At 35.1% G+C, this 215993-nt stretch overlaps 1 long non-coding RNA gene and 3 pseudogenes across 1 annotated transcript; 3 read left to right on the forward strand and 1 right to left on the reverse strand.

The window, feature by feature from the left end:
• Positions 1–33202: 33202 nt before the first annotated feature.
• LOC147826375 (uncharacterized) lies at positions 33203–181027 on the forward strand. Its single transcript, XR_015439254.1, has 4 exons — positions 33203–33586; positions 33773–33917; positions 98540–98631; positions 180807–181027. It is a non-coding gene; the product is annotated as an uncharacterized LOC147826375 (long non-coding RNA).
• Positions 75833–76813, forward strand: LOC101700572 (jmjC domain-containing protein 8-like; annotated as a pseudogene).
• LOC101700939 (M-phase phosphoprotein 8 pseudogene) lies at positions 77659–95137 on the forward strand (annotated as a pseudogene).
• On the reverse strand, positions 138918–140364 carry LOC101701295 (serine/threonine-protein kinase TAO3 pseudogene; annotated as a pseudogene).
• Positions 181028–215993: the final 34966 nt, after the last annotated feature.

Below are 215993 nucleotides of genomic sequence, written 5' to 3' on the forward strand. Positions count from 1 at the left end.
CTGCCAGGAAGCAAGTGATCATATGATCACTATCTGTCCTACCAGAGTCACCAAGTTGATATGTCCCTTCAGGTTTCTGAGGTTTAGTCCTGGGTATTCCTCTGGCTGCCTCCACATGCTTGTCAGGGTGTGGGTAGTTGAGCTCACTGGCATGGATTTCAGCCACTCACTAAATCTACTCCTTTTAGTCATCAGTTTCGATGGACAAAAGGATAAGGTAAATATCTTTTCAAGTGAGGTACATTTGAATGAGTACGAGTAATTCTTTTCTAAATTTATTGGGATTTTCTGAGTACTCCATTCTTTGTTGGAATGGTTCTAGATCAGTAATTGAGAGACAAAAAAAACCACCCCAAAACAAAAACAAAACAACCCATGAATGCGAATGGCCCTCTCTACACTTGCTTCCTCAAAGAAGGGTAGGATGGGTTGAGAAGAAGTTTGGGAGGTATCAGGTGCAAAGAAAGAGTGTGAGAACCTATTTGAAGGCGAGAAAAGGGTGAGTTTGAGGAGGGGATTGGGCCAGAGGAGGTGGGAAGGCTGCTGGATGTTGAAGAGGAGGAGAGCTCAGAGGAAGGAAAGGCTGCTGATCTGGCAGGTTGTAAGTCTGGTTGAGGTTGTTGAGGAAGTGGAAAGCAATAGGATAGGACAGGGGATCATCAGGGGGATCAGATCCCTCAACAGAAGGAGGGAGGTGATAGTGTTGGGTTGGGAAATAGGAATTTTTTGGGGTAGGAGGTTTTTGTTCAGCAAGAAGAATTTGAAGAGAAGAAAGAATAGGACAGAGGAAATGTTGCTTGTGGAGAGTAAAAAAAGATTGGATATAAGGAATCTCTGACCATTTGCCATTCCTCTGGAGGAAGTTATCAAAGTCTTGGAGAATGTGAATATTGAAAGTACCCTCAGCTGGCCAGCATGATCTATTATTGAGTCTGTACTGGGGCCACATAGAAATGGAGTAAAAGATCAATTTTTTTTGGCTTAATGTCTCCTTTTAGTCCCAATTTGGAAAGATTACAGAGGAGACAGGTGAGGGGATGTCTCCCAAAGTTTTTGAGAGTGAATTGCCCATTGTGGGGGTGGGCTGATGTGTCTTCCATATCCTCTATAACCTGGTGAACATGTCCTCTGCGACCTATATAAAATGAACCTTACATTTCTCTGAGATAGTGGATGAGCTTATTCAAACTGGTGGTGTCCTTGTCCATGCTCTGTCAGTATCTGTATCTACATATCTCCAAGAAATATGGTCAAAATACACAAGTATATATAATAAATTTATATGTATGTGATATCTAAAATTATATATTTCATATATTGCTTACATATAGTGTATATTTAATTATGTATTTTAGGACTATGATCAAAATATATAGTAAATTTACATGTAAATAAATATATCTGTTTGCCTAGGATAATGGTATATAGCTATCATACTTCATTTTATAAATTGATCTTGATACTAAGAAAACTAAGCACATTTAAATCACATGAATTATTTCAAGTGAGCCTAATTCCATGTTTTAAAATAAACTTTATTTGGTTACTTTAGGTCAGAAATTATAAAGGATTCAAAGGCAGTTTGCCTGCTATCTGTATACTATGAAAAAATGAGAATTATCATTTTGTAGCTCAGTGAAATATAATTCCACAAAGGCTCTCTGATGTTGTAGCTATTGGTTTCTAAGTAGATGTCAGTACTTCTACCTCTGAACTCTCTCTTGGCACTTTGATTGAAGATTTCATGTGGCACACACCACATTCTACTTCAAATTTCAAATACTTGCATATTTGCCCTACTGTCCAAGCTGAAGATTCAAGATTTGAAGACCAGCGGAGAATTTTTTTCATATGGTCTATACATCATCATTTAGTGTTTATTTCTTATGTTTTTGTTTTTCTTTCGTGTGTGTGTGTGTGTGTGTGTTGTTTTGATTTTAGTTTTTTGATACAAGTTCTCATTGTGTAGTTTAGGCTGGTCTTTAACTCCCTAGGTAGTCCAGGCTGACCTTGAACTCCAGTAATAGAATTATAGGCATGTACCACTGCACTGGGCTTCATTTAGTATTTGGTACTTGACTTTATATAACATCATGCATCAAAATATTATGTTAAGTATCATTCACTTATTCTTTTTTAGTAGTTAAAAGATGAAATGACATTACAACAAATTTAGTTATAGATTTAATGAGCTTTAACTTGCAAATCATGAATGGAGCAGCCTCCATTTTACAAGACATAATAACACCCCCCCCCATCCTTGCAATAGCCAAACAGTGGGTATTTTAAGATGGAAACACGGAAACAACATTGGTTAACAGCAGATTACTTTTTTGTAAGGATTCAAGCAGTGAGGACTTCCTTACTCAGTTGACTGAAGTAGAATAGAATCTCGTTTTCACCAAAAATTGGATATGTTTGCGAATTTGTTTCTGCAACTTTTCAGTTTGGTCATATAGCATTTAGCATAACTGACTCCATTTTGATTTGTCTGGCCTGCTGGGAACTAGTGCAAGAGCTCAGTCCAAAATAATGCCCTCTCATACTATTAGTTTAACACAGTGAATCACTGCATAAAGCCAGTATATGCATTTATTGTGAAAAGACATAGATATATTAACAAATATTTACTGAGTATTTCTTTGATGCCAGCCATAGCTAGACATGTATTTTTTTAACACTGGCTTTTTTTTGCTACGCCAGATCGAACTTGGGACCTTAAGCTTGCAAGGCAGGTGGCAGATCCACTGAGCTAAATCCCTGGACCTTAACATTGGCTTTGATTCACTGGGCTAAAGGTTCCCCATGGTGGAGGCCTGTGTGTATATATACATGTTCTGCTTTCCCAGAAGCTAACACATAGTAGACTTTCAATATGAGTAAACATTTAAACAGGGCTTGACAACTACTCTTTAGAACAGCCATTCTCACTGGAGGCAGTTGTTTTCCCTCAAGGGAATCTGTCAATGTCTGGACACATTTTTCATCATCACACTTGTGGGAGAATGAGACTTACCTCTGGGAAGTAGAGGTCAGAGATGTTGGTTGTCACCCTACCATGGACAGGACAGCTCCCCCCAACCAAGAAATTTTCTGCCTCCAAATGTCAGTAGTGCCAAGGATGAAAAATTATATTTTAGAACAATCATATTATTGTCTTATTCAGATAAGAAAACTAACACTAGTTACAATACAATAGAATACAAGAGATACAATAAACTCTCCTAAATTCACACTGGTAAAATTTACAAAGGCATAAGTTTTAACCATTTTTTTCTGATTTCTTGCTTTAATATTAGATATCACTTTCCAGAATTATATGTAAATCTGCCAGGAATTTTCAGACATAATTTAGAAAACTACATAAAAGGTCATGCTGTTAATAACTCAGTGGTATACCATCTTAATAAGGCTATGTGCTATTTCAATTTCCTCTATGACAAACCAATTAGTACATTTAAAAATTAAAATATTGGATACGATTTAAGAGAAGATTTTACACACTAAAAGCCTGTTTGAGTTTTATCTTTGATCTAAAAGCCAAATAGAATGGGAAATGATAGAATCTTTTTATTGAGTTTTCTCATGTGCCCTCTTTTGAGGACTAAATTTATTGCAGACAAGTTATACTATTATATCAAAGTTCCAATTCGATTTCCTGAAAGGTTTATAAAGACAGAGATAGAGTCTTAAAATTCATTTTTACTAATCATAGTTAAGAATCCATTCTTCACTTTACAAAAGATGTTATATTATGGGGCACATGGGACATATTCATATTTCTAGGGCATGAAATACCACCAAGACAAGTTACTCATGAAAGAAATTGAGTCTACAATACCCTGTCTCAGTCAAAACCACAAGGGAAGGAAAGAGATCTACATCTCCTTTGGATAAGTGGCTTTCCACTTTTACATCAGTTCCAAATATCTAAAAGTTAATTTAAAAACTTTTATTAAGTAGTATTCTATAAAGTAGAAATGAGGACAAACTAGATGAAATAACTAAAAAATATTCAGAGATTGTCAACATTACTATGGGAATAATATTGTTAAGTGGAAAGCACACCAAATATACCAAAGTCCCAAAGTAATATTACTATTATTTTGTTCTTTGTAATATTCAAAACATATCAGAGATTTCTTGTTAAAAACTTTGTCCAGAGCCAATTTAGAAAAGTAATGTCATTATTTATTTATTTATTTATTTATTTATTCCTTGGTACTGGAGATTGAACTCGGGACCTCGCGCTTATGAGGCAGGCAACAAAACCACCGAGCTAAATCCCTGGCCCAGTAGTATCATTATTTTATAAACATAAATCATTTTTATTCAGTAATTTACCCTCCATATTTTAAATAATTAAAACCAGATATTTTCTTTTTCCAAAAACCAAATCTATCATCATAAAGGAAGTATTGTATCCGGTTTTTTTGTAATCTAAAGACATGTCAGTCTAAGTCACTAGTTTCCAAAGCAGAATTTCAATCTTTGAAATTAAGAAAACATAACTTATGCAAATGCTAACCACAAAAGACAGTATGCACATGTATTCATTTAGAAGTTCTTATTTTACTATGTTTAAGAAGTCACAAACTAGAATATAGATTGATTCTCATGAACAATATTTCAACTTGAGTTTTTATGAGTAGCCATGTGAGAAAAACACAAACAGCCAACCCTCTACAGTGTGCAGTGTCACTAAATTTCATTATTTAGTAGATTAGGTGTATTCAATGTGTTTTAAGATATTTTCAGGATACACTGACTCTATTGGGACATAACCCCATCATAATTCAAGAAGCATCAGTATATTTCCTTGGCATAAAATACTAATAACTACTACTTGACTCCCCTTGACATCAGTGCATTTTTAAAAATAACTAGATACCCTCTGATGTGGAGAATAGGTACTATCATACCATTTCCTCCTATTTTAGTCTACCTCTGTGTCCTGAATTATATCTTAAAAATACTTATTATTTCATACACATAGATCCAAGGTTGTTTTATTTAAAACCATTCTAGGTGAAGAAGGAAAGGAAACTTACCAATAGTTATATTTAAAAATATTGAAGTTGATGTTTTTAAAGAGCATAAGATGTGATAGTTATCCTCTGAAACCAAGACAAACTACATTAGTATATTTGTAACAAATTGACTATTCTACCTCTATGTATCTTTTGTACAGTTTAGTCTTTGGACAAAAAATACCAAATATGTGTTACATTTATGGGGTGGTAGAAATATATATATATGTATATACATATTAAACTATAAGGAAAAAAAACAATGCAAAAGAAATGAAAACTGTGTACTAAGTCTTTGTGGTAATCAATTTTGAAACTTCAAAGTATAATCTCAATTTTTACAGTCTATTAAAATTTAAGGATTAGAGGTGGTCATAACCCTTAGAAATCATATTTTATTTTCAAGTGGATTCCTACCATAATTGTTCTGAACTATACCATTAATTAATTTGTTATCTATTGTCTATTAATAAAGGCCTGTGTTGTCATTTGAAAATGCATTTCTTTAGATCCCTGTGATGTCAAAGCTAAGAGAAGAGTGCATCTTTGTTTTTCATTCATCTGAATGATTATCATTCATAACAAAGATTTATTGGGTGGCAAATCTATACATACATACACATTCATGCACACACACACACAGAATGTTATCTTAAGATATTAGCTTATTTGATTATTGGAGCTGACAAGGCTGAATCTGCCAGTCAGGCTGAAAACTGAGTAAAATTAATATTACAGTCCTACTCTAATGGAAATCTGGAAGGGAAAATTTCTTCTACATCAGAGGGTTTCAGTCTTCTCTCTTAAAAAGACTTTCAACTGATTATATCAGACCAACCCACATGATAAAGAATAGCTTGTTTTATTCAGTCTATTGATTCAAATGTTAATCACATCTTTAAAAAAATAACTCCACAGTAACATTTTACTGGCCTTTGACTGAGTAAGTGAGCATGCTAGCCTAACTAAATTGAGACATAAAAGTGGCAATCACAGTGACTTAGCAGTGAACAAGACGGACATGAAAATCCAGCCAGGATATAACTTTATCCTATCAGAGAAGACAAATAATAGGCAATTGCTATAAAAATTTGCAAGTAGTAGAGTTGAGTGGAGAGTCACTGAGAAAACATATAGTAAACCCAACCAAAAAACAAAAGTGCATATGCACCAATAACCTTACCATATTGATATAAGAGAAATTAACTCCAAATCTCTTAGATGCCAAATGTACTGAGTTTGTGGTCTCACAACATTGAGGAATAAATTTGTGAACCAAAGGAAGAAGTTAGGAAAGTTTTATTGGGAATAAGAAGAAAAATAGCTCCTGGATTTCCAGGAGGGGACCTGAATGGGGTGACCACTAAAGCCCTTGGTTGAGGTAATTTATACAGCACAGTGACAATGTGGATACAACATAGGTCAAACTACAATCAAGCTATAGAATTACAAGTGTAGCCACTTAGCCAATGTTGATCCAACAGGGAAACGAGTCACATAGCAAGGGTACATGGAAACAACACATGGATTTTTGCAAACAAATAGATCTAGATGCTCTGGTCACTGACCTGGGCATCTGACATCTGTCTGGACTTTTTGGACCAGCTGGTATTAATTACAGTATAATTTTAAATTAGTGTTATCCCTTAGGGAAACATGTAGGCCTGGCCATGGCATCTTCATCTTGAGGCCTCACCTTCAGATGCTCCTCCAACCACAGTTCTGATGTATTTATTTGTGTGTGTGTGTGTGTGTGTGTGTGTGTGTGTGTGTGTGTGTAGTGACTTCCTTGAGGGCCCAGTACATCTCTGACTGTATATTAATTTCTATCTAACTCAGCCACCTATAATGCTATCTCATAAGATTCTATCTCTAATATAAATGAATCAGAAGAGGTTTGGTGGAAAAGATTTGTGGTGTATAATCTTGGTATCCTAGAAAAACAGATTTCAGAGTGAATCTCTTTTGTCAGAGGCCTCTTTATTTGCTCATGTCCTTTTGGTTCTATAAGCATTAGAGATTGTTTGAACTGATTTATTCAATAAAGAATCACTGTATTAGTCTTCCTTGAGTGGAAAACAGCCCAAGCAAAGTACTCAACATCACTTTACCAGTAGGCCTCAGTTCCACTAAGGGCCAGATAACTCTAGTGCATTCCTTACATTAATATTTTTACTCTTCTCACATGTTCAAGGTGAAATTTATATATTTGGCCACTTCTAGAATCAGCTAGTATTAGTAATTTCTAATCAGCAATAAATGATTAGTGTGTATGTGAACGAGTAAGAAAAAAGTACAGAACTGGTTTAACTCTTTAGCCTAATCTAGTATAAAAACTGCAGTGCGGATTAATGGAACAAATTGGAATTAGTGAATACAACAGTGGTGAAATTGACCAAAACTAATGTGAATGGCAACTGTACCTTCTAATGGCACCTTTATTTTAATGTGATACTGAGGATTGAACCCAGGACCTCTGTATTGCTCTGTATTCCCAGCCCAAGCTAGGCTCAGACTTGTGATATTTCTGCCTTAGTCTTCCAAAGTGCTTCACACTTTAAAATTAGTAATCAAATTTACTATCATGCTGCAGGAAAATGATAGGGCCAGACTTTCAATTAGTACCCACCATGATGACCTCAATTTAATTCGAACATCTACAGAGAGCTTATTTCCAAATAAGATGACAAGAATTGAAGACAGGTGTCAGATCATGTAACCATGATATAAAGATTATAAACAACTAATGAAATTAGAACACATTGAAATATTTAAAATACTCATGTATATTAATTTCAAAACTGAAATTTAATGTTTCTTAAATACTTTTGACCACGAAACCCATTTTAGAGTTGCACCCCTCCCTCTGTCCTAGATTTGACCCAAATTTGGCTTTAATGTGGCAAAGTGGCCTTGTTACCTTTTTTGAGTTCTACCTCCATGTCGAAGGGGAGAAATACAGGCATTGTTCCAATTTTAATCATTCTTGAGTTTAAAACTTTAGTGTCTTTTAGAAAGATATGATTCAATCCAAAACATATGAATAAATATGAACCAAGTCATTTTGCAAAATGACACTTATGGATTTAACTCAAAACCTCCAGTGAGCCATTCTCATTGTATGTAAACTTAGCCTGCAAGTTTAGTGAAGCTTGTGAGTCTCTCATAGTTGTGTGTTCAAACATATTACACATATTAGAACTTATTGTTTAGTAATGATGATCGCTACAATGTGGGTGATAGAGAAACCATAGAACTTGGTTTAGAAAAACTCAAGTCTAATTCAAGTTCAGCTATGATCCATGCAATCATGGCTACCTCCATAATTTCCATATCCTCCACTGTATATAATGGACAATGAATATTTTATACCTGTTTCTAAAAGTTGTTGTGGTGAATAAATGGCATGTTTTCATAAACACATTTCAAGTCCTGAACACACTTAAATTGGCACTAAATAAATAACAAAGAAGTTATTTATTTAGCCTATAAAGTCTATCATAACCTTATTAGTCCTGTAATTATGTTATGTTCTGCTTTCGTCTAACTACTCAGAGTTTAATTTCACATGCATAAAAGGCAAGTTTCTTCGCTGGCTCTGGAAAATATACTCTGACATTAACCAAACAGAAAGCACCAAATCAATCACCATTTTCTGAATGAATATGAATTTTTCCTTCTTCGGTGACTTAAATTGGATTTTACTTGTGATTACCATGACCTTTTATTTAATTATACTCTAAAATAATTTGTTAGTATGGAGCTAGAAATTTTATCTTTATCATGTAAATTAAATTTGGGGCCAATGATGAGTAATTAAAGAGTAAATCCTGAACAAAGAAGTTAATATTGTTAGATATGCAGTGTTGCTTGGAGGTTGAGGGAAATTCTAGAGATATTAATTTTCAAATTCCATGTCAATTTGAAACAATTACTTCAGCATTTGACAACTGCAAGTAGCATGAGAGGTTTTTCAGTATAACTTTCTTATTATCTAAAAGACAAATAAAATTTGCAGAAAAGTTATTGCCTCAAATTGGAGAAGTTTATTACTATCAGACCTGAGAACTAGTATCAGAACCTGTAATTCTCAACTCCACTACTCCACTGGATGATGTTCTACATTCACTAAAAATGCCAAAGTAAATGATTCCATATCTATTTTTGGAAGTGATGTCTATTCATTGTCAACATTTCATGTTTTTACCAATACCAGTTCAAATGTTTAAGATCATTAAAATTTATAGAACTTGAGTGCCAAGGAGTAGGCTACCCCACCGCCATTCCACTGCTCCAAGGGCACAGGAGGTGAGCCAATCCCAGCACCCAGGAGGAGGCTCCCGTGCCACCATTCCATCTCTCCAAGGGTAGAGAAGGTGAGCCACGTGGGTGCCAGCAGCACACCTCCCCCTCCCCCCATGGAAATGAGAAGACACGTAAACAAGCCTCAGAAACAGACTTCCAGATCACCTACAGCAAACCCAAAGGGAAACAAGTTGGAAAAATCTGATACTCAACCACTTGTACTCCCGGAACTCACAACAAAAGAGGATCTGGAAAAAATGAAATCAGAAATAATTTCTCACATAACACCAGAGATTGTGCCCATAGTGCAAGACATGATTAATAAATCTAGAGAGGACACAGATTAAAAAAAAAATACAGGATCTGAGGAACATGATGGAATCTTAACATAGGAAACAAATGGAATCCGTAAAACAGATGGAAACAGATTTCTAGGAGATTAAAAAATTCCATTGAAAGTCTACGCAGCAGAATGAACCAATGTGAGGACAGAAATTCAGGTATAGAAGTTAAGATTGCAATTGATGACCAGGAAAAGAAAAGTTGCTTTAAAATTCTAAGGGACCATGAGAAACCAATCCAGTAGCTGCTAGATGATGCAAAGGAGAATAACATAAGACAGATTGGAGTCAATGAAGAAACAGGAGGGAGTGTAGATGACATTAAAAAAAAACTGTTCACAGAGTGATGGCAGAAAACTTCCCAAGCAGGGGAAAAGAACTTCACATACAGATAAGTGAGGACTCCAAATAGCCATGATAAAAAAAAATCTACACATAGGCATATAATTGTTAAGATTCCAGAAACTCAACAGAAGAACAAAGTTGTACAAGCAGTCAGAGAAAAGAAACAAATCACATACAAAGGAAAGCCCATCAGAATCACAGCAGACTTCTCAATGCAAACCCTCAAGGCAAGAAGAGCTTAGAGTGATGTATTTCAAGCCCTATAGGAAAACAGCCTCCAACCCAGACTGATGTACCCTGCAAAACTATCTTTCAAAATTGATGGAGAAATAAGATACTTTCATGACAAAGAGCACCTTAGGAACTTCATGAGTACCAAACCAGCACTCCAGATAATTTTAGACAATATCCTAGGAAAAGACAATGAGGATCACAACCCCAGGAAGCCCAGCAGAATGAATCCGTTGGGTGTGACAAATTAAACACAAAGGGGGAGAATCCAACAAAAAGAAAAAGTCATGACAAGGTTTTTAAAACTTTTAAATTCATCTCCTTAATAAGTGTATAATATGATCTTGTTATTGTACTGATTAGTGTTTTTGATTCTAGTGTTGCACACCTTTCCTTCTGCTGTACTGGCTATCATCTTCCTGTGTCTACTTTTTAATTGGGTTGTCTATTAATGAGCTGTAAGAGTTCTTTATGTATTCTGGTCACAGGTTATATGGATTGTAAATATGGTCTGTTTAAGGACTGCTTTTCATTTTAACTATGTCATTTAAAGTTCTAAATTTTGATGGGATCTCATTTATCAATTTCTTCTTTTATACATCATGTTTTTTGTATCCTAGGAAATTCTTGCCTACCCTAAATTCATAAACATTTTCCCTTATTATTCTTCTTAAAGTTTTATAGTTTTAGTATTTCATATTTAGGTTCATAGATCCTTTCAAGTTATTTTTATGTATGGAAATAAAGGGTTGAGGTTAATTTTTTATATACAGATACCAGGTGTTCTAGTGCTATTTGCTGAAAACACTACCTTTTCCTCTGCTCTTGAATTGAGTTTATATTCTATAAAATGTTAATGTTAAATAATCTTTCAAAAGTCAGTGGACCATATATGTGTGGTTCTATTTCTAGATTCTCTGTTTTATTCCAATGATCTATATGTCTTTCCTTATACCAACACTGCTTTAATTACTGTAGCTTTAGAGGAAGTTTTAAAATTAGGTACTAAATGTCTTCCAACACTGTTTTTTTTTTTTTTCTTTTTACTTTTCTAGGTCCTTTGTATTCCTACATAACTTTTAAATTTCAATATCCAATTCTTCATTTATAGCAAGTATACATGGACCTGAATTTTTATATATATACCTTGTGTTTTCTAATCCTGCTAAATACAATTACAAGTTCTAGGGGCTCCTACAGATTTCTTAGTATTTTCTCTGTAGATGATCATTTCATCTACATATAAAGATTTTGCTTCTACCTTACCAATCCTATCCTAATTGTGTCATTTTATTGCCAAAGTATTTTAGTTTCGGCCTATGTTTCAAAGTTTAATAGACAGATGAAGAGTATGCATATCTGTCCTTGTTCCCCACCTTAGGGAGAAAGCATTATATCTTCTCCATTCATATAAGGTGTTTTTGCTAGAAGTATGGAGTACATGTCTTTAATCTGTTGAGAAAGTTCTGTTCTACTTCTAGTCTCCTGATAGCTTTTACTATGAACAGCTGTGGAATTTAGTCCAATACTTTTTCTCCAACTAGTGACAGGATCATATGGCTTTTTCCTTTCCTCTGTTAAAATGATGACTTTTGGGAGTGGATCTTCCAATGCTGAACCAACACTGCCATCTCTATAATAAAACCACTTTCTATGTACTGTGAGATCTGACTTCTAATAGTTTGTTTTGTTAAATAAATTTCTATGTTCATACATTTTTCTTGTATTATCTTTATCCAGTTTTAGCATTAGCACAATGTTGAGTTCCTAAAATGAGGGGAGAATTGTTCCTTTTTTTTTCTGCTTTAAATGTTTGATATAATTTATTAGTTAAAATGGATACAAGCCTGCTGTTGTCATATAGGTAGGTTTCCAAGTTAGGAATATTCTTTCTTTAATAGGTGCTATTCAAATTTTATATTTGCTCCAGAGTTATTTTCATTAATTTGTCTTCCAAGGTACTTCTTAGAAGTTGTCAAATTTATTTCAAAAAATATTTTTGTAATATGCTTTCTATATCCTTTTAAATTCTGTAAAATCTGTGGTAATGACTCCTAGATCTTGATATTTTAATTTTAAAAATGTATAATTGATATTGTGTAATAGGAAGTAAAGGTCTAAAGGATCAGGGGAAATGAGAGGTGTAGGGGAAAGGAAAGAATAGAAAAGAAAAAATATGAGAAAAGGAAAAAAATGGAAACAAGGTCTTTGCAAATAGGGAAGTGTGGAGGGGGTAAAGGGAGGGGAGGGGAAGGGGCAAAAAAATAAGAACCAAGATACTCATGTAATGGTACAAGATCCCAATGATGAATGTAACTGTATTTTGTACCTAAAATGTACCAATAAACTTAATGGGGAAAATAAAAATAAATTAAAATAAATTTTAAAAAATTTACAGAACTCATGCCAAATTTTTCAGGGCTAATATTTATGTGAATGATCCACAAACATTTTGGTCTCAGGACTCTTTTTGCATCCTTAAACATTATTGAGGAACTCAAAGAAAATTTCTTCATACAGTTTATGTCTCCAACTATTCATTGATCAGAAAATTTTAAGCATTTATTGAGATATAACTCACATACCATATAATATTTCAATTTAAAAATCAATATTTTTAAGAATGTTTATAGATATGGAACACCATCACCATAATTGGTTGTAGAACATTCCATTGTCTCAAAAATAAATTCTATATGCTTTAGCTATCACCACATGGCTCATTTGCCACCACCACCAGCCTTTCTGCAGTCCTGAGTACACACTAATTCCCTTTATGTCACTATAGATAGATTTTGCTGTTATAGGTTCTGAAATTGTTATATAAATTGTTATATATTCTATTATAGGTTTGAAAGTATATATCATGTGGTATTTTTTGACTGGCTTCTTTCACTTAGTATAATGTTTTCAAGGTTCATTCAGGTTATAGTATGTGTTAGTATTTCTACTCATTTATTGGACATATAATATTCCACTATATTAGTGTACCACATTTTGTTTATGTTTGTGTACTGATAAAATATTTGTCCTTTCTGTCTTTTAGCTATTAATTATAGTGTAATGATAATCATTTATGTATTAATTTTTGCCTGGGTATATTTTCATTTCCATTTGGTACATGGCCAGGAGTGTAGTTGTTGGGTAATATGGAAACTCTATATTTAATCACTTGAGAAATGGCCAGGATGGTTTTCTAAGCTGCTGCACCATTGCACATTCTAATTAGCAATGTATAAAGGCTCCTGCTTCTCTACATCCTCAGCAAAACTTGTTATTATCCATTTTTTTTTATTCTGCCCATTTTAGTTGTGTGAAGTTATATCTCTTTGTAGTTTGACTTGCATTTCCTTAATAACTAATGATCTGGACAATGGTTTCATATGGTTATCAGACATTTACAAAAATAATTTTTCAACTTCTTTATGTGTTTTTATTTGGTTTATTTATGTTATTAAACTGTAAGTTTTAGATTTTGTTTACTTTGTATACTTTAGGTTCAAGATATTCATAGCAATGTTATGTGTTGCTTACCATTCTTTTGTAGTAAGTTTTAAAATTTATAAAATGTGAGTCTACTTTTTAAAGGATTGTTTTGACTATTCTGGGACTTTTGCAAATCCATATGAATTTAAGAATTTATTTGCTATGTATAAAGAAATAAACTGGTGTTCTGAGTGAGCTTTTGTTGAATCTGTACATCAATTTGCAACTTGACATATTGAAGATGGTCTTAACAATCAGGAAACCTGAGAGTGAAAGTGTTCACATTTATTAAGATCATCTTTAATTTCTAAACAAAATCAGGTGAATGTATGTTTATAATGGGTATAATTTAGTGACGGATTCTTTTTTCATTGTAAAACATCCTACTTTATCTCTAGTGACAATTTTTATTTTAAAGTCATTTTGACTGATTGGTATAGCCATTTCAGATTTTCTGTAGTTTTTTGTTACGTCCCCTCAAAGTCTCATGTTTCAATAGGTGGGGCATTTCGGAGGTGGCTGGATCTTGAGTTGAGAATCTAGGATTAAGTGTGTGAAGCTGGGATGATTCATGTGCAATGGTAGGATTCAGGATGTCCTACCTGGATGTAAGTGCTATCCACCCTATGGGAGGCTAGCCTGGATATAGTAAAAGAGATAGAAAGAGGACTGCTATTGCCATTTGCTACCTTTTTACTTTGCTAATTGCTGTCTTCTGCTTTGCTGCCCTCTGTCCATCACGGACTGATTCTCTTCTGCGATGCCCCTCCACCATGCCACCCTGCCTTGGAGTCAGCCAACTATGAACTGAAACCTGTACAAACTATGAGCTACAATAATCCTTTCCTCTTTTAACTCTGGGTGTGGGTATTTTGTCTCAGCAACAAGAAAAGTAGCTAAGACATATCTGTTTACATAGCATATGTTTTCCCGTCTTTTCCCTATCAATCTGTGACTTTCAGTCTAATTTTTGTTTCTCTAAATACAAGAAAGTGGGATCATTTTTTTTGGTTACCCTGACAATCCTCATATTTTAATTGGATTGGTAACCCATTCATATTTAATGTTATTACTGATATTATTTGGAGTTATGCCCATGACTTTACTTGTGTTTTCTATATGTCTCATATCTTTGTTGTTTCCATTCTTCTTTACTGCTTTTAAGTTCATTAATCCTGTATTCTAGTTTGTATCTACTAGTTAGCTACACAGGGAACTTTTAATTTAAGTTATTGTACTTTTCAATTCTAGAATTTTCATTTGGTTCTTTTAAAAAGTAATGATTTTTGTCTAATTTATGTGCATTCTCTGGTATAATACTGACATCACACCTTCATTTCTTTCATTGATCATGCTTTCCTTTAACTCTGTGGAAATATTTATAATGGCTGCTTTGAAATAATTTTCTGTCCAATCCAACATCTGTTACTTGTATAAACCATCTCTGTTGCTTGCCTCTTTTCCTGTTCATATGTTATTCTTTCATATTTCTAAAAAAGAAAGTATTCTTTCATATTTCACAAGTTTGCAATTTTTTGTTAGAAATAGGCAATTTTAGATAACGTAGTAATGCTGTGTTTTATTCCACCCAAATAGAGCTTGTTATTGCCATTTGCTTGTTTCTTTGGTGACTGGCTGTATTACATTAGTGAATTCTTTCACATACTCCAATCAAGTGGAGTTCAATCTGTGATATCGCTCCTCAGGGGAAAACAGCTTATGCCAGGAGTCTCCCTGGGACTAGTAGGTGGTTTTCTTCTCACCTTCTTTGAATATACATAGTTGTTAAACTCTACTAATTGCCTGTACTTCCTTTATCATTTTCACCAAGGCCCTGGTCATAAATTATTCAAAGTAATCCAATCTAATTATGGCTCCTCCAAAGAAATAGTTTCTAATTTAAGTGTCTGATATATTTTTTTTGATAGCAGTAGGGCTACTCTAAGGTGTCTTCTTTCCCAGCTGTCTTGCTAATTTGCTGGCCTACAGTGTCTGCTGTGCATCCATTAGATCCACACATGTCTTCCCATTTGACTTGCAATGCAACTCCCACTATTATGGAGAGTGCCCTTACCTTTAAACTGCTCTAAAATATGTTTCAAATGAAGTCAGTTCCTTTTGAAAAAAGCTTAGTTGTCACCACAGGGAAAATCTCAGAGTTAGGAGATTGCCGCTCCAGGTGGGGACAACATCAAGCTTTTATCAAAGTGTCACCCTCAGAGAAGCTTAGTAGAGTGAATGAGGGTGTTGAGGGTAGGCTGGGAGGTGCAGAAGCCTGAGACTTTCTTAGCTTGCCTCTTCGATTTAGAACCACTGCCTGAAGAGTCAAAGGGGAGGCTGCCAGGGGCTGGGAATTCTCAGGAGTGCTATGTATAATGCAGAACATCGTTTCCAGGAGTGGTAGGGGGAGAAGAGGGGATTCTTCAGCTCTTGTCCAAAATCACCTGGGACTTAGCTTCGGCAACAGGCACCTGGGAGCAGGATGAGAAACTGAAGTCTTGTTAAGGAAGAAAGTCCCATGGCTGAGAGTGGAGAGAAGAGGCAGCTGTATGCTTTGGTTGTAGCAGTGAGGAGTGGAGTTTCCTTCTCCCTGAGATGGAGGGGAGGAGTGGGAGAAGAGAGGAAGCAATTTAGTTCGTAGGATACTATAGACAACCTCTTTACTAAATTTTCATATATTTTCTTGAATATAAATTTCTTCATCTGGTCTTGCCCTTCAAGATTATTCCCAAAGTCTTGCAATGGTGCTTTTGGTCTTGTTATTGTATTATAATTTTTTACCAGTATTACAGGGGAACAGGTAAGAAAAGATCCTCTTACTGTCATGCCAAAAGTATATCTCCTAGTTTTCCATTAGCAGTTAAACATAAGAATACATAAACTCATTATCCTTTGCTATCATAATGTCAATATCATCATTTTTCATGTACCCTCTGCATTTATTCTTCCTGTACTTACAGATCACTGTCCAGGAATAAGATGGTGAGAATGGGAAGAAAAATAACATCTTAGTGCTGTTTCAAAACTAACTTTCATCTTCCACCTCCCTGCAATGACTTGAATATTCTTACAGGGAGCAGGGACAGACCTTGAGAATAACTAGTCTAGAGTTTTCTGCTTTGAAATATATACCTTTTAAAGGGAAAAAAAACAAAGATCTTACTGATGAAGGTCAGAACCAGGTCTCCTGCTTCCATTTCTAGGATCATTGCACCAACTTTCTCTGTAGCATAATTTAGATATTGATTCATTTCACTAACACAACTTTGAGCTGAGCATAAAAAGTATATCTGAGGCCAAAAATCAATATATACAAAAATGAGGATAATGCAATAAAATTCTTACCAGAATGACCATCTTTCTCTCACACACCTGTTTTGGAAATAAAGTCACACATTACATAATAACTTTTCAGTTCCATATGGCCATATATAAGTTGGGACATGAAAAAGTGGTTTCATAACATTATAATGCAACTGAAAACTCATTGTTGCCTAGTGAGGCTGGAGCTACTTCAACAATGTAACAACAATGTATATTCATATGCTTGTGGTGATACTGGTGTAAACAAACCTACTGTACTGCTAGTTGTGTAAAAGTAGAGCATATACAGTTACTTTGAGTACTTATTAACAAATAAATATATTCTTATTTATGAATTTACTGTTATACCTTCATGATTATATTAGAGTTTACTCTTTTACTCTTTAAACAACTTTACTGTAGAACTCTGCTGAGTTATACTAGCAGCAGCCTCATGGATTTCCTGTTTAGTGTGTCTCTTGATTGCTTCATTTTCTCTTGTGCTTGACTTAATCTCATGCTGTTTTTGTACACCTCAGTTCTGGCTGCAGTAGGCTACACTAAATGTTTATATTATATACCCTAAGTGTAATATGCTATATCATGTAGGTTTGTGGAGGTACACTCTGTATTGTTAGCAAAATGAAACACTGACTAATAATGCACTTCTCAAAATGTATCCTCATTGATAAACAGCATATCACTATATATAAAATTATATATATAAAATTATATACATATATATATATGATTTTCATTTCATAATCTGGCTTAAAATTCCCAAAATATTATATTCCTTGAACATCAACAGTAGATTAAGTGAATCACTAAATTAGTTGTTCATTGGCACACTAATGAGGAAAAAAATGGATTTGAACTTAATAGCATGTTTAATAACTTTGACATTTAAAAATGAGACTCAATCATGGAAACTTTAATTTTCAATGAAGACATAAGCAGAATTATTTATGTTGAGAAACTAGGGCGAAAGGACATTTTGGTACTGAATTTATGCTTGATGAGATGGATCAAGCAGCTGCCTTTAGCATTAATTTGTATGCATAGCATGAGTTAGCCAAGAAGAAAAGCTCTGGAAGCTGGTATATATTGCTTAATGGCAAAACACTTTGGATCCACAAATGCCTAAGAGATGAGAAATTAGCAGCTCAAGGGATAATGGAGCTAAGAGAATGCTAATGTATGGCTCCAGAAAAAGAACTAGCAAGAGAGAGAGAGCACAGCAGGAACTGAGAAACCATTATGTTAGATTCCAAACTATCAAAAAAAGAAAAAAACTCTAGCAAAAAGAAAGTTACCAATTACTACCTTTACTTCCTAGATTGCAGTCAAAATGAACTTTGTTACTAGAATTAGGAAGCATTAGACTACATTTAATAAGCTGAAGAAAAAGATAATATTTTCTGCTGAAAAACACATGCAGCTAAATTGTGAGCTGAAATAGCTGCCTAGTCAAACACAGGATCCACCATTTCTCTAAAACCAAACCTGGAATGATATAGTTTGAGAGCAAGAGAGGGTTCGGCTGTAAGGAACCATACATATAAACTTAAATGTTAAATAACCAAAGAGTTTGAGAGCCTCAGTTATAGAAAAAACACAAATTCCTAGTGTTTCTTCATTTTTATGTTTTGGGTAGTAAAATGAAAAGAATTTAGATTAATTATCCACAGACTTCAGTGACCTAGCTAAAACAATTGAGATGTGAAGAATTAAATTCGTATTACCTTTGCATGGTTTTATGTTGCATATCAAATAATTTCTTTTATTGCTTTGATGTTAAGTGTGAAGACAATGATGCTATAGTTCATTTAGCTTTCCCCATGTGAATTTCATGGGAAACAATAGCTATGTAAAACAGTAATGTGGATTGATAAATATTCTATGCTTTATTAAAAAGGCCATGGAGTTATGACACATAGAAATATGGCAACATAGAATTTATACTGTCTAGATTGAATTACTCTATAGTTTTTTTTTCAATTAAGGAGCATAAGTGGGTACTGTATTTGTAAAATAATTATTATATATTTGGTATTTACCAAAAAGTACCAAAACCTTTACAAAGGTTTTATTTGGGACCAAACTTTATTTTACTGGAGATGATCTAATATTAGATTATATAAATCTGATATAGTAGAATCTTTGAAGGAATATGTAAGAAAGTTATTAAAGACACCTTGAAATATCATTAGACATCTTGCCATTGTTCTTACTCTCATTTATAGGAAATGGGAAGTGTAAGAATAAATATCTTGGGACCCATAGTACAAGAGGGAATCTAGAACTTGATTGTGGATATAGTTGGTATTCTTTGTCCTCCAACTATCCATTTGGTTCTCCATTTATTTACCTTACTATTTTTTCATTTAGCACACAGTCAAGTGGAAGCTAACTACAAATGGTGATAAATGGCTGTTGTCCTTTTGTCATTTATGGAGACAATTGACAAGAAATGACATAGGATTCTTTGTGGACACAGATGAAAGCATAACCAACTAGATTCATATTAAGTCAGTTGACTTAATATGACTGACTAATTCATATTAATATCATATTCATATTAAGAATATGATATTCAAATGTAATATACAATTGGGTGCATCTTAGCTGTCAGTTGAGAAGTGTAGAAGAATTTACACTTCTGGAAAGAGAACATCCCACAAAGTGAAGAAAGTTGAATGAGCAAGGAAGCAATGGATATAGAAATAAACCATATGCCTTTCCAAGGGAATTCAGACTTTGTGTACCAACGCCTGAAATGATGCACACAGATTGTAGGCATTAGGCAGTCATCAGTCAAAACCTCATTCAGCTCCCTGGAATCCTCTTATTCTCCTATTTCACATTTACCCTAATTCTACACAACTCAGGCCACATCCCTGTCTATTACTATTGAATGTGTGACTTGAGCTCTCTTGACTGTTGCTTCTAAGTAATATCTTCCTCAAAACTCTTCTGATTCAGAGAATGCTGAGTTAAAATTAAAAAATCAAAGAATATGAAGAGACATTTTACTATAAGTACTAGAAATTTCTTAAATGTCAACAAAATACTGACTTATTTTTTCTTTATTACCTGTAAGGTTCCTTTTTGTTCTTGTCACAGTTTATTCAAACAGAAAACAGAACTTCACGGGTAGGCTTTCTCAAAAGCATTCTGTTCCCCTTTGTACATTATTAGACTATAGTGCGATGAAATTGGAGATCAATAGCAAAAGAAACTGCAAGAACTTCATGAACATATGGAAACTGAACAACACACTTCTTATTAACCAATGAGTGACAGAGGAAATTAAAGAAGATATCAGACAGTTCCTGAAATTAAATGACAATGACAATACAACATACTAGAATCTATAGGACACAATGAAAGCAGTCTTATGAGGGAAATTTATAGCAGTGAATACTCACATTAGGAAAACAGAGCAAGCTCAATTACACAGCCTGATGCTGAATCTCAAGCTTCTAGAAAAAAGAAGAGCACGACAAGCCCAAAGCTCATACAAGGGAGGAAATTAGAAAGATCAGAGCAGAAATCAATTCAATGGAGACTAAGAGAACATAAAAAAATTAATGAAGCCAAAAGTTGGTTCTTCGAAAGAATAAACAAAATTGGCAAATCCTTAGCCAATCTCATCAAAACAAGGAAAGAAAAGGCCCAAATCCATGTAATTAGGAATGAAAGGGTGAAATTACAATGGACCCAGCAGAAATCCCATGGATCGTCAATACCTACTTCAAGAACATATATGCCAATAAGATAGGAAACACAGAAGAAATGGGCAGATATCTAGATATATGGGAATTATCCAATTTGAATGAAGAAGACCTACAAATTCTAAACAACCCAATATCAACCAATGAAACTGAAAATGTAATTAAAAGCTTACCAACCAAGAAATGCCCCAGTCTCAATGGCTTCACCACTGAATTCTACAAGACATTTAGAGAGGAACTACTGCCACTACTGTTTAAACTCTTCAATGAAATTGAAAGAGAAGCAATGCTCCCACCTTCATTCCTGGAAGCAAGCATCAACTTGACCCCCAAAGCAGAGTAAGACCCAACCGAAAAAGAGAACTATAGGCCAATCTCACTAATGAACATAAATGCAAAAATCCTTACTGAGATACTGGCAAATAGAATGCAGAAGATCATCAAGAAGATCATATACACTGACCAAGTGGGATTCATCCCACAGATGCAGGGATGGTACAACATATGCAAATCAATAAATGAAATACACTATATCAATAAGGCCAGGGACAAAAACCATATGATTGTCTCCAAAGATGCAGAAAAAGCATTTGACAAAATCCAACATGCATTCATGATGAAAATCCTCCAAAGAGTCAGAATAGATGATCTCTACCTCAATCTGATAAAAGCCATCTATGAAAAACCAACAGCCAATATCATACTAAATGGTCAAAAACTGAAATCCTTCACACTAAAATCAGGAAAAAGACAAGTATGTCCATTATTACCACTCCTGTTCAATATAGTTTTGGAAACATTAGCCATGGCAATTAGAGTAGAGAAAGCAATAAAAAGAATAAAGATAGGAAATGCAGAAGTCAAATTGTCATGAATTCCAGATGACATGATACTCTATATCAAAGACCCCATGAAATGCACCAAAAGTCTTCTAGACTTAATAACAAAATTCAGTAAAGTAGCTGAATACAAGACCAACACACAAAAATCAATAGCTTTCCTCCACACGAACAACAGACTCACTGAGAGAGAAATAGGGCAAACAATTCCTTTCACAATAGCATCCAAAAAACGGAAATACCTAGGAATCAACCTAAGAAAAGAAATCAAAGACCTCTTTTCTGAAAACTATAGCACTCTGAAAAAAAGAGATTGAAGAGGATATCAGAAAACTGAAAGACATCCCTTGCTCCTGGGTAGGAAGGTTCAACATAGTGCAAATGGCCATACTTCTGAAATTGTTGTATAGATTCAACACAATACCAATTGAAATACCAGCAGCATACTTCATGGACCTTGAGAAAACAATCCAAAACTTCGTTTGGAACAAGAAGAGAACCAGAATAGCAAAAGCAATTCTAGGCAATAAAGACAAGGTAGGGAGTATCACAATCCCCAACTTGAAACTATACTACAAAGCTACTGTGATATAAACAGCATGGTACTGCCAAGGGAACAGACCTGAGGACCAGTCGACCAGATTAGAAGATGAAGAAAAAACACCAGATACACTCAGCCACCTCGTCTTTGACAAAGGAGACAAACACCCTCATTAGAGGAAAGATAGTCTCTCTAATAAATGGAGCTGGAAAAATTTGATTTCAACTTGCCAAAATAAAACTAGACCTATATCTCTCACCATGCACTAAAAACTAAATGGATTAAACATCTAAATATTAAAAATGGAAATGCTGAACTGGCTGGAGCAGAGGTTAGGTAGAACTCTTGAAGACATTGATGTAGGAAAAGATTTTATGAACAAAACCTCAGCTGCCTATGAACTAGCACAAACAATCAACAAGTGGGATCTCTTCTTACTAAAAAGCTCTTCACAGTAAGAGAAACCATTAGCAGTGTGAAGAAAACACCCACAATGTGGGAAAAAATATTTACTTGGTGTTCCTCAGACAAAGGTCTACTACCTCGCATCTATAAAGAACTTAACAAAATGAGACCTCCCAAATTTAAAGACCCAATCAAAAAACGGGCATCTGAAATGAGCAGACATGTCTCACACAAAGAATTAAAAATGGCAAACAAATATATGAAAACATGTTCAACATCACTGGTTGTTCGAGAGATGTAAATGAAAACAATGCTTAGGTTTTGCCTCCCTCCTGAAAGAATGGCTGCTATCATGAAATCAACCAATAACAAATGCTGGAGGGCTGTGGGCAAAGAGGCACACTGCTCCACTGCTGGTGGGAGTGCAGACTGGTGCAACCACTGTGTAAATCAGAATGGAGATACCTCAAAGAACCAGGACTGGAAGTCCCATTTGGCCCAGGTATTCCCTTGCTGGGTATCTTCCCTAAAGAATTAAAAGAATCATACCACAGTGATATATGTGCACCCATGTTCATAGCAGCACAATTTGTAATAGCTAAAACTTGGAAGCAGCCCAAATGCCTATCAACGGGAGACTGTATAAAGAAAATGTGGGGTTTTAAAAAATAAAATGGCATACTACTCAGCCATCAAAAATGAGAAATTAGAGACATTTTTTGCTAAACAGATGCACATTGAGGCAATACTCTTAAGTGAAGTAAATGGGACACACATGTGTAAATACCAAATAGTTTCTCTAGTGTGAGAAACTGAAAGTGTAAATAAGGACAAAAAGTTATAATAGAAAATGTGAAATAGGAAGAAGAGGGGCAAAGGGAAGGGGAATTGAGAGGGGAAGGGGAAAGGAAAGAAGGGAATGGAATTAATAAGAGAAAATGAAATAAAAGGAAACAAAGTCTTTGTAAATAAGGAGGTTTGGGGGGATTGAAGGGAGGGCAGGGGAAGGGGGAAAACATAAGAACCAAGAGACTATGTAAAGGTGCATATTTCCAATGATGAATGTCACTATATTGTACACCTAAAATATACCAATGAAAGGATATACAAAAAAAAAATTTCCCATGATGAATGTCATTATGTTGTATACCTTAAATGTACCAATAAAATTACTATAAAAAGCATTCTTTTCCTTTCATATCAATGTGTTTACCACAAGGATGTGTTATTTCAACCATTATGATCCTGTCTAGAGTGGTTACAAAAGCATCTATTGTCCTGTGGAATGTCTGAGTAAGGTTCTCAATTCAGAGAGCAATAGAAGCACTAGAATGTTCTAGGGGCTCTTATGTGGCAGGAAAGAAGAAACCACAAGACATGAAAATAGAGTAACAAGTTTATTTTAAAAATTTAATAAAAGTACAATCTAATTCATGGAAGGAGCAGAAGATAACAGCTATGGGCATGAGTTCTGATATCACATATCCTGGGCTCAAATCCTGATTTGTAAACTTTGTAAGCTGTTTGGCAAGTTACCTGAACCTGTATACTTTATTTTCTTAATCTATAAAATGATGATAACAATATCTCTCTCACAGGGATTTTAGTCAGAATTAAGTAACTTAATGCATGTAGAGTAGCTATAGTACTGTCTGGCTTTAACCAAGTGTTAGACAAATGTTAGCTCTTACTATCCAATATAAGTTTATGAAGAGAAAATGGCCTTTTCTCTTGTAAGCAAAAAAAATACCATACTTGAAATTTTCATTTGCATTTGCCTTTAATAAATGCTATTAAGTTTAAAGGAAGAATAGAGTAGAAACATCCAAGTTTGGACTCATCAATTATCATGATTTTACCTGGTTCTCTGTGGCTAATGGAAAACTTTCAGCACCAAACTGGTTTACTGTAGGTCTGTTTATATTATATTTTTTAAATGTTTTATTTTAATTCTCCATTTAAAATACCTAGCTATAGAATATTTTTTTAAAAATTATTGTTTTCCAATATAAGGTCTAGGATGCTTGAGTATGAAAGCTCAAATTATTGTTTTCCAATATAAGGTCTAGGATACTTGAGTATGAAAGCTCTGTCCCTACTTGAAGGACATAACTGCTTGCAATTCAACTGAAGCTTGCTAATGGACTGATAAATCAGTCATTCACAGCTCACTGATCATACTGCATGAGAATGCAAAACCCTAAAGAAAATTATTTGGCACTTTGATTTTTTAAAAATCCACTCAATACATTTTAAAAAATTTTCTAAACTACAGTGGCTTCATTGAGGTTAATTATTTATAACCCTTTCCTTGGGGACTTGTTTTAATTTACTTCCCTTGGTGTCCCGGCCCGCGGGTAAGTCAACGGAGACCCTAGAGGGGGAGTGAGAATGACAAGGGACAAGAGACACGAGAGATGGAGACAAGACAGGTTTCTGATCAAGTCTCATTTATTGCGGAAGCTGCTACAGCATATATACCGTAGGGCTAGAGGGGAGGAGCAAGGGGAGGGTACTGGGGCTACTTCCTTGTTGCCGGGTAGACTTGCAGCAGGCCCAGACATGCCCGTAAAAGGCACTCAAGAGTTCTAGAGGGGGGGGGTGGCAAGGCCCCCCACACCTTGGTATTTAACAACTTTCATATATGGATCTAAAGAATAGTACTGACTTGGAAATGGAAAGTGAAAGGTATCAATCTTACATGGAATGGTAATGATCATTTATATAAAAAGTGGAAAACACGAGTGATTCATTGGAATAAAGAAGTCATCTGCATATTATGTGTCAAGTTGTCAAAATAGAACAGAATTAAATAACTTTGTCTCATATTATTAAGAGATATCTTATGGAAAGGGACTACTGATGAAACAGCTTCAATCCATATAACTCTGTAGGTTTATGGATGTGAGTACACATCTGCTGGTGGCTGAGCCTAGTTACACATGTGCAAGATGATTGCCAAGAAGAACAGCATGTATGGTGCATAAATGACTCTAGTATTATAGATAGGTAAATTAATTAGATATCTTTTTGGCATGTGGACAGGGCCTCCCTTAAGGCACCAGCCCTCCAGGAGCCAACACAGAAAGGAACCAACATGGAGAACAATTGAGGGACATTCACTGGTTAGCATTATGAAAAGGAAAAGAAGTACTACTTCTAGAGATAGATAGCAGTGATTGATATTCTAAGTGGTAAATTCCTTGTGTGTGACTTGTCTTCCCACTTGATCCCCATTTAATCAACATTACCTGGGTGACTGTACTTGTAATCCTATTGGTTGGTCATGGTTTTGTCCCACCTCATGCCCACCTTATAAATTTCCATTAGGTCTTATAGTTTTTTCCCACTTTATACCCGCCTCACCACATGGCTTTGCTGAATAAAATATCTTTGAAAAGTGAGGTGGGTGGGCAACCCACTTTCTAATCCCCCTTCTGTCTTAGGCGAAGGTTTCTTTATCCCAATAAATTTTTCCTACTCTTAACCTCTGTTGTTCCTAGAATTCATTCTTCGATTTTAGAGAACACCAATTCTCGTTTTGGATATCTAGTAGGTTTTGGAGTTAACATCTCTTCCCCCTATATCACTAGGGCCAGTGAATCACAGAGTAGAACCCTACAGTTAGATACACACCTGGCATGTGGTTCTCATTACTCAAGGTTATCAACCTTACTTTTTTTTCCCTCTACATTCTTCTAGACACCTGGAGCATAAGGCCAGCTTGGTCAGAGTGAGATCTGAGAAAACCAACAACATCCTGAGTAGGGGATTCTAGGCTTTGAATGTGTTCCTTGCAAATTTCAAGTGTTTTCAAAGTGATAATATTGTACTATTGTGAGCTCGGGCCATGAAGAGGTGATTAGGCCTTGAGAGCTCCTTCCAGGAGGCTGAGATTAAGGCCCTTGTAAATGAGACTATATGCAGCATTCTGCTAGCTTGCTCCTTTACATTTCTATCTTTTGCCATTTAAGATGCATCAAGGAGTCTGTCACCATGCACCGAATGCCAACACCTCAATCTTGGACTTCTTGACCTCCAAAATTCTGAGAAATTTATTTCTGGTCTTTATAAATTACCCTATTTCAGATATCCCATTAAAGCAGCACAAAAAGGCTTAAAACAGGAAAGGATAGATAAATAGAACAGTTGCATCTCTGGCCCTGAAGCTTTCCACCATGCACTCGGATTGTTTCTCCTCCTTTTCTTCAGTTTCCTTCTCAAGATCAGACACAGGACTGGGATCAAATTGCAACCTTTGTACTCTGATGTTTGAGCTAACTACTGGTCAGTCATAGTGTTTTCTAATCAGAAATTACTCAGCCAAAGTAGAAAACTCACAAATGAATTGGAAAGTGAGTTAAACTAGAATCCAGCAAAACAATTATCACCATAAACAAAATATAGAGAACCATCACCAGATAATCTGTAAAAATCCAGTGCTCTTCTTCCTAAATATCCTCAGTCTTATTCTTACCTATATTACTAAATTGGTTTTTACAAAGAGCACCCATTTGAAAGTTAATTGTCAGACTGCTTCATTGTTTATCACAGAGAAGATTGGATTTGTGCAGAAACACATGAACAAAGTGTAACCACTTCCATTTTATTTATTGGCAGATTACAATAAAACAACTAATAATAACTAAGATTTACTGAGTACCTATTATACCAGATATGAGTCTCTGTGTTTCATATCATTTATTTCATCTAATTATGATTTGTGCTACTTGTACTCCAAAGATAACAGAAGAGAAAATTAGGGAATGAGTGTTTAAGTAACTAGTTTTCTCACTTTTATATGGTGGTAAGCAAGGGATGGATGAGTGAGACAGAATGTTCCTAGAATTCCTGCACTTAACTTCTATAGTATATTTCTGTGTCTTTGATTTGTTATAAACCTTATGGTTTATAAACATCTTACCTGTATATTATTTTACTTAAACTATCCCTTATAAAATGGATGAGAGAAGCAAATCATGAATAGCTTTATAATTCCTAAGTGCTGAATGTACCATCTAAACCCAAGTTTGCCTGCCCCAGGCCTAGGGCTTTCTCTACAACATTATACCATTCCTTTTCAACTGATTTTTTTTTTTTTTTTGTACCTGGGATCGAACTCAGGACCTTGCAGTTGTGAGGCAGGCGGTGGAACAACTGAGCTAACTCCTCGGCCTACATCATTCCTTTTTAAGCTGCTTGGTTGGTCCACAATTGAAGGAGTCTTATGAATTCTTTCCTAAAGTCTTTTTAATTCTTGTGGCCAATATTCTTACCATTTCTCCTCATTTTTTATGTCTTTTTTTCACATTTTCTGTACCACTCCAATATATCTTTGTTAAACTTATGATAAATATTCTGATGAATTACTTACTTGCTCTAATAAACATCTGCATTTATACATGCATCTGTAAACTAACATTTATCCATTCTAAATAAACTATCACTATTACGTATATGCACATTAACATTTCCATCTGTATTTTATGCATTTATAGTCAGTGTCATATGTTTCAATTGAAAAAGAAAAATTGAGCTGATATTTCTTGATTTTACTATAGGCTGCTGATAAACATGAAGGTGATTATATGTGTTATATTGCTGCACAAATCTAGCCATCTCTGTGACAAACAGTAAGGAAGTTTGATAATTAAATTTCAAATGAGTGCTCTTTAGAAAAGCTAATATGAAAATATAGCTAAAATTACAGCTGAGGATATTGGATTTTTAATATAGATCATCTGATTCCTTGTGCTTATTTGTATTTGGTTTGATTTTGCTTTAGTTGTCCTTCCACTTCACTTGTAATTTTCTATGGTCATCTAATTGTTCCATTTTCTACTATTTGTACTGTTTATCAAAAATTTTCTTGTGCACATTATGTTTCTGACCATGTGCATATATCTCTGTGCATTTTGACTGTTAGAATAGCATTTTAGGGGGAAAAAAAGCACTGACATATCAAGCAGCAATTTATCACAACCCACATTGAAGGCAATGAGGCTGCTTCAGAAATCGGCACTTGGGCTGCCTTAATGCTGCAGGTCATTTCACAGCCCAACAAGTAAATCCTACAATAATCCATCTTGCTGTGACAGGGAGATGCAGCATTTTATATTTCAATAATATCCCAAGAAAATATAGCTTTACAGCTCAGAGGAAGAGAAAGAGTAAAATCCCCCACCCCATTGACCTGGTACATTAAAGTGCATTGTACATTGTTGCTCCCAATGAATAACAGGTTATTTCATAATTAATTTTTGATTGTTATGCTAATCATTTATCAAAAATATCTAGGATCTTTTTGTCTTAGTTAAGAACTCTAGTTAAAAAGTTCCCTTTTACTGCAGGAAAAAACAAATACAACAAAAGTATCTGCCTCCTAGGAATTTGTTACTCAAGGTTCTTTTAATTTTTATGTAATTAATATCCTTAAACGTTTTCAGTGTATGTCAGAGCTGCTTAAAGTGCTGGAACATCAAAAGCAAATATCACATTTTCTTTTCCATTCTGATGTTCACTGTCTTGCACAGAACATATGTAAACCCATGATGTAAGATGCTTTTTAGGAATGTGAGTTAAAATGTGGTGAGAATAGTGGGTACAACAAATAACTCAATTCAAGGAACTGTAACATACATTTCATTAAAAAAAGCAAACTTATGCATTAGATTATCTGTTATTATGGAAGTTTCTCAAAGTATTTTTAAAATTTTTATTTTATGAGGGCTTTTTAATTCTGTAATTGCTATCAGACAAAGCCATTCAAAGAAAACTACAAACTAATAATCTAGATGTGCTTAAATGAACATATTCTTATAAATATTTTGGAAAACAAAATCTTGCAAAATAAACAATAGGATAATTCATACCTACCAAATCATTTTAGGAATGCAAAACTGATTCAACATTGCAAATCAGTAATGCAATCAATTTCACAGTATTTACTATTTTATTAAAAAGCACAACCCTTTGATAATATCAACATGTGTAGAAAACTTTTTTGGAGAAAAGAAAACTTTGACAAAAATTACCGCTAATTAATGATAATTATCTTCAGGTCTGGGGGTCTAGCTCAGTGTTAGTATGTTTCCCTACTGTGCACATTGTCCTGGCTTTCATCCCCAGCACTGGAAAAAAATGAGAATTCTCAGCAAATGAAGAGGGATATGTAACCTCATCAAATTGATCACAGGAATATATTTTTTAAACCTGTCAATATTACAATTATCTTTTTAAAATTAGTTTCTCAGTTACTTTAATTTTATAAATGTATAATAAAGAGGGATAATTTGATGCACCATAAGTGGTTAAAAGCACTTGTTTGGAATAAATTTCTATTTATTTCCTCAAGGATACAATAAAAATATCTTATGCCTTGGTCACCCTTAACATTGTCACCAATGCTATTGGACCAATGCTATTGGACCAATGCTAGTGGACGTGCTTCTGCTGATCGATTTCTCCTTTTCTTTCTTTCTTTCTTTCTTTCTTTCTTTCTTTCTTTCTTTCTTTCTTTCTTTCTTTCTTTCTTTCTTTCTTTCTCTTTCTTTCTCTTCCTTCCTTCCTCTTTCTCTCTCTTTCTTTCTCTTTCTTCCCCCCCCCCCCGTCTCTCTGTCTTTCTTCTTCTCTTGTCTAGTTCTATTTTGCAGCTGAGAGTTTTGGGTCCTAATATAAAAAATTTTGAGGGTGATTTAGTTCATCTAACTAGTTTCAGCTATTCTTTGTTGTCGTTATGGGAAAATTTGAGCAATTTTATAGTACCTACTTGCGATGGACTTCCAATTTAATCTAGTAAAAAAAGATATATTTTTATGCTAAGTTTAGATGAACAGAGAGTTATAGAAGCCCTTCCAAAACTGCCATAGTTACATGCAAATATGGGGCACGCCATGAGGACTCACACATAAACCCATCTTCCCTGCACATATTTATGCTCCATTTTCCTTTGAACCTCAGTTATAAAAACAACACATACTGACAAAAACAATCCCTGTATTTCCTTGTGTTTTAGTCAGCTACTCAGTTTTGTTCTCTATTTTAATGTCAGCATCAACAAAACTTTTAAAAGTTTATATCAACTTTAAAAAGATCAACTGTTTCTTTCTCCAGAGTGCAGTTGGCTTACACAAAATAGAGACTCTATAAACCTGCAAACTTCTACCTACTTAAGGAATGGCCAATTTGTTTCATCTTACTTTTGTCCATGAATGGTGGTAAGGTATATTGCAAAGGATCATGCCACTAAATTAGCTCTATAAGAAAGTCTTGATTGATTAGGAATGTCTGCCACAAGTGAGGGAGACAGAATCAGTATGCATGCCAAATATTTGGTATTCTTCTTTTAATTTCCCTGACAGTATTTCATTATGAAAAATATCTGATTTACTAAGTACAGTTTAGAGGTCTGTGTTCTCTTGGCGTAAAACTAACAGATTATTCTCCATCTTCCCTGAAGTATATGTTTGCTATGCTAAAGTATTTTGTACTATTTAATATTATAAATCATCTGATGTCCCTAAAACTACACAATAGGTTATGAAATAATTTTATGATACATTTATTTAACATAATTTAAAGTCACAAAGAAATGAATCTTTAGGTCATTTCAGCAAAAATTAAACTACTTCTCAAAAAATAATGTAGTCTAACAGCTAACTGCAAGATTAGTGGAAGATCAAATGTGGTTATGGAAATGAGAGCACTTTGAAAAATAAATCCATGAAAAATACTTTTATTTTCATGAGCATTGTTGAGATGGGATGAAAAAATGCTTAAAGAACAGTTTCTAAAAGTGCTATTATTGTTTGTATGGGTGGTAAACCAATAGATGTCAGACTTACTTTGCTAGTCTTTTCTATTTTGTCTATTTGTTTCCTTGTAGTGCTGGAAATCAAACCTAGGACCTCACACATGGGAGGCAAAGACTCTCTCATTGACCCATACCCCCAGCCCACTTGACTAGTTTTTAATCTGGGGTTAAACTCTGATTTTCATGTAAATCTACACAATGCAATAATGTAAGATCAGAGTTCATACAACTTTCTTTTAATCTGTCTCTAAGATAAATGGGATGGAAATGTTCTGATAAGGAAGGTGCAGAGGCTATCTTGACATATTCCAAACACACAGAGAAAGGTGATTATCTGACTACTACCCACATAGGAATTTTCATGTCATCTTCTCTGCATGAGTCAGGCTTACAGCATTCCAAATAAAAAATTCTAGCAATCTGCCGATAGTGACACTTTGTCTGAATGTTATGAACACATTTATGTTTTCCCGACTCTTCTAAAACCAACCAAACTAAAATCAATATAAAACAAAAGCACAAGCCAAGTAGTTTTAATCTTCCATAATTTCTAAGGTAGGGAACAAAGTCCAGCGTCACTTTTGAATCTTACTGGCATTTCTCTAACATTTTCTGTAAATTATCTGATGGTTGTTTTTAGGCTATATGTGAGATCATAAGGATATTTTAAAGTCTACTGAGATAAATGAGGCGGGAAAGGCAAAATGTGAATTGGGAGAACACGATGGGATTATAACACAAATGCTGGACATTTACTATACTCTTTGTTATTGGGATCTACAGGGGATTCACTGCAAGTAATGTATGGTTAATATCTTTCTTCCTTAGATGAAGTCTGCTTGAGGTTTCTGTCCATTAACCAGATATTAAAATGTCCTTTGTGTAATTCGAGAGAAATGGAGTATTATAATACAAAATAATAACCCACACTACATGTTTTCATCTAAAAGTTGCTGAAGGGAAATACAGAAGACAAACACTAGACTTCAAGTAGTTGTAGGTCATGGGTTTTTAATCTGAAGTTCACAAGTAAACCAAAGGAATGCTATGAACTCTGAAATTGTAAGCAAAATTGCATACATGTGTGTCTAAGCTTTCTCTGTGGAAAGAGTCTAGAGATCTTTCATCATTTTCTTGAAGGGGTTAATCCCCAAACAAAACACGAATTTATATTCATATTGTAAAACTGCACTTCTCCAATCTTTTTTGATGCAAAACAAACAGAAATTTCTATTTTGTTTCTTTTTTAAAAAAATTCTGCCTTGGTATTTCACATAGTGGTTCTATTAGAGACTGAAATAAGGTAGAAAAAAAATAGGAAAGAGGGATGCCATCTTTGATTGGTGTCATGGGGGTGGCACATGCTGTGGAAGTTTTCTTGTCCGTTAACTGAAAAGTTCACTAAAAAACCCTGAAGGAGATTTTCCTAGATCCACTAAATCTATTTAAAAGAAAGCTTGTAGGCACCCTCAGTCTCAGGTTCAAGTTCAGTCACAAATTGTAAGTGACCCTGGTCTCAGGTCCCTATTCAGGGTGCCAAATATAGGCGAGACTGGATCCTGAGCCCTACACTGCGGTGACACCCGTAGCAGACCCATCTGGCCGGACTTGCTCAGGGACTTAGACCGCTACTTTGTTCTCCCTGACCGGGGGGCAAATGAGGATGAATGACAGAGAGACAGCCAGCTTAACAGGTGGGCAGCAAGACAGGGGGTGGGGGTGGGGGTGGGGGTGGGGGTGGGGGTGGGGGTGGGGGTGGGGGGTGGGGTGGGGCCCGTACCCCTAGTAGGTAGAGGAATCCTGAGCCTTTGGCTTGCCTCACTTTTATTCACCCAAACATGGGCACAAGGAATCAAAGTAATACAAGATTCATCTGGCTTTCAATATCCATTAGTACATTTTCTGGTAAACAACTTAACCTCAGCTGTCTCAACTTTTTCCTAGAATGTGCAAGGTGAGCTCACCCCTGAGTGCAGCCTTTCTCCTTTGTGCTCACAGAGGAGGCCAATTAAGTCTTAATTTTCCTCTGGTCTTCCACAAAAGCCATTTTAGGAACAGAGAAATTCCTTCCTCTTTTCATCCGGTCTACTGATGGAAAGGGATACAAGAAAAGAAAAAAGTAGAGGAAACAAATATTTAGCTTTATTCATTTGGGATATACTCACTGAGGATTTTACATGGCTCATCAGTGATGTCTGATGTTCTCAGATGGTAAGCTAACATCCTCTAATTTAGAAACAGTAATGAAAGATACCCATTGGACATATTATTACTTAGGACATCAACAAATACTGGCACCATGCCACAAAGGGAAAGAAAAATAGTGATTAGTTAGGTGTGTAATTTTGAACACATACTTCATAGATTAACTGTTTACCTTATAATTTCACACAATAGGTTTTATCAACATTAAGAGTAATGATTGTCTGACACAGAAACTGGGACTTGGCAAGATCAACAGATCTGACATTTGAAGAAGGTCAGCCTAACTTGAAAGTTACAAATCTTAACGGAAAAGCTGAATGAAGCCTTGATGTTTCAGGTAAACATTTTTAGTTTCATTACCTCAGCTAAAGGTAAAAATATAAGGAGAGATGACCAGCGTCAAATATAAATGTGACTTTTGTGCAAGGACAGAATCAAGGAGGTGGGATAAATAGAAAAATTGAAAGATATAAATAACATGAACTTTGAGCAGAATATATAAAAGTATAAGAAGCAACAGGTATCCAAAATAAGGAGGGACACACTTACATGTTAATAATCTTCCTGAAAATGACCTACCTGAATAACATCCATTCTGTTTTGGAGGTCATTTTTTATAACACTGGAAAACTGATAAAAGTTGGAATGATACCTAGACAACTAGTAATATTTAAATATTTTTCAGTAATAAAAAAATAATAGGACTTAAGAGGTTGGCTTCTGGAGCCAGTTAGGACCATTTTTCATCCTGGCTTTTCCACTTTTCAATTGAATAAATCATTCAAAATTTTGGTGCATCATTTTCTCAGAATAAAATGTGCATAATAGAATGCAGGTTTAGAACATTATGAATATAACAATGTAAAAGAGAGGGTGAAAAGAATGTTTGGCATGAGGAATAGATGTTTTAAAATTACTTTTAGATAGCTAGTGGGCCTCAGTATTTATATAGCCACTTGGAGAAAAGTAGAAAGGATAAACATAATTGTGACCTATTTCAGGAGAGTCTTAGTTACCTATCACTCAAACAGAGGTACTCAGGCACTTAGCATATTTGAAAGAGGATATAAGCATTAAGTGGGAAATACTAAATTGATAAATATAGATTATAATTATTTTGTTTCTATTAATTTTAGCTAGAATATAACATGAGATGTAAACAACATCAAAAGTCACAAAACTAAAGTAATATATTCCTTTCAAATGTATTCCATTTCTATTGCTCAGAAAGAATCTGTTTTATTTCCACTGGTGGTCACCATGACTGTGAGAAATCTATAGAATCTTGGGGCTGAGGATTTAGCTCAGTGGCACCTTGCCTGCCTCGCAAGCACAAGGTCCTGAGTTTAATCCCCAGTACTGCCAAAAAAAAAAAGAAAAGAGAAATATACAGAACTATCTAGTCACTTGATTTGCTGTTGTTGTTCTTAAGTACTGGGTTAAACACAGGATCTTGTGTTTGCCAGGCAAGTATTCTAATACTAAGATACATTCTAAGTTTCATTTTATTTTTTATTTTGAGACAGGGTCTTGTTAAGTTAGCCAAACTGGTGTAGAACTTGCAATCCTCTTGCTTCAATTCAGCTTTCTCAATAGCTGGTATTAGGGGCATGCGTCACCACACCCGGCTTATTCATGGATTTCAATATATACCATTTTCTCACTGGAGAAGATAAAGCATGTAATAAACTTAGCTTATTTCCAACCTACTTTCCCTTACCATATCATTATTATTTTTAGTTTTATTATTATTGCTGGCAGTAGTTGTAGTTTATTTCTATTTTTAACTTTAAGAACTATAATAGAGTTAGTGTTATTTCTTGAAGATTCAAATTTAAACAATTCTGTCACCTTCCCAACATGGGAAAAAAGGAAATGAGAAGTTTTTCCTTATTTCTCTTCTGTAATTATAATTAAGACCCTTCCAGGACACACTCCTAATCACCTAAATACCTCTCACCAGGCCCCACCTCCTAAAGGTAACACCACCTTCCTCTACTACCACCCTGGGAACCAAGAGTCAAACACAGGGACTTGTGAGGATCATTCAAAATTGTAACTATAGGGCCAGGGATTTAGCTCAGTGGTTTCGCCACCTGCTGTGCAAGCGCAAGGACCAGAGTTTGATCGCAGGTACAAAAAAAAAAAAAAAAAAAATCTTAACTATAGCAGAGGGCAGTTTGGTATTTTTTTCTGGGCACTTCTATTTCATATAGTTTTTCAACTGTAAAAGTGAATGCAAATTTATAATAATAAACCAGGACATCTGAAAAAGATAACTATGCATATGTTATCTTTCAATTGTCATTATTTTTACTCATTTTAGTTATCACTTTCATTATTTTATTATAGTTTTAAGTTATAACTTAACAAAACATAACATATATATACACACAAAAAAGTAGAAAAATAGTGTCTAGCTCAGTGAATTTTTGTGAAACAATAACAGAAACCTATGCAATCACCAAGCAGATAGAAAAGAGTATATTATTAAAACCCCAAGCCATCTTTGTGGCATTGTTTTTCCAGTACCAGAGCTCGAACTCAGGACCTTACACTTGTGAGGCAGGTGCAGTGTCACTGAGCTAAATCCCCAGCCCTGTGGCATCTTTTATTTGCTACACTGTCATTCCTCTCATAGGATTCCATACTCTAATTTATATCAACATTACAACTCTGTAGTTGTGGGCATGTGTTTTTTCTTTTTGCTCATCATTTCTGCTGATAGATTATGAATTTTACTATTTTCTTTATTGTATTATTGCCTCTATTATATGTTCAACGCTTACTATTATTATTTCCCCCTTATAATTTATTTAGGTTTGCTGGCTTTTTAAATACTTTCTTGAGATAGAAAGTAACAGGCTTGATTTATCAGCCTTTTCTTTCTAACATATACATTTAGAGTGGTAAATATCCCTTCAAGAAGGATCATCTCTATCTTACAAGCTTTCATGTGTTATTTTTTATTAAAATTCAATTTAAGAATGTTCTCTAACTTCTGTATTCTTCTGTGATTCAATTGTTATTAGCAGTGTGTTATTTCTATGCATTTGGAGACCTTCTCTTTCTCCTCTGTACCTCTTTGTTCCAATGGCTCTATTCTCCTTCCCTCTTGCATATTATAACAATCTCATATATATTGCATCACATAAATTATTGCATAATTTACCTTTATAAAGGGATAATTTGTATTTTCAATGCTTTCATATTCATTGGGAATTATTTTATGATCCAGCAAAAGTCCAATTTTTATTTTTATTTATTTATTTATTTTTCCGTACAGTTTTCAGTGTTTTTATTCTCCTGTTGCTGTCTTGTTAAGCAGCCTACACAGGACAGAAATGGGTAGCACTGAGGAATGATCAGATTATTTTTCTTTCCCCAACATTCCTGCCCCCTCCCTAAGCCCTGACCCAACCCTATCTACTCCCATGAATGGTGAGTCTATCATTAGAGGACCTGGCCTCTTCGGTAGGGCTTAGAAGAAAAAGTCCAATTTTTAAAAGACATATGCATTTGAAAAACCTTGATTTGTTATTATGAAGCAATGTATGGTCTCTGAAAGTACGTTTATTAATTTTATTCTTTATAGTCTATTTTATTGATTTTCTATCTCTCGTTTTAGTGTCTGATTCTGGAAAGATATGGCTTAAAGCCTTCTTATATGATTATGGATTTGTCTATTTTCCCTTTTAGTTCTTTTATTTTTAATTGTGAAGATATATTTATAGGTACATAATTTATTTTAATGCTCTTATGATAGGCAGAACTCTCAGATGGTGTGACCTCTGTCCCTAAGTATTATGTTTCATATAGTTCTCACTTATTCACACAGGACCCATAGTTGTAAATAATAGTAAAAATAATGTCATGTTACTACCATGACTACATTTTGTTATCCAAGATCCCGTTCCAGTAGATGAGAGAAAGATTCTCCTGCTGGCCTGAGAGAAGCCAAGTGTCGTTCTGTGGACTACCCTCGTCAGGGCTACATGATCAGTTCTGGGCAGCCTCTAGTACCTGAGAGCAGCCTCCAGCCAGCAGCCAGTAAGAAGCCAGATCCCTTGGTCACACAGCCATAGGAAATGAATTCTGTCAACAAAGAGCATGAGTAGGTTCTTTAATAGCTGGAAGATAATGAAATGGCACCATTAATTAAAATAAAATATCTCTCAACCCAGAAACCCATATTCAGTGAAATAGCATTTCCAGATAAACAAAAGCTGTGATAGCTCTTCCTCATCAAAGTCATAGATGGCGTGAGAGTACAAGTCCACCTAAGACTTTGATAGCAATGTGGTTGAACCTCAGAGCAGAAAACCCAGCTGAGCCATTCTAAGACTCCTGCTTCATGGAAACTGAGAAAAAATACCTATGCTTTTAAGCTGCTGTACTTGTGGTAATTTGTTATACAATAACAGAAAGCTAATACACACTAACACACAATGCATAAAATGTGCTACTTTATTTCTAGTAATGTTTCTGAACTTAATATCAAAGGATTTATGTTAATTCAACTTAATCAGCTTCTGTTGTTCTTAGTATTTATATGCATGGTATATATCATCTTGTATTTTTTATTTTATTTTTCCTCACATTTAAGTGTACTTTTTCCAAGAAACATACTTTGTTTCTGTGGTTGTTTTGTTGTCAAAATTTTATTCAGTAAAATAATTTTGCCACTTATTGGTAGTATTTAGGCCATTATGCACACTTATGATTCAGCTAGAATCTTGCCAACCTCTTTTATGTTCTTCTGTTGCCTTATTTTTTATAAAGTATTGTTATTTTAAATTTTTCTTCTCTTTTCTCATGATATATGCATTTGATTACTTTTTATTGGCTTTCTATATATTAAAACATTCATTCTTGAGTTAATATTTTCTAAATATGAACTAGTACTCATGTCCAAAACAATTCCAATTATGTTCTTTCTACTGTTTTATGCATTTAAATTCTACATGTATTTTAAACCCTCTTCACAGTATTAGCATTTGTACACTTAATCTGCACTTAGATTTTCCTACTTATCTTTTAATCACTATAGCTTCTCCCTCCATTTCTGGTTTTCTGTATTAAATAATTCTCTTTTGCCTGAAACATTTTTTTTCATGTAGAATAAGATTGATGAAGAGAAATTGTCTTAGTTTTTGTGTGCCTGAAAATACTATTTCACTACATAGTTCTTTTTGAGTTGACAAGTATTTTTTTTTTTTTTTTGGTACCGGGGATCAAACTCGGGTCCTTCCGCTTGTGAGGCAGGCGGTGGAACCACTGAGCTAAATCCCCGGCCCGACAAGTATTTTCTTTTAATTAAAAGTATTATTACATTGTCTTCTGGTTTCCAATTTTTGTATTGAGAAGTTAGCTCTCAGTCTTAATGTTGTTTCTTAAAAGTAAGAGTAGTTTTTCTTTGTCTCTATTAAAAATGCCTTTTTTTCTTAAAATATTAGCATGACATGATGTTTTGTCATCTAATATTCTGTTCAGGGTCCTAGTGTCAGTTGCATCTGCAGGTTGATGTCTTTGATGAATTGTGGAAAATCATAGCCATCATTACTTTGAGCATTACTTTCTCTTCTGCTTTTTCTGAGATGCTAATTACATGTATGTTAAATATATTTGCCATGTCTCTTAAAACTTTTACATTCATTTGTTCCACCCTTCTGTGAAAAGATTTGTTATCCTCTTATCTCTGAATTCCTTTGTTTTAGAATTTTTGACAATATTTTCAATGGTTTCTTGCCTCTTAGAACCTATGTTTTGTTGTGTTTCTCAAACATGTACTCAAAATAGGTCAATGTTTCCAAGAAAAACGCAGTGTGTAGGAATTTTGGCTCAACAAAATGAGATTCCCTTCTGTCTAGGTTTTTTTTCTCATGGCAGGGCTGCTGTGTAGTGACCCTTCTATACTTTCTGAAAGATTCATTTCTGTATTCTATACTACTTTCCTGCTAGTTTCCACTGGGAGAGTACCAATGCTACAGAATTATACAAGCGCAAGTGTCATAGCAGGAAGCAGAAATAGCTTACAAAAATATTTTTAATTTTCAAAAACTATATTTTTATGAATTCTTCAATTTCATGATAATCTACTTTTTTCGGTAGACAACATGATCTTCATTTTATTAAAGATACTATAGAATTTTAAGTTCCTTGTGTTGAACCTATTCCCTCTTACATAATTTGTCTTCTGTATTCATCATGATCTTTTAATTTCAGGCTTCAAATATCTAATAGTTTTCGGGTCATTGTGTATGTTTCTTTTCCATGGGTAGCTAGTAGAAGTTTGGTTTGTATGTTTATTTATATAAAAAAACTACTGAATAGAATAGATGTCTTTATATGGAAAAGTCTGAGCCTTTGCCAAGACTCTCTTTATAAATGTTTCATCAAGAATAGGTAAACGTGTTCAGAATGCTTCCAATTTCCTAAGAAGTCTTACCTATATGAGTGAAATATCTTAATATTTTGCTCCTCGTTGAAGCTCCCTTTATTTCTTCTCTGAGTCTCTTTTACTCAAAAAGTGGATCTTGCTGGATGTAAATATACTCTCCTTTGCAAATTCTGTGTTTAGCTCAACAACTAGGATCAAGTTCTATAGGCAGTGGGAAGCATGGTCTTCCAAGTTATATAACATAGGGTACAGGACAACCCACGAGTAATTCTCCAGAACACTAGCCTGAGAAGTTTCCATCACTTCCCTGATCATAGATTCTACTTTTTATTTGGATGCTTTTGAGGGAATCCATCCAGTAAGTTATCTTTCAGGTGTATAGTCTCCCTTCTGCATGCCTGTCAAGTATACTATCTAGGTTTAAATTGAGGGAAAAAATGTACTAGGCATTTTCAAGTTGTAGCTTTTAAATAAAGCATATTTAACAGTAAGTAGTGGAATTCAGGATGCTATATAGAAAGTTATACAGAGAAGTAAATAAAGCTGAGATCACATCCAGAGCATTTATGCTTAACTACTAAAAATAACACAAGATGATCTTGAATTCACAAAATTAAACTAGAATTACTTTTGCACATTACATTCTGTGATTATACATCATTATATATGTATTTGTGCTTGTAAAATCAGTTTGCTATATTGAAGGATTTCCTAATTTTACTTAAGACACTAGTGAAATTTGCAGAAATCTTCCTTGTTATACATTATCTGTACAGTGTTTGTTATATATGCTTTATGCAAAATATAAACTTGAATTATTTTATAGCATATTTATTTTTTCTGTTGATTGTTTATTCACTTCAATTCCATTGCCAATTTAATTAAATGAGTTACACATAATTGAATTTTGTATTCACAGAGAATTAGGAACCAAGAAGAAAGTTTGCAAAATAACAGTGCTTTTTAAAAAGATGAGCAGACTATCATATAGAAATCATAACATATAAAGCAAAAAAAAATCTATGAATCGATTTTAACATCCCAGATGTTATTTTGATTTCTGGCTATATCTCATTTATTACAAGACTGTTGAGTAATTACTAGATGCATACTATTTGGCAACATAAGGAAGAACCATAAAATAAACAAAACACAAGTTTCTTCCTCCTTCTCTTTAGAAATACTGGATCAATTGGTGAAAAAGTGATGTATAAACTGTCTGGGGAAGACAAATAAATATACAGTTTGAGCTTTGTATGGAAGAACTTCAGTAGATATTAGCACAGGTGACCATGTGGCGCACAGCAGAAACATCTGAGTCAGCCCTGAAAGCCAGGCCTGCTCAGAGGGGCAGTCTTTTACCAAGGGTGCTCACACCACATGCACAGAGGTCCGTAACTCACTTGTGCTTCATCTGTGGTTGTGTTTCTCATCTTCTCCTTAAGACTCCTCTGTGGATTTATGTATTATTTGTGTTTTATTAAGTATTAGATAATAGCATTAAGAACTACTTGGTTGCATTTCCTAGTCATATTGTCTTACATGACCAAGGCCTCTTTTGTCCTCAGGGTTCAGATTGAGAAACAACCACTGAGTGACATAAAGTAAATGGATTGCGAATGGGGCCTTGATGTGTGTGTGATGGAGCTGGCTGATGAGTGCAAGCTTGGTTTTTGGTTCTATGTTCCTGCTGGAGTCAGTGTCAGGTAAAAGGCCGAAAACCAAGACCAGACCAGGCCACAACAAGCCTTTATTAGGGGAACAGATCTGCCGGGCTGTCTCTGAACAAAGGAGAGACGAAAGCAATGTGGCCGGGACAGGGAGTGTCTTTTATAGAGACTGGGGTGGGGTTTGTAGGGGCTGAGGTGGTGTTGACTGAGGTAGTGACTAGGGAATGGAGGAGCTGGTGACGTCACTAGGTGGTAGAAGGTGAGCAAGTATTAGGTTACTCTCTAGGTGGGAACAGGGGCATGCTGGGAAGAAGGGTTTGTTCTTTGGTGGGAACAACCATCTTGGCATGATGTCACACAGGGGAGGGGGCAAGGCACAACAGGAAGAGGGCAGCTACTATACACAATAGCTGCTGAGGTAGTGGGAGACCTATCAGTCAGCAGGGCAGGTGGTTAGGAAATAATAGTGGAAGAAGGGTGGAGTGCACAAGGGAAAACTTGACCAAGCAGTTAGAGAGGCTGGAATCTGCTCACCTCACACTACCATGAACCCTCCAAGTATGATGCTGCAGGTGATCTCCAAAAGATCCTGGTGTTCTATGCCATGGAGCTAAATATGCAGAGGCCTGGGAGTTGGAGATGCTGGCTGGAGTTGCTGCAAGGTGGGCTGATGCCCCAGGGGTGTGCTCAGGAGCTCAGGATTTGGAGACCTTAAAGGAGAAGATCTACCTCATTTCTGAGTGGAGTGTGAAAGGTCAGCTGCCACCCCAGGCCAACAGCAGGAGCTACACCAGAGGCAACTTCCCTGGGCTGCAGTGGGCCACTATCTTCTCACTTGCCAGGGCTGTGATGTTTTGACTTTCCTAGGTTGCAATGCTTTGACTTTCAGAGTGGCAAAGAATAAGGGTAATGCTTTTCTCCTGTTTTTCACATCTCATACAAATTGTCTATTAGTGGCTAGAATTATGTACAAAATGGAAATCTAGGAAACATAATGCAGTTTACTAACAACATAGTATTAAACCATCAGTGCTACTCAAAATCCCTCTTATTATCTCTACACACTCCTGTGCAGCTATGCCAAAGGTTTTCTGCTGTCTAACATTTTGAAGTCCAATCTGGTTCTCCTCACACCTGGCAATAAATCAATATGGATAACAGTGTGGGATTTAGGATAAGCCCAAATTTCAGTCCTGACTTGTCTTTTTCACATTATATGGCTGAAACAACATCTTTGCTGCAGCTTTGAGTTTCAGTTGCCTGATCTGTAATATATAGTAGCAATGGCCTACTCCCTGGAACTGCTGTGAAGATTAAGAGTGATATCGTTATAAGCACTGCATAGAATTTCCAGTAAATAAGTGCTTCCTGTATGTTGGCATAGTAGTGGTATGAGAGATATTATTTTAGCAGACAACTTCAACTTCTACATTGATAGACTGAGTTACTTCAAAATTGTTCCTCTTAATTACAAAATTTTTCTTAATTCTTATAACTACGAACCATCCCACAGTTACAACATGCTGTTCTTTATTTCTAAAGGGAACTCCTCCTCCGTTTGTCTCCCATCTCTCTACCTGTATTTATTCTACAAATATTGATTTATTGGTTATTAGAATATCAAGAAGGAAATTTACAATGCTGAATGAAACTTGTGCCTCTCCCCTTACCAACCTCCCTATGAAGCTAGAGATAATAAACAAGAAAGTATTTAAGGCTAGCTGCTAATGTTTTCAAAATAACTTGGTGTGTGTGTATGTGTGTGCCTATGTGCGTATGTGTGTGCAGTGTGCATGTGTGTTTGTGTGTGTGTGTTATTGGGGATTAAGCAGGGTCTTCAAACTAACCTACACCTTGAGTCAAGGGCCTGGGATTTAGCTCAGTGGTTCTGGCGCCTGCCTTGCAAGTGCAAGGTCCCGAGTTTGATCCCCTGTACCAAAAAATAAAAAAATAAAAAATAAAAAATAAAAAATTTTCAGTCAAGGCCTTACTAAGTCACTGAGTTGCCCAGAATCCTCCTTCCTCAGCTTCCAGAGAAATGAGCTTTCCTTATGTGTTATAAGAAAATCAAAACCATTTCACATTGCCTTCCATTTTTCCACATTCCCAGTTTTATCTTTCTTTCTTTCTTTCTTTCTTTCTTTCTTTCTTTCTTTCTTTCTTTCTTTCTTTCTTTCTTCCTTCCTTCCTTCCTTCCTTCCTTCCTTCCCATCTTAAACATGTCCCTATTCTGGTCATCAATTCTCCTGAATTTTCCCTGTTTACTGGATTATTCCCATCACAATACAAAAAGTTTTTATCTCCTCTCTCTAAAAAAAAAAATAATAAAAGAAACATCACCAAAACAAAATATATTCATATTCTTCTGTTGATCTTACATTCCTCTTCTGTGTCTTGTCTATATGTGAGACTTCATTTAAAGCTCAATGTCAAAAAAATAGTTTTCTTCATAAAAATGTCTCAAATTATTCATTTCTGTTCATTTTTAAACTTTTTAAAGTATGGCTTTTGACCTATATTCCATTGAAAGTGCTATTGTACAAACCCAGTGACCTTCATGTTTTGGTTACAAGTCTCACTATTCTTCTTTTGTTGATTCTTGCAAGGATCCTCAACATGTTTGTCTATATTTTCCTGTTTGTTCCATTCCCTTCCCATTGTTTCTAAGGCACTTTTTGAAGTTCTTGATTTTCCTGCCCTTATTTTAGCTAGTGCTATTTTGGGTTCAACAATTATTATCATTATTATGTTTTTATGTTGATAATCAGTCAAGATAGATTTCTAAAGAGCTCTGTTTTAGCATTCAGATAGTATTCATAAACCCTGTGATATAAGGGAAGCATTTTTCAAAGAATATGCAATACATTAAAACAGGGTTGATAGCTTGAAAATGTAAGCCAACTTATGATTAAGAAGATATTCTTAAAGTTCTTTAGTCATTATGCTGAAATTTAACAGTCGGCAGTATTGTTGTACCTATTTTCCCCTTGCGGTGGCTTCTCATCCTCTTTTATTAACTCATGTATTGAAGATATTTCTGAGCTCCTTACTTAATAAAACCTTGAAAGAAAAAGAGTCAATCTCTGTGATACATAAAGTTGGTAGAAGTTCTTTCTCCATTTCCCTCTAAGCATTTCCATTGAAGAAGCTGTGTGAATATAGAGCTAGGTCTCCTTTCTACTTGCTATAATTACTGTATCTCCCCATTAATTTCTGTTATCATAATGTTTAGCTTTAATGACATAAACTTGGTTTGCTCTATTGCTTTGTTTTTCAGCCAGACAGCATGTAATGAATGCAGCCAACTAGGAAGAAAATTTACAGAATTATTGCTTAAGTTTTGACAAATAACTCTTTTATCCCGAGTCTTTCATTTTTTCCCTTTTATCCCCTTTTTCCCATTAAAAATTGTTTGATTTACTACTTCTGGACAAAAGATAAATCATTTTTCCTAATATGCCTTTAAATCAGCACCAAATAAGAAAAACTGGTTTAATAATATTTTATTCCAGACTTACTTATCTCCATAACCTTTGGCTTAGCCCAGTCAAGAGTGATATGTCAATGCTATTCTTTCATGCAGTGTTTATTTCCCATTATTTCTCATCCTATTTTTTAAATTTGTAGGGTCCAACAAAGAAATGCTACAGAAAATATACAGTTATTTCTGCTGTGACTTAATCTTCCAATTGCTACTTGGTTTTTCTTTAATTTGTATTTCATTATGGTGCTTCTCTTCTCTGTGATTACTGTTATGTGTGGGACAAAATCATAGCTTCTTGTCTTGACATTCAAGGCTTTCTAAAATTTAATACTAGTAGTGAATATTTATTTACTTTTCCATCTGTTCTCCTCCTTTTTTGTAGTTTTCTGTTTATTTGTTTCCTAGTAAAAGGGTAAAGAATTCCCTATGTGGGACTAATTTTCTTTTTTTTCAGCCAGTATCATGTTCAGACTCATGGCTTCATCATCAGCTTCTATGTGCACATGTGACTCAGAACTGGCCCATTATAACATCACATCCCCCAGTGTCAATGATTACTTCAGATATGTGTAAAAGATCCACTCAGAACTTGTCAGAAGCAATCGTGTGACTTTTGAAAGACATAGGTCTTTATTGCTGAACTTGAAGTGGTGGAAGCTGAAACTTGGATCTTGCCATTGTGATGGGAAAAAGTATGTCTAAAAATAAGATTAGTAGAGAGAAAGATGCTCCAGAAATAGATGGAAAAAGGGCTGGGTTTTGATTTAGTTCCTTGACTAAGGCAAACCTAAAGATGGAAACTTCTTCATTTATTGTTTACTCAGGCTAATAAAATTGCTCTGTTTCTCATTCCCTTTTGCTACTGACACTATTTTTTGGAATGTCTAAATACTTGATTGGGAATGCCTCCATGAATGTCTATTTTGCAAAAAAAATTTTAAATATTACTTTAAACATATCATTGATTCTTCTAACACTAATATTTCACCAGTATCATAAAGATTTTACTTCCAGTTATTTATTTTCCTTTAAGATTATTTATTTCCTTTTAGATTCTTGCTACGTGAGCTGAAGATCCCAAATAGTTTTGATAATAAGAGAGATTTGGGGCTAGGGATTTAGCTCAGTGGTGCTGTGCCTGTCTCACAAGTTCAAAGTCCTGAGTTTGATCCCTGGTACTGCAGAGAGAGAGAGAGAGAGAGAGAGAGAGAGAGAGAGAGAGAGAGAGAGAGAGATTTGTACTATATACTCTTGTCACCCACTTCCAACATTTTTCTTAACTATCATTTATATATGGTGGTTTTGGCTAGAATTTCTAATGTGTTATGGTTCCTACACTGTAAGACACACTACTAAACTTTAGTGTCCTGTTTTGCTTTATCCCCCTACGTTGTGCATGGGAACTTGCCTAAACAAATAAGCATCATTTAGCTGGTTAAAAAATAAAACTGAAATGTTTTCATTTGTGGGAGATTCTAAAACAGAAATTCCCAGTGTGAATGCTCACGGGGACCAGGTAGGTAACATAAAAGAATGAAATTAACATAATTCCATAGGTGCTAAATTGTGGTATTATGTTCAATTTAAAAATGGCTTCATTATTGCTTTGTGAAATACAACACTTAAGCTGTGTGAAAGTCATCCATAATGGCCAAAATGGTGGATGCATCAATCCATCTAGTCTGTTTCATGGACTGGCAAACTTTCACGCCTCTAGATTTCAACTGCTATTGTAACATGTTTATTCATGGTGGTAGATGTGTTAATTCATTTGAATGTGGTAATTGTTTTACAATGTACATGTATATCAGGCATCACATTGTTCTACTGGAATATAGATACTCATTTCCTCATATCCTGTGATTCTGCATTAGCAGATTCGAACAACCACACATTTAAAATATTTCAAAAGAAAAATTACATTCATACCACACAGGTACAGGTGTTTTGTTTTAAACAACTAATAATACAGTATTAAACAATACAGTATAATAATTATTTACCTAGAAAATATATTGTATAAGACATTATAAGTACGCTAGGTAAGATTTAAAGTATCCATGAGGATGTGTAGTTTACATGAAAGTACTATGTCATTTTACTTAAAGACTTGAGCATCAGTGAATTTTAATACCTCCAGGGTGAGGAGTTCTAGAATTGCTCTCTCATGGATACTGACGCATGAATCTATACAATGCTTATGAATCAATTATACCCTAATAAAGTTCATAAAACATTTTATAGATATCTGCCTGCTATCCCCATTACTGTATATCAGTTCTGAAGGTCCATGCCACTGTAGAAATACATAACATCATCTGTAAGTCTTAAAGGTTGGTGTTAAGTATGTAAAAGATTTTGTGAGAGGTAATTAAATTATTGAACTTGTAAGTAATTTAAACTGAAATTCTTACATTAAAACAAGCATGGGTATGTTATGAAGTACAATGTCAATTTTATGTGAATTTACATTAATAAATTTACATACTCATTTTTCATTTTAAAAAATTGTACCTATTCCCTCTCAATAATACCATGTAATCAAATGCTTGATTTATTTTAGTAAAATAATAAAGAAACACCATCCTTAAATGACACATCTCATATTTTCCAGGGACCTTTCAGGGATATCCAAACATTTGTGGAATGACAAACTCTGTCTAATTTAGTGTTTTAAAGCATTGTTATTTGTAGTCAATTCAAACAATCAGTATTGTTTGTCACTGCTCTGCCAGAATCTGTGTTAAATGCTAATGAGATTTTGATCAAAAAACAAAAACCCAGCCTTCAAAGAAGTAGCAAGAGCTCTTATTTGCTCTAGGGGAGGGAAGAAATGAGTGGCAGTTATCTTGTCTTCCCTGTCCTGGGTTTTACATTAACATTTTGTCTACACACAAGGTGTTGGAAAGTGCAAGTCAGAGAAGGCTTTTACAGTAGGACTGAGGTTTAGGCTTAAAATCAGCTGTAGCTAGCCATTGAGTCCAGCTGATTTCCCACTCTTTCCATCTTGCTCCTGCCATAATGTATTCAATTTCATAAGTAAAATGAGGTGCTTTGGAGCATTATTGAATGTGAGGATTGCAAAGGCCTCAGGATATGTCCATCACAGATGTCAGGGGTTTTCTCTACAGAGCTTTGATGAGTAGTATGAATACTTGAAGAAGATATTTGACTTGTAGAGATATATAATGTTTCTCTCTCTATGAAAAATGAGAAAAACCTAAGTTCCATTCATCATCATTTACATTCCATTTATTTTTGTCTAAATATCAAGTTTTCCACCCAAGTTTTTAAGGATTTTCTTTAACAGCTGGGAGGAAGGGGGACTAAAATTTTGTTGCAGATAGCTTAAGAAGCTACCTAGCCTGGTTTTCTCTTTTCATTTGCAGAAGGCGCTGGGTCCAGTCTACGTTTCCACAGGGTTGTGCATAGTGTAGGTGCTTTATTGAATGTACAAATACAATGTGCCTCCTTTATGTAGGGAAAGAGAGGCAAACCCTTAGGAATTAGTAGAGTTTACTGAGAAGTTTAGTTTAAATTAAGCTCTATGCCTGCCAATTGAATGCTACCCATATGTAATGGACTTGGAGGAAGGCAGTAGTATTTATACATATGATGCAATCACAGTTCCCAAAGAATAAATAGACACACCTATACACAATGGTATGTGCACAATGTTATTTCTTTTATTGGACAAATATTCTTGTTATCCATTTTCCTCCACTGTTTGAGAAAATTTCTCAATATGTACTGTTTAAAGGACAGAACATTGGAATAAAACCTAATTTTAAACCTTAACTTTGTCATTTTTTTTAGTCATTTCTTAACTTCTGTGATCCAATTTCCTTATCAGTATGGCATTGGTAGTGATTACAATATTTTATGAGAAGGATAAAATTGGTAATAATCCAATGAAATGATTAAAGAAAAAGCTCTCATAAGTGCCCAGTGCTTTATAGGGAAAATGCCCCAATTTCCCTCTTTTTCTTTCTTTGATATTGTTATTTTACAACACTAAATGAACTTTTAAAATAATGCAATGGATCATGGGAACTATTTTGGTAACATTGAACATATTCTTTCATTGTTAGCCAGTTAACAAATGAAAGTATAAAGGGGGAGCATTTTAACTCTAAATATCATATATTTAAATTATTTGCTATATTTACCTATTTGTTATTTTTATCTATTACTACATACACCACAGTTAGTTTGCTGGCCCATTCTTTGTTGTATCTGGGTGTACTAATTGATTTGGATTTTATATTTCTTCTGTTTTGATTGGAAATAGTCATGTATGGTACTATTTATAGACAGGTACCTAATTATCTCAAAAACTCTACACGTGTTTTAGTCATCTCTGTAGGCTCCCAGAGTACATCCTTGATGGCCCTAGTATATTCTCTATATGGTATTAAAAAATAACGTTAGTTGACCTTTCTAGGTAACTAAATAATTGGTATTAAAAAATAACATTAGTTGACCTTTCTAGGTAACTAAATAATATAGCATCACTATAAAATGAGAAATTGAGAATATAAGACAAATATAAATGTAAAAAGATGTTTATTGCAGTGTTGTGTGTACAGGAAAAACAGAAGGGGAAAATTAGAAACAAGCTAAATATCCATGAATAGGGGATATTGAATCAATTGTGGTTCATTGATGCAATGAAATGTGGAAGGGATTATAATAGCAGGGAATTAGTTCTTTGATGGATGCTCCTTCCACAGTACCCTAAGAATCCTCAATTTGTAGGAATTACTAAATAGTTTTGTGACAATTAGATTTAATTAATTAAACCTGTATCTGTTGAACTGAAATAATGTCCTCAAAAAGTGAAAGTGAGCTTCATTAAAACATAAGAATAAGGCAAGGAATCCTAAGTACTTCACAATTGTTTGTAAATGTTTTTATTAGGGTAATAGAAGATGTGGCAGGGTATATAACAGAATGTTCAATTGGTTGATGGTTATACTGTAGAAATTAAGGGGTAGGAAGATAGAGGATTTTTAAAATAATGAAAAAAGCAAAACTCATTTCCATGTTAAATAAAAATGAACAGTGTGAAGTTTGATTTTGCATTTCTTTTACATACACACACGTATACTTTCAATATTCTTATAAAGACAACAACCCATGAAAAACAAACTACTAGTTTTATTTGGTAGAGGCATTGTAGACAATTGTCTAAAATTTATTATTTGATATCTTTATAATATTTCACATTATTTATAAAGGTAAAGTGTAAAGGATGAATTAAAATAGCTCTAATAAGTCAGTTATAAACACTGCTAACATTTTTTAAATTTTCTTTCAGTTGTTTGTTTTATTTTTTCCATTACTTTTCTCCCTACCTCTCCCTTTCTTCTCTCTTATACTTTTCTTATTTCTTTTCCTTTTCTTTTCTTTTTTTCATCTGAATATCTAGCTATCTAAAGAACTAGAATCACACTTTGTAAGGAGTTTTGCGACACTAGTATAGCGGAAACATTTTCATGACACTTGCTATATTTTGAAACAAGATTTTGTCTTAGCTGCTCTGTTGACTCTCTACAATAATATTGTAAGTTACTAACTTATCTTCCATAATTTGAGCATTTGACTTCTGCTACATTGTGTTGAACTTTTATGATTTTACATATAACCGTGATCATCTGCAATACAGAGTGAGAATCTGATTCATCTTTAAATTCTGTACTTTTAGAATAGTAGCCATAAATACTAAGTGTTCAGTACTTGTTTTTCTGAGAACTAAAATAAGTTACATGTTTTCCTGACTTGAATGTTAACTATATCTAACGTGAATATCAATCATGGAACTCACAAGTGAAGATTGTGTTTATCTGTCTAACAACAGTGGTTTTTGAGAAAGAAAGCAATAGTTATCTGCTGTGAATTTAGCAACACATGATTTTAGTAAAGAACATTTTCATTTTTTCATATATGTTTTAATTTATACTGATAGATCTTAAATTTCACCAGGTTTAAAGCAATATTTAAATATTTTTTGGTCTATAATCAACATGGTTTGTCAAAATTGCAAAGTACAATTTGCTTCTCTATGGAAATATGTTTCTAACTTATGAATCTATATGTTTATACTATCACTTTGAGCTCATATTTAGTCTCTGACCTGTGCATATGTGTGCATATTTATTTCATTTTCTTCATTGAATGACAAATGGAACTATTATTTGCCAAAGAATAGATGATAAAGCATAAAAAATATTTTCTCATTAAAACTAAATGAAGATCTTACAATGGGATAAAAATCATTAACTGAGGAAAGCAATGTTAGCTTTTCACCTGGCTTTTTAATATGAAAGTGAAAAGTTAAAAATTATTACTTGAAAACATTTAGGAGGAATAAAACATTCATGAATACAACCACAGTTTTGCGATCTGTGCAGTATTTATCTGTACATTTCTTATTTGGTGGATATAGACCCAAATTTTTATTTTGCCTCATAAAAATTTGTTCTCAGCTTTATTTCATTGAACTGTGTCCTATGTATTCAAAAGTTTATTATTTTATACTCTTTATTTTTTCTAAAAACTAATGTAGTAATGGAAAATGTATTCAGATATATAAGGGGTGCATAACAGAAAATATGGAATAAATCATTAAGAATTCAGTGTCTTGAGGAAAATTAGAGCAAGGCACTGACCCTCAGAACAATAAACTTGTGAATATAGAAAAAGTTCTGTGACATGTAGCTTTACATGGACAGCAAAAAATTAAATGTCTTCCCAGTTTTGAAGTTGCTAGTAAAATAAGTTGCTAATTCTAGTTTCTCAGTTATTACAGGCTTTTGAGCTACATAATCATTTTTATTCTTTATGACTTTATGTTTTTCTGTAGATTTGTGATAACTAAATTTGCAGTATTAGTCTGGCTGAAATAGAATCATGCATATGTCTACACTTTATTAAATGCAGTGTTGCAAATACTTAGATGTTGTCACTTCTTTTGAATGTAAACAAGTTACAAGCAACTGTATTATGTAGATATTATGGACAATACTTAGCTAATATTGATAGTCATTTTAAATGCTGTGTAAAAGCAATAAACACTTCCAAATATAATAAACACCCTGCCTATGAGACACAGATAAATTGAAAAGAATTAATAATTAGTTAATGTCCACAGCTAGAAAGAAAATAAGAATATCTCTCCCATATGCATCTTTTCTACCATTCTGTTCTCATGGCTATTAGAGAGATCATCATATGAATAATTTTTTGTACTTGCATGTTGCATTTCACACTATAAACCAGACCCAGTTTAAACACTGACTGTTTAATCTATCCTAAGTATACTTGATTCAGTAAATATATGGATAAGCAAAAGTTTCTCCAAGAATTTGAAAAATCTCAATTTCTGTAAACATAAGCCAAACACAGATTTAATTACCAAGTGTACCTCAATGCCTCAATGCCCCCTATGACTCTGTTTCCTATTAAGTTTCTTGAAAGAAGGTGAGTCTCATGCACTTGTTAACTAACATGGGTCAGCTATATATTTCTGTAAGATTCTATAATCTGAATTTGTTATAAAAGTCAGAAATAAAGCCTTTTGCATTTATAATCCACTTTTTTCATTTGGAGAAATTAAAAAAAAATTCAGAGACTAGTGGTCAATTAATCATATGAAGACTAACCTTTGCGAGAGAAAAACTACTTATAGAAAAAGTTAAGTTTTTGAGAAACTAGATTGAGTGAATATATGAAATTTATTTCTACTTACTTAACTAGACAATGATTTCTCTACATATCTGTCTCTTTCCATTCATTTTCCTTGGAAAACTGACTTTAAGTATACAAAATTAAGATGAATTGTTGGTGCTGTCTTCAGTTAAAACTACAGTATTTTGTCTCAGAGTCATGAACTGACAAGGAAAGGAGATAATCCTATACTGATTTAGAGACCAACAGCTATCTTTGCAACCAGAGGGCTAGAAGACATATGTATATATATTTTATATATAATAATATATAATATATATATTTTATATATATATATATAATATATAATAAAAACTATATATGTTTGCAGAATAAATATTTTGGGAAGATTTAAATGCATAGCTACATGCACACACATACACACATATACATATGCATGTATATACATATATATATACATGTAAGTATATATATATATATATATATGCCCAAAATTTCTACTGTTGATATTATCTATAGTATTTTCTATATTTGCCTGAAACACCATCAATTTCTTTCATTGGTTTGAATTTGGCTTCAGAAAATAATACGTGCCAATGGAGGTAACATGACTGTAAATGAGGGGCCAGATTGTAAATAAAGACAGTAACAAACATGTATTTTCTTTTTCTTTATTCCTTTCTTTCTTGCATTCCTGCTTTCATTCATTCTTTCTTTTTTTCTTTTCCAGTGCTGAGTATAATCTAAGGACCTCATGCATGCAAGATGAGTGTTCTACTATCAGCTCTAAACATATATTTTTAATAGTCATTACTGCATATAATTAGCAATGCTGTTAGCCATGATTTTAATTTTGACATACTACCAGAGTGCTTGCTGTATGTTGCATTCCTTTTCAGGACTGGAAAGTAAACAATAGGTGTTGGGGACATTCCATTCCTTTTTGGTCACTTCCAAGCTTAAATCCAATTTGCCTGGTTTTCTGTCATTCCTCTGCCTAGGAAAAGGATGAACTGAAGAAATCAAATAATGCGGTATTCAAGATGAATGTCCTGAAGTGAATTTCACTGGCTTAACATTTCCAGGGATTTGGAGGGATTTCCATTTGCTTACCTTAGGGTGGGTGGCAAAGCCAACCAGTGAATGAATTGAAAATGCTCACAGCCTGGAAGTCAAGCTGATGTGCAGTGTTGGATGGATTTGAATACACACAGCACAGTGCCACATACTGTAAATATAATACAGAATTTATTGTGAGGGAAAAAAAATCGAGGTAGAAAAGCACCATTCACATTCCTCTGAGGCCTCATTGTTCACACAAAGTCATGCTTAGCCTGGGTGTGGTTGAACTGGACAAAACATAGACAGTGTTCTAGCAGAGGGACCCCACCTCCTTAGGCTCCTCAGATTTAAACAGAAATGGGGCAGAAAGAGACATCTATTTGACTTGGTAACAATGGAAATTTCCTTGCAAAAGAAACGGTCTTATTTTTTTTATATATTTTCCCCCATTAAGTTTATTGGTACATTTTAGTTATAAAATACATTTACATACATCATTAAGATCTTGTACCATTACAAGAGTATTTTGGTTCTTATTTTTTTTCCCCTTCCCCTGCTCTCCCTTCACCCCCTCCACCCTTCCCTATTTGCAAAGACTTTGTTTCCATTTTTTTCCTGTTCTCATATTTTTTCTTTTCCCTTCTTTCCTTTCCCCTACCCCTCCCACTTCCCCTGCTCCTTTAGACCTTTACTTCCTATTACACAATATCAATTATACATTTTTAAAATTAAAATATCAAGACCTAGGAGACATTACTACAGATTTTACAGAATCTAAGAGGATATAGAAAGCATATTTCAAAAATCTGTTTTGAAATGAATTTGACAACTTCTAAGAAGTACCTTGGAAGTCAAATTAATGAAACTAACTCTGGAGGAAATATAAAATTTGAATAGCACCTATTAAAGAAATTATATTCCTATCTTGAAAACCTACTTATATGACAACAACAGGCTCATATACATTTTAACTGATAAATTATATCAAACATTTAAAGGAGAAAAAAGAAGGAACACTTTTCCCCTCATTTTAGGAAATCAACATTGTGCTAATCCTAAAACTGGATAAAGATAATAGAAGAAAAAAGTATGAACATAGATAGAAATTAGTTTAACAAAACAAACTATTAAAAATCAGATCTGGCAGGATGTAGAAAGTGGTTTATTAATAAAAAGAAATCTCTGAAACTGAGTCTTGTACCAGCATGATCTGTTGGTCTAGCTCAGATGTGCTACTGTCTGCTTACCTACTGGAATGGAGGATTAACACTTCCAGTACCATCTGCATGTGTCTCTCCAACTCTTGGATGCATTCTATTGCAGTGAAGGAAATTTGTTTTTTTTTTTTTTGATACCGAGAATCGTACTCAGGTCCTTCCCCTTGCGCAGTAGGTGGCGAAACCACTGAGCTAAATCCCTGGCCCATGCAGTGAAGGAAATTTTAATTTAACAGTACCACTTCTCAGTTCACAAGACACTGAAAACAGGCCCATGCCCAAAAGCCATTCACAAGCAGTCATGGGTTCTAGCCAGCAGTGGAAAACTACCCAGTACAGGGTGGAAGTAAGCTCCTTGAAAGCCTGTTCTGTATGTCACGGTGATACATCACCTTATCTGAGGAATGGAGCTCTGCCAGGAAAACCAGTAGCTGAGAGGCAAAGCTCATCATTTTGAAGGGCTAGGTGAAGGCAAATTTAATTTGTTTCAGGAGAAAATGTCACCACCACCAGTGGTAAGCACAAAGGATTCAGACTGAAATTTGGCTACATTTTCACACAAAGTTGTTCCTGGAAGAGAAAGACATGATTTATGAATGAAGAGCCAATATTTTCCACTAGGGAATTTATGTCATTGATTAAGAAAAAGGGGAAAGATATTTAAACAGGAGATTTGCTAGTTGTTGATGATCAGAAAACCTCCCCTGCCATTTTTAGCTGTAATAAAAAAAGCAAATAAAGATAAAAACACAAACTGTGATTTTTATGCCAGAGACAGAGGTACAGGAATTAACATCTCCCCAAACAAGATCTGCTAATAATTCTTCCCTCTCCCAAAATGACAATAACTGGTTTCTAGATAGAATATTTTACTTCATATTTCTTAGTGAGTATTGATTTTCAGGTAAATACATACACACACAATTTTACCTAAGTTTAGAATCTTTAGATAAGTCTTCTAAACTCAAGGAGCATTTTGAAAATAAATTTTACCTTGGAACATCAACAGATTTTATTGTTTATTTGTTATATTATTTTAGTGTGCCAGATGTTTTTGAATGAAACAAGTTCACGAGAGGAAATGCAAAGTAAATAGAACTCTTATTTTTAAACAATGACTTAATTAGGCAGTTACAACATCTATAAAAATGCTTTGCCTAAGTGTGTTCTTAATTTGATGTGTGATAAGCTCTGTTTCCTTCAAGGTAATATTTTTCTCAATCTCAGTTTCCAAAGATGTGCAATAGTGTAGTGCACACGAAATGGAGAAATATGAGCTCAGTTTCTACCTCCCTGTGTTGTTACAAGAAGAAAGCACTTATGTTACTTTTGTATAGCTTAGGTGATAGCAGCTAATGTTTTTACCTGTATTCTTTTCTGGGAGTAGCTGAAGTTATCCCGCCCTTAATTAAATGTCATCTTTTTGTATGTGTTTTACATCCTAGTTTACAAAATCTGTTTTCAGTTCTTGTACCTAACCTGTTTCTTTCTTGTCCACCTTGGTGCTATTTTTCTCTTTCATGAGCACTGCTCAAGGGCAATATTTATGGGAAGTTTTTTTGTTTTGTTTTGTTTTTTATACCAGGGATCAAACTCAGATCATTGCACTTGCGAGGCAGGAGGTAGAACCACTGAGCTAAATCTCCGGCCCTAAGGGCAATATTTAAGAAGACAGGCCTGTTATTTGTGCACAAGAAGGCTATTGTTTTTTGAGTGTTGACCATACAGCTACTCTGCTGAATCTGTCAATTAGGTCTAGAAGACTTTTGACTGAGTTTTTTTGGGTCTTCTATGTAAAGTATCATATCATCAGCAAATAGTGACAATTTAAACTCTTCCCTTCCTATTCCTATTCTTTTCATTTCTTTCTCTTTTCTAATTGCTGTGGCTAATGTTTCCAGAACTATACTGAACGGGAGTGGTGATAATGGGCATCCTTGTCTTGTTCCTGATTTTAGCGAGAAAGTTTTCAGGTTTTGACCATTTAGTATGATGTTGGCTATTGGTTTTTCATAGATAGCCTTAATCAGGTTGAGATAAAGACCTTCTATTCCAATTTTCTGTAGGGTTTTTATCATGAATGGGTGTTGGATTTTGTTGAATGCCTTTTCTGCATCTATTGAGATGATCATATGGTTTTTGTCTTTGACACTGTTAATATAGCGTATTACATTTATTGATTTTTGAATGTTGAACCATCCTTGCATCCCTGGGATAAATCCAACTTGGTCAGGGTGTATGATCTTCTTGATGACCCTCTGTATTCTGTTTGCCAGTATCTTATTGAGGATTTTTGCATCTATGTTCATTAGGGAGATTGGCCTGTAGTTCTCTTTTTGGGTTGGGTCTCTCCCTGGTTTTGGAATCAAAGTAACACTTGCTTAGGGAAACAGTTCCTTTTATAATAGCATCCAAAAAAATGAAATATCTAGGAATCAATCTAACAAAGGAAGCAAAAGACCGCTACACTGAAAACTACAGCACTCTGAAAAAAGAGATCGAAGAGGATACAAGAAAATGGAAGGACTCCCTTGCTCCTGGGTGGGAAGAACCAGTATAGTGAAAATGGTCATACTTCCAAAATTACTATATAGATTCAATGCAATGCCAATTGAAATTCCAGCAATATACTTCACAGAACTAGAGAAAACAATCCAAAAATTCATTTGGAACCATAGGAGACCTAGAATAGCTAAAGCAATTCTAGGCAACAGAGACATAGCTGGAGGTATCACAATCCCCAACATAAAACTATACTACAAAGCTACTGTGATAAAAACAGCATTGTACTGGCAAAAGAACAGACCTGAGGATCAGTGGGACAGATTAGAAGATGCAGAAACAACTCTAGACATACTCAGCCACCTCGTCTTTGACAAAGGAGCCAACCACCATCATTGGAGGAAAGATAGCCTATTTAATAAATGGTGTTGGAAAAACTGGATTTCAACCTGCCAAAGATTAAAACTAGACCCATACCTATCACCATGCACTAAACTAAGTTCAAAGTGGATTAAAGATATAAATATTAAAACAGAAACCCTAAACTTGCTGGAAGATAAGTTAGGTAGAACTCTTGAAGACAGTGGCATAGGAAAAATCTTCATGAACAAAACCTCAGTAGCATGGGAACTAGCACAAAGAATCAACAACTGGGATCTCATCTTATTAAAAAAGCTTCTACACTGCAAAAGAAACCACCAACAGAGCTAACAGACAACCTACAATATGGGAAAAATTTTTTAGCAGCTGTACCTCAGACAAAGGACTACTATCTATAATATATAAAGAACTTAAAAAAATCAGATCCCCCAAATTCAAAGACCCAATTCAAAAATGGGCATCTGAAATGAACAGACATATCTCAGACAAAGAAGTAAAAACAGCAAACAAATATATGAAAAAATGTTCAACATCACTGGTCATTCAAGAGATGCAGATGAAAACAACCCTGAGATTCCACCTTACCCCAGAAAGAATGGCTGCCATCATGAAATCAACCAATAACAAATGCTGGCGGGGGTGTGGAGAGAAAGGAACCCTTCTCCATTGTTGGCGGGAGTGTAGACTGGTGCAACCACTGTGGAAATCAGTATGGAGATACCTCAAAGAACTAGGACTAGAGGTCCCATTTGACCCAGCTATTTCCCTGCTGGGTATCTTCCCCAAAGAATTAAAAGAATCATACCACAGCGATATATGTGCACCTATGTTTATAGTGGGACAGTTCATAATAGCTAAAGCTTGGAAACAGCCCAATAGCCCATCAACTGGAAACTGGATAAAGAAGATGTGGTTCTTTTATAAAATGGAGTACTACTCAGCTATAAAAAATGAAAAACTAGAGTCATTTAAAGCTAAATGGATGCATATCGAGGCCATACTCTTAAGTGAAATAAATAGGACACACATGTGTAAATACCGAAGTTTTTCTAGTGTGAGAAACTGATAGTGTTAACAAGGGTTAAAATGATTAAAGTGAATAATCAATAATTTGAAATAGGATGAAAGGTCTAAAGATGAAAGAGTGATGGGAGAGGAAGGAGAAAGGAAAGGAGGGAAAGGAAAGGAAGGAAAGGAAAAGCTATGAGAAAAGAAAAAAAGAATGGAAATAATGTCTGTGTGAATAGGGAAGGGCGGACAGATAATGGGGAAAAAATAAGAACCAAGATATATCATATGCGGGTGCAAACACCCAATAATAAAGGTAAATGAATTGTATACCTAAAATGTACCAATAAAAGAACTTGAGAAAAAAAAATAAAAACACAGGTCTGACGATAGACCCCTGCAGGTTGTGCTTATTAAGTGCCTTCAGCCTTAGTTGAGAAATCAACACTCCTTTTGAAGGGTTACGTAATATGCACACCCAAATAAACCACCTAATGTAAAGCTTATTTTTAGTATAAGGCACTTGAAAAATGCCTATGCAAGAAAGGTACTTTAATCTCCCTTTTCTTCCCCCCAAAAGAAGCTAAAAACTTCCATATAAAAGGTGCCCTGCCAGTACCAGGAGAAAAGGAATATTTTTCATCAATGAGTCAAAACTGAGATAATTCTCTAAAACAGATGCTATCAAAATAGTTTTCTCTTCTTTTAGCCTCCTCACATAATTTAGTTACTTTTCCACAATTGTTGTTCTTTGTTCAATTAATCTAAAATCATTTACGTTTTGGGCTTAACTTTTTTATGAGGGTGACTGTGTCACATAAAACTTTTATTAAATGTTTAATAGTTTTCTCTTGTTTGTCTCTTTTATGTTGTTAATTCTTGGCCTCACTCAAAACCTTAAAAGGGCAGAAGTAAAACTTTGCCTCCATTATACTTTGTTTATTTTTTTCAATTTTTATTTTTATTAGTACCTTTGTAGTACACTTTAATGTCATTATTTTACCTTCCTTTTGGCATGTAATAGAATGTCACAATATCAGTAAGAATACCATGAAAACACCATTAAGTTCATAGGCACCAAGACTATAGCACTTTTCTAGTCTATCACTTTAATAATTCTTACACATACTAAACTAAAAGCATGTAAACAATTAGAGGGGAATTTGCTCAAAGCAAAATGTCCAAAAACCAGGTAAGCATAAATTGGTGCAAGAATTTTAATTCAGCTCAACAATGTCTATTGCATTCTAGAAAGTGAGGACTCTTAATAAATGAAGGGAAGCCCATCCAGGCCTTAGTGCTTTTGGGTCCCCCTTTATGGACCTAGACCCATCTGTTGTATTTTCTGTGTAGCAGCTGGCAACAAGTTGGTTTTGACTATGTTACTGTCTATTAGTATTCTCTCTACATAAGTTTCCTTTTGATATCCAAGAGGACCTGATGGGGCAATACGTATCTTGGCAATCCTCACTGTATTTTCTAAGCTTTTCCCTTTTCCACCTTATACTCTTGGCCTTAGCAGACATGAGAGATAACCCCTTTCAGGAAGGATTGTACCAACTGGGGGATGGGTAGGCTATCTCTGAGTTCCTGCTTTGAAATCTTGCAGAATCAGTTTTCAATAGGAAGATAATATTTGTATTGTTCAGATAGTGCAATCAAGCCATGGCATTAATGGTAACACTTAGAAAATGGGCTAGTGGTAAATTTAGCCATAGGCTCAATTATATTTTGTAAGGTAATAATTAGCCATTTTGAAACAATGCAAAGCTGATCACTTCATTATTTGATTGGATTATTCTCAGTGTGCCCAGTTAATCAGTTATTTCTCTGCTAAGTCTCAAAAGCACATTTAGAAAATCAAACAAAGACCAAAGAATAGAAACCAAACAACACTTTACTATCTTATACAGACAGTGCTAATTGACCTTTCTCCTGCTACTTTCAAGGTAAGTAGGAAAGATAATTGTAGCTTTAAAAACTTAGGGTATGCTAGAGGGAAGGGAAACAGAACAGATGGGGAAAGGCATCTATTTTATCTTGAGAAAATCTAAGTGATACCATTGGTGAATAGATCTATATGATGCTGGATGTCGGAGGTAATATTTGTAGATGCAGTGCCATATAGGGATATTATATAGATCTAAGGAAGTTCAGGTTTATAACTTTCTGATAAATCCTTTCACATAAAATTAAGTAAACATCCATGACCACATCCACAGACATCCCTGCCATACAATATTACTAAGGGTCAAATCACACAGCCTTTTTTACTAAGGCTAGAACTGAACATTTTTCATTTGTAAGGAAAAGATGTTGCTTTTTGGAGCTATATATGTTCTGTACACACTTGGGTAGACTTGGCTCTTGATCTTCACCAATCTGTAGAGTATTTCATTTCTGAGTTCAGTAGGGGTAAATCACACTGGCAGGAAACTGTTCTACATGTTCGTTTGTGTCGATTCTTGAGATAGGCAAACTGGTTATGGTACTGTTGGGTGTAGGACTTTTTTTTCCTCCCCTCAAGCCTGGAACAATTCCCTAAGATTTTGTCCCTGGTGGTAGAGAAGAGTGATACTTTGTCCTTGATAAAGAATATTCATTTGGGAAGCTTAGCAAATTTGAAGGATACAGTTGGTTAGTGAATGGAAATGATGAGTTCCAGAGTTTCATGAGCCTGAGGATGGGGGTTTTGGCAGGCATATTAAAATGTAGAGAGGAAAAGAAGAAAGTGATTTTGGAGAATGCAAGTTGTGCTGAGAGACATGCAAGAGTATGTAATCAAAAAACTTCAGTGACAAAACTCCAGCAATGACACTTGCTTGGATCCCCTCCCTCTTTATACACAAGTGCAGGAATCCCTGGATTAAGAACCACAGTCCTGTGATGCTAGGGTTAAGAGAGAAATAACCTTCTGAAAAAAAATTTAAATTATTTAGAAATCAAAATTTCAGAATAAAAGCAGTTTTCAATAGACAGTCCATATTTTGCTAGTTATAGATGTGCAACTTAGCTAAATTACCAAATTTCTCTTTCCCAATTCCTACTTTAAAAAAAGCAGCTAATCATAGTTTTCTTCCTAAGTGATTGGTGTCACAGAGCACTGGACCCATGATCAACATGCATTTAATATATTTTTATTATACTAAGTTTTTCTCAAAGAACAATATTAAAGGGTATAAATAAATATTAAGCAAAATTTAAACAGTATTTTAAAAGATATTTCAACCAATATTGACTAAACATGTATTATTTGCTAAGTATAGTTTCTTGTTGGGAATGCAAAGGAAAGAATTCATACCCTCTGTCCTTAAGAAAGAGACTTGATAATAGCAAATACTACAAGAATGCTTTTCCTGGTATAACAGATAATGTGAAATAGGAAGAAAAGGGGTAAAGGGGAAGGGGAAGTGGGAGGAGTAGGGGAAAGGAAAGAAGGGAATGGAATTAATATGAAAAAATGGAAACAAAGTCTTTGTAAATAGGGAGGGATAGAGGGGTTGAAGGGAGGGCAGGGGAAGGGGGAAAAATAAGAACCAAGAGAGATTATGAAAAGGTACAAATTTCCAATGGTAAATGTCATTATATTGTATACCTAAATTGTACCAATAAAATAAAATTTTTTAAAAATATTTGTCTTCTTTTTTCCCTATGCTCAGATTTCTCTTTATGATAGAGAACTTTTTAAAAAACTGCTAGGTATTGATATTCAAATTGTTAGTGTTGTGAGAATTAGCAACAGTAACTAAAAATTTCTACAGCCATTTAAAATATCGGTAAGAGTGAAAATATTAATAAGGATGACATTAAATGATTTTTAGAGTTAAAAGAATTCTGTTTCCCCAAGAATAATGATTTCAAGAATAGTTGCAAACCAGGACAGATGATAAAAATTTTTTTCCTTACTTTGTCTTTTCACATACAAAGCAATTAACTAATGAACCCAAACATGAGAATTGTTAATTTAAAATAGATTGGAATAATTCCACATTCATAAGAGAGCCAATACGGGAATTTTGAAATAAAAACTAAATGTTTGTCTTGACATACTGGTTTCAAAGGACTGAACAGTTTTACCAATGGCTTAAAACATGAAGTCATTTAACAAATTATTACTTGAAAAACTTTCAGAAATAGATTACTTCATGTAGTGAATTTGTGAATGAGTCTTAGTGTAACCTTGTGAATAAATCATTTTTATTGTTAGTTTCCACTAAAAATTATTTCCCATTATAACTGGCAAATGACCACCTCTTAATCCCCATCAATTTTTTTCTTCATAAGTCAAACACAGAATCAGTCTTCATTAAAGTATTCCAATTATAAGTATTAGTTCTGCTACAATAATATTTATTTTTTCATCTTTCTTGACAATTGCATTTGGAAAATTTTGTAGTGGCTGTGCCATTATTTATAGAATTGTAATAAGAAATGTTCAGAAGGGAAAATGTCTATAGCTCCTTTTCCAGTCCCCAGCTACCATCAACAGTTGGGCTAGAGAAACAGTGGCAATCTTTTGCTCTTAATTCTACAGTATCATTTTTTTCCTAACACTTATATGAACTCATCCTTAACAAACAATTTAATCTTTTTAACACTTTTCCTTCAGTTTTGGGTAGGTTACCTGTCTTACTCTGTAACAAAATACAACTAACTCAATGGCGTATAAATGATAGAAATTCATCTTACAGTTCTGGAGTCTGAGAAGTCCAAAATCAAGATGCCGACAGATTTGGTGCCTGGTGAAGGCTTGTTGTTTGATTCAAACGTGGTTATTGTTTTCCTCTGTCTTTACAAGTCAGAAGGGGCAAAACATCCTATTCATGAAGGCCCTGCCTGTATGATCTGATCCCTCTCCAAAGGCCCTACTTCCTAACACTGTCAGATTAAGGGCTAGGATTTCAATATATGAATTTGGGGAGGCAAATCCTTTAGATCAGTTTTCAGCCTCTGACCCTCTAAAATCCATGTCCTTCCTACATGCAAAATTCATTCATTCCATCTGAGTAGCCTCAAAAGTCTTAACTCTTTCCAACAGCAGCTCAAAGTCTAAAGCCTAGAATCTCAGGCCCAGAATCTGATTGAAATATCATTTAAATCAGATATGTGAGAGACTTAAGTTATACCTCCTTTTAACTTGCAGCTATGAAACTGTGAAACCAAGGAAATTAAGGTGTTTTCAAGATAAAATGATAGAGCCGACATTGGCTAGACATTTCCACTTTAAAAGAGAAATAGGAAAGAAGAAAGGAGTGGCTGAATTCAAACAAGTCCAAACCCAATAGGACAAACAATATTAAATTTTTAGGTACAATAATAGTTTTATCTGGCTCAATGTTCAGACCCCCAGGTACACTTCAGTTACAGTGCTTCAATCAGGACATACTAGGGTGGTGATTGTGGCTTCTGGGAACACTGGAACTGTCATCCCCATACTTTGTCAGGCAAAGGTTGGGATCCAAGACTTTGGGTACCTGTCTTCCCCAAACTGAGACCAGACCCACTCTATGGCTGCTCTTTGCCTAGTTCTCATCCCCAAAGTGGTCCTCTGTGGTGACTTCACCTCCCATGGCTCTGTGCCTTGGTCACAGACCCAAGGCTTTCCTATGCTGGAATCATATGCCAGGGGCTCTATCAGAATGGGATTTTGGGGGTGGATCTGACTCCATTGCTCCACTAGGCATTGTTTTATGCAGAGCTCTCTGTGGTGGCCCTACGCTTGCTAAAACTTACATTAGTTTCACCTCTGATGGGTGAGACAAGGAGCAGCCCTGATGTTTTCCAAATTGGCTTCAAAATCATTCTTTCCTTGCCATGAGCAGTATATCTTGGTTTTTGTTCAGCTGGCTGACTAATCCTATCAAATGGCCATTTGGCTATACCCTTCATGTTTTTTCCTGAACAGGGCTGTTTCTTTTCTTTCTTTCTTTGTTTCTTTTTAAGTACAATTAGTCTGAGAATGTTTAAATATTTAAATTCTGCTTCCAATTCAAATAATTTTTTTTTCTTAAATGATTTCTCTTTTCAACATTTTACTGTAAACAGTTAAGAGAAACCAAACTATACCTTCTACACTTAGCTATTTTCACTTTTAGCAAATTCTGCTTCACAAAACACGAGAATTCAGACAAGTTCATTGTCACTTTATAATAAGGATGTCTGTTGTTTAATATCATCTGCCACCTCACCATCTGAGAACTCATCAGAATTGTCCATATTTCTACCAATGTTCTGTTTAAAATTATTTAAATAATCACTGAAAATCTCTCATCACCTTCTGAACCCTCATCAGAATAATCCTCAATTGCCAGGGATTTAGCTCATTGGTTCTACCTTCTGCTTTGCAAGCACGAAGTCCTGAGTTTGATCCCTAGCACCAAAAAGAAAAAAAGAATAATCCTCAATTGTCGGTTCATTATGATATCTTGATATCTTGTTTTTCCACACACCTCAAAACTCTTCTATTCTTTACCCTTCACCCTGTTCCAAAACGAGTTGCAGATTTTCAGGGATTTGTTGCGGCAACCTCTCCACTCTTCAGTACCAAAGTGCTGACTTAGTCTGTTCAGGCTACAATAACCAAGAACTTCAATTTGAGCAACTTATAAACAGTATAAATTTATTTCTTACAGCTCTCAGGGCTAGTAAGTTCAAGTTCAAGGCAACAGATGACTCAGTGTCTGGTTAGTGGAAAGTCTGTCACTGTCCTCATATGGTAGAAGGAGGAAGGAACTCTCTTGGGTGGGGTTCCTTTATAAAGCACTCTAATGTTGTTTATGTGGGTTGTATCCTCATGCCCTGACCTCCTCCCAAATACTCCACATCTTAGTGTTGTCACCTTAGAGGATACGATTTCAACATATAAACTTTATAGGGATACAAACACTCAGATCATAGCAACACCCATATCTCTGTCATCCATGGTCCTGCTCCTCATTGTGTCTCAAGGAAACAGGGACCCCTACTTTGTGTTGACCGTATCACTGTGATTGAGAAAACAAGCTGAGTGCCAGCAAACTCCAGCCTGCCATTGCCTACCTCATTGCACTACAGATGAAACTCAACATATTTAATCTAATTTTCTCATCTCTAATAATCACATTTTACTCAAGTTTTTAAGAAAGATTATAGGACCTAACAATTCTTCTAAAAGATTATAGGATATAAAAATTATCCTTGGCTCAAATTAGTCTTTCTGCAAAACCTTGTAAAAAGGGTGAGGAAATGTACAGAAAAAAACATGGAATTCAGTAAATCCATTTGAAGGAGGGGAAAATTGTAAATTAATTTTATACTTTGTGTAAAAGTAGTTTTGCTTAATAGTGTTCTGGAATCATGGAAAGAAATGTACAGAGACACAGAATTTGGGTAAAAAAAAACAAAGCTTTTACTTGCTAGCAAGGCAGGACTGCCAGAAACTTGTCAGATCAATGTCCGTGTCAGTCTTTGTTTTAACATTTCCTTTTATATCTTCTTTTAGCCATTATCTCATTCCTGTTGGTCTTAGTAAATTTTTTTTTCTCTTTTACAACTAGTTCCTGTTAATGGTTATAGTCACAGACATATAACAAACAAATGGCACTTAAAACGCATGCATTGTAAACTACCCAAACATGTCTACTTTGCTTTTTTCCAGGTTAAACGTTATCTACAGCTAGGTTATAGGTCAAAGGTTCAGTTAGCCATCACCTTAAACAATAAGAGTTATGGGAAAGGTAAATCTTAAAGGAATGTATTACTTATTCTACTTCAGCTACCTTAATAACTAACATATAGTTCAAATTTTCTCTAGCAAATAGAAAGAGAGAAATCCATGTCAAGTCAACTGGCTCCTCTAATGTAAAGTGTAGGATGAGTCAAGTAACATCTTTGAGTTGCAGTTCCTTGATAAACTGATAACAGCTACCTCATAAAGTTTCTACAATGAGTAAATGACATGATGTGTGCAGTGGGCAGCATGACATCTATCTTATGACACATGATAAAATAGTTTTGAAGGCTTGCAGCATTGTCTTGTGAGTTCAGCACACTCTTGAAAATGAAAGCTGGAGTTTAGGTGAGGAGCTATAGTTGAAGGACATGAATGTGGAAATCTCGACATTGTTGCCATTTGGAACAAAACCATAACACATAAGGTTATAAGAAAAAAAAGCAGTGATTTCCACTCTTAGCTGTGTATCTCTGTTGCACATAAAATCTATATAAATTATTATTCTTTAGTCCTTCCTCAAATCTGCTGATTTTCAGTCTGCAGAGTAAGTTCAGTCTGCAGATGTTATTGATGTGGTCAAATTGGCATTTCAGTACTAAGGAGAAAAATGTAAAGGATGACCTAATTTAAGAAGCAGACAGATTCCTAAAGGGAAGGCCTAAAAAGCATGAAGGGTCCAAATGTTTGTAGGGTAGAGGAAAAGACAGAGGGAAGTTTGAATAAAGAAATGGACAGCAAATAAAAACATTTTAGAAAAAAGAGTCAAAGAATGTTTTAAATGAAAAAAAAAAAACCCTTAGTATATGATATACCATTTTAACACATTCCATATATATAAATCAAATGTGTGAATGGATTTTCCTTGCCAAAAAAAGTAAATAAAGGAAAATGTATTTTCCAAAATAAGATGTTTAGGCCATGAAAACCATTTGATAAAAAAAGATGAAGTATGCCATAACCCTTAAATGTACCTAAATCAAAAATTCATATATCAAAAAAAGAAACTATCAGAAACTCCACATAACTGCACCACAACTCTATTAAGTGGTTGCTGTTAATAAAGTATGGATGAAATAGAAGTATACATTTTATACTTCTTGTAGTGCCATGCAAGATATTTATTCTCCTTGGCACTTGAGGCTTACAAGCTTAGAGTATCAATAATGCCGTATTTTGTTATTTGTGCATGTATAGAGAAATATTCAGTACCATAGCCTATTCAAAATGCAGGAGTCAGAAGCCTACTCCAAGGTTTCATTTTTGGAAAGTAATTTAAAGTGATGAGACTTTAAACACAAAACTTCCTGTAAAAGGGAGATTAAAAACAATTAGTTTTCTTCACTGTACTTTGCTTTTCTCAGTGGATGGGTACACACTCCCATTCTATCATTGATTTACCTTTCTGATAGAAACACTGCTGACTGTTGTATAAGCCTCTCTATGGCCAGAATGCTCAACAAGCACTTTGACAGTTCCCATGTTTCAGGATGTATCATTCATACACCTCTAGGGAGAATTTTAACATTTCCTTAAATTTGGCATGAGTTTCCACTTGGGCTTCTATCATACCAGTGAAGAGATAAATATAACAAATAGCACCAGCTTACATATGATATTAACCTCTGCTAACCTGTCATTATTGTGATATGTTTCATCACTCTAGAGGCTGCTATAAAGCAATGCATTATCAGTTTTAGACAATATTACCAGTACTTCCTAGAATTTGATTTCTAAATTATTGTTCGAATATAATATGTAAAGCCAAATGTATAGTGTGCATAACCATCATATGATTGATGGGGTTTTGGATGAGCTGATTTTTAGAATATACTTTATGGGTTATGAATTTTTCCAAAGTACCACCATGGGACATGCCCAAGGCTGTGGGTTTTCTAATGGTTTTTTGGACTAGTTACACTTTTCTTTCCTTTCAAGGATAGGATAACTTACTAAGTTTAGCTTGGATGGAACCTCTTATTTTCTTTTTTTGTTTTGTTTTTTTCACTACTGTATTCTTTTTTTTTTCCTTAAATTCTTTTATTGGTACATTTTAGGTATACAATACATTTACATTTATCTTTGGATGCTTGTACCTGTACATGATGTATCTTGGTTCTTATTTTTTGCTCATTACCTGTGCACCCTTCACCCCTCCACCCTTCCCTATTTACATACTTCATTTCCATTTTCTTTTCTTTTTTCATAGTTTTCCCTTTCCATTCTTTCCTTTCCCCATCTCCTCTCACCACCCCTACCCCTTTGGACCTTTTCCTATTTCAAAGTATGAATTATTAGTTGTTAATCCTTTTAATCCTTATTTACACTCTCAGTTCCTCACACTAGAGAAACTATTCAGTATTTACACATGTGTGTCTTATTTATTTCACTTAAGAGTATGGCCTCAATATGCATCCATTTAGCTATAAATGACTCTAGTTTCTCATTCTTTATGGCTGAGTAGTACTCCATTTTATATATAAAAAAAAAAAAAAACAACTTTATCCAGTTTCCAGTTGATGGGCACTTGGGCTGTTTCCAAGCTTTAACTATTACAAACTGTGCCGCAATAAACATGGGTAGACATTTATCTCTGTGGTATGATTCTTTTAATTCTTTTGGGAAAATACCCAGCCGGGGAATAGCTGGGTCAAATGGGACCTCCAGCCCTAATTCTTTGAGATATCTCCATACTGATTTCCATAGTGGTCTCACCAGTCTGCACTCCCACCAACAATGGAGAAGGGTTCCTTTCTCTCCACACCCCTGCCAGCATTTGTTATTGGTTGATTTCTTGATAGCAGCCACTCTTTTTGGGGTGAGGTGGAATCTCAGTGTTGTTTTCATCTGCATCTCTAGAATGACCAGTGATGTTGAACATTTTTCCATATGTTTATTTGCTGCTTTTACTTCTTTGTCTGAGAAATGTCTGTTCATTTCAGATCCCCATTTTTGAATTGGGTCTTTGAATTTGGGGGGTCTGTGGAACCTCTTATTTTCTGAATGACTCTTCAATAAATTTCAACAGAAGCAGTGCAAACCAAAGACAAAGCTTGATAGTCCTTAAGAGGCTAAGGTCTTATGCTGCCATATTCACTGACCAAAGGTCAGATGGTGTGTCAAATCAACCTCCAGGAGAAAAGCAGTAAGAATTCAACATGATAGATTTTTTGGAATTATGTCTTCTGTGAAATCCTTAAGTGTCTCTCTATTGGAATATACCAAATTGCAATATACATTTTGGCATGTATCCTCTGAAGTGCCACATAGCTTTCATAGCCCAAAAATGCTTTGTTTGAAGTAGGTTTTTAAATATGCTTGTTTAATTTATTAACTTGCTATTCAATGTATTCTCTCATTTAAACTACTTGGTACATACTTGCTATGTTCTTATTGATATTTGAATATATAAATATGTATGGTATATGATATCATTCTAATATATATTAGATAATATAATGAGTATAGATGGAAAATAAAATATACATATATATATATATTATATAATCTACCAAAAAATGTATACACTCTTCAGGGAAAGCAAAATAGTATGATGTTTTTCTACCCTTGTATGGAAGACCCTAGAGGATGTCATCTGTCACAGAAAACCCACTACACTGCTTTCCCTTAGAGAAGAAATTGAAGTGCATATGTAGCAATCTCAGTGGACCAAGGTTACCCAAGTAGCAGTTCACCATACTAATAAATGTCTGGAAGCTAATGACCAATTTGAGCACCTCTTGCAATTTTAGAGGCCAAAGGTAACTTGTATTAATCTCACGATGGCTCAATAAATTTATTATTAAAATATTTACACAAGTTTTTCCTTTTCTGAAGTATGTACACATTTTTAGCAGACTCATATATATACTATGTGTATATAGATATGTGTATATATATACTATCTATGTAAGAGAAAGAGAGCCATAAATTAAACTGATTATTTCCTTTTATTTTTGGACCATTTATTCAATAGAAGGGATGAAAGTAGAGAACACAGAATGACAAATGAAATGAGATAGTTTCAGAAAGTAATAAGTATTAGAAAATACAGAGTTATCAAGAGTAAATGAATGAATATATGCATGAATGATTGGTCTAAAACTGACTGATATACACTTCTAATATAAGTTACCTCCTTGGATGAGGGTCAAAACTAAAACAAACAAACAAAAAACAAAACAACTCTGTGCTTAAACTAGAATTGTTTTAAATTTTATTTTATCATCTTGATTCTTATTATTTTAGATTAAGCTAAGATTAGATATAGGGATAGCTTGGTAAACACTACACTGGGTTGTCAAAGTGAAATTACATAATGCTGCTTCTTGGAGCTGTTTGTAAATAGCTAGCACGCTTATGAATTACATGGCCTAAGTGCTAGTCTGCCTGGAGGCAGGGAGATAGGCAGGGTGACCTCAGAAGAACTCTGCCACCCAAAGCTTCTTGTTTCCTGACTCAGCATGTAGCACAATTGCAAATTTAGATGGGCTGTAAGAATCAGCCAGTCAAGGGGCTAAAGCCTCCATAACCCTGCAGCTGGAAAATACTCTGATACTGATGTGTGAAAAGGAGGCACACTTTTTCTTTACACAGCTTGTAGCATCATTTCAGATGGAGATCATTTCCTCTTATCTCCAACATATATACTTCATTTAGAAGATTCTATAGCCTGGAGAAGTAGTCTTGTGTAGTACATTGGAGAAGACCATTAAGAGCCACACTCCAAACTGGCTCATGGTTCATCAAGAATGTTATGATCTTACACTAAAGACCAAAACAGTGACAACATGAAGGAGTTTTCTTTGGGCAAAGGCTTTTGACTGCTATAATGTAGATCAAAAATGTCCCCCAAAGGCTTCATGCTCTTACAGGCAGGCTGTGGAAATTCATGAGGGTGCTGTACTATAGTCAGTGGAATCATTCACTGGTGAGTGTACTGTTGGAAGGTGGGGGCTGGCTAGAAATGGTGGGTCTCTGGGGAAAGTATATCTTCCTCCTTGTCTCCCTGTCTTCTTCTTCTTCTCCTCTTTCTTCCTCTTCCTCTGACTAAGACATTGACCTTATCTGCAACAAAGGTCACGCTGTTCAGATTCTTTCTAAGACCTTTCATTATTAAACCTGGTCATCTATAAGTGAATGATGTCGCTCAGTTCAGATCATAGTCTACAAACTCAGATGTTCAAGAAAGGCCACATAATTGTTTAAAAATTAAAATCATTCTGACTCCAAGTTCCCATATTACCAACTAGTGTAAAGAAGGAATATTAAGGATTATTAGAGTTACTTTTTCCAGATTTGTGTAACATTCTAGAGACTCTTCAGTAGGATAGTTCTAGGCATATCCACAGGACCTGTGGTCTTTGATTACTTACATTACCCATGAGATACTTGTTTAATCAGCTCCATGATACCTTTGGATATAATTTTGTTGCATGATTCTCTGCTTAGAGAAAAGCCAGTTATGGGGAAAATAAAATTTCTGTGCTTAGGATCCCACTTCCTTAGAAATAACCCCCCCAAATTTCCTTTCATCTCTGCTTGCTCCCTAAGACACTGATAATAAGGCTTAAAGAGACCCATTCTCTCTGCTATTCCTTACTTTCCCCTAATCTTTTCTCTTTTCTTGCTCTTGAAAGTACTTACCATCATGATTGTTTTAAAGTTTTTCTAAAAGATTGGAAAAAGATTTTAAGTTTAAGTTTTTTCTGTTTTCTACCCTGTAAACATCTGTGACTAAGGCCCTGCCTTCTAGATTTTAATGAGGGAATGGAAAAAGAGAGGGGGCACCAATACAAATTCATCTCCCAGTACATTATTCTTACACAAAAACATCATAAGTGTCAGGAAATAAGAAGAAAGAGAAAGAAAGAACATTTGCTTCAGTGAAGTTTAGAAGCACTAGGAAAATATATTAAGAGATCCTTAATATTTCATATTTCTCTTCTTGACTATTTTTTAAACAATGTAATCTATCCATACCTTGTCTACATCTTCCCCTTTCTTTTCCATTTACAACTTAAAAAGTACTAAGGTAGACAAAAACCTAATGCAATTTTTATTGAAGTAAATCACCCCCAAAATTTATTTGCAATGAAGTGAAAGTCTCTTTTATGCTAAAAATAGGCATATTTCTAGCAAGTCTTTTTCAGCTGCAATGTAGTAGGCCAATTCTTCAATATTCTACATCAAAATGTTGGGGCAGGCCAGGATTGTTTGGCTGCTGAGACAGAATAACCAACGGCTGAGAGCCCATCTGTTAGGGACAGATGCAACTCAGGAAAATTAGGTGGGGGCCAGGATTGTGAGTGTGATGAGCCCCACTTGCACCTGGAAAAAGAATCTGCCACTGTGCAGGTGCCTGCGAAAAGGAACACACTTGCCATCACTGAAGTGTTTGCTATAGACATCTAGGCAGGCTTAGAATCCAGATTGTGAGATTATGGCCACAGAAAACTCTGCAGATTGTGTTTGACAAGGCTTTTAGGGTGATGTGGACGCACAGCCTGTGGGAAGAACAGATGTAGAACACATGAGTGATGAGGAAATGTACTAAATTTTGCTTGCCATGAGTAGAATTCTCTTAGGATGAGAAAAGAAGGGAAGGATGATGTCAGAGGTTTTAAGCAGTCTACAGACTTCTAGTAGGACTCAAACAGAAACACCTAAGGTTGAGTCAAGTTTATAAAGGGTTGCAAGTCTGAATGGAGCCTTGTTCTGTGATGATAATGTAATGCTAATATAACTCACATTCAGAAAGATAAAAACAATCACTGCAGCAGAGTTCTGAAGTCCTACTATTCCTTGTGATGAGTGAGTCCAGCTTTAACATTTTGAGGATCTTATAACTTTAATATGTGTGAAAATAATTGAGCCTTCTAGACCACAGACTGGCTAACTTAAAAAAAACCCTCAATTGTGAATATCTTAGGATTTGCTGGCCACATATATTGGCTGTGGTCTTTCACTGTTACATATATTTCTTTATTGCTAACTTTATAAAAGGAGTGTAAAATCTTACAGCCTTTCTTCAAAGGCTGTAAATAAACAGGAACTAGAAATTGAAAGCATTTCAAATCCAACCTGTATGTAGTCTCCCAAAACCAAATAGAATGACAGTGGAAGAAAAACCTGGAAGACCACACATCAGGGACATGTGACAAAAACTGGTGTTGTGCAAGGTCCCTGTAGGTGCACAGAGCATCTTGGTTTTCAGAGCACCTAAAAACAGCACAGAAGCAACTGTTCTCAATGGCAGGTAGGTGTAAGGCTGATGGATCATAGGAGCATGGACTGTTAAAATAGGTCTTTCATCTAGTTGGCTGTTTGTCTTTTTTTTCATGGTTTTACCTACTTAGTTAGAATTCATATGTTTTCTCTTCCAAATTCCCATGAGAGATTTTTGTCAGCAGTTAATGAGACACAGATATACCTGACTGTAGTTTCCATTACAAAATCGACACTCTGCCAGAGACAAAGCATAGTTTCCTCTATCTGCAATCGGTCTGTTTCCCTCTCCTTTATTACCCAAATCACACTTACATATTTCAGTGTGTCTCTCAAGAGCTAACTACATATACTTCTTTTTTGTCTTCTGTAGACAATTCAATTAATTATCTCTATGAGTTTGAAGATGACTTTTCTCTTCCTGGTATCTTTCCTTGTCTGTCACATACAATCAGAGTCAGCTATCTAATTTGCAGAATCCAGTGAAAAATGAAAATTTGGGCCCCTTTATTTGAACATTACTGAGAATTTCAAGAGAGAAACATTGGAACATGAAGCCAAGCCTGGGGTCCATTTGAGCCTGGGGCTCTGAACCACCCAGGTAGTGTGCCCATAAATCTGGCCCCAAATGGAAGTAATGACATGTGCCTGCTCCCATAAGAGTTATGCGAAAGGAGGTATATACTAAACTCAGTGAAGTGCATTGTGAAAAAATAATTTACAAGGCTTTGTTCAGTATTTTCATAAAGAAAGTTGCAAACTCTGCAAATGTTTTTATAAATGTGTTTTACATTTTGTATTATTTTTTCATCTCCTTTTGTGGATACACTGAAGATTGGGAAACTGGCTTTTCATTTCTTTTACCATCCTCCCCAATCTGGAAGCATGCCAATTACAGTTTATCACCCAATGGTTGCTTAATAGAAAGACTCACTAATATCTAAATGGCCAGTGGGGGAAAAAATTCCTTCTATGATGTCTTATTTCAGCCAACATAGAACTTTACTCAATTTTTTGTATTTGCTTTGTCCGTAAGAATTTTGTAAAGTTACCTAGAATTAAATCGATATGCATCCCTGTATTTATTTATACTGGATTTACTTAACATTTTTTACATCTTTTCCTAACATCAAACAAAGTTCTTTTGGCACTTAGAAGAACCAGTATTGCAAGCAGTGTTTATAGACTTGAAATAAAACTCAGGGACTAACTGAATTGCTGGCCACCTCAAAGCAAATATGAAAGTAATTCATACTGAAACATCACAGGAATGTGGACTAAGGGACTAAACAGACTATAAAGATCTTCAATCAATTTACATCATGTATGTAGACAAGTAAAAATGTCCTTAGTGTCAAAGGTGTGTGTTTGTTAGGAGATAATTGGTTTTTTCCAATTATCAGCAGAATTGTTGAAAAATACAATAACCCTTCAAAGTCTAACGAGCTGTTAAATTCGAGTAAGCTAGCAATACAGATATGGGATTTCTTCCTGTTCAATACTCCTATTGGTTTTTCCAATTCTATTGCTAGTTTTAAAATTTTACTTTGTTACTGCTTTTTTGTATCATGTCTTGGGATAACTTGAAATACACATCTTCCAAACATAGAATTATTAGACCAGTGCATAACACTTGAAGGTGATGTTCAAAGTAACATTAATAATAAAATACATAATGTTAATGTTAGGGAAATAAGGCATGGATAAACTTTCCTGCTGCAGAGAACCTGTGTGATTTATATCCATTTAGAACACTCATATTGATAAATTCATAAAACTTTTTAATGAGATGGATTTTTTGTACACAAGAGTATGTTATCTATATGTAAAGATTGCTATCATGCCTCAAAATATCGGAAAAGTCCTCTATTAACATAGATTAGGACAGAGCTACTGCCATTGGCATGCAGGCAGGGAGTTCTCAGCGTGCTGAGTGTAGGTTGCTGCGTGTAGGCGTGAGCAGTGGCTCTGCAGGTGCGGCCGCCTGTGCAGCTTGCACTCTGGCTGCTGCTGTTGGCTCAGCTCTACTGCAAGGCAGCGGACGGCTGGGGGTGGTGAGCAGCGGCGTGGGGCAGAGGGCAAGCCGCGCTGACCAGCTGTGTCTCCAGGTGGCAGGCTGGGCCGGGTCGGACTTGGCCGGGAGGAACGCTGCACCATGGAGGGCCCATCCGACCTCGCCTACCCTGACTTCGGGCAACACTACTCCTTCCTTAGGCCAGTCATCCTACAGGGACTCACAGATAACTCGAGGTTCCAGGCCCTGTCCTCATGAGAAAGTCTGTTGGCTACCTTTGGGGACCACATGGTTTGGCTCAGCACCGCCAACACCTACTCTTACCAGAAAGTGGACCTGCCCTTCCAGCAATATGTAGAGCAGCTGCTACATCCCCAAGACCCTGCTTCTCTGGAAAATGACACTCTGTATTTTTGGGGAACAACAACTTCACAGAATGGGTATCACTATTCCAGCACTATTCCCTGTCTCCATTTCATTTGCTCGGAACTGCTCCTGCTTATAGTTCTGGAATTGCAGGAGCTGGCTCTGGGGTGCCCTTCCACTGGCATGGGCCCGGATTCTCAAAGGTGATCTATGCCCCTAAGCACTGGTTCCCCTACCCACCTGAGAAGACCGCCGAGTTGCCCACCAACAAGACCACACTGACTTGGCTTCCAGATGCGTACCCAGCCTTGGCACCATCTGAAAGGCATCTGGAGTGTACCATTCTGGCTGGTGAGGTGCTGTATTTCCCTGACTGCTGGTGGCATGCCACACTCAAGCTTGACATCAGTTTCTTCATCTCCACCTTCCTTGGCTAGCCAGAAGAGGCAGGCCCATGTATGCCAGGATGTGCCCATGTACTGGTCACAAATTGTATTACAGGAACAGTGGCAGCAATGGCAGCTTCAACCCAACCCACTCCCATCTGCTTTTCCAGCCCAGAAAGAAGACGAGAGGTTCATGGCCTGGCAAAGGCTATGCTGAAAGGAGAAGCAGTCCAGAGCCAACCAGCAGAACTGATGGGGGCAGGAGCAGCAACACAAATTCTGTACAGGAACTGGAGCTTTTGCCTTAAGACTTTCCTGAGCCAGGATTATCAAGCAGGGTGGAGCAATGGGCCTCAGTAGCCCTCCACCCAGCCGTTCTCAGAGATGAATGCATTGATGACCTCCTTCATAGCCAGGTTTGGGATGAGCTGTTCCTAGGTCAGGGGGCTCTGGGTCACAGGATCAAAGTGGTCCACATGCTGGAGTGGCAACAGGGTCAGGGTGCTCCATGTGTCAGTCTGGGCCTCCAGCCCCGGTGCTGAGGCTCATAGCCCCTTACCCTCAGATGTTCCTCAATGTCCTTTCGGTCATAGGTGATGCCACTTGGTGTGATACAGGGTTCCCTCATCAGCTTGAAGCTGATCTTGCCACACACACAGTTGGGGATATGTCGCTTCTATAGCACATAGGGACAGTGTCAGGGACCAGGAAAGGAACACTGCCTCAGCACTTGCTGTTCACGGCCTTCAGAGAAAATGCTTACCTTTCTCTTTTCATGTACCTGAGCGAAGAGCTCATCCATGTCTGCCATGTATTTATCCTGGAAAGAATTGAGTACTGTGTGTGGGCCACTTTAAAATTCTTCACACTTAGAACACACATACCGAGATGAACCAGGGGCATTGTTGCCATAGTGCCATAGGGACAGATTCACCTGTGGGCCAGGGCATCCTCAATTACATGCATGCGCACACATAGAGACCCTCACGTGGGCCTAGGGCACCCTTATGTGCTTGGCCTCAATGCAGGCCTGCTGAGCTTGGATATGGCCATCATCCTCGTCACCCTAGTGATTTTGCTGACACTCTTCCAGCTCCCCGAGGATCACAGAAGCTGGTCAGAGATGAACCTGGGCAGGAGATCAGAGCCCACTCCCACCTCAAGCTCTTCCCTGGCAGCTTCCTGTGCACCTATGTCAGCCTTTCAATAAACACTTTTGTTGGTAGAAAAAAAATAGATTAAAATGAATGCAAAAGCTCAAAGACCTTAATCTAAAATTGTTATCAGATTGTTCCCTAGCACTTAAGTAATTTAAAGATGATGAAACTAGTTTTCTCTCAAAACACTTCTTGAGCATTTTAAATTTGTAAAACTGAGTTATTTCCAGGGTATCAATGAATCAAAAGAGATGATGCTTGTCTTAAAAGAGTTTAACGTGTTGAATAAAGAAAGGTCATATAAAAATTTAAAAGAATGATGATATATGAATTCTAACTAAATTCAAGAATTTTGAAGAAGGAGACATTTTCTAATTAACAGGGAAGGAAGAGGCTGTTTTGTTGAATACACATTCATCTCTTGTTAACTAAGATTTTTTTTGTACTTCATTTTGTATTGTTTATCCTGGATATATGGTCAATTTACTTTGCTTTATTACTTTCTCATTTGTTTAGAATTTCTGTTCCTATTATCCCTTAATGTCATTATCATTCATGATAGATGTTAAGGTTGTAGGAAGTAAGAACAATGTTTGTTAAATTTATTTTCTGTACAGTTTAGTTTAGAGACTGGAGTTTCTGATTTGTGTGTCCTTTTCCTTTTAAAAATAACTTGTAAGACATTAAACTCTCTCAAAATGATCTATACTTCATAACTCAGGTATAAAAAATCATATTTCATGATTATTCTGGCATATACACAGTATAGAGTCAGAGAATATCTGAAAAGAGCTTTGCAGCTTACTGTCCTAAAATTTTTACTAAGGTCTTTGAAGCGCATTTGTGGCCAGTGTCCCAGTCAGGTTGCAGTAGATGAGACAGAGCTGCTCAGGGCAGCTGGACAGTAGCTTCCCCTCAGGGAGATAGGCACTTAAAACAATTCAGGACAACCCTGAAGCAAGTCCACAGGGCTATGAAGAATGCATTTTGGAATTATGGGAGGAGGATTGATTAATTCTTCATGGAGAAGTCAGGAAAATCATTGCAGAGGAGGTAATTTTTGAAATGGATTTTGAAAGAGTGGAATTTCACCTAGCAAAGATTAATGGCATACCATGAGAGGGAGCCTTATGAGCAAAAGCAAGGAAAACTAAAAACTACTGTGGGATGGTTTCTTTGATTTTAATTTTGCAATTTTCTTTCACTGGTTCTTAGATCTCTTTTTGTGAGGGTTCACGGGGGCATTGAAAAATGATTTTTTTTCTTAAATTCTTTTATTGGTACATTTTAGGTATACAATAATTTACATCTATCATTGGGAACTTGTACCTTTACATGATGTATCTTGGTTCTTATTTTTTCCCCATTCCTAGCCCTCCCTTCCCTATTTATAAAGACTTTGTTTCCTTTTTTTCCATTTCTCATAATTTTTCCTTTCCCTTCTTTCCTTTACCCTACCCCTCCCACTTCCCCTACCCCTTTTGACCTTGAAAAATTATTTTAAGAATATGGTGAGGAGTTTGGTTCTGAGAGACAGTAAATACCTCCCTCGTCCCTACCCTCCATTTCAACTGGGAAGCTCCCCTCATTCAATAAACCTATGAGATACAGGTTTTTGGTTTGGTTTTGTTTACTAGGTTTCTTGTTTTTTGTTTTGTTACTGTTCTTTAAGCTGCCTTTGCCTCGCAGAGTGTTCTGGGACACATGGCATACCAGGAAACACAAGCAGTCTATCCCCGAAAGCTGGTCCTTGAGCACAAGAGATACAAGGAGGAAAAGAGATGGACTTACTCATTAGGCCAATGTCATCCTTAGAAGCACTGTGTGTTTGCTTCAGCCTCCTAGAAGCCAGAGCCCTGGGAACCTAGCTCTACTTTTTTCTGAAGGTGGCTTGCTTTGTTTGCTGAATCGAGCTACAACTGATGTTTGTTGTCTGCAACTTTGATATAAGGAAGGAGGTGGGTCCCTTGAGAATAAGTAGAAACAAATAAGGTTGTGGCAAGGTAAAAGTTAAAGTGAGGGCTTGAAGTAAAATCATAGCCGACAAAGGTGGTGGGAACTGGAGGAGAAAGCTACTTTCTGGAGCTTCTTTTTAAAATTTTTCCATTGATCCTTTATAAATCTTCTTTAGTGATTCATGAGTAAAGTTACAAAACTGTATCTGAGGGCCAGGAAGGCATCAGAAATCTCTCCAGAGTTGCTTAAATTGGAAGCTTGATGAATGTTGACTAAGTCTTTATATTAGAATAATTGTCTATAAGTTTTGATGCATTTTAACATAACTCGCTGAAGTAATTTCAGAATAAAGCTACATATTATAAATTAAATGTGCAATTTCTCTCCAAATTTCAGCACTTATTGGCTTTCATTCTCCTTCATTGCTTCTAGGCATACTAAATGAGTCTAAATTTGACTTTCATCTTTGTTAATTTGTCTTAAATCAATTTTTGATTGAATCATTAGTTATTAATGTCACTGCAATTTTCACCTTCTATTGGGATTCCAATTTGGAAAAAAATATTCTATGTTTGTCTTAAATTGTTTGAGGATTTGCTTTTTGAATAGATGCATGTGTACTTGAAAGATGAACTTTTAAACAAGTGCAAACAAGAATCCAAGCAAAGCTGGCTGTTTGAAAATAATTTACTAATTTGTTTGTATTGCATGCTTTAGAAAATAATTTACCCCAGTCCACACAAAAGGTGCTTTAAAAAAATATTACTAATAAGGTAGCTGCAGAGAGTACATTTCCACTGCAAAGAAGGTTTTAACAACGACAGTGTCTTTGTTGATATAGTTTGATTTTTATAATGGGATTATTTATTTATTTATTTATTTTTGGTGCTGGGGATCAAACTTGTGACCTTGCACCTGCAAGGCAGGCGCCAGAACCACTGAGCTAAATCCCTGGCCCCTCTATAAGGGGATTTTTAAATTGAATAAACAGTTTTATTATATATGTTGTAGTTTGGTGGGTGTTATCTCTAGAATGATGGTGAATATTGAATTAATATTTTGTTCAATGCCTACTCCATATGAAATGTTTTTTACATATGTAAAGGATTAACCTTGTCCTCAGGAAGCATACACTGCAGTAGAGGAGTAAACAGAATACAATCTGTAACAACACATCTTGTAAGACAGGGAAAATACAGCAGCGATTCAGAGTTCTAATTTGCATCAAATTGAGGTAATCAGAAATGACTTCTTGAAAGAAATTGCCTTTGAAATGGTTCTTAAAGAATTTTTCCAGAAAAATTTCCTTTTTCTGAGAAAGGAGAATAAGCAATCTAGGAAGAGAGGACCAAATCTGCTGTCATCTAATAGTTACAGGATGAGATAAAAATGAAGAATTTAAAGGTATTTCAGGTCAGCCTTAGTTGTTCCTTGGACCAGCATGTATAAGGTTGGAGATTGAAGTATTACACCATCACCATAATCACCTTCCTGTCCTCATCCTCTTCCCCAGGCTTGTGTAGATTGGAGTTAACAAATAAGAATGAACAGATTTGTTTTTTCTCTATTCTTTACACAAACCCATTTCTAGCAACCTTAAGTGAGGAAACTGAGAAACTGTTTAAGGAAAAAAAAATAAGTCATTGAATTTGAATATATAGAATGTTTTTAAAACAATAAGGAAAGTTGTATTTCTTTTGTTTTCTTGGGCAGAAGGACAATTGAATTTGGAGGGCTAAATGAATCTCACATGTTCCCAGAATTTTTTGGGCAGATTCATAAGGAGATTTGTGAGTCAGGAAGACTCATTTATTACCAAAATGTTAGGCTGTATCTAAAAGGAACAATAATGGAGGTGGTTAATATTTGATGTGGCTCTATTTAGAGAATATCAAAACATTAAGCATCCAGGCTCAATAATACAGACTTAATTTGTATTAAATATTACAGTTCTCATCTACTTCCTTATTTTGTTTTCACAGTATTATAAGATGGTAGACATGTGTGTCCTATTTATTTCACTTAAGAGTATCACCTCAATGTGCATCCACTTAGCTATAAATAGGACACACATATATAAATACTGAATAGTTTCTCTGGTGTGAGAAACTGAAAGTGTAAATAAGGACTAAAATGTATAATAGGTAATGTGAAATAGGAAGAAAAGGGGCAAAGGGGAAGGAAGTGGGAGGGATAGGAAAAGGATAGAAAGGAATGGGATTAATATGAGAAAATGGAAAAATAGGAACAAAATCTTTGTAAATAGGAAGGAATGGAAGGGTTGAAAAGAGGGCTGGGCAAGGGTGAAAAATAAGAACAAAGAGAGATTATGTAAAGGTGCAAATTTCCAATGATGAATGTCATTATATTGTATACCTAAAATGTGCCAATGATTAGAATAAATAATTGATAATGCAAAATAAGAAGAAAAGGTCCAAAGGGGTAGGGGTAGTGGGAGGGGCAGGGGAAAGGAAAGAAGGGAAAGGAAAAATGATGAGAAATGGAAAAAATGGAAATAAAGTCTTTGTAAATAGGGAAGGGTGGAGGGGGTGAAGGGAGGGCTAGGAATGGGGAAAAAATAAGAACCAAGATGCATTATGTAAAGGTACAGTTCCCAATGAGAAATGTAATTGGGTTGTATACCTAAAATGTACCAATAAAAGAATTTAACAACAACAACAACAAAAGATGGTAGATTGGTGAGAAAGTTTTCTCTCCTCTAAAATGAGGAGAGAAATTTGAAAATAAAAAGGAGTGAGCTATAGTCACTGAGTTAGTTAATAGCCAAGGCAAATATTTAAGTAGCACATTTAGCTCTGGTTTTACTGTTTTCTGCTTTAAAAATTAATTTTTTCCTTTAGATCTGCAACAGTTATTGCCTCTCTAAACTTCCTTAGTCCTGAAGAAAAATGAATTCTGGAACTGTTTATTTAAAGTTGTAGAATAAATAATATACACACATTTTTACATTGTTCAAAATATGTACATGTACATCCATGCAATTAGAAATGAAAAGGATGAAATTAGAACAGACCCAGCAGAAATCCAGAGGATCATCAATACCTACTTCAAGAACCTGTATGCCAATAAGATGGACAACACAGAAGAAATGGACAGATTCCTAGATATGTATGAATCACCAACGTTGAACGAAGATGACCTAAAAATTCTAAACAATCCAATAACAATCAATGAAATTGAAAACATATTAAAAACTTACCAACTAAGAAAAGCCCGGGTCCTGATTGCTTCACTGCAGAATTCTAGAAGATATTTAGAGAGGAACTACTGCCACTACTGTTTAAGCTCTTCAATGAAATTGAAAGGGAAGCAATACTCCCAAACTCATTCCTGGAAGCAAACATCACCTTGATCCCCAAATCAGAGAAAGACCCAACTGAAAAAGAGAACTATAGGCCAATCTCACTAATGAACATAGATGCAAAAATCCTTAATAAGATACTGGCAAATAGAACGCAGATTATCAAGAAGATCACACACCCTGATCAAGTGGGATTCATCCCAGGGATGCAGGGATGGTTCACCATATGCAAATCAATAAATGTAATACACTATATCAATAGAGCCAAGGACGAAAACCATATGATCATCTCAATAGATGCAGAAAAAGCATTTGACAAAATTCAACATGCATTTATGATAAAACCCTACAAAAAATTGCAATAGATGGTCTCTACCTCAACCTGATAAAAACCATCTATGAAAAACAAACATCCAATATTGTACTAAATGGTCAAAACTGAATTCCTTCACACTAAAATCAGGACCAAAACAAGGATGTCCACTATCACCACTCCTGTTCAATATAGTTTAGGAAACATTAGCCATGGCAATTAGACAAGACAAAGAAATAAAAGGAAGAAAGATAGGAAAAGAGGAAGTCAAATTGTCATTATTTGCAGATGACATGATACTCTACATAGAAGACAACAAGAGCTCCACCAAAAATCTTCTAGACTTAATAACCAAACTCAGTAAAATAGCTGCTTTCAAGGTTAACACACAAAAATCAATAGCATTCCTCTACACCAATGACAGACTCACTGAGAGAGAAATAGGACCAATAATTCCTTTCACAATAGCATCCAAAAAACTGAAATACCTAGGAATCATCCTAATGAAAGAAATCAAAGACCTCTTCTCTGAAAACTATAGCACTCTAAAAAGAGAGAATGAAGATGACAACAGAAAATAGAAAGACATTCTTTGCTCCTGGGTATGAAGGATGAACATAGTGAAAATGGCCATACTTCCAAAACTGCTATGTAGATTCAATGCAATCCCAAGTGAAATCCCAGCAGCATACTTCATGGACCTTGAGAAAACAATCCAAAACTTCATTTGGAACAAGAGAAGACCCAGAAAAGGAAAAGCAATTCTAGGTAACAGAGACATGGCAGGGGTTAACACAATCCCCAACTTGCAACTCTACTACAAAGCTACTGTGATAAAAACAGTATGGTACTGGCAAAGAAACAGATCTGAGGACCAGTGGAACAGACTAGAAGATGCAGAAATAATTCCAGATACACTCAGCCACCTCATCTTTGACAAAGGAGCCAAACACTATCACTGGAGGAAAGATAGCCTCGTTAATAAATGGTGCTGGAAAAATGGGGTTTCAACTTGCCAGATACTAAAACTAGACCAATATCTCTCACCATGCACTAAATTAAAATGGAAGTGGATTAAAGATCTAAATATTAAAAGAGAAACACTAAACCAGCTGGAAGAGAGTTTAGGAAGAACTCTTGAAGACTTTGGTATAGGAAAAGATTTTATGAACAAAACCTCAGTTGTCCATGAACTAGCACAAATGATCAACAACTGTGTTCTCCTTTTACTAAAAAGCTTCTGCACAGCAAGAGAAAAAAAACCCAACAGCGTGAAAAGACAACCCACAATTTGGGAAAATGTTTTCACCTGCTGTCCCTCAGACAAAGGTCTACTATCTCGAATCTATGAAGAACTTAAAAAAATCAGACCTCCCAAATATAAAAACCCAATTTGAAAATGGGCATCTGAAATGAACAGACATTTCTCAGACAAAGAAGTAGAAATCGCCGATAAACGTATGAAAAAAAATGTTCAACATCACTGGTCATTCGAAAGATACAGAATGAAAACAGTGCTGAGATTCCACCTCACCCCAGAAAGAATGGCTGCTATCATGAAATCAACCAGTAACAAATGCTGGCGGGGGTGTGGGGAAAGAGCAACACTGTTCCACTGCTGGTGGGAGTGTAGTCTGGTGCAACCACTGTGGAAGTCTGTATGAATATACCTCAAAGAACTAGGACTGGAAGTCCCATTTGACCCAGCTATTCCCCTGCTGGGTATCTTGCCCAAAGAATTAAAAGAATCATACCACAGTGATATATGTGCACCCATGTTCATAGAAGCATTTTGTAATAGCTAAAACTTGGAAGCAGCCCAATTGCCCATCAACTGGAGAGTGGATAAAGAAAATGTGGTTTTTTCAATAAAATGGAGTACTACTCAGCCATAAAAAATGAGAAATCGGAGACATTTATAGCTAAATGGATGCAGATTGAGGCAATACTCTTAAGTGAAATAAATAGGACACACATGTTTAAATACTGAATAGTGTCTCTAGTGTGAGAAACTGAAAGTGTAAATAAGGACTAAAAGGTATAATAAATAATGTGAAATAGGAAAAGGAGCAGAGGGGAAGGGGAAGTGGGAGGGGTAGAGGAAAAGGAAAGAAGTGAATGGATTTAATATGAGAAAATGACAAAAAAGGAAACAAAGTCTTTGTAAATAGGGAGCGATGGAGGGGTTGAAGGGAGGGCAGGTGAAGGGGGAAAAAATAAGAACCAAGAGTGATTATATAAAGATGCAAATTTCTAATGATGAATGTCATTATATTGTATACCTAAAATGTACCAATAAAATAAAAAAAACAACTGGAGGTTTTTCATTTAAAGTGTGGTGTGGGGCTAAAGAGTCTATTCTGACAAATTGCTCAATCTGCCAACACCCTTGGCCCACAGTGCACTCAGCAGAAATGATGTGAGGACGTACTGGGGAAAAGGATGTTGTGGAGGGTGGGTAATGGGAAGTCAGTGAACCAGAAACAAAAAGAACTTGGGGTTAGATTGAACTTTGCCACTTGTTATTTGAACTATGACTTCTTCAATTAGCCACCAAAATCTGTTTTATCTCTCTGGTAATTTGATATAAAAATTCCAGTATGTTTTAGTTAAATCAGATATTAAAGTTCAGAGTTCACTGATAAAATGTGTGCACTCAGTTTGTCACATCTGAAAGAGTTAAATAAATATGTGGAGCAGGCAATACCCTTGATTTTGTACAGTGCCTTGTTTCGGGCAATAAATTACGTGAACAGTTAGAAACTCGAGTTTAACCTGAATTAATTAATGTAGAAAATATCATAGCATCCAAGAGTGTGTACACAGAGAGAGTTCAGCTATTTAAATATGATTACATAGAAAAAAATAAAAAGAAAAATCCTATTAATTAGCATTTGTCTCTGAGAGGAAAATTACAGATATAGGTTTTTTTTTCTTTTACCTTTTCACAGTTCTTCAAGTTTTATATATATTCTATGAAAGAGTGAATATAACTTTTACAAAATGAAAAGCAATTAAACTTTAATTAGACTGAAAACATGGTTACTTTCCTCTGTGCAGATTTGGGATATATTGTAATCTTGCAACATCATAACAGAAAGAGAATATAGTGAGCTAGTAATCAATTTCTACTATTTACCAAGCACTAAGTCCCTTCCTTTACATGTATGAGCTCTTCAGGTTAGCCCTGTAAGTTAGCATTATAATAGGACATCTCCACAGCAGGAACAAGTATTTTTACTATACACATAAGATCTCATTTTGCCTCTGCATAAAATCCTCTGATTTATGTCCCATCACCTGATAGTCTACACTTGGAAGCATCTCCAAGTTGTGGGCACATAGGCTGCTTGCCTGTCTTTTTATTATTTATAACAACAAATATTTTAAAAGGAAGTTTTGTTGTACTATATATACATTCACTATGTTTGCTGTCCAACAGAATTCCTGTTCACTCAGTGTGACCCAGAAAACCCAAAAGGTTGAATACAGGGTGTGGGTAAAACCAGGCCCTGCTAGCCTTCTCCTACCTCCTTTCTTGCTATGTCTATTCCAGCTATAGTGACCTTGTTTCTATTTCTAAAATCCTATCAGTTCCATTCTCACATGAGTGGCTTTGTACTACCTACTGCATGTACTGAAATATTCTCCCTCCCCAGCATACATAGTTCAGATATGTGTTCAGTTGTGGAGTTCTCAAAAATAGTCTTCAAAGCTCTTACTTTTAAATATAGTATTCATCCTTCACTGGTATCATTAAATTTCTTTATAGGAGTTAAAACTACTTAAAATTTAATCACATGTGTTTTATTGGTGTAAGGTCTTATTTTCTACTTGAAGTTGAACTTCCAGACAGGGACTTTATCTTTCTTAGTTCTAGCTAAAGACCTGACAGAGAGAATGTGATAAATTTATGGACTCGGAGTTCTGCTGCTCCTTCCTTCATTTCATGAATTCCAGTTAGCTTAGGACCCAGCCTTATATGTGTGTACATGTGTGCAGTAGGGGTAGTCCTGGAAAGGACTCAAATCTGTCCAGTTTTCAATCTCAGCATACTCCTCAGGACCAAGGGGATAAATTATAGAAAAATGAATTTTATTTTATCATCCTCAATGTTGTATCCAATGTCATTGGACTGTGGAAAAAAATGCCAAAAAAGAATACATACCATATATCTTTGTATTCACTTTGCTCTGTCAGCGTCAGGTATGGGTGTGTTCTGCACTTTTGTGGGAAAAATAAAATTTCAGTTGCTTATTATTAATATTTTAAATTTGAATTAGTCAATAAATTCATTTATCTTTAAATTTGGAATATTTTCTTCTTATCTTTTTAGGTGAATGAACACTATCCTACTTAAAACACAAAGCTGAACATAAAAATTCTACTTTGTGGAGTAGTCAGGACCCTTTGTTCTGAAAAGCAATCATAATTGAGATTCCTGTGTTAAAGAATAAACATCAGATATTGGCTTTCTGTGGCTTCTGGGATGTTCTGGGATGGAAAACATTTCCTTCTGAACCATATGGTATATAGAGTCCAGATGCTGCTGAAATTTTAATATGAAAAGAGCTTTGCAAATGATTTTTGGTGGTAATTCTATTATTTAGAAGTCTTGAAATGAGTTGACCAGGGTAAGAATCTCTGAGACTATATTTAAATCTGTGATTTGTTATAGAACACTGAGAAGTATTTAAGGAAAACAAATGGAGGAAACTATGTAGCATGGGAAGGTAAAAACAAAACTCTGGGATTACATTCTTGAAACTCATAGAGTTTCCAACAAAAGGCTTAGAGCAAAAGTGATTTTCTCTGCATTTTTTTTTTTGGCATCTTCTGCAGTAGCAGTAATTTTCTAAGATCAAACTGGGATTCAACTGGCATTTTATTATGTTTATTTTGCAGCATAAAAAAGATGAGTGCTAACATATTTATTTAGCAAGAAGAGATAGACCAGTCATCCAAAACATACCAGAAACTGAGATCCACATTTCAAGATTGAATGATAAATGTTTTTTTTTTAGTATCTGTCATGCTATCACAATTTACTTCAGTTCATTAAATTGCCTGAATAATTATCGATTACTATTATGATATGATGAGCCGTCAGACATTTCTTAAAGTCTTCACAATTCATAAGCCACAATAAATCTCTTATTTATCTTCCTGCAAATCCTCCCTTTAATTCAATAGACCTTTCTTATAGTAGTAGGACTTTGATGGTTATAATAGCCTTAAAGATATGCTATTTGTATTTGTCCACCCCAATTTGCTGCTGATAAAGTACAGTTTTTGTTGAGAATACAAATTGTAATGCAAGAGAGTTTTCTCCTAAACTAATCAGGAAAATAAAGTTTGAAATTTTAATAAAACTTATAGATAGCCTCAATTTTTATAGCACCTTTCAGAACAAGATTTTGAGGATGTATTTGCTATCAGTGTCAAAATGGTAATAATCTTGCCTTCCTGTTAGGGTTTTTATGTCATTAAGTGAAATAAAATAAGTAGATCAGTCAGGATTATTTTAAGCAGCATCTAGTACAAAACCAGCTGAACTGTGTTTAAATACGTAAGGGGTTTCTTTATCTCATATTAGAAGAAATGGGCAGGATGCTATAAGTGTTCATTGTTGTCACTAAGGCCTCAATCCTTCTGTCTATCTTCTCTGAAATCCAAAAGACCTTGGCTTTTGACTTCACATAAGAAAGATGGCTGTTGTATTTTCCAAATTGTGTCTGTGTTCTGGAAAAAAATAATAATGGCAAAGTGTAAAGACTGAAAGCAGTGGCCCTAGATGAATGTTTCCTATTCAGAAATTTTGCTAGATATTCCACTAAGTGATTTCCTCTAACCCCTTACATCTTAAGAAACAGATCACTTAGCCACACTGTGCTAAAGTGAGCTTTCCAGTTTCTATTATAGAAGAGTGAAGGAAAGAAGTGAGTTGTAAATGGTTTTTAGATGTCAAATTGACTTGGGACCTTAAATACTGTTTTCCGTAAAGTGCCAGATGCCTATTATGACAAGCACAAGGACAACAGAAATGTTTTTAACTACTATGTAATGCCCTCCGGCATGGTCTTAATATAGGCCCTTGATAAGGAAAATACAATGATAATTTTAAAGAAGAAAATTAGATAATAAAAATATATAATGTATATGAAATACTTACTGTTCAATAGTCATTTTTCTAAGCATTTTATATGCTAACTGAATAAAGACTTCTCACAACTCTACAAAGTTTCTCATGAAATTGTGACACCTTCATTTTATGGGTGGATGGCATGAGGCATAGAGAAGTTACAGTGGTGACTAAGTGGGGATTTTGCATCCAGGCAATCAGATCTCAAGTCCCTGCATTAAACTGTTTATAAGACTATTATTGGGACTCTATAATTTATAGCACTATAGGGCACAAGGCAAGAAAGATAGTGCTCAAAACTTCTTTTACCAAAGGAAAAACTGGGGCCCTGTGAGAGAGTTGTCATGGCCAAGGTCAACCAGGTTTTTAGGTTAAAAAAGTTTTGATAGTGGAAGTGAGGCTCCTCACATGTAGTTACCATCCTCTTTTCTATAGAATAGAGCATTCTAGTTAATCATTAGGTCAGCTGCTACCAGAATGGTGAATATTACAATAATGATAAATTATTGTTTCAGGTGTACTTGAAATCTACAAAACTATTTTTAGGAAATGGTTTATATTTCACCAGTTCTTACATAAAATTATTTGTTAGATTTAGAGACTTGCACATATTCAGGTAAAAAAATAGCAAGAGTGTTTCATAGGTGTTCATTGTGTTTTATCTTGTTTCATATCAGGAGGCCATAAAATCAGGTTTCTCCACTATTAGTAACACTCAGTCAATCATATAAGTTATAATGATATGTGCACATTTTTTTCTATTCTTAGCTGCGTTTTTCCCTTTGGGATGGTTAAGCACCTGAGAGGACATGGGGATTTCCTTGGTCCTGGACTGATAGTTGGTTGAGAAATCTTTCATAATTTTAGCATCCATTGGTTGCCTTTTTATTAATTGATGATTTCTTGGGAGGATAGAAGTGTGCTTTGGTTTTGTTTTTGTTTTTTTTTTGTTTTATGGTTCTAGGGATTGACCCCAGAACATTTACACCAAACTACATTTTCAGCTACTTTTTAAAAAATGCCTTATTTTGAGACAGGATTTCACTAAGTCACTAAGCTTCTTAGGTTGAGTTTGAACTTGGGGTCCTCTTACCTCAGCTTCCTAGAGTGCTGGGATTAAAGATGTGCGATTTTTAAATCCTATCTTTTCTTTAATTTAATTGACTGATTTTTTTAACTAAAGCAGCACTTTTTCTCATTAACTAAGATGAAAAAATCAGATCAAATCCTCATTTCATTTTGTTAAAATTTTCAAGATAAGAAATTTATTTGATAATTACCTCCAGTGAGATTAATTTGTGTGTATGTGTATATGTGTATTTAGTTTGGATTTTTTTGTTTATTTGTGTGTTTGTTTTTACTGTTTCTCACACAATTTTCTTAAGGGTACTGTTATGGACTCATGAGCTTTTATTTATTCAATATGTTGCAAACTCCTAGGAAATTTAAGAACAAAAAAGCTGAAAGACACATGCAATGAGGCGATTCCAGATTTAAGACGTTCTGGGAAAATAATTTCCTTGTTCTTTTTCAGAAAGTCAATATAATATAAAAAATGAATAGTATATGTCAAAAAAAATAAAGAGACACAAATTCAGTGCATGATCCAAGTAAAATGTTAAATTTTAAATATGGACTAAATATTAACTCTTAGAAAAATGACATGCTATTTTTTAATGTCATAATATTATTGAGGTTATATAGGAAAACTGCTTTATTATAAGAGATATACCCTAAAGAATTTAGGGCTAAAGAATCATGATGCCTTCAGTTTATATATAATTAATTCTACAAAACAGTTGTAAACACACAGTTAATTATATATAAACTGCAAGTATCTAGACAAAACAAATATGACAAAATGTTAAATATTGAATTTATTTTAAGAGTATAGAGAAGATCATTTTTCATCATTTCAACTTCTCTGCATCAGAAATTTTATATTGAAAGCCTTTGGAAAATAATTGACTATGGCTGCTTTGAAAATGTCACATTTTCTTAACCCATTAGTCTACAGTGTCTTATAAAATATTTGTTTTGCCTTAGAGGATTAATTCAGTATTCAAACTGACAGGCCTGGAGCCCTTTACTCTGCTTTAATTAGAATAATAAGATTTCAATCTGATTTATATTTTGAGAATCTGCTTATGGGTTATTTTTGAACAAAATCTTATGGTAACTGAAAAATTTGTAATACTCTAGGAAAAAAGTCATAAATTTAGTCACAGATTCCTTCATAAAATTTGTCCCAAAGTAATTCAAGATTTTGTAAAATATAACATTTTCCTAAAATCAGTGATTTGCATACCTGATTAAGAACCTTATAACAGAGATTGGCAGGAAATAAGTGGTAAATATTTTAGGCTTGGTAGGCTATTCAGTCTCTATCAGACTTTTATAACACTGCCTTTTTAGAGGGTGAAACAGCCACAGAAAATATACAAATGAAAGAGTATGGCTATGTTCCAGTAAAATTTTATTTACATTAACAGTTGCAGGCCTTATTTAGTCCAAAGATAGAATGTTTGCAGACCTTTGTAATTATATTAAAATATAGTGGTAGTTTTTGTGATGCTATACCATAAACCCTGTCTTTTCAAAAATCTATCCTCATGTTGTTTTCTTTCTGTAGAAATTTCTTCCCTCTCCAATCAACTAGTTAACTACATATTATTTTTAATTTCTCCCTTATGTGTCACATTCCCAGGAAAAGTTCCTTGATTGAATCACTGCCTGAGCTACATGCTTTTATCTCTTATGTAACCATCACGCATTTATATGATTATCAGATTAATTCTTAAAATGATTGATTAATGATCACCTATGGTGTAAGTCATTGAGGAAAGGAACAGGTTCTGCTTTGCCCTGTTGTTGACATTCACTAATTAGTTTTGCAACCTTGGCACTATTTCACCACCAAACTAGTATGGCACTGGCACTTAGTAGGCACTAACAATTTTGTTGATTAGATTAGTTATTGAGCTTCCAGACTTAGCTCTTATTGTACTTTAAATGCAAATAATAGGACAGAAGTTCAAAAGACATAAACAGTAAATACATTAACTGTATCCTAGAATAAGTTTTTCTCCTCCCTCCTTAAGCCCTTGTCTTTTAAGTTCCAATAAAATCAGAGCATAAGAATTTCAGCTAAAACCTACTAGTTAGGATCCTACAATTTTGGATAGATATTTTTGGGGAATCTTTTAATTTTTTACCATATTTGCAAAGTTTTAAAGTTTGAGTAATGGTGTAGCCAGAAGTGCCTCAGTGACTGAAACATGACTTTTATCATTTTGGTTCACTTTTCAAAGAATTTTATCGCATTTATTATGTTAAAGTAAAAATCCAAATTTTAGTACATGGTCCATCAAACTCTCCACCACTTGTTCAAAATATCTGATCCTGATTATTAGCCACTTAATTTTGTCATTCTACTACATAAATCCTTGCTCTTGGTAAATCAGTTTGTTTTTGTGCATCTTATTTTTGAATATTTTCCAATTTCGTAACTTTCTATACTCTGAGCTTTTAAGTGAATTTATTGCTTTAATTACCTCATACTTTATAAATTAATTCAACTGCTAATTTTTCATGTAACTAGTATGTTATTGTATAATTTACCACAAGCTGTTATATAGTATATGATACAGTGAAAATTTAATGACAATATTTTTATATTGAAATATTTTAAGAGGGAGTTCAGATGACTAAGATAATTTTTAATAGTTTCCATATTTCCTGCAAATGATCAATATGTCTTATCAACTTATGTTATTTTACAACTAACCCATAATTTAGCTGAAATGGGTCTTTATTATCCTACTTAACTTACATAAATAGCTATTTGTTGATTTTTATTTTTTTAACTTAACTAAGATTTAATACTAGTATCTTAGAGAGTAATATGTCTGTGAAGATGGCACTTCTACAGTTTATGTCCTTAAGGTTTGGTGTTTATGAGACAAGATATGATTAAGATATTTATTCAAGATAAAGTTTGTGTTTGTCTATTTAGAACCAAGAAAATATCAAAAGGAATGAAAAAGGTCAGCTTCATTAAAGTAAGCTCATTCCAAATGAGCTAAATCTCATTTTCTACCACACTCATTCTTCTTTAATGGCCAGAAAAAAGAAAATATATTTCTTCTTGCATCCTAATGGAAGATGAAGAAAGAAAGAAGAAAAACCTCAGGGCACGACATTTTTATATTTATTCACTGAGACGAGGTCGTCCATCTCTTGTTTAAGCTACTTTCTTTACTAATTGGTGAAAAGAGGGGAGATGATAGATGCCCTTTTGGTGTTATTAAAAAATGATTTAAACTTTACCCAGTTCTGCCCTCAGAAGCCTGTTTCATTTTTGTTGATTTGGATTCTATATCTAAGGAGAAATTAGAGCAGTGATTTCAGACAAGACCAGAAAACCAAGGGAAACAAGTACTCATGTAAAGAAAGGAGAACTACAAGAGGCAAAACTGACACTTGGGTGCACGTTGCTGCAGGAGACCAGCAGGAGGGGTGGGACAGTGTTTCCAACGGATGAGAATTCCGACAGCAGGCAACAGATTTTGAGTTTGAGCACGGACCTCCAGCTGGAATGGATGAAATCAGATTTTCAGTGGCACCTTGAGGGGGAAGATGAGGCTTTTGGCAGCACAGATACAATTTCAAGTCATTCATTGAGGGATGCTGTGAAAAATGGGGATTACATTTCTGTAAAGGTTGTGCTTAACTCAAATGAAGAGTATAACTTGAAACAAAAGTATTCCAGCAGGATGACGCTAGTGATGTTTGGCGCAGCGGGAAGGCAAGATGACCTTGGAGTCTCCTCAACACCAAAGACGCAAAAGTGAACAGGTGGAGAAGAATAGGTCTATGGCCCTCGTCCACCCCACTGAGAAGAACTTTTTAACCACAGTGGCTATTCTTTCGGAAGCGGGAGATTTTGTAAATGTCCAGCAGAGTAATGGTGAAAGAAGGCCTGTAAAAGAGGAAATGTGGACATTATTTGGCTTGTAATCAAATGTGGAACTGACTGTAACATTTTGTCCAAGCGCCAAAACTTGCACTGCATTTTGCAAAGCAGTGTAAGGATGTGCTAGTGTACAACTTGCTGAAGGGCCACTTGGAGAAGCTTTCAAGAGAGGCCAAAGAGATAATCTGGGATTACTTTAAAGCTCACCTTGCTCTATTGGAAGCTATTTTTCCAATAGCATGTCATTGACTCTGTAAGGGGCCAGAATTCTCAACAGATTTCAATTACAAACCTCCACATAACATGCCAGAAGGTTCTGGCATCCTGCTCTTTATTTTCCATGCAAACTTTTTGGGTAAAGAAGTTATTGATTGGCTCTGTGGAACATATAGTGTACAAGCGGTAGTTTTAAGTGATTAGTTTCAATGTCCTGTTTTTTTCAGGATAATCATTTTGTTTACTCTTTCAGTCCTGTTTCAGGACCCAATAAACTCTTCATAAGGTTGACAGAAGCACCTGCTGCCAAGGTTAAGCTGCTGATAGGTACATACAGAGGGCAGCTCTGTGACCAAACATGATTGGGATGACATTTTCAGACAAATATTTATTGATCTCTTTGAATCAGTTTAGAATTCTGGCACACCTGAAACTTTCAAGTGTAATTTCATCTGTAAACCTCTTGAGCTTGTCATCTGTTTTGGTCTGTAAGATCAATGTTGTGGCTCTAATATATATAAAATATAGATGTAAATAATTGTGCCAGTGTTCTGAAATCTCAGCATTGTATCAAGGCTGCATATTTCATATTTTACACAACATGGAATAGTACCATAGGAAGATTAATTAAGAAAATTAAAAGTTTTAAAAAATAACTTTGAATTTTCTACTGGTCTTGGTGAATTTCCATGTTAAAAAGACAAAAAATATGTAGGTGCCAAGCACTAGCTTACAGTAAGGGAGGTATGATATACTCACTCAGGTTGCCCGAGCTCTGAATAAAGGACGACTCTGTGGCCCTTGCTGGATGACTACTATAATATGCTTGTGGTAGTGGAGGTGGAGGGGATCACTACATAGCTGCTCCCCACCCCAGCCACCAGAAAGGGTCCAGAGGGTAATGCCTTTGTGTAAAAGTGTAGCTCCAGCTTATCCTTTTGAAAAAGAAGGTGATTAAAACCTAAGATGCAGTAAGAAAAAAATAAAAACTTTTTCCTGAATAATTCAAGCCAAAGGACTAGCTTGAGAAAAAGATAATGTTCTGATAAATTTCTGATCTTTGTGTTTAAAGATAAATTTTTATAGGGGGTGTGTGTGTGCACATTCACAACCATAAATTTCTGTGCTATTCTGTTTCTCTTTTGGGATACTATTTAAATTGCTTTAGAGAATGTAAACAAAGGCTTGAAGTCAAGTTTTAAATGTATAATTTTGAGGCACAGTGATAGAAATCACCTATTAAGCATATGAGTTCAGCATATGAGGTATGCAGCAGAGGGAGGTATCACTGGAGAGTTTGGATTGGACTATAGCAAAAGAAGAGTAGATGCAAGGAGGAAAAATTATAGTTCATAGGAAGTTAGGAATTATTAGAGATGGGAAGACAGTGACATTATGGAATCTATCTTTGAACACGATTAAGGTGAGAATGGTTCAGAGAAAGCCTGATGGGAAACGTCTAGGTGTCTAGAATAGGGGAGAAATGTGTAAATTAAGCATCACTTGGAAGAATTATATGAAGTCTGGGCTCTGAGGTGAAATTTAAGAAATCTCCAAATAATTATAGCAGAACTAGTTTTTGTTGAACTGTATGACAAGTAAACTGCCAAGCAAATAAATGAAATATGCAGTCAAAGCCATCTGATACAAACACAAAGCACATTTCTTTCTTTCTTTTTTTTTTTTTTTTGGTACCTGGGATTGAACTTGGGACCTTGTGCTTGGGAGGCAGGCAGCAGAACCACTGAGCTAAATCCCCTGCCCCACAAAACACATTTTGAAACTTAACACCCTTCTGCCTCCACACTTCCACAGCTGTATACAACTTAACCCCAAAATGAACTCTTCCCACAAAGGCCATATAAAAACATCAGTCTGTTCTGCCAAGTGAGCCAATTCATGCTGACTATAGTTCACCCTTCCTTAAATAAGCAGCCTGTTCAGATTTTGGTTTACCATTTAAGTGGTAGTCTCTGGTAATTGTTTTTCCATTTTATCAACACTATCTCTCACTGCTCCTATGTTCCTTACCATTTGGCTTACCCTTCACATTTAATTACTAAACTTCTCAATATAATATTTTGAAATTAATTCTTCTATTTTCTTGATTACTATTTCTTACTCATGTAGTAGAGATAAGTATATCTAAAAGTTTAATTTGTGATGCATGGCATTCAAAATCTTTTGAATTAGCTTGGGTCCTTTGTCCTTGTTTGTTTTGTTTTGTTTTTTGGTACTAGGGGCTGAACTCAGGACCTTGTGCTTGTGAGGCAGGCACCAGAACCACTGAGCTAGAGCCCCAGCCCTCTTGTGCCCTTTTTTTAAAACAAGTTTGAATCTCATTACATGCTTTACTTAAACTAAACTAGGCCGTTTATCCCTATTTTAAGATACTGTACACCCAGCCCCTCATGTTTTCTACTAGCATTCTTTCTTTTGAGAATTCCCTCCCTTTAGTAACTACATGGATAAATCTAGTCTTTTTATTTACTTTCTATCTATTCCTGGACCTCTAACCTCAGATTTAGACCACCCCTTCTTCCTAAGTGTAACACTTGGATTAATTTTCTCCATCTACCACAATAAAATACCACAAACCTGTGGCTTTAATATCAAAAGTTTATTTTTCCACAGTCCTGGTAGGGAGAAGTCTAAGATCAAGGTGCCAGGAAGGTTACTGTCTCCTGTTGACTTGCACATGGGAGAGCTTCCCAGTATCCTCTATGCTTATCCTGTGTGCATGCATTCCTGGTATCTCTGTGTAGTGATTTCTTCTTCTACCAGGGACACCAGTGAATTGGATTAGGGTCCAACCTAAAAGCTTCATTTTTTGGCTGATCACTTCTTTAAACTGCCTATCTTAAAAAATATTAACATTCTGAGATTCTGGAGCTTAGAACCTCCATTATATGAATATTTTGGGACACAGAATTCAACCTGTTTCATGCTGGTAGTAAATCACTGGTTCCCTGATCTGTGATTTACTGGATAAAACCAGATGCTTCTTGCATTACATGAAAATTTTTGGAGGCCACGTGTTCTTGCGAGGCGGGTGCCAGAACCACTGAGCTAAATTCCTGGCCCCCTAGGCCACATGTTCTTGACCCTATTCTTTTAGGGATTCTTTCTCATGAATCCTCATCACTTTATGACAATATTATAGCAACAAAATTATCACAAAACCAAATTAAATTTAATTATATAAAAATTTAACTTCATTGTTATTTTGCAATTTTGTTATAAATTAATGAGATCTTTTTCATTAACTGGTTATCTGAAAACCACTGATGTATAATACACACATATTTAATATATAATATATGCATGTATATTTTTATATCTTCTAGTGTCATGCTGGTGCCTGCTTCTGCAGTGCATAATCTGTCACATAATTTTAGAACTCAAGCCAAACTCAAGCCATTTGTTCAGGATCACCTTTTCTGACATTTTTGCCAACATATCTAGTGTTTTCAGTACACTCCATTGGTAATTTTTTGGAATAAAGAGACAAAGCTGGAATGCTTGTTTATGAACTCCTCCCAACCTTCCCTCAAAGGCTTTGCTCCCATTCTTCCTAGATGGTATTCTTTTCCCTATCTGTTGGATAAACATGATATCAGAACATGAAAGAATTAAATTACATTCCTGAAGATGGCAAGTAGATTAGCAGGTATTGTTAAAACTTTATCCTCATCACTTGTTGGTGTATTGTCAATTATTTTATCTTCATAGTACAACTGGCTTTTTTTTTCTTCATTGCATAGGTCTGGAAGCCTTGAAAAATGTGTTTCTCCATATTCTCTGGCATCTTTGTTGTCCCTTGAAGGAAGCAGAAGCTCAGCTAATGTGGGAGGAGGTAAGGGTGCCCATAATGACCAAAATAGGATGATAACTTGTTTCTTGGGGAATGATTTAGTGTTTTACAATTCATCAATCACTTATCCACATTTGACAATCTTTAAGATGCTCAAAATGGTACATAGCCTAGGAAGAAAACATAAGCCCAGTGACTAAAAGGAAATAGGTCTTGAAACAAGAATAAAATACCAGTGTTTCCATTTATATTTGTCAATTGAAGCTATTTTTTAAAATTTTATAAGCCATTTTTCAGATGTCACTAAAATGTAAACTGCTACTGGATAGAGAACTTAGAATAAATGGCTTTTGGAAAACTCTAAGTAGTGTAGGGTTAGCTTAGTTGGACTCAAAAGTGGATTGGCTGAAAAACTTGACTTCTCATCCCTGTACTATTTTATGTGTTTTTATATGCTATTTAAAAATTTACTCCAAAATCATATTTATTAATCTTTTACATTGTAAAAATTACTATTATTATTTTTAGTTTGGAATATGCCTATACTCCAGTTTATTCAGATAAGTAGGTAGATTAATGTTTTTCTAGAAAAACAGAACTAATAAATATATGTTTGAGTGTATGTATGTATACTTGAGTGTGTGTACACTTAAAAATGATTCATTGTAAGGAATTGACTTATATGCTTTTGAAGGTTGCCAAGTCTCAAATCTACAGGTAGATCTGAAGGATGGAGGCCCAGGAGAGGCAATGATACAGTTTGAGTGTGATAGCAGTCTACTGAAGAATCATGTCTTGCACACCCAGAAAAAGCTGGTTCTTTTGTTCTGTTCAGGACTTCTACTGATTGGATGCAGTCAATTCACATTACATATGAATCTCATCTAAAAATACTCTCATAGAAACACTGGAATAATGTTTCACCAAATAGCTGGGCACCCTGTGTCCCAACCAAGTTGACACATAAAATTAACCATTGTAGGTAATGTATGATTTTCTAGATTCATATTATATGAGTGCCAAGTATGCTATGAAATAGTTTTATACTACCACAATCTGTCAAGTCAGTTCTAAATGCTGTTCTAAAAATATTATTGTTAAAAATAGTACATTCCTTTTGAAAAGAAAGTGGTGGCAGTTTTGTCTGCATAGTACATTACAGTTTACAAGGCACTTTTTTTTAACATATGAAGATTTTTGAAGAATCAGCACCCTTCTCTTCAGAGCTTTGGCTGCAGAACTGCCAGCAAGTTATTGACTGAATCTAACAGAAGAGACACAAAGCCAACAGTCAAATAATTATGCAGTAAACTTGATCAGTGTTTTAAATCAGCGTGAACAACTTAGCCAGACACAAACCTGTTTTTAATTAAAACTTTTTCCATCTAAATTATATGGGAAAATATTTCAGCCTTACTGTGCCATTTTACAAAAGATTGTGCCATCTTTATTGGAATAACTTATTATTTTTGAATGTCTAACATCCAGAAATGTTGCTAGGCTGTAGTAGTAAAATTAAAGTATGTTGGAAATATCCATTCAATACCAAATTTGCTAAAAAAAATTTCTTCTTTCAAGATAAGCTCTGAACCCAAATTAATATTAGTTCTATTCACTTATTCACTTCTCACCAGATTGCAAAACTTCTGATTACTTCTGTTTCACATTTCATTCCATTCTCAACTTGGGTTTTCTCCAACTACTCTTTTTATTTAGAATGACTTATTATTTCTTAATGCCCAATTAAGTGATTTCATTTTATTTACCCTTACTAATCTGAATCATCATATCTATTCCTTTGAAGAAAATTCTACATATATATGTCCAAATCTGTAACACTTGAGATAACAGAATTACCAAATATTAACCATGACATAATGGTGAGTTTTTTATTGCATTCTTCTCTTTCACAATCAAAGATGCTATTGTGCCTTAATCAACAAGTCATAAATGTCTCCTCTATTCCCTTCTGAACAATAGTCCCCTTTGCACCCAACCCTATTTCAAATTCAATGTGTCTCTGACCTACTCCTCTCTCTATGGTGCTCCTGGTTTATGCCCTAAGGTTTTGCATAAGGTTTATCCAATGGTCTCTCTGCTTCTAAACCTTTTCACTTTCTTTGCATTCTGCATTATTGCCTCTGTGAACATCTTTCTAAAGTACTAAATATTATGCTCCTACTAAAAATATTTCACAATTTAAAAGAATAATACTACAGTAAGAGATAGTCAGTTCACAGAAATTGAGCATAACTTCTCTTACCAATAGGGGTCACAAGTGGAACAAATTTAACTTGATTGTGATTCAACAGTACCAGAACTGTTGATCTTGGAATCCTTAAATTATATATGGCTAAGGACAGGGTGCATCCCAGTATGACAGAGAAGTAAAAGATCATCTCATCCCCCACAGTTAGGATATAAGAATTATGGTGCAGGAATAATATATTGGCATGAATATAAAATATAGGGCAAGAATATGTATATTACACAAACTAATACACTAGTGATGTGTCTTAGTGATGATGTACCATATTAAAGTATATTATAGACTTATACTTAAATATAGAAATGTTTAATAGTGACCTTCACCCTCTTTGCCAAAGTTAAATGAACTTCAGTGACTTTTATATTACATTATACAACCATGGAATGGAATGGAGTGGAATGGAATGGAATACCAACTTTACTTGTGATGTCAGCCAACTTTTATCCTAATCTATGAATTTGTTCTTATGAATAGTTTATATTTACAATTTTTAGCCTTTGTTCTCATTTTTGAGGAATGACATTTTTGGCATAACAATCTCCATTCCTCTCAGACCACCTATGGCCAGCTTCAATAGAAATCCTTACTGTCATTTAGCTGAAAAGCCAAATTAAATATTTTTTGGCTCCAAACAACTGTAGCTTAAATTTTAAAAAACGTAGAATATCTTCTTGGCTTCAGTGGAATGATTCTTACATTAAAACTAGCGGTTTAGAATTCAAGCAATCTGACAGCCTAATTTTCTAGCATTTAGGAAGTTAAATATCTTATTTGTTACTCAATATAATATGGAATATCAGCAAAACAAATAGAACATCAGTGCAGAAATTAGAACATGGCATGGCAACCAAAAGAAGAAAACAATTTTTTTTAGAAGTTAGTACAGTTGTCTCCTAAGTTTATTATTGCTGTTGATCGCGTTTATGTAAATAACAGTTAAAATGTAAGATGGTTACAGTATAATGTAAAGAATTCTCTCCATATACCATTTGACAATTTTATTTTCACTACAAACTGGTGTTATGGTACACATAAGTTATCCTGTGGCAGGATACCACTGGTGGATTATGTTACCATATGTTATTTGTTAGAAAAATCACAATAATGTTGCAGGCTATTTATTGAAATATCTAAACACAACTTCAAGAAATGACTTTCTTTGCTAGGTCAGCATATTTCTCATCCTCATGTTGACTCTTACTCCTCATTATGAGGGTTGTGTGAAGATTATTCTCTAGCTGACAGGCTTTCAGAACTGTAATTTGGAGGAATAAAACCATGTAACAAATGACTACATTTAAACGGTGGAGCACAGAGCCCATTCTCTTCATTTCACATGGCAAATTTTCACTTCCAATAAAAAGGATTCTTTTGGCTTTGGATTTTTCTCCTTGTTTCTGATCTAGTGGAAATTTTTGGAGTAGGTTTTTAAACTTCATAAGCCAAACATCATAAACACTACTCCGTGATAATGTTAAGAGCACTATTGGGCTTTTAAGTGTTTAACGCATCCATTTTTTTGTCTGTATTCTTAATTTTCATAACTACCAGATGAGCAGCCAGTGAGTGTGGCTGAACCCAGTACAGATATCTAAATTCAAAAGTCTCCCATTGAATTACTTCACTTCTTACTTATTATTCCTAATCATTGGAACTACCCTCAGTATAGGATTATCTGTCAGAAGTTGTGAAGACAGACATCTCATTATGCTGCTATCTTTGCCCCTTGGGAGGGAGGATTTGAGGGTAAGCTGTTCACAGGTGACATCAGCAAATATATATTACCAGTGTCATATATGGAGCATCCCCATGTGATGAAGAAATGCCATGTTGTATAGGTGTTTCTTAAATAAAGATACGGTAGCCAGTAAGGAACCAACCAAACCTACATCCCAGATACAGGTAAAATAAAGTATTCACTGACATTTTATACAGACACATCAGGCCAATTTTAGATATAGTTCTGATGTTCAGCTTTTTCACCTTTACAGAAAAGTTTAATGTGGATATCCATTAACCCTTCACAATCTGGTCTGAACTTCAAATTCCCTGTTTTCTAATTCAGTTTACTTATTTTTTTACAACAGTCTATAAAAGTTATGTAAACATGTTGGTACATATCACCAAAGACCACCAATAATGTGAAAAAACATTATATTGTGTTGGACATCAATGTACGTGTGGCCAAAATATAGAAAAAGTCCTAAAAGAGCTTTGGAAAAATGTACCATTTGCATTTTTAAACTGTAGGTGTCATGCAGACTCTTACTGATATTTTGGGTGGTTTGGAAAAGGCATGCAGAAATGAGGACACACAAAAATAAAACTGAAGCCAAAAAAGAGAAGAAATGCATAGTAGATAAAAGAAATTCTATTTCATTTTGATGAAATGTTTTCAAAGTCCTAGGGAGACTTTTTCTTCTAACTTTCTATGTTATATTTATCTCCAGTGCTTCTGAGGTAACCAAGAAGATAAGAGGAGAAAACAAAGATACATTTCCTTTTTTTCTTAAGGTCTGTTTCTTGGTGCAAGTAAATGCAGCACAGTGGCTAAAAGAAACATCACATTTTAAGGGCAAATGAATTTTAAAAAGAAAAGATAAATAGTTTTTTCCCAAGCAGTATTTTCATCTCATCAATAGTAAAGTAGGTTTCTCAAAGGAGATATTAAACAAAAATATTAAAAGTTTGCACACAGGCTTTTAAGAATGTATACTATTGTTATGCTCTGATACCTGACTGCCTTTTAAAATGTTCCCTTTCATTGTTTCTTTGCTTTGAGAGCTTCTAGTTTGAAATAATTATGTGACTTATATACTTAAAAGAATTTCATTTTTATGTTTAAAATGACATTTATTGGAAGCTCCGTGGCCGTCCCAGGCCCCGTGCATGCCACGGTGAGGTCCCAGGGGCGACTTGCAGCCCCACCCCCATCCGACAATCTCCAAGCGTGAAGGGCCAGGTGAGACAAGCAGCTTGAAGCTCCGCAGCTGTCCGGGGCCCCTCCCGGGCCACAGTGAGGTCCCCTTAGCCCCACCGGCCCCTGCAAGGCCCAATTCCCCCCCCCCTCCCCCGCGCCTCTGGCCTTCTGGCTTTTCTGCTACCTGGTTCCACACTACACAGGCACAGGGGATTATAAAGACCCTTGTCCTCAGCGCCACAAGATAGAGCAGAAGTTATTAACAGAAAGAGGGCTTCTCAGGCTCCTCGGTGAAAACTGAAACTCAGCGTAAAAGTAAAGAGAATCTCTCCAAAAAGGCACATCAAACCACTGTACTTGGTCTGCTGCTGCCATGCTGAGACTCATTGACTCATCTATGCACACAGATTCCTACGTGGCCTACTGGGACAGCAGAGACATACCCTGAAGGAGGCCCATAATTTTTATTGCTATTTGCAAAAAAGAAAAAAAAATTTTTTTTCTCTTATTTTTAATTCTTAATTTTTACTTTTTTTACTCTTCAAAATTTTACTTTTCTTTCTTTTATCTATTCTTTTTGTCTCTCTCTCACTCATTCTCTTGCTGTCCCACATTGCTCCTCATCACCCCATTTGTTCCTTTCTGCACTGAATTCGGATTCCTCCCTTACTGTTCTTTTTTTCCCTTTTTCCTTCTATTATCATTAGGTTTAAAGGAAAGTAAATTCGGTATCTAGCCTCCCTGTTGCTGTTAGGTGATTCTATTCATATCTTTGTTCTTTCATTCTGCCTTTCTCTCTTGCCTTTAACAACTTCTTAGAGTTTGTGTGATCTTCCTGTGTCTTTTGGCCTCACCGCTAATCTTTCCTGATATTTCTACCTGTCCCTCCCTCCCCGACTCCTTTTAACTCCCCACCTCGAAGGGGAAAGATGCTATATTGAAGAGTTTACTCATTATAAACTTAGGTTGGGTCAGTCCTCGGTTTTAATTTAACTCACATAGTTAAATGTGATAGATTAATAACTACCACAAATTGTCATTTTTCTAAGCTGTGCTTGATGCTGTGGTATTGCTGACTATGTCATTTAGGCTAACATGTTGTGATTGATCTAATTAGTTTTCCTTCTTGGTATAAGGAAAATAAAATAGCCTCAGAGTCATTAGAGTCTCAAAACCCAAACACAAGCTATATCTGGAAGACACCTCTGAAAGGCAATCATTCCACAAGGGTTTTAAACACAAGGAACAAAGATACTTACATTAAGCAATTTTGAAATATCAACAGAGGAATTAAACCAAGGACAATATCAGAAACAAAAATGAGAAGACACTCAGGCAAGGCACAAATGCAGGCTTCCACAGCACAAAAAGGAAATTCTGGGGCAAATGAGGTGGAAAAGTCTGACAAACAATCACTTGGAGACCCTGAAATGATAGCACAGGAAAAAACGAAGCAGATGCATGAGGCTCTAGGAAAATTCAAAGCAGAAATCATCTCCCAGGTAAATATAGACATAGCGAGCAGAGTGAGAGACATGATTAGAAGCTCTAGAGCAGAAACAGATAAGAAAATAGATGAGATCAGAAACATGCCATGCTGGAAGCCATGAATGCCCAGCATAAGAAAGAAATGGAAACCATGATTGCCCAACATAAGAAAGAAATGGAATCCATGAAACAGATTCAAATAGATATTCAGGAGATTAAAAAATCCATTGAAAGCATGCAGAGCAGACTAAGAGAATCTGAAGACAGAATATCAGATATAGAAGACGGGATTGCAGTTAAGGACCATGAAAACAGAGATTTCTTAAAGATAGTAAGGGACCATGAGAAATCAATCCAACAGCTGCTAAATGATGCAAAGAAGAATAACATAAGACTCACAGGACCCTATGAAAAAACAGGAGAAAGTACAATTGACATAAAAAAACTGTTCACAGAAGTAATAGTAGAAAACTTCCCAGACAGAGGCAGAGAGTTGGACATAAAGATAAGTGAGGCATATAGAACTCGAACCAGCCATAACCAAAAAAAAATCTACACCTAGACATATAATAGTCAAGATCCCAGAAACCCAACAGAAGAACAAAATTCTGCAGGCAGTATGAGAAAAGAAACAAATCACCTACAAAGGAAAGCCCATCAGAATCACTGCAGATTTCTCAACACAAACCTTCAAATCAAGGAGAGCCTGGAGTGAAGTATTTCAAGCACTAAAAGAAAATAACTTCCAACCTAGACTGATGTATCTGGCAAAATTATCTTTCAAAATTGATGGGGAAATTAGATATTTTCATGAGAAAGAACACCTGAGAAATTTCATGAACACCAAACAAGCACTACAAACAATTTTAAGCAATATCCTAGAAAAAAACAATGAAGGTCACAAGTCCATGAGGCCCAGCACAGAGAAGGCACCATGCAAGGTAAGACACTAAAGTGAAAGGGGGGAAAATAAGAAATAAAAAAGCCAACAACAGTAAAACATCATGGCAAGGATGAGTCAATATGTCTGTTATAACTATCAATGTTAATGGCCTCAATTCACCAGTCAAAAGAAATAGACTGACAGAATGGATTAAGAAACAAAACCCAGCAATATGCTGTATACAAGATACACACCTACCTCAAAAGGAAATCCATAGACTGAAAATAAAAGGATAGAAAACAGTTCTCCCTGCCACAGGAACCCAGAAAAAAGCAGGTGTAGCAATCTTATTTGCACACAAAGTAGATTTCAAACCAAAACTAATTAAGCGAGACAAAGATGGTCACTCCATCCTTGTGAAGGGAAAAATCCAAGAGGAAGAGATGACAGTCCTAAATATATATGCACCAAATATGAATGCCCCCAACTATACAAAACAAATATTAATGGACATGAAAAACCAAATAAGCACTAATATAATTGTAGTGGGGAACCTCAACACCCCTCTATCACAAATAGACAGATCAACTAGAAAAAAAATTAATAATGAATTTCTAGAACTGAACCAAGCTATTAAACAAATGGACTTAATAGATGTTTACAGAGTGTTCCACAAAATCAGAATACACATTATTTTCAGCTGCACATGGATCATTCTCCAAAACAGATCACATTCTAGCTCATAGGGCAAATGTAAGTAAATGTAAAAGAATTGAAGTTATCCCCTGTATATTATCAGATCATAGTGCAATACAATTGGAGCTTAATAGCATAAGAAACCGCAAAACTCCCACAAACACATGGAAATTGGACTACAGCCTCCTGAACAACCAGTGGGTGACAGAGGAAATTAAAGAAGAAATTAGACAGTTTCTACAAGTAAATGATAATGCCAGTACAACATACAGGAATCTGTGGGACATGATGAAAGCAGTTCTACATGGGAAATTCATAGCAGTGAATGCCCATATTAGGACAACAGAGAGAACTCAGTTAAAGAACCTAATGCAGAACCTCAAGCTCCTAGAAAAAGAAGAGCATAACAAACTCAAAGCTTGTACAAGAAAGGAAATTATAAAGATCCGAGCAGAAATCAATGCAATAGAGACTAAGAGAATGATACAAAAAAATCAATGAATCAAAGAGTTGGTTTTTGGAAAGAATAAATAAAATTGATAAACCTTTAGCCAACCTCATCAAAAAAAAGGAAAGAAAAGGCTCAAATCCATGCAATTAAGAATGAAAAAGGTGAAGCCAAAACAAATCCAGCAGAAATCCAGAGAATCATCAATACCTACTTTGAGAACCTGTACTCTATTAAAATGGAAAATACAGAGGAAATGAACAGATTCCTGGGTACATATGAATTACCAAAATTAAATGAAGAAGATATAGAAATTCTAAACACCCGAATAACAATGAGCGAAATTGAAAATGTAATAAAAAACTTGCCAACAAAGAAAAGCCCAGGTCCTGTTGGCTTCCATGCTGAATTCTGCAAGACATTTATAGAAGACCTATCACCATTACTCTTTAAACTCATCAAGGAAATTGAAAGAGAAGCAAGGCTTCCAAATTCATTCCTGGAAGCAAGTGTTACTTTGATTCCAAAACAAGGGAAAGACCCAACCCAAAAAGAGAACTACAGACCAATCTCCCTAATAAACATACATGCAAAATTCCTCAACAAGATATTGGCAAACAGAATACAGAGTGTCATCAAGAAGATGATACACCCTGACCAAGTCAGATTTATCCCAGGGATGCAAGGATGGTTCAACATCTGTAAATCAATAAATGTAATACACTATATTAACAGAGTCAAGGACAAAAACCACATGATCATCTTAATAGATGCAGAAAAAGCATTTGACAAAATCCAACACCCATTCATGATAAAAACCCTACAGAAAATTGGAATAGAAGGTCTTTATCTCAACCTGATTAAGGCTATCTATGAAAAACCAACAGCCAACATCATACTAAATGGTCAAAAACTGAAAACTTTCATGCTAAAATCAGGAACAAGATAAGGATGCCCACGATCACCACTCCTGTTCAGTATTGCTCTAGAAATATTAGCCATAGCAATTAGAAAAGAGAAAGAAATAAAAGGAATAAAGATAGAAAAGGAAGAAGTGAAACTGTCATTATTTGCTGATGATATGATACTTTACATAGAAGATCCAAAAAACTCAGTCAAAAGTCTTCTAGACCTAATTGACAGATTCAGTAGAGTAGCTGGATACAAGGTCAACACTCAAAAAAACAATAACCTTCTTATATGCAAATAGCAGACCCAATGAGAGAGCAATTAGGGAAATAATTCCTTTTACAATAGCTTCTAAAAAAATGAAATATCTAGGAATCAACCTAACAAAGGAAGCAAAAGACCTCTACACTGAAAACTACAGCTGTCTGAAAAAGGAGATCAAAGAGGATATAAGAAAATGGAAAGATATCCCTTGTTCCTGGGTAGGAAGAACCAATATAGTGAAAATGACCATAATTCCAAAACTACTATATAGATTTAATGCAATGCTGATTGAAATTCCAACAACATACTTCACAGAACTAGAGAAAACAATCCAAAAATTCATTTGGAAGCAGAAGAAACCTAGAATAGCAAAAGCAATTCTAGGCAACGGAGACATGGCAGCGGGTATCACAATCCCCAACCTGGAACTACTACAAAGCTACTGTGATAAAAACAGCATGGTACTGGCAAAGAAACAGACCTGAAGATCAGTAGAATAGATTAGAAGATGCAGAAACAACTCCAGATATACTCTGCCACCTCATCTTTGACAAAAGAGCCAACCACCCTCATTGGAGGAATGATAGCCTATTTAATACATGGTGTTGGAAAACCTGGATTTCAACCCGCCAATGATTAAAACTAGACTCACACCTATCACAGTGCACTAAACTAAGATTGAAGTGGATTAAAGATCTAAATACTAAGACAGAAACCCTAAACTTGCTGGAAGATAAGTTAGGTACAACTCTTGATGACATTGGCATACGAAAAGACTTAATGAACAAATCTTCAGTAGCACAGGAGCTAGCACAAAGAATCAACAACTAGGATCTTATCATATTAAAAAGCTTCTGCACTGCAAGACAAACTACCAAAAGACCTAAAAGACAACCTACAATGTGGGAAGAAATTTTTAGCAGCTGTACCTCAGACAAATGTCTACTATCAAGAATATATAAAGAACTGAAAAAAATCAGACCCCCCCAAATTCAAAGACCCAATTCAAAAATGGACATCTGAAATGAACAGACATTTCTCAGACAAAGAAGTAAAAACAGCAAATAAATACATGAAAAAATGTTCAACATCACTGGTCATTTGAGAGATGCAGATGAAAACAACACTGAGATTCCACCTCATCCCAGAAAGAATGGCTGCTATCAAGAAATCAACCAATAACAAATGCTGGCAGGGGTGTGGAGAGAAAGGAACCCTTCTCCATTGTTGGTGGGAATGTAGATTGCTGCAACCACTGTGGAAGTCAGTATGGAGATACCTCGAAGAACTAGAGTATTGGTCCCATTTGACGCAGCTATTCCCCTACTGGGAATCTTCCCCAAAGGATTAAAAGAATCATACCACAGCGATATATGTGCACCTATGTTTATAGGGGCACAGTTTATAATAGCTAAATCTTGGAAACAACCCAAGTGCCAATCGACTGGAAACCGGAAAAAGAAGATGTGGGGTTTTTTTTAATAAAATGGAGTACTACTCAGCCATAAAGAATGAGAAACTAGAGACATTTATAGCCAAATGGAGGCATATTGAGGCCATACTCTTAAGTGAAATAAATAAGACACACATGTGTAAATACCGAATAGTTTCTCTACTGTGAGAATTTGAAAGTGTAAATAAGGATGAAAATGATTAAAATGAATAACTGATAATTTGAAATAGGAAAAGGTCCAAGGGTTTGGGGATGGTGGGAGGGGAAGGGGAAAGGGAAGAAGGTAAAAGAAAAATTATGTGAAAGAAAAAAAAATGGAAACAAAGTCTGTGTAAATAGAGAAGGGGGCACAGATAATGGGAGAAAAAATAAGAACGAAGATACGTCGTGTTCAGGTACAAACACCCAATGATAAATGTAAATGTATTGTATACCTAAAATGTACCAATAAATACATATATAAAAAAATAAAATAAAATAACATTTATGGGATCTTACAGAAAGTCAGATAACTGAATATAAATCAAATCACTGAAGGTACTGCTGTTATATTTACCCATCCACCCACACCTTTTCTTCATTTCTCTATGGAGCAGGACTTTGGTAGTGCTCTTCCAGAAACCTCATATTTTGTTCAGTGCTTGGAATATAATGATGAATTAATATTTCCCATCTTTATAAAGCTCATGTTTAGGAAGAGGTGATTGTTGAGGTAACCAAGGCATGTCTCTAACCCTAACAGTTTGAGGTAGGAAGATAGAAAGTTTGAGACAAATATAGGCAACTTTCCAATATTTCATCTCAAAGAAAAGTGAGGAATTTATTTCTCATATACCTCAGGAATTATACATCTGTGGAGAGAGACCTTTTCCTTTGACAATTAAATCTAGACCCACACTAGTTTCTTTGAAGTTCTTTCACATTAGATTATTTGAGACTAATATGATTACCCTGACTTTTATTGACCACAGTAATAAACATTAGTGTCATTTATTCTCTTTTATTTTCACCAAACGTTTTACCTCAATGTTGATCTCAAAGTGCAACTTGTTCTCAAATTGATGAAATGATGTTAGCAAAGAAAAAACAGTAATGTGACTAGTGAGACTTCTATTTTTAATTTCTAAAAATAGATATTCCCGTAATTTTAATGGTGTTTTTACTTTTCCTTTTTCTTTCTGGTTTTCATTTTTTTCTACAAATTTAAAAATACGTTTATATTAAACATTGGACCCTTGTAATCTCAGAACTCTTGAGAGGCTGAGGTAGGAAGATCAAGTGTGAGGGCTGGGGATTCAGCTCAGTAGTGCCCCCACCTGCCTTGCAAGGGGAAGGTCCGGAGTTCAATCCCTGGTACAAAAAAAAAAAAAAAAAAAAAAAAAATTGAGCTCTGCCTGGGGGAACTTAGTGATTTAGCAGACCCTATCTCAAAATAAAAAATAAAAGGGCTGGTGTTGTAGCTCAGTGCAAAGACCTTGGTTCAGTCCCCACTACTAAAAATCAAAATAAGACAACCCCGGGAACTTGGCAAGTGTTAAACAAAAAAGCTTTTACCAAGTTTGGAAATTGTCTTCCAGAAAGAAAAAGTTACAAGCAGGCAAAAAGTAGTTTAAGTGATGAAAATTGAGCTACAAAATATCGTTAGGAATATTTATGTATCTGTTATTTAAATGATACTCTTAAACTTTTTGAGAGAGTAATAAACATAAACTTAACAAGTTATGACAGTGTTCTAGTTTATGAGAGTAATATATTTGATTTGGCTGTGCTGTCTTAACTTCATCTTCTACATTATGGTGGTTTGAAAAATTTAAAGTTTTAATGTTGTTTAAACATCTGCTTTTGCGGAAATGTATCATCTTCTTTTCCAGATATAATACATATAAAATATTTCATCTGGGCTGGATGCCAGGGAGGAACCATGCTTAAGTAATAAGCCCAATTATCTTGCTAATAAATAGCAACTAGAAATTGAACTCCTGTTGGCAGATATATAGGATACTTAAACACTAAGTGGGATTAATTAAACTCTAAAAGGAGTTATATTACAAACAAATATAATGATAAATCATTATATAAATATTAAGTATAGCAATTATCTCTTTTTTAGCTAATGAAGTGTTTACTTTTGAACTATCATAAGAAAAGGGCTTTAAAAATAGTGGAGGGCCTACCTCTAGGGATCTTCTGAGATATAAATGTCAGATTCCAAAATGGTAGAAGACGAATATGATGATAAATATTTCACTTCTAACACCAAGGGGTGTGAATGTGATATTCTCAAGTATGGTGTAGATATTACACAAATATTTATACTATATTGCATCTAACAGGGATGAGAGTGCTGTAGTTGAGGACAGATGAGTTGATTCAGGCCAAACACATTGGAGAAGTAGTTTATAATCGATGAAAATGTATTTACTTAAAAAATATTTTCTCTTATGTATAATCTGTTTTCTAATTATTTCAAAGCATATACACAAGTATAAACTTATCTGTATGAAAAATAAGATATTTAACAAACTACAGTTTATTTTGTAAGAGTTATTTCAGAATTTTCCCAAAGATTATTGTATACAAATGGGAATCTGAATTTCTAAAACAAATGGTGTACAGAATTTAGGTTGCCAGTTTTCTTTCCTAAAGAATCTGTAATAAAATTGGAGGGAAGAAAACTTGACTCCCACCATTACAAAGAAAACTACATACAACCAAACAAACAAATACAAAAAACAACAAGAATAACAAGTTGAGTGAGAAGTAGAACATGTCCTTCTATCATAAGTTTCCAAAAAGGTGACTAAGGAGATTTTAGGGAAACGATGTGTTGTATGTGGTCATGACATTATATTTTGTATCTGTGTTGATGAGCTGAGAAAATCCTGAAGATTCTGAGAACCATAAATTTTAACTTAGAAAAACATTATTTTTCTCTTTTTATTGTATCAAGTGTGGGGTCTGAGCATGAATTACTGATGGGAAGAGTAGTCTAAAAAGAGAAATCAGTAAGAAGACATGAATGCCTTGGACAAAGACTTAAGTCTTCAGTTAGTCACAGCTCTGAAGAAATGGGGTCCACACACCCTACCGAGGTCCCCAGTCACGTGGAACACGCTGAATCAGCCTGCTGCAGACAGGCAGGTCTGTGCACGCCCTACCGAGGTCCTGAGTCATGCGGAAGATGCCTAATCATCCCGCTGTAGAAAGGCAGGTCGGCCCACACCTTACCGAGGTCTCCAGTCTCGCGGAACACACGCCTAATCACCCCACTGTAGACAGGCAGGTCTGTGCACGCCCTACCGAGGTCCTGAGTCGGGTGGAAGACACCGAATCACCCCTCTGCAGACAGGCAGCCACCTGATTCCACACTACAAAGATGCAGAGGACACCAGACCACCAGAACAAGGTACTGAGTCCCACTGTTCCCGGCCCAGAGGTAGGGGCTTCTGAGCCATCATCCCACTGCTCCTGGTCCAGAGGAAGGGGCTACTGGTCACCATCCCTCTGGCTGTTCCCAGCCCAGAGGAAAGGGCTTTTGGGCCACCTTCTGTCCCACTGCTCCTGGTCCAGAGGAAGGGGTTTCTCAGCCACCATCACTCCGGCTGCTCCTAGCCCACAGGAAAGGGCTTTTGGGTCACCATCCCTACCACTGCTCCCGGCCCCTGTCCCACCTCACCCAGCTCAGAGGAGGTAATCCGTGCAGGTGCTAACAGCCCCCCGCCCCAGTCAAAATGAGAAAACACATAAATAAGTCTCAAAACCCGACTTCCAGATCACCTACAGCAACCCCAAAGGGAAATGAGATGGAACACTCTGATACTCAACCACCTGGACCCACTGAACTGGCAACAAAAGGGGATCTGGAAAAAAGGAAATCAGAAATAATTTCTCAGATAACAGGAGAAATTGTGCCCCTAGTGCAAGACATGATTACTAAATCTAGAGAGGAGCTCAGGAACATGATGGAATCCCAACATAAGAAACAAATGGAATCCATAAAACAGATGCAAATAGATTTCCAGGACATGAAAAACTCCGCTGAAAGTCTACACAGCAAAATGAGCCAATGTGAGGACAGAATTTCAGATATAGAAGATAAGATTGCAATTAGTGACCAGGAAAAGAAAAATTGCTTCAAAATAATAAGGAAACATAAGAAATCAATCCAGCAGCTGCTAGATGATGCAAGGAAGAATAACATAAGACTGATTGGGCTCAATGAAGAAACAGGAGAGAGTGCAGATGACATAAAAAACCTCTTCACAGAAATAATGGAAGAAAACTTCCCAAGCAGGGGAAAAGAGCTTGACATACAGATAAGTGAGGCATATAGGACTCCAAATAGCCTTGATCAAAAAAATTCTACACATAGGCATATAATTGTTAAGATTCCAGAAACACAACAGAAGAACAAAGTTCTCCAAGCAGTCAGAGAAAAGAAACAAATCACATGCAAAGGAAAGCTCATCAAAATGATAGCAGACTTCTCAACACAAACCATCAAGACAAGAAGAGCTTGGAGTAGCATATTCCAAGCCCTAAAAGAAAACAGCCTCCAACCCAGATTGATGCACCCTGCAAAACTATCTTTCAAAATGGATGGAGAAATAAGATACTTTCATGACAAACAGCACCTTAGGAACTTTGTGAATACCAAACCAGCACTCCAAAGAATTTTACACAATATCCTAGGAACAGACATTGAGGATCACAACCCCAGGAAGCAAAGCAGAATGAACCCATCTGGCATGACAAGAAATTAAATGTAAAGGGGGAGAACCCAACAAAAAGAAAGAGTCATGGCAATGATAAGTCAATATATTTCAGTTATAACCATCAACATTAATGGTCTCAATTCACCAATCAAAAGAAATAGACTGGCAGAATGGGTCAAGAAGCAAAATCCAACAATATGCTGCATACAAGAAACACAATTCAAAAGGAAACTCATAGACTGAAAGTTAAAGGGTGGAAAACAATACTGCATGCAACAGGAAGCAGAGAAAAAGCAGGAGTAGCTATCCTCTTTGCAGATCAAGTAGATTTCAAACCAACACTGATTAAGAGAGATGAAGAAGGACACTACATCCTTGTAAAGGGAAGAATCCAAGAGGAAGCGATGACAATCATAAATATCTATGCACCAAACACTAGTGCACCCAACTATATAAAACAAATACTAACGGACATGAAAAGTCATATATGCACTAATACAATTGTAGTGGGGGACCTCAACACCCCACTGTCACAAGTAGATAGATCAAGTAGACTAAAAATAAGTAATGAAATACTAGGATTCAATCCAACTCTTGAACAAATGAACTGAACAGATGTTCACAGAGTCTTCCACCCCACAAAATCAGAATACACATTCTTCTCAGCTGCACATGGGTCATTCTCCAAAATAGACCACATACTCACACATAGAACATGTTTAAGTAAGTGCAAAAGAATTGAAGTTGTCCCCTGTACATTATCAGACCATAGTGCAATGAGAGATCTGTAGCAAAAGAAACTCAAAAAATTTCATAAACATGTGGAAATTGAACAACACACTTCTGAATAACCAATGGGTCACAGAGGAAATTAAAGAAGAAATAAGACAGTTCCTTCAATTAAATGAAAATGACAATACAACATATCAGAATCTATGGGCCACAATGAAAGCTGTCTTACAAGGAAAATTCATAGCAGTGAATATGCATATTAGGAAAACAGAATGATCCCAATTAAACAACCTGATGCTGAACCTCAAGCTTCTAGAAAAAGAAGAGCAGGACAAACCCAAAGCTCATACAAGGGAGGAAATTATAAAGATCAGAGGAGAAATCAATGCAATGGAAACTAAGAGAACGATACAAAAAAAAAATCAATGAAGCCAAGAGTTGGTTCTTCAAAAGAATCAACAAAATTGACAAACCTTTAGCCAACCTTTTCAGAAAAAGGAAAGAAAAGGCCCAAATCCATGCAATTAGGAATGAAAAGGGTGAAATTACAACAGACCCAGCAGAAATCCAGAGGATCATCAATACCTACTTCCAGAACCTATACACCAATAAGATGGACAACACAGAAGAAATGGACAGATTCCTAGATATATATGAATTACCAAAGTTGAACGAAGAAGACCTAAAAATTCTGAACAACCCAATATCAACCAATGAAATTGAAAATGTAATTAAAAACTTATCAACTAAGAAAAGCCCAGGCCCGGGCCCTGATGGCTTCACTGCTGAATTCTACAAGACATTTAGAGAGGAACTGCTGCCACTACTGTTTAAACTCTTCAATGAAATGGAAGGGGAAGCAATACTCCCAAATTCATTCCTGGAAGCAAGCATCACCTTCATCCCCAAAGCAGAGAAAGACCCAAGTGAAAAAGAGAACTATAAGCCAATCTCACTAATGAGCATAGATGCAAAAATCCTTAATAAGATACTGACAAACAGAATGCAGAAGATCATCAAGAAGATCATACACCCTGATCAAGTGGGATTCATCCCAGGGATGCAGGGATGGTTCAATATATGAAAATCAATTAATGTAATACACTATATCAATAGAGCCAAGGAAAAAAACCATATGATTATCTCAATAGGTGCAGAAAAAGCATTTGACAAAACCCAACATGCATTTATGATAAAAACCCTACAAAACATTGGAATAGATGGTCTCTACCTCAAACTGATAGAAGCCATCTATGAAAAACCAACAGCCAATATCATACTAAATGGTCCAAAACTGAAATCCTTCACACTCAAATCAGGAACAAGACAAGGATGTCCACCATCACCACTCTTGTTCAATATAGCTTTGGACACAGCCACGTCAATTAGACAAGAGAAAGAAATAAAAGGAATAAAGATAGGCAATGAAGAAGTCAAATTGTCATTATTTGCAGATGACATGATACTCTATATAGAAGACCCCAAGAACTCCACCAAAAGTCTTCTAGACTTAACCAAATTCAGTCAACTAGCCGGTTACAAGGTCAACACACAAAAATCAATAGCTTTCCTCTACACCAATGACAGACTCACTGAGAGAGAAATAGGGCAAATAATTCCTTTCACAATATCATCCAAAAAACTGAAATACCTAGGAATCATCCTAACAAAAGAAATCAAAGACGTCTTCTCTGAGAACTATGGCACTCTGAAAAGAGTGATTGAAGATGATGTCAGAAAATGGACAGACATCCCCTGTTCCTGGGTAGGAAGGATTAATATAGTGAAAATGGCCAAACTTCCAAAACTGTTATATAGATTTAATGCAATTCCAATTGAAATCCCAGCAGCATACTTCATAGACCTTGAGAAAACAATCCAAAAATTCATTTGGAACAAGAAGAGACCCAGAATAGCAAAAGCAATGCTACGTAACAGAGACATGGCAGGTGGTATCACAATCCCCAACCTGCAACTCTACTACAAAGCTACTGTGATAAAAACAGCATGGTACTGGCAAAGAAACAGACCTGAGGACCAGTGGAACAGATTAGAAGATGCAGAAACAACACCAGACACACTCAGTCATCTCCTCTTCGACAAAGGAGCCAAACACCCTCACTGGAGGAAAGATAGCCTCTTTAATAAATGGTGCTGGAAAAATTGGGCTTCAACTTGCCAAAGATTAAAACTAGACCTGTATCTCTCACCATGCACTAAACTAAAATCAAAATGGATTAAAGATCTAAATATTAAAATAGAAACTCTGAACCAGTTGGAACAGAGGTTAGGTAGAACCCTTGAAGACATCGGTGTAGGAAAAGATTTTATGAACAAAACCTCAATTGCCCATGAACTATCACAAACCATCAACAAATGGGATCTCTTCTTATTAAAAAGCTTCTGCACAGCAAGAGAAACCACCAGCAGTGTGAAGAGACAATCCACAATGTGGGAAAAAATCTTCACCTGCTCTTCCTCAGACAAAGGTCTATTACTTCGAATCTATAAAGAACTTAAAAAAGATCAGACCTCCCAAATTTAAAGATCCAATCCAAAAATGGGCATCTGAAATGAACAAACATTTCTCAGACAAAGAAGTACAAATAGCAAATAAATACATGAAAAAAATGCTCAACATCACTGGTCATTCAAGAGATGCAAATTAAAACAACACTGAGATTCCACTTCACTCCAGAAAGAATGGCTGCTATCATGAAATCAACCAATAACAAATGCTGGCGGGGCTGTGGGGAAAGAGGAACCCTGCTCCACTGCTGGTGGGAGTGTAGACTGGTGCAACCACTGTGGAAATCAGTATGGAGATACCTCAAAGAACTAGGACTGGAAGTCCCATTTGACCCCGCTATTCCACTGCTGGGGATCTTCCTCAAAGAATTAAAAGAATCGTACCACAGTGATATATGTGCACCCATGTTCATAGCAGCACAGTTTGTAATAGCTAAAACTTGGAAACAGCCCAAATGCCCATCAACTGGAGACTGGATCAAGAAAATGTGGGTTTTTTTATAAAATGGAGTACTACTCAGCCATAAAAAATGAGAAACTAGAGTCATTTATAGCTAAATGGATGCATTGAGGCCATACTCTTAAGTGAAATAAATAGGACACACATGTGTAAATACCGAATAATTTCTCTGGTGTGAGAAACTGAAAGTGTAAATAAGGACTAAATGTATAATAGGTAATGTGAAATAGGAAGAAAAGGGGCAAAGGGGAAGGAAGTGGGAAGGCTAGGGGAAAGGATAGAAGGGAATGGGATTAATATGAGAAAATGGAAAAATAGGAACAAAATCTTTGTAAATAGGTAGGACTGGAGGGGTTGAAGGGCTGGGCAAGGGTGAAAAATAAGAACCAAGAGAGACTATGTAAAGTTGCAAATTTCCAACGATGAATGTCATTATGTTGTATACCTAAAATGTACCAATGATTAGAATGAATAATCGATAATATAAAATAGGAAGAAAAGGTCCAAATGGGTAGGGGTAGTGGGAGGGGCAGGGGAAAGGAAAGAAGGAAAAGGAAAAATGATGAGAAATGGAAAAAATGGAAATAAAGTTTTTGTAAATAGGGAAGGGTAGAGGGCCTGAAGGGAGGGCTAGGAATGGGGAAAAAATAATAACCAATTTGCATTATGTAAAGGTACAATTCCCAATGAGAAATGTAATTGTGTTGTATACCTACAATGTACCAATAAAATAATTTAATACAAAAAAAAAAAGAAATGGGGTGCAGGGCTGCCTCTTCTCAGGAGAGAGGTACAGATAGTTAAAGCACTTGTGTTGAAGGTTATCTAAACAGTTAGATAAAAGGAGGGAGACAGGATCTTCCTCTAGGTGCCAGGTGAGTTGTTATATTTCTTTTATCCCTTCTCTGTCCCCCATACTACATAAGAGTGAACTGACTACAATACCCATTCATTAAACCATAACTCAGAGAAGACAAGAGCCAGATAAATTATAAACAAAATTAATTTCAAACATTTTAAAAGAGTTAGAAAATCTGAACAGAGATACTTATGTTGCGCAAGATGAAATATCACAGAAACTAAGTAATGAAGGTATGGTGAAGAGGTGAGGCAGTGAAAACACTTTATATATGCCAAAGGTATGTAAAGATTTCATTCTACAATAAAACAGAACACAAATAGTTAAGAAACATTCCTTTGTTTTATGCTAGCATGGATCTTAAATGAAATTTGTACTAAAAGTGCCCTTCCAAGATAAGAACACAAAAGATCTAACTCAAGTGTTACTGTGTTGCTCTTAAAGACAACTCAAATGAAAAAAAAAAGACAAGTCAGATGTATTAATTTGCTTTTGTCATCATACCAAACCTTTAAAGTAGATTTTGTGCCCATTTTACAGAAGAGATGACTGAGTCACAAAGAGTTTTAGCATGAGGCATAAAATCTTAAATGAGTAAATGGTAAAGGTGGAATTTTAATTTAACCATTCAGCCCCAGAGTCTCTTCTTTTAAATACTGTGATTTAATGGACATTAACACAAATTACGTGACAAGGAACACATCAAATGTAAAAAAAAAAATGGTTGAGTAAAAATAACTGGAACTCAAAGTTGAGATAACAAGAAGTAAAAACTAATCACCATGAAGCTGAAAAATTAAAAGCAAAGTAAAAAATGTAACTGAATACTTTGTCATCTCTTCCCGTAGAACAAATTACCCTGCAAGTTTAGCAACTTAAAACAATAATATTTTATGATATGTGATGTTTTGTTACATGTATACATTGCAAAATGTTTAAATTTACTTAAACCCATCTATCTCCTCCAATATTTATTATTTTTATGGCTTTCTTTGGATTTTTGAAATGCACAGTACAATGTTGTTATCTATAGTCATAGTCCTGAACAACAGTGCACAGGGACTTCTTGCTCCATCTAATTGTGGCCTCTTATCCATTAGATCCATATTTTTCCTTCTTGCCCTCCTACTGTCTCCAACTTGTTAGCCACCATTCCACTCTTAACTTCTCTAACATTTTTAGATTCCACATACAAGACAGATCATGCAGTACTTTTGTCTTTTTGTGCATGGTTTATTTCCCTTAACAGACTGATCTTATAAATATCAGAATATCCTTCCTTTTTTATGGATCAATAGTATTCCATTGTATAATATGCCGTAGTTTCTTTAACCATTCATCAGTTGGTTGACATTAGGGCTGTTTCAATTTCTTGATTATGTGAGTAGAGCTGCAATGAACACGAGAATGCAGATGTCTCTTCAACATAGTAATTTTATTTCCTACATCCTATGGTAGTTCTATATTAAATTTTCTGAAAAACCTGTATTTTCCAAAATGACTGTACTAATTTACATTCTGTGTAACAGTATATAAGGGCTTTGTTTTTTTCCAATCCTTTGTAGTATTTGTTATCTTTGGTCTTTTTGATAATAGCCAATTCTACTAGGGTAAACTGAATACAGAAGCCAGCACCACACCAGATGTTTCCAAAAAAGGCAGAGCTTTTATTGAGGTATGGACATCAAGGGGACAGGAGGTAAACTCAAACCTGCCTTCTCTGTCAGTTGGTGGCTGGGAATTTATATGGAGGGAGAAGCGACAAGCTGCTTATTGATTGGATTGTGAGAATTCTCTCTTTAATCTTCCTAACTTTTGTGTTATTTTTCTCATGCACTGAAATCCTACATATATTTTAATCTCCAGGAGACATTTTTAGTAATCTTTCATAAAAGCAATATTCTTTTGTACTTTTCTTTATATTACCTTTTCTGTTGACTTTCATTTCTTTCTGCATTTCCAGCTTTCAATATGGGATTATTTTTCCATAGGAAGAAATCACTATAGTACTTTTGAAGAATGTTCTCTCCTCTCGGCTACTTACAGTTAAACGTTTATGCTTTTCTTAAAGTAACTTTACTAAGTTACTAAACATTAGGCACAGAGGGTAGAGCAATTCAAGAAAAGAAGAAATAAACTTTCCCTCTTGATTAAGGGCATGTGGGATGGAAAGGATTGCTGGGCGAATCTTTTTAACACTAAACAAAATATTCTATATGGTAATGCTTAATCACCAGCACTCAGTCAGGGTTAGCTGTTGATTTCTAGACTGCATGTTAGACATGTCACATTTATTAATGGGTCTGACCCTTATAATGACTTCAACAGATCACTTTACTGTAATGTCCATGTACATTTTGCACATGAGAAGTTGAGTGCCTGGTATTTTATTTTTCAAAGCACCCCCACACAAAAAAAACAAAACAGTAGAGGATGACACCAGATAGGATGTAAACTTGCATTCTGGTTTCAAAGTCTCTGCTATTAATCTATTCTATTCTAGCATTGCTTCATTTCAAAAGATATTCTTTCTAAACTTAGAAACAGGGAGCCAGACCTTCTGCAAAAGGGAAGGGGACCAAGACAAGGTTGGAGGGGCAAAGGAGAGAAAGGGAATGAAGAAATAATTGAAATGTGTCATGCACATGTGCCAGCTTCCTATGAGGAAGGTAGTCATTATGTACTGGGAACATATATGAATAAAAATAAAATTAAAAAAGGAAAATCACAGCTGAATCTTTATATTGTGCAAATTGAAAACCTCATAGTAAAATGTATATGAAAATGTAAAATACCACAAAAACCCAAAATAATTTTGAAAACAAAGTTGAAGGATTCATACTAAAAAAAGGGAAAACTGAATTTGCACATTGAATAGAAATATCAACTGCAGAAATAATTCATCTGTGAAAAGTAGCTCAATAAAATCATTTAGTTTAAATGTTGTATAGAGAGGATTTTAGCCATCTAGGCAAGAAAACCAAACCATGTATAAGAACATGAGATTGGATTGAGAAATCTTCAAACCAACATTTTTTACTAGACAAAGGAATAGTATCTACAAAACTCAAGGTCATGGAAAGTGCAATGCAAAAGCACAGTCAAAGTACTTCTAGCTTTGTGTAATGTACTGTACAGTTCATTATTACCAACTCTAACCACCCTATTATGTAACAGCACACCAGAACTTCTAACTCTTATCTATCAGTAATCTAGTTATAAAGTTATCCTGACATAAGTAGATGGAGAGTGGGTAGGTAGATTCACAAATAGACAACTAGAAAGATACACAGATAGATGAATAGAAAGACTTATTCTGTGTTTCTGTTTTACTGAGTTCCATGTCTGTAAGTCTGTACAATTTCAATTTTTTTTGCAGTATTGAAGATGGGCCTGAGGGTCTTGCACACACTAGGCAAGCATTCTCCCACTAAGTTATATCCTTGGCTAATAATTTTGCTCTGAATTATTGTGGCTTTATGAATTTTTGTTACTTTGTTGGGCATACTTTCTATTTAATATTCTTGAGTATTCTTGTACATGTACTTTTTAGGAGTCAGTTTGATATAAAGCAACAAGTAATCCAAACAAGCAAAATAATCCAAACAAGGGAAACATTATAACTCCCAACCTTCTAGATATCCAAAATTTGAGTTTGTGTTCTCTAGATTCAAAGAATTAATTCTAGGAACAATGGGAGATTAAGAGTAGAAAAAAATTATTGAAAGATAGCAAGGGAAAGGAAAAATTATGAGAAATGGAAAAAATGGAAACAAAGTCTTTGTAACTAGAGAAGGGTGGAGGGGATGAAGGGAGGGCTAGGAATGGGGAAAAACTAAGAACCAAGATGCATCATGTAAAGGTACAAGTTCCCAAGGAGAAATGTAAATGTGTTGTATACCTAAAATGTACCAATAAAAGAATTAAAAAACAAAAAAGAAAGATAGCTTCTGACTAAGGAAGACAGAAAAAGGACCATAAAGTGGGTTGCCCAGGACTCTGTTGTCCAGGGGGGTTTTATGGAGCAAAGCCACAAGATACAAAGTGGAAAGACTACAGCCAACTAATAGGATCCAATGGGAAATCACAAGGTGGGCATAAGGTGGGAAAAAACTATGATCAACCAGTAAGATTACAACCACAGTAACCCAGATAATATTGATTAAATGGGGATCAAGTGGGAAAACAAGTCATATAGCAAGCATACATAGAATGAATAAGGAATTTCCAGAAAGAAAATGGACTAGGAAGATTGATGCCTATTTAGAATATCAATCATTGCTATTTATCCACAGGAGAAGTAGATGGGTGTAGTATCCTTTCTTTTTTTTTTTGCTAACAAGTGAATGTGCCTCAGTTGTTCTCTATGCTGAGGGCCCAGTGCTATCCAACTGCTTTATAATAATTTCTAACTAACAGCTATTTTGCGGTAAGTTAACACATTAATTTCTCAATTTTTCTAATTTATAAACAAATTTGAAAGAAATTGTATTTCCACAACACCAACACTACTGTTCAGGATTATGATTATGGTATGTCCATCAAAACTCACTTATCCTTAACTTTATATTGGTTTGAATATTTTGTGGTTAATTTTAATTCTCTGTAGTTAGATACTCTATTTGCTATATGGACCATAGATTTTTTTAGCATATCATTTTTTTCAATTTTTACTGTATAGAAAAGATGACCACCATAATAAATGGCTTTCCAAACTCACTATATTGTTATCAACACTAAAGTAGTTTTCAAGTAATCTCTGGATTTACTGTACCTAAATTGAACATAATACTATGTACATATATTACATATTTTTATTCAGTTTTGCTTTTATTAGACATGCCAGCAAAATGTTGAATGAAAATAACAATGAGATGTTTGTTCATCACTTTTAAATTAATGCTTCCCACTGCAAGTGATATTTTCTAATTGTTTTGCATGAATACCTTTAATTGTAAAGAGGTTTATTTTGTGTTTAGTCAAATCAGTAATGAATTTTGAATTCAGTGAATGAAATTCTTTTTTTAAAAGAAAATACTTAATATCCTTCCCCACTTTATTTAATATTATGGTTCATGTTAATTGATTTCCTAATATGGAATCATACTCATATTCCAGGAACAAATTCTGATTTTACATAGCAAATTATTCTTTAGTGTTCAATTTATTTGCCACATTTTTATATGGTTTTCTTTTATATTCCTATGTGATGTCAAAACATTTTTTTCTGAATAATTTTTGTCTGATTGAGATTTTGTGTTTTTTTAAGCCTTAGAGTAATATTTAAAATGTTTTCTATTTTTTTATATAACTATAGCAGCAATGCTGATTCATATATTTAATAACATCAGTGGGCATTTCTACAATGTGTAAAATTAATCTAAGAAGGAAGGTAGTGTTTATATTCAAAGATAAATGACACTATGTTCAAGGAGAAACATTTAAGATTTCTTCTTTAAGATCCAACATTCAAAGAACAAGGAAGTCACCAGACTCATCTTCACAACAAGGAAAAGAACCGGGCATATAGAAACTCAATTATTTTCCTTAGATTTATCAGAGAATTGATACCACAGAGAAAACTACTTCCCCAAACCAGGAGAGACAGGAGAATACAAGGTAGTAAAGCTGAGATAAGCTTATTCAGAGTAGAAGCCTCTGGCCACTTAAAACAGTCCTTGACACCTGATGCTAGCAGAGTATGGGCCAGTTTCAAAGTTGATCCTCTGGGGACCCAGACTTTATAGGCCAGTCTCACACTTACATGAATTCTACCTCCCGTCACTCCACCCAGTTCTTAAGGGAGTGAAATGAGAAAAATGATATTCTGCTTCAGACAGAGGGAAGTGCAAACTGTTTTGAAACATTGTTACTGTATTCCCCTTAGCAAAGGTCTGGTCTCCAAGAAAACCAAGTCACCCAAGCCTTACTGGACTTGGGAGAAGGAAAATTATACAACTCCAGCACCTTTTAGCCTGTGGCTAAAGCACACTTTTGGATTTTCTGAGTAACATCAGCACTACGGCCAACCAGCAAGCTTCAGGCCTTCCTTCTCATCAGGAAACATTAAGAAAAAGAGCAAAACTGAAAACTGGCTAAAATAACTTTGTGGGCTTTCTGAAAAATGATCAAAGTCTATACCAAGCAACTGAATGTTCAATCAAATAAAATTTATGTTCAGAACAAAATAAAAATTTATGGAGTTTTTACTACCTATTATCTCGGCCTCCCTCCCAGGGTACAGCGTGGTCCAGTCTGGAGAAAGCAACAGCCCAGTTTCTTGTTTTTTCTCCTGAGCTGGAGACCCTAGTTGCACTGAGTAGCCTATCTGAGGACTGTCTGAGGAATTAGTCTCTGTTTTACCTAAGTTGAAGCTCTTTTGGGGGAAAAAAAAGATGTGTAACTTGTGACTGAGGCTTGGAAAATGAAGCCTGGGAAGTAGCTTTTGAAATATTCATCAGTATGCAGATGCACAAATATGTGGAGCAAAATTGTGTATGTAGCTAAATATAATAGAGTCTCTAAGGCTCCAAGAAGGTGCAAGGATTAGTTCCTTTAGCAAAATAAGACTTTAAGAGTAGTTATGTATTGGGATAAGTAAAAAGAAGTACACATGCAGGTCCAGGGAATACATTTTCCCAGAAAAGGGCTGGAATTACCTTAATCCTTCATACTAGGCAGATACCAAGTCTCAGAATATGCCCTGTTAATTATTGAAAGTCTCCTGTAAGGCTACAAAAAAGCCTAGGAGAACGGCTGTATTTTCAAATACCTAATTTTCAACAATGTGTCATAATACCTACAAAGAAATGGGAAGATGTATTTCATTTCAAAGAACATGATGAATCCTGGACTGATCCCTGAAGAAATCAAGGCATTGGATATTCTACGCAAAGAACTTAAAACAGCTATCTTAGGAGTTGGGGGTAGAGCTCAGTGATAGAACACATACTTAGGATGTGTGAGACCCTGGGTTCATTCCCCATAAATTTATAAAACTATCAATCAATCAAAAAAATTGTTCAAAAAACAGAAGGAAAACATAGACAAAAACTAGGAAATCAGAAAATGAGATATAAACAAAATTAGAATATGAATGCAGAAATATAAATCATAAAAAGGAATCACAATGCTAAAACTGGAAACAATGAATTAAAAATTCATTATAGGAGTTCAATAATAGACTTGAAGAGAGATGAAAAGAATCAGGAAATATCTAAAGAAACAAAATATTAAAATCAGCTTCAGTTAGACAGTTTTTGAAATTTTCAAATAGGAAATTTAATATAAGTGTGATTTATTTCAAGATCTACAATGGAGCTGGGCATGGTGACACACACCTGTAACCCCAGCACTCAGGAGGCCGAGGCAGGAACACAAGTTTGAGGCCAGCCTGGGCTACATAGTATGTTCAGGGCCAGCCTGAACTACAAAGTGAGACCTTGTCTCAAAAAACAAACAAACAAAAACTAAAAAATATATATATATATATTTATTATTTATATATATATATTTATTATTTTTATATATATATATATAAAATGGAGAAAAAATAGGAAAAAGTAAGGAAAGGTATATAAACTCTAAGAAAGAAACAAAAATGATCTAATCTTTGAAAACACTAGTATAATGGAGAATTCTGAAAATGATCTCATTAGTAGACTGAACACACCTGAGGAAAGAATCAACAAGCTTGAGAATATGTAAAAACTTCCTGAATTGTAACAATAGGAGAAAAACAATTGGACAAGAGTATTCAAAAACTGTGGGATAATTTCAAGTAATAATAAAAATAATATTTTAAGTAACTATAATATATAGATAAATGAAGTGACAGCATTTTTCTAAGGGAAAGAAAAGTGGAGCTTGGAAAGTTCTATTATAAAAAGCCTGCATCACCCATGAATTGGTATATTGATATTTGAAATGGTAACAGATTAGGTATAAAAGTATATCACAAACTCAATGGTAACCACAAATCAAAGTAATATGAAATATAATTGATGTTCAAAGAGAGGAGAGTAAATAGGATAAAAATGATTAATTAAACCTGACAAGGCAAAAAAGAGGGGAAGATTAAAAAAGAAAGTAATTTAATTAACTGAAAACACTTATTACTGTGGTAGGTATTATTTCAAGTATATCAATAGTCCCTTTTTCAAAGGGAAAGCTCTTCCATAAATTAAAAATAATGACTAGGTGGATAATAAAAGTAGGCCTAACTATATATTGTCTACAAGAAATCCACTTTAAATATACAGATCTATACTAAAAGTAATGGGATGTAGAAAACTATACCATAGTAGTAGAAAACAAAATAAACTTGGGATACTTATATAGATTTGGACAACACATGCTTCAGTACATGAAAACTTATTGGAGATAATGAAAGGTATTACAGAATAAGAGGTCAATAGTTCAAGTAGGCATAACTATCCTTAATGTATTTGTATCAAATGACAGATTAAATGCAAGGAGATATAGTAAAATCCACATTTATATATGAATATTTCATCATCTCTTTATCATAAATTGAGAGATCAAGTAAGCAAAACATCAGTAAGGATAGAGTTAAAGAGAATAAAATCATGCCCAGATGGCATCTTTGATGAATTTCACCAATCTATTTAAACAGTACCAATTCCTTGCAATCTCTTTCAGAATATAAAATTATAATGAGTATGTCTTAACTCATTCTATGAAATCAACATCACCCTAAGATCAAAATCAGAGCAATCTATTCCAATAAAGGAAAGTATACAAACTAATATATCTCATGAAAATCCATGAAGAAAATCATCAAAAATTAACATCAATTCAATAAGGTATGAAAAACAAGTAGATACCAGATCTGAATGGTATTTGCTCCAGATTTTCAGGGCTGATTCAAAATTTAGAAATCAATTAACGCAACTCACCATGTCAGAAAGCTAAAGAAAAAGGTCTAATGTCTAAAGTGATGCCTAAAAGCTATTTGACAAAAATCCAGTCCCACTCATGATAGAAAAAATCTCAGTAATCTAATAATTCAAGTAGGCATCCTAACTTAATAAAGAACACTTACCAAAACACTACAACTTAATTGTGACCAATTATATTCCTTTCTCATAAGATCAAGGACAAGGCGACAGTACACCCTCTCACGGCTGCAATCCAGCATAATTTCTCCTAGAAAAGGGGGGGGAAATTTTGGAACTAGTAAGCAATTGTAGCAAGATTGCAGGATATAGGGTTAATATACAAAATCGTTTTCCAGATGAGAAAGGACAAAATATGGGAATTTGAAATTAAAAACACAATAGCATTTACACTAACATGAAAATACAGTAGATATAAATCCAACAAAATATATAAATTGCCTAATTTGGGAAAACCATAAAATGCTGATGAAAGACATCACAAAAGATCTAAATAAATGGAGAGGTGTTTCCATAGGAAAACTCAATATGTATTACCAAGATAGCTACAGACTCAGTGCAACAGTAATTAAAATCTAGCCAGTTATTTTGTGGATATCAACAAACTGCTTCTAACATTTGTGTGGAAAGAAAATGCCCATAATGATCAACATAATATTTAACAGAAGAAAAATGCCAGAGCTCTTGCACTATGGAACTTCAAAATATAGAATAAAGCTGTGGCAAACAAGGGAGCATAGCAATGGCAGAAGAATAAACAGATTGATAGAATAGGGAGCCCACAAATCCACCCAAGTAAATATCATCAACTGATCTTTGAAAATATGAAAAGGCATTTCAATAGCAAAATGTAGTGTTTTCAACAAGTGATGTAGTTAATTTGGATATTCATCTGGAAGAAGAATCTAGACATAAACATGACAGATTTTACAAAAAATAACTAAAATGAAATATAGACTTTAATGAAAATTGAAAACTATATTTCATAAAACAGAGAAGAAAGTCTATATTATCTTGGACTATTGTTACAGAATAACAAAAGAATCATATATGAAAGAAAAATTGATACATTCAATTAATTAAAATAAAAATCATCTGGGGAAAATAATTTAAATATGAAAATACAAGTTAGAGAATATTACAAAATATTTCCCAAACACTACACCACTATCTGATACAGAATCTGTATATAAGTTATGCAAATAATGTTTTAAACAATAAGTAAACAAATTCATTTAAAGATACTCAAAAATTTCAGCAGAAATCTCTTTAAAGAAAACATACATGTCAAATAATCATAGAAAAAGTGCTCGATGGAGATGTCAAATAATGAAACACTACTAATAAACATTTCTGAAAATTGCTAAAATTAAAAAAAATGATACAAATAATGTTGATGATGTTGTTCAACAGAAATGCGCCTGTACTGCTAGTGAAAATGTAAAATTGTACAGCACTAAAATACAATTTTAACTGTTTTTTTGCAAATATGAACATAGTCTTAGCATATGTCCTGGCAATTATTTTCTCAAATATTTACCCAATGTTATGGTTCATGTCTAGATGTTTCCCCAAAGCCTCATGCAGTCAGAGGTAAGGCTTTTTCAGAAGTGGCTGAATCTAGAGTGTGTGATTGATTTATAGTGCAATGCTAAGATTAAGGGTGCTAAAATGAAAGGTGGGTGATTACTAAATTAGTCCACTGATTGGTTTGGCACTGCCCTAATCTAGTTAGTCTTGATACAATATAAGGGACAGAAAGCAACTTGTCTTGTCCCCTGCTTGCTTTGCTACCTTCTGCCCACCAAGAACTGTTTCTTTTCTGCGATGCCTGTCTGGCATGCCTCCCTTCCTTGGAACAAGCTGATTTTGGATTATAATCTCTACAAACTGTGAGCTAAATAAACCCTTCCTCCTTTAACTTTGTGTATTGAGTATTTTGTCTTGCCAATGAGAAAGGTTACTAAGACAGAATTTGGTTCCAAAGAAGTGGGGTCATTGCTGTGACTATACCTGACCATATGTATCAAGATCCTTTGGGAATGGTTTGTGGGAAGAGATTGGAAAGGTTCAGAAATGCCAGGAGAAAAGTAGAGTTTAAATGCCTTAGGCAGTACTTGATGGAAGATTCTGGTTAGAGCTCAGAAGATGAGAAGGCTGCTAGAAATGCTATTTGTAAAGACCATGCTGCTGGGAGAAGAAACTGCATTTACTGGCTGTTGGACTCCAGACAATATGTGTTATACCTTGGAAGAAAGAATGTCTGCATTTTGCTTATGTCCAGAGACTTTGCCTGAGACTAAGATTAAGAGTAGCAGACTAATTAATTTTGCTGAAGAAATTTCAAGGCAATCATGTTGAGGCTGTGGCATGGCTGCTGTTGGAGAATTTTAGCCAGATCTATGTTGAGAATCAAGAGCAAAGAGCCAAGTAGATGATTTAAAAAGTTGTATGTTTTACCTGAAAGGAAGCACCAGTAAAGCTATGGACTGCAAAGATAGAACAGAGGAGATCTTGATTGCTGAGAAGGAACAGGAGAATAGAAATCATGGCCCGAGGACATCACACGAAACAATAGGACTCCAGCCTTTGTAGCCTCAAAATTGCAAAAGTGAAAGAATTTGCTTTGAGAAGAGAGCCCCAGAACACCATATTCCAGAATGTTGGTGGCCTAGGGAAATTGTTCCTCAGGATTTGGTTCATAGGCACTGGACCCCTACAGCCAAGAAAGAAGGAAACTTGGGTACTGCTCCAGCTGGTGGCAGACCTTGGCATCATCCACATGGTGCTAATTTTAGGTTCATGCAGAATGCAAGGGTTGTGGGTTCAGGAAGGCTTCCACCAAGATTTCAGAAGGCTTGGAAGGCCAGGGAGTATGCCCCGGAGAGACCAGTGTGTGAATCTGTGAGTGTGAAGCCACAGGTGCAGTGGAGACCCCAAAAGTTTGGAGAAACCAGGAAAGTGGATCATTTGAGGGAAATTGCAAAAAGGGAGCAGCGTCAGACCAAGAGAAAAGCCATGGGAGCTACAACCACTAGAAGTACAGTAGGAGCAGAGCCACTCAAGGCCTTTGTAGTTCACGACTAAATACCTCAGATGCTGGACACGGAATTACAGGATTTAATTTTTGCCCTGCTGGATTTTGGACTTGCTCTGGTGCCATTCCTTTGTATTCCTTTATTGATACCTTTTGAAATGGTAATGTCTATCTTGTACCATTGAATATTGAAAGTGTTTACCTTTGTTTAGTTTGTACAGGGGCTTGCAGCTAAGAGTTTGCCTTAAATCTTAGAAGAGACTTTTGAGCTTGGACTTTTCAGCAATGCTGAAACTGTTAGGACTTTGGCAACTCTTGTAGTTGAACTAAATGCTTTTTGCATTAAAGGATGTGCATGAGTCTTTTGGGGGCTGGGGCAGAATGTTATGGCTTATGTCTAGACATCCCCCCAAATCCTTCTGAAGTCAGAGGTAGGGCTTTCACAGGTGGCTGAATCCAGAGTGTGTGATTGATTCATGGTGAAATGCTAGGATTAAGGGTACTAGGATTAATAGTGGTTGATCTGTCCACTGATTGGTTTGACACCACCCTTATTCAAGTAGCCTAGATACAATATAAGGGATGGAACGAGGCTTGTCTTGTTCCTTGTTTGCTTTCTTACCTTCTGCCTGCCATTAACTGTTTCTCCTCTGTGATGCCATGTCAGGTATTTTGTTTTTAGCAATTAGAAAAGTAACTAAGACATTCAGTGAACTTGAAAACTTTTCATCATGCAAAAAATTGCACATGAGTACATATATGAGGTTTATGTAAAGTAATTCAAATTTGAAAATACCCAATATGTCCTTGCATAGATGAGTGAAGGAATAAACTCTCATATATCTATGCAATGGGAATATTTCTTACTAATGAAAATCAATTATCAAACAACAAAAGATGAAGAGGAACCTAAAATATTACCAAGTGAAAGAAGTTAGCTTTAAAAAGCTATATTTTGTATGATTTGAAATACATGATGTTTTGGGGAAAAAACTATAATAACCGTAAAAAGATCAGTGGTTAGCTGGATATGGTGCTGCCCACCTATAATCTCAGGACTCAAGGAGGCTGAGACAGGAGGATTGCTAGTTTGTGCCCAACCTGCACTATTTAGGGATATTTTGTCTCAAAATTTAAAAATTAGAAAAACTCCAAGGCTAGAGATATAGTTCAGACATTTCAGTGTGAAGGTCTTAGGTTTAATCCCCGATTGCAAGAAGAAGAAAAAAAAAGAAAATCAATGGCTGCCAGAGGATAAGGTTGGAACTAGAAAGATGAAGTAGGGAAGCATGGGGAAACTCTACTCTGTATGACACTCTCATGGTGAATACATGACATTATGCATTTTCCAAAGCCTATAGAATTCAACTATAAGATAATGTATGGACTTAAGCTATTAATTATATGTCATGCATTCTCATTAATTATATGATGTTTGCAACTGGTTAGTAATAGGGAGAAATTGATGGCAGAGGGAGGGATCTAGAGGAAATCTCTGAATCCTCACCTCAATTTTTGGAAATCTAATACTACTATATAAACAATAGTCTATTTTATAAAAGGCAGCCATGATGATGGAGTGTAAATGAGCAAAATACACTTTATGAATTGATCCACATTTTCTCAAGAAATAATTTAACAGTTAATAAATAAATATAATGCCGTAACAAATATGATTCTGTGCTGGAAATACTTATACATTAACAGCACATTTTTTCCACAGACTTGTAATTCCCATTTTCAGTGTATTCTCTGCAATGTCACATTGGCTTTTCTAAATGTCAACTGATCTGTTGCTCTCTGGGGATAGCAAATTAAGTGCCAAACAATAAGCAGAATGGTCTTCACTGGAATAATGAATGATCTGCATTTAACCAGATAAAAGAAAGCAATTGCAAATATGAAGTACTATTTTGAGGTCCATTTTGAGTTCATTTTGGAGTATGATGGATAGTATTTATTTATTTATTTATTGCCACACAGAAACCTGGCTATTTCACCATTTGATATAAAGTATTATCCTATCCCCATTGAATTACTATGTCACGGGAAATAGTGCTTGACTCTATCTGTAAAGATTTATTTCTGGTCTCCCATCTTATTCCTTTGATCTTTATGTGTATCTTTATGCCAATATTGCCTTATTTTGATTATTCTGTCTTTATAGTATGTCTGAGATCAGGTAGTACAAGTGATGTAAATGTACACTTTTGTTTCATAGTTCTTCTATTTTTGCTTTTTTCAAATTTTCCATATAATTTAAGAATCAGTTTGATAACTTCCTCAAAAAAGCTCCACTGGGGATTTTTAGTGGAATTACATTGAATCTAAATAACAGTTTGAGGCTCAAGTTGTGGCTCAGTGGTGGTTAGCAAGGCCCTGGGTTCAACATCCAGTACCCCCCTACCAAAAAAAGATATGAAAAAAGACATTTGAAGAACATTGACATTTTAACAGTAATTAATATTCCAACCCATGAATATATCCCCATTCATATAGATTTCTTTAATTTATATTAGCAATGTTTGCAGATTTTTGTATATAAATCTGTCAAATAGTTCATTAAGTTGTTTGTAAATATTTCTTGATTTTTGATACTGCTATAAAGAGTGTAATTTTAATTTTATGCTTTGTGATCATACCTTACACAGTTATACATCACTTATCTACAAGAATATGCTCTGAGAAGTGCAGTTAGACAATGTCATTCTTGTGCAAACATCAGAGTGTATTTACACAAATCTCAATGTTACATAGCTAAGTCCCTCCAAATGGCCTCTGGATGGAATCAAGAAACACAGTAAGCATAATATGTTTGATTTTTGCATGTGTTCCATGCCAGACTGCCTTTATATAATGTTTTTAATGAAAAGGAATATACTTTCGATAAAGCAATAAAAGTTATAGTATAGTAAATATGAGTACACAAAGCAATAACAGTCCTTTATTATTATCAGATATTAGGTACTCTACATAATTGTGTGTGCTACACCTTTATACAACTGGTAACACAGTAGGTTTATTTATACCTGGAGCAATACCGAATGTGAATATTATTAAATATTTCCATGGCTATAGCAACATTTGCTGATGGATATGTTTCAGTATTATTAAAAACTTATGGGACAACTTCTGTGTATTCACTGGAATATTGACTGAAATGTTGTTTGACACATGGATGAGTATGGAAATATAATTTTTATAGGTGTATATAATATCCCTTGACTGAGTGTTAAACTCACTTATTTGATATATTTTTTTGATACGTGTCATAGTGTCATTTTTTTTTTGCTTGTGTATGTACATGACAGTGTTTCCTGTTAAGGCAAGATTACCTTTTTCTAACCCGTACACTTATTTTTTCATGTATTATTGCACTGATGTGGATCTCCATTATAGCATAGAACAGAAATAATAAATCCTGACAACATATGTTGCTCTACCTTTCAAGAGTATAGTATGTATTTTCATCATTGAAATGATTTTAGTTATTGGTGCCATTACGGATATCCTTTATCAGTTTGAGGAGGATATCTTCTCTTTGTAGATTTTTAGTTATTTTTTAAAAATATTGTAATTAGGTGTTGAATCTGGTCATTTTTTCCTTCCTGCTACTGTGTGAAAATATGTATTTTCTTCATTTTCTTAATGTGATTAATTTACAGGGGTTTGGTCAATTTCTCATGTTAATTCTCTCATTCCTGTCATGAAACCTCCTTTAGTATAATGTAATATCTTTTTTATATATTGTTAGATTTGATTGCTAAAATTTTTTTGAATATTTTTGTTGAACATTTTTGTGCCAATGTTAATGAGAATCTTGGTCTATATTACCTTTTTCTTACAATGCCTTTCTCTAGTTTTAGTGTGAAGATTATGCTAGTTTCATAACATGAGTTGCAGTGTTCCCTCTTCTAGTCTCTAAAACTATTAGTGAAAAATTAATATAAATCCTTCAAAAAGCATTCACAGAAATTAGCAGTAAAATCACTTGGGTTTATTGTTCTTTTGCAGCTAGGTTTGTGATACATTAAAATTCTTCAGTAGAAAAGAGTGCTATTCAGATTTTCTTGGCTTTGTTTTAAAGTACATGTTTGGAATACATGATGTTTACATTGTTCTTAGGGAATGGATACATGGAATCAATATATCTTGATTCTTTTTATTCCCCTTCCACTCCCCACCCATTTCCCTCCCTCTGTCTTTACATCCCTGTTCCCAGTTTTCATTATTATTATTAGTTCATGTTTGCAGACAAAACATATAAAGATTACACTCATTAAAGGTATTTCATACATGTACATCACACATCCTAAATCTTTTTACCTTCTCTTCCCCCCTCCACTTCCATCAACCTCAGACAACTGGACCATTCCCATTTGCAAAGGTTCTATCTTCTTGTTTCCTTTTATCAATATTTTATCTTGAGAGACATTTCTAAATGTGTTGTTTAAGAAATTTTGTGATTTTACCTGTTGTCAAATTCATTGACATCATGTTGTGCAGAATATTTTTTGGTTCATCATTTTAATACCTGAGGAATCTGTAATAATATCTCTAATTTCTCATATTTTCATTTGTTATTTTTCTTTTTTCTTTCATTAGTCTTAAAATTTATCATTTTTCTTAAGCATGGAAATGATAATTTTGTTTTCATTGATTTTTCTGATGTTTACCCTTTTCTTTTTATTTCATTAACTTCCATTTGTATTATTATTTTCTTTCTGCTCCCCTTTTTAATTGCAAATTTAAATAATCATAACTTTTTCCATATCTAAGTATTTAAAGTTAAAAATTGACTTCTACTCATTGTTTCAACTATGCTCAACAAATTTTAATCTTGTGTTTATAATAAGTTCATTTAAAAATTTTCTGATAAAATTTTTGACCTAGTGATTTTTTCTGATCTCTTGATTATTTAAACATATTGGTTCTTACATTCCCATTATTTGATATTTTTCAAATACTTAATATTTATTCATTGTTTAATACAGTGTAAACAACATATTCTGTAAGATTTTGGTCTTTTTAATTTATTGAAATTTATTTTATGGCACAACACATGGTCTTTCTTGATAGAATTCCACTTGTACGTGAGAAATTCACGCATAAATTCTATCATTGTTGAGTGGAATGTCCTACATACAAAGAATGATAAAAAATACAATGAATGTTTAAGTTTTCTAAACATTTATTACATTAAAATTGTCATTAATAGCCCTCAAAATACTCACTTTCATTTCAGACATAATTATCCCATCATTCTTGCCACTTTATGAAGCAGTTTTGGGAGTCTCTCTCAAGAGTGTCTTTAGTTGCATTATTGTGACTTTCTTGATGTACTGAACTGATTTGAAACATTTGTCTTTTATGGTCATTTTGACTTTTGGGAGGAGCCAGAAGTTGCATGGTACCAGGAACATTAAATAAGGTGGACAAGGACACATCATAATGTTTTTACAAGCTTGCTTTTTTGTTGGATGGCACTTGGCAGCAGCATTCAACTTATTTTTGCTCACACTTTGTAGATACTTACAAAATAAGACTCACAGAACTGTTTCAGAAAGTGGGCATTATGATGAGGCAAGTGTGCTGAAGCAAAGAGGAGTATTTGGAGGGGGATTAATAGGGCAATGTCTTATTATAATAAATTATTTTTATTTAAACATTACTGTGGATATGATCACACCTTGTACACTAAGCTAATTACATTGTTGTTTGTCAAGTTTACTTATTTTCTATCTACTTATCTGTTTGATGCTCATTTATAAAACATTCTTATTTTCTATCTATCATATCAATTATTGAACAATGAGTGTTGGAATTAACTATAGATGCAGACACAGCTATTGATTTTTTAAAATTTTTCCTGATTTTAATTAATACATTCAAAGTTCCATTAGTAGTACACATAGATTTAGAATTATGTCTTATTGATGATTTGACACTTATTATGAAATATCTTTAATAATATATTTTATTTTAAAATCATTTTTATTTGTTATTTACTCAGCCTCTCAATTGCATAATATATCAGAATAAGTAGTAAAAATGACAATAGAAATAATAATTTAAACTTCAATAAAATCAAAAACTTTCGTTCTTTAAGAGTCCCTGTTACTATAAGTGAAATCACAAGCCATAGGTAGGAAGAAAATATTTGTAAGACAAATATCTGATAAAGAACTTGTATTTAGATTGTATAAAGACTTTGTAATCTCAAGACAATCTAATCAAGCCAATTAAAAATTAGTGAAATATCTGAGTAGACACTTCACTGAAGATGATAAAAGAATGGCACTAAAAGCTGAAAATTGACTCAATATCATTGCAAAAAATATGAAGTAAAATCTTTTTGGGAGACCACAGTAAATGTGTTAGAATGCCTATAATTTTTTGAAAAAGATTAATTAAAACGAATTTTTGAAAAGATATGTGCAATCAGAATTCTTGGAATCCACATTGTTTCCCCATTGGACACACTTTGACAATTTCTTAAAGTTAAATTTACGTTTCCTATTTAATTCAGCCATTATACTCCTATTTACCTATAAGAAAAAAAAACACATTTATGCAAAGACTCATCCACAAATATTCACCATAACTTAGAGCACAAACTGAAACTAGCTCAAATGTCAGTCAGCAGAGAAATGGATAACTGTCACAATGTATCAATTAGTAAAATATTAATCAGCAATTTATTTTATTTTTCATCATTTTTTATTGTAAGAAAATACACAGTTTGAAAGTGTGAATAATGGAATATTTATGACCAAGAGATGGGACTCAGGAAGGAGCAGGGAAATAAAGAAAACAGTCAAGGTGATCTGACTGAGAGACAGTGTAAAATTCCAAATACTGAACTGGAAAACGAGGGAGGTAGGGGAGTGACAGGAGGAGGAAGTAAAAAAGTTTGATCAGAGAAACAGTTAAAATACAATATGAAAATAAGTAATACCTCTCCTTAAATTCCTTCTGTACACAAAATACATGATTTGCCAAAGCCCAATTTGTGCTACTGGGAATCTGTGAGCTCTGTAAGTGTATTCACATCCTCTGCTACCACAGAAAATGACTATGATACAATCAGAATATGCTGAAGACAAGTTAAACTCTTGCCAGCAGGTTCTTAAAAATCACAAGATCTCTTCACCCCGCCTACCCCCAACCCCCCAAAATTAATAATATGTCACCACTGATATGTACATCACAATTAGTTTCTGTAAAATGTATCAAATTTTCAATCTTTAATAAAACTTTGTTTTTTAAAGTCTTGATGAATAAATACCAATAAAATAAAATAATGCAGCAGCTAGTTAAGGTGTAAGGCTGTGGATATTGTGTCTCTCTCCCCCTTGGCATTTATTATTATTATTATTATTATTTTTTTTTTTTTTGCTTTACTTTCACAGATTTGTGGTAGTGAGTGATTGCTTAAAGCAATATATATCCACTTTGTTGTTGTTGGTTTACTGGTTATGTTAAAACTATCTCCAAGGTTTCACTGAAACATTTCAGATCACATCAATACTGTGATGTATACTATGAATAGAAGGGATGACTAGCATGTGGCCAGCACTGAAAGTTGACACGGGGTTGGGGGGGGAGGAAGGGCCCCTGGTGGATTAAGAATAAACAGACACTAGTCCGAGACGATGTCTTTAAGAGTGTGTGAGAGAGAGAGAGAGAGAGAGAGAGAAAGCAACTCCCATTAAAATGGGGAATGTGGTTTTGCAGGGTCTGAATTTTTTTCTGTTTTCTTTTTTCGTTTTTGTAAATGGCAAAACGTTTAATCTCATCTATAGTCCTCCTTAGGAAAATCTAATGTAACCAAATTCCATTCTGAGGCTCTCTATGTCAAAAGTTTCAATCTCTCGCTCTTGCCTTTCCAACAGGAACTTGATTCTCTCACTGCGTCCCTTCTGCAGGGCAGCCAGCTCCTCTTCAATCTTCTGCTCAAGATGTGCTCTGCGCAGAGACATCCTCTGCTCTAGCTTCTGGAGCTCGCGTTCATGTTGTGCCTCTGTCTGCATCTTGATTTTGCTCCGGTAGCCATTGAGCAGCTCCATTTCCTGCTGGAGCTGTAGCCTCAACGCCTGGCATTCTGCTTCTTGAGCCTCATCTAGCCATAACGCTTGAGAGGTCATCATTTCATTTATACTCTGTTCATACTGCTCTGCCAAAATGGCCAGTTTTCTCGTCTGCTCATCTTTCAGTGTCTTTAAGATTGTTTTGTGCTCATTCTTGGGAGTAGCTTCCAACTGGTGATTCTTGAGTGCTTTATACTGTTTGGCCTGTACTTTGCAAGAGTCCTGAAACTATTTTTTTAATTTGCATTTCCATGGCCTTTAAGTTTTTTGGCTGTTACCGAAGTTCCATGACTTTTTTCTGTGCAGTTCCCCTTCTCGCCTCTTATTGTACTCCAGCTGGTTTTCCAGTTCAGTCTGGTGCTGTAAACGGATCAGATCCATGCGTAACTTCTGTAACGTGTGCAGCTGCCCATATTCTAGCTCTCAGGTGAACTCGTTGTGCCAGATTAGCATGGCGTGCTCCATCTTCTTCTGTGTCCTCTTTTTATTTAGTTCCTCCCGAATGTTCTGCTGCTTCACCTTCGTGCCGCTTGATCATGATTTTCCTCTTGAAGAAACGACAGTTTTTGTCCTAGTACAGTCTCTGTTGAGTGAGAAGGTGGGCATCCTCTTCAGCCTGGGTATGCTGCAAGTTCTCTTTATGCTTGGATATCCGCCCTTGCTTTTCTTTCTTGGGTGTGCTATGGTCCTCATTCATTTCCTCTTTTATTTTTTCCTTACAAATCTTATGCTGCTGCTTCTGACTTTCTAAGAAAGTTGTCAAGTCTTTCTTCTGCTGGGCCAAGATCTGTTGCTGGAATTTCTTCTCATCTGCTGCAGTTACATTTGCCTCCTTTTCTATAATAGCCATTTGCTTCCTGGCCAGCTTCTCCAGCTCTATGGAGGAGTTGTTGGCATGCGTCTCCACCTCCTTCTGTAGCTTGAGGCTGTGCTCGTCCATCTCAGCCTTCAGCTTGTTCTCCAGGGCGATCAGCTGCTTCTGGTGCTGGAGCCGCATCCGCTTATAACCTGACATCTGTTCCCGCAACTCGTTCTCCTGCTCATGCTCATGGATCTGCCCTGTAACCAAAGATGCTGATTTGATCGTGGCAAAGTGCTCTCGGTTCGGTTCTGGTAGTGGAGGGCCTGGCTCTGAACTGACTGGGTAGGCCACGGCTCAGGCCTGGGATCGCCATGGCCTGCCTCATCCCTTATGAATACATGATCCTCCAGAATTACATATATGCAAAAGAAAAAATGAATAGAAAAAACAATGCAATGTACAGACTCCTTAGAACAGTTTGCTTAAAACACCATAACCAAATAATTTCTTTAAAAATGTCATGTCCATGTCTAGCAAGGAGGATGCTGGTGGCTTTTAACATAAAAGCGAGCCTTTGCCTCATTCCCTTGAAAGATCTGTGTTCTCAATTTAATTTTATTTGAGATCTGGTCGGTAAGGATCATCTTTCTGCCTAGAATCAGTGGAGGCTTGTGCTGAACTTCCTCTCTATCTTGTGCTGGGAAGACTCGGCAGTCACTGAGGGATCCTGCTTTCCAGTCGTGATCGTACACAGTTCTAGCACCTTCTCTCTAAAGTTTCTGAGTTAATCAGCAATTTTTTAAAAATTAGCTACTGACGTGTGCAAAAATGTGCAAGAGAACATATTGAATAAATGCATTTTTTGAAGTCCCTCCTGGCTTACCTTTAGGTACTGCAGACATTTGAGAAATCTAGCCAAGTAGGGAAGAACCACTTAGCTGATCGCAGACTAAATTGCTCCCCTTTAGAATCATGAACAAACCATATTTTTTAGTTACTAAGTTTTAGGGTAATTTGTCATACAATAGCTAACTTTCACAGTTGCATACTAAAATATGGGCCAAACTACCTCATATCTGTGAACAAAATTTCCCTAATTTGTAAAAAAAGCATGGGAAAAATGATACCAGTATGCATGTTCTGTAACTCAAGCTTTTAGTGAGGACCAAATGAAGCAACATATGAATGTATGCTGAAAATGTTAAGATTTATTTCAAAATTACTTTGTGAATGTATATTGTTTTTCTACTGCACAAAATTTCATGAGATATTTCTGGTTGAAATGTATTTGAGTTCAGGTTCTGAAATCACATTCAGATTCAGGAATCACATTTTATTGACTTTAAATTGGGCCTTTCACATAAAACATGTCAGTCATAAGATAAAACACAATATAATAATCATTCAAATAATTTTAAATTATTAGTAGAAGCAAAAGTACTTGGCCATTCTATGTCAGAGATACTAATAATACAAAAAAGTGTTGTATTACTAGACAATAATTTAATTCAGCCACTGAAATACTTCTCAATTAGAATAAAATATGAAAACTATCCCTATGATTGGGGGAACTGACACAGAGAATTTTTATAAAATTTATTTTAAATCGAACAAATAATTGTGTGGAAAGGTTCTTATGTATGAGCTCATAAAAGATAATGTATCAGTTTCAAACACCAATCTTATTTTTCATTTATTAATTTTACTTCTAAGACAGCTTCAATCATTATGTATATAAATAACACATAAAAATAGTTTCTTTCACCTTTTGTTTAAAAACCAATGGTTGATGCATCCTAGTTCTAAGTTAAGTTTTAAAAAATACCTGAAATTTGCATAGTCTATAATACTTTAAAAACTTAGTTAAAGCCATTAAAATTTACTAATTCATTGTGATGCAGAGATAATATGAGAATCAGCTGACAGGAAAAAAATGGGGTCAGTTAATGTACTCCCTCATTTTGACATGCCAAGTAGAATTCATTCAAGGAAGTAATTTATGTGTTTTTAGTTTTTAATTTTTTATTAGCACATTTGCAATACATAATGACTGCTGTCATTATCTGTGGGGAGTTTGTACATGTACATAACACATCTTAATTCTTTTTTCATTCTTTCACTCTCTCCTTTTTCTTCCCTCCCACCATCACTTGGCCACCTTTCCTTTTGCAAAAGATCTTTCTGTGTTTAAATCTACATGGATTGCTCCAGTATTATTTCCTTGCCAGCACACTGAGTATATGTTCACTCTTGCTATACTCATTTTTATCAGTTAATCAGCAGAACATGTTAAGTTTATAATTTAAGCATTATGTAATTTTTTGCTAAATGTTAGGCAGCAAACAGAATCAGCATCCTTGATATGAAGATCCACATTTTTATGGGATACAGTATACAACAAAAGAAATAAGGTACCAGTATTATAGAGTTGGAAAAAGTCTGGATGCTCAGCACTGGCTGTGTACAGGGCTTATTGATGTTTTCTTACCTCCTTGTATATTGCTGAGGCTGGTTCTGAATATTAGACTGTGATAGTCAGTGATCTATGTCACTTGTGCCTAGAGAACTTCAGAAAAACGTGGGTCTTCTCTTATTTTCTCATTCTCTCTCCCTTCCTCCTACCAATCATGCAAATGTCAGTTCCCAAAATATATTTTGCAATTGTATGTTGAAGATGGCAAACTCTGTACCACCCTTGCTGACCCATATTGAACTATGATATGCGCTAAGAATAAATCTATTGTGTTAATGCACTGACATTTTTGGATGAAATATTATATATTATGACTTCGAGTCTACATTTTTTTTTCTTTTGGTACCAGGGATCGAACTCAGGACCTTGCGCTTGTGAGGCAGACATCAGCACCACTGAGCTAAATCCCTGGCCCTTGGTTTACCTTTTCTAATTCTTACATTTACTTTATTTATTCAACTAACATTCACAAAGTACCTGCTAGTGACATGTATTTTTCAAAGAACATGGCAGGCAAGAATCTTCACTCTGAGAGCATATATGCTAGTATAGGAGACATAAATAAGCATACATTTAAGTAAAGGAAATGGATATGATAATAAATACACATGCACATTAAAAAAATAATGAAAATGGTTGTTGATTATGGGTTGAATCCTGGAATCAGTAAGCCAGAATATATGACTGGTAATAAGTGAGTGTTCCTGCAGGTGCAATGGCTAGGGCCTGACTATGGAAGAAGGTAATGATGAAGTTGAGGCCACAAATCTGGAAAAAAAGATTCCTTCGCAGAGGCAATATTGAGTGCAAAGAGGCTGTGTCTGGAAGGACTTCACATGTTTTTGAAACTGAAAGAGACTTACAGGCTGTAAGGAAGGAGAGACTGACACATAGTTTAGATTGGAGAAGCAGGAAGTGGCTTTAGAAAACTTTAGGGGAACAGTTACTCACTTTTATGTTTATACCAAATACAATACAAATACATTCAAATTTAAATGAACTAAAATTTAGAAAGCACACAGATATATTAAGTACTATATACAAGTTAATATGAGTTCTTATTTTCTCTGAAAAAAAATGTCACTGATTATTGTGGGATGTATTGGTAGGGTATAATGAAGTTAAGGAAAGTGGAATATAGTTAAGATGCTATCATGATGTCCAAAATGATGCCAATCACTTAATCTAAGGCGATGGAGGCAGAGACAGAGAAACATGGATGGCTTTCAGGTATCACAAGGCAATAATGTGGAATAAGGAAAAGAGAAAGGGCAAGAAGCTCTCCTGGATGGTTGGCATTACTTTTGAGAAGGTGATGCTCTTTTGAGGATTAGATAAAAATAGAGTATTAATCAAAGATTTCATTTTAGACATATACAACTTCAGATGCCCGTGAGACATTCATATGAAGAGATCAAACAATCAAGGGAAATAATTGAATATGAAGTTCAAAGGAGAGTTGCAGGGCAGAGCTGTTTATTAAAAAATTATTAATGAAAAGATAACCTTAATTCCCAGAGCAAAGTTAAATCACCAAACAAAGAATATGAGTAGAAAGGTGTGCCAAGAACTAGGCCTAATAATATTTAAAGGTCTGTCCTTCAGTTCATACCTGTACAACATGTGACCTCTATAGGATTTCTATAGGGTGTGTCTTTGGAATACACCATTCCATCAGTCTGCAATTCCTTATCTGTCCATGCCTCTTCATTCTGTCATTACCTGCAGGATTGGTAGAACTCTTGCCACCCTGTCTCTATTTCCCAGTATCTTCTCTCTTCTTTCATGTTTGATATTCTCTCTTGTCCAGTCAAGATCATGGACGTTCAGGCTGTTTATTGAGGGAAGTTAATAACGATTGTTTTGATTATAGAAAATATCTTTTTTGCAACAACCCTTCTAGTAAATCTCAACCAGCATATAGATAGTAACCCTCCTATTATAATGAAAGCTGGAGTTTCTCCCATGGGATATTCCAATATCTTTTACCTGACATAAATGGACTCATTAGCTAAAAAGTGACTTTGAATCTTGCATGTTAGTGACAAATTTAGTAAAATTAATATTTTTAATTGAAATAATCATCTCTAGATAAATCACCATTCCATCTGCACAAAATCACAATTCTCAGGCATGTCTATCCTTCTCTTTTTACCTTTATTACCATTCTAAGTAATGAGTGCTTACTTCAGCAGCACATAATACCATTCTGAGTAATGGTTACTGAGAATATTCCAGAAGTCTTGCAGAACTGTGGAAAGGAGATACCGGCAAAATATGTGTCAGGATATGGGATATGGATACCTGATTTTAAAAAATAATAAAGCTCATTTTTATCAGAGTTCCTGAGTTTCACAAATATTCCCAATTACTCTTCCAGAGTTTGGCTAAAATGGAGAAACAAAGACAAGAATATATACTTCAATACTGTTGCAAACCGGAAAAAATACCATAAATTGGTCTCATTTATAAAATGGAGAATTTGTTTCCACTATTTTTTAACTACAAGTTTATATTTTTGTTCATTTTATGTATTTTTATTATTACTTATTTGCTACTGTTTTGGAGACTTTCATCTGGGAACAAAATAAAATTTAAAGAAGATAATAAATTTGTTTCCCTGATTCTTGATGGATCATGAGCTAAAAGTTGTCTTGTATTACACAATTATGTTTATAAAGCAAACCATTTTAATCTTATGATCATTACATTTATATGTAGGTTTCATTTTAAGCATTCTTTTGTAGAAAAATAATATTACTGAATTTACCATTTGGAGTTAGTGTTTCTTTCTTTAAAAATGATTTTACCAGTTTCTCTTTTAAAATTATTTTACTGATTTTTCAGAGCTAAGTCTTTGGCCTCCTTGCCAGCAAATAATGCACTGCCCATAAAAATCATTTTTTATCATTTTTTAAATCTGACAACAGCATCATATTAAGAAAAAAAGTTTCATCAGTTTAAATCCTTGCAATATTGGATGAAAGAAAATTAAGGGAAATTTTTCTGTAAGACAATTACATTTCTGTCCTTCAGACAAAGAATAATATCTCCTTTCTTGGCAAATTAAAACAATTTTTTTTGATAGTCAATGAATATTTATTCATAAATACTTGATAAGTTTAAATGTATTTTGAATGCTCATTTAATATTCAGATATTATGTATTCATTGTGTGATAAATGTAATACAGGTACATTGTAAAATCAATACAACTTTCAGTTGAAATAAACTACCTGCAGGTCTCATTCAAAAGCTTTGGTTTTTATATATTGCCAATTTAAGAGGAAAAATCTCAGAGTGCTTGTGGATTCATGAATATCATGAATTTCACAGGGAGAACTATTCAAGTGCTCTGCCTGTGGAGCTAATGGGCTGCCTTTTCCTGAGCCCCCACAGTGCCAACCCCTGCAGGCCCCCAAGGTTGGTCTTTATGTGAATACACCTGAGCTCTTGCTGGGGGCAGTCTTGTAACACAGAGCCGCTTCCTCTGGCTCAAAAAACACTGTCTGACAAGGGTGTTAAGAAGTGGGGAATCTTAGAGTTTCACAAGGAAGTTAAGTGCTCTGGATGGTGGTCACAGTGGTTTTTTGTTTTTATTGTTTGTCTGTTCTTACATCATAACAAAGCACATTCTTTTCTTTTGGAAATCACTCTTCCACCTGTTGGTCATGTGCACTCTCAACCATCTTCCCACCATTAATTAGCTTCCTAAGCAGCCCTATGACTCAGACCTGGGCAAACAGAGGCCATGGTAATTAACCTGTGGTGTTTAATCCAAGAAAAACCATCCAGAAACCAGAAAATAGTTGTCGGTTTGCTTCTTCTTTTGCTGCGGATGTTTGATAATACAATGACTCTCTTTGCTGCAATTATCAGTTATGAGGTTCACTTAAATCAGGAGACAGTGGGGACGGACCATGTTGTCACCACAGGATTACACAATAGAATTTGAAAGATTGATGTTATTATAGAGGAAAATGAATTTGGGAGACAGATACAGTTGTGAAACCTAATTTGCAAATCTTGAAATAATAAAAATTATATAGTTTATCTAAAGTCATCTGAGTTAACATTTTAGCACATTTTATTGGTCTGTTTTTTCTCCTTTTCTTTCTCTCTTTTATATATGCATATATATGTACATGTAAATAACTTTATATATATATGCAAATAACTATTTAGAACTATTTTAGATTAAATTACATATGTTATTGTGGCCCTTTATCTGTAGATACCGCAGTATATTTTAAGACAGGGATATTCTTTTACATTAATGTATCATATCACTGTACAATTATAAACTTGACAAATTACATGGATGTAATCATTCTAGCTCATCTATGGCTCAGATTTCTATTTTTTGTAGTTACTCATTAAAATGTCCTTTAAAGAAAACCCACCCCCATCCCTATAGAGGCCAGCAAAGACTAAGATTTTAGACTCATTCCCTCTGTTTATTTAGACTCCTTTAACCAAAGCATTTCTATGGCTTTTGTTTTTATAACACTGACATTTTTGAAGAATACAGTCCCCCTCGCTTTTTTTTGGTAATAGATCATTTGTCATCTTTTGCCTGTCTGATATTTCATCATGATCAGATTGAGTTTTCACATTCTCAGCTGAAAAACTACACCCCGATACTGTGTCCTACTCAGGGAATCATATCTATCACATCCATAGCTACACATAGTTTATATTTGAGACTTGTTGCTGATGATAATTTTGATCACTCAGTCAAGGCATTTCCTGATCTCTCTTCTATATACTTAATTTTTGTGCCTTGCAATTAAGTCAGTGTTAGAAAGTACTTCGAGACCATGAGAATATTCTCTTTCTCATTAAAGTTTTCCAGTAACTTTAGCATTTAGGAATGATTATTGATTTACTCATTTTATGTTTAACAATTAGAATTCTGTGTGTACATAGATCATTTTGTCACTGAAACATTTTATGTTGGGACAGCTCTATATTATGTTACAAGAAATACTGAAAAGGGATTAGATATACTTTTTACCTAGTTTTATCCAATAGTAACATTTCTCTACTTTTTTGTGGCATGTCTGCTTGTTCCTGAATTCACATTCCTTTCATCTCTTTGACAACGCTAATCTGTTCCAACTTACATAATTTTGTCCTTCTGAAATGATATGCAATGGAATCATGCAGTATGCAACCTTTTGGGATAGACATTTTCACTCAGCATAGTTCATGTGATTGAATAATATTTCATGGCATGGATGCATCCCAGTTTAGACTCCTGTTTTCAGCTTTTTACTATTACGAAGAAAACTGCTACACTTATCCATACATAGGCATTTCTAAAGACAAAATTGTATTTCTAAGAGATAAATGCAGTTACTGGGTCAAGTAGTAATTACATTCCTAACAGAATGTCAAACTGTTCTGAAAGGGCTGGGGATTTAGCTCAGTGGTTCTGCCACCTGCCTCACAAGTGCGAGGACCCGAGTTCATTCCCCGGTAACAAAAAAAACCAAAAAACAAACTGTTCTGAGAGTGGCTCTATATTTTATGTAGCCACCAGGAATGTATGAGATCCATTTTCTCTGTCTCTTCACCAGCATTTGATGTGATCATTATTTCAACAGTAGCCATTTTTATAGATGGGTAGGGATATTTCATTTTGATTTTAAGTTTAATTTCTGAGATGCCTAATGATGGTGAATATCGTTCCTTGTGTTTAGTTTCTATCATTATCTTTTTCAGTGGTCTCTCTCTGTCTTTTTGTTGGACACATGCCTTATAAATATTATCTCCAATTTTATAGGGCTTTTTTCCATCTCTGATAGATTTTGCAAAGGGTGAATATTTTAATTTTGATGAGGTCCAATTTACCACATTTTTCTTATATCAATCATGGATTTTATGTCAAGTCCATGAACTTTTTGCCCAGCTTTACATCATGAAGAATTTCTTCTGTATTTTTCTTTAATGTGTTATAGCTGTATATATATGTTTATGATTTATTCTATTTTATTTTATAAATATATTGTGATTTTAAGGATTACATAATATAAAATTTGATGTCTTAACCATTTTTAAGTGGATAGTTCAATAGAGTTAAATACATGTATATTTCTGTAAAACAGATATCCAGAACTTATTCATCTTACCAGTTGGAAACTCTTCCTTCTCTTCTTGTAGTAGATGCTGTTCTACTTTCTGTTTTTAGGGTTTTGACATTTTTTAATACAGTGTATAAAGGAAATCACACAGTATTTGTCCTTTAAAACAAATGACTGGCTTATTCCTTTTTTAAAAAAATAAGCTGTAGGGCTTATAGAAAAATTACTCCTTTTTCCTATCTGTGGGTGTGCAGTTAAATTTAAACTACTATTGTAAAAGCAATCTTTCCTGTATTTGATTTTGCACTTTTGTCAACTATTAGCTCCTACCCCTTGATGGTGGGGACCTAATCCAAGGCCTTTCCACTGAGCAATAGTATATCCCCAGGCCTTTTGTTTATTTTTTATTTTAAGACAGGTTTTACTAAGTTGGCAAGTTTCTCAGGCTGGACTAAAACTTGAGATCTGCTCGCTTCAGCCTCCCAGAGTGCCGGGATTGCAGGTGTGCGCCACCATGCCTAGCTAGTTAGCCATGTTTATACCAATCTTTTTTTTTTTTAATTGTAAGCCTTTGCCTTGAAATTCACAAAAGATTCTTTATCTGCAGTTTATTTTGCACTCTTTTTGTTTTATTTTGGCCTCAGTGTAATTTGAGTTTCATAAATGAATTGAGAAACTTCCCCCTTCTGTTTTCTGGGAAAGATTGGGAGTAATTTGTGTTAATTATGCTTTTAACTATTTAGTAGAACATTTGGAAGCTTATTTTTTATTACAAATTCAAGTCATTTAACAGTTACACAGCTGTTCAAATTATGTATTTCATGTTGAGTGAATTATAGTAGTTTGTGTTTTTTAAAAAAATGATCATTTTCATCTAATGGTCAAACAATTTATACCTAACAAATTATTTATTGTAATCCATCCTTACTCTTGATGTCTGCAGGTTCTGTACTGATATTGTCTGTTTTATTCTTGACACTGATGTTTTGTGTTTTTTAAAATTCTGTCTTTTATTTTGATGAGTCTCCCTAGAATTTTGCCAATTTTATTCACCCCACAACAACAACTCTTTTTCTATTGAATTTCTCCATTGTTTTCTTTTTACCATTTTGATTTCTAATCTGAGGTTTCTTCTGTTTTCTTTGATTATTCTAGGTTCAGGAGATGGTTGCTCAGATTATTGATTTTAAATACGTCTGTCTTTTATAATGTATGCTGTATCATAGTGTCATAACCTTCCCTCTCACTATTCCTTTAGCTATGTTCCACAATTTCTGTCTTCTAATTGTTGTGTTTAGGCCATTTCTATTTAATGTAATTATTAATGTTAGGGCTGAATTTTGCTAATTTTTGTCTATTTGTTATCTTTTTAAAAGACAAATTATGTTTTCTTTTTTCTTATCTACTCTTTCAGTGGCTTTTAGAGATATTTGTGTAGTTAAAATAAATCATTTTACAAAGAGAAATTTGGGATTTGTCCTAAGATTCTGGGTAATGTGTTATAGCTGTATATATATGTTTATGATCTATTCTATTTTATTTTATAAATATATTGTGATTTTAGGGTCACTTGGAGGTCCTTGAAGTGTCATGATTGATGAGAATATCTTTGCTCCCCAAGTGTTCTTATTCCATAGCATACTGTACAACAATCCAGTGCAGGATGCGATTTGGGGTATCTTAGGCAAGGTGATGATAGGAGCCGGGGTTTGGGTCACAACTATTAAGTTGGCTCTGCTGTAGTTTGCCCTTAGCTAAGTGAGCAACCAGAACTGTATGATGAAGACCCAATAAAAAGTCTAAAACCAAGGCTGAGGTGAGCTCCCCTGGATAGTCATACTTCACATGTTTTAAAACATATCAATAATGGGGGAGCTAACACTACCCATGGCCCTGTTGGGAGAGGCTGGATGAAGGCTGCAGCTTTGGAATCCTTCTAGAATCTGTCCCTTTGCATCTCTTCTCTTGCCTGATTGTCCTGTTTTCTTGTGCTGTGATAAACTACATCAATAAGCCTAACAGCATTCAGTACATTCTATGAATTTTTCCAGCAAACTATCAAATTTGAGGATAGTCTTCTGGGTTCCAGGAGTAATAATTTTTTTTGTAATTTGGGGGGAGGCTGCTTGAATATATGGCATTGCACATGCTTAGCTCATGCTCTACCAGTAAGCTATACCTCCACATCCTAATAATTGTCATTGGAAGAGACAGTTGGCAAGTCATGGTGACACACACCTGTAATCCCAGCTCTCTGGAGGCTGAAGCAGGAAGATTGCAAGTTTGAGGCTGGCCTGGGCAACCTAGCAATTTAGTGAAATCATACCTCAAAATAGAAAAACAGTAAGGTTGGGGGTGTAGCTCAGTACAAAGGTCCTGGGTTCAATCCTCAGTATAAAAGAAGAAGGGGAAAGATAGGAGGAAGAGTAGGAGGAAAAGGAGAAGGGGAAGAGAAAATGAAGAGGAGGATTTGAACTGTGAATAGTTGAGGCCAATGCCTGAATTATACAGATGATGTCAGAAGAAAAAGTCGTCTTGTGGACTGTTGCTTAGCTTCATCATGTTCATTTTATGTGCATTTGTTGTCCCAGTCTTTTGGGGTTGTCATTTTATCAGACTGAGCAGAGCATATATAATTTGCTTTCTTTTATGATCCTTTATTCACCCTCATTTATTATATCATTTTCCTAAGTGTTTCCTCTATGCATAGTCAGAACTGCTTCAGCATTTTAATTTTGCTTTAAACATGAGACTTCATTTAGAACCCAAAGAAGGAAAGAGGCCTATATAATCTTCCAACACTTTCGCCGTTGTGTTCTTTCATCCTTCTTGATGATTCAGGGCTCCTCTTTTTGCTGTTTCTTTTCTGTTCAAAGGAATTATTTTAGTTATTCTCTTTCCTTCCAGTTTTTAGATTTTATTAGTACTGGCTTACCATGCGTAATAGTTACATCCCTCTTGTGGTCTTGGTACATATACGTAACACATAGAATTCTCCTTCTCATCCCCTTCTCCCCCACCTCCTCCCTCCATCTCTTTGTCCCCTTCCCCTTGGAAAAAGATCTATCTCCCTACTTCCTATTTTCTGTCTTTTATTTTGCCCTTTATATTTTTATTTTCTCATATAAAATAAATTGTGCAATACTTAAGCCATGTGTCTGATTTATTTCACTTAATATTATGGTCTCAAGGTACATCCATTTTCACGCAGATGGCTCAAGTTTATTCTTTATGGCAGAGTAATACTCTATTGTATATAAATGCCACATTTTCTTTTTCCATTTGTCTGTTGATGGTTGTATGAGGCACCTCTAAGATTCAGCTATTCTTGTAGAGTAGATTTGCTAATGAGAAATCCTCTTTTCTTCATTTAAGAATGTCTTGGTGTCTCCTCACCTGAAAGATATTTTCAATATTGTAAGATTCTGGGAAGTTCTTTTCTTTCAGCATTAAAAAAAATCAGGTTACTTCCTCTGCCTTTCATGCCTTTTGATGAGAAATCCAAGGTCACCTGAATTTTTTTTCCCCCAGAAATATGAGGCTTGGATGATTTCAAGAAAACTTTGCCTTTAGGTTACTCAAATTATTTTTTCCCCCTAGAAGCTGATAATTCTCTGGATGATGTCAAGATTCTTTCTTCATCTTTAGTTTTCAGAAGTCAATGAAATGCCTTGTGTTTATATACTTGTGTTCACCTAATTTGGGATTTTCTCAGCTGCTTGAATCTATAGTTTCATGTTTCTTACTGTATATCTCATATTTTCAGCCATATTTAGCAGAATACATTTTTAGTCTCAGTCTCCTCTTTGTTTAACCTCCCAGGATTCTGCTGACCTGAATATCTGACCTTGTGTTACAGTCTCATAACCGCTTGAGGCTTTTTCTTGCATTTTCTTTTCTCTTGACTGCCAAGTTTGCTTAATTTTTACACTTTTATCTTCCAAATATCTGATTTTTTCTCTCTTCTTTCTATTCTGCTATGGCTCTCATCTGTTGCGTTTTATTTCAGTTATATTTTAAAAATTTCTCAGTCCTAATGTTTCTATTTGGGTGTTTATAAAATGGTATTTTTGTCCTTATATTTTTGCTCAATTTTCCTGCTTATTTGCTGAGTCTTTCTATATTCTTTTAAGTTGTTAAAGTTATGTGTTTTTCATCAAAGCATATTTTGAGGATTGCTTTAAAATCTTTGCCAAAACCAGGCATGGTGACACACTCCTGTGATCCCAGCATTGAGGAGGCTGAGGCCAGCCTGGGTTACATAGTGAGACCTTGTCTCAAAAAATAAAACAAAATAAATCTTTGCCGGATAATTCTAATGTTTGTCTTATCTTTATGTTTGCATCTATCAATTTCCATTGTTCATTCAATTGAGAATTTTTTTTCTTGGTGTGATGAGTGATTTATTTTTGGAATCTAGATATTTTAATGTTGTGTCATGCATCTCTGGATGGATCATATTTAATCCTTCATCTTTAACTGGCTTTTTTGGCATTGCTCCTTCAGGGAAAAGGAATAGAGTACTGTTTATTACTTTCTTATGGAGAATCAAGTCCAGAATTCTCATTTAATCTTTGTTGATATCTGAGGATTCTCCCTTTTAGTACTGGGGTGCAAATTGGACCTCATTCTCCACTAGCATCCCTCTTATACTACTACAGTGGGGATGCAGGGGTTGGAGCCTCATACTCCCAGGTGTGCTCTGCTGATACACATGAGAGGAATGTGCTTCATTTAATCAGCAAGGCCACCTGATTGCCTCTGAATCTACTTCTGCAGGGATATTGAGACATCTCACAAGAACTCCTAGTTAGGTCTAATTATGACTGCACAATAGAGAATTTGTTGAGTGGCCTTGGCTTTCTTAGGAATTATGGCCTTTGCATAGGATAGAGAGGGAACGAATAGATAGCATGAAGCTTCCTGACCCACTAATCTTTTGTCACTCTAGCTGTAGATGAGGCCATAGTTTTGTCTCTGGTATTTCCTGTAAGTAAAATATTTTTCTAAAAACTGTCTTTCTCATTAAACTAACTTTATTTGGTACTTTGCTAGAGAGGCTTCTGATGGGGATTTGTATTCTTTTCTTTGTGCCTATTGATTTTTCTGGATTGTCATCTTTGGCACCAAGTATAGGATACACAGAGTAAAAGGAATGCAAAGCAATCATCACAGTAGCTTTCCACAGTCACTAGATCACTAGCCAGTTTGCCCTTCAAAGTGTTCTTATTATGTTTATTTGTTTTCTTTTTGAGACAGGGTCTCACTATGTTTCAGGCTGGCCTTGAACTCACAGTATACCCCATGCTAGCCTCAAATTCATAGTGATTTTCCTGCCTCAGAGTGCTAGGATTAAAGATGTGCACAAGCACATCCAGCCGTGTTCTCTCTTTTGCTTTACATGTATTTTAAAATGTTTTTAGTTGTATTTAGCAGGAAGAATGGGCAACATATGTCTATTCCATTTGCTCATAAGTGAATCTCCAAACAGATTTTTCTAAATGTCTCCCCAAGGCTCATGTTTCTGGTTAGGTGTATTTCAAAAGATGTAGTATAGTAGTTACTGGGGTTTCTTATCAATAATGGCTATTCTGTAGAGTAACGTCAGAATGAATGGTTACGGAGGCAGTTTGTTGAGAGTGGTTTGTTTTAGCTGTTAGGTTCCAAGAAAGCAGAGACATGTTTTCTAGTGTTTCTGCTATATTTACAGTTCCTAGGAGAGTTCCTGGCATATGGTAGATACCAGTAAGGACCTTTGAAAGAATGAATTGTGTTGGAAATAATTAAAGACAGAAAAATGATAGTTCCTAATTGGTTTCTGAACTTGACCTCCAGCTCTTAATATTTTTTGTGGTATTTTAAACATCTTTGAAGGATCATTAAAGTGCATTTGGTTACACTAAAATTATCTTTAATCAGTAGGTTCCATGATAAAGTTGGTTATTCTAATCACAAATGAATGATGACTCTGTAAAGCCTATTTCTTCTGTTCTGAGAAAATTTCAATAATTTTCTTGAAAAAATGTGAAGGAATGCATCATAGGATCTGCTCCACTGGGTAACTTAGCAGCAATATTTGCAAGATCCCTTTGGGTGCAATTCATTACTTCATTGCTAGAGCCTTCCTGACTTAAGAGAAACCAGGAGATAAGGAAGAATGTGATAAATCCTGCTGTGTTAAAACCCATTTCTGCTCGCAAAACCACCCTTGGAAACTTTTTGTACAGTAAAAATCCAAGTAATTGAGAAATAGTTAATATTTTTCCATAGTAAATCCCACTAGTGAGGAAGGAAAGTGCCGCTAAGATAAGCAGCAATCTGCCAAATGATTCAAACAAATGTGCTTTTAGAAACATGCAATTAAAAAATAAATTAAAGTGGTGAGTGAGCATGTGATGTTTTATTTCTTACAGTTCCACCTATAAACGTCTATACTTTGGGACCCCAGAAAGGATAAATGAGTTTTTTCTCTGTTTTATTAAATCTGTAAGTCATTGAAAATATATGAAATTACACTTCTTTCCTCATATCCCACTCATATGCAAGAGAGGTGAAAAAGTGGCTCAGATATTTTTCCCATCTTGGTGGATGTCTTAATGATTGCTTGTTTCCAGAAAATGTTGATGGTGCTAAATGCCAAAGCACCCCATCCCATATCTCCTCACCACTTCCTTATAACTAGCACAATCAGATGCTAGCTGCTTTTGTTTTTTTAAACATCAGTGTATCCTTTTATGGACACCCATTTATCTCTCAACAAGTTATACATATATATTTTGGGGAGGATTGTCAGAAGAAAAAAATGAATATTTTGTATTTTCAAATTGCAATTAATAATTTAAAACTGCACATGAGCTTCTGTTCTTACAAACTGCAACCCAATCCTGATATGGGTAAAAATTGCATTGTAATGTATAAAAATGCTGAGAAAGAACAGTGGAGTACTAAGCCATACAGTTTTGAATTATAAATCAACTAAGGTGGTCAGGTTTTTTTTATCTTGACTTGTGAATACTGATATCCTTAGATGAATGAAGTAGTTTCCTTTCAGCTCATCTCAATTCTCACTTTTCTCAAAGAATGAAAATATTATTGATAGGACCTCCTCTGACTCTCTTGAAATTTAAGGGTTCAAATCAGGTTAAAGAGAATACTATTACATCTTATTATTTTAGGTAAATAGAAACTATTGGCATGAAGGACAGTCATTTTCTTCAGTGTAGCAGTTATTTCCCATGTGCATCAGATTTTGGATGAATCGTGATTCTTTCATAGAATTTTATAAAAATTCATGTGTGCAAAAGGATATTTTATACCACAACTGAGACTATTCATTGCTCTTATTATATAAGATATTCTAATAGCTATATTTTACAATTTTTTCTTTAAAATGTTTGGTATTTTTCTGTACAAAATATTTAGTGGGCCCAGATGCCAACCAAAAAGGGATTGGTTAAATCTGCATGCTATATAGATAAAGTGGAGTACTATGCAGTAACTAAATATATGATGTCAGTTCTACTATGTTTAACAAGGACAAATGTTCAAGATGAGTTGTTAAATGAATAAAGTGTAGAAGGTTGTAGATCAGTGATGGTGAGCCTTTCAGAGTTTTCAATGATAACAGACAGCCCACCGTGGCATGCGACCCATAGGTTTGCCACCACTGTTCTAGATGCACGATTCTGTTGAAAAATAACTATATGTATACACATATATACATGTAGAGGAAAAATCTGGAAGGCAATACACCAAATTATTAATAGTTACCCCTGACAAGTAACTATAAAAAGTTTTTAGAAACTGTTATGCATTTAGTTATGTACTAAGTAATTGAGTGAAATTTTTGTAAGTAACATGCATCTCTTTGACATACAGTACTATTAAAGCCAAACTGTGACACCTACTGTGAGTCTTTGTAAGCTACACAAGTAAGTCTAAAATTAATGTTCAAGACTCCTGACAATTATGTCCTCTGCCAGTATTTCCTCCAATCACTCACTTTGTTAGGGTAAAGATTGGAAAAAATGACCTTTAAAGTTAATTGCAATTACTTAAAGACTCACTCAGTTTTGACCAAAGTGATCTCTCTCATCTGAATGAGCCTTTGTAAATGTGTGATGTTTTCTCTCAATGATCCGTTTCACAGAGGTAAATACAGTCCTCTGTTATCAGCATGTGTTTTTCAACTTCCATCAGGTTTTCATATATCTTAGAGTTTACTGAACTTTAGGGATGTGGCTTTGTCACAGTTTTTGTCAAATCCATGTGTAACCTGTAACATTGCATAATTTATTTAGGTTGTGCCATGTTTTATTTAGTGTTTTCATAGCAATAATTTTATATAATTAAACCTGAGCAGTTAAAACATGGATATAATGTCTGTTTTGGATTCACTTTAATGGCTATTAGGAAAAAAACCCATTAAAATGTGTCACCTTTTAAAAAATATATTTATTGGTACATTTTAGGTATACAATACTTTTACATTTATCATTGGGTGCTTGTACCTGAACATGATGTATCTTAGTTCTTATTTATCCCCCATTACCTGTGTGCCCTTCACCCCCTCCACCTTTCCCTATTTACATAGATTTTGTTTCCATTTTTTTTCTTTCTCATAATTTTTCCTTTCCCTTCTTCCCTTTCCCCTTCCCCTCCTGCCACCCCTACACCTTTGGAACTTTTCCTATTCCAAATTATCAATTATTCATAAAATGTGTCACCTTTTAAGAGAAGTGATTGTTTGTTCGTTGGTCTGCAATAAAATGAAAATATATAACTTTTCACAAATTAACTCTCCACTCTGGACATTCATTTAGCTGTGTATAGAATAACTTTGAAATGGTTATCATAAAAAACTGTTGTCCATTTTACTTTATACTTGTACATAAGCTTAAGGGAGATGGCATAATTTAAATATATAAGTCTACAGGTAAACTTTCATCCCCTGAATTAACCTTTATATTCCTCAGTTTTTCATCCAGTCATAGTAATATTTCTTACCTGACAGAGTTGTTTTAAAACTGGATAAAATAATGATCTTTAAAATGGGCTTAGTACACTGTCTGTCCCAGAATGGTGATATGTAAATTAATTGTCACTGGTGACTCATGAGAATTTAATACAATTCATTCAACTTTGGCACTTAAAATAGTGACTGGGCTATTGTATATTCTCTGGTGATAAAATGGTGATGACAATCAGGTTGATAGGGATGTGGATGGTGATGATGATAATGTAATGATGGTTATGTGATGATGATGTTGGTGATGGTGTTAATGAAGGTAACAGCAGTGATAATGGTAATGATGGTGTTGATTATGCTGCTGCTGCTGATAGCTATGGTAGTATTGATAATGATGTGGTCTCATGAGGTTGGTGATGATGATAATGTAATGATGATTATTTAATGGTAATGGTGGTGATCCTGGTGGTGATGGTGATGGTGATATGACAGTGATGTTTTGTGATTGAAATTAATTATTAATAATGCTAGAAAGGGAATGTTGAAGATTTATACAAGTGAGTGCAAGTATGAGGTGAAATGTAATCTACATTTGCATACTAATCCTTAAGCCCTTGGGTAAAGCTGCATCACTCCTAAAAAAGGAGTATCTTTTAACATTTTTCATGTTACAAGGAGCTCCTTATTTTTCTGCTATTATTTTATGTTTTATTAGGTATTTTATGTGGTACTAGGATTTGAATCAGGCAAGGGAAAGAGTTATAAAAATAAGAAAGGAACAGGTAAATTATTAATATTTTAAATGACAAAATTCTGAACCTAACAGTGTGAGAAATAATTAAAAGCAGCAAATAGTATACAGAAGGTCATAGACTTCAAATACACTAACAATAATAACTAGCTGGGGGATAAAAGACCAAATACCATATGTAACATGACAAAATCAAATATAGTGTTTGGAAAAAAATTAAAAAGTCAAAAGATAAATGACAAAGTGAAAATTCTTTCAAAATCATGGTAAACAAAAGGCTAATTCTTCTAACGTAGGAAAAACTCCTGTAAACCAATTTAAATGAAAACAAAAGCCTTGGTCGCGCAGAAGATGCCAAATCAGCCCGCTGCAGACAGGCAGGTCTGTGCACACTGGTAGGTCTGTGCACACCCTAACAGGTCCCGAGTTGCGCGGAAGACGCCAAATCACCCCGCTGCAGACAGGCAGCCACCTGGTTCCACACTACAAAGACGCAGAGGACACCAGACCACCAGACCAAGGTACTGAGTCCCGCTGCTCCTGGCCCAAAAGTAGGGGTTTCTGAGCCACCATCCCACTGCTCCTGGTCCAGAGGAAGAGGCTTCCCAGTCACCATGCCTCCCACTGCTCCCAGTCCACAGGAAAGGGCTTTTGGGTCACCATCCCTACCACTGCTCCCAGCCCCTGTCCCACCTCTCCCAACTCAAAGGAGGTAATCCATGCAGGCGCTAACAGCCCCCCACCCCAGATGAAATGAGAAAACACGTAAATAAGCCTCAAAACCAGACTTCCAGATCACCTACAGCAACTCCAAAGGGAAATGAGATGGAACACTCTGATACCCAACCACCTGGACCCACTGAACTGGCAACAAAAGGGGATCTGGAAAAAAGGAAATCAGAAATAATTTCTCAGATAACAGAAGAAATTGTGCCCCTAGTGCAAGACATGATTAATAAATCTAGAGAGGAGCTCAGGAACATGATGGAATCCCAACATAAGAAACAAATGGAATCCATAAAACAGATGCAAGTAGATTTCCAGGACATGAAAAACTCCATTGAGAGTCTACACAGCAGAATAAGCCAATGTGAGGACATAATTTCAGATATAGAAGACAAGATTGCAATTAGTGACCAAGAAAAGAAAAATTGCTTCAAAACTATAAGGGAACATGAGAAACCAATCCAGAAGCTGCTAGATGATGCAAAGAAGAATAACATAAGACTGATTGGAGTCAATGAAGAAACAGGAGAGAGTGCAGATGACATAGAAAAACTCTTCGTAGAAGTAATGGCAGAAAACTTCCCAAGCAGGGGAAAAGAGATTGACATACAGATAAGTAAGGCATATAGGACTCCAAATAACCTTGATCAAAAAAAATCTACACATAGGCATATAATTGTTAAGATTCCGGAAACACAACAGAAGAACAAAGTTCTCCAAGCAGTGAGAGAAAAGAAACAAATCACATACAAAGGAAAGCCCATCAGAATCACAGCAGACTTCTCAACACAAACTATCAAGGCAAGAAGAGCTTGGAGTAACATATTCCAAGCCCTAAAAGAAAACAGCCTCCAACCCAGATGGATGCACCCTGCAAAACTATCTTTCAAAATGGATGGAGAAATAAGATACTTTCATGACAAAGAGCACCTTAGGAAATTCGTGAATACCAAACCAGCACTCCAAAGAATTTTACACAATATCCTAGGAACAGACATTGAGGATCACAACCCCAGGAAGCAAAGCAGAATGAACCCATCTGGCATGACAAGAAATTAAATGTAAATGGGGTGAACCCAACAAAAGAAAAAGTCATGGCAATGACAAGTCAATACGTTGCAGTTATAACCATCAACGTTAATGGTCTCAATTCACCAACCAAAAGAAATAGACTGGCAGAATGGGTCAAGAAGCAAAATCCCACAATATGCTGCATACAAGAAACACACTTCATTCAAAAGGAAACTCATAGACTGAAAGTTAAAGGGTGGAAAACAATACTCCATGTGAAGGAAACCTGAAAAAAAGCAGGAGTAGCTATCCTCTTTGCAGATCAAGTAGATTTCAAACCAACACTGATTAAGAGAGATGAAGAAGGACACTACATCCTTGTAAAGGGAAGAATCCAAGAGGAAGAGATGACAATCATAAATATCTATGCACCAAACACTAGTGCACCCAACTATATAAAACAAATACTAACGGACATGAAAAGTCATATATGCACTAATACAATTGTAGTGGGGGACCTCAACACCCCACTGTCACAAGTAGATAGATCAAGTAGACTAAAAATAAGTAATGAAATACTAGGATTCAATCCAACTCTTGAACAAATGAACTGAACAGATGTTCACAGAGTCTTCCACCCCACAAAATCAGAATACACATTCTTCTCAGCTGCACATGGGTCATTCTCCAAAATAGACCACATACTCACACATAGAACATGTTTAAGTAAGTGCAAAGGAACTGAAGTTATCCCCTGTATATTATCAGACCATAGTGCGATGAAATTGAAGATCCATAGCAAAAGAATCCCAAAAAATTTCATAAACATGTGCAAATTGAACAACACACTTCTGAATAACCAATGGGTCACAGAGGAAATTAAAGAAGAAATCAGACAGTTCCTTCAATTAAATGACAATGACAATACAACATATCAGAATCTATGGGACACAATGAAAGCAGTCTTACCAGGGAAATTCATAGCAGTGAATATGCATATTAGGAAAACAGAACAAGTCCAATTAGACAACCTGATGCTGAACCTCAAGCTTCTAGAAAAAGAAGAGTAGGACAACCCCAAAGCTTATACAAGGGGGGAAATTATAAAGATCAGAGGAGAAATCAATGCAATGGAAACTAAGAGAACGATACAAAAAAAATCAATGAAGCCAAGAGTTGGTTCTTCGAAAGAATCAACAAAATTGACAAACCCTTAGCCAACCTTGTCAGAAAAAGGAAAGGCCCAAATCCATGCAATTAGGAATGAAAAGGGTGAAGTTACAACAGACCCAGCAGAAATCCAGAGGATCATCAATACCTACTTCCAGAACCTATACACCAATAAAATGGACAACACAGAAGAAATGGACAGATTTCTAGATACATATGAATTACCAAAGTTGAACGAAGAAAACCTAAAAACTCTGAACAACCCAATATCAACCAATGAAATTGAAAATGTAATTAAAAACTTATCAACTAAGAAAAGCCCAGGCCCGGGCCCTGATGGCTTCACTGCTGAATTCTACAAGATATTTAGAGAGGAACTGCTGCCACTACTGTTGAAACTCTTCAGTGAAATTGAAAGGGAAGCAATACTCCCAAATTCATTCCTGGAAGCAAGCATCACCTTCATCCCCAAAGCAGAGAAAGACCCAAGTGAAAAAGAGAACTATAGGCCAATCTCACTAATGAACATAGATGCAAAAATCCTTAATAAGAGACTGGCAAACAGAATGCAGAAGATCATCAAGAAGATCATACACCCTGATCAAGTGGGATTCATCCCAGAGATGCAGGGATGGTTCAATATATGAAAATCAATTAATGTAATACACTATATCAATAGAGAGAAGGACAAAAACCATATGATCATCTCAATAGGTGCAGAAAAAGCATTTGACAAAATCCAACATGCATTTATGATAAAAACCCTACAAGACATTGGAATAGATGGTCTCTACCTCAAACTGATAGAAGCCATCTATGAAAAGCCAACAGCCAATATCATACTAAATGGTCCAAAACTGAAATCCTTCACACTCAAATCAGGAACAAGACAAGGATGTCCACTATCACCACTCTTGTTCAATATAGTTCTGGAAACATTAGCCATGGCAATTAGACAAGAGAAAGAAATAAAAGGAATAAAGATAGGAAATGAAGAAGTCAAATTGTCATTATTTGCAGATGACATGATACTCTATATAGAAGACCCCAAGAACTCCACCAAAAGTCTTCTAGACTTAATAACCAAATTCAGTCAAGTAGCTGGTTACAACGTCAACACACAAAAATCAATAGCTTTCCTCTACACCAATGACAGACTCACTGAGAGAGAAATAGGGCAAATAATTCCTTTCACAATAGCATCCAAAAAACTGAAATACCTAGGAATCATCCTAACAAAAGAAATCAAAGACGTCTTCTCTGAAAACTATGGCACTTGAAAAGAGAGATTGAAGATGATGTCAGAAAATGGACAGACATCCCCTGCTAGTGGGTAGGAAGGATCAATACAGTGAAAATGGCCATACCTCCAAATCTGCTATATAGATTTAATGCAATTCCAATTGAGATCCCAGCAGCATACTTCATAGACCTTGAGAAAACAATCCAAAAATTCATTTGGAACAAGAAGAGAGCCAGAATAGAAAAAGCAATTCTAGGTAACAGAGACACGGCAGGTGGTGTCACAATCCCCAACCTGCAACTCTACTACAAAGCTACTGTGATAAAAACAGCATGGTACTGGCAAAGAAACAGACTTGAGGACAAATGGAACAGATTAGAAGATGCAGAAACAATGCCAGACACACTCAGCCATCTCATCTTTGATAAAGGAGCCAAACACCCTCACTGGAGGAAAGATAGCCTCTTTAATAAATGGTGCTGGAAAAATTGGGCTTCACCTTGCCAAAGATTAAAACTAGACCTGTATCTCTCACCATGCACTAAACTAAAATCAAAATGGATTAAAGATCTAAATATTAAAATAGAAACTGAACCAGTTGGAACAAAGGTTAGGTAGAACCCTTGAAGACATTGGTGTAGGAAAAGATTTTATGAACAAAACCTCAGTTGCCCGTGAACTAGCACAAACAATCAACAAGTGGGATCTCTTCTTATTAAAAGGCTTCTGCACAGCAAGAGAAACCACCAGTAGTGTGAAGAGACAACCCACAATGTGGGAAAAAATCTTCACCTGCTCTTCCTCAGACAAAGGTCTACTATCTCGAATCTATAAAGAACTTAAAAAGATCAGACCTCCCAAATTTAAAGATCCAATCTGAAAATGGGCATCTGAAATGAACAAACATTTCTCAGACAAAGAATTAGAAATAGCAAATAAATACATGAAAAAATGTTCAACATCACTGGTCATTCAAGAGATGCAAATGCAAACAACGCTGAGATTCCACTTCACTCCAGAAAGAATGGCTGCTATCATGAAATCAACCAATAACAAATGCTGGTGGGGCTGTGGGGAAAGAGGAACCCTGCTCCACTGCTGGTGAGAGTGTAGACTGGTTCAACCACTGTGGAAATCAGTATGGAGATACCTCAAAGAACTAGGACTGGAAGTCCCATTGGACCCCACTATTCCACTGCTGGGGTCTTCCCCAATGAATTAAAAGAATCATACCACAGTGATATATGTGCACCCATGTTCATAGCAGCACAGTTTGTAATAGCTAAAACTTGGAAACAGCCCAAATGCCCATCAACTGGAGACTGGATAAAGAAAATGTGTTTTTTTATAAAATGGAGTACTACTCAGCCATAAAAAATGAGAAATTAGAGACATTTATAGCTAAGTGTATGCACATTGAGGCCATACTCTTAAGTGAAATAAATGGGACACACATGTGTAAATACTGAATAGTTTCTCTGGTGTGAGAAACTGAAAGTGTAAATAAGGACTAAATGTATAATAGGTAATGTGAAGTAGGAAGAAAAGGGGCAAAGGGGAAGGAAGTGGGAGGGCTAGGGGAAAGGATAGAAGGGAATGGGATTAATATGAGAAAATGGAAAAATAGGAACAAAATCTTTTTTTTTGTATTAAATTCTTTTATTGGTACATTGTAGGTATACAACACAATTACATTTCTCATTGAGAATTGTACCTTTATATAATGCATCTTGGTTCTTATTTTTTCCACATTCCTAGCCCTCCCTTCATGCCCTCCACCCTTCCCTATTTACAAAGACTTTATTTCCATTTTTTCCATTACTCATCATTTTTTCCTTTCCCTTCTTTCCTTTCCCCTGCCCCTCCCACTATCCCTACCCCTTTGGACCTTTTCTTCTTATTTTACATTATCGATTATTCATTCTAATAATTGGTACATTTTAGGTATACAATATAATGACATTCATCATTGGAAATTTGCACCTTTACATAGTCTCTCTTGGTTCTCATTTTTCACCCTTGCCCAGCCTTCCCTTCAACCCCTCCAGTCCTACCTATTTAAACCAAGATGTATTATGTAAAGGTACAATTCCCAATGAGAAATCTAATTGTGTTGTATACCTACAATGTACCAATAAAAGAATTTAATAAAAAACAAAACAAAATCAAAAGCCTTAACCATATAAAAGGTCAGAGAAAGAAAAATATAAATGGATGGATTGAATGTTTTCACTGTAAATTAATGACAGTAAACCTCAAATGGTTACCAGTGCTGTCCAGTAATTATACTGCTTTATCTCAATCATTCTATTATACTTTTCCTAGAAAATTACTTCATACCATTTTCTTTATAATAAAATCCCCATTACTTTCTCTCCTATTCTCATTGTCAACTGCTAACATCCGAATCATGTAAATGAAATCTTTTTCATTTTTTAATTTATGAAAAGATGTTATATAAGTGAGCAGTATCTCTAAAAACACAGTACTTGCGGCCCAGGAAACCATGTTTGAATAATAACTAATGGAAATCCATCTTTTTTTGTCTTTCTTCCCCTGTCTTTAAATTCTCTCTTTGTACATTTCACAAAAATATCCAGGTATCTCATGATCTTTTGCCTCAACTCAGGTTTATACTTCAAGGTCAATTGCAGAGACTTCCTATAAAGCATCTTGTCTGCCTGGATTTTGTTTTCTGAATACTGGGTACCTTGAAAAGTTATCTGCCAGATGGAGCCCTTGGGTTTAGGAAAGTAAACAATAAGGAAGTAATGGGATTTTGAAGGAAACAAGGAGCTGGTTAGGGGCTGACTTTGAAATGTTTCCAATCTCAGAAATCATTCCGTGATGTGCACATGGCATAAAAGCAAAGCTCTGTTGGATTATCAGCTTATATAGTGAGGATATCTGTTGTGGACCTAGTAAACTGCAATAGGAAAACTTGTTTGTCACTATAAATATCCTAAATTAGGAGGGATCTTGGGAAAATGACATACCCAATAAGGACAAGAATTATAATTTACCACGAGGTCAATAGGTTTGGGGGCTAAGACTTGAATATAATTTGATTAAATGAAAATAAAATAATTGAATTCTTGAAGAATCAATAAAATTAGAGTCGTAGAATTTAACCAGAGAAACAAGATCCTTTTATTAGCTAACTGTGTCCCTGTCAGATGGGGATATGCACTTCTAATCTCCCAGGAGAGTTTAATAATCTGAGCTCCAAGATCCACCTATTATCTTAAAGTTCTTCTTTGGAGGATACATGAATGGATTTTTTTCTAATCTTCATTCAAAGATGAGTCTTAAAAAGTCTGGAGGCATAAACAGTAAGAGTTCCACTGAGAGTAATGCAGAACAAACACACACTGAGTTGTAAACGGGAAGTCATCTGAAACACCGAATTGTGCTCATTTTAACTAAAAATTTGAACCCCAGTGATCAACATAGAACAGCAAATGAAACATCATCTAGTTGCCATAGGCTCCCTAATGTAGCATAAACCTGAGCTTTGTTGCAAGGATGAATTTAAAAATATTCTCTGTTAATGTGAGCAGCAGAGCAGAGGTGTTTAATCATCTGATCAACTGTAAAATCACTCATGGTAAAATCACCTCATCATCCTTATGGAGGTGAGGATCGTTTATACAAATCTAAAGTCACCCTTGACAAACAGGCTCTTTGTTTACTTCATTAAGTGCCAGATTTTGCTCACCAAGCTCGCTCAGGATGCACACACTTCATTTCCATGAGTATTATGGAGGACAGGCTGTAGCATTTGCCAGCATCTCGGCCAACATCTATAAAATAAAATGCATCCACCATGGAACATGGATTAAAAAACAATCCATCCAATGTTTAATGAGTAACATTAACATGCTCTTAAAAACACTAATAACAAGTTTAATTACACTTCATTTTAGTGTACATGGCAGCTGTCCAAAGCCTAATGTCTAAGCTCATTTCAATAAAGGCAATAAATAAATAAATAAATAAATAAATAAATGTAACTGCAAGATAATTCCAGAAATTAGATTTTTATTAACATGACAAGAACTCAGAATAAAGCCACATTTTTCACTTTTTTTAACTCAAGTTATAGTTTTGTTTTAGTGATCTCTTCCCCTCCTGCCCTGAATTTTAGTTCAATATTGTCTTCAAATTAGTCTTCATTGTTTTATTTCAAAAATGATATTATACTTCTGGAGAATTTTAATTTTTAATCCTTGCACCTGCTTTTCCTATTTTTTAAACATAAACTTTGTATTTTAGTTCCTGGCTTTCAGAAAAGTGTCTAAGCGCTGGGAATTTAGCTCAGTGGCACCACACCTGCCTTGCAAGTGCAAGGTCCTGAGTTCGATCCCCATGCCACCAAAAAAAAAAACCAAAAAACAAAAAGCTTCTAAAATACAGCATAGAATTCCCATTAGTCTTACACACAATTTTCCCTATGAATAACATTTTACATTGATGTGGCTTATTTGTCATAAAAATGAGCCAATATTATACATTATTACGAACTAAATGTTCACATTTTATTCAGATTTCCTTTCTTTTATGTAGCATCCTTTTTCTGTTCTAAGATCTCATGCAGGGAACAAGACTAAACTGGCATCTCTTGGCTGCAACAGTTTCTCATAGCACTGGATTTTTGGTGAGAAACATGGCATCATCGAGGCCCTTGGGCTAAACATCTCAAGAAAGTTTATAATATCTAGAAGAGGTACTACTTTAAAGTTTATGTTGGCATTGTATGTGATCCATTTTCTGAATTTTTTTCCTAAAAGCAATAGATGTGTACCTATTAAATTGCCCCAGAATTTCAAGCATCTTGAATTAACCATTGACTCTAACTGTATATTGGAAATAATATTTCTTACTAATTCATATAGCTGTGCTTCTTTGACACTATTAGCAGAGTGGGTTATCTAATGCTTTATAAGCATGATAAGGACACAGTTTTCTGTTGAATAACTGATGCATGGAATGAAATGAGAACAAACTTTTGGTAAACTCATTTCAAAAAGGAAAGGTAAAAAAGGTCAAAACTTAGCTGGATAAAGGGTGGAAGGGCAATGTTTATAGATCAGTTGCAAAGCACTTGCTTACTATGCATAAAGCCCTGGAATTGATCACCAGAATTCAGAGAGAGAGAGAGAGAGAGAGAGAGAGAGAGAGAGATTAAGAAAGTTTCTGTGGTTTGGATGGGCCACTCAAGGAACTCATTCTGGTATACAGAAAAGACAAGCGAGAGAAGCTGAGCTGGTCCCAGCACCTGGAAGGAAGCTCCCCCACTGCCATCCCAAGCTCCTAGGGCAGAGAAGCTGAGCCACATGCACCAGAAGCACCCCCCTCCCTGCCATGGAAATGAGAAGACACATAAACAAATCTCAAAAACAGACTTCTGGGTCACCTACAGCAACCCCAAAGGGAAATGAGATGGAACAATCTGATACTCAACCACCTGGACTCTCTGAACTGGCAACAAAAGAGGATCTGGGAAAAATGAAATCAGAAATAATTACTCAGATAACAGCAAAGATTTTGCTCATGGTGCAAGACATGATTAATCTAGAGAGCACACAGATAAAAAAATAGAGGATCTGAGGAACATGATGGAATCCCAACATAGGAAACAAATGGAATCCATAAAACAGATGCAAATAGATTTCCAGGAGATTAAAAACTACATCGAAAGTCTGCGCAGCAGAATGAACCAATGTGAGGATAAAATTTCAGATATAAAAGAAAATATTGCAATTAGTGACAAGGAAAAGAAAAATTGCTTTAAAATTGTAAAGGAACATGAGAAATCAATCCAGCATCTGCTAGATGATGGAAAGAAGAATAACATAAGACTGATTGGACTCAATGAAGAAAGAGGAGAGAGTGCAGATGACATAAAAAAACTCTTCACAGAAGTGATGGCAGAAAACTTCCCAAGGAGGAGAAAAGAACTTAACATACAGATAAGTGAGGCATATGGGACTCCAACTAGCCTTGATCAAAAAAAATCTACACATAGGCATATAATAGTTAGGATTCCAGAAATCCAACAGAAGAACAAAATTCTACAAGCAGTGAGAGAAAAGAAATAAATCACATACAAAGGAAAGCCCATGAGAATCACAGCAGACTTCTCAATGCAAACCCTCAAGGCAAGAAGAGCTTGGAGTGATGTATTTCAAGCCCTAAAGAAAAACAGCCTCCAACCCAGATTGATGTACCCTGCAAAACTACCTTTAAAAATTGATGGAGAAATAAGATACTTTCATGATAAAGAGCATATCAGGAATTTCATGACTATCAAACCAGCACTCCAAAAAATTTTAGAAAATACCCTAGGAAAAGACAATGAGGATCACAACCCCAGGAAACCCAGCAGAATGAATCCATTGGGTGTGACAAATTAAAGGCAAAGGGGGAGAATCCAACAAAAAGAAAAAGTCACGACTTTTAACTTCATCTCCCTAATGAGTGTATAATTCAATCTTGTTATTGTACTGATTAGTATTTTTCTGATTCTAGAGTTACACACCTTTCCTTGTGTTGTACTGGCTATTTATCATGTTCTTATGTCTACTTTTTAATTGGGTTATCTATTAATGAGCTCTAAGAATTCTTTATATATTCTGGTCATAGGTTATATGCATTGTAAATATGGTCTGTTTGAGGACTACTTTTCATTTTTATGATGTCATTTAAAGTTCTAAATTTTGATGGAATCTCATTTATCAATTTTTTTCTTTTATACATCACGTCTTTTGTATCCTAGGTAGTTTTTGTCTACCCTGAATTCATAAACATTTTCCCTTATAATTTCTTCTTAAAGTTTTAAACTTTTAGGCTTTCATATTTAGGTTCATAGTTCCCTTCAAGTTATTTTCATGTATGGAAACAGAGGGTTGGGGTTAATTTTTTATATACAGATACCAGGTGTTCTAGTGCCATTTGCTGAAAACATTGTCTTTGCCTCAGCTCTTAAACTGAGCTTACATTCTATAAAATGCTAATGTTAAATAATCTTTCAAAACTCAGTGGACCATATACATGTGGTTCTATTTATAGATTCTCTGTTTTTTTCCAATGATCTATATGTCTTTCCTTACTCCAACACTGCCTTGATTCCTGTAGCTTTAGAAGAAGTCTTAAAATTAGGTACTAAATATCTTCCAACACTGTTTTTTTTTTTAACTTTTCTAGGTCCTTTGTACCCCTACATAACTTTTAAATTTCAATATCCAATTCTTCATTTATAGCAAGTATAAACAGGCCTGAATTTTTATATATACCTTGTGATTTCTAATCCTGCTAAATTCAAATACCAGTTCTAGGGGCTCCTAGAGATTTCTTAGTATTTTCTCTGTAGATGATCATTTCATCTAAATATAAAGATTTTCCTTCTACCTTGCCAATCCTATCCTAATTGTGTCATTTTATTGCCAGACTATTTTGGTGGGGCCTAGGTTTCAAAGTTTAATGGACAGATAAAGAGTAAGCATATCTGCTCTTGTTCCCCACCTTAAGGAGAAAGCATTGTATCTTCTCCATTCATATAAGGCATTCTCATTGGAAGTATGGAGTACATGTCTTTAATCTGTTGAGAAGGTTCTGTTCTACTTCTAGTCTCCTGATAGCTTTTACCATGAACACCTGTAGAATATAGTCCAATACTTTTTCTCCAACTAGTGACAGGATCATATGGCTTTTTCCTTTCCTCTGTTAAAATGATGACTTTTGGGGGTGGATCTTCCAATGCTGAACTAACACTTCCATCCCTATAATAAAACCACTTTCTACATACTGCCAGATCTGACTTCTAATAGTTTGTTTTGTTAAACAAATTTCTATCTATGTTCATACATTTTTCTTCTATTATCTTTATCCAGTTTTAGGATTAACACTATGTTGAGTTCCTTAAATGAGGGGAGAAGTGTTCCTTCTTTTTTCTGCTTTAATTGTTTGGTATAATTTATCAGTTAAAATGTTTATGAGTCTGCTGTTGTCATATAGGTAGGTTTTCAAGCTAGGAATATACTTTCTTTAATAAGTGGTATTCAAATTTTATATTTCCTCCAGAGTTAGTTTCATTAATTTGCCCTCCAAGGTACTTCTTAGAAGTTGTCAAATTTATTTCAAAAGAAATTTTTGAAATATGCTTTCTATATCCTTTTAAATTCTCTGAAATCTGTGGTAATGTCTCCTACATCTTGATATTGTAATTTAAAAAATGTATAATTGATATTGTGTAACAGGAAGTAAAGGTCTAAAGGAGCAGGGGAAGTGGGAGGGGTAGGGGAAAGGAAAAAAGGGAAAAGAAAAAATATGAGAAAAGGAAAAAAATGGAAACAAAGTCTTTGCAAATACGGAAGTGTGGAGGGGGTGACGGGAAGGCAAAGGAAGGGGAAAAAAAAAGAACCAAGAAACTCATGTAATGATACAAGATCCCAATGATGAATGTAACTGTATTTTATACTGAAAATGTACCGATAAACTTAATGGGAAAAAATTTTTAAAAAAGAAAAGACAAGCTATTTAAATTATATAAATCCACATTTGAGCACAAATTTCTCCTCCCCAAGGTGTGTAAACTAGTCCGTGTCATTAGAATTTTGTCTCATTTTAAATGGGGCTAATTACTGTGGAATTCCTTTGTATTGGATTCTGTAACAGCCATTCTGACTCTTTTCTTACAAGAGTTCTAGTGATTTTTAAACTTTCCAGGTTCTAGTGTTTATTCTCCAGTTCCTTTCCAGGTATGGTACTGGATGTGATTTTAGTTTTGCAAAACACATAGAGTCTTCTCTCAATATCTGTGGGGGATTAGTTTTAGAAATTTGGAAACAATAAAATATACAGAATTTCAGATATAGAAGGTAAGATTGCAGTTAGTGACCAGGAAAAGAAAAATTGCTTCAAAATTGTAAGGGAACATGAGAAATCAATCCAGAAGCTGCTAGACGATATAAAGAAGAATAACATAAGACTGATTGGAGTCAATGAAGAAACAGGAGAGAGTGGAGATGGCATTAAAAAAAAAACTCTTCACAGAAGTAATGGCAGAAAACTTCCCAAGCAGGGGAAAAGAACTTGACCTACACATAAGTGAGGCATATAGGACTCCAAATAACCTTGATCAAAAAAAATCTACACATAGGCATATAATTGTTAAGATTCCAGAAACACAACAGAAGAACAAAGTTCTCCAAGCAGTGAGAGAAAAGAAACAAATCACATACAAAGGAAAGCCCATCAGAATCACAGAAGACTTCCCAACACAAACCATCAAGGCAAGAAGAGCTTGGAGTAGCATATTCCAAGCCCTAAAAGAAAACAGCCTCCAACCCAGATGGATGCACCCTGCAAAACTATCTTTCAAAGTTGATGGAGAAATAAGACACTTTCATGACAAAGAGCACCTGAAGAACTTTGAGAATACCAAACCAGCACTCCAAAAATTTTAGAAAATATCCTAGGAACAGACAATGAGGATCACAACCTCAGGAAGCAAAGCAGAATGAACCCATCTGGCATGACAAGAAATTAAATGTAAAGGGGGAGAACACAACAAAAAGAAAATGTCATGGCAATGATAAGTCAATATGTTTCAGTTTAAACCATCAATGTTAATGGTCTCAATTCACCAACCAAAAGAAATAGACTGGCAGAATGGGTCAAGAAGCAAAATCCAACAATATGCTGCATACAAGAAACACACTTCATTCAAAAGAAAACTCATAGACTGAAAGTTAAAGGGTGGAAAACAATACTCCATGTGAAGGAAACCTGAAAAAAAGCAGGAGTAGCTATCCTCTTTGCAGATCAAGTAGATTTCAAACCAACACTGATTAAGAGAGACAAAGAAGGTCACTACATCCTTGTAAAAGGAAAAATCCAAGAGGAAGAGATGACAATTATAAATGTCTATGCACCAAACACTAGTACACCCCACTATATAAAACAAATACTAATGGACATGAAAAGTCATATATGCACTAATACAATTGTAGTGGGGGACCTGAAAACCCCGCTGTCACAAATAGATAGATCAACTAGACAAAAAATAAGTAATAAATACTAGGATTCAATCGAACTCTTGAACAAATGATCTTAACAGATGTTTACAGAGTGTCCCACCACAAAATCAGAATACACATTCTTCTCAGCTGCACATGGGTCATTCTCCAAAATAGACCACATACTCACACATAGAACATGTTTAAGTAAGTGCAAAGGAACTGAAGTTATCCCCTGTATATTATCAGACCATAGTGCGATGAAATTGAAGATCCATAGCAAAAGAATCCCCAAAAATTTCATAAACATGTGGAAATTGAACAACACACTTCTGAATGACCAGTGGGTCACAGAGGAAATTAAAGAAGAAATCAGACAGTTCCTTCAATTAAATGACAATAACAATACAACATATCAGAGCCTATGGTACCCAATGAAAGCAGTTTTATGAGGGAAATTCATAGCAGTGAATACGCATATAGGAAAACAGAACGAGCCCAATTAAAAAACCGGCTTCTTAACCTCAAGCTTCTAGAAAAAGAAGAGCAAGAGAAACCCAAAGCCCATAAAAAGGAGGAAATTATAAAGATCAGAGGAGAAATCAATGCAATGGAGACTAAGAGAATGATACAAAAAATCAATGAAGCCAAGAGTTGATTCTTCGAAAGAATCAAGAAAATTGACAAACCCTTAGCCAACCTTCTCAGAAAAAGGAAAGAAAAGGCCCAAATCCATGCAATTAGGAATGAAAAGGGTGAAATTACAACAGACCCAGCAGAAATCCAGAGGATCATCAATACCTATTTCCAGAACCTATATGCCAATAAGATGGAAAACATGAAAGAAATGGACAGATTCCTAGATACATATGAATTACCAAAGTTGAATGAAGAAGACCTAAAATTTCTAAGCAAACCAATATCAATCAATGAAATTGAAAATGTAATTAAAAACTTATCAACTAAGAAAAGCCCGGCCCCTGATGGCTTCACTGCTGAACTCTACAAGACATTTAGAGAGGAAATACTGTCACTACTGTTTAAAATTCAATGAAATTGAAAGGGAAGCAATACACCCAAATTCATTCCTGGAAGCAAGCATCACATTGATCCCCAAAGCAGAGAAAGACCCAACTGAAAAGAGGAACTATAGGCCAGTCTCACTAATGAACATAGATGCAAAAATCCTTAACAAGATACTGGCAAATAGAATGCAGAAGATCATCAAGAAGATCATACATCCTGATCAAGTGGGATTCATCCCAGGGGTGCAGGAATGTTTCAACATATGCAAATAATTCAATGTAATACACTATATCAATAGAGGCAAGGACAAAAACCATATGATCATCTCAATAGGTGTAGAAAAAGCATTTGACAAAATCCAACATGCATTTATGATAAAAACCCTACAAAAAATTGGAATAGATGGTCTCTACCTCAAACTGATAGAAACCATCTATGAAAAACCAACAGCCAGTATTATACTAAATAGTCAAAAACTGAAATCCTTCACACTAAATCAGGAACACGACAAGGATGTCCACTATCACCACTCTTGTTCAGTATAGTTTTGGAAACATTAGCCACACCAATTAGACAAGAGAAAGAAATAAAAGGAATAAAGATAGGAAATGAAGAAGTCAAATTGTCATTATTTGCAGATGACATGATACTCTATATAGAAGACCCCAAGAACTCCACCAAAAGTCTTCTAGACTTAATAACCAAATTCAGTTAAGTAGCTGGATACAAGGTCAACACATAAAATTCAATTGCTTTCCTCTACATGAACAACAGAGTCACTGAGAGAGAAATAGGGCAAATAATTCCCTTCACAATAGTATCCAAAAAACTGAAATACCTAGGAATCAACCTAATGAAAGAAATCAAATACCTCTTCTCTGAAAACTATAGCACTCTGAAAAGAGAGATTGAAGATGATAACAGAAAATGCACAGACATCCCCTGCCTCCTGGGTAGGAAGGATCAATATAGTGAAAATGGAAATACTTCCCAAACTGCTATATACATTCAATGCAATTCCAATTGAGATCCCAGCAGCATACTTCATGGACCTTGAGAAAACAATCCAAAAATTCATTTGGAACAAGAAGAGACCCAGAATAGCAAAAGCAATTCTAGGCAACAGAGACATGGCAGGGAGTATTACAATCCCCAACCTGCAACTCTACTACAAAGCTACTGTGATAAAAACAGCATGGTACCGGCAAAGAAACAGATTTGAGGACCAGTGGAACAGATTAGAAGATGCGGGAACAACTCCAGACACACTCAGCCACCTCATCCTCAATAAAGGAGCCAAACACCCTCACTGGAGGAAAGATAGCCTGTTTAATAAATGGTGCTGGAAAAATTGGATTTCAACTTGCTGAAGATTAAAACTGGACCTATCTCTCTCACCGTGCACTAAACTCAAATTAAAATGGATTAAAGATCTAAATATTAAAATAGAAACGCTGAACTGGCTGAAACAGAGGTTAGGTGGAGCTCTTGAAGACATTGGTATAGGAAAAGATTTTATGAACAAAACCTCAGTTGCCCATGAGCTAGCACAATCAACAAGTGGGATCTCTTCTTATTAAAAAGCTTCTGCACAGCAAGAGAAACCACCAGCAGTGTGAAGTGTCAACCCACAATGTGGGAAAAAATCCTCACCTGCTGTTCCTCAGACAAAGGTCTACTATCTTGAATCTATAAAGAACTTAAAAAGATCAGACTTTCCAAATTTAAAGACACAATCTGAAAATGGGCATCTGAAATGAACAGACATTCCTCAGACAAAGAAGTACAAATAGCAAATAAATACATGAATAATTGTTCAACACCACTGGTCATTCGAGAGATGCAAATGAAAACAACGCTGAGATTCCACTTCACTCCAGAAAGAACGGCTGCTATCATGAAATCAACCAATAACAAATGCTGGTGGGGCTGTGGGGAAAGAGGAACCCTGCTCCACTGCTGGTGGGAGTGTAGACTGGTGCAACCACTGTGGAAATCAGTATAGAGATACCTCAAAGAACTAGTAGAGGAAGTCCCATTTGACCCAGCTATTCCTCTGCTGGGTGTCCTCCCCAAAGAATTAAAAGAATCATACCACAGTGATCTATGTGCACCCATGTTCATAGCAGCACAGTTTGTAATATCTAAAACTTGGAAACAGCCCAAATGCCCATCAACTGGAGACTAGATTAAAAAAAAAATGTGTTTTTTATAAAATGAAGTTCTACTCAGCCATAAAGAGAAACTAGAATAATTTATAGCTAAATGGATGCATTGAGGCCATACTCTTAAGTGAAATAAATAGGACACACATGTGTAAGTGCTGAATAGTATCTCTAGTGTGAGAAACTGAAAGTGTAAATAAGGATGAAAATGATTAAAACAAATAACTGATAATTTGAAATAGGAAAAGTTCCAAAGGGGTAGGAGTGGCAGAAGGGGAAGTGGAAAGGGAAGAAAGGAAAGGAAAATTATGAGAAAGAATAAAAAAGGAAACAAAGTCTATGTAAATAGGGAAGGGTGGTGAGGGTGAAGGGCACATAGGTAATGGGGGAAAAATAAGAACTAAGATATATCTTGTTCAGGTACAAACACCCAATGATAAATGTAAATGTATTGTATAACTAAAATGTACCAATTAATATATAAGTTTTTTTAAATGGAGTACTACTCAGCCATAAAAAATGAGAAATTACAGGCATAGCTAAATGGATGCACATTGAGGCAATACTCTTAAGTGAAATAAATAGGACACATATGTATAAATACCAAATAATTTCTCTAGTGTGAGAAACTGAAAGTGTAAATAAGGACTAAAAGTTATAATAGATAATGTGAAATAGGAAAAAAAAGTGGCAAAGGGGAAGGGGAAGTGGGGGGGGTAGGGGAAAGGAAGGAAGAGAATGGAATTAATATGAGAAAATGGAAAAATGTAAACAAAATCTTTGTAAATAGGGAGGAATGGAGGGGTTGAAGGGAAGGCTGGGCAAGGGTGAAAAATAACCATGAGAGATTATGTAAAGGTGCAAATTTCCAATGATGAATGTCATTATATTGTATACCTAAAATGTGCCAATGATTAGAATGAATAATCGATAATGTAAAATAGGAAGAAAAGGTCCAAAGGGGTAGGGGTAGTGGGAGGGGCAGGGGTAAGGAAAGAAGGGAAAGGAAATGATGAGAAATGGAAAAAATGGAAATAAAGTCTTTGTAAATAGGGAAGGGTGTAGGAGGTGAAAGGAGGGCTAGGAATGTGGATAAAATAAGAACCAAGATGCATCAAGTAAAAGTATAAGTTCCCAATGAGAAATGTAAATGTGTTATATACCTAAAATGTATCAATAAAAGAATTTTTAACAAATCTACAGTTGGTGAACTCCATTATATCCAATGGTATAATATTTGCATGTAACCTATGCACATCCTCCTATATACTCTAAATCATCACTAGATTAATCGTAATTCCTAAAACAATATAAATATTATGTAAGGACTGGTTCTAATATATTGCATAAGAAACAAATAATTTCAAATATTCACATTCTGGGTTGGTAGCAGATGCTGAGCCCAGAGTATGGAGAGCTGACTAAATATACTCCTTGGAGAATTGGATTTGGAATTTAGAGCTGTATTTTGCTGCTCAGGAATAATTCAATTGGTTCTGAAGCCTTCCTTCAGTGGATGGGGCCTCCTGATGTGATGAGCAACTTCTTCACTTTGCCCGAGGCAAAAGCTGGCTTGGGAGCCTGGGGTGGTCATAGCCTCAGTCTAGAATGTGTTTACTCATCCCGCTAGAATTATATGATTTTTCTTTTCAGGAATCTAGAAAAGTCTAGTTTGTTTAGCTGGATCCTGAACGAGGCAGTATTAGTGCCTGTTTGATAGATTTCAGTCATTTTAGTGACTTAAAGTGATGATTGTACATGGAGTGCTTAGCCTAATATCTGGCACAGAGCTAGCTTCTCTTTTTCCTTAGTGATATTCAGATGCCAGGAGAAGTTCATTATGCACTTGCCTCAAGACATAAAAATTAAACCACTTTAATATATTTTTAGTTATATAATGGCTACATGTAATAGTACAAAAAGATGTGGAGATTGTGCAATTTTAATGGCAGAAACAGAGGACACTGAACAACATTTAGTGTAAAATGATCTATGTTCAACATTCAGAATTACTTATTCAGCTTTAAGCCAAATTTTCTGGCATTTATTTGTTCCATCTATAAAGGGAGATAGGTTTTGTATAATGTTCATCCAGTCTTTAAAATTCTGAGACTCATATACCAGCTCCATTTATGTCTAATTTGTAGTAATGCTTTAAAACACTAGGAATATTCACTTTGATGTATGATTCATTGTTGAAAGGACATGATAGCAAGCCATGAAGAAATTTTCCTTTTAAAGACTTCCCCAACATTTGCAGTCATGTAAGGTGAAGTAAGGAATGTAAAGAAAAAGGTCATTAGAAGCAGAGAAGGTAGGCTGTGTACTCCTACTTCTTTTGGTGAAAGTTGAAAATGAAACATTCTACTATTACTTTAGTTTGTCACGTCAGTGGGGTTTTCTGTAGTAACAACATATTATTTTCCTAATTTTATGAACATTGTAAAACCTATTTGTTGTTGTTTTGCTTTGGGTTTTTACAACTAAAATCTTGAGTGTAGTGTTAAAATTTAGAGAATTTACAAAGGATGTTGTGAGGGACAGCAAAATATTTATGATAATAGAACATTTCAATGATACAGAAAGTAGATAAAATCCCTTGTAGAAAAATCAGATTTCATAATTATAATAGAAAAGATAATTAACTGGACTGAAAAGGAAAACATCAGCTGAAGAGAGATAGTTATCTCCTGGTCTTGTGGCAGTCTAGGGTTGTGCTGGATATGAAAAAGAGTTCAGACACATACAAATGCACGAATACACACTCAGAATAATTTAAAACTCCATATGAAGAAGAAGATTATCTTTTAGCTATTTAAATTGAGTTTTTAAAAATGTCATGGGTTCAGATTTTGTTTGACATTACTGACTAGGCACTTTCATTTAATGCAAATGATAAAGCACTACAAGTATTTAAATCTCATCTATTTAATTTTAAGGAGGAGAAACTGAGTAGGATTATTTCAGAAATAAAACACAAGGTTTTATTATTGTTTTGGACATAAGAACTTTGGCTGAAACTGGACTCCTCTAAGTATAGAAATAAAATCTTTGTGTGAGAATTATCTGTTCATTTCAGATGCCTGTTTTTGAACTGGGTCTTTAAATTTGGGGGTCTGATTTTTTAAAAGTGCTTTATATAGTCTAGATAGTAGATCTTAGTTTGAGGGAGACCTGGTAAAAATTTTTTCCATAATGTATACCTAAAAGGTACCAATAAACGTAATGGAAAAAAAATCTTTACCTTTCAGAGTCTCCTTCTCTGCCTCAATGTACTCCAATACTGGTTCCAACAAGTGAAAGCTGTCTGTTAGTTTTGTTTTCTGTTTCTTCATTATTCCTCTTGTCCCTTTATATATTTCAGCTCTTCTTGGTTATTTTCATACCATTTCTAGATCATACATTTTCTCTCTAACAGATATTTTAATCTCATCTATGTAAATAGGAACCATGCCTTCTGTGTGAGAAAGAAAAGCATATTTAGCTTCTGTAGAACAGCTTCTTCATTTGGGAGGATGTGACTAAAGACTGAATAGTCTGAGCCAGGACTACTGACCATCTACCACTCATTTATTTTCTATCCTTCTTGACTTCTTCCATTTTCTTTCTTAGTTGATTCATTGAAAAGAATAGAGTGGAGCCTTGATGTTTAATATCAAGCCATATTATACTTTCTTTAGAATTATAGCTTTTAAACTTTCCCTTTTGATTTCTGTGTATATTTATCTACTGGCTTAAGATCCACTGGGCAGTGTTTCTCAACTGAGGATATTTTAACCCCCCTGGGAGACTGACAATGTCTTGAAACATTTTTTTTTGTTCTGGACTGGAGAGGGAATGGACCTTGAATCTAATAAGTATAGTCTATGGATGCTGATCCATATCCTAAAATCCACAGGATAATACACACACACATACACACACACACACACACACACACACACACACACTACCAATATTACCAAAGATGAGAAACGTTACTGTAGGGAAGTAAATGGTAGAGATTAATTACTGCCTTCATAATAAAAGCAATCTCTTATATTACTTTCCTGTCTAGTCTTTTAGTTATGCTCTCTGCATCCCCAGGATAAGACATAATTAGTGAAGTCCATTTTCGAGCTAGTTTCCACAGAACACAGAATTTTGCCAATCTATGTGTTCAAATTTCTTAGCCCAGTCCAAACTATTATAGGGTAGAAAAAATGGTATCTTTTTTAAAAAACATAGTATCTTTATTTCACTCTTTCCAAATGTTATGGATGAGACATGTATAAGAAAAAACATTAAAAGAAAAGCATAACAAATTAATAAAGTTTGATGTGACATGGGAGCCTTCAGAAATGAAGACCCAAGGATGCAGGGAAATTTGTGTATTTTTATACTTACAATCAGTGAATGAACAATAAGCCTATTTCAGTGTAGAAATGTTGTTGGACAAAGAAAGAATCTGATCTAATGATCATAATCTAAGGGAAATACAGCAAAGACCTGTCTGTTCAGAATCTTTTGCGCACTCTGTGTAACATTCCTCGCCCCTAGGTAGGGGACAGGACACCTGTCACAAAGTCAATCAAAGAATTTTTTATGACGATAGCTGACAGAGAAAGGCAGAGGAAGAATAGAGTAACCTACTTACTTCTGTAGCTGTTTTAGTTGGCATGGTGCTAAACCTTTGAATATTATATTCTGAGCCCCAGCACAGGTACAACCCAGAACATCTTAGGCTGTGATGTATAAAGTATGAAAATGTCAGCACTTACAACTAACACATGTTGTACCTAGAGTAATTTTTTAAAAAAGAGATGTGATTAGGCAGAATCATAACATGTCATTAGAATAAGAAAAAATATATAACTATCTCTATATCTACTATGATTTATTAGTCACAAAAACCCTTGGGGTCTTACATTTATAATTTTATAGTGATATGATTTGAAAATATTATAGATATTCTGTTCTCATATTTGTAAGAATTCTTCATTCTTCTTGGTTTTGAGAAAAAGGAAAAATAAACAATGTGTTAGATGAATTTGTGACTTTCCTGTTTTTTAGGCACCTGAGGAGTCCATGACTCACTTCTGAAAACTTCTTCCTATGCTTTTTTCCAGAAATAAGTCTTAAAACTTGAATAGAGAAACACAACAAGGAAGACATCCTACATGCTGATGATCCTTGGATGAGGGACAGAGGAATTGTTTTCCAGGACCAAGAAAGAGTTTCTGACATAGACCCTATAAAGATTTTATTGGAACTAGTGGGCAGGTCCCATACATCCTGCTGAAGAGTTGCCCTGGAGAATATAGTGATTAAAATGACTGACAAAGTAGATTTAAGCAACCTACTATTTGGTTCCCTTTGCTTATTAAGATGTTCTTGCTTATTCTGACTGTGTAATATCATTAGGCAGATTGGACCCATATCACCACTGAGGTAAAAGTGTCCTCTCAAAATATATAGCACCTGAGGCACTTGGAAGAGCCCAGGACATCAGTTTAGAAAAGATCATTTTAGAGTTAGGATCTCACACATAATCCTGGTTTATGCAAGTAGGGATACTAACCTAAGGATTTTTTTTGTTAAATTCTTTTATTGGTACGTTTTAGGTATACAACACAATTACATTCCTCATTGGGAGTTGTACCTTTACATAATGCATCTTGGTTCTTATTTTTTCCACATTCCTAGCCCTCCCTTCACCCCCTCCACCCTTCCCTATTTACAAAGACTTTATTTCCATTTTTTCCATTTCTCATCATTTTTCCTTTCCCTTCTGTCCTTTCCCCTGCCCCTCCCACTATCCCTACCCCTTTGGACCTTTTCTTCCTATTTTGCATTATCAATTATTCATTCTAATCATTGGTACATTTTAGGTATACAATATAATGACATTCATCATTGGAAATTTGCACCTTTACATGGTCTCTCTTGGTTCTTATTTTTCACCCTTGCCCAGCCCTCCCTTCAACCCCTCCTCCAGTCCTCCCTATTTACAAAGATTTTGTTCCTATTTTTCCATTTTCTCATATTAATTTCATTCCCTTCTATTCTTTCCCCTAGCCCTCCCACTTCCTTCCCCTTTGCCCCTTTTCTTCCTATTTCACATTACCTATTATACATTTAGTCCTTATTTACACTTTCAGTTTCTCACACCAGAGAAACTATATGGTATTTGTACATGTGTGTCCTATTTATTTCACTTAAGAGTATCACCTCAATGTGCATCCACTTAGCTATAAATGTCTCTAATTTCTAATTTTTTATGGCTGAGTAGTATTCCATTTTATCGAAAATGGGCATCTGAAATGAACAGACATTTCTCAGACAGAGAAGTAGAAATAACAAATAAATACATGAAAAAACGTTCAACATCACTGGTCATTCAAGAGATGCAAATGAAAACAATGCTGAGATTCCACCTCACTCCAGAAAGAATGGCTGCTATCATGAAGTCAACCAATAACAAATGCTGGTGGAGCTGTAGGGAAAGAGGAACACGGCTCCACTGCTGGTGGGAGTGTAGGCTGGTGCAACTACTGTGGAAATCAGTATGGAGATACCTCAAAGAACTAGGACTGGAAGTCCCATTTGACCCAGCTATTCCACTGCTGGTGATCTTCCCCAAAGAATTAAAAGAATCATATCACATTGATATATGTGCACCCATGTTCATAGCAGCACAGTTTGTGATAGCTATAAATTGGAAATAGCCCAAATGCCCATCAACTGGAGACTGGACTAACCTAAGGATTTTGATCCCTGATTTCTTTATATTGAAGACTATACATGCTTTTTAGCTTCCTGGTGAGGCTTGACAACTTCCTTCACAGTTTCACTGCTTACTAGTTCAGCAAATGTTCTTATTTTCTAGAATATTATTCTGCCTTTAGCAGAGTAGTATATGGCACCTCAAAATATGATTGTAAGAGCCCAGAATGAGTCATCACAAAATATGCCTCACTGGCACAAAGATTGATTACCTTGGGTACTTATATTGAGAAGCCACAGATACAGAAGCTTTGATGACAGAGTAAAGTGGCCCTCTAGGAGGGAAATTTACATCTGTAAGGAAAACTTTATTTGTAAGGATGTTTCCTACTCTGTACCAGGAAGGGAACGTGATTGAAAATAACATCTTAGAAAGCACCAATTTAAATTTGCATAGCAAACTTTACCCTTGCTTACTGGCCTTTTGCTGGACTACTTCCCATAACCAGCCTTCTCCATATCTTTCTTTGTTTCACTGGACAATGATATTTAAACTCATATTCAAAACACCTTTGAGATTTACAAATTTCTCTTAGTGTCTCCCATATTTACATGAGATATACATGTTATTAACTTCTGGGTTCTTCTCCTGTTAACCTGTCTCCCTACCAAGAAAGATGAATTATAGAGGCAAATTATTTATTCTCCCCTATTGCCTCAATTTTCTTATTTGTAAATCAGGGAACATGGTATCTACCTCACAGGCTCTTTGCTTTGTTTCGAGAAGTAAATAAGTTACTGTTTGCCAAGTAATTGTAATAGTGCCTATCAAAAATGTAATCTGTCATTATCATGCTTGTGAGTTTTTCTTAGAGTGCTTAATTCTTGGCAATCCTTCATTCAGTGGAAACTATTGAGATATTATTATTATTAGAAGCAAGAAAATATAGAGATTTATAGCAGAGGAGGATCTGATAAATGAGATAGGAAGATTTGCTGCTACAGAAAGAAACATCTTGGGAGTGGTAATGGGTGGGTAGGATGGAGAGGCATCAATTAAGTGGTGAAGATGGAGGGTGAGCCAAATGAAGAAATCTTTCTGTCCACTTGTTTTTATTTGAGTAAATTAGAAGAAATTTTGACTGGAGCCATTACTTGACAATAAATGAGCACCTTTCACATTTTTGCAAAATTGATTTACTTTAATATTATAAATGGGCTGGATATATATTGGCATATGCTTGCATTTTATAGATAGATTTTTGCACACTTATGGATCCCATCCCTCCATCCTATTCATTTCTACTGCAACTTCTGTGGCTTCTTAAGCAGGAAAAGTAGAATTTTTTGTGCAGGTAATATTCTTATAAAGTTCACTCTCCCTCACAAAAAAGAGAGAAGTATTTTGAGACAGATTGTTTAATGACTAAAGGGAGGTCTAGGCATTAAATGGTTGGCTTAAAGATAATAGGCCTCATGTTGGATACAGAATTTTAGTTTTCAAAGTGCATCCTTATAATAATCTGCTTGAACACACACACACACTCAGAATGTAAGGAATATTGAATAACATTTGTAGGAAACCATTGGTTTTGATTGAGTTTCTGCATAAAGCCCACAGACCAAGCCAAAATGGAGTTATTCATGATAAACTTCCATGTCACCAAGTCAAAAGTAAGTTCTCTATCCATCCTTCCAAGACAGCAGAAGACAGAGACACAGTCTCACTACATCCTCAAACATGTCAATTTTAGCTAGTATGATAAGGAAGAGTCCTCTGCTTTACCCTTTACAGGAAAGCAACTTAGAAATGGCTGGTCAGAATTTTGTTTCCTGCTCTGCTTTTTTCATCCCTTTTCTGCCTGTATAGCCAAACTTCTCTGCTCACTTCATCAGAAAATCCATTCTATTTTATAAAGAAAAGTGTTACTTGACTCTTGAATTGCAAATACAAGCCAATTAAGTTCTTTAGCTTTGCTGTCATCTTGTCTTTTGAAAACAAGAATATGAAACTTTTATGTACATAATTCCCTCCTAGGTTAGATTAAACTAAATATTAAGACAAAATTTTATCAAAATTTAGTCATACAGAGAAAGAGACTATAATTCAAACTGGGGTTGGAATAATGGAGACTGAAAATAGAGAAAACTAAAGTAAATTATTCAACTCCCAAGACTGAATGATGGATTGTCTTGTCTTAGAGTTGGGTAAATGATGATTCAGAAAGAAATAGTACTTCCTAGTGTAGGAATGTAACCAGGTGGATACCGATGTCTTTATCTGAAATAAGAAAGATGGAGTATGAGAGAAGATTTTGCATAACAATATATACTTCTAGTTTTTTTAAGTACACTTAGAATCTATATAATATTTGAGATAGTTCTTACTTATATGCCATACAAATTGTCTATATTTTCCCTTGGACTTGAGTATTTATTTCAATTTTATCAGTGTCAGGTCATAATTATTTACTTAGTAGTCATGGGCAGAGAAAATGAATTCAGTATAAAAACTATTTATCTTGCCTACGTTACCATTCCTTATTATATTCTAACTCTATCTATTATAAGTTGTCAAAGGATAAATATATAAATTCTTTACAATGTACTAGTAATGGAAAAAGGACTTGTGTTCCCATTTCCATCTCATCTTAACATTTCTTTACTTCATGTAAATTGTTGCTCTTTTGACTTTTCTGTCAGTTAGAACATCTTTCTAGTTCCCTCCCATTTTTGACTAACATAAAATTGTCAATGCATGTTCAGTTTTATATCTACAGCACAGATATCATTTTACCTTTTTCTGAAAATTATCTCTTAACATGTGTCTCACTGGTAGATTGTGTTGCTGTTATGAAAAAAAGAATCACCAGGGTTTTGTTGAAGGAGTTATTGTCAAGTTATATCTATTAAATCTTCTACATATATATAACAAATTGTATATATTATATATAAATATGTATGTTTTATATGTGTTATGTATATAATATTTTATGTATGAATCTTATATATATGACATCTATAGCTATACCTATCTAGTGACTTTGACACATATATTTCTTATAATGGTAGTTTCCATGAAAATTATTGACTCATTTGAAACCACAAGAAACAATTTTACCAATACAATTACAAATTTATGTCAAATGACTCAAATTATAACTCAGCACCAAGAACATTGCATTTTCCTGATGGAGGCTAGGATTTCTTAGCTGCTTCAATCATCAATCTTTGAGCATTCATAAGCCTTTCATTGAAATTTCAGACACTGAAAAAACAACAGAATTAATATGTCAATAATGAAAGATATCTGACTGTTTTCTAGCAAATGCACAAGTTACCTCTATTCTCATAAGTGAGCACTTTAGTGACTAAGATTCTGGGAGATTATAACTCATTATTTTTTTACTTGAAGCATATTCTGAAACTGTCCTTTAAAAATGATTAGTTTCTGACTCAAATTGGAGTGGCTCTTGTTTTTATCTTGTCAAAGAAGAGGAAAACTGGCAGCACTGGCAAGAGAAGCATAAACATTGCATCTTTGGCAAAAATACAGTTTAAATATTTAGAGAATTATGATTCCTAACTCAAAAAACATAGTGATGTAATATAATTTCCAGGCCAGTATCTAGGTAAATAGTCTTCCTACTTATATAACATTAATTGATCATAGGGTATTATTTAATTTGTAAGTTGTTAACATTTAATAAGTTTAATCATGAATGTTCACAACAGTTAATCTAGAAAGTTCTAACCTACCATTTCTTATAACAACTTTTTATTTTATATCAAGCCTAGGAAATTTTTGCATATGTTTTAATATCTTATAAATTCATTTTTCAACTATTTTAGAGGGATGATAAATGAAAAAATTTTAGATTGTTTTGATTTGAATCTTAGAAAGTATTTAGTAGTAATATGCATTTAGTAGTAATATGCTAACACACATGTAATAGCTACAAGTATTACATATATAAGTAGACTTGTGAAATGAATTAGTGATCACCAATTTTGTTCTGACACAGTAATAAGGTAAGCTCAAATGTTATGTAAAATTGATCAGATACAAAAATGCTTTCTTTAAAAATCTTAGTTGAAATTCAAATTATAAATAAAGAGCAAAACAAAAGATAGATAATACGAAGTAGGCAGATCTTTCTCAAATGGTAAGGGAATGAAGAGATAGAGGGAGCTGAGAAGGAAGGGAGAGAAAAGGGATTAAACAGGAATTAATATGTGTTATAGGTACCAACTCCACACAAGGAATGAATGTAAACGTTACCTATCACAATCATGTTCTAATTAAAACAAAATAAAATAAAATAATAAAAAATTGGTTGAATCTGTCTTTTCCAGAAAGGGTTCTCATTTTATACTATATTTAGTACAACCTTAACACAAACTTTTTCATTGGCCATTAACAATTATAGATAAAAAAGGAAAGAATGCAAAGGAAAAAATATGAGAAAAGGAAAAATTGGAAACAAAATCTGTAAATAGGGGTTAAAGGAGGGCAGGGGAATGGGGAAAAAATAAGAACCAAGATTCATCATGTAAAGGTACAAGATCCCAATGATGAATGTAACTGTATTGTATACCTGAAATGCATCAATAAACTTAATGGAAAAAAATTATAAATAAAAACTAGACTTGGGGAACATCTGGATGTTAAAAGATACCCTCTTTTTTGTTTATTATGAAAGAAAATGTATTTTAGTTTCTATAAACTTGGGACTGCCTTTATGTTAAACTTTCAGATTATATCCCCTTCCAGTAAAGCAATAGTGAGGATTTTCATTCAAGTTAAGTTCTTTTATTGAAGTTAGGATCCTTATCATTATTAACTATTTTAACTCCAAAATGTGCACATATGTTTATTATCTAGTCACATAGATTTACAGGGGAATTCTTGTGTTTCTTATGGGGTATAGTTCCAAGGTCAAAAGAGAAGTGACTGAACCCTATATGTCAGGTTTCCATCACTATGACAAAGTATCTGAGATTTTTAACTTAAAAATAGAAAAGATTTCTTTTAGCTTACAGTTTTGGAGGTTTTAGTTCTTATTTGGTTGGCTCATTGCCTCTGAGCCTCTGGTAAAGTAATACACAATGTCAAGAGCATGGTGGAGTAGGCGGTTCACATCATGGTAACCAGAAAGCAAAGACAGAGATCAGAAGGGGCTCAGTTCCTAAAGCCCCTTCAATGCCTACCCCTAATGACCTGAGACCTTCCACTAGGACTCACTGTCTAGATTTCCACCATTCCTCAGGAGCACCACGGACTAATGGCCAAGTCTTTAACATATGGGTTTTTGGGGAACACTTCCAAATCATAGCAGATTCTATTCCTCTTATTTCTCAAAACCCATAGTGATAAATAATCACAACTTTTTACCACATTTGGTATCTTAAGAAGCATATTTCTTTTTATTCTTACAAAAATGTTTCTTTTAATGAAACAAATATTTTATAATTAAAGAGAGTTTTAAAAGAAGAATTTCTGCAAAACTTACATGTTGTTTTACTTTGGGATTATATATGATAATAATAAATAATATTATAATAAGAGGTCTCTCTTTTGGAAATTATACACATATAAAATCATATACTTTTTCCTTACAGGAATACAGTTATGTTTGGTCAGTCCCATTTATTTTTCCATAACAAAAAATTTAAATACATGGAAGTGTCCATGGAGTCTTAACTACATGATCTTTTATAGAGGCTTTCTTATCACTGAAGATTGGATCAGGTGGTGTCTAGTACATGAGTTTATTTCTGCATTTGTACATGTTTTACCATAGCCAACAAATTCAGGTGACATAAGTTTACTAAAATAATGAGACAAAGAATATTTATTGGAAAGATGTAAGGAATAGGAGGAGGAAGGTGTTTTATTTTTACCTTCTGTATTGTTCCAGTACTGGGCTCATATTTCAAAATAATGGAATGGGTAGTGAAGAAGATAGGAGAGAAAGATATACTTTATTCCCTGGGGTTTCAGAGGCTATCATTCCTCTTACCAGTCTTTTAGGGAAAAGGTTCTGGCTGGGGGGTCAGGTGGGAACTAGGCTCAGCCATATGTCCCAGTATGACAATCAAACAGACAAGCTGTTGTGAAGGGCAGAAAAAGGAGCTTTAATCAGCATGGTCACACTGAGGAGGAACAGATAAAGAGGTTCGGTGCCCTAAGATCTGTCTTTGAGGAGATGACCACTATATTTAGGTTTTATAAAAAAAAAAAAAAAAAAAAAAAAAAAAAAAGAGGAACAAAGGCAAGGCTTGGGGCTTTGCACAGCTGACAGAAGAGGTAATCTTGGTAATCATTTTCTCAGGACTGGTTCTGTGGAGCTCTGAGAAAGCCATCATTGTTTGAGGCAGTTCCATTCCCAGTGTGAGATGATTGGTCTTGGTCAGGCAACAGCCTCTGTTCAGTCATGAAGTAATTGCTCCTGCTTACAGAAGGGGCAGGGCAACCTAATTATGGGCTTGAGACCAGGAGATAGACAAACAATGGCTAGCCAGGATGGAAAACTGAATAATCCAAATAGGCCCTGACAAAATTAAAACACAAGGGTAAGGAGGCTCACTGAGGTCTGCATTGGGAAGCTAGAGGGCAGAGGAAGTCTGTTCTAATGTCAGAGACTTTGCTAAAAAAGCAAAACAAAACAATAAACCCCAGATTGTTTCAAAGGAAAAAAGCCTGAGTATACTGAAATAAGCCCAGGGAAGCTAGGGTGCAAGCTGATATCAGAAACTTAGCTAAAAGCAGTAGCTATATTGTTTCATTGTCTCATCTTTATAGGCCCATCAAAATGTCCCAACAAAATGTATATAAATCCTGGGACCAGGGTGCCTCTTCAGCATCCTTCTTTGGATCACCCCTCAGCCAGAGTTTTTGTTTTTTCTTTCTAATGAGCCATACTCAATTCATTCCCTGAAGCTATGTCCCTGGACTTCGTAAATAGCCATATTCAGGACCAAAACACAGAAGGAGGAGAGAATTGGTTACATTTTAATCTGTTTTGCAAGGCTTGACATTGCTTGGAAGTAGCTTTGGTCTCTTGTCATAATGATAGTTGTCAATCAGAGGTATCATTCTTGGACCCCAGGGTAACTACAGAACAAAATCCCTGAGGCAAATATAGACAGTGGGGGACAAAATAGTGTTAGTTTGACCAGTGGTCTTTCCTTACTCTTTTAGAAGAAAATTGACTGATATAGCTTAAAGTTTGGAATGGATATCATAGAGAGATTCTTACATATTTTCTCATATAATCAACCTCTTGGTGCTATTGTCAGAATACAAGGGAGAAGGGGGAGGGGAGGAGAGAAGAGGAGAGGAGAGGAGAAAAGTCTGTGATATTGGATGAGGTTCTGTGCCTTTTGGAAGGAAGGGCTGAATCTTGATTTGCCTAATTTCCAGGAAATGGCCATTGGTCATTACTGATTATTTTAAATTTCCATTTTTTTAAAAAGTAATCTGTTTATGCTTTTGTTATTTCAGGCATAAATTGTTAGTTTGGTAATTAGAATGGAAAATATTTAAAGACAGTTTGTAAATATCGAACAATAATAGATTTTTTGACTAAGTATTCTAAATATAGATAATACTTAATGAATATATCCAAAAGCAATTTTTATTTATTTATTTTTAAATTAACTTTATTGTTACATTTTAGGTATACAGTATAATGACATTCATCATTGGAAATTTGCACCTTTACATAATCTCTCTTGGTTCTAAAAAAAAAAGCAATTTTAATCTTCACAGAAATAAAATTTTAAGAGTAGCACCCAAAGAACATTGAAGAAATTGTTGGCTATCAACTTTTCCTTCAAGGTTGGTGTAGGTTTAATCAGTTTAGTGTATCATATGAAACAGAAACAAAAAAAAAATCTAAGACTAACTATCAAAATATGTGTATATCACCTTTAAATTTCAACCAGATTGATGGAAACTATGTACTTCCTAAATTCCTAAATGATAACTCTTAAGAAATCTTGGAATAAGCCATTGTGTTATATGAATAAATCTTCTCCAGAGTAATTTAATAAATCTAGAGACTTGTGCTTATCAAATCATTTATCCAATTTTGTAAACTACTGCTAATATTTTGGAGGATAAGGAGTAGAAAGGTTCTTGTACCAATATTCAGAATCTCTTCCAATCTGGTTTTGAAGACAAAGTCACGTACTTTCTAAACTGATTTTTTAAATTTAAAAAAGTGTCATTATAGAACCTCAAAATTATCTATAATGTTTTTCACTATTTTCAAATTTACTTTTAGAAAACTGATCAGCACCCTCCAGAAACAAATCCTCTTTATCTATATTTGTTGTACAATATTATGTTTCTAACTGTCAAGGCTGAGAACATAATGTCTAGAATATGGATGGCCCTAGAACAGACTGAGTACTTTGAAATGAAAGAGATTGGAAAGGCGCCAGAAGGCAAGGTTTCTCTGATCATCTCCTGTCCTTATTTTCCCCACTCTGTTCCTCTCCCCAAGGTAGGCCACAGAAATAAGAATTCCTCTACCTCAAATGAAGCCATAAAACCTAGAAGGTCATTCTCTGCCTGTCCTTCCCTGAAAGTAAGACATCAGGCCCTTCTGTAACATGTGCCCTGCTCTAAGTGAGGCCAGGATTTCAGGATAAGTATGCTATATAGAGAGGGTAAAAATAATCTAAAACAGATCTTGCTGTTTCCTCCCAGTACATTACCAGTAGATTATATCATTTCTCCAGTTATGTTTCTCTTTCATCACACTTACTATAATATAGTTTTACCTGAGTCTTCAATTTTCATTTCTGAAATTTCCCTCTCACCTAAACCTTTGTTAAAGGAATGTGTTATGCTTTCCTTTTATTAATTTGCCTTTCGTGATGGACATGTTAGCCAGGACTCTTGTGATGAACACAAAAAAAGATACTACATTTTCACCCCTACACAACAATCAAATTAAATTATCTGGCAGGAATTTGTTGCTACAGTTCTATGAATGGACAAATGGATATCAGTTGACCATGTTTTTCTACTCATGTTTAGGAACATTTATCTCTTCTTCATTTAACTACTAGGATAGTGAGTAAGATTTGGATGCTTTTTAAAAGGTGCTTTTTTAAAACTATGAGCACCTAAAATATTAGTTTTGTATTTTATCACTAATTTAAAACATCTCTCTAGTAGTTTTCCGTTGGGTTGTCATTTATCCAGAGAGAGAAATGGTGACAGATTATTCAATTCCACAAAACCAAAGCTAGTCCACCATTCTCTATTCAATCGAAGACACAATTCATCTATAAAGTGTATTCATTGTGTTTCATGTAGAGAAAGAAACTAATATGTCATAAACATACTGCAGTTATGTGCCATTTCTTCTTGTTTCTGTAGCAATAGAAGAAGGGAGAGAGTTAACATTTATTTACTTGTCAAACTGGACAAAATTCTTCAAAAAGAAAAATTACATGCTACCTTAACCACTTTAGCAATTTTAGCTATCTAAAAGAGAAAAAAAGATTGATTTCTGTTTAACCAATTCATTTTTTTATTCAGTTGGTGGCATGTTTTTTTTTTCTTACACATGTCCCTCTCTTAAAATTAGAGAGTAATTTTAGAATCACTTCACAATAATCCTTGAAAAACTAACATTTTCTAGAAGACTCTTTTCCACAATTGAAATATAAAAGTACTGGCTATGCTTGGAGGTATTAAGATAACAGGTACATTCTATGTAAGTGCTTTGTAGTGAGGTGATGTTCTTATGCCTTCAAGATGGACTGACAAAGAACATGTAAATGGATAATTTGCCTAATAAACCAGGAAGAAGAGAGAGAATTCTTTTTGGTTATAGAATGTGTAACACTGTATTCACTTAAAAATCAATTAGTTGTAATTATTTCAAGTATAATATATTGCTTCTATAGATAGGATAAAAAGCAGGCACATTGCCTTTCTTTACAGTGTTCACTTCTCTGGTATAGAGAATAAATAAAAACAAAATTTGGACAAGAAATAAAATATCTTTGATAGCCAGCAATAATGATAAGACTTTATAAAGAATGACTCATTCTAGTTCAGTGAAACTTCTTGGACCTATAGGAAAATGTCCTTTTCTTCAAACAGAATTTTTAGATATCTTCAACATTCTATATAATGTAGGTTTCTGTTGTTATCAGATGTCAAGCTTTATTAATGAGTCCATTTCTTCCAGATTGCTCTTAACATCTGTAAACACATTTATTATTGGGTCAATATTGTTCTGATCGCTTTTGTGACTGTTTTCTTTTCTCCCTTTCTGTTTCCCGTTTCAACATGAAAGGTGAGGAGTCACATTTGCAGGAGTGTCTGACTCTAGATCACCATTAACCAAACAGTACTTCTAAACTGACTGGAAGTAGAATCAGATTTTGCTCTTTTTCTATTGTCAATTTATACATGCAAAACTATATTATGTACATGTACCCATTTTCTTCTTTGAGACAAAGAAACACAAATGATGGAAGTTATAACTCTAATAATGTTTATCTTCTATGTCAAGGACGAACAAATTGTAGTTCCTGAGCCAAGTTAACATTACAGCTTATTTTTCTATAACCTTTGACGTAAGTATTGTTTATTACATTTTTATATAACTTTTAAAAAAGAAAAGGAATAATGAAAAGACAACAAAAGAAAGAAAAAAACAGAAATGACAGAAAAACCCCACGACCTTTTAAAGTCTCAAATATTTACTCTCTCTAAGAAAAACTTGGCAGACCTCAGGTGTACACCAAAGTATTTTTATACAGAGCATACAAAGTATTTCTCTCTTGTAATTCTCTAATTTTCAGCTCTTACTTAAATATATACACCTTAGGCTTGCTAGATATTATCCCTCTCTTGTTCCTAGTTCTCCCTTTTGAGTTCATGAAGATAATCTCATTCTTCTATAGTATAAATTAAGAGTGCTCTAAAATGATATGTGCTGTGGGTGCTAGAGAGGATACATATTGTTGCTTATGTATGGAACCTAATGAATTTAAACATGATTAATATCTGCCCTATATTTTCACTTCTCTCTATTTATCAACATTATGGTCTTTGTGATTTATTTCATTCATTTGAACGAGCAAATATTAATAACTTTATCTGTAAATAAGATAAAATATGTCCCTTCAGGTGTCAACAATTTCAAGGTGAAGAAGAAAATTAAATAGATTTTAAAATACACTATTGTAACAGCTGCATACTACTATGCAACATATACCAGGTCATGGAGGGGACAAAACTCAACCAGTGGATGTGTTGGAAGTTATTTAAGAGACTTCTATTCGGCATTTTGGAGATTCTCTTGAAATGTCTAGATTAGGAGAAATATAGAAAAAGCAGTTTTATGTATAAGTACAGGTGTAATAATTGAAAGGTCCATTCTATAGTAAATTCATAGGAAGTCATCGGAAAACTGCCTCGTGGGATGCACATTTCTAGCTTCATAAAGCCTTAAATGGGGATACTGTGATCATCATCCCAATGCTGTCAAGAGAATTAGTAACTTTCTAGTAGTTATAGCCTCTTATAGCAGAGAGAGAGACAGAGACAGACAGAGAGAGAGAGAGAGACAGAGAGAGAGAGAGAGGCAAAACATATATTTTCATGACAGAAAATCTTTAGATGCTTTGAGAAGCCCCTTTAAGTAGAAAGCAATTGTTCCATTTGAAAGTAAAGCTCACTGGCAGTGTCACTTTGAACTTATAAGCCATTTCAGTTTCTTCTCTTAGGGAGTAAATGGGCAGTCATGCAGGTCTTGTCAACAATAACAAGGCATTTCAGACTGGGGACCCTGGAGACCAAAGAGTAGAATTTTAATGTTTTTCTGGTGGATACAATTTTATTTAGTTACAAATGAAAACCAAATACTGTACTTGGTTTCAGTGTGCTCTCTATAGATGTGCTATCTAATTTAGGTACAATTATCCACATATAACTAATTAAATGAAATGAAATTTAAAACTGTTCCTTCATCACATAGGCCAAATTTTAAATGCTTCATGGCCACATATAGCAAGTGATCACTGTCATGTAGATACAGGCAATTTCTACTATCACCGAAAATTCTACTGGAAAGTTCTGACTTCTCCATTCCATTGATCATCAGAAAGTCACATTTATTAAGTTCTCCAAACAGCAGTTATTTGTCATATACCCATTCAGACAACTTATTTTTGTAATTGCACTTCAAGGAATAAATATTTGAACTTTATTCTTATCTATATACAAACTCTTCCAAAATGTTCTTTTTCAAATGGGATCCACATCAGGCAAAACAGTTGCAATCCTATTTACTTCTAATTATTTTATTTTTAAATGTTTTAATGAAGTTAATATCAATAGAGAAAAGTCATGTAGCTCAATAAATTATCTCAGAAGGAAAACATTCATGTAACCATTACCAGGGTCAAGAAATAGCATAACTTTTGTAGATTTATCCGTTAGGTAATATCCTTGAAAGGGTAGATTTATAGATTCCTTTTATGTGATGAAATTAAAAGTCTCAGAAAAAGTTTGGATTATTCAGGAAACATTTAATCAATTTAAAATTATCACTTTCTGTTTTCCTATTTTCCTTTTTATGTTGATGATAATTTTAGCCTCTTTTGTTAATTACAGTAATTCTACCCTTTGGAGTTGTAGAGGCAGTCAAGAAAAAATAGCCAAGGGCCAAATAATAAAAAAATTGTAATAATCATGTGTTGTTATTTGATGCTTTATGAAATTTTACTGGCGTCCCATATGCTGGAAATCTGAACCACACATCTGCAAAATTATAGTAAGCATATTTTTTTCTGTCTCTGAATTCTATTGCTCTGTTATTTTTTATAAACACAAGGTTTGGTAAACAAGACATATACAAATACACACACACACACACACACACATATATATATGTGTGTGTGTGTGTGTGTTTCTTAGGGTTAACACTCATGATCAAGCGTTTAAAATTTCTGTATGTATTAACTCTGGTACCTAAGTACTATGTATAGTTCTACCTGTGGACTCAGTGAACCCTCACTTAACAAGTCATAAATGATATGCCATTAAAGTGATTGCAAACTTAAATTTATTTAGTTTCTCCATGGATGAGTTATGTGCTTTATTTTATAATTTAGGAATGGTAAGCTGTTATATACCTTGTGAAGATGACATAATAAGTGATTATTAATTTTTTCCTTCATACAGGAAAAATGAAATAATTTTATTTCCTAAAAAATTCATACCTAAGATAAACTTTCACTTTGTTAGATTGAGTAGACTAGTCTTTATATTATTGTTATTTATATCTGTTTTATGAATATATTCATTGTCTATATTAATATGATTCTCTGTGATATTTCCATACATGTGTACAATAAACATTAATCATAGCCATCCAGTCTTTATTATTGAGTGTGTAAAAATTAATGTAAATTTAATCATTTGAGGTACACATTAATTCAAACTAATTTCCTTGCTATTCTGTGTAACATTAATTACTGTCAACACAGTGTATTTCTCTTAGGACTAATAGACTTCTTAGGATCAACTTTGAAATATTTGAACTCCTGGAAATGGTATGAAAAACTTGTGCTTGTGAAGGTTTATGTCTTTTACCCTGTGAATTAAGCTAATTATTTTTAAAATTTCATCCCCGCCAGCACTACCCTAATTCAGAGCCTATGTACCTCTTCTTTTGTACTAATTGGCCTGTTGGATCATGGCTAGTCGCAGTAAAGGGCAGCACTTATATAACCGTTAGAGAGCTCCAGAGGCGATCACAACTACCATGTAGAGATGAATAGAAGCATTTGATATGATTATAATGTCAATTCCCTCCAATAGTTCAACTGTGAACTCTTTATCAGGTGAACAACTTTCTCTATTGCCTGCTCCTGCTGGGAAAATTCATGTCTTGCCATTCTTCATTTTAAACTTAGAAATGTTCTCATCTTTGGAATGTTCTTTCTTATCCCCTTTCACTTAGATAACTATTTTTACTATATAATTAGACAATGGATCCCCTTCCCTTCTTCAGGAGTCCTGCACAGTCTAGATGAATATGTTAATTTTCTTTGTACACCTTTAATACGTGCAAATATCTCTATCATTAATAATCACCATAACATGTATGTCTAGTTTAACATTTGTGATATGTTTGTGTGCATGATGATTCAATTGGTACTGAACTTCTTGAGAATATGTCCTGTATTATTGATTTTTATATCCCTAATAAGAGGCACAGAGTCTCAATAAAGATAATAAGCATATGGTGAGTGAGTGAATGAGTGAAGATCAGCTTATTAATTTAGAATTCATTTCAAACACAATTGTCTCATATTCAAACATGTTAAAGACCAGATAAGTCTATAGACACGATTTCTGAAATTACGTCTTTCTTTATTAATTCCTTGGCAAACTATTGTATGGTAAGAAAATGAAACTAATAGTCACATGAGGCTAGTCCCATTTACATCAGCACTTGAAAAGATAAATCTTTGCATAACTGGAACAGTAGTATTAAGTCCAGTTGGTAGGTATTAAGCAGCCTAGTCTTGTGCCCCTAGGCTTTTAAGTTCTGTAGACCATGGACAAAACATCTTGGATCTTTACTTTTCACATATTTAAAGTGAAATAATCATGACTGATCAGTTCACCTGTCTTAGTTACTTTCTCATCACTGAGACACAATACCAACAACCTACAACTTAAAGGAGGAAAGGTTTATTTAGTTTACAGTTTGTAGAGGTTTCAGATTACAATTGGCTGACTCCAGGACAGGGAAGCATGATAGAAGGGCATGGCAGAAGAAAAGAACTCATGGCTTGACAGAAGAAAGCAGAGAGCAATCAAGGAAGAAGGGAGGGAGACACACCCTTCCAGACCACAGCCCCAGTGACCTACATCCTCCAACCAGGTTTCACCTCCAAAAATCCATTTAGCTATAAATTCATCAATAGACTAAACCACTGGTAAGTATCACAGTTCCATGATCCAGTCACCTCCAAAAAGCCCCACCTATGAGCACATGAAGCTTTGAGAGGACATCTAGATATAAACCATAATATCATCCAATACTTTTACCATTTTGGAATGTTTCCTAGGAAACTTCCTCCAATAGTTTTCTGCTTGAAAAAATATGGAAGAAAAGAGAAAAGGGGTAAGTGGATAGAATGGAGAGAATTAAATTTTAATCCCCAAGAGAATTACAAAAATACTATAATATTTATATATTCCTAGTATTTTTACTTTTTAAACTGTGATATTTAGTGACTGTATAGTATTTCTTCACATGGAGTCAAATTATTTCATTAATGGGTTCCCCATATTTGACACCAAGGAAGTCTCTGTTTTCATACATATGGCATATGCCCTTGAGCATGAAGCAGTTTCTATATTTGGAATCATTTTCTAACTGTTAATACCCTATAGTGTAATATTCCTCATACACATTACCAAGGTTGTTTATCTATTTGCATTACCATCAGCAGTATAAACCTCCCCTTAGACTTGTGACTCTGTAACAATTATTGCAATTTAGTATAGCCACCATTAAAGAGACCAGAATCTATATTATCATCCTTCATATGCTAGTTGGACCTGCTTAAATTTGTAGGAGTTTTAGAGAACTTCCCCATCTACCTATTGATCTATTGATCTCCTCCTGAATGGCTCCTGTCATTGGCTCTGGTGGCATTTCTAATAACTGAGAAAAGCAGCTGTATCTGCAACCATAAAGCTAGTAGCTGAGGCACATGCTCTTTGAAAATGACTTGTCTTCTGTGAGAAGTTGAGCTGTGACAATCATGTACAGTAGACAAGTTTAAGATTTTTCTGTAAATTGATTTATGATTATCTTTCCCATACACTCAAAGCCTTATTTATTTTGAGTACATTATACAGATGCTGCTTTCCAGGGGGTACTAAGAGGATGCTAAGTAATATGTTAACCTTGACACTTCAATAGATAGAACTCATTTGCTCACCATGTTAACATATTGTGCTACATTTACCCAGAGTTTGAATCACTTGTTTCTGGGGAATTTCTACTTTGGGTGATTCATTAACTAGTTCAAGGTAGCAGCAAACCAGCTAGCCAGTTATATCTTTCATGAACTGAAATTCGAAACTCAGAAAGAAACAGAGAAGTCTGTCTTTGTTCAGGAAACTTTCAATAAGGGATGGACAATGATATAGATTCTAGAGAAGGAGTTCTAGATTCAATAATTTCTCTAATCATTTTTTTCTGTTTCCTCATAGGTAAAGGATATCTAATATACATTTATTTTGAGGATTAAATAAATTTATGCATCATGTTACTCAACTTTCCATCACTATAATAAAATGCCTGAGATAAAGAATTTATAAAGAGATAAGGTTGATTTTGGTTTATAATCTTGGAGGTGCCATTCAATGATCAGGTGAGTCCATCTGGGGTGCCAGATGGAAAGGACAGGAAGAGTATAATGGAGCAAGCTTCTCGCCTCAGAGACAAGGAGCAGAGAGGAAGAAAAAGGGAGCAGGATCTCATAATCTTCTTTAAGGACAAGCCCTCAGTTACCTAAGGAGGCCTCATCTTCTAAAGATTCTGGAACCTTCCAATGGTTACCCTGGTAACTAGGTCTTCAACACATGAGACTTTGGAAAACATTCAACATCCAAGGTGTAGCACACATATTAAATGCTTAGAACTTGAATGCTAATAATTACTCAATATGTTTCAGCTTTATTGTTATCATTATCCTTTTGATAGACTTTAGAAAATATACACATTTTTCCTTGCTGTTGAGACTTGAGCGTCCCTGTAATATCCAATGCTTACTAACCCTGAGAAAATACAATTAGTGAATTAGAATTATGGTCCTTTCTCATGTTTTTGAAAAGTAATAAAAATGCAGAGTATGTTTAATAACACTTACACATATTTTTCTCATGTCCTTCCATTTGAACTCATGGGAACATAAAATTTTAACTCCTAGTCTTTTGAAGTAGTAAATTGCTTAAGCAAGAAAATACCGCATTTCTAGACCTTTGTTTATTGGCATTTGGCTTTGCAGTCACAAATGCTAAGATAAAATTTAAGAAAGTTATGTTCAGGATAAAGTCTGCCTCTTAGCAGCATAGTCTTTGAGCCTACAGTGCCTGTCCTCTCCAGAGCCTTATCTGTACTGTAGGGCTTACAGTTTTTGAAATGACTATGAGGGCTAAGATCTTGTAATTGATTCTGCAAGCTTATTTTTCTTATGCATGAGTTTTGTTTTCAGTTCCTCAGGTAAATAAATCATTATTGTATCATAAATTGTTAGGAAAATCATTCTAATTGTATTTGCCATTGGAGAGATAATCCACTGATCCACCAATACCTGTCAGTTAGATTGTAGATTAGCTGGACAACAGCAGACACCCACTCCAAGATTAGAGTAAGTTCCAAATATAAAAAGCTAATAAAATTTTTATTAAAAGTGAATTAATCACACAGAGAACTGGCGATGAAGCCAATACTAAACTAGCTTTGCTTGGTCAATAGCATTCCCAAAGGGATCACCTACTCAGCACTGGAAAATATGTCTCTCTAACTTTGGGAAAATTAACTGATATAAACAATCATTTAAATATTCAATATGTCTTCTAGCATTCAAGAAGAGATCACACAAGGCTTCTCATATTTGGTGCTGTCTTAGTTCGGGATGCTATGACTGAATACCATTGATTAGATAGCTTAAACCACAAAAATTTATTTCTCACAGTTCTAGAGGTGGGGATGCCCAATACCTAGGTGTCAGAATGATCATGTTCTAGCTGAAGGGTTTTTTTCCTTTTTCTAGACAACTATCCTCTCATTTTATCAGAGAGAGAGAGAGAGAGAGACAGAGAGAGAGAGAACTGAGTTTTATTTTGTCTTTCCTTAATCTCATGAGAGGTGTACTTCATGAGCTAAGTACTTTTCAAAAGCCCTACCTCCAAATATTATTACATTGGTGATAAGAATTTCAACATAACACAAACATTCAGTCAATAGCAGATGTTTCTTGTTTCTCAAAATAAGCAATATCCGCATATAATATCTATATTCAGAAGAAAAAGGCCAAGCTATTTCCCGTGTATTTCTAGGAAATAATGCCTCTGCTTTCAGGTTATTAGTGTTGTCAATGTTGAGTGGCTGAAGGGGTATTTTTTCAGGTAAGAGCCCCATAGAAAAGAATGTGTGTGAGGCAGACATTGGCAACAAGTAGCAGCAGCAAAGCTTCTTTGTTTTCCCAACAGTTATAGTGCCCATTATCACATACTGAGGTATACTGAGAAACAACAGCTGTGTGACCTTATATGACCATACTGCACATGCATGGTTGATTTATGGTTATATAAGTAAGCCTGCCATGTGCCTGCACTAAGGATGAGGTCATGTCCTCTGGGAGTCCTCAGATGACCGGGCTTTGACTGACATATCTCACAAAGGCTCCCACAAGTGTCCTGGTATGTTTATGTACCTTGGGAACCAAGACATTCTGGTCTAGCCTTAGATATCACTCTCATCCATGCATGTGGCAGTTCACTGTTGGTTATGAGTAAGTACAATCATGTTCCCTATAACAATATCTCCATCACTGTTTGACTGCAGGTGAAATAGTGGTCCCCTAAGATTATAATGGAGCTTAAAAATTCCTGTTACTGACATCATAGCCATTGTAATGTCATTACACAATATATTACTCATATATTTTTGGTGATGCTGGTATAGGCACACTTGTTATGTTTCTAGAAGTGGGAAAGTATAGCACACTATACTATATACTATTATTTCCATACTCAAATTTTACTATATTATAATTCTATTGTTATTTTTAAAAGAAAATGTGCTATAAAACAGTGTACCAACTTATGCCAACAGCAGCCTCATTTGTTGCATGTTTACTACATATTTTATTGCATCAAGATTTTGTTTTGAGTGGTTGACCCATGCCATTTAGGTCTGTTTAAGTACATTCTGTGGTGTACTTTTGACAACATAGTCACTTAAGGATGCATTTTCACAGGTATCTCTCTCATTAAATGATACACAATTGTAGTAAAAGCTGCTATTTATCTGTTTCTCTCATCCAAAGTAAAACAATATTTTGATGGCCCATCAACACATTAATCATAGTGGAGCTGCCCTTGATTCAGCAATTAGAGTTTAAAGTCAGCACTTAAGGTGAAAACCACATCTAGTAAAATTACCTTTAGGAATCCATTACATTGTACATAAAATACAATGTAAATAGATTTGTGTGTACAAGTACATGTGGTAATACATGCATATGGAAAATTTACATCTTCAAACAGGAATTACACTCTGCACACAGCACAAGATGCTACATTAAGAGGTTCCCAGAAACTGATGCCCACTGTGGACATAGCTAATTTCTGTCCCCTGGTTGGGACACCCCTAGTTTTCCTCATTTTATGAAAGCCAAGCAAAGTCACTCAAGACACTGAAGTTGGTATGTTTTCTACTTATCTCTGTTTCCCCAAATATTTACACTTAGAATATTGTGTACAAATGAAGAAGTGCACAAATATTGAAGTGAACAGATGATGTGATTCCTCCATGTCTAAGCTGGCTTTTTTATTTACTGAGAGTAGAGGTGAAGGGAAAGATGTTTCAAGGTAATCTTGTGCACGTAATCATCTTTACATGTCAAAAATTTATTTATTCATGTTATTAACAATATTTGTGGGACCTCAAAACTTTACTCATATGGGATGATATGTATGTATATTTTGAGACAGTGTCTCTCTATGTAGTTCAGACTGGGCCTCAAACTCACTATGAGCCCAGGGTAGCCTTGAAGTCATGGTGATCCTCCTACTTCTGCCTCCAGAGTGCTGTAATTACAGGCATTCACCACCACAACTGGTTGCACGGTTTTTAGATGTGAAGCCTTTAGGAATTGATTAGGTTCAGATAGGGTCACAGGAATGGTGTTCCTACAGTGAGATTAGTGCCCTTATAAGGAAGAGAGGAGCATAACATCCCAGGCCATGAGTAGACACCTTGGAAAGACATGTGAGTGAGCACACAGCCACAGAGAGAGTGAGCAATTTCCAAGCAAAGAAGGAGACCAGTCACTCAGTCTGCTGCTACCTTGATCTCTGACTTCTCAGCCTCTAGAACTGTGAGAAGTCAGTGTCTATTGATTAAGCTACCTAGTCTGCTGTACTTTGTTATGGTAGCCTGAGTTCACTAATACAACCTACTATCTTTTTGATATAGATTTTTAAAACCAGGAAAAGAATGTCTAACTTGCTTGTATATGAATGTAAATGTGATTCATAGTATAGCTGGCAATAGAAGTCAGTGAAGAAAAGATAGGCTGGTAAATAAATAATCTAGAGACACTGTTATCTATAAAGAAAACATTTAAACCTGTACCTCTCAAATACACAAAAATAAATTGCACAAGGTTAAATACCTAACTTTAAAGTCAACATTAAATTGTTTAGGTAAAATATAGGATAATTGTTTATGAAATCAGAATAGAGAAGTTTCTTAAAAGAGATATAAAATTCTAAATTCTCAATAAAAATTGATATATTGGTCTATATTAAAATAGAAATATTTCCTATTCAACAAAACTCCAGTGAACAAAACTAGTCAAGTCACAGAATGAGAGTAGATTATTTAGAACACACATAAACTAGCTGGGATCAGTATTTCAAATTTATATGGAATTTTTATAAGTTAGCTCATAAAAAAGACAATAACTAGTAGGAAAAATGGGCATAGTATTACAGCAGGCAATTTCCAGAAGAGACCAGATTGGATGAACCAGTAAATAAATTGACAAGATGTTCAGCTTCACTAGAAATTGGTGAAATGTATGCAAAAATAACAAGGAAATAAATTTTGCACCTCTCAGATTGGTAAAACATGTTAAATTCTTAAAATAAAAAGTGTCAGTAAGGATGTCTAGAAAAGGGAACCTTAGGCCCTATTGTTATCTGTATAGATTGCTAAAACCAATTTGCAGAGCAATTGTGTTGTACTTAGTAAATAAAAATGTGCATATTTTTAAATTCAACAGTTCTTCTACTACTAGCTGTGCTTCAAGAAAAACTCTCTGGTATATAAGCAAGGAAACATAAATAAACTTAATTATGGAGTTATTTGTATTAAGAAAAGTTCAATACATATGCTTATTAGGAGGTCTTTCTTTTACTTATTCTTTCATTTATTTATAATTTCATTTATGTAGTCTGCCCATTTGATTGTATTGTTTTCACATATTATTTCATGTCCATTAAATAAAGTATAGTTGCCCTACTACAAGAAAAAAAATCACTTCAAATTAACCCAATGTCTTACAATAAATATTGGTAGGCAGGCTACAAGGGGTAATAGTGGGGGACACTCTGGAGTTGGTGACTGAATGGGAAGAGGAAATGAAAGGAAAGAAAAGGGAGATTTCTGATAGGAAGGGTTTGATTTGCTTTGTGGCATTTTCTTCCAGTAGAACCCAATGATACAGATAAAGTAAATGAATTGGAAGTATATGCAACTATACAGCTAAATCTCAAATGGCATTAGTAAGAGAAAAGAAAGCTTGTGGTATAGTATAAAGAATACTGACATTTGTTAGGATCTTATGCTGCGCTGGAAAATTATAATTGTTCTGTCTACACAGTTTAGATAAACAGGTAAAACATCGCTATCCATGGTTTAGAGAAAACTAGTTTTGTAAAAGAACAAAACTGCACATGAAGATGATAAATACAAAACTGAGAGTAGGTACCAGGAGAGGGATGCTGGAGATGGAAGAAAGAATGAGATTGAACAAGAGGTGACTTTACAGTTCTGTGTGACAGACCTAGTTCTTAAAAAATATCTGTGAAGTAGATGTGGTAAAATGAATTATGTAGTGGATATATGAATATACTGTCTTAGTTACTTTTCTCCCATAACTGAGGCAAAACACCAGACACCCAAAGTTAAAAGAGGAAAGGTTTATTTAGCTCACAGTTTGTAGAGGTTTCAGTCCATAGTTTGCTGGCTCCAAGGCAGAGTGCCAAATGGCAGAGGGGCATCACAGAAGACAAACTGTTCATTGCACACAGAAATCAGCAAAACCAACAAGGGAGGACCACAGCTCTTTCTGTCCCTTATATCTTATCTAGACTACTCATCCTTAGGGCAGGTGGCACTCACACCCTTAATTCTAGTGCTCTTGATCCTGAATCAATCCTAGACTCACATGCTCTAGATTGAGTCACCTCTGAAAAAGTCCCACCTATGACTCCATGAGTCTTTGGAGAAACATCTAAACATGAGCCATAACATATACATTGTTTTTTTTCCCTTGATAACTTCTGGTATATTGGGAATATTCTCAGTGCTTAAAATTATACATGCTGAGGTCTTAGATTTGAACTGAAGAAAGAAAAAAAATTACTGCAGTTATTGTTGCAATACATCAATTTAGTAGGTCTGTTGCTGCACAGCAACAGCAGAAAAATTACCCTACTCTTAATATCTTCAATTATAACAATGGGTCATTTGTGAGTTTTGCCTTGAATTCATTTCTGTCAACTCAACAGTAACAACACAGCTAAATCTGTGACTTTTATATTGATCAACATTGCTTTGAATATAATGCCAAGATTAATGCTAGAGGCAAACATAGTCTTTGAAAAGGCAAAATAAACTGAGGATTCAGATAATGGATAGATTCTTTACATATTCACATTTTTATATGCTTATAGTTATGAAAAATATAAGTTACACAGTAGAAGCATTAAGGAACATACCTAAAACTTGTTTGACAAAAAGGTGTTTCAAACAAAGCAAGTCAAGTTATTCACTGATTTTAAAATCAATAAAGTTGAATAATTGCTTCCATTTTCTTGAGTTTAGTAGTAAAATTCAAACTGCTTGGTTTGAATTTTTAGATTTAAATATAAATAGAATCAATGGAGAATGTGTACAAGTTTTTAATATGTAACTAAAATTTTCCTGTTATTTAATTTTCTGTGGTTACATTTAGGAGCCACTTTAATACTTAGAACAACTCACCATTTTAGTGTCAATTATTTATTCAATCAAACAACAGCCTACTGAGCATCTGTGCTGTGCTTGGTATAGTTTTAAGTGTTCAAGAAGGAACTGCAAACAAAACAAAACAAACAAACAAACCAAAATCCTGCCATAAGAGAGTGTATATTCACCTGGAGAAGGTAAGAGACTTACTTTGTCGTCCAGTGTACATATATGAGAGCAACCAACTGAAACATACTTGGCAGTCTGTGACTTTAGAAAGAAAAGGCGAATCTGTAAAATGGGCTGTTTTCATTAACTGTATTATGTCAAGAATTATGGAAAGACAGCTGGCTTTTCATGTTATATGAATGAAAAAATTTGTGAAATGTTTTCAGATGTTTTAAATGGAGGAGGAAAAATGAAGAAAATATAGTCTGCTTTTCATCTGTGTTGCCTATTTCTCCTTTAACTAAATCTATTGTGTTTTTTACTCAATTGTCCAGTTTTTCTTTTTTTTCCTCCAGAGAGTTCATTTCTATCTTTAGGAAGTATTCAAATAAGTTTAAAAGCACTCTTTTATTAAATTTAAGTGTGTGTGTGTGTGTGTGTGTGTGTGTGTGTGTGTGTAGATCAACCCAGAGCCCAATGCATATATTGTACCACTGAGCTACATTCCAGGCCCCTTGAACTGACTCTTTCCATTTTCACTAGGACCTGTGTGCATCAAGCATGATCTCAGGATCTTTGTATCTACAAATGGGCAACTCCTGCCCCAGGAAGTCTATGACCTAATGGGTAGACTGCCAATGCTAGCTGTCATGTAGTGGGATAGGAGCTCTTCAGAGGACACCTGCTCCTCTGAGTAAGTGATTTCTTTCTCCGGTGGTAGAGGAAGCTTATTTAGTGGAAGTTGTTTTTATGTTGGGTCTTCAAAACAAGTAGGTTACCAAATACTGAATTGCAAAGAACACAATTTAAGAAGCTCTTAATAACCTCAGGATTCATATTATGCACAAAATGCATTACTGCCTCCGTGTGCCATAACTTCTGCATGTTTCATTCATATGCTCATTCATATAAACATTGATTTATGCCATCAAACTTCAAATATTTATTGCATTCTACGTACCAGCCATTTGTTAGCAGTGGTGAGAAGGATGTACAAGACAAGTGTTCTGTGTACTTTCATTTTAGGTGTTAGTACCAATGGTTGGAATGCTAGTCTATGTAAATGTTCCACTCTAAAGGAATTATAAGCTATTTGAATTATTATACTTAAACAGTGACATAATTTGGTTTTTAAAAAGTACTTAGTCATATTTTAAAGTGAACAAGACTAAGTGAAGATTATATGTTGTATTGGAGCATAGTACAGAGTCAATCAGCAAAACAAACAAAAGTCACTTGGAGGTGGATGTATCTACTTATATCCACACTATGATGATTAATTTGTCAGTTTGATTGATTTAAAATATGCCTAACAGATTAGTAAGGTACACTTCTGGGTGCATCTGAGAGGGTGTTTCCAAAGATGATTGGCATAAAGGGAGAAGACCCACCCAGAGGGTGGTGGCACCATCCACTAGCTTTGCACACCAGAGGGAATGGGAGAAGAAAGTAAGGAAGGTGGCCTGCATTTGAAAGCTCTATTTGGCTTGAGTGGCTGCCACTTGCTATTGCCATTTCCTCTGTGGACACCAGCTCTTTACCCTTTCAACAAAAACTCACAGGAGTAGCTGTCCAGGGGAGCTTCCAGGCCTCAGCCATGGACTAGCACTACATCCTTGTTCCCCCTTACTGTGAGGATTTTAGCTTTTTCAACTGAGCAACTACTGTACTGCTACAGCGAGGAGCTGCATATTATGGACTACCCTGTCTTTTATCCTGTAAGGCTATCTAATAGAGAACCATAATCAATTCAGATACTCCCCAAATAATTTCATTAACTGCAATTTTGGGAAAACACAACAGTTTGTCTTTTTTTTTCAGTGCTGGAGATTGAACCTAGGGCCTTCTGCATGGAAGTGCTCTAGCACTAAGCTATGTCTCTGTCCTTACAAAGTACTTTTACATATGTTATCCCATTTGGTCCTGACAACATTCTTTTTTAAAAAATTCTTTTATTGCTACGTTTTAGGCACACAATACATTTACATTTCTCATTGGGAACTTCTACCTTTACATGATGCATCTTGGTTCTTATTTTTTCTCCATTCCCAGCCCTCCCTTCACCCCCTCCACCCTTCCCTATTTACAAAGACTTTGTTTCCATTTTTTCCATTCTCATCATTTTTCCCTTCCCTTCTTTCCTTTCCCCTGCCCCTCCCACTACCCCTACCCCTTTGAACTTTTTCTTCCTATTTCGCATTATCAATTATTCATTCTAATCATTGCTACATTTTAGGTATACAATATAATGACATTCATCATTGGAAATTTCCACCTTTACATAATCTCTCTTGGTTCTTATTTTTCACCCTTGCCCAGCCCTCCCTTCAACCCCTCCATCCCTCCCTATTTACAAAGATTTTGTTTCCATTTTTCCATTTCCTCATATTAATTCCATTCCCTTCTTTCCTTTCCCCTACCCCTCCCACTTCCCCTTCCTCTTTGCCCCTTTTCTTCCTATTTTACATTATCTATTATACCTTTTAGTCCTTATTTACACTTTCAGTTTCTCACACTAGAGAAACTATATGTGTGCCCTATTTATTTCACTCAAGAGTATCGCCTCAATGTGCATCCATGTAGCTACAAATGTCTCTAATTTCTCATTTTTATGGCTGAGTAGTACTCCATTTTATAAGAAAAAGCCACATCTTCTTTATCCAGTCTCCAGTTGATGGGCATTTGGGCTGTTTCCAAGTTTTAGCTATTACAAACCATGCTGCTATGAACATGGGTGCACATATATCACTGTGGTATGATTCCTTTAATTATTAGGGGAAGATGCCCAGAAGGGGAATAGCTGGGTCAAATGGGACTTCCAGTCCTAGTTCTTTGAGGTATCTCCATACTGATTTACACAGTAGTTGCACCAGTCTACACTCCCACCAGCAGTGGAGCAGGGTTCCTCTTTCCCCACAGCCCCGCCAGCATTTGTTATTGGTTGATTTCAAGATAGCAGCCATTCTTTCTGGAGTGAAGTGGAATCTCAGCATTGTTTTCATTTGCATCTCTCGAATGACCAATGTTGTTGAACATTTTTTCATGTATTTATTTGCAATTTCTACTTCTTTGTCTGAGAAATGTCTGTTCCCTTGATATGCCCATTTTCGGATTGGGTCTTTAAATTTGAGAGGTCTGATCTTTTTAAGTTCTTTATAGATTCTATAGTAGACCTTTGTCTGAGGAACAGTAGGTGAAGATTTTTTTCCCACATTGTGCGTTGCCTGACAACATGCTTGTGAAGCATATAGAGTCCATGAATTTCTCAACAGCACAGAAAGAGTACGTGATGGAACTCTGACTGGAGCTTTGCTTTCATTCCACCATGCCCCAGTGCACATAGAGAAAGCTTTGCAATTCTTACTTACCACTCAGAGTACTTTTTATTTTTCTCCAAAATATGTCTTTATTATTTTAAAATAATGTTTTGTCTATATGGCTTTCATTTAACTGGTGTACAAAGATTTTTATCAAAAAAATTTTTTAAAAACAGTAAAGTGAAAAAAGAAAAAAAATGGAAACAAAGTCTTTGTAAATAGGAAGGGGTGGAGGGTTTCAAGGGAGGGCAGAGGAAGGGGGAAAAAATAAGAATCAAGATATATAAAGGTACAAATTTCCAAAGATGAATGTCATCATATTGCATACCTAAAATGTACCAATAAACTTAATGAATAAAAAACACAGTAAATTAATGTAGCTACTAATTTGTTTATCCTTCCAAAATATAGTAGTTTTTGGCAACTATGAATATAGGGGATTTTTTCTAGAAAAATAGCTTAAATAAAATATTTAGTAACAAATGTAACAGTATATTTTGATAATTAGGGCAAACAAACTTTTCAGTATTTTAAGAAGAAAAACATTAAAGAAAGAAATAAAATGTAACTCTTTAGTTAATATCAAATGTAAATGTAACTCTTGGATGTTATCTCCTTATCAGAACAACTATAAATTAAAAAGAAGGGAGAACAAAAATGCTAATGTGTCAAGTTAAAAATACCATAGTTATGCAAACAATGGTTGTGTTCCAATATTTAAAAGTGTCTTGACTCCCTTATCTGCATTATCCAAAAATCTTCCTTTTAAGTCAGTGTTAGGTCTTTGCTAAGAAAGCATCTCACACAGCATTTGATTCTTGTAATGAAAGAGTTGATTTATTGCAACTTACTTTTGTTAAGGATCTACTATGAGAAAAAAAAATCAGTGCTTTAACTATAAATCTCTGAGTTCTGCACAACCACTACAAGTTGCTTGTATTTTCAATTTGGGATGGGGTAGGAGTGGTTGGGAAATCAAGGAGTCCATTTTCAAAACACCAATATTGGCAATGAATCTTTAGAAGCAAAATAATACAGTTAATGAATTATTAAAAGACTACTGAGCTGTGTTTTTAATTGATTTGCCTGTAATCATGTATACAGATTAATTCAATTTTGGCAGAAACCAAAGAATATGTAACTCATGACCTTATTGAGGAACAAAACACCCTATCATTCCAGAAATTTTCCTCATTTTCTTCTCAGTCAATACCACATACCCTACAGCATAGTTATTGCTGATCTATTCTGTTTCTATAGTTTTGCCTTATTTTATCATTTAGTAATATGGCATCATAATTAAACTATCCATAGTGCCTAGCTTCTTCACATAATGCTTCTGAGAGATCCCAAGCTGTTGCATGTATCCACAATTTATTCCATAAGCACAGTTATTACATTTTCCTGTTGATGAACTGGTCTTCTTTATCAGGTACTAATTTTTACTTAAGACTTGTCTACAAAAGTCACCATGCTTCAATTCCTTGTTATCGAAGACCAACTAAGACAGTTCTGGAGATCTACTTTTTCCACACATTCATTTTCATATTACTTTGATCCTTCCTTATGACTCACTCTTTATTCTTCCTCTCTCTCCCCAACTTCTCCAAAGTTCCTCTTACCTGATTCCCCTGTGAACAAACTTCAAGGCTCATAGCCTTGTGTTCACCAGCTTATTGTAGGCCAAATTCTCGTATTCCCTGAGCACCTTCCCTGCTTTGCTGGTCTGTAAATTGAGTATATATTGCTTGTTATCCTGCACTTGACCTCGTTAGGGTTAATGGTATGATCTGTATCTTCTTATGTCTTCAATGTCCATTTCAGATTTGTGCTGTTTGGCTAAATTATTTTAGTTCCCTCTTGCCACTGGCCACTAACAACCTCTCTCTCGAGCTTTCACTTTTAGATTCTGAAATCTGATTTTCTATTCACAGCCTTATCCTACTTTCATTGTACACAGTTCCTAAACTAATATAAAATAACTCTTATCTTCACTTTATTTCTAATATTCATGCCCAGATGATAGCTTGTAACTATTTTTCAAGGAGAACTATATCTGGAACCATGAAGTTAGACAACCCAACATCTGGCTGCAACATTCTATTTGGGTAACTGTTCTGTGATAGCTGCCCAGAACAATACACAACACAATAGAGTCTCACAAAGACATACCAACACTTGGCCACAGTAATTTCTCTATTTCATTGCCTATTTTTGTTTTTGTTTTGTATTGCTATACAAAACCATCTGAGTCTGGACACTTCCTAAGGAACAGAGATTTTGTTTGGCTCATGATTCTCATGGCTGGAAAGTTCAGAGTGTGGTGCAGTGTCTTCTGAGGGTGCCCTGACTCTAACACAGCATGATAGAGAAATAGAAAGGGAACTGGCCTCATCCAAAAAAGTGGTACATGGGGTGGCCTTACTTTATAACAACACTCTCTCTTGAAAACGAACAGTCCTGTGAGACTTAACACTAATCCTTTCAGGTAGTGGTGCACTCAGGACATAATCCCTTCCGCTAGGTCCCAACTCTTAAAGATCCCGTTACCTTTAAATACCATTACTTTAGAGAATCATATGAGTTTTGATGGGGCCAATGAACATCTAAACCATAGCACCTCCTTCTGTTTTTAACACTCTCTTAACACAAAGTATTTTCCGTAATTCATGATTACCTTTGCCTATTCCTTTTCTTCCCTGGGTCTTTGTTATGCTCAACTGAGAAAAGTTGACCTAGGAATGGTCTAGTTTCCAGCTTTCTGAGGGATTTGCCCTGAATACTTTTGGACAGTACTACACACCTGTTAATGAAGGTGTAATTATTTTATTATCCTTGATACATCTGCCTCCTTAGTGCTGCCCTGCAAATCTAGAAGCTTCCCCTGTTCCATTCTCTACAGCAGCTAATTTAAGATCTTTCAGTTCTTCCATTTTATCATTTGTAAAAGGAAAATAATGAATGTGTTTCATGTGATTCTTCAAAGATTAAATTAGGTATTTCAGGTAAATCCCTTAGAATAACGTTGGGCTATTCATCCTGAATAATGATTGTGGTAAAAATTTACTTTATGCTAAAACCTCAGTTTCTATTTCCTTCTTATGCCCTGTCAGCAGGTGTCCTCATCTTTTATTTCACAAATAAATAGAAAATAAACCCTGCCATAACATTGTAGCTGTAGGACCATGAACATTCCATTTTCCTTATAAAGGATGTTCTGCTTCCCCTTCCATATAGGGTTAGAACCTGTTGGGGTTTTTTTTTTTCTGTTTGTTTGTTTTGTTTTATTTATTGTCTGAGTTTTTGAAAAGATATTATCTACTCTCATTTTCCTCATCTTGTTTTGCACCTATGTGAACAGACTCCTTTTTCAATCCCAAGTGCATTTAATCACCCTTTAATCATGTTTAGATTTCTTCTGTCTTAACCAAGTAGGGAGCAAACTTAGCCTGATGTCATGGCCCCTCCCTCTTAATGATGGTTCGGCCTCCCCTTATGCCAACTCCATTTTCCCAATACCTCAACTATTCCAGGAATCAAAATCAGACTGATTCTAATCACAGCACTGAAAGCTCCCATGCTAACTTATTATTTCTAAAGCCAGTGGCCAATTTCACTTTTTGTCTTTTAACTTTCAAAAGTCCTTAACATAGCTGAGTGCTTTATTCTTTATAAAAACATTAGTTTTTCTCCTTAAATTCTACAAAACCACATTACCCTGATCTTTCTCCTACATCTCTATTTCTCTCTGTCTCCCTCATGGGTACCTATCACTTCATTTAATGTTTGTGTCCCTATGTGATTTTTTCCAATAATTTCTTCATTTTTCAGGTTACATTTAGTCTTATTACATTGTTTTTAGTTATCATTTATATGCTCATTGTGATCATTTCTATATGCCCAGTGTTGTAAACAGTGTGTGTGAGGCCACTCAGAGACAGGGTTTGAGAGGAAAAAGGCTTTATTTCTGTCTAGGTGTGAACAGATTTTGAAATTGGGGGCAGATTTCAGCAGCTAGCTGGGAAAAACTGAATCCTCATAGGGATGGGCTGACAGAGAGAGAGAGAGAGAGAGAGAGAGAGAGAGAGAGAGAGAGAGAGAGAGAGAGAGAGAGAAATAAGCAAAGGGAATTAGGTTTATAAAGAATTTGGGAAGAGGCTATGATCATAAGGAATGTTTATGACTGAGTGTCTACACAGGAGTGCAGAGAATCATTGGACTTCTTGGCACCAGGGAGATTGTATGTTTCATCCTAAATTTTCTTTGTGCCATCTATCCTATTTACCGAGAATAGCATGTGGTTTGTAGAGAATGGCCTATTTGCTTGTCAAGGTCTCATTCAGACTAACATGACAACCAGACTGCTTTTCTCACCACTCTGTACTTACATATACAACAAAGAGTGGGAAGTCTTCATGTAGTGGTTCCATAAGAACCTCAAATTTGCTACATGCAAAATTAAATTTATTATCTCTCACCACACATAAGCTTCCAATCCTTATTGGCACTAGTATAAACTATTCAAAACAATTCAATGAAATCTGTACCTTTGTATGAGAGGGCCTGTACCAAATATTACACGTTAGGTGAATTCCTTTTGGGGAAACTAATAGTTTACATATTTTTTCTAAATTAAAACCCATTCTGAGATTTTCCTTCTCCCTCTTACCCAAATCTCCCCCAAATTTTACACCCTCCCAAAGGATCATGTCACCTTGACTCTTGGTATAGAATCTCTCAGGCCTGTCCCTTTCTTCAGTCTCTATCTTTGTTACTATAATTGTTGAAATCTTTCTTTTTTTCAGGACTTCCATATAGAAAATAGTGACCTAACTCTTTGGGCACAGAGATGGGGGGAGTTGAATTTTGATTAGCAGATCTTAGACTACTGAACTGTATGTATATCGAGTGCTTGTTAGGCATGAAACTATTGAGTTGGGATGGGATGTACACATTGCTGCTCTGCTGGAACATGCAGCTACCAGGATTGTAAACTTAGCACCAATAAGGTTTTAAAGAAGTAGAGTTTAAAATAAAGGATAATGCTTTATTTGGAAAAGGGCAAAAAAGATGAAATAGCAACTCTGGAAGTGTAGGAGGAATCGAAAAGGTGAATGCCCCATAGCCCTTGTCCCTAGCTCCTTTTATTTAGGACTAGTAATTCATCCCTTCTCCCATGTGAGTGGGCACCTGGAAGTTGTTGAAATCTGATTGGCTCTCTCATTGTCTTTGACCCTGAGTGACTTTCCTTTGGCCATTTGATTTCTTCCCCTTTTGTGATGTATAAGTGTGTGTGGAGAGGAAGCCTTATAGAAAGGTAGCTTAGAGTTAATGATTAAGAAGAAGCGAAATCTGTGTATCTGGTGTAAAGATATAGTGATGCTAAAGTGGGAATATACATAAATATATAGGTATTTGTGTGTGTCTTTTACATATTAAATAAGAGCCCTTAGCTGGCTGTCCCTTGTCTCCTCTGCATTTTATCAGAAGTGGATGAATGGGGCTGGTTTCTTTGATCATTTATGTTTCTAGCTTTCTCTGTGTTTTGTTAACTCTTTCTGATAAATTCTTTTTTTGTATTGAATTTTATTTTATTCCATTCCCCCCTCAAGTCCCCTCCTGTCCCTATGTACAAAAGTTTTATTTACATTTTTCCTTCTATTTCACTTTTTTCTTGTCTCTTACTTCCTTTCTCCCTCCCCTCCCTCATTCCCCTTACCATTTGAACATTTACTTCCCTTTTTCCAATATCTATTATATATTTTAGTCCTTATTTCCACTTTCAGTTTCTCACATCAGAGAAATAATGCAGCATTTAAACATATGTGTCTGATTTATTTCACTTAAGAGCATGGTCTCAAGGTCCATCTATTTAGCTATAAATGTCTGAAGCTCATCTTTCTTTATGGCAGAGTAGTGCACCATTGTATAAAAAAATCCACATCTTCTTTATCCACTCATTGGTTGATGGCTATTTGGGCTGTTTCTAAGATTTAGCTATTACAATAAATTCTTATAGTAATTGTGTTGCCGGGCACCTTCTCTAGGTCTGGTTCCTGTCTCCTTTGTCTTTATAATTGTTCTACCTGTAGAGTGTAACTGTAGAGGCAAAAGCTGCTTTTAGTAAGTTTCCCTACTAATTTTTTTTCCTTAAATTCTTTTATTGGTACATTTTAAGTATATAATACATTTACATTTATCATTGGGTGCTTGTACCTGTACATGATGTGTCTTGATTCTTATTTTTTCCCCATTCCCTGTCCTCCCTTTACCCCCTCCACCATTCCCTATTTACAAAGACTTTGTTTCCATTTTTTCCTTTTCTCATAATTTTTCCTTTCCCTTCTTTCCTTTTCCTTACTAATTTTTAATGAAGCCTAACTTTTCCCTGCCTAGCAGCTGCCTTTCCCTACAACACAAATCTATTAATGTAGAATAACATAAATTATAAATGAACAACAAAGTACATAACTCATTTTGAGAAAATCTTCTAAGACCTATTTAATCCAAAACTTTTCATTTTCTCTATTAATTATATGCTAATCTTTTAAACAGATTGTTATTTCAATGCTCAATTCTTGTCACAGCTCACAACTGTGGCATGGTGCAAAGAATGAAAGATTACTCAGAGTCCATGTCCAGTTGTACTTCCGAGAGCTCAGAGGGCCTGGTTTTTGCCCATGAGAAAGACTCAGGAAAAAAACAGCCTAGAATTGAAGCCTCTATGGCTTTTTATTGATAGAATGAGGAAGCAAGGATAAAAGAAAAAGGAAGGACACCTGTGCAGGAATTTATGTAGGGGACAGGGGAAAGAGAAAGGAAGGACAGGGTGGTTTGCTATATGACTGACTGATCTTAAGGCTAATCTATGTAATTAATAAGAATAAAGGAGGGACAAAGGTCAGACCTTATGTTCCTTTAGGCAATGTGTTTTGATCCTATTAGGATTGATGGCACTGTAGGCTATCTTTTAATCTTTAACCATGCATTCTGGGAGGTTTTGGCCTTGTGGCCCCAAAAGTCCCTTATCTCTGCATGCACATCTGATACTTACCTCTGGCCATCTCCCCCCAAA

Source organism: Heterocephalus glaber, unplaced genomic scaffold, assembly GCF_053883595.1.
Source record: "Heterocephalus glaber isolate CG9 unplaced genomic scaffold, H.glaber_assembly_v1.0 deba00001472, whole genome shotgun sequence".
Lineage (NCBI taxonomy): Eukaryota > Metazoa > Chordata > Mammalia > Rodentia > Bathyergidae > Heterocephalus > Heterocephalus glaber.